We start from the raw sequence: 288,358 nt of genomic DNA on the forward strand, positions 1-288,358 counted from the left end.
ATACTATACTCAAAACTCCCCCAACACATTAAATACATTGAAGCAAGGTACATAGGTGTCTACAAACGCCACATTAATAGATGGCTTTTGGAGGTTGGTAGGATAAGAATTTTAGATTTTCTTAAATCAAATTATACTTTTTGATAAGACTAGCCTCAATGCATGCTGAGTCGGTTGGCCATTGTTCTGATCCGTTTCTCTTGTTCATTCATGGCTTGACAGTGAGTTTTCTGCCTCTCAGTCATTTTTCTCTCTCTTCTTCTTCACATCATACTTCATTTTTCCATCTCTCATTTCAATCTTTTCCATCTTTCACATATATTTTCATGTTCGTCATTATGTTAACTTAATATGAACTATTGTCATTATGAACTATTCAGATTGCTACTCTTTCCTGCACACAGGCATTTTGCCCATGCATGGAAAAAAATGTTTATTATTTTTATTTAAAAAGTATTTGGTTTGTAACATGAAATAAATAATTAAAATAAAAATTTCCAGGAGTGCATTTTGTATTTTTAGTGGTCCATCAATGGAATAATAGTTTCACTAGCAATGTGAATAGATATAATTTCATATTATCTTTAAACACTGTCAAATTTGTTTTCCAATTTCAATTATTTTGAACTAATTTCTTAAGTGTCCAGGAGTGGCATATTGTTTTAATTTATTCATTTTTCCATTAAGGATGGTTTCTCAAGTTTCTAGTTTGTAATTCAAGTTAATATTTATAGTATTTGAGGGTCAAGTTTCAGAAAGAGTCGGCCCCAGCTTTCCCTCCTAGCCAAAAATAAAGGCAACCATTCTAATATCTAGTTAAGAATTACAATAAAAAATAATTGAAAACTACTGAATTACTCCATACTCCACCACCAAGGAACCAGGTATCCCTAATTAATAACAACATCTTATAGTCACAGCTACATTTTTTCACTACAACACCATGAAAATGCACAGTTTAAGATTTATTTCTTAACAACTAGTAACGCACACTAAATTCCCTTATCTAATGTACATTTTCAACTTGGCACTTAAATGTACAGAAGATTGGTACAGAGAACTGGCTGGCATTCTATATTATTACTACTCAAGTCAACACTTAGAACATCGATAATATTGATTAATAAGCGAGTATTACACCGAATGCAACAACATCCATCTTAAACATTAAGGTCTGCTGGGTGGATTACATATCAAATTGATGTATAAATAAAACTTCAATAAAACTAATGAAATAATTAAAACAAAATAAAAAACATATAGAATAAAAATTTAAAATATAGTTTTCTTCATAAACACATTTATGACAATAATAAAACGAAAGTCCAAAAGAAAATTAGTTATCATTCAATAATATATATTTTATGATAATACAGTATAATGAATAAATAGAATACCGTCTGCAAAAAATTATTTAGAGCAATATCAGTGCAGTTACTTCCAAATACATTAATATCAATTCCGAGATGCAAATCGAAATCGTTCAATGAACGGAAGGTTCAACAGAAATCTGTTCCTCTCATCAATTTTTATGAAAAATTGTATTGTGAATGAAAATAAAAGAAAAAGTTCACAGAAAAAGAAGTTGTTCTCATCAACTTTACTGAAGTTTCTTATTATTTTAAAATTAAAATAAAATATTACAAGTAAAGAACGTTGGAAACTAGTTGCTGATGAGTAGTATAAATATTAAACTTAGCAATTATTTACCAACTATGATCAATGTTTTAAGGATGTGCAACAAGCTAAAATAAATTCTTACTGGTGATATTTTTCAAAGTTTTTCAATTTGTATACTATCAAGCTATCAAAATAAACAAGTTTCTCAATGAAATTTTTTTCCTATCACTATTTTTTGAGATATGAGGGCCTAAAGTTTAAATTTTTGGGAAAGATCTTTTCAAATTCAGTGAGAGATAATTCCATAAAATTTTGAAGATAAATTTCCATTGAATTTTTGATTGAAAAAACAGGAACTTCCTGAAAATATCAATTTTTGAGAAAGTTCAATTTAACAAAAATAACTTTTAGTTTAGATATTTTGGATAACTTGATAAACTCTCTCAAAAATTAATATTGTCAGGAAATTCTTGATTTATTCAATCAAAAATACCATCTTCAACATTAAATTCATTTCTTATCGAATTTAAAATGAAAGTAATAATTTAATTCAAAAAGTAATAATCGAAAGACTTTTTCATTTTTTTAGATTGATAGCATTAAAATGGAAAAGCTTTGAAAAATATCACCAGTGAATAGTTTTTTTTAGCCTTTTGCACAGCCTTAAACCAAAATAATTATAAGAAACACTATCTTGATAGACTATCCAACCCAGCATTGGAGTAGAAAATTAGAATGTAGTTATTGGTAAAAGGTTACAATAGGTATGTATACTTATAATAGTAAATTTTAATTATTGAAATGTTAGACATCATTTTCTTGGAATACTATTCTAAAGTAATAAAACTCTATGATAATTCCTCTAAGAATAATAATAAAAATGATTGATAGTCAACATGAAATTGTTGGACAATTAATTTGTATTCCTGAAAAGACTGTTGCAATTAAATGACATAGTTGGAAACTAGTTGTTTGAAGTACAAAACAAAATTGTAACAACTATTAACCATCTATGTTGAGAACAGCCTTAGGAATTGATGGTTCATAATTTTCTTAATACTACAATATTTATTCAATAGAATTAAGCGTTAATATCATTTTAATTGAGATGATTTCACAAGAAACTGATTCTGATCGACGTTTCTTAAATTAAATTGATAAATCTCATATAAATTAATATAATATAGTGAACAGATAATTCACACACAATAATAAATTATTCATGCTCTTCATATTTCAAAGAAATTCTTGAGAGTTCAAACCATCAGTTATCAAAGTACAAACTCCGGAAATTTATTTTTCAACATAATAATGATCAAGATAAAAAATTAATGACTACTGCTGAGCTTCAGTATAAAATATTGAACAATTTCATTTTACAACAATACATTTTTAAAATTGAAAAGGCCGCCTACCGTACATGAAAGTGAGATGCATTTTGATAGTAACTTAGTTACAAAGTGAGGATAGCAACTGTTGATGGCTGTTTATGAACGATTCTCAACAACCTTAATATCCAAGCATGCTTCAATTTCCTAGCAAGCAATAACAGAGACTAATGAGTAAAACGCTAGCTAGGCAACCAAAACCTATTTGGCTAAAAAAGTTCTCAAGAGCTGTTCATGGAGACGGCCCTGAATGATATGTTTTAACAAGTTATTGGAGAAAATATTTGGAAGCACCGAAAGAAAATTGATAAATATCAACAAAATTTGCAAATTCATAGACTAGGCTCATTAAAAAAAACATATATAAAATATGCTATTTAATAAGTATTTGAAAATAGTCTACTTGGTAGAGACTAAGTGATAGAAGAAAATAATCGTGCATTATTGAACAGCTATTACTTGAAAAAAATGAAGAAAATTAGTAATGGTGGCAAGTAATATGTTTATGTTTGTAGAAGAATTAAATAACAATTGCTCATTCGCATTAACAGAAAAAGAAACAATAAGACACATTTGTATGGGATAAAATGCACGTAAAGCTGCGTTTACACCAAAGTTGTCAACAAAATTATGTTTACAATTACGAAAAAGTTGTCAATTTTTTGTGAAAACAAGTTGTTGTTTTCTAACAAACGTTGATAGGTTTTTGCCCAGAGAGCGTAGTCGGCATGAACTTGTAGAGTGGTAACGTTTTGTTGGCAATTTGCTCAGTGTTCCCACATTGAGTGAGAAACAAGGATTTTGTTGAAATCAAGGATTCCACAAGTTGAGGAAACAATGTTACTGTGCTTTTCAAGATAGTTGCAACAAATTGCCGCAATTTTTTAAACACAGTTGACAACTTTGGTGTGAATGCGGCATAGAAGCAGATTTCACTTCTCTTGCAGAGCAAAATCCAAGTAAAGAGCCAAATAATGAAAAGAAGAATACCATATAAATAGATGTGATATTGTTTATAAAATAGCTAACATCATAGTACCCTTTTTCGAAAAGTTTTTCATATAAAATAACAGATTTAGTAACCCTGAATATATACATTTTTTAAAGATGTGATATTATTATAATTTTCAATTAGATTTTTGGAGAAAATTCAAATAAAAAATTGCTCACTTGGGTTTACAGAGAAAGAAACATAAGAAAATAAGAAGAATTTGTAAGAGATAAAATGCACTTAAAGCAGCGTTTGCACAAAAGTTGTCAAATGGTTTTTGAAAATATATTACAATGAGTAGCATCAAACAGAGATGTTTTTACCTATATCCTATACTTAGGAATCTACACTCATTTTTGAACAGTTCTTCAGAACGTGTTAGCCAAGTGAGGTTTCGATGCCTAGCAATCAGCTACCAGCTATAAGAATCATTCTGATTGTTGTTAGGACTATTGCACAGCCACCTTTAATAGATGCCATGCCCTAGGGAAAATGGCCAAGTCGCTGAAAAGTTATAGTTGAAGATGCATTGCATGCAACGCAAGAAAGCCAGCTGACAACTCATTGATCTCATTGATTTTGATTAGTTCTGTAGTCAGCATTGGGTGAATGTGGAGCGTTGGCCTTATTTACAGGGCATGCTCACAGTTGAAAGTGAATAATTATTACTATTGGCAATGAGCATCTACTGATCTTCACTCTGTCGGATAAAAATCGAAATTAGGACACAATTTAACAGGTAAATTATAAGGTCGAAATATATAAAAGCCGATTTATAATTGAGTATAAATTTATTGTGGATATTTTTTGTTTCCAATGATTGTAGAACAAACTTTATCATAATACCATTTATTTTCTACATCAAAGCAATTATTAATGTTTCGGAACGAGGAGTTGATAGAAGAAGTGACTTTCTACTATTACTGTTATTTTTACAGTTGAAGAGACAATAACAACTATTTGGCGTTTTCAATACTGAATCCCTATCCTCCCCGTGTAGAATAATTGTGGCCCAATTGACGAATTAAATTAAAGAAAATTCTGCCACGGGAGCTTCCGACGTTTTTGAAATCCCCGCCACTCATAGAGAATAGTCCGTGACAACCTTTAGTTTCCAACACGGAGCTTTATGACCAATGCTATTTCAATATAACAGGAGCATTTTGTTGCCGCTTTTATACTGATTCTATCAAAAAGGCCTACGCTCTCTTTTTTGCTCTTTCTCCCACACAGTTAGCTCACGGACTCTCTGGATTCTGTGAAATATGACAGCACTGTTCTCCATAAGAGCAATGCTGCAATCTAAGCTTTGCACAGACTACAGACTATTATTATCAAATATTTATTGCATCAATTTCTAGTGTTGTCAGTTTTGTTGTTGTTGGTTTTGGACATGGTATTGTCACAGTAATCGGAACGATCTGTGTTGCTAGCCAACCGAAGCTTGCTTGGCCCAACAGTCGCTTATAAAAAGGTCTCTACTCATATAAATTTTGTAATTATTAAAATGTATTCAGTTAAACTTTTTTTAAGTTGCAAACAAAATCTATAATTAGAGTCACTAGTCCTAATACAATATTGGAGTAGAATGCTTGTACTATTACTAATCTAAAAAGCTAATAAAAATTCTACTATTAATAATACGGAGCATTATTCTAAAGCGGCATCCAATTGCTCTAAAACACAATAGTGTCATTTATCAATATTGTTCTCTGATCCTCTCTAAATGAAAATTTACTATAGGGTTTGCTTGGATTAGTCAGAAAATAGAGCACAGATGGAAGATCTATAATATAATTGAATTTTTAGAACTTCACGAGATCACAGAGCATGATGATGAATACAATAAAACCATTTCACAGAATAGAACTCTTTGAAAGTGAATTGCTTCTATTGTATCCAAGTTATTCATTGTATTTAAGTGATAGAGCTATTCGATTCCATCTTCATTTTAAAAACGATAAACTTAAAATACATCAAAACTGAGCACTATTTACAAGTTTTTGTAACATATAATCAATGTCAAACCGAAAAACTACTATTTAAAACTGAGAAATACCATGTTTTTGCATTATATATTAGATCTCTAATGAGCATTCAGATGAGTAAAATGTATATCAGTGGTGTTATTTCTTTCACAGTGATGTTTCATTCACAGTCTGAGAGATGAATCAATTCAAGGGATTATGAAAAATACAATACAGTGGATTGAAAGCAAGGTCAAACTGAAAGGAACTTGACTGACCTTCACTTGACATGCAATGTCATACGATAAATGAGGGCTAGATCAGATATTATGATTGGGAAATTTACAAGTAAAGTGGAATAAGTCAAATAGCAATATATCATGACAGAAAATTCATCAATGTTATTTGAAAATCAAACATTAGTTATTGTTGTACGGTAAAGCGTAGAAAATTTTTTTTTGTAAGATTTTCAAAAAGGACTTGTAAGATTTAAATTTGATCTTGTAATTTAATCATAGTAGGAAAGGAAAAATTATGTAAAAGGAGAGGAGAGACTAAGTTTTTATACATTCAAGGAAATACAATATTCACCAAAATAATTTTAAAACATTCAAAAGTAGTTAATAAGAGTAGATTAGAGAATCTATTCATAAAATGAGGTAGTGAAATTATCATTAGAAAATATAAAAACGACTATAAATTGGAACAAAAAATAATTGAGGTATGTTAATATTTGGAGCTAATACATGTGAAGTTACAAGGTTTGTACAGAACCTCTGTATGAGTTGAAGTAATAGTATGTATTTCTTAAAAGCAAGACAATGATATTCTATTTATTGTTAAAAAACACTTTAAACAAATTTAAAACTGAGAATAAAATCAACCATTGAGTCTGTTTAAAAATTAATAACTTAAAATATTAAAAGTAAAAAATATCATTACCTAGTGAAGTAGAATAAGGCGTTAAAAAAATGGTAGCAAATATTGAACAGAGCCCAATTGTTAAGCAAGTCAAGGCTTAGGAGACCTAACAACTGAGTTTCAATAATAGTAATGTCGGATAACTGTAAGTATATAAAGTTGATATCATACTAGCACATATCAGTGTCATGAGTAATCATTTTATAAAATCATAGAGTAATCAATATCAGTATATTAGGAACAGAATTCTCTTAAAATTATTAAATACTCTCCGCGTATTTAGCCACTGAGCTTCTATGCGTACTTGGAAAGGGAATTAATTATTTGATAGTATTTTTCTATTATCGTTGGCTTTGAAGGACAAATTGAATAAATTCGATTTGATCATTAAAATTGGAATGAGAAAAAAATAATAAAAAATTCAAATCAGTTAGGTAGTTCAGATTTGATGAAGCTTCAAACAATAAAATTCAAACTTATTTCATAACATAGTAGAGAAGGGATAGAGCATAAAACACAGACAATGATAAGCCTTGTTCTGAGCAAAACTAGAAACATTATAACTAACAAATAATATTCCAATCTTCAACGGAATAAAAACAAAATATATTCAATAAACATGCAACTGTCACTTGCATTGTTTGAATTATAACTTTGCTGTAGCCGTTACATTAGCCCTACCCTACCGTTGAAGGGAACAACGCGCAGCTTTGAAAATATTTTGCTTTTGCAGACGATGCTCACATAATTTTGCTAGTTCTTGAGGAATGAAATTAGATGAATGAACTACCTTTCTGCTTTTTTAAAAGCCTCATTGCTAGGAGCAAACACTCTTCTGAGTTTGCAGAATCAATCGCTCTTTTGTACTACAACAGCAACAGCATCAAAGACTGATGAAAAACAATAATTTCTAACACATCCCTTATGTCCCTTTTTCGCTTTCATTAACTAATTCATCCATCAGTCACTTTTCGCTTTTTTATAGTATATAATTTTTTCCAGAATCTACAATCCTGAAAGGAAATGTAAACAGTGATCTTTTCAATAAGTGGCGTCATAGCTCGAATGTCACATCGGATGTCAGACAACAGAAATAAACTGCTCACAAGTTTAAGGTTGCCAAGAGTGTAAAAAGGCTCACTGTTCCCATGGCTGTGAGGGGGGGGTCAAATCTAGACGTCAAGTACATAGAAAGCATTCTCAGAGCCCTTCCTTCATGAATCCACCAAAACGATGGAAATATTAGTTTTGAAGTAGAACAAGTAAGCTGCAGAGAACCTGCAGCCAAGTAAATCCCAAATACAACACAAAGAACATTGCAAAAGGGAACCCGGCTCCAACAGAGAAGCGCGTATTTAGATTTATAAATGCGGCAAAAGGAGCTGTAAAAAATCACCAATGAAGAAATGATAGCAACGAGAAATATGAAAGAGCCCTCTTCATCAAAGGTGAGGCTATTTAGTGTAGTTGAATTTGGTCATAACACTAAGGGAAGCAGAACACCTGAAGTCGGTGATACTGATAATTGTACAACATCTTGTGCGAGGGCTCATTTAATGGTGATATCTTTATTTGCAATCGGGGCCACGCCCCATACAAATAATAAAGACAATAATAAAGCTGAGGAATAAGCGTTTGTAGTAATGGAAATCGATTCTAATGCATGTGCAGAGATTACAGCTGTAAGAGCTCAACAGTTTTATGATCGGCTTCAGAACGAAATAGTTGTGTGGTGCTGCGTTGTGTGGTGTCACACAGAATGCGCCTCAAGCCTCAAGACAGGTGCAGCGTCAAATTTCAGCAATTTAAGCGTTTGATCCAGCGTTTCAAAGGCTCCAAGCCTTCTGTCATCAGTGAACATCTCAATGGGTTTCATGAAACCAAGACGAGACGATCATCAACACAGTGAGTTGATTATTTTTCTACTTACAGTTATGTTTTACAAACCAATAATTATGATTCATCAATAATTTATTTGTCAAGCATCAATATCTAAAACATAATCATTCTACTATTCAAGAAAATAAAAAATAAAATGAAATAAAAAACGAAGTAATTTTATTTATATTTTCTATTTTTGTTTTCTCTTTATCTTTGTGATTAAGAGTTTTAAATGTATTTCTGTAATTTGCTATTAGCCATAGGTCTTCAGACCTGGCAAAATAAATAAAATCAATCAATATCTATGATAATATACTTATGTAACAACATTGTGCTACAAGTACTGCTCAATGATGGTATCACAATGATGAAAACAGCAATAGTCAATATTCCATACACAGCTTTGCAATTGGATATTGCTTATCCAATAACGGCAACCTAAACCAATACTGGTAATAGAAACATGCAGAATATACACCAGGGGGGAATTGATTAGTTGTTCCAGTAAACGATTACTTGACATGATACTTCAGTTACTTCCATGAAAGTATCAAGCGAGGGGGGGGGGAATCGGTAGTTACATGGTGTGTCTACCACCTGGAGCTGAACCGCTTGGCGAGCAGTCCCTGCTTCTTGAGTTGCTTGAGGGCGCACTTGGCGGCCGTGCACTTGGCGATGCGGTAGTTGCGACCGATGCCCTTGTAGGTGCCCTTGCCGAACACCTCCACGTTCACCCGCACTCGGCGGCCGTCCGCCAATTTTTCCGGTTTCCTGTCAATCATACACAATTAAATCAGTGATTCAAAGATATGTAATGCACAATTCGGGATGCTAAAGATCTAGCCTAATACCTTGTATCAAGGTAGAGTTGTACAACAGGTTCTTCTCAACACATTTTAAAAGTTTTTGGATTACCAAGTTATCATCAAAATGGAATATATTTTTGGTATTTTAATTACTTTTTGAGATATTATCGCTCGAAGTTTATATTTTTGAAACAGGACATTTCACCATTAATTGCAAATAAATTTAGATGATCTATATAGTATAAATTACAGTTCATGAATAAATATTAACATGAATATGAAATTCAAGAAATTTTGAGGATACATTCTTCCTTCCAGGTATTGAATAAATAGATTACTTATATATAGGTCCCATTTAATAACCTTTCATGAATTTATTTGTAGCCAATTATTGTGAAATGACCTATTTCAAAAATGCCAACTTCAAACGCCCATATAAAAAAGGTTTTCCTCAGGAATTTACTTTATTTTGATAATTTGATAGTATTCAAATAGAAAAAATTGGAATAATAATTATAGAATGTTCCCACAGTCATAACTTCAATAGATCTATCAACCTCACCTTGAATAAAATATATATTGAATATTAAATATATATATATATATATAATGATTTATGGAAAATGCAGTACCATTGTGTGAGTGAAATTAAAATCTTTATTGGTTGAATTAGAAAATTGAATGCTGAAGATATAAACGCAAAATCAGATTACTTTCTAGAGTTAGATTTGTATCAAGTTCAACAAATAAGATCAAAATTGATTTTTTTACACAGAAATTATTTTTCTATTTGATTAATTTTTTACATGGCATTAAAAAAAATCAATTTATCTAAATTGTCAGACTTCTATACTCTTCTTCTTTACTTAGATTGACAACTTCTACAGCCTACTCTTCTGTTTGTTTTGTGATACATTTTTCCTTTAAATGGAAATTGATTCTGTCAACTATGACAATGAATGAGCTACTGATTGATGCTGAGAATTTCAGTCTATAAATGTGACATAGAGATGATCCAAGGTGGAAATCTTACCCAAATTTGGCGGTTTCAGGCTCCAATTCCAAAAGCTCTCGAATAGGCGATTTAGGAACATTGGTACTGAATTGATCTGCAACAGAATAATCGTTAGATTCAAGTTAGCCAATATTTTTCAAGGATTGGAAGTTGAACATTTCAAAAACTAAACTATATCATTTTTAATATATATTATTTTTTATAATTAAAAATACATGACGTGTATGACAATAGACTGCCTGAATTCTCATAATATTAAAATGCAATGAAAAATTATGATCGAGTAAATGTGTACTTCAATTTGTATTCAATCACTTTGATTACGGTTTACTATTAAAAAAGTGCATTTCAAAACTAAAAAATGTTCAATAAACTTGAAAACATAATATTGTGTAGCTTTAATGCACTGAGGTGCAAGAGTTGTCATGGATGCTGTGAATACATTGTTTCCAGGTGGCGTCATTTCCCAATCTGGTGCCTCCTCCCTCGCTTTCCACATTTGGTTGGCAACCTGCATCTTCATTCTATGGGGCTACTTGAAAACAATAATTTTTCAGAACAGTCCACACAGAACTATTCCAGCCTTATACAATGAATTCGGGACAAAATTGAAGGAATACCAGGCAATAAGCTACAAATTGTCATGAGAATCTTACGAATTTCATAGATTCCAATGCAGGACATTTGGCAGATGTTATAAGCTTTTTTCACTTCATGATCAGTATGTTGCTACCTTTGTACTTAAGATATTTATAGCCTTCAAATTGAGTTTTCTTTGAGAGTTAGTTACTTTTTGATTTTTTTTTCGTTTCAATGGATAAGATTGTAAATCAACTTCAATAATTTTGTCATCTCTGCATGGAAGAATTCTGAAATAGTTCTGAATAGTAATAGCCTGTTTTTTCATTCCCAATCATTCTATGATTATGATCTATTATCATTGATGAATAAATAAATATCTTACAAAGTTATTCTATGAGAATAATCTAATAATAGTAATAGAGTTACAAGAATATAAGTCACAAGGAAATAGTATAAGTTGAGCTGACCGATTTCGTTTTTCATCATATGGTAGTAGACCATCCAGACAGCATCGAGTGACATGCCACTGTCCAAGAAGATGGCGCCGGCCACCGACTCGAACACATCACCCAGTGCTTTCGGCACCTCCACGTCCTCTGCCTCCTCACACTCCTCCTCACCAATCAGGTAACACTGCCAAACATAAACAAACATCATTACTTGATAGGATAAAGACGTTGGAGAAATCTCCCCACATACAATCAAATTATTAAAACATGATTACGGTTGAAGAAGACCAACAATGGCCAATGTTTTATTATTTCCAAATAGTATTGGCGAGGATGCGAATATTGATTACAGCAAACAAGTTATTCGAATAATGGGCAACATTTGAAAGGATTTGAACCAATTTGACAAGCATTTAAAGTCTTCAACAAACAACCAAACACGATAAACTATTAAACTATTTTTAACTAATGAATTAGAACGTGAACAAACGGCATGGAAGAGATTCAAGAAATTAATTTTTTTAATGTCATGTTCTTTATATCTGAATCACAATCCGCAAGTTTTACCTTGAAATTTTAATTATCATACATTATAAATTGTTAACACTATAATAAATAATAAACTTCAATGGCACATACAATGGTGGGAATGAAAAGAATAATTCAATTGAGTTTTAAAATTCCATACTATCTTAGCTACGTTTGATAATCATTGAGAATTTAAAATAATAATTATTATTTTTACTGAATTGTAAATGAAATTGAAGAAGACTAACAACTAAGATAAGTTTTGAAGTGGAACAAATGAAATATCCTAATATTATATAGGCCTATTATATAATCCAACTATGAAAAATGAAGGGATTAACTAAGACCTCACTAAAATGATTAAGAATTACTATGGTATGCTTTACCTGAAATGAGATGGAATATTAAAAAATCAAGCAAATGAAATATAATACCTCTTCGCTGATGGCATGGCCATTCTCTTCCTGAATCCGAACAAATCGTTCAATGACCTCCGACAGTCCAGGAGAGAGATGGCAGAAATACTTATGGAATCCATGTCGAACGGCTAATGAGGCAAAAATTGTATTGTTGACTAGCGCTGATCTCAGATCTGTCAAATCGCCAGGACAATGCTGCCTCTTGTCCTCATACAGGTGTCTTGTGATTAAATAATCTGCAACAAAATCAACAAACATTTCCATATTATGTATTTGTCCATTTAATTTTTGAGTTGTCGACATTTATTTCATCTTAAATTCTGTAGCAAATTACTTTCTATGAAATTCTGTTCATTTGGAAAATCCTATTGGGATTCGTGATAACTTACTGGATAACTTATTTGAATAACCTGGGGCAATCACTTTTAATGATATTTTAATTTCGTGACTGTGAAACCCAATTATGTTTCCATTATTTCCCTCACAAAATATAATCACTGACTGTACACTACTTCTGACAGTCAGAAAGGGGCGAGGTAAAATTTTCCTACTTGCAAATAAGTGGTAATTTTAAATGTAGTAGAATATTTGTATTTCTTCAATTGCTTCGCGTCTTTCGTACTTTTTATTATGATAGTCTTTGAAATTCAAGTTTGACAAAGTAAAACCTTTTTGTAACAGTAAATTTTTCAAGATTTCAGAATTGCTTCATAACACACTGGTCTGTTTATAAAGAAGGAATTACTGTAAGTTTTGGATTTTGAATAAATTTTTATTGATTTCTATTGTGATGAGTTATTAAAGAAATAAAATGACTATCATCGATCTTCTATCACTGTCTACTTTCAGATTTTTCAAAAGTCATTGAGAATAGATCCTCAGATACTGCAGTGAGTGGATATTTTTCACAAAAATTAATGTCTTTAAATCGACATTACTGCTCAGCTCAAGCTGTACACAAGATACATTTAAAAATCAACAATGCAAATGCTTATAATTTATATTTTTCACGTAAGATAATGTTATGCCGGCGCCACACTCTGACCGAGTGCGTGCGTACAAATGACGACGAGCGTGAGAATATGGAAGACTAAGGCCCGGTTGCACAACAGCCGGTTAAATTTTAACCGTGATTAATTCCTCAAGAACCAATCAGAGAAGCTGTCTTTTCTGAAACACATTCTCCGATTGGTTCTCGTGAAATTAATCACGGTTAAAATTTAACCGGCTGTTGTGCAACCGGCACTATAACTACTATGCCAACGCTCGCCAACTCGGCTCGGCACAAAGTAAAAAGAATCTCCAATCCTTTACTCGGCTCGGCTTGCCCTCACTCAGATGTTTGTCGAGACAAGTCGAGTGAGTGGCTACCTACCATGATTGATCTTGATGGGGCGTTCGTCTTCTGGTCACATTGTATTGTGGCTGGCAAGATGAATTCGAGCCAGTCGTGTTGGCCATTTGGCGAGCGACTCAGCAGGAGTGTGGCCTGGGCATTAGCAAGCGTCATTTTAGTGCAAAATCCCCGATAAAAGTTACTTTTATGTTGCAATCAAACTCCATTTAAAATTCCTACCAAGGACAGAATTACTTACAACTCAAAACGCTAATAGCAGTTTTGTATTTTGTTTTCCGTTTTTCCTTCAAACTAAATAGTATTTTAATATTATTATATAAAATGACTAGTACCTTTTCCATTTTCTTTGAGACATAACTCTCAATAAAAAGGCTACTAGTAATTCTAAAATATGAATTGTTCAAATAGCCTTATTGAAATAAATGAATGATTTGTTACCAAGAACGGCATCGCCGAGAAACTCGAGTCGCTGGTAGCAGTCGGTGAGGCGGTTGGTGTGATAGGAGGCGTGCGTCATGGCCTGCAGCAGGTAGCTGCGGTCGTTGAAGCGATACCTGAGGCTGCGCTCGAGCACATCGAAGCCGGCCAGCAGTCTCTCCAGCTCGCACTCCGGGTTGCTCACGTGACGCAGCAGCGGCGACCGTGGCGGCTTCACAAAACCGTAACGAATCTGTCAAACGCCATCATAACCATCTTATCAATATAATAAAGTTAATTAAAACAATATAAAAACTTGTAGTACCCTTTATTGAAAACTTTGAAATATTTTAACGACTAGTTTCGACCATAGGGTACTACAAGTTTTTATATTGTTTTTATTAATTTGAACAAAAGTAGCCTATATTAGCCTATATAAGTGAAGTGATTTTAATAATAAAGTTTCTTGGAGTTGAGTTGCAAAATAGTCCAAGATGGGATCATCACTCTTGATTAGAAGGTTATCTAATGCTCTTGTTGAATTGAACATTCTTTATTGATTCATACAACATCATCAACATGATAGGGAAAGAAAAAATAACCATACAATATGGTATTGAGAACCACATCTAATGTATCCAATCAAAGAACGACTCTCAGGGTGTATCATGGCTATAATCAGTCACTGATTCGCTACAGTGTTCTATTTTGAGGTGACAGTGGATTTGATATGGATGATATTCATGTTCTTGGAGGTTTAAATCCTTTTGCCCGTGACTCTTGCAGACAGGGACTGATTCAGGGACTGATTCCCGTGACTCATTCAGGGACCTGAGACTGATAACAATTCCAGCTATCTATTATTTGGAAGCAGTTTTGTTTGTGATCAAACATAGCCCAACATGCATACGATACTCGTTAAAAGTCCTTCATACTGCATTATCCTAGACACAGAAGAGCTAATTATGAGAGAAAGGACCTTACTAATCCGGTATACGACTATACGATAAACTATCCACATCTTTGAAAAATTTAGACATTGATCTCTCACGGAAACTTTGAATAAAAGACTGGTCGAAGGATGTCCCTACACAATAATTAATGATTGCTACGATACAATAGTAGGGGTCAAAGAAACTGAAAATAGCATAGGGGTAGATAATAGCATAGAATATACATATCATAGAATGACGTGTAGCACTGCTATGTTGCTCTGTGTTGCACTTGACCTGTTGCTCTGCTCACTTGAGCAGCTTAACCCAACAAATAATTATAATAATATCCAAAATTACACGTAACAAACAAACAAAAATCATAACGATTCTATAAATTATTGAATACAAAAGATGATCCATTGCATACAAAGGATCATTGAATTATTACATACAAAGATGATAGAATATAAAAGCATAATACAAGGTGAGGCAGTCAAACGGCACTATTTTAGGTATCAAAATAAAAATCACAGGAAATATTTTCAAGTAATATATTTCCACAAATCGTAAGAACACAAATGGAAATTTTGGTTTTATACAGAAAAATCTTTACTTTTTGAATATAACTTCAGTAAGGTGGCGGTCATCATTTTGCATTTGTGAGAACTCCAGTGTGATACAATGTGTGCAAAATGATGATCGCCACCTTACTGGAGTAATATTCGAGAAGTAAACATTTTACCCTATAAAACTCAAATTTACATTTGTGTTCTTACGATTTGTTGGAATATATGAATAGGAAATATGTTCTGAAAATTTCATTTTGACACCTAAAATAGTGCCGCTCGACTGCCACATCTTGTATATTATCAATTATTATTGAACAAAAGATCCTGGAAAAGTAGATCACAGAGCCTCTACGATAATTTACAATCGGGAATAAACAAAAATTATCAATATAAAAGTTCCAAATTCACATCCGCCATTTTAGGAGTGTGATGGAAGTAATTATACCCCTTCAATAAACATCTTCAAACTAATTTAATATTCAACATTTTAGTTAGAAAATACAATTTTCTGAAGTCATTTTTTTAATTGATAAATACAATGGACTTCTTTCAGAAAAGACATGAATTTTACAGTTTAAAACAAATCAGGCGATCTGTCTTACAATATACTGACTGAAGCCCATAATTTATTATAGTCACTTAACTAAGTGCACGTAGAGTCTATAGTGCACTTTGAGTGCACTTTCTCCAATGAGTTATATACCCAACGAAATATCACTGGATAAAGTAGTATTTAAATTCAGAATTGAAGCATAAAATGGTTTGATATACACTAGGTACTAATTTGATGGCAATTACCTGCATGTTATTTTGATCAGGCAAGTGACTGCCGACGGGTCTCTCGAGAGCAGTGTCATCGGTGACCTTGACTTCCTCACAGGGCAGCACTTTGATTCCCAGCCACGACATGAATATCAGCGCACCTCTCGGCCCACATTCGATCAAATAGGCACCTCAAATCGTAATAAACACCACTCAATTGCATTCATTAGTAGCTTCACATTGCTCGAACAACGTTCAAAACAAGGTGAGTTCAATTTTCATCAAACAACTTTCTCATCCGGTTGCACAAAAGTCGGTAAACTTTCAATCCCGATTAAAAGCCACAGGATCCTTTCAGAGAAGCGTTCTTCTCAGAAAAACCTTCTCTGATTGGTCCTCGTGGAATTTAATCATGATTAAAAATTAACAGGCTTTTGTGCAACCAGGCCTCTGTGTAGTACCGTGGCGAAACCTTCACCACGGTACTACACAGAGGCCTGGTTACAGAGTGATATTGTGATAGATATTTATCTTCTAGATGATTAACGGCGATGCTTCCCATTCAAAAAATGCGGACAGTTTGTTGTGAATCTCACGACAGATAATAAAAAGAGAGTAGCCTAGATATAATTGTGACCAAGAATTTTTTAGCTCGGATTCCAAGAAAACTTTTATGAATTGGAACACCAAATTTTGTGGATAGCTTCCTCACTCAATGTAGACCAACTCGGATCCAGAATTCAAAATTACTTTTAGATTCTTTAGAATAATTGACCGATCAAATTTCGACTTGCTCGCATGTGATAGCTCAATGCTCTGCTCAGTAGATCGAAGTGGCTCAGACGCAACCACTGTCTCAGTGTTTTTTTTTTTTTTGCTGAAGGTTATGCTCACATGAGCTCCATGCTTGTGCATGAATAATTCAACTTGTGATGATAAGAGATGAGTGGTTCTACATCTCTGGGTTGGTTCCGAACCACCGGATCAATGATTCGATTACCATCAGTGTCACATTTTCAACAATTCACAATACAAATATTGAAATCAACTTTTACTTGGTACATGTGTGGTGTATCTAATTGGCATGCTTTCGTAAAATGTCAACGTGCACATCTGATCTAGCCTACTTACCAATAAGTGCTTCAACACAATCAGCAATGCTCTTGTCGGGGATGCTGTGCTGAGTGATGAGGTTGTAGGGCACAAAGCAGGGCAGATTCTCCACAGAGAGAGGGCTGTCCGTCATTGTGCCTTGCAGCTGCTCTCCTCTCTCTTTCACAATTGCGTTGATTTCCTCAGTCGACATGTCACGTAGAGATGGCAGCTCTGCCTGTCATTCAATCCAATCCAATTATTCTTCAGACTTGCTCTTCATTTTTGTTCACATTTCAAATTTGGATGAAGATTATCTTTTAAAAATGATTAATATAATTCTTATCAAGTAGAATAAATATTCTTATATCGCAGCATAAAATATTGGGTTGATTCTACTTGCACAAATATATTTTTAAGGTGCAGTAAATTAGGCTAATAAAAACTAATAGAGTTGAGATCTGGATAGACAAACTACAAATAGTCGTTGCTCGTTGTTCGTTGTTCTGTCCACTTACAGAGGGAGATTAATATTCAAGCATTCCTCACTATTCCTTGCTATCGAACAATAGCTAAACTTTTAATATGGCGAAGATAGACAAAAAAATAAAATCATATTGATAATACTTTTCCAAGAACAATACACTGATGCATTTAAATCAACTTGAGAAATATTTCATTTTAAAGATACTGAAACATTATCAAAATTTGGAAGAGAAATGGTACAGGCTCAGCCTAGTTTTTCTTCCATGTTATTATTATCATGTTTTGTACAATAAATGAATAATATTATTAAAGTAAATAAGAATTGAATATTCAATCATTTGAAATTGGAAAGTAAGTTATTCACCTGATTCCATTGGAAGGCAGGAACGCCAGCTTCTATCAGAGCTCGCTCTAGTTCTTTTGGGAACAAAATAGCAAGGAGGCAGCCAGTTATCATGTGGCTCAAACTTTGTTGCAATCATGCTTTCTCCGAAAATCTTGTGTTTACCCAGCCGGTACAGGTTCAAGTTACTCACCTACACAAAACACAAACATCATTAATCTTCTACTTCTCCAAATGGGTAACTAACTATACTATGCCTAGTTCCACAAGGATCTATAATAGGCCATTTGCTGTTCAATGGTCCATATGAATAAAACCAAAGCATATGAGCAAGAGCATGGAGCATCATTTTTTGCTCATGATCATTATGTAGAAGCATAAGCATTTGCTCATTTTTATATGAATAAGCTTTACCTTATGCTCCTGAACTCTGGAGAAAATGCTCACGTATTTTAAAGATTTTTCATCAGCTGATTCGCCTTTGTGGCCTTACTTTGTTTTTATAGCTCACGTAAGCGCTAAATATGCAAGTAGGAGACACCGCTTGTGTTTGCGTCATCTGCTCTGTTTTTTATTTATGAATTGAGTTTTAGGTTAGTTGAGTTTAGAATTTTGAAATAATAGCGTGAAAAAATGTCATCTCTATAATGATCTTCAGCATAATCTTATAATATCAATAGCCTTCTTATAATCGTCTACAGTCTCATCTTCTTAAATGCCTATATCCTATTTTGTGATGGCTATCTTTTGTAGGAATAATAGTGATATATATCATGGTTGAATCTAAAAAGAGTTTTATAGTTCTCAACTATTGGTTGTGATCGTATCTGGTATAGTTTCCTCTTCCTCATACGAATTAGTTGAGCCATTTTACTATGAGCAAAAGGTGAAAAGCTGCTCTAGACTAGACTCACCTTTTTTGAAGCATTTTCTTCAAAAGTTGAGCAAATGCTCTAATTTATTAATACAATTTTGAGTATAAGCTTTTACTTTTAAGCAAATGCTCAAACTATTTTTTTGATGAGCATGAGCAAAAGGTTTTGCTCACGTTTATTCATAGAAAATGAAGCAAATGCTCCATATTTTAGAATGCCTATGTCAACGACCTGCCAATCAAGCAGATCACATTCATATAAAATCTCGACAGTGATGTTTTCATTGAATGTATTGAGAAGGGTGGTGAGTTGTCAGACTCTGCTGAGGGTCTTCCATGGATACTTGATGTCGATTATACAATATAGCATTTAGTTTTGGAGTAGTGGAAAAATCAATCTAGAAAGCAAAAGAGAGCCGTGAGAATTCGTGAATCCCAAAAGCCGTGAGTACTTCAAATTTCAACACGTTCTCAAAAATTCTCATTTTCAAATAAGTTTTCAAACTTTACATCTGGTACCTAGATTTCGATAAGTGAAGTAGATTCCCGGGATCTGGCAATGAAGAAGTAATCCTGAAAATTTGTTGAATTGAATTTTACACTATAATTCTACTTCAAGGGGTTGAGGAGAACCAAAATATCCTTCTCCAAGAAAACCCAACAAGGATAGACGAGGCGTTGTACCTTTCAGTCTACTAGCGCTACCTGGTCGAGGGTTCGAGTCCCGCCGGATCATTTCATCAAATCTCGAAGCTCATTTCGCTCGGTCAATAATTTGGTGGCACACAATTCAACCGCTCTCCTATACTTTGAAACTCCTGAGAGGTCTGATTTACTACTATTGATTTTGACAATTGAATTTAAAAAAAAATAATAATTTTTGACCAACTTTTTCGTTTCTACCACCCATTTATCTTTTGAAACAAGAAAGTTTCAAGGATTTTGAAAATTACATGGTTTCTGCTCGAAATATCTCTATTGACGAGTATAAACATTCATTAGAAAAAACTATAGGTCAGATAAGAAATATCTAGATACCAATCGAAAGGAGAAATTCTCTCAGTTATTTTTTTATACAAAATTCTTATTTATTACGACATCCCATAGTTATTAAAGTAGTATTTATATTTAAAAGAATACATATTTTTGCGATAATTTCGATTTCATCAAAGAAATTAAAATTTCTTTCAACCCTTCAGCCCTGAAACTTTTCTGACTGGAATAACAGGGAAGATATTCTACATACAATTCTGTCGTCGAAATTTGAGAGTCATAGTCTAACACAGTAATTTAGCAACGCTGTTATTTCTTCGGATAGAAGGTCTAGTCTCAACTTATTTTATACAAACTATAGTCATGATGTCGATCTTGTCTTCTATTTATTCACCAAATACGAGGTAGGTTTATGGGAGAGTATATGCAGTATACCCGACAATTTTATTTGGCGCACAGACCTGGTCATTGACATCGCAGCTAGATAGGAGACTCGAGACTACCCAGACGAAAATGTCGAGGAGCATACTTGGTCTACGGTTGAATCAGTGAGTCAGAAACACCCAGATTCTGCAGCAGGTGAGAATCAAATATCTCCAAAAGGAAGCGCATCTCGTCAAATGGAAATATGCAGGACATGTGGCGAGGATGGCACCGGAACGCTGGGCAAAGATATGCACCGAATGGATTCCGCGCGATAGAAGAAGAACGAGAAGACGCCCAGCCATTAGATGGAGGGACGAGATCGCTCAGCGTGTAGGAGATATGTGGCCGACAACAGCCACGGATAGGAGAAGGTGGCAAACAATCATGGACAATTTGTAAATTTTGTTATTTCAAGATTTTTTTTTAGTAACTGCCAACCAAAAATTACCTCAATATTGAGAGGCTTTTGTTCATTTCATGAATGCCAATAAAGCTATTATTATTATTATTATTATATGCAGTAGGTGTATATCAATGTTATACCTATATACCATCCTTGTTTGGGTACCTCGTTTGTAGGTATAAATGGGCGAAAACAGAAAAAAGGGTACTATAGACTATAGTGAGCTCCACATTATAGACAGAGGAGAAAGATGCGAGAGCAGCGTTGCCGATTCCCTGCCTTGCCACTCACTGCCTTCTATGGAAAATAGCTGATTCTGGTATATCTTATGAAATATTAAATGATTATTCTTGTTAAAAATAATCAACTATATTTTATTACTCAAGAAAATATATTTTTCAATGATATTTTAATAAATTTTCATAATTGAGATTGAATATTTTGTTAATTAAATATATTTTTACATTGTTGAAAAACGATCTGGCAACACTGCGAAGACAAGGATAGCACTTTCTGCTTTGTCGATTGACAAAGATGGTAACACCAATATTATTCGAATACTATAATAAATAAATTCGAATACGAGTCACTATAACGTGGACCTCACTGTGGTATACAGAGTGCGTACGAACTCCCTACTGATAAACATATCTAAATATCATATTTAAATTGTCCGGAAGTCTTCAGTTACTCACACAGCGGCCATTTTGCTTTTTCACCTATTTTCTTCCGAATAATGGTTGAAAGTACGAAATTAAAACTTTGTACGATCATTTATAACAACTAGAGAAAGGTAGAAAAAAGTATAATGATTTTTCAAATTCATAAAAAAATGGCGGCCATTTAAAATGTTGATTCTTAAATAACTCAGAAACCGTTGGCTTTATAAAAACTTTACAAGGATAATAGTTTTTTAGTAAATTTAATTACCTATCGATTGATACCAGATTTTTCTAAATTTGACAAATATTAACTGAGATATGGCAGCTTTAGTGGTTGGTGACACCTTTAGAGGGTTATGTAACATTATTTTATTGTTTGAAATGGCCTAAAATCGCTTACAATTAACATGCAATGCAAATCGAGATTGTTGCATCATTGTAGCGACTCTATTAGCATGCCTTGGTTTGCACTGCATCACACTTTCAATGGTCACCTACCACTAAGGCTGCCATATCTCAGTTAATATTTGTCCAAAAATATAATTTAGAAAAATCTGGTATCAATCGAAAGGTTATTAAATTTACTGAAAAAAGTTATTCTTGTAGAGTTTTTGTAAAACCATCGGTTTCTGAGATATTTAAGAAACAAAATTTTAAATGGCCGTCATTTTGTTTCATGAATTTGAAAAATTATTATAGTTTTTTCTAGCTTTGTCTAGTTGTTATAAATGATCGTACAAAGTTTCAATTTCGTACGTTCAACCATTATTCAGAAAAAATAAGTGAAAAAGCAAAATGGCAGTTGTGTGAATAGCTGAAGAATTCCGGACAATTTAAATAAGATATTTAGATATGTTTGTTACCCAGGAACAATGCCCTAGAGTGTTGGTAGGCAGTTCGTAAACACCCTGTATAATGAAGATTATATTGGTTACCTGTTTGCTGCGAAGATGACTGAGCTTGCCCTCGTGAACAGACTCGTAGACGCAGTAGAGGTAGGTGGTGATGGCGAACTTGAGGAAGGAGTCGCCGATGGTCTCCAGTCGCTCGAGGTTGATGCCGTCGTTGGCATTGGACATGGTCAGCGCTTGCAGCAGCACACTTGGGCTCGGTCCCGGGTGCGATTCCAGCGCCGGCTGGCTGTCGAAGCTGAACCCACTTGTCAGCTCATCTGCTAATTCAACAAAAACCACTCATAATTCTATCATTTTCCTAGAACTTAATAAGCACCCACTAGTTAGTTCATCTGCAAACATATATCAGTTCATATATATAAACTACAGGGTGAGCATGAATAAAATTATTGAACACATTTCATAGGTGAATAAAAAAAACAAAACAAATAGCTCGCTTGTTTGCGCGCTACTTTTGTGGCAAACATTGGTGTAGCTTCTATAATTTGTGATGACCTTCATAGAAACACAGTCGGCTCAATGGTGTGAGGTAAGGAGCGTCAAGAGAAAGCTATGTGCGTTCTGTTGTTTCACGAAAGCAGACAATCGTTTATTACCGTTCAACGACGTTTTCATTTGAAGTATGACCGTGAAAAGTAAGTTGTAAGCAAGGAAGTTATGTAATATTGATAAACTAAAACGGAGAATTAACACTCCAGATTGACAATATATGGCGTGAAATTGAATATCGTCAAGATATTTTATGTGCAACAAAGGGTGCTCACGTAGAAACTTGTCGAACTTGTCATATGTTTTAGATATAACTATTTGAAATTGGATTTTCAATAAATCAATATACATAAAAGTACACTTATTCGTTATATTTTTTATCAGTTCTGTATTACGATACACTCAACTCAAACATTCACAATTCAATTTTTTTTCTAAAAATTAATAAGCAGTTGAATATAATGGTTGAATACAATGAGTGATTTGTGGTCTAGTGGATAGAGTGCAGCCTACAGATACCGGACACAAACCCGATAATTTACTCGCTATTTGCTTTATCTGAAATCGAAATTTATAGCTATGCATATAAATGTTCCTCATTTCTTTTCCTGTTCCAAATATTATTTCGGTTTGCCAAAGAAAATAAATGGTTAAATAAATTGATAATGTAAAGCGTAATGGACTCGAGCTTTGCAATTTCAGGCTACTATCAATGGTTTACACACCAATGTCACAGCTTAAGCCCAATGTCACCAACTGATTTATTATGCGTTATACATTTGTTATACACTTGAAACAATTATTAGGCTACTTCGATCATCAATTAAATTCATTTTCCAACATGTTCTGTCCTGAGAAAAACAAAAATTATCAGTTCTGCAAGCTGATTTGGACATGTCAATATATACAGGAAAATTTTCACTTTTCTTATAGTATTCACTTTCTATATCTACTACTGTTATTGAAATAAAATAAAAACATCATCCAGTACCCTGCTATATTTTATTAGTGCATATAAAATATAAAAGGGTACTGGATGATATTTTTATTCTACCTATTTCAAAGACAGGAAAATGTACAATCGAATTTAGAGTATAACTGATAAAAAATATAGATAGTTGATGTTGAGGCCATTTGAATTGTATTCATTCGCTCAATGACTGCCAGATGGCAGGAGAGTTTCTATAATTTTATAATATCTATTACTCATCAATTTATCGCTCCAGGCATCGGCCGGTTCGCGAGTCAGTGTGAATTAAGCTCTCGTTCTGCTAAGTACTCACTGTCGAGGCTTTAAGATTCAGGAAATTCGTCCGGCTTTGTCGTCGTTTAGTGGCATCCCTTCTATAATTGAGTATCTCGGCTCAATTTAATAACTCCTATTCGTGTCGTTTAATATTATAGGAAATTCGACCTATATATTTATATTTGTGTAAATAAGTTGTATTATTTCGTTATATGTGAAAAGTTATTTACGTTTTGTAATAGTTATTGAAAGTGAAAGCCAGAACGCAAGTTTAGGTTTGTTTTCTATCAATATTCAAATCCTAGTGTTAAATATCCAGACAATAAACTCCATCTTAGAACCGGGAAACAGCAAGGAACCAACTTTAACAATCGCATTTTGGATAAATCGGTTTGCATAATTTTACCTTTCTCTTCCTCTCATCTATCCTATCCAACTGTTCACCTTTCACCTCAAATAAGTAGGCAAACAAATCGATTCATGCCATTTTGGATTTTGGATTTGGTGAGTACCTTTTCTGATTTTCTATGTTCTTTGTATGTGGTTTTCCTGAATGGATATATTATTCAAGTCCAAGATTTGATTCGTTTTATACAGTCCACATCAGAGCATTTGAAGCTTGTATTTTGAGCTATTTAAATTTAAAGAACCAGTAATTAAGTTGGAAGATAAATGAATAGTTTTGAGTCTCACCTGGTACGTCCAAGTCGTCAGACATTGAACTACTGCCCAGTGAACTACTAGAACCGTCTATGCTTCTGTCTAGTGATACGCCACTATCACTTGTACCGCAATCCATCATCTGCAAACATTTAAAGGATTTTTTGAAAATAAGATTAGAATAGATAACCATTTAGAATCTAACGGATCAATAAGTAGTTAAATTCGTATTTAGACTCACTAAACATTACAACCAGATTATTAGCACTGTATGTGAATTGAACATCTTTGATACGAAAATTGTGAGTTTAAAATACAAAATAGACTGAACCATAATTTATTATCTCCTCAAAATTTATCTTATTTGAAATGTTTTAATCAACATTGAAGAGAAAAGCCTCTATCACACTAAACGTATTCAAGTTTATATGATATCATTGAGAGATTTTAGTTTAAATAGAGGTTTACCTTTTCTGGCATGGAATATCCATTAATTGCAAATCCCAGGTCCTTCCTTTCAGTGGCTGCCGCATCATTGTCTTGCGGTTTTGACGCCTCATTCCTGGCAATCACAAAGCACTCATCATGCTTCAGGAACGTGTTGCTTCTGCGGATGTATTCTTCATTTCTGACGACCGCCTCTCCATATTTCTTGCTTTCCAGTTCTATTTCAGCCTATTGACAAATAATTAATTGATTAAATTATTTGAATTTGTGATCACAGTAACAATAGACATACAGAAAATTAAAATAATAAATAATAGGTAGGCCTATCTATCATCATAGTCTTGATAGCATTCCCTTGAATAGCTATAGCTAAAGGGATTCCAAAATATGTTATGTGTATTGTTTCTACTAGAATTTTGTATTGACAATGAATGGATTGAATATTTTAAACTCAATAACAGAAAATTAATCCAAATGGAAATTTATACAAATTTGTAATTATACGTTCAAAATCAAATATTAGACACTAATGTAATAAGCTCTATTACTTTCTGATAATTGTATTTCATTCACAACTAGCAGGTAACCCGTGCTCCGCAAGGGTCTAATTAAAAACTGAAAACTTGACCTACTGAAATCTTGAAGAATTTGAAATAGCCCTTTAACCATCCATAATCGGTAAATTAAGAATATATATGCAAAATTTCAAGTTAATCAGTCTAGTAGTTCAGACGTGATTCGTGTATTTTCTATTCCGTAGTTTGAAAGCCAATTCTTTTCTTTATAATATTATATATGGATTCGCACAGAGAAATTTGCCTAACACATTGTTATTAATTATTTTGTAATTTTCATTGTTTTGTGCGATGGATTGTACAGTGAATACGTATATAATGAAAAATGACAATATATCATTTCAATTTTAGACGGTCATGTTTCTCAACAATGAGATATTCCATAAGGCAACACTGTGTCGCAATATGTACGGCAGATGAAAAATACACTGAATGGCAATGTGTTTGTGCCTATAGTGAGGTCCACGTTATAATGGCGGTGAAGAAAGATAGGACAACAGCGTTGCCGGTTCTCTGCCTTGCCACTGTCATTAATAGACTAATTATAACTAGTAGTTCTGCGAGCAGTGGACCTCGCTCATGAATACAACTTTCAATCTAATAAGAAGGGCCAGTACAGTAAGTACAGTATATTGTGAAGATTTAGCCATGATTGTTATCTATTATTTTCTCCATTGAACGTGCTAGGGACACTGTTTCCAGGGACACCGGACTTATCAAGGAGGTACCTTTATATCGTTTCCATATTTACAATCGTCTCACAGACGATGGTGAGACGGAAAATAATTCTAAATAAGATGGGTTTGTTGGTGACAATGACAGGAGGTTGCTAATGATGTTTTTCATGAAAAGTGGATTCAATCCACTGAAAAGTGGATTCAATCCACTTAAAAGTGGATTCAATACTGAATATTTAGGAGGTCCTGATTCAATGTTATGGCTTGTTATGCCTATGCAGAATGTTAATGCTCACAAATCAGTTTCCGATCTCATACCAAAGGGAAAAAATCAACACTTTAGAGCGACACAAAAATGCACAAAAAATGCATACAATACAATAATTATTGTACCTGATAAACTGATAATTCAGTTAAAAAATAACTAAAATAATAACTGATAGTTATGAATAAAAGAAGTTGGAGATTGAAGAAATGCTTATGATGTTAAATATTGTCTACAACTGAAATAGTTGTTGATTTATTAGTTGATTAATTTTTATAATGATAAAAATAGTCCACAACTAAAATAGTTGACTTATCTGTAACATAGACAAGAATAGTTATTTATGTATTGAGAGCGTAAAACTCGACTTTATCGCTGGAATCACATACACATTTTTTTCTACAACTGCAGTATTGGACTCCAATACAATAAAGAGTTTTTTTTAAATAATTTATCCAATTAATTTGATAAATCAATTTAATAATTCTAATATTGTCATGATAATTATTTTATAATGATTCATATTATTAGAATAAGATAAAACAAGGTATCATTTGCAAAAAAAATCTGGTCGAAACGAGATTCGAACCTGGGTCCCACAGTACGAGATCCAACGCTCCAGCTCTCCACATTAGGGTGAGTTGTTGATAATAAAGGCGAAAAAGTAGGAACATGAATATTGCTGTATCTTCAAAGACGCTAGATTCAAGAAAGTACATTCACGATGGAGGTTGGTTTGCGGTTTCTTAAATTACAAAAAAACCGGAGGTCTTATCAAAAATCTTTACACATAAGTTTCTGAGCCTTGTTTCAAAGAACTTGCATACCAACTGCGGTACAAACAAACAGACAAAAGCCGATCGAGTCGAAACTAAGACCTCAGCTTCGCTTCGGTCAATAATTTATTGATTCTTCTTCACTTTCACAACAATTGAAAGAAAAAGCACACAATAATTTGTATACATCATAAACATATTAAAAGAACCAAATAGCTCACAAGACTTTCTTCTGATCGTGAGCCTAAGGAAAATACAATCAAGAAAATTACAAAAAAGGTAAAAAACAGCTAAGCTATTGAAGAAGGACAGGAGGTTTGTAAAACTAAAGAACTGATAGTTAAATTATAGATGTTAACAAAAGAGAGAAAAGAAGCTAAATTTATAGAGGAGAGCTGAAACTGGTGTATCTGATGTAATATCAACTGTTCATTCTTGTTAAAAATAATCAATTATATTCTAGTCATCAGGAAAAAATATTTTTCATTGATTTAAATATTAATTTTAATAATTGAGATTAAATCCTATACTATTTAAACGAGCAATTTCTGTTTATATGTTTAGATGTTTATATATCTGTATGTGACCGGATCTTGAAAACGGCTCTAACGATTCTCGCGCAATTTGGAAGAAAGTAGTTTTATGATAAAAAAATTCGATTGCACTAGGTCTCAACCCTGGGATAACTCGCTAAAGGACATTAAAAGGATAAATACGTCCTTGGAAAAGCAGCTGGAGATTTTGTCGTCTGTTGATGATGGAAGTGAGTGAGGGAGTGCATGTGTGTGGAACTGAGACAAAATTTTGACTCAGCTGTTGAACTTTTGTAATCATTCAATCAGTGCCAGTTGTACAAGAGCCGGTTAAATTTTAATCCTGATTAATTCCAGTAGAACCAATCTGATAAGCTATCTTTTTGGAATGGTCTTCTCTGATTTGGATTAAAATTTAACATGCTTTTGTGAGAGAAATTGTTGCATTCCTCTGGGAATTAATCTCAATCCACTGTGATTAGATAGAACCTTCCTGTATGAACTATAAATATATTATAATTTTTTATTTCCTAATACATTTTATATGCTCTTTACTCCAGAGCGAAGCTCGGTGCCCCGATATTATTTTGTTAATTAATTATATTTATAAATTGTTGAAAACGATCTGGCAATGTTGCGGAGCTTGAAAAGGATAAAATTATTTTATATCAACAGACACAAATTAATCCAAATAGGAATTTATACAAATTCGTAATTATACGTAGGGCAATCTGCTTTGTCGAAGGATAGACAAGGATGTCACAAAGAAAAATTGTGATGGGAAAATATTGCTAAATAATTAATAATATTATTGAAAGACGCTAGGCTATCAGCAAAGCTGGCTGAACGCGGAGATAAAGAGGGTACCGATGGCGTACCATCTTCCGCGCATCGAGACGATTCTCACCGCCTCTGGCGGCGGCGCATCTCCATCCCCTCTACTTTAGGAGAGTATTTAAACGCCGGACGAGCCCCAGACCATAGCATTCCGCTCCCAACCTTCCTCCTCTTTGTACAGCGGCCCGTTGGCTGCCATACGTCCCTGTCCTCCACTCCTGGTACAGCGGCCCGTCGGCTGCCGTCCGTCCCTCCTGTACAGCGGCCCGTTGGCTGCTGTACGTCCCTTTCCGTCCATCCTCCCAGGGCACAGCGGCCCGTTGGCTGCCGTCCCTTTCCGTCCATCCCCCAGGGCACAGCGGCCCGTTAGCTGCTGTCCCTTTCCGCCTATCCTCCCAGGGCACAATGGCCCGTTGGCTGCCGTCCCTTTCCGTCTATCCTCTCCGGGCACAGCGGCCCGTTGGCTGCCGTCCCTCCCGTCCATCCTTCCTCTTCCTACTATACTGAAGCGGAACCGAGGCCGTAGGGTCAATACAAAATTACCTCGAAGTGGTGACATCAGAGTAGAGAGCGACCTTCACGCCGTCAGAAGCACCAGGAGGTGCTGTCCACGCCAGCTAACCAGCTAAGGTACAGAGAAGAAAGAAGAGGAACTTCGACTTGCCTCCTTTCCCCGCCCACATTACGACTGAGCTAATTCGTCCAGGAGCAACACCTGGGTATCAATCACCTACCTCTGAAGGTACTCACTCAGGGTGTACGTGATAAGGATAGCAACACCAATGTTGATCAAATACTGGCATTATATAGTGGAGCTCACTATAGAAGCTAATGAAAGGTAAATTGCTTGACAACCAACCTCGAGATCGCCGATGACCTCCTCGTCGTGCCACTGCCAGTCGGCTGCGAGGCTGCCGTCATCCGAATGAGTGTCATCGTCATCATCGTCGTCATCATCAATGGCCTCTGCCAGGAAGTCACTCTTGAACATGATGCGAAGCCCCCCTGGTCTTCCCCCTCCCACTCCCCCTGCTCCCGCCTCCGAGTGCTCCTCATCTGCCGAGTAGTCATCCGAGTCAGCTGACTCCTCCGAGTCATAGTAGTCCATGCCCGCCTCCATCTCCCAGCTCGGCGAACCGTATCTAAAAAACAACAATAAATAAATGAATAAACCTATAAATTAATAAATGAATAGCTGAATGAATAAATAAATACCTTTGATGATTCATCTATATAAATAAAAATGAATCTCTGTTTGTGTGTTGTTTGTATTTTTGTTCCCTATAGACTTGAAAACTACTTGACAGAACGGCATGAAACTTTGGGAATATGTTATGTGAATATTGGGGATTGATTCTGACCAGAAATTTTAATAGGGGGGGCTAATAATAATTAATCAATTTTACAGACCTATGTTTTCGAAATTGTCGGCCGAGCGGATACCGAAGAAAGGAAAGATGATCATGATTCGAGATCATATTGTAATAATATGATTTAGCATCTAAACTTACCAGTTGTAATAAACACGTCACTCTGTGATAAATTGTACACTCTGTGTACTGGTATTGAAACGGAAGTTTGGAGTTGAATTGTATTTGATTGGTACCAGCTGTAGATAACCTTAGAAGACCTATACAAATAATTATCACTCCCCTATCATTGAGAAACTGGAAAATGTTGGGAAAAAATTATTCACCTCATGGAAGATTGTTGTTCATATTGCATTCATTAATTACTGAAGAATAGCAGAATAATTTACCATTTTTTTGAATTTAGCTTAGCTTATATATTCATCTTAAAATGGAAGATGGAAAGAATATGGAATTCTGTGTGATTCATCATCATACATCGCATATTTCCTGGACCATCTATTGACAATCAACAACTATGAAAACATTAAATTCATCTTTGAAACACTGATTTAACCTATCTATTTTTTTCAATTCAACACTCTACTCATAGATATTACTACTAACTGATTTAGAAGAATATGTTTTCGGAATAATAAATGCTGCATGACTAAGCACATAGGAAGTCCGTATTGAGATGTAAATGAAAATATTGTCAGATAAATTTCATGATTCACCAAATAAAGTCAAGTGTGACATGAGATACATTGACTTTTTGGCGATACGAAGTTCGCCGGGTAAGCTAGTAATTTATAACACTGTACTGTGAGAAATGTGAACAAAGATGTGAAATTTCAGTGTCAAAACACTACACCTGTTCTTCAGATGAAACATATCTAATAATGTTGTTGGGTTACAGTTGTTAAGTGCTTGATGAGAAGATCTATAAATGGCTTCAATATGCTGAGAACAATGAACAATAACAATTAAAACTCTACAAGGGAAATTAAAATTTATACGAATTACATAAATTCAATATTTGAGGAAGCTATATTATTCAAATTTTGGTGTTTCTAGTTATTAAGTTTTTCTTGGACTCTATTGTCAAATGACTAGAACATCGTTTCTAATAATTATATCCATTACATTTTTGTTTCATTATCTTATTCAGTATCATTCTCAATCAATTAATCAATAATCTATCTCTTTATTCAAGACATACAATGTATATTGCACATGAATGCGTCATCTACATTAAACAATACTAATAATTCTAAAGCATATAAACAATAAAGATAGAAGGAAACACAACAAATAAAGAAACCATAATAATCAAGGTAGGTACTGTATCCCTAATTCCCCCAATAAAAGTCTTCAAAACTATACGTTTCTAACTCGATTTTGAATCTTGCCCTATCCGCCTCGCTTCAGATGCTACTCGGCAGGTACCTCATAAATTCATTCCCATATATGCTGAACTTTGTTCAAATTTTTCTCTTCTATGTTTCATTATAATGAAATCATTTCTATTTCTTGTATGGCAACAGCTGTGAACATCTGATTGCCTAATGAATGAGTACTCGTTACATTTTACACGTAAAATTGTTCTGTAGATGTAAAGGCTATACACAGTCATAAATCCCAGTATCTTGAATAGTGACCTACATGACTGTTGATTATTATGAATACTTAAAATTATTCTTACTGATTATTTTTGTAGTTTGAGTATTTTGTTTAAATTAGCTATACTTGTCCCTGTATATACTTCAACTCCATATGCAATATGTGCGTGTATAGTGGCAAAATAAACAGATTAGGGTTACTGTGTTGCAAATGGGTGCCATCCTTCTAAGTGCATAGTTTCCTAAACTAATCCTCTTGCAAATTTTCAGTTTTTTCTCCTAGCTTTATTTTAGCACAAATAATGTGAATAATACCTTAATATACCGGGTGATTACAAATGAAATAGACAACTTCAATAGCCTGTACAAAATTGAACTGGTGTATTTCAACATAGTAAGTGATATAGGTTTGTAGGGAATTTCTTAAAGTTTATGTTGGTAGAACTGTTGCTGGCTATTGTTGGCTGCTCCGTGTTACAACAGCCAGTTTAGTTTAGCAATATGGCCGCTACTCAAGTGGAGAAAGCTTATTGTGTTCTTGAATTAGCCAAAACAAACTCTGTTACTGTTGTGCAGCGTCATTTCAGAACAAAATACGGTAAACCACCACCAACAAGGCAATCAATTTATGACTGGTATGAACGTTTTGAAAGCAGTGGATGTGTGTGTAAGAAGAAGAGTACTGGAAGACCTTCTGTTACAGAAGAAAAAATTGATAGTGTTCGCGATGTTTTTATACGAAGTCCAGGAAAATCGACTAGATCAGCGAGTTTAGAATTGCAAATTCCTCAACCTACTGTGTGGAAAATTCTGCGGAAACGTTTGAAAATGACACCTTATAAATTGCAGTTAGTACAAAGTTTAAATGACAATGATAAAAGTTGTACGTAAAATTTTTTGTCAAGAGATGCAACATTGTCTTGAAAATGACGACACATTGTTTAATCGCCTAATTTTCAGTGATGAATGCACTTTTCACATTAGTGGAAAAGTTAACAGACATAATGTACGAGTATGGGGAACAGAAAACCCAAGAGAGACTGTACAGCATATACGCGATTCTCCTAAAGTGAACGTGTTTTGCGCTTTATCTTGTGAAAAGGTTTACGGGCCTTTCTTCTTCCAAGAATCAGTAACCGGAAGAATTTATCTGGACATGTTAACCGAATGGTTAATGCCTCAACTCCATGAAGATAGTTGTAACTTCATTTTTGTACAAGATGGAGCTCCGCCTCACTGGTACTCAGACGTCAGAGAGTATCTGGATGAACATCTTCCTAGACGATGGATCGGCCGTGCAAGTGAGGAAAACGTTGTGTTTCAGCCGTGGCCACCTCGTAGTCCGGACCTAACGCCCTGCGACTTTTTCTTGTGGGGCTATGTAAAAGACAGAGTTTTCGTACCACCGCTTCCTGTTGATATCGATGATCTTAAACAACGAATCACAAATGCTCTTGCTACAGTTAACCGTGAGATGCTTAGTCGTGTGTGGTCAGAATTTGACTACCGTGTTGATATCTGTCGTGTTGCAAATGGTGCACACATTGAACATCTGTAAATTTTCAATAAAAACTTCAAGAACTCTTCTATGTAATCATGTAAGTAATGATCTAAACTTTTAAATAATAAATTCTCTACAAGCTATTCAAACTGTCTCATTTCATTTGTAATCACCCGGTATAATATTATATCAACTATATTAATAGAGAATATCTCTGTAATACAATATAAGCCTACATAAATAGAAGGTTTATCGACATGTTAATGAATGGGTCAAAATTTTGAACCGTTAACATGTTTGGATTCTGTTGTACTAGGTGTACCTACATCTTAAAAAATGTATGTGTTTTAACGCCCTGTAGCTGATGACAGAGAACTACGTGAACGACTGGTTTGAGCAAACCGTTTAATCAGGCACAGTGTGGTACGGTAGTGTACCTATCCCAAGGGTGTCCTATCCCAAGGTTCATCTACTAGCCTATGCTTTGCCCATGGTAACGCTTTGATGAACGAATTCAACATTTTCATTTATAAAATGAATAGAATTTCACAAACTGAATAGAAAATGATTGAAGACGAACCTGATAGATGAGAACTGATCGATAGTGGCATCATCCAACATGAAGGCTCCCCCGATCGCCATCTCATTGGACCAGGTGCCAATCTCCATCCAAGCCGCATCTTTCTCCTCCTCTTTCTCTTCACCATCCTCCTCATCCTCATCTCCATCTTTCGACTTTTCATTTTCATCCTCTTCTTTCTTCTCATCCTTGCTTTCGTTTGTCTTCTCCGCTTTTTCCCCTTCATTCGTCTCGTTCATCTCCTCCTCGTCTTCCTGTTTGGCCTCTTCGTCCGCTTTAGCTTCTGAGCCATCAGTTATTTTTGCCAGGTTCTTCATCTTGGCCTGCGCAAGTCTTTCGTTGTCTTCTTTCGATTTCTTCAGAACGTCTGCTAGACTCCAGCCGAAATCCAAAGGCTTCCAATCAAAATCTGTACATTTAAAAAATAACAAATTAAGCATTCAAATAAACTGAGAGTTTGAAATGATCTGTAAATCTTTCGAAATCTGTAAATTAAAAGAACAAATTTAGCACTCAAATAAACTGAGAATGTTTGAAATGATCTAATCCAATTTTCGAAAACTGGACAGGTTTTTTATGTTATATGATACTAGGCACATTCAAAACATTAAGGACCGTTTGGACGGTGTAATTTAGAGTCTGGATGACAGGAAGTTTGAAACAGTCTATGGATGCATTCTTTAAATAAATTTGTAGTTTGAACTAAGAAATGTTTGAATTCAGTTTACGATCTAATTATGCAAACAATCCAATTTATCGGAAATCTGCAAATACATGGCATCCATGTATTTTCATATCATTGACATATTTTCTTCATCTTTTAAAATTACAGACTGTCTTTGTCCAAGAAATTAATCACAAACTCGATAATCACAACATTATTCCAGTAGAGACGTAAATTACTAGTAGTTCTATGAACAGTAGACCTCGCGCAGTTATAAACTACAGCCTCCTCTAATACTGTTAATCAGAGTAAATTATGTCCTGTCCTGTCGTGTCGGCGAGATATTGGTGTGTAAAAAACTAATGGCTGTTTGGGTTGTTGTACCGACAATGCTACTATCATCAAAAGCTTACCGACTTGAAAGCAGAGAAAAGACGGGAGAAAATACTATGCTATTTCAAGTTATCAATCGCATGCCTCATTGAATGCAATTAATAGTCCACACGACAGCTGATTTTTTACCAAGTTACATTGAGATATTAATTGCATGCAATTTATAATCCACTCGACAGCTGGTTCATAATGAATAATATTCTATAATCTGATTTTTACTCTAATATTGGTGTATGAAGGAGGTTCCTTTTCCTTTTATATTATTCTTGAAATGCAAAATTTTCAAAAACCTTGTATATACGTCGACGCGCAATAATTTAAAAAGGAACATACCTGTCAAATTTCATGAAAATCTATTACCGCGTTTCACCGTAAATGTGGAACATATAAACATAAAGAGAAATGCAAAACCGTCAACTTGAATCTTAGACCTCACTTCGCTCGGTCAACCATCCGAATAAACTAAATACTACAAATACTACTCTAATTATGATTCATCTAACTATAGTTATAATTCATCAAACTCGTCATCATGAGTCGAATGAATAAAACTAGGATCTAGTAACATATAAGAGTATACAGCTGACTCGAATCCCAGCATTTTCTTGAAAATTACTTAGATTTAGCAATTGCTAGCTTCTATTCAATCAACCTAATGAGTTCAAGTTCTTTGAGAATGATTGACTCTTCAAAATAGAACATGTAGATGGACTTCATTGCCATAATTCAAATTCAACAAACTTATACATAACAGCTGAATTATCAAACTTACTGGGATCCAACTGAATAATTCCGAGGCCAATCTCCCTGGACACGGTGGTCCTGATCTCATCAGCCAATAGCAGAGCGTTGATTCTGTAGAGAATGCAGGGGAGGCAGACGGCCTTCCTCCACAGCGATGCCGGGAACGGGTGCACCATGCACAGTTCGGGAACGAGGATCTGCTTCTGCTCCAGGTTCTCTCGCTTGGCGCGCTTCGTCTCCTCGCTGCTGGTCGGCAGGGCTACGCCTTTGCGATTCACGTATCTACAAAACCAAACTCACCATTTAACGAAAATGTTTCTCCTAAAATAAGCATAGTAGACATTATTTAATTTTGTAATTGATAGAACATCAGATGCTAATGAATTAGCACAAATCTTCTCTAGATTCAATTGAATTACAAAAACATCAAGGCTGAGCAACACGTTTCGATAACAATTTAAATATTCTGGGTTCTGGATACTATTAATCTATCAAAATAAAAAACTTTTCTGAGAGAAAACCGTTCATTCTTCACATTCATTGTTCATTATTTTCTTCTCAAAATAGCAGTCTTGAAAATGGTATTCATTCAAACATCTGTTTGATAGTTTAATAATAAGTTGCCTGAAAAGAGACATTCGGAAAAATATCATCAGTAAAAAGTTTTCGAAAACCTGTTGCTCAGCTCTTGCTTGAATAATAACTTTTTTGAAAATCCATACGCCTCCAACTAGTAGAATATTATGTTTTATGGATGGAGAAGCTGTTGGATTCGTGGTTGCGCTGATATAAACTATCGATAATTCAAGCCCCATGCGCGTGGTACGTTGTAAGGGTGACCACTTTAAGAACCGAACTCCTCAACACCATTTATGATGAAAACACTGGTATGTTGTCAGAAATGTAATAATACCGGATGCTTCAAAAAAATGTATACACACTTTAAACAATCGTAGTTTTACCGCTCTACAATGCTAATGTTATATTTCTTCGCCAGATGGCAGCATAATCGTCCCTCTATGTTATATTGTTAGTTGGAATATTTGTAATATCAAAATGGCGGACGTACGTTTGAGTTTTGAAGAACGTAAGCAGGTTATTAAGTGGTACTGGAAGTTTGAGAATGTAAATGAAGTTCAAAGACAGTGGAGAAGGGAGTATGATACAGAACCACCTTCAAGATTAACAATTGATCGGATGAAGCCCAATTCAAACTTAATGGAACTGTCAATAGGCACAATTGTGTTTACTGGGGTGAAGAAAATCCTCACATTACAATTGAAAAAGCTGTAAATTTGCCTGGTGTAAATGTGTGGTGCGGTTTGTCTTCAAGGGGACTCATTGGACCTTTTCGATTTGAAGGCACTGTAACTGGTATTAATTACCTAACAATGCTTGCTGGTTCCATATTTCCTGACATTCGTGCATTATACGGTAATGATGATTTTTATTTTCAAGAAGATGGTGCTCCGCCGCACTATCACAGGGACGTACGAGCTTACCTGGATCAAAATTTGCCAGGCCAGTGGATAGGACGCAGGGGGCCAATCGAGTTTCCAGCACGCTCTCTAGACCTTACACCACTGGATTTCTTCTTGTGGGGCACAGTAAAAGATGAGGTGTACAAACGTAAACCACGTAACCTAGACATTCTTTGGAATGAGATTCAAGCAGTGTGAAGAGAAATCTCATTGGACGTTTTGATACGATGTACAGAATCAGTGGTGAAACTCGTACTCAGAATTGTATTGATGTTGCAGGTCACCAATTTAAACCGTATCAACATTTGTTATTTATGTTTCATTTACATTGGACTTTCAGCTTTCTATTTTCCTGAAATTTAACTTTGTAGAACGGTAAATAAATTTTCTATGAAAGTTCAAAGTGTGTATACATTTTTTTGAAGCACCCGGTATTTATTGTAAAATTACAACACCAATGGTGTCATTTATGAGTTTAAAAATAGCTTTCCGTTGGTTCAGAACCCATCTAAAGCTGTAGGTCATCTCATCTCATTCCTCATCATCATCCGCCTCATAACTCATGCATAAGTCTAGAGCTCATGTGCTCATCATTCTCAGCAAAAAATAAAGAAAATATAAAATTGAGATTTAATATTTAAGAATATCGTATTTAAATAGTTATAGTTCTCATAATTAATATTATTACTAAGCAAAACGGTCAGAGATCTGGCACCCAGTAACTTGCTTGGAACTCACAAGTATAATTTTATGTTAAGAATGAGTTGAATAGGTGTGACCTATGACCTTGGTGTGAGGAAATTGAGTCTGGCCGACGTGTGATCCACATCCAGCAGAGGCTGACTCCAATTCTGTATCAAATAGCCATACTTCTTGTAATAATACTCTTCAAATGTTTTGTAATCATATCCTGGGAATGATGACTTCGGATTCAGATGATTGCAAATTTCTGCCACATAGAAGTACTGGAATAAAAGCAGAAACATTATAAGAAACTTTTATTGTCAAATTTCCAGTATCAGAGCATAACAAGTTTAATAGTAGTTCTGCGAACAGTAGACCTCGCTCATGAATACAGCTTTCAATCTAATGAGAAGGGCCAGTACAGTAAGTACAGTATATTGCGAAGATTTAGCCATGATTGTCATCTATTATTTTCTCCATTGAAAGTGCTAGAGACACTGTTTCCAGGGACACCGGACCTATCAACCTTTATATCAAAATACCTTCTAAATGAAAAAGACTAAATTTGTCAAAAAACCACAGATTTATTGATACTTGGACCGGTTTCGGTCTTTATCAGAGTTTATCAGAGATTGACAATGGTGTAATTACCGAAACCGGTATTTCTAAGTATCAATAAATCTGTGGTTTTTTGACAATTTCTTAGACTTTTTAATTTAATGTGAATAATTACCACAATATCAACTTCTCAACTACACAAAAAGGAAAAAAATCACCTTTATACCTTTACATACAAATTTTTCTCTACAACTGCAGTATTGGAATCCAATACAATAAAGATTTTTTTAAAAATAATTTATCCAATTAATTTGATAAATCAATTTAATAATAAGATGATTCAATTTAATTTTAATTATTCTATCTAATCATAATAATTTATTTTATAATGAGATATTATTAGAATAAGATAAAACAATATTAGTATTATCTGCAAAAAAAAATCTGGTAGGAACGAGATTTGAACCTGGGTCCCACAGTGTGACAGACCACGGTCTAACCAACTCGACCACCATGTGCGCGTAACAATAGATGCGAAAAAGTATGGAAATGAATTGCTGTATCTTCAAGGACACATCCTTTCTGGATTGAGGTTAGTTTGCAGTTTTTTAAATATTACAAAAAAACCAGAGGTTTTATCAAAAATCGTTACACATACGTTTCTGCGCCTTGTTCTAAAGAACTCGCATAACAAATTTCATCCAAATCGGACAATAACTGCGACTGTAACTGCGGTACAAACAAACTAACAGACAAAAGCCGATGGAGTCGAAACTAAGACCTCAGCTTCACTTCGGTCAAAAAACTATTGCAAAATTTATTCATTTGTGTGATTTGTGAATTTCGAGTTTTATAACAAACACATTATCCATTAGCTTATTCACTGGGAAATTTATCAATAAATAATAAAAAATGAATTCAGAGATATGAAACTATTGAGGAAAGATAATGTGGCATTAATCGAACATTAATCATCTAATAATTCAAAAAATAGTAATTGAAGTGAAAAATAAGATAATGGAAGCCTTGTAGAACAAGTACAAAAGTTTAGAGTACTTAAGAATTGTGATTATATTGTCATACTTACTTGAGGTTGATCCTGATTCCTGTACCAAGGCATGACAACCGCGTCCAAATATTTGGCAGGATCAAAGGCGAAGTCTTTACGTTGCTCATCGGGAATATCGTGGGGAACTTCGGTTCTACGCACAAATATCACATCCAAGAAATCCCAGTCAACTTCTATTACACCTTGTTCATCTGAAATACAAATTATTCGTCTAGAGAAACGTACTACTAAATGAATTACTAAAACCAAAAATGGCAAATTTTAGATTTACAACTCACAACAATAATTTGTTGTACAGTTTTCCACAATTAGTAAAAAAATAGAGCTTGAAAGAACTACACATAATACCTTTCACCGAACACCCAGACTGTACCAGCATAACCGGCATTATACAGGGTGTTTACGAACTCTTTACCAATACTTTAGAGCATTGTTCCTGGGTAAAAAACATATCTAAATATCATATTTAAATTGTCCGGAAGTCTTCAGTTACAAAGCACAAAGCGGCCATTTTGCAGAATTGGTAGGGAGTTCGTAAACACCCTGCATTATCTTTTGATCAAATGTTGTCTATTCTTTTCTAAAATAGTTCATTAAATAAACTTTCATTTTTACAAAGTAATTTTTACATTCTTAACACACAGAGCAACAACATTTAAAATGAAAACTCACTTTTTCTAGTGGGAACAATGAGGTAGGAGTTTTCCTTGGCGTTCTCGTCAAAAAGCATAAGATATTTTTGCAGTCGCAGAACACTTGTGAACGTGAAATTCAAAAAGGTCAGAATTTTCTTCATCTGAATCTCATCCAGTGATACATTGGTGTCGCACAAATTCAAGCTTACTCGCACCTCCCCGGATCTTGTGAAAATTGGAAATGGACAAATCTGGGGAAAAACATAAAAATAGATCATTCATAAGCAAGATACTGACAGGCACTAGAGAGTAGCAATCTGAAATCAATGCCATCTTTGAGCACGAACATTACACACATTGAGCACGAACTCTACATTAATAAGTTGAAAAATTACTTGAATTTTAACTAAACTGGACCCATCGCATAATGTCAATTGATTTAATAACTATAATAGTAACTGAATTTCCATTTTGCGCAGTAATGGAAGCTTTTTAAATAAACTAGAAACAAAGCAATTAATAAGTATTTTAATTTGAGGGCACATTATATCAGTAATCTAGACAATTATTTAGTTGAATTTTCAAGTAAAAATCAAAATCCACAATCTGAAGATACGGTGGTAATCTGTAGGTAAAATTTGTAAGCGGCTAGGTTGGCTATCTCAAAAAAGAATGTGGCTATATTCTAATCTTATTAGAAACTTCAAACAAATTCAGAAATTTGTACTGTCAACAATTTTCAAGTCTTATAGAATCCAACTGATGCCTATAACTGATGCATATCCGTTGATTTTACATTCAGTAAATCAGTTACAATCTCAAGTTAAATATTATTGGACTACATTCGTTACTAATTTGGCAGTAAATTATATGGAGAATAAAAGCCCAAAAATATTTTCTAGAATGGCCAACAAAGCTTATCAACATGAACCAAACACAGCGACAGACAATTCGATTTCGTTCACTACATTTTTTATTTTTTGCAGACATTGAAATAATATTAATAATAAATTAAAAAGAAAGTATTAAAAAAGAGATATTCATCAATTTTACTTTTCATGACGAACTGTTTGTTAATGATCACTTTTTAATATTTGAATTAAGACATAGCAGTCTGATTTCTATGATTAAAAGCTATTAGCCTCTACTCACATTTGTGGAGCGCTTTCGGAGGCCGAGTCCTTTTTCAACACTGGTCTGGAAAAGTCTGACCAGTGTTGATCAAAGACTCAGCGTCCGAAAGCAATCCACAAAAAATGTGAGGTAGAAGCTAATAGCTTTTAATCATGAAAATCAGACTGCTATGTCTTAATTCAAGTATTAAAAAGTGATCATTAACAAACAGTTCGTCATGAAAAGTGAAATTGATGAATATTTCTTTTTTAATACTTTCTTTTTAATTTATTATTAATATTATTTCAATGTCTGCAAAAAATCTAAAATTTAAGTAGTTTAAGTAATGAAAAGTGATAAATGTTAACTCTTCAGCTTCAAAAAGCTCAGTCAAGTGTAATTGATGTAATAGAATTAAAATAAGAATACACTTTTCAGATTTAAAAAGCTTAGTTTAGAATAGCTTGGGAACATTTCAGATTAGGAGCATTAAACACTCACGATAAAATTCAATCGTATAAATCAATAAAATATCTATTTATGTTTGATACCTTAGGAATGGTTTTGAGCGTGAGTATACCGAAGCCCTGAGGCGAGTCTTCGGGAGGATGCAGCTTGCGACCTCGGGTGTTCTGCTCCTCAGGCAGTGGGCAGGTGAGCGTCATGTCCAGGTGGTACAGCATCGCAGCAATGCCCTCTCTCGGTCTGCAGTCGTTCAGTGCATCCGCAATCTGCAACAACAGATACGATATACACTCACTTATGAAACATTAACCATTAACAATTTTTAAACGTCAATTATGGGCAAGATGATTATTGAATGAATATTTCAAGTTAAATATTTAGGCAAAACTAACTTTTAAATTTTGAAAAATTTCAAAGAGGTTCTAAATCTGTGAACATTCTTCCTAAACTCATTCTGTGTTCAACATAGAAATAGAATCTCTCAAAATTAGGTTTTATTTATCCTTCTCAATTCAATACGAATAAAAGCAGATGATCTTTTGTTGTTCTCAACCATACATGGACTAATAAAAGATTTTTTTCTTCTATACATACATAATAGCCCATTTAATATCATATTAAAACCTGATAGCAAACAACGTTATTTTTAAAGAAAATTTAGTTCATTTTTCACATGGATTTTCAATGTTATCCTGTTCTCTGAAAAGAGAAAGGTGTGAGTCAATTTCGTTGGCCAACAAACTTGATATGTGAAAGGATTCCAAGAATAAGTTTTCAAAATTTGAAGTCGATTGGTGAAAAAGTCTTAGTTATTGCAAAGAAGATCGAGTTTAAACTGGAACTTCGCAAGTCAACACTATTAGTTTTATCAAACGTTTATAATAAAATAAAATGTAATAACAAAACATAAATTGTTTTCTATTCTGATTCTGCAGTTCTAAATTAGAAGAATTTTTGTACGTAATTCAAGCGTAAATCTTCTTCATTGCTTTCGCAAAATTATCGCGTTCCACTACGTGTCAAACATAACTGTTTTGCTCAAGCAATAAAGTCGCTTTTCACGCTCTAAGTACATAAATAGCTATTAATAAATGAAAATAGGTAGTGGTAAAAGTAATCATTTATCCAGTAAGTAATTTTCCAAGTAATAATCTATTTTCCAGTTTGTTAACAAAATCTAAGTAGTTATATGACTTATTCAATCAATCATTGAGTTTCAATTTATTGAATCATTGAACACAACTCCCAGATAGTAGGCCTACCACAGGCTCAAGCCAACAACGGTTTCAATTCTTATTTATACGACAGTCCAAATTTAACTAGGTTATGTGTCACTTTAACATTTTTGAATTACGGCAATTTACAATCCAATACAAACAAAAAACACAGATTATCAAATTTGAAAATACTTGATTAAATGGATGACTTACGCGTTTGTAGTAGTACTGCCTGCGTTTGGTGGTGCCGGGCCGCGGCTCGATGTCCCAGAGCTGAGGTGGTGGCTCGTCAGGGTCGGCGGCCACTTCCACGGCATTCGCACTGTCCAGCATCTGGAAGCGCTCCTTGCCAATCGGCTGCAAGTTGTCGTCCAGCTCTCTGGCCTCGTACAGCGTTCTGCATGCTTCCATCGCCGCAATACGCCGCGCCAGCACACGAGTCGGCATTGGGTGGCCCTACAATTCAATCACATTAATTTTGCAACTAATTATAAATGAACAGATTAAATAGAAACTATTTGTGTTAATAACAGAACATAAGAATAATAATGGTAAGCATATTACATTATAAAAATATATCATAAGTATAAATGTATTATAAAACTATCAGGTAACCCGTGCTCCGCAAGGGTCTAATTAAGAACTTAACAAACTGAAGACCTGACCTACTGGAATCTTGAAGAATTTAAATTAGGCCTATAACCATCCTCGGTAAATTAAGAATCTATATGCAAAATTTCAAGTTAATCAGTTACATAGTTCAGACATGATGATACGTCGTCATTCGTGAATTTCCTATCCTGTGTATAAGCCAATTCTTTCTTTTATTATATTATAGTTAATACAGAGTGCCCAAAAAGGATGGTCAGGTAAAAACTTGAATGACTATAGCTTGAATATTTTACAACATTAATTTTATTTTTTACATTTTTGAGTTTGTTCAATTGTCCAATTTCAGAAAACGTTAAAATTAACAGAAGTGATACTGTTGTAAAGAGCTTCAAAGAAAGACGCTTTAGGTGGTGACAATCCTTTATGGGTCACTCTGTATATGTATGAAATATATAATAACACGACTACGTTTAAGATAAAGGTTTAATAGAATATCAAGTTCAAATTCAGAAATTATGACATTATTTTTTTATTTTTTTTAATTGAGTAGGAATGAGTATTGTACAGAGCGTCTGTTTCTTTTTCGAATGCATAATTCGTGATATTGTATGAATTAATTTATTAAATAGAATCACAGAGGAATCGTAAAAAATCAAACATTATTTTCTTAAAAAAAACATTGGAAACTCATAAGATAGATCTTTCAAGTACTCCTTCATCATGATGAATGTCAAAATTCAATACTTTTTTCAAAATAAGTAACAAAATGAAAGGTCATTTCATTAATAAAATATGACTATTCAAACCTAATCATTTAAATTGAACAATGTTTACTAAAATGTTGATAATTCGTCCATAACGAATAGCCTCATTAGGCTATATCTAAATGTATTTTACTAAAGTTTGTTCACTGAATAGATTCCAAATTTTAACAATAAATAACAATAAAAGTATAGAGAAACTGTCATCTTACGGTCTGCCCCAGGGAACTGTACTTTCACCAATATTTTTCATTCTTTATGTAAATGGTTTGCTAAATATTAAGCTAAAAAATGGGAGAATTTCATCTTTTGCTGATGATTCAGTTATTATATTTTCAGAAAATAATTGGAATGATACTTTCATTGTTGCAGAGCAAGATATGAATATTGTGAAGAATTGGATGGACTCTAATGCTTTGAGTTTAAATGTAGAAAAAACCAATTACATAGCTTTTTCAGCAAATAGAGAGGGTAAACCTAACAATCAATATAAGTTATCAATTCAAAGTAAATATAAGTAGATATAAGTATCCATTCAAACTGTTCTTCAATAAATCGACCAAACATTGATAGATGTTCCTGCCCTGTTATTAATATGAAATCAAACCTCAAATATATTGGTATATGGATCGATGAATGTCTCAAATGGGACATCCATGTAAACTTCCTATGTAAGAGACTAAAATACCTATCTTATAAATTTTATAAATTGAAAAATGTGCTATCTTTCTCAGAATGCAAACAGGTAAATACGGCACTAGTAGAATCCCTAATGCGATATGGTTTAATAGTTTGGGGTGGGACTTTCGATACCCATATTAAAAACCTTTTTCTAATACAAAAATTCATCATAAAGACAATTTTAAAGAAACCTAGAGCTCATGATAGTAAGATTTTGTTCAGTGAATTTGATGTTAAAACTATACGACAGTTATATCTTAGTTTCATAACAAATTACAGTTTTAATTACGAGCATAATTTCCCTCTAGCCGATGACATCAATTATAATCTTAGACCTAATACAATAAGAAAATATGAAATATATAACACCAACTCAACTCTTCTTAGAAGACAACTCTACTACATTAGCAGTAAATTCATAACTAGAAAATGAATTTCCATTTGATAATTTCCGAAATAATAAACACAGAAAAAGAGCCATAGAGGCATGGCTGAGCTTGAATTATTTCCAATCGTTGACTTTTATACAATAATCAACTTCATATTATAAATTATATTTTCAAACACTTCATACGCTAAATTCAAGTTTATATATTACATCCCTGATTAAGCTGATTTACGACTCACACTGGCGCACAAGGAATCTTCCTTTTGCCGGTGTTTTTGCCTCACCTACTGTACTTATGCATGTGAACATAAATTGAATCTTCATTTTATAACTACTATTTATAATATAAAGGATATTATTTCGTTATTATATCAAATTAAATAAATGTATGTATCTTGGTTTAAGTGCAGTAGAATATATTATACTACTTATATTTATTTTTTGTAAAGCTTTTTTGTATTTTGTTTTTGGCAAAATAAATTCATTCATCATGAATGGAGAGACAGTAACATCAAGTGTGCGCAGAAGGATCGCCACCAATTTCGGCAACCAGTGGGTCGCCAAGTGTCCGAGCGAGACGGGAGGCTTTTGTTGTTAGTTCTTATTGCGCTCATTACACTATAGTCACCAGCTGGGTTGCCAGATGCTGGTGTCCCAGCGTGCTTTACACTCGGCCGCTAATGGTTGCTCTCTGGCGACTCACTGGTTCCGAGCCTGATGGCTGAATGAAATATGAGCCAAAAAGTGATCACTCATATCATCTGTTAATTTCTGGACTCGTTAATACCAAAGCACAATGCTATCAACAAAATTGAATCATATACTGTTATTATTCAGTAATGTAAATTCAGTATTCAACTGCTACTCTCAAATATGCTAAGATCCACTCTTACATGTTCACATTTTCTCGGCTCCCGGAACAGACTATAGAAAATGATCAGAATTGATGTGTATTTTACAAAAATGTATATTTTGAGCGATCCTAGACTCCACTCTAGTACTCTACAAGAATACGAAATTCATTCTTCTCTCATGCAGGCTACTCAACTACAGTATATTCCTTATACAGCATCTCATTTACATAATCCTATTAACTTCATAGATGAATTTTGACACTCAAAAAATAAAGTACATGAATCAATATACCGCAATGTATGTTCTAAATGTGCATTAATGATACTCAAATACTTTAGTCTCTAGAGTCTATTAAAATGTGAAGCTTGGTACAACTATAAAGAAGTTTGAATATCTTTTATGATGCAACATCTAGCGTAATGTAATCGCCTTCATATGTAACTGTAGGTGAATGCACTCAAAATAAGCTAAGGTTCAACTTTGAAAACGCGAATACTGACCACAATATCCTGTTTGACTGGCGAATTGATAGGAAGGCGAATGGTGCACACATACATGTCCTGCTCATTGAAAAAGATTCTTCTCAACGTGGCCTGAGGAGTCAGTCTGGTAAATGTATCACTGGGTAGCTTTGCACAGTATCTACAATAAAATAGATAATGTAATGTAATATGTTGTTTTTCAACATCTACTGTAATTTTTCCAACATTGAATGATTCTGTTTTTCCGCAAGGAACTTCCAGTTTGTCTTTTCTAGCGTAAAATTGAATTATGCTAAAAATACTTTCATCTAACATTGTACTGTTATTGAATGAGGTGAGAACAACAAACTTCTTAGTCAAAACTGACTCAATAGTTTATTTTTCTTACTCTTTACTTTACTTGTTCGTCACAATTATTGATCTGCATTAAGGGAGCAACGATCCCGCAGTATATGACACGTCAAAGTTTAATCTAATATCTACCATCCCTCCTATTTCAACACTACAGATCCCACATAACATACATCAATCAAACACTATTCAACAAGGAAGTCTGCTAACCTGTACGGACACAATACAATAAGGAATTCCCTGAGTGTTTTTTTGAACTCCTTCAAGCCATCAATTTCTCTTATGTGAGATGGGATTGAATTAAATATTTTCATTCCCATATAAAACGGGCCACTCTCCAGCAGGCTTAGTCTGTGATGTGGGTAAACAAAACCTCTAAATCGAGTATTATGGGGATGACTCACCTGGTTCTCCTCATACATTCGTCTATTTTTAAAAACGAAGATTGCTAAATCTAATATATAAATAGCAGGAGCCGTCAGCAATCTCTTTTCTTTAAAATAAGGTCTGCAAGAGCGCATTGTATTAATCTTATAAATTATCCTAATGGCTTTCTTCTGCAGTATGAATATTCCATTATTTTCTATACTTTTTCCCCAAAAAATAACTCCATATCTCATAACTGAAAGAAAATAAGCATGATATACAAAAAGAACAGTTTTTTCACTCCCTACTCTAGCCATTACTCTTAATGCAAACAAGGCTCTATTCAATTTACCAGTGACATGAGAAATATGAAGCTTCCACTTCGAATCACTCTCCATCATCAGACCCAAGAATGTCGTGGAATCAGAAGTTTCAACTCTACTTTGCGTATTCAAGTTTATTCCAAAACTTTTATAGTCTCTACTGAAGGGAATTACTTTAGTTTTTTTGCAGTTCAAACTAAGACTATTCTGAACAAACCACGAATCTAATTCAGCAAGACACCTCTCAGCCTCTCTTATCAAAGAAGAAGACACTTTCAGAGCAATTCAACGTATTCATAGTAATGCTACGGGTGTTGACAAAATTCCTATTAAATTTATCAAGAAAATGTTATTTGCTGTTTTACCAACCATTACATACATTTTCAACAAGTCTATTGAAGAAGGCATTTTCCCTGAAAACTGGAAGTTTGCTCTGGTTCGCCCTCTAAATAAAGTTCCATCACCCAATAAAGTTGTGGATTTTAGACCAATCAGTATTTTACCTGCATTGTCCAAAGTGCTAGAAAGACTCATTCATGCTCAAGTTGTAAAATTTCTAGACAACAATAGTAAGCTTCATAGCTTTCAATCAGGCTTTAGAAAATTCCATTCAACTGAAACAGCTCTGCTTCGTGTCACTGATGATATAAGGTTAGCTATGGACCAAAGAAAATGCACCATCCTCACCCTATTTGATTTTTCTAAAGCATTTGATACTGTTGATCATACAGTACTTCTGAATAAGTTGGCTATTCTTGGTTTCAGTCACAACTCGTTAGTTTGGTTTAAATCCTATCTATTAGGTAGGAAACAATGTGTATCTGTCGGTGACAAAAAGTCTACTTGGAAAAACGTTATGCATGGAGTACCACAAGGTTCAATTTTAGGCACTCTCCTCTTCACTTTGTATGCTAATGACCTTTCTTCCATTATCAAATTCTCCAGTTTCCATACTTATGCAGACGACCTTCAAATATATTTAAGCTGTCCCATAACAAAAATTAACGAAACAGTTGGAATAATGAATCAGGATATCAATTCGATAGTGGAATGGACAAAGAAAAATGGCCTTAAGCTTAATCCCATCAAAACACAGCCCATTATAATTGGATATTCTCGTCTTATAAACAATATTGACTATGAATCGATTCACAAAATTAGTGTAGATGGTAATGACATTCCTTACTGTAGCTCAGTTAAAAATTTAGGCATTATTATGAATAATACTCTTGACTGGTCAGAACAAGTGAACAAAACTTGTAAAAAGGTATTCTCAGCCATGCATGCATTGAAGAAAATGCACGATATTCTCCCTAGAAACATTAAATTATTATTGGTTCAATCTCTCATCTTCCCACATTTAATGTATTGTAATTCTGTTCTTAACGATATGCAAGTCACTCTGAATGATAAACTACAGCGTTGCCAAAATTATTGTCTACGTTTCGTCTACTCTCTCCAACGCCATGATCATATCACCCCAGCCCACATTGCTAGTTCAACATTAAAGCTTCCCGATCAGAGGCTTTTTCGAATAGTCAAGCTTGTTAGAAATATCTTGAAATATGGTAATCCGAACTATTTTAAAGATGATTTCAAATTTGTCTCCGAAGGTAGGAGGATAGATGCTTCACATACTAGAACCGGAGAAAGTACTTTAAGCTTTAAGGATACCCAATCATCGAACTACTATTTTCACAAAATCCTTCTTAGTCAGTGCCTGTCGTGCATGGAATGCACTTCCTGTTTCTATCAGGTCCATCGAGAGCCGAGCGAGCTTCATCCTGACTTTAAAAAAACATCTTTTGGAACAAATGACTGAAACTGTCCGGCCCTAGAACGATCACATGACAACCATCCCCCACCCATCCCACAAATACAAACCTTTAAACCTGTTATAGAACGAATTGTATATATATATATATATATATATATATATATATATATATATATATATATATATATATATATATATATTATATAAACTCATGCTATTTCAATTATTCACTGCATACTGCTGTATATTACTGAAAGTTGATTACCCTGATCTACTTTCAGCATACTTCATTTTATTAATCAATTATTAATTATTTGATCTTATCTACCTATATAATTATTTTACTTTATAAATTTTCTGTTTTTTTTTTCTCTTAAATATTCATATTGATTAAAACTTTCACAATATTTCCATTAATAAATAAATCCTTAGTTTAAATAATGAAATTAACGTTTTGGTAGAGAGTTAGTGGGGAGGATATTTTTAATATTCTTTCCAAAGAATGGACATTGATATGTCCAAACCTCCGCCAATTTATGTAGATGCATAACAATATAATTATTATCTATAGTTATTATATTACAAATTGCTTTTTCATATCATATACAGTTCAACAATTATTTTCTTAGTCTATATAATGTAAATTCATCTATAACTTTGCTGTATTGTAAGCTATTGTATATAAGTGTATAAGACAGTATATATTGTAATCTACATAAATAAAGTACTCAATCAATCAATCAATCAATCAATCAATCAATCAAACATTCACTGTTCCTACTGGTGATTAAAGCTGTAGTGTCGTCCGCAAAAAGAGAGAGTTTGAAATTGACGTGACTCTCGATGTCATTAACATAGACCAGGTATAAGAGGGGACCCAATATTGAACCCTGCGGTACTCCCTGAGACATAGGTAACCAAGAAGAGCTGCATGTTTCATTACCAACAGATATTGACACTCTATGGAACCTCCCCGATAAATATGACTGGAACCATGAGTATTCTTTCCCATTTACACCATAATATTTCAATTTGTGCAATAGAAGATCATGTTGAACATTATCAAAAGCTCCCGACAAGTCACAGAAAATACCCAGAGCCTGTTCAGAGTCATCCCTAGCCTTAAGTGTCCCCTGGTTAATTCCGAAAACAGCATCTTCAATGGATCTGCCCTTTCTAAATCCAAACTGTGACTTGCAAAAAAGAGAGGATTTTTCAAAAAAATTATTGAGCTGAGTATGAGAAGCCCGTTCAAAAACTTTCGAGAAAGATGAGAGCAGAGCTACTGGTCTAAAATTAGCAACATCATTCTTATCCCCCTTCTTGTACAAAGGTTTCAAAACAGCGTATTTCAACAAGACAGGAAAATGTCCAGTATCAAAAGAGAGATTAATCAAGTATGTTAGAGGCTTAAGTATGAGATTACATGACTTTACTCAGCGGAGTACCAGCGGTTTTTCAAATTCAAATGATTTTATAATATTATTCTATGAAACTGAAATTGGAAAGTTCCAAGAGCTTTGAAACTGAATTGCTGGGGTTTTATTTAATTTTTAATTCAATTATTGACAAAACTGAAATGAGGGAAAATTCAAAGATCACTTTTCCAAAACTGCATAAAACCCTATTTAGAAAATAATATCGGGGCACCGAGCTTCGCTCTGGAGTTCAAAAGCATAGAAACATAATTTATATTTATTTATTTATTGATACACAGAACACAATTCTTTAAATGATTGGAGAAGGACCAACAGGCACTGCCCAAAACTTATGTTTCCCGAATTTCGATTTATACACTATAGTCCAAAAAGTAGGTTATGTTCCATACACTTTTGAATTTAAGTCCAATTTTCAGTCAAAACATTTGAAAACAAAAAAGTTCGAATTAAGATTGCAAACCAAATTCAATAACAAAATAACACTCACTAATCACTTTAAACTGTGAAATATTATTAATTTTGATATATTATGTTTGCTACAATATTTGTTAATATAAATTAAAAAATAATGAATCTTGAACGAAATCATATCGTTGGTCAAGTCAACGATTCATATATATGTTGATGATGACGATTAATTTCTTGCCACATAATATATCTCGTGAGATCAGCGGAAGTGAGATCAGATTGAATGCATTATGTCTATTTTCAAATAAATAAATAATATAGTTCAACAGCTCAACAAAATTCTGTCTCACTCCCACACACGCACTCGCATCTTCCATTATCGACAGATGACGAAATTGTCAGCTGTTTTTTAAGGATGAATTATCCTTTTTATGTCCTTCAGCAAGTTTTTCCAGGAATGAGACCATGAGCAATCGAATTTTTATATCAAGAACCTCCTCTATTGCAAATTTCATCAAAATCTTTAGAACCGTATCGAGATTCGTTGGACATAAATACATATAGAAATTTCTCGCTTAATAAAATAGAATAATATCCGCAATAAAAAAAAACAGTCCGTAGTTTATGCGTCTGGTATATGCTCAAAGCATGGAATAATAAAGGTTTTTTAAATAAAATTTCTTCCATTGCTCCAATTCATATTAAACTTGAAAAATATCTAATTATCACAAAAATTATATTTAGATTGAAATGACAAAAATGCGATTCCAGTTGCTACTCAATGAGAGTTTACTAGATGTCTACATGGTGTAACAAACAACCGTAAATAATTTTTCGTTATTTTAATAAATACATTTTTGTGTCAATTTAAAGACTTTTCATTGATATAAATAGAAATAAAAATCTCAGTACCCTTTTTTGAATCATTTTATCACAATATGTTTCAACATTCATGCCATTTTCAATTGATGAAAAATTCAATTCATCACTTTCACATTCATGTTTTAAGTGTCTCATGCCATTTTCAAGAGATGAATTGAATTTTTCATCAATTGAAAATGGCATGAATGTTGAAATGTTTTGTGATAAAATAGTTCAAAAAAGTGTTCTGAGTTTTTTATTTCTATTTATATTACAAGTAGCCCTAAACAGAAAAGAGACATTTCATTGAGTATAAAATTGTTATGTTGTAATGTGAGTTACCTATTGACGGACGCGACTGAATTAGCCATTGTAACAGAAGACTCTGAATCTTGTTTGGGTTTGTAGGGAGTGACACAATCATTATATAGATCGGCTTCTCGCTCCTCGTCTTCAGAAGGCTCTTGATTGCTGCAACGTCGTAGGAGCATCTAAGTATATAAAAACACATTCAATATTATTATTATTATTATAACAGAGAATGAGGGAAGTAAATTGTTACAAATCACGCAACAATGATTGGAATAAATCATATTACTATGGTCCGTGGGAGACCCACACAGGAATGGTAGCAACAGGTTAGGACTTACATGGAGAGGCTTGGAGCGACCGAAAAACATGCTGAGGAGCGAACTACGTGGAGACAGTTTGTTGGTGCGGCCAAATATCTACTTAGATATTTGGCCCTGGAGTAAGTAAGTATAGTTCCTTGCAAACCTTAGTTTGCAGCACGGGGCTTTATGACCAATATTATTTCAATATAGCAATAAGAGCACACTGTTGCCGTTTTTATGATGATTCGGTTTTTTCTTTCACACAATTAGCTTACAGGTTCTCTAGATTAAGTGAATTTTGGTAGTACTGTACTCCATAAGAGAAATGCTGTAATCTAAGGTTTGCAGAGACTATACCAAACAAAATCAATCTTTTTACGTCTGAAATACATAATATATTATAAATTATATTTGTGAGATCCAATATTCTTAATGATTATTAATATTTGAGACGTTTCGTATCGTATCCACATTCATTACTTACGTACACTGTTCAGATCTTCAGCTTTGTTAGTCACTGGCTTTTTATAAGTGATAGAAATTTTGACTAGGAATGTACACTTTTTAAATTATTATGACGAAAATAATAATGAATTGAATTGCCAAAAAAATGATAAATAAAAATACATAGTTGTTGTATAAAGCATTTGCTAGAGCATATAATCCAATTGGACAGAAGAGCATGAGAAATACAATAATAAAAAGTAATTTTAGATTAGCACTGCCAACATTAGATACATTCAGTGTTGACAGTGAGTTGCAGTTATTTTATCTTCTTTCAGTTCTGGTCAAGTACAAAATAACATACAATTCTAATTTAATAATGCTAAAGAGAATTATTATACATATCATGCGAAAATCATTACAACGCAATATACAGAGTGGCCCAAAATTCATCAAGACACTATCCACCTTAGGTTACATAATAACATCACGGCTGATGATTTTTGGGACACTCTGTATTGTTGTGATTCAATCAATTAATAATCAATTAATCAATTAATAATTACGGTACATGAGGAAAATGTGGTGTGGGACACTCACACTACTTTCCTTGCCATTAAATTGCTCTTCATTTTATTTTACTTAAAAGCAATACATGAGTTTATCCCACGATTCAAGAACATTTTGAGAAGTCGAAGACATCAAAATGAGTTTAGGGTTATGGTTGGGGGTAAAGAGGAGATATAAAAGATGATAATATGCTTGTATTATTGGAAGTGTTTGGATATTTTTTATAATAAACACAAATCACACGCGTATCTAGGCTACTTCGCAAACCACAATACCCCTGTTAAGCTACACTGCTCAGTAACCGTTATCACAGAGAAAGGAACTGATCAAACGAAAACGTTAACTGCACATGCACTTAACATAGCTGTGTTTAATAACACAAACCACTTTCTCGAAGGGCTTCAAAACTGGTGTTTTTTTAAGCAATACTTTTGTTACCTAGGTGGAAGTGCAAATAAATTAGGAAAACACATTTTTGGGTTCAGGAGGCCTCAAAACGTAGATAAATCATGAAATTAGGGTACGATTAAGTGAAATTAGGCATCACGGTTTTGTGAAAGAAATACTTTTTTCACCTACGGTAGTAGGAAAATAAAAAGGAAAGGAAATAAAGATAGCAAGGAAAGTAGAAACTAGAAGTACCTTTTCAATTTCCATGAATTGAGCTAGATCGGTGATGAATGCGTCGCAGTTTTCTCTCTCGATCAAGTGCACATAGTGGGAGTCGGGAGCCCGGGCTCTGCCCTTGGACTGAGCATAGGATCTGTAGTTGGTGGGCACGTTGTACCTCACAACCAGGTTGCATTTGGGCAGATCGATTCCGTCCTCCAGCAGCGAGGTGCCAACCAGCACATTGCATTCTCTCATCCTGAATCTGAAAATGGAACAAATGGACACTGATATTCCCCACCAACATTCTTTTCAAGGACAGTAAAGTACTGAGTGTAAGAAACACGAAATTAATAGTACCAAGGATGAACACTACATTTGGGCAAAGAAACTACATATATTTGGGACTAAAAATTTACAATTCAATACCAAGTAGCATTACAGAAGAATTCAATAGACAAAAGTTCAAGAAAAGTTTATTTTCCTAGTTAGTTGATTTTGGAGTAGACAATTATTGTGAAAATTTAGTTAGACTGTAAATATTGAAACTATTTATTCTTGATTCTTTTCCTTTACTAGTTTTTCATTTTTTAAATTAACTTTCTAATTATTATCCTTAATAGAACATTAATATTTATCTACTAATTTCATAATTTTGTTTGTATTATAAATTTTTACTAATTTCAATCCTATATCACTGAATGAAGTTTGTAAATAGTAAGTATAACACGCAACAAGCAACTAATAACTTATACCCCAACACATATCATTTATAGAGGGGTGTATATTAATTTATTCATTGAATTATCTATGCCTATCAAGAAATTATTCAATGCCTAAAACTTCATTGTTTTAATTGTATTAAATGTTGTAGTATTCTAATTTGTATCGTAATTGTTTTTATGAATAAACTTTGATTTGAATTCGGAATGGCTCAACAAACAAGTTGGAGATTGAAAATATTCGCTATAAACCACCTGAGCTGTTTCTTAATCTTGGGGTAACGGTATAGAACATGCATATATACAGGCGTCATGCATTGTTGTGACATCACAGCCAAATGCTACGATCAAAATGTTTTGAGGTTAGGATTTTTGTATCTCCTATTTTTGTTGTTTATTTTTTCTTTGCTGCTCTATTTGAGGTTGAATTATTTTTCTATCATTAAAATTTGTAATTTTCCAATGGTTGTTTATTGTTACTGGTTGTTCATTTCATGTTAGAAGCCTCTCGCTGATAATGAACATGCATGATGAACATGATAATGTATGTGAATAAAAACATGCATGACATGCCGTTAGCGTCCAGCCTAAGAGAATAAAAGTTATGACAACAATTTATAGAACTTGGAATATAGTATCTTTACAAAAAGTAAATTCAAAACTATCAATTTAATTTGATAACTATGAATAACGATATCGGCATCAAAGCTATGACGGCGGTTTGTTAATGGGGTTTTAGTGCAGCAATCCAACTCTACCATGTCACACATTTATTTATTGGATGGTGCAAACAATACAAAGTCACAAAAGAAAAACCAGACTATTGCCCAAAACTTCTTGCTTAGTTGCCTTAATTTTATCTCAAATCGTCCAAATATGTGGATCCCACATTCTGAATGGAGCCTTCCCATCTCACAAAAAATAGAACTAAAGATGTTTATTTGATACCTTTTTAATACTTCTTCTTGTTTTCTGTGTTCGATTTCAGCTTCTCTGGGCTCTTTGACTGGGTCAGCAATTTTGCTCACTGTGAATTGAGCACACACGTGATTCAAATCAGGGTCGTTCCTTTTCAAGTCCTGGAAATCAATAAATATAACTTTAATTCAGATGGAAAAGTTGGTTTAATTACTGAACGATGAATAACATTCACTCTCAAATTCTTTGAAAATTTAACCTTATAGCAAATTAAACTTGTCCAAATTAATACAAAATAATTCCAATGCAGTCCACACAGTTAAAAGATTACATTGTTTTGCTACCAACCATTTCGTATATGTTATTTAAAATTTGAGGAAGACAAAGAGAATGTATTGAATTGAACTGAATGACTACCTTGGCAGGGAGAAATGTTGAGGCTCTGTTGGTAGAGTCAAATAACCACTCACATACTTGCTGGTGCTGGGTTGCACCAATCGGGATCAAGCATCCCGAATCAGCTGATCATACCTCTTTAACCCCTCTATAGTGGAGCTGATGCGAGTTTAGTTTGATACAATCCAACTTGAATGAATAAAATAAATATTCTTCTATCCAGTGAGTTAGTAAGACTGCAAGAATGTGTGATATGTTAAGTAAAGGTCGCAAAAATATGTCATAACTGACATTAATCTAAATTATTTGTGAGAGGAGTATTGAATGGTGTGCCTGTTTTTCCTCTTCCAATACTGATGAGAGTTTTGGTACAAATGGATAAATAGATAAATAAAGTAATGCACTTACATTCAAGAAATGCGACAGTATTTTAGCAGTGAACCTGTTCTCGACCAGCACCAGGGCACACAAATTGTCAGCATCTTCAGGCAGTATGAAGCGGTTGACTCGAGGTACATGAGGATGCTGTTGGTTTCGACCGCGGTACCTCCAGCCGCGACCTCTGCCGCGCCATCTACCGCCGCGGCCTTGAAACTCCCACGGAGTCGACGTCTCCTCTACTATGCTCCTCTCGTCGTTGCTCATAGCTCCCTCACTCTGACTACAACTGGCCACTCCACTATCTACTGCACTTCCTTCTGCTCTACAATCTACATCCGATCTGTCATTTACTACTAAACTATCACCTACACTCAAATTTATCGTGTCAACCACATTCTTACAACCTACACTATCTCCACTATTTTCCGTCAAACAATTTTCGTTTTCTTTGGATAAAACAACATCATCATCATCACAGCCATTAGAAAGCGACTTATTGCCAATAAGATTTGATACTTCATTGACCATACCGTTATGTATTGATTCGTTTTGTTTGGATATTACAACATCACAGCCAATAACGCCATTACAAATATTAATCTCTTCAGTTTGTTTATCGGTCTCTGATAAATTTTTCAAATTATTTTTGAAAGAATGTGATGGAGACTCCTGCTCACTATTTTTATGAGTATCGTTAGATAATTGTTCTGAGTTTAAACCATCAGGTTTCAATAGCTCATTTTTAAAACTATCATCACCAGTATTAATATTGTTTGACACGCCATCAATCACTGATTGAATTTCATACAATGACACGTTATTATATGATTTGACAACAGTATTACTATTTTTTGAAACACCGTCACTCTCAGATTGCACTCTTTTAAAGTTCACTTCTTCAACTGAAGTATTACTACTATTTAAAACACCGTCAATTCCAGAGGAATTGTTCAATTCCTCTCTATTTTCTTCTTCAACAACAGTTTCGAGTTTTTCTATTCTACAACTCGATTCCTCACCAACATTCAAGGTTTTCTCTTCTACTGCACTATCTTCTTTCGACTTCTCATCTACGGCATTACTTTGAGCAGATTTTTTCGGCTTGAATTGTCGGAGTACCTCAATGAGTTTCAGTATTTTTGGCGATGAAAATTTATAGATACGTTCTTTCTCGTCAAATGCCTCGAAAGCACTATCGATGATTGCCCTAGAACAGAACAAAATGTTGCTGAACGACCATTTTCCACATACTAGTATCTTTAAAATACATATACCCTACTATAATGTTTTGTCATACTACAGGAGCAAATTTAGGTAACGTAATTTTTTTTCTCTTAACAAAGTTATTTTTGATCTAGTTGAATGAAACTACATTCTACAATTCTAAAGAGTGAATTGTTGAATTGGAACTCTTTATTTAGTTGGTGGATCGGATAAATTTTGAAAAGTATCTTTCCCAGTGGAGTTCTTCCTAAAAAAGGTTTAATTATTTTTTCAATAGAACAACCTATGATGATGTCAATTAGATTGAAATGAACAGATTATATAAAATAATTTTTTTCTATTGTGCAAATCACTGATATTGGGATACTGGTAGGCATTATTCCAGTAAATTAGAAATTTCGAAGAGGATAAACAGAATAAGATATATACACTATTAATGAAGTGAACGAACCTTATCTTCAGCATGACTGATGATACAAGACAAAGAAGAAGATAGTGCCTCTCGTAGGGTGTCTTCACCTTGAGTTTTTCTATTTGCATGAGTAGTAGTAGGGCTGCTTTGTCAGCACAGAAGGGTCCTGGCAAATGAAAAAGAAATCACATTCAATTAATATAAAGGTATTACTTTCAACAAATAATTATAATAGAATCAAGAATTAAGATCAAACCATAATTTGTGAAGAAAATATTAAATTTGTATGTATGATAAAAATTAATGATTATGAGAATGCTTCGTTGGATTTAATACAATGAATGCGAATTCTCAAATCCCTAAGTATCATTTTATATTTGTCCAAAAATTGAGTAGTCATGAAAAATAAATAACTGCAGACAGAATTGAAATTCTTCGAGACATAAAAATTATATAATTCGTCATCTAAAATCTTCACTGGAAATTTTGAACAGCAGCAAAACAACAACTTTAATAAATGAAGGATAAATCTTTGAGAAACTATTCTAAAAACTTTAATTTTCTGAACTTAATTTAGTGTTATATTGAATCCTAAATCTACTTGAATCTTTAACTACCCAACTACAGTAATCCTTATGAAACAATTTTGAAAACCTGAAAACTGGATCTCTGTAAACGGTTTACTGGACCCATTTACATGCAGTTTACACCAAAATAAAGATTGCCTGTCCTATGTACCATGTTGCCTGTCCCATTTCCCAGTTTTTCAAGTATGTAAATTGGGAAAATAAACTTGACTTACAAGCTGTGACATCTATAGATTTGTTAGAAAATGCTTGAACAAGCTACTCTGTGTTCAACAGTCATTTAGAGTTCTTGTCAATGAAGACAGTTGATAGCTAGCTGTGCCTTGCATTGCAAGGGTTTCTATACAAACAGGACAGAAAAACAGAATTGTAAGCCTAAAACTGTTTCCTGTACAGCCATAGGATAGCCGATAGAGATTTTATAATTAGTTACAGATGTTTTGTCAAAAACTTCATTCTCATCAAACCATATTTCTAAAAAAATCACTTACCCATTGAAACAAGAACCTCCCTGAAATCGTTCAATATATTGAAAGGGTCAGTCTTTGGGTCAGGAATATCTTTGAGATCTTCAGCAAAGTCTTCGTCATAAATTTCGAACGGATCGTAACGGTGATCCTGGAGAAAGGTGTAGGTGAGGGCGACATGCCCTTCCAACTCAGCGCACAGCTCCGTCAACTCATAGTTATCACACTCAATCACTGTTTCTTTTGGCTTCGAACAGTACCTGTTGGCAAAATACAATTGACCATTTTATTTAGAATGCTAAAAATTCAAGCATCTATTAGAATCATGTAATTCTTCTATTTATTTTGTAATTGCCTTTAAATTGAAAACGTTTTGTAAATTTGAAATTTCAAGTAAGCTTTAATGGATTATTTCTACAGATTATGTATCTTGTTGTACTAGCCTGTACTAGTTTAGTTTCCTGGCCTTGAATAGTTTAGCTCCTTCGAAGCAATTTACAACAATTAGTATTTTTTATCAATTCGAGAAACTGATGAGAAAAAATGTATAATGATATGGATTCTTATTAATTCAATTCATTTATATTTCCAGTGAAGAAGAAGACTTCATTAAACATGAACAACGTTTTTCCTCGAAATTAATTAGCAATATCAGGGAGAGAAATAGTTAGATTTTACACACTCCAAGTGTGCACACACCGAAAGTGGTCAGTTTCCTGAGATTCATCATTAGTGAACAAAAAAAGAGATTTTTACTGATTCCGCACTGCATGTAAGTGGTTTGGGTTGGCAAGGCACCTTTGGGCACGGCTGAATAGATTCAGAACAGGAAGGTGCAAGAGAAATATGCACCGTTGGGGCTTTGCTGATTCCCCTGTCTGTGAGTGTGGTGAGGTGCAAACTATGAGTCACAACCTTGAGATTCAAACTATGAGTCACAATCTTGAGGTGCAAACTATGAGTCACAACCTTGAGTCATGCCCATTAACTAGTTTCCCTGGGGGGCTACAACGATCAAATATACCACTTGACGATGTAATCTATAATCTGCACTATAATAAAGGAAAATCCAACGTTAGTAGACAGACTAACTTTGTGAAAGAGCTTGATTATACAGACATGATGTACGGGATAGGAAATACACGAATGACGCATCATCATGTCTCAACTACTGGACTGATTAACTTGAGATTTTGCATATAGATTCTCAATTTACCGAGGATGGTTATAGGCCTATTTCCAATTCTCCAAGATTCCATTACGTCAAGTCCTTAGTTTGTCAAGTTTTCAATTCATCATGCTTCCAGTTTGTTATACTTAGCTAACTTTGCTTGAGAGTGGACATAGATAAAAAAGCGCATTCAACGGTTTTATTCTCTATCCTCTCATTCTTCTTCTATCCATAAAAAAATCTGGTGTGGCGCACTCACACAACTTTCCTTGCCGTTATGAAAATTGATCACCTGACGCTAGTGTTCACGCGCATCTCAAGTCTACTATTCAAAGATCCAAGCCAGATGGTGACTGGACAATAACGCTGGAGACACACGAAGTCTGCTATCTCTTCATAGTGAATGTTTTAATAGAATCAACAGTTAGTTGCCAACAGTTTGCAATTGGTATAATAACATTTTCTCGAATTTCGAGCTTATTTTAAATTGTAGGTGAAAATGTTACTAAACATTAATTGTAGAGATTTTCATGCTCAATCTTTTCCACTTGGAATTTTTTGTTTAAATTGTATCTGAAGCCTGATAATTGGGAATCTAAAATCAAACTTTGCATAGATGGGGCGGAGCTCCTGGAATTTTTACAGATAAAAGATTTTAGGTATAAATTTTATCAAAATCAATTATTATTGAACGAAAATCCTAAATAAATGCTGCAAATCACCCCGAAGACCTCTGCTACTGCAGACATTGACAACAGGGCTAACAGCTAGATGGAAATTCGATGAGAACTACTATCCAAAAATTAGTTGCCAGCCCGGGAATCGAACCCGGTACCTCCCAATTGCTAGTCAGGAATGCTTGCCCTTACACCAAACTGACAATCTCTGGATAGCAGCGCTCATTTTATACGAAGCCATAGCGGCCAAATAGTTACAGATGGAATTAAATAGAGAATGCATTTATTTAGTAGTTCTCATCGAATTTCCATCTAGCTGTTAGCCCTGTTGTCAATGTCTGCAGTAGCAGAGGTCTTCGGGGTGATTTGCAGCATTTATTTAGGATTTTCGTTCAATAATAATTATATATTAATTAGCAATTGAATAAATGCATTCTCTATTTAATTCCATCTTTATCAAAATCGTTGGAGTCGTTTTCGAGAAAATCTCGTAAAACCCTGTTTTTGACAACATTTTCGCCAATTTATCCGCCATCTTGAATTGCATTGGATCGAAATTGTTCGTGTCGGATCCTTATATTGTAAGGACCTTAAGTTCCAAATTTCAAGTCATTCCGTTAATTGGGACACACACACACACACACACAAATACTCAAAACCCACTTTTTTGGACTCAGGGGACTTTGAAATAAGGAAAGTAATATATCCTCTTTTTCCAAATCTACATTATATACAGAGTTGGTGGAATGTATGGAAACAGCTGGATATTTTTTTATTTAAGGTAAATTTGACGATTGAGGATTGATTGGGGGGGATTCTATTCTACTTTTATGTCAAAAATAGAATACTACTTTAAAAAAATAACTTTTAATCCATTTTTAATCCAACTTAATTTTCAATTGGAAGGTGGTTATAATATGATACATGATTTCAATAGAAAATGAATGGTAAAAACCGCACATCGATATCTCAAACCGTTCAAAAGTTATTCACATTCAAAGATACTAATAAATAAGCTATCTATCTAACATCTATATTGTAATAAAGGAAAGAACACTCAAGGCTTATACACTTAAGGTATAGGAAATTCACGTATGACGCATCATCACGTCTGAACTACTGGACTGATTAACTAATTTTGTATATAGATTCTCAATTCACCGAGGGTGGTTAAAGACCTATTTTGAATTCTTCAATACTTAAGTACATCAAGTTTTCAGTTTGTCAAGTTCTTAATTGAACCCTTGCGGAGCACGGGTTACCTGCTAGTACTCAATATAATTTAATGTTGCCCAATAAATGCCACTTTTTCCAAAAATTTGATGCCATGCTCAATAATTTCGAGTGCCTAACAAAGCATATTTTATAAAATATTCATGTACTATACTTAGGCGGGATGCACACCGGAGAAACGCATTTCGTGAAGCCCTCTTTCATGAAACTTGTTTCATGCAATCCGTTTCACTCGCGCATGCATACAAAAGAAACGTTCCCTGCTTAATCTTATCAGTCGATTGCGAGCAACTTTCGTTTCACGTTTCCTGAATTTTTTTCACGAAACGCGTTTCTCCGGTGTGCATTCCGCCTAAAAAGCTTTTATACCATACAAATATGAACTTCAAAACAACTAATTCTTGTTTACAGATGGAAATAAATTGGAAATTGCATTTTTTCAAATACTGATTAATGAATAATTAAACGATAATCCGAATTAAATTCTGTAAATCACCCCGAAGACTTCTGCAACTGCAAATATTAACAACAGGGTAAACAGCTAGATGGAAATTCGATGAGCACCAATATACAAAAATCTGGTGTGGTACACTCACACAACTTTCCTTGCTCATTGAACTGTAAGCCTCATTCTTAAACAAGAATAATTTAGGGGAATAACATAATGACGATTGGCGGCAACATATTTGAAACTACGATCAGACTTTTGTATATGTTCTGAGTAGATTTTGGCCCACACATTCTTCTACTAGAATTCCCAGTGTCGCTCTGGACCGGCTAGACTCAGTCGGCGTCTGGGGTGGGCCGCAGCAGGGGACGGGAGGCTTGGTGTGGTGTCCGTCAACCACCCTCGTTCGAGTCGGGGGCCGGAGCAGGGCCTTGAGTACCATTTTGAAGTGATTCACTCTTTTAGGAAAGAGGGGCCGTGCTTTCACTCTGCCTAACAGGGTTGGGCGGGGAGTGATAGGAGTAGGAACGATCTGGTGTCTTCCGTGAGTATGGTCTCCGGGACGGGAAAAGCGTTCCCAATCGTCACTGGATGTCCTCTTGCTATTACCGATGGAATTAGCAAGGAAGAAGAGCCCTGGATCCTGGCGTCGTGGCTGGTCACCGGGTCCCTCACCTCGGCCACCGGCTGTTTCTGGCTCTCAGGATCGGCGTCTCGGGGTCGAGCAAGGCCTTCCCGAGCCTTACTCGAGGTCCTCTTGCTATTCCCGATAGAAGTAGCAAGGTAGAAGAGCCTCGGAACTGGGCGTCGCGGCTGATCACCGGGTCCCTCACCTCGGGCACCGGCTGTTTCTGGCTATCAGGACTGGCTTCTCGGGGTCGAGAAAGGCATTCCCAAGCCTTACTCGAGGTCCTCTTGCTATTCCCGATAGAAGTAGCAAGGTAGAAGAGCCTCGGAACTAGGCGTCTCGGCTGGGCACCGGGTCCCTCACCTCTGGCACCGGCTGCTTCTGGCTCTCAGGATCGGTGTCTCGTGGTCGAGCAAGGCCTTCCCGAGCCTTACTCGAGGTCCTCTTGCTATTCCCTATGGAATTAGCAAGATAGAAGAGCCCTGTAGCCGGGCGTCACTGCTGGTCACCGGGTTCCTCACCTCGGGAACCGGCTATCTCCTGCGGCCAGGATCGACGTCTCGGGGTCGAGAAAGGCCTTCCCAAGCCTTACTCGAGGTCTTCTTGCTCTTCCTGGTTCTCTTCGTGATGTTCCTGGGTCCAGACAGGTTTTAGCCCAAAACCCAACTTGTCGCCACTGGTCGAATCAGGCAAGCTGGCTGCTAGAAGTCGCAGAAGTGGTCGTACAAAACTCGCCTTCCTGCGAGTGTTGTATCTTGGAGCTTCCAGCGTCTCATATTAACTCCAGTTGATAGAAGGCGCAATTCGAAGTAGTCGAAGGAGTAGGAGTAGACTCTGGTCACGAGCTGTACTCACTCTCTGACTGCGTGCTGCCTCCTTCAATAGTTCTCGACCGACTGTCTGTGCTAGACTGCCCTTCTCCGCTGCTCGGCGAGCCTCCCTTGGCAGCCGAGTGGGAGAAGATATGGGTGCGCGGCATAGTTGAGCAGTAGCTCAGTGCCTACATCACCCGTTGTACAACGAGATCTTATAATGAGATTGCCGAGCGTCATCAAAACTAGCTCTAAAATCAATTTCCCTCACTAGTTACGATATACATCGTGACAATGTGTATAATTATATAATTGTTTTCAGAGTACTTTTTCCTTTGTGTAAATTGTGAAATTCGATTAATTTTTTAAAAGTCTTCAAAACAGCTGTTCTACAGATGAAATATCTCGACTATGTGTTCTTTTTATGAACTGCTCTACCTATTCACCTCATGCACGAGAAGGAGGTTACAAAGTCCATTTCTCAAGGATGGGTGGACCCCCCATTAGTTTCCTAGAAAGGAAACTCATGCCAGTTGATAGAGCTGATAAATATAGGGTATAGGGTACAAATTTGAAAAAAATCGGTCAAGTCATTTTTAAGAAAAACATGGTTTTTTAGTAATTATCCACAATTTTTCTCAAGAATATTATGGAGCTCCTGCAATTTTCCTAGAATTGAGATTCAAGTCAGTTGATAGGGCTTATAAATAGCTATCCATGGTATAAATTTGAAGAAGATCGTTAGAGCCGTTTTCGAGAAAACCGTGAAAAACATGGTTTTTTAGTGATTATCCGCCATTTTTTTTCAAGAATGTTACGGAGCTCCTCGAATTTTCCCAGAAATGAGACTCATGTCAGTTGATAGGGCTTATAAATAGCTATCCATGGTATTAATTTGAAGGAAATCGTTAGAGCCGTTTTCGAGAAAAACGTGAAAAACGTGTTTTTTTAGTAATTATCCGCCATTTTGAATTGATTTTTATTGAATTTCTTATTGTCGGATCCTCATGGTATAAGGACCTTAAGTTTAAAATTTCAAGTCGATCGGTTGATTAGGAATTGAGTTATCGTGTTCACAGACATACACACAGACCAACACCCAAAAATCATGTTTTTAGACTCAGGGGACCTTGAAACATATAGAAAACTTGAAATTAGGGTACCTTAATTTTTTTGGAAAGCAATACTTTCCTTACCTATGGTAATAGGGCAAGGAAAGTAAAAATCATTTGTCAGTCCGGGAAACGAACCCGGTACCTCCTAATTGCCGGTCAGGTATGCTTACCCTTACACCAAACTGACAGCCCTTCCCGGGCTAACAAATAATTTTTGTATATATATATTTTTTTTTTGTGTGTAGTTGAGAAGTTGATATTGTGGTAATTATTCATATTGAATGAAAAAGACTAAGAAATTGTCAAAAAATCACAGATTTATTGATACTTAGAAAGACCGGTTTCGGTTATTACACCGTTGTCAATCTCTGATAAACTAAAACTAAATACAAGAGCAGCAGAGTGGGAGGAGACTGTCTAGCTGGGCCAATGGCAGGCGTTCATGCCCTGGATCAATAGCAGTACTCGCTTACTAGTATAAATTCTGCTGCTCTTGTATTTAGTTTTAGTTTATCAGAGATTGACAATGGTGTAATAACCAAAACCGGACTTTCTAAGTATCAAGAAATCTGTGGTTTTTTGACAATTTCTTAGTCTTTTTCATTCAATTTTTGTATAGTAGCACTCGTTGAATTTCTATCAAGCTGTTTACCCTGTTGTCAATATTTGCAGTCGAAGAAGTCTTCGGGGTGATTTACAGCGTTCATTTGGGATTTTCATTTAATAATAATTTTGCCAAACTTTTCACTTTTGCCAATTGGAAGAATGATTTCAATTATTACTGAGAAACTTTCTCGCTTTTACCATCTACTTATCTTTTGAAACAAAAAAGTTTCTAGCATGTCGAAAAAAAATGATTGTTTCTCAAAAACTCTTGAAGCCCCTATTACAAGCCCTATTCCCAACATGAACAATGTGAATCAATTGTTCATTATTTTTTAATGTCATAACTTATTCATAGCAATTATCTAATATAGCATTCGGATCTTCGCCAACATTAATTTCAAGTTACAACCATATTAAAAAGGCAGAATCTGTTTGTTTTGTGATGCGTGAATAAAATGAGTGCATTTATTTTTTAGTGATTAACAAAATCAGCAGTAAATAATTATAGGAACAAGAATGAAGTATCAATTATAAAAAGAAGAGTAATTGATTTATTGAGCTGACCTCAAAACGGAGACGATGTCGCTGGCAGTTTCGGCCTTGCAGTGCAGAGCGTGCTCCAGTCGCTTCACCTCTGCCTCGAGCCTGCCTGGCTCCCCCCCTCCCGGGCCCGGCATGAGGGGGGAGGTGAGGCCGACCACTCGCATCTCTGGATTGCCCAACACGTGCCAGCATGCTTCCATCACCTATCACAATCAAAGTAATGTGGTCCTATGCAGTAGAAAATTAAACATGTTTCAAGGTGATTATTATCGTACCAGAGGTCCGGCTTAGGCTGGTCATTAACATGATAAACATGCATAATACACATGTCGTCTTAGTCCTAATACATTGTTGTGTCATCACAGCGACAGGCTTCAAGAAGCATTTTTCGAAGTTAGGTTTTTGTATCTGATTTTTTGTTGTTTGTTTTTTCTTCGCTGTTCTATTTGAGGTTACGTTATTTTTCTATCATTATAATTTGTATTTTTTCAGTGTTTTTTAATTGTTATTGGTTGATTATTTTGAGTTAGAAGCCTTTCGCTGATGACAAAACATGTGTGTGTGTGCATGATAAACATGGAAGTACATGCATGTTCTACCGTTAGTGACCAGCCTTATAAGACCTAAGAGAGGCTAAAAGGCTATAGGCTAAGAGATAATGCTCTCGCGCTGAATTCGTTTCACAAAAACTGATCGTACCAACACCTACAAGGATCGCAACATAGCGGGATATTTTTCTCATTTCTGATAAACCTTCTGTACACAGTGACAATAGTGGCCATAAGACCTGGCTATTAGTGAAGGCTACTAAAATCCCGTTTTTGACATTGTGAGAAGTGGTTTGGACGCTGCTAATGGCGTTTTGCAACAAATGGCAGCTTCTACTGGACGACACTATTGTCCCTATGTGCAGGGAACTACATATTCGCACGAAATGGCGAAAGTAAACTCATTAATAACAGCAGATAGTGATCATCAATGGCCGTTTCCACACTTACCGATTATCGTCGTCCCGACACCCATATTGGCTGAGAATCAGATGTTTAAGAGAATTAGCCAATCGGAGGACATTCTGGGTGTCGTATTGGCAAGAAATCGATGACATTAAAAGACAATGCATCGTCATACTAGTTATCCCTAGTATCGTCATGTCCATTTCCCTAGAGCCTAGATCATCACTAATCTCAAGAAAAAGTTTAAGAAAAATACTCCAGAAGTGAAAAACGTTAAATTACGATAGAACCAACTGGTTCAAGTTGCAACTTGACATTATCTTCAAGTGATTTACAAATAAAACGTGTTGACAAAGATTTAACCCATAGCTCAGAATAAACAATCTAGTATAGAAGTTTTCTCTGTCGTTTAACCACTTTATTGTACATAAATGTTATTGAGTAACGTGTGATTCACTACTGACTATATGTAGAAAAATGCTGATACATAATTTTCTTCCATAATAGCACTTGATGTAGCACATACAGAGTGGGTGAAAAGTCCGAGAACGGCTTAATATCTCATACACAAAGGCTATTTGACGGTGGTTGTGATTGGGGATCCTATTCAAATTGAAAATACTACTTTACTATGACTTCAAAAATCTTTTCCGCCATCTTGGATCCACCATATTGAATGAGCCTTTATTGAATGGTGGGTGTGATCGGGGATCCTACTCAAATTGAAAATACTACTTTACTATGACTTCAAAAATCTGGTCCGCCATATTGAATGCAAATTTTTTTTAATGGGAAGGTTGTCATGCGTGATTTCGATACGAAATTTCAAGAAAAAAATTAATGGTGAAAACCGTACATCGATATCTCAAACCATTCAGAAGATATTCACATTATTAATCAATATCATGCATATCAGAAATGAAATACAGAAGTGGTATTGATTAATAATGTGGATATCTTCTGAACGGTTTGAGATATCGATGTGCTGTTTTTACCATTCATTTTTTCTTGAAATTTCGTATCTAAATCATGTATCGCATGACAACCTTCCCATTTAAAAAAAATAAAGTTGTATTCAATATGGCGGATCCAAGATGGTGGACCATATTTTTAAAGTCATAGTAAAGTAGTATTTTCAATTTGAGAGGGATCCCCAATCACACCACCTTAAAATCACAATGTTTTATGAGATACTAAGTCGTTCTCATACTTTTTTCTCTCCTTTCTGCTTTGAATAGTATAAATAATAAATTTATTGATTCTTCTTCACTTTGACAACTATTGAAAAAAAACCCAAAATAATTTGTATACATCATAAAAATATAAAAAGAATCAAATGACCCACAAGGCTTTCGTCTGATCGTGAGCCTAAGGAAAATACAAACAAGAAACTGTATTGATTAATAATGTGAATATCTTCGAAACGGTTTGAGATATCAATGTGCGGTTTTCGCCATTCATTTTTTCTTGAAATTCCGCATCGAAATCATATATCGCATGACAACCTTCCATTTAAAAAATAAAGTTGCATTCAATATGGCGGATCCAAGATGGCGGACCAGATTTTTGAAGTCATAGTAAAGTAGTATTTTAAATTTGAGTAGGATCCCCAATCACACCCACCATCATATTACCTTTGTGTATGAGATATTAAGCCGTTTTGGACTTTTCACCCACTCTGTATAACAGAGAAACGACATCATGCTGGTAATTCAAAAAATCACCATCTTCTTAGATCATGGTTAACAAAAGTATGGTTGATTTCTTACCTTTTTCATGGGATGATCCCTGATAGAATGATGACACTCATCTACAATTAATAGATTTACTATTTTGAAATTCAGCTGTCCGGTTTGAATAAAATCCCAGCAAGCCTCACTAGTCATAACCAGCACCTTCAACAGAAAGCGATTTCTTGATAGATTTTACTGTAGAAGTATTTCTCTAATATCAGATTTAGTAAGGAATATTGATAGTATAATAATAATAAAACTAATAAGTACATGAACACTAAGGCAGATGGATTATTTGGTCACATCAAGATCTAGCAACTGTTCTGAAACAAATATTTTCAAGCTAAAGCTTAACCCCCCCCCCCCGTTATCACACTGTGATCTTCAAAGTGAATCACTCCAAGAGTGAATTATCTTCACTCAGATCTTCACTAGTGTATTTTATTTCTAGAGATCTTAGTAGGTCACTACGTTACCTGCAACCTTTTTTTCTATCCCTTCATAAAAAAATATTTATTTAGAATAGGACTATCTCTTAATTGTATCCATCATTTTCAAATATTGCTAAGTGTACTTGTAAAGATATTTATCATTATTATTATTAGTCGTAAAGCTCCAAATACGTTCCTTTTTGTGACTTGTTTTAATTTGCCAACCAGCTCGTCATTTTCAGTGAGAACTAAGCTTTCCTCTCTTTGCTCCATTCCCACTTTTGTTTCTAATTCCTCTTATTATTTTTAAATTTTCATTTTAAAACATTTTCTATTACAAACATCGTCTTTGCTAATTTTAGCCAGTAATAAGTATTTTTTAATTTAACTTTCTTCATCCATTTCCCTGATACATCGTTCACAATTATTTTGGTGAGTGTGAGTCTATTTGACCGTTCTCGGTCCATCTTGATCCTAAAATTATTTTTCTAACTATTTTTCTTTCTTTTTTCGAATTTTCCATGTCTATTTTGCTATTCAGTTGGGTCTCGCTGCCATATAACATTGTTGACTTGATCACTGTATTATAATGTTATATTTTTGTGATTGAGAATGAAAAAAACAGGCTTAAAGACCTTACTATCCCATTCCAGAATTTTGTTTGAAAACTAGTCCAAAAAGGTTACGTTATGTTACTTCAACACTTTCAAACACATATTTTTGGTAACAAAATTTGAATTTATTATGCTAATATAGAAAATTTATTCAAACGATAACAATTCAAATTATAGAGATGTTTATTTTCAAGTACTGTCTATTTCGAGAACAATTCCTTATTAACGTTCCAGAGGATTCATATACTTGTTTAATAACATATCAAGAATGGGATATAACCTACACTATGATTGAGCGTAAGGCAGATACACAACACAAGTCTCAAATACCTACATATTCATAGACTGTATATTTCAAATTTCTAATAGATCTTTTGTAGTGTTTGTTAGGGAGAAAATGAGTTTGTCTGACTACCATTATTTTATACTACTATAATAATGGGCTTATACTAATTGAGCTAGTTTTATTGTATTAGTCTTCGTAAACAAACCAATAAACATTAAATTGTGAAAATTTCTAGTTTTGGATAAAAAGTTGAAACGTTTATTGGGCTACCTGGTTTTGGTCCAGATCTAGATCTTTCTCACTGCTGATATACTCTCCAACATTGAGATCTGTCAAGTTTCGGAATACAACGCCCATTTGCGATACCACTGTATCAGTGGCTGTCAGATACACCATACGCTGTCCATACTTTCTAACTGACCTGCAAAATAATTGCATATTAAATTTGAAAACAAAAAAAAACTTGAAGAAATAATTTATTACAGGATCCTCTTTAAATAGTGTTATTGACACATAAATAATATTTCATTCAATAATTAATAATTATTGAATTTTCATATTAAAATGAATTTCCAAACTTTTTAAAACTTCACTGAAACAATAAACATTCACTTTCCAGCTCAAAACTATTACAAACTCAAGCAGAAGAAGACTGATGGCCAGTTTCACCAAGCTCTCAATAACTAGAAAAGAGCTTTCTAGACATTTGAATATTGTCAAGGCGAGTTACAAGTGTGCACTGGAATGCCATAGAAAACATATGTTCAGTGCAATCGTAAATTGTATTGACCGAGCTTGGTGAAAACGGACATGAAATTCATAGATGGCATAACAGCAATCACTCTTATAAATGCTATTCTAGCTTACAGGCTCATAAGTTTGGCGACCATTGAATTAGTACATAACACATAAAAACACATTAATCATTTAATATTTTTCGATGTCCCTAAATATAGAGTAGGTAACAAACTTTGATAAGCCGATATCTCATGTACAAAAATACTCTATTAAGAACAGTTTCATCTTTACTACATCACTATTTGTTAAAAATAAATGCTTATCATACTTGAAACTCTCATACCTTATAATTTTTGCCAAAAAGAAAACAAACAATTTACTCATACACATACATACATGTTCAAAAATAAAAATAAAATGTACATAATACAATTACACATACATGCATATACATGAAGAAGAAAAAACTGAACTAATTATAGTATTTCTAGGCATCACCAGCAAAAAGATAACTTTTTGCCCGCTGGTGAGAGTTGCTTAAAAAAATCCTCAAAATAACTAGAAATTGAAACGAAAAGGCTTTATAACAAAAGTAGAGACACAAAATATACTTTAAAAATGTGGTCCAAAGTGGAATAATTCACACCTATATTTATAATTTTATCATGAAATGAATGGTAAATGATGGATGATGGAAGGAAAATAAATATCTCGGTTTTTTCTTTGTGAAATGAACTTTTTCTTTTTTACTTTTTCTGTAAAATGGATTTTGAACGGTGTAATAGACAAGATAGAATATGAAATTTTGTTTCTAACTTGTATAAATGAGGCTAAGAATTAAATTGGAAGAAATCAGGAGAAGTAACTTACTTTCTTAATGAATTTGATAATTCCTGTATAAGTTTTAATGCTATGAAGGTTTTATTCGGACCATTTCCCACGCACACAATAATATTACGATTCTTAGCAGCATCCAACAATTCCACCTGAAAAACCAAACAAGTTAAAATTTTAGATAGAAGTCCAAAGTTCTATTCGCTCAAACTGATATTTATCGAAAATAAATGAGCATTTTATTTGCTCACGGACAAGCCAAACAAATACAGAGTTACAGCTAAATCAAGATACATGCACAATATTATTATTCTATAATTCAAACATAAACATTCTATAGGAATGAAATACTACAAAAGTGTCAGTTTATGAGAGAGCACGATTTCACTATTTATCACTTATAAATGTTTTTTACTATATTATGTGGATTTTCTTTATAACATATCTATTGCAATTCATTAATATTTTTTAACAACCACTATAAATAGGTAAATTCAAAATAGTCCAACCAGGACTACCACTGAATAATTTCAAATTATCACCCATAATTCATAAAATTTGTTCACAATCCTACTCTACTCATTAGTGTTAGATAAACAATCAAGAGTAATAGAATATCACTGCATAACAGAAAATTAATTAGAAGAAAAATTTAAATGACACAACAATAGAATAATTACAGCTCAAACAACAATACTTTAAAGCATATTAACAAGTTTACAGGTACATTACATAGCAATAGCGTACATTAGATTTGAACTACAACATTTCAAGCTATCAAATTAAGTTACAGGCAGTAAGTGCTAATGAGTGTAATGAACACAGCTTAGTCACAATAAGACTACTTGGATCGTAATTCCAAACGTGATCTATTTACATGGGGGCATGCAATAAAAATTAAACATATTTATTATAGGAAATGCTACTTGAGGAATCATCTACTCAAGTATCATCAACACCACAAACCAATGAGCGAGTTACATTGGCTTTTGCTACAAAAAGGAATGATCTATTTATTTTCCTTTCACTCAAATTTGAGACAAGTGTCATCACTTTGTCGGCATCTGATACTAAATTTTGGGCGAACTCTCCAAGAAAGTATGAACGAATATTTGAACATTGGACAACGGACTAACAAATGCTCTACATCTTCTCTCTCACGAATATTATAAATAGGACAATTCGACATACAATTCAATTTTGTGCCTCTATTATCAACATAGGGACCAGTACATAAATACATCATGTAATAATTGCCATTCGTAATTAAGTGACACAACGAACTTTGACAATGGGCATTTGGAATTCAAGCTGTTCTACTATCTCAAAATTGGTTTTAATTTTCTATAGTAGGGGCAATTCATAGAGTAGAGTGCTGCTTCTACATTTTCAGCATACAAACTATCTGCGTGATTTTCCAACAAAATTCCCTCAAAAACTTTCAACTTCTGAGAGAGGTCAACCCTATCTCCCCATGTGATTACAATACCTTAATCGCCGCACTTCTTATGAAGAGAACATCCCGAGGCTCCATGTATATTGTTCTTTTCCAATGAACAATACAACCACACCGAGAAACCGAGTTTAGGGTACCTACTTCTAGTAAGTACATCTGTAGGACTCTTAGAAGAAATCCAAAAGCTCTTTTGAATACAGTGTGACCTCAACCTACCCAACTCCAAACTTACTGTCCAACTCAGTAATGTGACATTCAACAGAAGAACACGTTTAAAAAACAAAACTGTGCCTTCTCCAAAAATGTCAACACAACCGGGACTCCAAATTTCAGAGCCATAACGAATTGAAGGAAGCACTACTGCATTGTAGAGTTTCATCTTGGCATCCCATGCGTCAGATTTAGCTCTGAAGAATCTGAATGATTGACTCCTCAGCAATTCTCTCCTTTCTAATTGAACATTCACAAAATTTCCGGAAGCAACCTAAAGGTGCGTCCACACATGCCGTACCGAACCTCGAACCAAGCAGAAAACCGTGCATTCCACCGAATATCGCGCCTTTTATAGTATGTGTAAAATAAGTTGAGACTTGGCCCTCCATCTGAAGAAATTACAAGGTTGCCAATTCGTGTAAAATTGCAACTTTCTCAAATTTCCAATTCAAAGTCGGAATTGGATGTAAATTTTTTTTTTTTTTTAATCACATTACTATTGCTATCTAGTCTTGAGACTAATGAGCAAATTTTATCAAACCTAATTTACTAATTGTATATAATATGGACTACAGTGAAACTCTCTTTAGAATTTCTTACTGCTACCTACTAATAATTATTATGTACATCTATTAACTGTACTACTTAAGCTAGATTTCACTCAATCACTGCTCTGCTTTTTCACTAGACACCACTTTCACTGCACACCAATTCAAATGGTTTCCTTCTTTTCAGTCTCCGCACCAACCCTCCGTTGTCTAGCAGCTGGATTGCTTCGACGTTCGTGTGTTGGTGGAGCCGTTCTTCATGACTTTCTGCATACCTTTGAATCTCACAGGATACCATGTTGACTCCCAGGTCCCTATGGATGTCGCTGTTCCGCACATACCAGGGAGCATCAACGATGTTTCGGAGCACCTTGTTCTGGAATCTTTGTATGATGGTGACGTTGCTCTGTTTGGTGCAGCCCCATAGTTGTATTCCATAGGTCCAAACAGGTTTGAAGATCTGCTTGTAGAGGAGCAATTTGTTTGGTATTGAAAGTGATGAGTTTCTTCCAATAAGCCAGTAGAATTTCTTGTATTTTATGTTCAGTTCTTCTTTTTTCTTTTGGACATGCTCTTTCCAGCGAAGCTTAGCATCAAGAGTCATACCTAGGTATTTAGCTTGATTTTCATGTGGTATATTAATTCCATTGATGTTGATTGGAAGGTACACAGCTCTCTTGTTGGTGAAGTTAACATGAATCGACTTTCCTCATTGAGCTTCATTCTCCACTTTTTGGTCCAGTCTTGTATCTTGTTGACAGATCTCTGAAGCTTCGCTGTTGCAATACCAACATCACTGTCTACTGCTAGTAGGGCGGTGTCATCTGCGAACGTGGCTGTGGTATTCTCCTCCAAATTAGGGATATCACTAGTGAAGAGAAGATAAAGGACTGGTCCTAAAACACTTCCTTGCGGAACTCCTGCTTTTATCTCTCTTAGATCAGAATATGAATCTTCATATTTGACTCTAAAGTACCTTCCTGTCAAATATGATTGCAATATTTCTGTAAATTGCTTAGGAAGCATTTTCTTCAGTTTATAAAGAAGTCCCTCATGCCATACTTTGTCAAAAGCTTGCCCTATGTCGAGAAAAACTGCTGAACAAACCTTTTTTTCTTCCAAGCTCTTCTCTATTATATTAACTATCCTATGTACTTGATCAATTGTGGAGTGTTTTTTTCTGAAACCAAATTGATGATTAGGAATTAATTGCTTTCTCTCAATTATTGGCTTGAGTCTACTCAATAATATCCTCTCAAACAACTTTGATAACACAGGTAACAATGAAATTGGTCTGTATGAAGCTACTTCATGTGGTTCTTTTCCTGGCTTGAGTAACATTATAACTTCAGCTACTTTCCAGACTCCTGGTACAAATCTGAGTCTGAATGAAGCATTCAGGATGTTTGTTAGCTTGATGAGTGCTTTCCTTGGTAGATGCTTCAGGACTAAGCCAGTTATCAGGTCAAATCCTGGAGTTTTCTTAGCATTCATAAGTTTTATTTCCTTTCTCACTTCTTCTACTGAGACATTCATTAGTTCTTGATTTTCCTGCATGATGTTACCTTCAATTTCTAGATCTTCTTGAGCTGCAACGTTTGGCTGGAAGACATTCACAAGATGATCAGCAAATGCCTGTGCCTTTTCTTCATTATTCTTGGCCCATTGTCTATTCAGTTTCCTAATAGGGGGAACTTGTTGGATGTAAATAAATAAATTTTATTAACTCAAGAATTTGGTTCAAACATAGAGTATTGTCAATAAAAAGATTAAAAAATAATAATTACATTGTTAGACATAGAACAATATCAATCAATTAATTATTTTCAGTTACAGTTTCAAGTTATTGTTTACTTAATTTCAGTTCAGTCTTACAGTTTTAGAAACATCACATTTTTATTAAATCTCTAGTCAAGATCAACAGTTGGGTGTCACAAAACAAAGTCAACAGCTAAAATAATATTGTAAACAGACAATACAGACAGAAAACAAAACACAGCAAACAAGAAACATACATTCAGAAAACATCCATATCACAGTTCAAATCAAGAATCACAGCCTACATGTCAAACTCAGTTTCATTCAAGAACTCAGCAATAGAGTAGAAAGGTTTCTTCTCAAACCACCTTTGAAGTCTACACTTATATTCATTGAAAGGAGCTATTATTCTTACATGGAGAGGTAAACTATTATGTAATTTTATACCAACCACAAGCCAGTGGTCTTGTGTCTTTTTCAGTCTACACCGAAGGAGATTAATAATATGACTAGATCTTACATTAAAGCTGTGCAAAGAGCCACGTTCATCATAGTTTGATATGGTTTTCTTAACATGTAATAGAACAGTTAATATGTACACGCTGTAAACAGTTAATAATTTCAATTGGATATAGAAAGGTCGACAAGATTCTCTGGGACTTTTTCCTAACATAGCTCTAAGAGCTCGCTTTTGACACAAAAGTATATTTTTTACTGAGGGAGCATTACCCCATAGTTTAAGGCCATATTTATTCTATATGACATTGAAACAGAGCCAAGAACACAGTTCTCAATTTATTTACAGGAATTGTGTCTCTTAAGTTTCCGGAGAGCAAAAGTGACTGTAGACAGTTAATTACAAACACCGTCCACATAGGATTTCCAGTCCAGTCGCGCGTCAAGATGGATCCCAAAAAGTTTAACTGATGATACAGGATTTGTAAGTCCACCCCTTAGACCACAGACAATACGTTGAGTCTTATTTTCATTGAGGAGCAGTCCATTTTCAGAAAACCAGGCTGCTGTTTGTTGGAAGGACTCATTTTCAATCTGCAGATCAGCATGACTCGAGACTAGCTTAGTGTCATCAGCGTAGAGTACTGTTCTGCATGGGACACTTGATGACAGGTCATTAATCATACAGAGGAAGAGAAAAGGCCCCAAGACAGATCCCTGCGGAACGCCGAATTCAACTGCCCTTGTATCAGATGTTGTGTTGCTGCAGCATACGAACTGTTGTCTACCACTTAGATATACAGAGTGATTCTTAATTATGGTAAAATAATTTAATACGAGATAGTAGAGGTAAAAATAAGAAAAAAGTTCTAATAAACATATATCCATAAAAGCTTCATTAGCGAGCTATACAGAGTGAAAGATTTCGCCCGGAATTCAGTTCCTCTGGTGAAATACACCGGTGCTGAATTGTTTGGGGACTAGTTTTTGAAAAACTTATGCTGGATTCATATGGAAAAATATCTGCAAAATTGAATAAAACTAGTCTGGAAGCTGTAGTGTGAGTAGTTTTTGAGAAAAAAGTTGAAATATGCAAAAAATCTAACTGGAAAAACACAGACTTCTACGTTTGATGCCCAATAACTTTCTTCAATTACGAGTAAACAAATAATTTTTCACAATAAAATTGTAGAGAATTTAATTCTGAAAAGAATTATGTAAGCTGTGTAAACTAAATTTAAATAAAAGTTGAATAAAATGTATTCTTATGTAGTACATTACACCACAAAAATTTGCTGTTTTATGAGGAGAGAACTAATAACTCATAAGTTGTACAAGAGCATATGTTTCATTTAAAAATCAGCTGTTAAACATTCGCCGTACCATACTCGGAACCGTTCACCGTGTCGCTCGCCTGTTTCAACAGTTCGCCGTACCGCACTCTGAACGCTGAAGTTTTCAGCCAATGAGAGCCCTTGTAGTCCAGTCAATATAGACATAAAAAAGGAGGTGCAATATTGAAGTTCTGATTTTTTGTATATTATTTGGATACATGAGAGAAATCCAGAACCAATTTCTTCATGCAAAATTTTCTTGTGCTAGATACAAGGTGGCCCAAAAATCTCGTATTTTCGGTTCATTTTCCAGTTTTCAGCTACTTCCGCCAAATCCGTTAATCGGACAGAAAAATTTGCTCTCGCTTTTTTTTACATTGAAAAATTCTAAATAAAATTAGATCATTCGGAAATATCTATCTCTAATGAGAACTGAATTATGATTATCAAAAATGAGTGAAATTTAAAGAAAAAATCAATTTTGAAGAATTTCAGTTTTTAATCAACAATATCTTCCGATTTTTACCATTTACATGTGAAATTCAAAATCCCTCTGAGCGTTTTTTGTGCTCTACAATCTGAGATCAGGTAGAGCGCTCTATCTCATATATATTTCCATGTACACCTGACATCAATGCTCCTTGTATTGTGAAAAACACCTAATTTTTAGCTTCAACCATCATCACCAACTAAATTGTCGTCACATTGATATTTCGCACAATCATATAAGCTCATGAGAATATGTTCTAAGAGAACCCCCGTTAGATGCACTTCATTTCAGTATTCCCTAGAGGAGAAGCTCGCATAAGGACACCTCAAGGATCAATATTTCAAACACTCATAGCTTTTGCAACAATGCTCGGATCTCATCGTTCTAAACTTCTACACTACATTTGTTAAAGCTTAAAAATTTTCTGAAGCTAACTTAAAATTACTATAGTGAGGTCCACGTTATAATGGCAGTGAAGAAAGATAGGAGAAAAACGTTGCCAAGTCTCACCATTTTGCCACTGACTGTACACATCTGTTACTCAATTCATCCCATTAAATTTAATCTAATAATAATATTATTTCCTTGATAAAATAATCAATTTGATGTCAAATTAATAAATAAAATATATTTTTTCATAATTTGATTCAAAAATTTGCTTTTATAACTGAGATCAGATTTTTATTTTTCTACAAACCTGGAATAGCGGCTAATTTAAAAAGCTGTGATACAACAGTCTGAATTTCAAAACAACAGAAATTAAGTTATTTGGTACGTATTCTATTCCAATTTCTTTTAAAAATGATAGAAAAATAGAAATCCTTTTTAAAATAAGTAATTTCAATGGAAATAATTCTAAAATAACCTTCCAATATTATCTATACCGGTACGAGTAGGTCTAACCTAAACGTGTAGGCTAACTGAAGCATGGATGAAGTCTAGGATGGTTAGTTATCAACTTTTAAAATGTCATTTCAGGTATTTTAATTTGTGTTTCTCATACGGTAATGTTTAAAAATTATTTCATTGTTTCAAAAATACATTTTAGGCTATATCAATTACACGACTTGTGTACTCAAGTATTTTGATAAAATGAAGAAAAAAATGGCGGCTGAGAATTTTTTGTACAGTTACTGTCAAAAGTAAATATAAAATAATCTGGCATAGACAACATTGCAAAGCGAGAGAGAGATAGTGCTATAGTGAGGTCCACGTTATAATGACAGTATTTGATCAACTTTGGTTTTGCTATCCTTGTCTATCTTTCGACAAAGCCGGTGGTACTATCCTTTTCTAGGTCCACAACGGTACCAATTATGTTTTTGAGAGTGTTGAAATATGATTAATTAATGCAGAGAATCACCATTGCTATTCTTCTATCTTTATTCACTGTCATTATAACGTGGACCTCACTATATCTGTTTTGTTGTATGATAGAAAAGGACAGCAACAGTATTGTCAATCGTACACTGCCATTATAATGTGAACCTCACTATAGTAATTATTGAAAAAATAGCTCTTACCTGATATTCTTTTGGCGTGAATGACTTTGTGTAAACATTGTCAATAAAATGATATGCCATCTAATTAATAACCTGGAAAAAAGAAGCTCTGTTTTATAACAGTAAAATAAATATATAATCATATGAATTTATTTATTGATATACATATTCATACTGTAAAAAGGCTCACAGACAATACCATGAAGAGCCTTTTTTACACAATTAATAGATAACCATACATCATAATAAAGAAAACTTGAAAGATGAAAAATATTATGAAAAAATTATAGAAGAGAATAAGATAAAGAGTAAATCAAAAATTGAAATAATAATAATAATAAAAATTAATAATAAAGATAAAGAAAACAAAAAGAGTTTCAGCCAGAGCTCATAACATTTCATGACTCAAACGAGCTACAAGATAAATTCATTTCACAATTTTTCTTAAAGACAATGAGGATTAACACTAATAATTAATGAGTTCGAAAACGGATTTTATTATATTTTATTTGTAGATTCTAAGAATCTTGTAGATTTTTATATTGTTTTCATTAATTCAAAAGTACCCCATATAAGTGAAGTGTTTTTAATGAAATAGGCCTAATATGAATAAGGTATTTTAAAGCATATTTTTGTGCACGCCCTTTAAACATTTTTCGATTTCATTTATATACAATGCAAATGACACTAATGTTATAACATTGGTAGATAAAATAATAAGGTATTGCTTGTGCTATTTTTCTTCCAAAATTATAGGTGACAAAGTCTAAGATAAGGTTAGAATTTCACGTGTGCAATATTTATAAAATTATAGTTTAAAATAAACATGAAAACTATAAATTTTGGATTCAGATTGCTTGAATAAATAAATAATTGAAAAATTAACAAATTTTAAACAAATATAGAAATTAATGTTTTTAAATTATAAATTCAACATATATCTGTATATGATACTCATGAAGATGATAGAAAGTTATTAATCCTCAAATTAAGTTGATTATTTGCTTATGGCTACACAACCTATAAGTTTATTTATTTAAAATAAATTGGTAAAATTAAGACCAAGAAATATATGAATAATAATAACTTATTTTTGATTTCAAATTCAAATTTATTCATTCCTTGTAAAATATTACAATAATAATCAAATTTACATGTTCAATCTATAAATACAAAAAATTAAAGTAGGCTAGGCTACAAGAGAATGTAAAGCTCACAAGACATGAGTCCGTTCGTGAGCTTAATTAAGAAATATATTAACTTTTATAACTAGAAAGTAAAATATAACGAGAATAAAAAAAAACAATGATTCAACAAAAGTTATTGAGTTATTATTGAAAGTGAACTATATCAAATAATTTTACCACTCAAATTGTATGAAAATAACAGTTAGGCTAAGCTGCGTTTACACCAAAGTTATAACAAAAATGTATATAATTATTCCATATAGATTCTATTAGATTGAATATAACTTATCATACACATGATGAACAAATATGTTTGTCAAGTTCCGTTCAATCTAATAGAATATATAAGGATTAAGTTATTAACAAAATGTTTATTTTTCCGTCCTTATAGATTCTATTAGATTAAACGGAGCTTGATCAGTGTTGAGGTTGAGTAAGTATTCAAGTTGACAAACACATATATGCACATCATTTGTATGATGAGTTATTTTCAATCTAATGGAATCTATAAGGACGGAAAAATAAACATTTTGTTAATAACTTTGGTGTAAACGCAGCTTTAATATCTTTAGCAACACTTTATACTTGCCATGAAAATTGAATTAAAAATATCTATTTTGACCAACTATTTTAGACATATAGCTCTTTTATCTCTGTTGAATATCACAATATTAATGATTTGAAGTATAATAGTTTTAAATTGAACAATAATAATTGATCCCGAACAAATACAGCTTCATATATAAATATTATCTAAAAATTAAAGAAGTATACATAACCTACAAATTAGAATATATAAATCTCACTGCCTTCTTGATTAAATACCACATATCAAATTATATCGTCTGTACACAGCAAAGATTCAAAAATGTTAATTGCTGTTATTAATATTAGACGACTTTTTAACTATTTGAAAGTTGTAGTAATTTATTAATATTATTATTGAGTTGCTTTACAGATAAGAGGAGAATCTTCTACTTTGTGCTTGCTTGTTAAATTATGTGAAATTCAAAACTTTGAAACTGGATTCACTATTCCACTTTTGTGGCATCCATAGAAAGTTAAAAACTATTATTGAGTTGCTTCACAGGGAAGAGGAGAATCTTCTACTTTGTGGTTGCTTGTTAAATTATGTGAAATTCAAAACTTTGAAACTGGATTCACTATTCCACTTTGGTAGCATCCATGAAAAGTTAAAAACTGACCATTTTTTTGTGAGTGGTGCTTTTGAGGGCTGGCGGAACTCCAGCTATCCCCAATACGGGGTCGTAGCAAACCTCCAGCCTGGAAAATCTGCACAACGAAAAGAAAAATTAGACAAATTGGGCTATTTCGTCAAACTGGGACGACGACAAACTAAGTCTTTTTCGATCACGCACTCGGCAAGCTTGGTTTACTCGAGGAAATCCACCACCCCCGGCCGAAAAATTGTATTGATCAAATGTTGACAACGTTTTCCAACTCGTCGAAAGTAGCATATTTCTACGGAGCTGTAGATGATTATTTTGTCAATGAGTTCAAAATCATATTATTGGTTGAATATTATGAAAAAATATTATTATTAAACGGAAATCCAAATTAAATGCTGTAATTCACCCCGAAGACTCCTGCTACTGCAAATATTGACAAAAGGGTAAACAACTAGATGGAAATTCGATGAGCATCACTATTCAAAAAATATTTGTCAGCCCGGGAATCGAACCCTGATCCTCCCAATTGCTGGTCAAGAATGCTTAACCTTGCACCAAACCGACAATCTCTGGATAGCAGCGCTCATCTTATACTAATCCATAGTGGCCAGCCAGGCTACAGATGGAAATTACTGAGATATTGCAATTATTCAAATGCTGATGAATTAATTATTATTATTATCAAACGAAAATCCAAATTAAATGCTGTAATTCACCCCAAATACTTCTGCTACTGCAAATATTGACAACAGGGTGAAGAGCTACTGTTGTAACTAAATGTAGATATTTCTGGTTTCTGATACAGTACTTCCAATAGAATTCACTCAAAAAGTTGAATAATTCAACATTACCTTGAATTACCTTCCTCTTCACCAATACCAGCAATGCTGGATGGGTTGCATCAAGAGTTTAAAATATATAACTTTTCACATTTATCACATTTGCAACTATCGAGATGGCAGTACATGTCAGACAAGGCCAACCAAGTCATTACGAAAAAAATCCTGAATGGAATAAAACTGATTTCTTCTAAGCCAACACTTGAGTCTCATTTTGATCAAAATCTTCAAATCCCCTGGCAGCCTATTGAAGATCCGCAAGGCCAATGCAGGAAATGCATCTTGAGACTTTGAAAAGTGACAGTATGGCACATCTATGAGACCTTGACTTCTAGTGTTGTGACCATGAAAGTCACTCCTCGTGTTGAACTTGTCAAGATATGCTCGCACATACACAGCACACAAGGAAATTTAATGACTGTAGATGGTCATTACACCAGTGGATTGGAAGAGAGGTCGACAATGATCCAGAAATCCAATAAAGGTAATAATGCGGATGGCCTTTTTTTGCAGCTTGAAGACATCTTCACATGTAGAAGCATGACCCCACAGCAGCTGTCCATAGCTCAGGATGCTATGAAAAAGCGCATGGTACACTACCAGCAAGTAGGGCCTGCTCACCAACTGCATCAACTTCCTAAGCAAATAGGTGACTCATGACAACCTCTCACAGATGCCCTCAATATGGCACTCCCAGGTGAGCTTTGGATCAATGGTGAATCCAAGGAGAGACACACTGTGAGCATTGATGGCCTGACTGCGACTCAGTGTACAGACCAATCTTTGTGTCTTTTCCACATTCAGTAGCAGCTTATTTGCTTCCAACCACCCTCCAGCAGCATTAAACAGCAAATCAGCCTCCTGCTGTACCTGGGCCAGATTTGGGCCAGAAGAAATCAATGTGGTATTGTCAGCAAACTTCAGTGCCCTCCCCTCAAGATCAAGGTCATTGATTGCAATCAAGAATAATACAGGTCCCAGAACCGAGCCCTGACGGACACCATGATTTATGGACAGAGCCCTTGAATTTGCACCTCCAATGGATATGACCTCTCTTTGATCATTCAAGTACGAATTGAGAGCCCAAAGAACAGCACTACCCACACCATATTGCTCAATCTTGCCAATCACTATTTCATGAGATACACAGTCAAATGCTTTACTCAGGTTGCATAATGTCAGAAACAGGCAGTTGGTTCCCTCTAAAGCTTCCTGAATCATCTCGACAAGCTCAGAAACTGCTGTCACGATCGACCTATTCTTTCTGAAACCATGTTGCAGATCAGAAAAGAGCTCATTAGTCTCGAAGAACTCCACCAGCTGCATCTTCATTGCCATCTCAAATATCTTGGCAAACACTGGAATGACAGATATAGGTGTGTAGCTATTCATGGTGCAAGGATCTCCTTTCTTATAGATAGGTACTGTGTGTATGTGCAGTTTTCAACAGATCAGGGAAAATTCCAGCCCTCAAATACTTGTTTATAATCTCACACAAAGGGCGGGCAATGACATCAATAATGGCTTTCAACATGAGAGTAGTCATTCCATAGATATCCTGGCTGTTTGAAGTTTTTAAGTTGGACACAATTTTTATGATGTTGGATGGTGTCACTTCCTGCCAATGAAGTTTTCTCACTCTTCTTGACTTCACACTACCTACTGGATTCTCATTTGTAGTTGTTATAGCTGAGACAATCTGTTCAATATTCTGCAGAAGAAATTCGTTGAACTCATCAGGACTAGCCTCACAAGCAACTCCAGATGCTCTAAAGGGACCCCTGCTTTTGTTTATCAGATTCCATGCGGCTTTACAGGGGTTTGGTGCATTTGCAATCTCCTCAACATTGGCACACTTTTTGGCTTCATTGATCTTGCATTAATATGACCTAGAAAAGTTGGAGTAGAACCTAGTTGGATCTAGAAAAGGATAGTACCACCGACTTTGTCGAATGATAGACAAGGATAGCAAAAGCAAAGTTGATGAAATACTGTCATTATAACGTGGACCTCACTATAGAGTACCTAGTTTATTATTTTACTTAGCATACTGGTACGGCAGATACACAACACACATAAGTCTCATACACAATCATAAGTCTCAAATTCCTACATATACGCAATATAGCCTATGTCCAATTTCTTTGAGATGTTGTGTAAAGTGTGGTCAGCAGAACATGAGTTTTTCTGGTATTCGCTAGTCCATTTCAGTGTTGACCAATATGCACCATTTGGATGCCTAGGTACCTATAGCATAGTTGGATTTATTTTATAATAATTTTCCCTACCTTAACCTACAGTGATAAACTTATTTATATACCGCTACTGCTATTATTGGTTTAATTTCGTGATTTTCTAAAATAGTTCATAATTTACTAAAACTAATTATAACTCCTATAATGAACACTATAGTTTTGTCCAAGTTATAATGGCAGTGGATAAAGATAGAAGAATTGATAGTGATGCCAATTCTCTGCATTGATTAATTATATTTCTACACCATCAAAAACATAATTGTCATCATTGTGGACCTAGAAAAGGATAGTACCACCGGCTTTGTCGAATGATAGACAAGGATAGCAAAACCGAAGTTGATCAAATACTGTCATTATAACGTGGACCGCACTATAGGCCTACTTACTTTTCAGCCTTTCTAATGTTACTACTTGTTTCTGTTGAAAGAAGCAGTGGGTTCATCTTCTACCACTTTGGAGAAACTTTGGGGCATAAAGGTGTTGGATTTCTTGTTAGGAAGGATTTGAAGATGAAAATTGTGGAGTTTAAGGGCATATCTGAAAGAATTGCAGTGTTGAAGTTAAGAGCTCAGGGGAAAATACTATACATTCACCAAGTGTATGCACCTACGTCAATGGCCGAGGAAGCAGAGATCAAGTCTTTCTACAGTTCACTTACTGCAGCTATAAACGAGGAAAGAAGAAATTGGAAGAATATATTATTGATTCTTGGTGACTTCAACAGCCAAGTGGGAAAACAAGAGGAAGGAGAGAGATTTATATTTGGTGAATATGGCTATGGGACAAGGAACGAGGCAGGACAAAAGCTGGTGGATTTCTGTCAAGAACAAGGATTAAGAATAGTCAATACATTTAAGAAGTGAGCCGGTAGGAAATGGACTTGGATTTCACCCAATCAATTGTATAAAAATGAAATTGATTATGTGCTGTCGGGACACAATGGAATTGTAAAACAGTTCGAGATTACAGGGAGTCTGAAATTCGTTACAGATCACAGACTTATAACCATCGAGTTGACAAAAGAATGCGTCAATAGGAGACCAAGGCAAGCTTGGAATGAACAATATATAGGGAGAAATATTTTCAAAGCAAATGAACAGAGACAATTTGAAACAGAATTACAAAATTGGTGTGAACAAAGGGATGAAGGTCTGCAAGAAAGCTACAATAGATTGGAAACTATCATTAAAAACTTTTTTGTACCTGAAATCAATATAAAAGTGAGGAAAATATCTAATGAAACAAGAGAATTGATTTTAAAAAGGGAAAGAATGAAAAAGAGAAAGAACAAAAGTATCCAAGAAAAAATTGAATTTGATATGCTTTGTAAATTAACAATATACAGTATTAGGAAGGATATTATGACATTTGAAGACAGACTGATAAAAAAGGTACTAGACAATAACGGATCATTGAAAAAATTAAGAAGACAGTTATTTGATGGCAGAGAATGGAAAGTTGGAGTGAAGGATAGACACGGCAAAATAGTGAGAGATAGGAAGGGTATAAGTAAAAATGTTACAGATTTCTTCAGAAATCTGTATCGGGGCACGTCTGAGGGCGCTGATGCTGTATTTAATCTGGCTGTTGAGCAGAGAGATGTATGACTAATTCAAGATAGCGACCTCAAGGCAGTGGTGACTTTGAAGAGTAACACTATGGCAGGAAACGATAGGATAACAAACGAGATGCTGAAAAAGGTGTGCTCTATCTCTTCAGAGACTGTACTCAGGTTGTTTAATAGAATAATCAATGAGCGGTCAGTTCCATTGCAGTGGAAAACATCAGATATAATCTTGTTGTTCAAAAAGGGTGATCAGTATGATATCAATAATTTTCGGCCTATAAGCATATCTTCTTGTTTTGGAAAATTCTTCATGAAAATTCTGCAATATCGTTTACAACCAATCATGAATGAAAGCCAGCCGGTTGAACAGGCGGGATTTCGAAGTGGGTTCTCAACAGTCAACCATCTTCAAGCAGTCAGTCAGCTCATAGAAAAGTGTGAAGAATTCAATATAGGAGTTTCCTTAGCCTTTATTGATTACAAAAAGGCTTTTGATAGTTTAAAACATTCATTCCTCTTCGCGTCTCTTGAAATGATTCCAGCAGCCTTCTTGAATTTGATTGAGGACGTATATTGCAATAGTACAGCACGAGTAGTATCAGATTCACTGGGAAAAGTCTTCAGCGTGCAGAAAGGGGTAAGGCAGGGTGACCCGCTATCTCCGTCTCTCTTCAATGCCACTTTACAAAAAAATTTCGAGAATCTGAAATGGGATAGGTATGGTTTACGTATCCAAGGAGAGTATCTGAGCCACTTATGTTTCGCTGACGACATTGTTCTGATTCCGAAATCCCCATTGGAACTGAAATATATGATAAGCAGTCTGGCAGCAGAAAGTGAGAAAGCTGGCCTTATCATAAATTCAGGGAAAACCCATCTTATGACTAATAGGGAAAGAGTAGACATAGCATTGGATTGCTGTTTATTGAATTGGTCAGGAGAGATTATTTACCTGGGTCAACTGATTACATTTACAGACAGAACGGATAAAGAAGTGAAACGTAGGTGTGGTATTGCATGGAGTAAGTTCTGGTCATTAAAATGTATACTCAAGAATAAAGAGATCAATATTGGGAAGAAGATAAAAATATTGAAATCCTGTGTCTTTCCCGCGCTTGTTTATGGATGCCAAACCTGGGCTTTGAAGAAATGAGTATTAAGAAAAATAGCATCAAATCAAATGGCGATGGAGAGGAGTGTACTAAACATCAGAAGATTGGATAGAATTAAAAACACATCCATAAAAGAAAAAACAATAGCGGAAGATTTGCTGAGGACAGAAAGAACCCAAAGTGGAAGTGGGCCGGACATATTGCTAGATTGGAAGATGGCAGATGGACGAAGACTCTAACCGTGTGGAAGCCAAGCTGGAGGAAAAGGAAAATTGGAAGGCAACGATTTCGGTGGGAGGATGACATTGTGAAGGTGGCAGGTGATGAATGGACAATGCGCGCGAAAGATAGAGATAGGTGGAGGACCCTGGGAGAGGCCTATGTTCAATAGAGGACCTGGTTTCCAAAAACGAACAATTAACAGAAAATATAAACATATTAATTTATATTGGATATTGTACATATTAAAAGTTTCTATTTTATTTAGTTGGATCGATTTTGTAATCATCTTAGCGAAGTTGTATTTTTTTCATTTCAATTTATTTTCGTTGTACAGTGTTGGGAACCAATAAAGGCTTCATTTATTATTATTATAATGTTACTACAAACTAAGAGAAATACAAGTTCAGTGATGCCAAAAAATGATAGATGTAAAATAGTAATAGACCCAGTTTGTCTTTCACTATTCCACTTTGGAGCATCCGTAAAAACCACAGAGAAGAAATTTATTTTTCTTGAAGAAGAAATTCCTTCTACTTTGTGTAAAAACTGACCATTTTTTTGGTATTCTAGGTTTGTCTATGTGCCCACTGCCCAGCTGATAAGCTAACCTAACCTCCAATTTCAATGTCAAAACTCTTAAGTTATTATTTATTTTCTCAATTGAAAAATAATAATAATTTTAATTAAATATTATTTTTTGAAAATCAAAATAATGGCGAGCAATGTCCTAGTTGAACAAGACAGCGAGGGTAAATCAGAACAAGACAGGTAATGAAATAATGAAATCGATTACATTAATTTATATACAGAGTTATCATAAAAGAATGGTGCGGTTTCAAACATTGTTTAAAGAAAAACAGAATTACTTACAATTAATGTTTCTTTTAATTTTATTTGTCATCTCAAACAGTTTTTTTACATAATCAATAAATTTCAATGTGGGCGCCCTTAGTCGCTCGACAAATGTCCAAACGATATTCAACTTCTCTCCAAACATTCGCTAACATTTCTTCGGTTATGGTTGTCATTGCTTCATTAATCCTGTTTTTAAGTGGTTCAAGTCGCGAATTTTTTGTGAATAAACAATGTTTTTGATGGAACCCCACAAGAAAAAATCACAAGGTGTCAGGTCTGGACTCCTTGGAGGCCACAGCATAGGTCCTTGTCGGCCTATCCATCGATCTCCAAATTTTCCGTTCAAAGCGTCTGTGACCAATGCACTAAATTGTGGGGGAGCACCATCTTGTTGGAAATGAAGTTGATGAATGTTTTCGAGTTCATCTAGCTGAGGAAAGCAATAATTGATTAACATGTCGAGATACGCAACTCCATTAATTGTTTTTTCAGCAAAGAAGAAAGGCCCTATTACGCAATTTTTCATCACACCACACCAAACATTAACTTTAGGCGAATCACGTTGTTTCTCAACAATTGCGTGTGGCTTTTCAGAGCCCCATATTTGTGAATTGTGTCTGTTAACACATCCACTCACATGGAAAGTAGCTTCGTCTGTAAAAATTATATCATCTAAAAATGATACGTTTTTACTTATTCTGTCCAACATTTCAACAGCGAAATTGTAACGGTTTACACAATCATTGGGTTTCAATTCCTGCAGTACCTGGATTTTATAAGCGTGTAATTTGAGTTTTTTATGTAAAACTTTGTGAACCGTTGTTTTCGGAATACCTAATTCAACGCTTCGACGAGGGATGGACTTCCCAGGACTTCTAATTGCCGATTGTCTAATTTGTTCAACCGTTTTGTCCGGTACACTTGGTCTGCCGGTTGATTTCTGTTTCTGAACTGATCCGGTTTCTTCAAATTGATTAAACCAGCGTGTTATGTTATTTTTGTGAGGTGGATCTCTTCCAAATTCACGTCGGAACGCACGTTGAACTAAAATTACGGATTTTAATTCAACCATCAATAAAACACACTTTGCTTTATCTTTAACCGAGAACATAGTAACTCACTAAACTCACCGCAACAACAGTACAAGAACTGATGTTGAGGTTAGAACAGCTTATAAACAAACTTTTGGGTTAGAGGCTTTCAGAGATACCAATATAACATTTTAAAATTTCCCTACAATCTTCCTACGAATTACTGAAACAGCACCATTCTTTTATGATAACCCGGTATATTATACATTGTTATTTATATCAAACAATGTTTACTTTCCAGTTCTCGGCTTTATCCGGGTTGACAGGTAGTCTTTTGTCTTAAGGATATTAATTATATTCATATTGTATATTTGCTTCAGCCTGTGAGATCAATATGATTGATGAAGCGTGATATAGTTCAAACAATGAATGCTCAAAAAAGGGTAGCTTATAAGAGGAAAATTTTGGAAAACAATTTTTGACCCCGCAGCTCTGTTTGAGGTAGTAAGGAGGTAAACATATTAAAAGTCTCCACCCCTACCTCCTGTTCAAAGGGGTTGAACGCATTTTTCCAGGATACAAGCGTGGAAACGCTTACAACAGTTGCTGAAGATATACAAGCAAGTTTACCAGCCAACGATATGGAACCATCTTCTAACATCATGTTGACACAACACAGAATGACTGAGTGGATGGAAGTTAGTGTATCACAGATAGTGAATTTAGTAAGAAATTTTTAAAAACTCGAAATCGCAAGACATCCATGGCTTATCATGTAGGTAATATTTTGAAAGAAACCATCACAATGATTGCTGAACCAATGGCCAGCGCAATAATAAGTGTCTGAAATGAGGCAGATTCCCTGATATTTTGAAAATCTTAAAAACCAGACCAGTTTACAAGGAAGGTGCAGTTGACCAGCCAGCTAACTTCAGACCAATATCAATTCCTCCCACCATGGCAAAGGTGCTGAAGACTATTATAAAGCAACAAATAAATGGTGGATTACTTCGAAAGTAACAACCTCCTCTGCCAACAGCAGCATGGTTTTAGAAGTGGCCGCTCTACAACAAGCGCACTGATTGCTCTGACTAGCGAAATCCAGAACACATTTGAGACTGGTGATACAATGGCCCTTACACTGTTTGATCTGAGTAAAGCCTTCGATTGTGTTCCACATCAAATTCTTCTAAGGAAGCTGGAAAGGTATGGAATCAGCGGTCCGGTCCTCAATACCATCAAAAGGTATCTTGAAGACAGAAGCCAAATAGTCTCAATAAAAGGAGCTTTGTCAAGGACCAGAGATATCAAACACGGAGGGCCTTAGGGTTCTGTCTTAGGTCCCCTTCTATTCATCCTTTTGACAAATGACTTTGTTCCCAGCAAGGACTCCATACTTACACTGTCAAAAACATAATTGGCATCGTTGTGGACCTAGAAAAGGATAGTACCACCGGCTTTGTCGAATGATAGACAAGGATAGCAAAACCAAAGTTGAACAAATACTGTCATTATAACGTGGACCTCACTATAGAGGAATATCAAGTGAACAGGCATTGACAAGGAACGAAACTCACACACAGGAAGCAAAGAGATGGTTCCAAATAAACAAGCTTAAACTGAATGAGGAAAAGTCCCAAATATTAATATGCTCTCTGAAAAACGAAAAACCCGAAAGCCCTACCGAACCAGTAAAATTAGTGGGTTTTTGGCTTGACAGAAAATTGAAATGGGACACACACATTTCAAAGACATGCTTAAAACTAGCAAGAGTCCTACATCTCCTAAAAAAGTAAGGTATGTTGTCACTCTATAATACTTGATGACAGCTTACTATTCGCTGTTTCACAGTCACATAACATACGGAATCCTCTGGGGACATGCTTCAGCCAGCTCAGATATACTATTGCTACAAAAAAAGCCATTGAAATAATCACATTCTCCGACCACCTGGCACACTGCAGGCCACTATTCAAAAAGCTAAGAGTACTTACAATCTTTAGCCACTATGTACTCTGCTCACTTCTATTTATAAAGGACAAAGCAAACAACATGACAAAGAGAAGCAACATACATACCTACAACACTTGACATGCGGCAGACTATGTACCTCGAAGCAGACTTACAGCAACTCAAAAAAGTTTTGAAATATCAGCACTGCGAGTGTATAATCAACTCCCTAAATATATAAAAATTGTAAAGCCACAAAGTTCAAACAAATATTGAAGGAACGCCTAATACAACGGCCATAATACTCATTGGCAGAACTAGTGGATGAGCCCCTATACCCAAATACGAACAGCCGCCATCTCAGAGTTCGAGGGGTGACCCCCTGAACTGACTGACACGGTCTATCCGGTCTCGGTTTTGTTAAGAAACAAAAAGCAACTTTTAAACCACCCTCATCCCTTTAGCACATGAGGTACTGATGGGAAATTTAGATATATTTTTCTTCTAACAAGTCTCAACAAAGCTACAAAGTCAAAAATTGTGTTCAAAATATTTCCTCCGAATTCCTTTGTCAAATGGTCTATTGTAGCAAAACTAGAGATTTCACACTCACCACTAAAGCTGCTGCAAAAGTGAAGAGAATTTATTGCTCTATAAGCTCATAATCAGCATGTATTTTTTCCATTGATTTTGAAATATTTATTAGAGCAAAAATAACAAAAATTGGAGGCAAACTTGATTTTTTCAAAAATGTCAAACCTTCAAGATTGGATGTCTCAAAAACTATAGAATATATAGAGAAACTTTTCGAATGAATATTGTAAGAAATTATGTAAGCTTATTGTAAGAAGTTATGTATATAACAGTTATGTGTGTAAAATACATAGTCTTTGAGTTATATGCAAAAAAAGTACCTTTGAACCCCCCCTACCCCCTTAATAGTGAGTAGGAGCAATACCTACAATTACTTAAGTAATAGTAGGTATTGGTAGGAGTCGGGAAATTTGACGTTTACCTCCTTACTACCCTGAACAGAACTGCGGGGTCAAAAATTGTATTCCAAACCTTTTCCTCTATAACCTTCCCTTGACTGGATTAATAAATACTAAAACACTGACTAGAATATTGTCAAAAAATAACAATTTCATCAAAAAGTTACAAACATGATACTTTTTGACAATATTCTATGCTACTGTTTTATTATGGCTAAATATCGCTATATCTTACCAAAAACGGGAACTGAAGTATGATATAGTTATGTTTTGTTAATTCTGTTTTTTGAATTAGCATAATAATAATATTATACAAATCTGATTAATTTAAATGGTCAGTCCATAACGCACCCAGATGATTTTTCTCATATTTCCACTTTGGATCATAATAGGGTTCTTGCAATTCAACTTAATGGGAAATTGTAAACAGAAACTATTCTAGCTTATTAATTTATAAAATCAAGGCATTTTCAATCATGTTGGAAACATGGTAAATATGGCAGTCATAATTTTAATTTCTAGTAAATTTTTGGATAAACTGTAGTTTACATAACGACATTTATTTTTTTCTAGACGAAGATATAGCTGGTTGTTTTTTGGAACAGACTACTATGTAAATTGGATGTTATTTGCAGACAAAATCTTTACAAATGAAACGTTTCCAAAAAAGGAACCTTTTGTAATATACGACACCGTATTAGTGTCTTAAATAATACACAATAATTTATTGTTTTGTTGATTTTTATACTCTCCCCCTATTGATTTCAGTAAATCTGAGAATAGTGCCTTGTTCATATGCCTGGGTAACATATGTCGATCTCCCATTGCGGAAGCTGTTTGCAAAAAGGTTGTTATTGATATGATGGTTTCGAATCGGTGGCACATTGACAGTGCCGCTATCGGTCCATGGCACGTTGGCAATCAACCGGATCACCGAGCCTTGAAAACCCTCAGGGCACACGGATTATCAACAGACCATCTGTGCCGTCAGATAAACAGTAACGATTTCAGGTTTGTTGAAATCAATTAGTTCAGACAATAAATATACAATTTTTAAATACTGAATACTGGTCAGTTCAATAGACCACTAATCTCATACAGTGGAGCACATTAAAGCTGGGTTTACACTTTATCCTTATAGATTCTATTAGATTGAACGGAACTTGACAAATACATTATGTTCATCATGTGTATGATAAGTTATGTTCAAACTAATAGAATATATAAGGATTAAGTTATTAACACTTTGTTGATAACTTTGGTGTAAACGCAGCTTAATAGTGCGAGGTATAGGCCTACGTCTGCTTAGCCTAATCTTTAAATTTTTTGGAACAAAATTTTATTATTTATGAACAAAAATTTACTTTCAATTCATGTTATTTGAAAAAAAGTTCAATTCCTCAGGGCAATTACTTTTTATTTTTGAAATTATTTAGTAACTAAAGCAGAAATAAAGCTAAAGAAGCTAAAGCATCTTCTGCAAGTTAAACATTAAAAAATATTTTTGGAAGGAATATTCAAAATTTGGAATAGCAATTGCCTTGATACCTAAAATACTACATCCAATGAAATGTAAAACAATTTTAAGAACGCTATATGATGTTTAATTTTAAGATCAAATATAAATATATAGACGAGATGTGTTCAAAATGTAATGCATGGTTCAACTTTTTCTGCATTGACCTTCATGGAACTCAATAATGCCCTGATGTTATCGGCAACTCTCAAGTTTATTTCACAATTATTCTGCATGATAAGATTATTCGGTAGTAATTCACCAAAGTAAATTACTGGATGACGATTAGATCTCACCTAAAGTTGTCTTGTCCTAGAAGCAAATTCAATTATTATAGAAGGAATAAATAATTCTATAACTCAAGCATTTAGTATAGTCCCAGGATCATATTTTTAAAATTTTAGACAATTTAAATTATTTTAGGTTTATCTGATAATGCATGCATAATGCATTTAGTCCTCCACTTGTATCCTCCTTTAACAAAAAAATTTAATTCACGCATTCTTCACGAAAAAACGTTTCTATATTTATTAGCAAGTTACTGTAATGAAAGAGTTCATTGAAAAAGCCTCTACGAATAACAACTCTGTATTAACTAATAAACCGCATTCAACTCTTCTTATCCATATACATTATAATGAATTCAGTTTGAGTACACCCTATTTATTGAAACCATGTTTATGCTGGTTTAAATATTGCTTCAATAACAGTAAAGGGATTGGAAAAGAACTTTCTTCTCAACACACCACAAATAGATTCTAATTAAATTCATCATCTTATTTTTACTTGAGACAAAAAGTTACTTAACACTCTAGAAGCCTTTTAATAAACTTCTTTCTCATAATTTCTTAGCCAGGTCACTGCCATGTTATTGGATGGGCACATCCCGGCTGAGGTATTACAGTCATAAGGCCCATTAACGGCTTATATGATATACTCAGGTGAGGTGGGGCCTTCCCGCAAGGGACTCCCCATCATCTAAAAGTCTTACAACTTAAGTTTTTTCCGCATAATATGTTTTTTATCCTAGACCAATTAAAAAAAATTATCTATCACAATAATTTACCTTTTTTCTTATTTCGCATCTAACTAGTATGATTTTAATACCGATGATTTTTGTACAGTATGTTTGACTACATTTTTGGAATGGATGAAGAAAATATGAAGGCCTTGAAGAAAAGAAGTCCGAAAAATGCGAGAGCTCAACTGCTGTTACTTGGATCATTTGACCCGAATGGAGAAACAATCATTCGTGATCCCTACTATGATAATGGCGATGCAGGATTCGAAAAATGCTATCAACAGTGCCTTAGATCGTGCACCGCATTTATAAAGAAGATCATGAGAAAATAACAATAAACTAGCCACTAGCTTTATGTTATGTTGCATAATATATTATAATTTGTATAAAAAATTTATCAGTACTATTTTTATTATATTTTTCTAAGCTGAATCTATTACAGAAAATCATAATTGATTTGTGAATAAAGAATAGAATTTGTTGATAAAAACGTTTTGGTTTTATGAGATTATTTTTTGTTGGAATTATATTTCATTTTATATACTTTCTTCCATGCTTACATAGGCAAAAGTAATCATTGTAATCATTGAAAGTTGTCATTATTCTACACTTGTATAGCCTTGATAAATCTTCATAGCCGATTAAGTAATAGAATTAAGGCCTCGTCCTTAGAGAAATGTAGAGCACACCATGGCATGAAAATAATGGGCTTTCTGATAGGAAGTGTTGCAAAGTATGAGTTTCACCTTATACTCATTAGGTGTCAGAGTGGTACCCCCCATGCTGTTGTCAGCTCAGCTCATCTATAGTGCTTAATATCTTGATAAACGAGTAGCAACTGTAAGCACATCTAGCCACATTTTTTCTAAATCTGTTTAGGCTACCCAATTCTCTGTGTTTCAGCTGCGAGCCAGGAACAGCATTTGATCATCCACTAGGTGTTTTTTTTTGTATTGCAGATTATGCCCACATGAGCTTTTTGCTTCGTGCTAATGGAAAGTGCTAGGGTGATTTGATGAGATTATCAAACGTCCATGCCTACCGGTGGGGTTTAAACCCTGACCTGACCGGCAAGTTTGTTTGTCTCCTTAACTCCTTGTGTTAGATTCAGTCTTCCAGTTTTATCATGTTAAATCATCCAGCAGCAATTTGTTAGGACAATAACTCTAACTCTAACCCTAGAATCTCTCAGTTAGGACAATATAGTTTTTGACAATACTGAATTATTAATCTTTTGATAACTCCAACTAGATACTTAAAATTATAATGAAAACACTGGGATGTTTTCATTAAGGATAGATATCACAACATCTCACCAGCAACAGTATCTCAAGTAAAAATTTATTAATCTTTTATTTGAAATAAAATCTATTTATAAACAATATAAATTGCCAGATAGCCTCTAATTACTCTCTAAGGTACCTAGTGGATTACCAGGACTCTCTCCTGATGGACTAGGCGCAGTTGTAGTTGGGTCGGGGTAAGGTATCGAGGTTGGAGGTGGAGAAGTGGATCTACCGTCCTTCTCATGTCTTGTAGCTGGATACGCCGAGTATGCACAGCCTCCTCTAATATTGTCCACAGAAAATTCTGTCCTGTTAAAAACGTACATTGTGCAGATTAACTGGACAATTAAGATTATATGACTCTCGACTGGTCTCAGATTGTAGAGAATTTTATGTTGTACATGCTCAGTTGCCTCAAATACATCTTCAACCATTTTTCTTCATCGAAAAGCTACCATATACGTGAAAATTATAAAAATATCTCCATTTTCATGATTTTTTTTAAACGAGCGAATCAAACTTTCCAAACATATTTTTCATGAATTATTCTCGTCAAGATTCTGTTCTACAATTTATGACAAGTAATTTTTTATCATAATGGGTTTCCGAAATAAGCAGCTTTATGAATATAACGTTATATAGGTAAATTAGCCATTTTTTTATGTATGAAAAAATAGGTTCAAGTACAGTCGAGGATAAGTTTCCCATTTTACTGAATTTGACTTATGATACGTGATTTCAAATCACTTGGAGAAGCCGAGAAGAATGAGTTGTAGCATGAGGAGATACCGTACGTTAATTGAGTCAAAAGTTATCAGTGTTTGAAATCAGTGTTTTTCGAAATAAAAGGAGCATTGTTATCAGGTGTACCTGGAAGTATATCTGAGATATAGAACGGTCTATATAGTTTCAGGCTGTAGAGCACAAAATCACGCCCAGAGATTTTGAATCATAAAATTTAATAGTTGAAATCGGAATATATAGGTAGTCGATTTAAAACAGAATTTCCTCCAGATTTCAGATTTTCAAAAATGTGACTAATTTTTGAAAAATTACAACCCAGCACTCAATGGAGATAGAGAGCGCCGAATTATTTAATTGTTTCGAAATTTTTTATCTAATAAAAGGTGCGAGTGATTTTTTGACGAAAATCGAAAAAAACTAGACAAGGTACCACAAATTCGTGGTTTTTGGGGCACTCTGTATAAAGCTCCAGGTCTAGAACCTAGGTCAAATGTATTAAATTGAAGTTGTCCAATACAGATTTTTCTGTCAGATCGCACGATTTGGTGGAAATCTCAAAGAACTGGAAAAGGAACACAAAATCCGTGGTTATTAGGGCATCCTGTAAAAATTTCCAGCGCTAAACGGTCTAATTTTTTTTATTTAGGATGTCCAATACTCCAGAATTATTGTAGGAAAAGGTTATAAGCCTACCTGGTGATTGGACAAAACTTTCAACTGTAGCTCTTCATGTTGTTATTGCTTTCAAAAAATATTTTGACGATTTATCGGAGAATTTATCGATTCACTTTTGTTGAGTCCAGATAGGATAGGTACTCTAAACATTGTCTCAAGAAATATTTCAAATGACAAATGTTTTGTTCCTCATTTGAAATAGACAATCTAATTGAATTCAAAACTAACAAATCTTTTTCTTCAATAAAAATTCAGTTTGATAATTTATATTACTTTACGATTATATAATAAATTATACTTGATTGTATATAGAATCAGTAGAGTACTCTATGAAACTAACATTCATCAAGGACAATGACAAACAGTTTTCTAATTTCAAATGGACGGCTTTTTTAAAATCATATGGATGAATGCCAAAAAAATCAGTTTATCAATGATAATTCAACTTTTCATGTGGTGTGGTAGCTGATAAATTTTTGTATTCTGTCTATTACTCTCAAGTACTGTGAATTTAATGAAAAAATGTGTAAAAGTGGGTTTGATTAAACATTAATTTTATATATTCAGTTGAGTCTATAATGTTGAGTAAATGTGCGATTGGAGTTGCGGGGGCATGTGGGGTAATGTTTTTGGGATATTGTGTCTACTTTGATCACAAAAGAAGAAGTCATCCAAATTTTAAAAAAATGTTGAAGGAAAAACGTATGAAATCCAAATCTAAATCAGGAAAATACGGCATGGAGTTTAAAAATTTCGAAGACGCACAGGCATTTCTATTCCAGCAATTCCAGTTGTTCGGTGAGTCGATGGCTAGAGGAGATTTGGAAGGTTGCGTTGACCATCTTATCAAAAGTCTTGCCGTTTGTCAACAACCTGAAATGCTCCTACAATACATTCAACAGACAATACCACCAAATGTTTTTGCTATGTTGGAACAGCGTCTTAAAGATAAACAAGAATTACATTTTCAGACGGACTAAGAATTGAATCAGTATAAAAGTGTGATCTAAAAAACAATGTTTCAATTAACTACCTATATATTAAACTTATCACAATCTTTATATATCATAATTATTTTTACCTACTTTTATTTATCAATAAATTCGATGATACTCCCTATCTATATCATAGGCTAAAATTGGTTCTTTTTTAAACTAGCCGGCAGGCTCGTTTAGCTTGCTTGTCTAGTCGGAGGACTCAGCCCCCTGGACCTTTGGTTGAATTATCCAGAGATGAGAACAGCAGACTTTCTTCGCTCACCTGTATACTCCATTTGAGCTTGCAAACTCCCTAAATAGTCAAATACAGACTTTCAGGCTCGATTTAATCATTGTTTATTGTTTTTGAATGGACGGATTCAAGGATCCAAGGGTTCAAAGAACCCCACACGTCAACCGAAGCTTATTGTGTTCCCAAGTAGTATGTTAGTTAGGCAAACCAATACCTGTTTTCATTAAAAGAACCAGTTTTCCCTATACTAACATCCCATTCATCACCCGGTTGCTTGTTGCAATCCAGTGTAATATGCTTGGAAGTCTCTTCAGACTGATTAATCCTCGTGACCTACGTGAGTTTCACTCCTGGTCCTTCCGCTGAAGGAGGGGTCGCCAAATTGCCTCTATGGCACCTGGCCACCCTCGACTTAGCCTCTTGACCTAAATTTGTGCCTGGAGTTTCGCCCATCTCTGGTCTCTTGGGTTTTCTCTTTTTGCCCCTCCGAAACTTCGCAGGGTCAGAAGCCTCACCTCTCCCAAGAAGTTTTTCCTAAATCGCCGTCCTTCTTTGAGCAGTGGTGAGTTGTGGTCTCTCCACCCACAAAATCGTGACCTACGTGAGTTTCACTCCTGGTCCTTCCGCTGAAGGAGGGGTCGCCAAATTGCCTCTATGGCACCTGGCCACCCTCGACTTTGCCTCTTGACCTAAATTTGTGCCAGGAGTTTCACCCATCTCTGGTTTCTTGGGTTTTCCTTTTGTCCCTCCAAAACTGCCCTGATGGGGCAGAACCCGTGGGTTTGAAGGCAAGGCAACTTCTGGAGTTGCCTAGAGGTCCATTTTAGTCGCCTCCTACGACAAGCATGGATACTGTGGGTGAATTCTGGTTTTCAACACATTCTTGAGTACGATGATCGACTCAATGCTCCCTCAACCTACAGGGGGCGATTTAATCATTAGTATGTTCGACTGAGACCATGCAGGAAAACGCCAATTTCGGTCGTATTGCTGGTAAACTTTAAACGCTTTGTCTATAAAAAACGTTTAAACTCTAGCTGAGCCTCAGGACCGAATATGAACGTTTCTTATACAACAGTTTTTGATAAAGTAGATTAGGGTTGAAAAAAGGTCTGTCCATTTTGAATATGAGTACTTGGTATTGTATATTAATTCCAGGTTAAATTCTTTCAATGTTTTTTCAGAAAATTTGACTACATTCTTGGAATGGACATAGGGAACATAAAGGCGTTGAATAATAAGCGTCCAGAGGATGCGACAGCTAAAATACTGCTCCTTGCGTCGTTTCATCCCAACGGAGTCATTCTGGATCCTGCCTATCTCGACGAACATGCTTTCGAAACATGCTATCAACAATGTCTTAGCTGTTGTTCGGCCTTCATTAAACAGACAATGAATGAAAAAAGAAATAGTCGACAAACATCATTACCACATAAGTTACCGTACACATAAGCACGTGCCGTTAATAAGGATACACTTACTCTTGTTTTTCTTGAGTTATTCTTTGCTTCGTGACTCAAGTATCATCACAGTATTATTATTGTAAAACGCGTTAGTCTTTCAATTGTTGAGAACAAAATATTATACATATTTTTCCTTATCAATGTAGCTATTAAGAATTTAGGTACTACCAACACAAAAATCTTGAGAAGTCTCTGGTAACCGAATATACTACTATCAAAGATTTTACAAATAATAGTTTTCAAAGATTTGATTGATCCTTTTATTATAAAAATATTTTTGTATACCTATATTAATTATATTACTTTACGATTATATAATAAATTATACTTGATTGTATATAGAATCAGTAGAGTACTCTATGAAACTAACATTCATCAAGGACAATGACCAACAGTTTTCTAATTTCAAATGGACGGCTTTTTTAAAATCATATGGATGAATGCCAAAAAAATCAGTTTATCAATGATAATTCAACTTTTCATGTGGTGTGGTAGCTGATAAATTTTTGTATTCTGTCTATTACTCTCAAGTACTGTGAATTTAATGAAAAAATGTGTAAAAGTGGGTTTGATTAAACATTAATTTTATATATTCAGTTGAGTCTATAATGTTGAGTAAATGTGCGATTGGAGTTGCGGGGGCATGTGGGGTAATGTTTTTGGGATATTGTGTCTACTTTGATCACAAAAGAAGAAGTCATCCAAATTTTAAAAAAATGTTGAAGGAAAAACGTATGAAATCCAAATCTAAATCAGGAAAATACGGCATGGAATTTAAAAATTTCGAAGACGCACAGGCATTTCTATTCCAGCAATTCCAGTTGTTCGGTGAGTCGATGGCTAGAGGAGATTTGGAAGGTTGCGTTGACCATCTTATCAAAAGTCTTGCCGTTTGTCAACAACCTGAAATGCTCCTACAATACATTCAACAGACAATACCACCAAATGTTTTTGCTATGTTGGAACAGCGTCTTAAAGATAAACAAGAATTACATTTTCAGACGGACTAAGAATTGAATCAGTATAAAAGTGTGATCTAAAAAACAATGTTTCAATTAACTATATATTAAACTTATCACAATCTTTATATATCATAATTATTTTTACCTACTTTTATTTATCAATAAATTCGATGATACTCCCTATCTATATCATAGGCTAAAATTGGTTCTTTTTAAAACTAGCCGGCAGGCTCGTTTAGCTTGCTTGTCTAGTCGGAGGACTCAGCCCCCTGGACCTTTGTGAGTTCCACTCCTGGTCTTTATGTAGGTCCTTCCGCTGAGAGAGGGAACGCCAAACTGCCTCTAGGGCGCCCAGCGCCCGGCCACCCTCGACTCAGCCTCTTGACCCACATTTGTGCCTGGAGTTTCACCCATCTCTGGTCTCTTGGGTTTTTCTTTTTGCCCCACCGAAACTCTGCAGGGTCAGAAGCCTCACCTCTCCCAAGAAGTTTTTCCTAAATGGCCGTCCTTCTTTGAGCAGTGGTGAGTTGTGGTCTCTACACCCACAAAATCGTGACCTACACGTGAGTTTCACTCCTGGTCCTTCCGCTGAAGGAGGGGTCGCCAAATTGCCTCTATGGCACCTGGCCACCCTCGACTTAGCCTCTTGACCTAAATTTGTGCCAGGAGTTTCACCCATCTCTGGTTTCTTGGGTTTTCCTTTTGTCCCTCCGAAACTGCCCTGATGGGGCAGAACCCGTGGGTTTGAAGGCAAGGCAACTTCTGGAGTTGCCTTGAGGTCCATTTTAGTCGCCTCCTACGACAAGCATGGATACTGTGGGTGAATTCTGGTTTTCAACACATTCTTGAGTACGATGATCGACTCAATGCTCCCCCAACCTACAGGGGGCGATTTAATCATTAGTATGTTCGACTGAGACCATGCAGGAAAACGCCAATTTCGGTCGTATTGCTGGTAAACTTTAAACGCTTTGTCTATAAAAAACGTTTAAACTCTAGCTGAGCCTCAGGACCGAATATGAACGTTTCTTATACAACAGTTTTTGATAAAGTAGATTAGGGTTGAAAAAAGGTCTGTCCATTTTGAATATGAGTACTTGGTATTGTATATAAATTCCAGGTTAAATTCTTTCAATGTTTTTTCAGAAAATTTGACTACATTCTTGGAATGGACATAGGGAACATAAAGGCGTTGAATAATAAGCGTCCAGAGGATGCGACAGCTAAAATACTGCTCCTTGCGTCGTTTCATCCCAACGGAGTCATTCTGGATCCTGCCTATCTCGACGAACATGCTTTCGAAACATGCTATCAACAATGTCTTAGCTGTTGTTCGGCCTTCATTAAACAGACAATGAATGAAAAAAGAAATAGTCGACAAACATTATTAACATAAGTTACCGTACACATAAGCACGTGCCGTTAATAAGGATACACTTACTCTTGTTTTTCTTGAGTTATTCTTTGCTTCGTGACTCAAGTATCATCACAGTATTATTATTGTAAAACGCGTTAGTCTTTCAATTGTTGAGAACAAAATATTATACATATTTTTCCTTATCAATGTAGCTATTAAGAATTTAGGTACTACCAACACAAAAATCTTGAGAAGTCTCTGGTAACCGAATATACTACTATCAAAGATTTTACAAATAATAGTTTTCAAAGATTTGATTGATCCTTTTATTATAAAAATATTTTTGTATACCTATATTAATTATATTACTTTATATATAGTTTATATTACTTCATAAGATTATTTTTGCATACCAAGAATGGTATAACATGTGTATCATAAATATAAAGTGGCCCAAAAGTTAGTAATCAAGCAAAGTTATGATAGGTAGTATAACAACCCATGGATTGTTATTTATGATGAGTATACTACAGCGTCACTTTTGTATGTTCTGAGAATGGGTTTTCTGAGTTTTGAAGTTGATTACAGTAGTAGAGAACTCAATAGTGTTGATCATCATCGACCAACGACGACATAAAACCAAGTAGAACTCACAACACTCACAACAGTTAAAAAAAATCAACAAATAATGAGTGAGTCTCACAGATATACGATTAAACTGTTTATTTTATTCTGTCTTCAAATAAAAATTGTAATGAAACAATGACATCTATGTAAAAAAATGCATGACAGCACAATGGTGAATAAAAAAATTACAAAAAGAAAACATATTTTTGAGAGCAACATTCAAAAGAAATGATCATTCAACATCATTTTCTAAAAAAATTACAAAAAGAAAACATATTTTTGAGAGCAACATTCAAAAGAAATGATCATTCATCATCATTTTCTATATATTATCACATTTTTCATCACAAAATTCGCAAAATAATTCTCATTACCAAGCAGCCTATTTATTTCTAAGTAGCCTACCAGATATTTGATTTATATCAACTTCGATAAGGAAATATTGCAGGTCGGCAATTCATTCGAAAGTGCACCTACAATCACACCATTGTATAAGAATAATTCTTTATATTTTTGTCTTTTGACTGGTTATAATATTTTCAGTAAAACTGTTTGTATTTTCGGAGATAATCTTGGAAATAACGATGATACTTAAGTGTAAAAATAAATTCCCACAAACTGAGAGGCAAATTATTTTTGAAATAATTTTAAATTTAAATATTTGATGTTTTAGAACAGACTTGATTTAAAAAGTGTAAAGCTGCGTTTACACCAAAGTTATTAACAAAATGTTTATTTTTCCGTCCTTGTAGATTGAACGGAACTTGACACACACATATGCACACCATCCTGTTATATTAAGCGAGCAATTTCTGTATATCTGTATATATTTTTAGATTTGCTGGTTATTTATATTTATTTATGGTTATTTATTATTACGTATCTCGAAAACGGCTCTAACGATTTTCACGAAATTTGGAACATAAGTTAGTAGGTTTATGATATAAAAATTCGATTGCACTAGGTCTCATCCCTGGGAAAACTTACTGAAGGACATGAAAAGGATAATAATTCATCCTTGGAAAAAAGATGATAATTTCGTCGTTTGTCGATAACAGAAGATGCATGTGCCTGTGTGGGAAATCAGCTGTGTAATCAATCAGCTTACCGTATCTCGCGAGAAATCTAGAAATTTTAATAGACTCGATCAAAATAATCTGATTTGTTGACATGACATGGTATATCATAATTCTAAGTCAATAATTATTTTACAGTTTTAAGTGATTAGTGAGTGTTATTCAATTTGGTTTGTAAACAATATAAATTAGAAATTTTTGTTTTCAAATATTTGGACTGAAAATTGGACCTGAATTCAAGTGTATGGATCATAACCTACTTTTTGGACCATTTATAGTGTTTAAATCAAAATTCGGGGAAGAAACAGTTTTGGGCTATGCCTGTTGGTCCTTCCCCAATCATTTTGAAAAATCGTGTTCTGTTTATCAATAAATAAATAAGGAGCGAAGCTCGGTGCCCTGATATTTATTTTATTATGTTATATTATACATCTGAAGCCTCCACTATCATTCTGCCTGTTATGCCTACACTATACCTACATTGATACTATACTGCTGTACGAGACCAACTTTCCTTCATATTCGCTACTATACCATGTATGGACTAATATCAACTTTTACGAAACGAAGAAGCAAATAGAAAATATTTTTCATAGTAGAAATATGCAATTGAGTCGAAGAGAGCTATTATATCTCTCTATTGAAGTTGTGAAGACCGTTCTATGCTTGAGCTTCTGATTTGTGTTGTGGGTTGTGGAGATTAGAGCATGCAACAAAATATCAAAACATCATCTAAAGTCATATCTTCTCAAGCAGAGCATTTGACTGCGTTGACCATGGAATTTTGTCTGATAAGCTCCATTACTATGGGATTGTGGACTCAGCTTTGTCTCTATTGAATTCCTACCTGACTGGGAGGGCACAAGTGGTGTCTCTTGGAGGAGCTTCTTCCAGCCCACTTCCTGTGAATTTTGGAGTGCCACAGGGTTCAATACTGGGACCAATCCTGTTTATCATAATGATAAATGACTTGGACAACAACGGCTCGACTCTGCTATTTGCTGATGATACGTCCTTATTGTCATCTGGAGTGGACCTACAGCATGTGCTAGAACTGTCAGCAGAGCATCTCCAATCTTCAACCTCATGGTTCCAGGCAAATCGCTTTCAGTTGAATGAGAACAAGACACAAAACATAATCTGCAGTTTGTCTCGCAGCCTGCCAGCTGAACAGGACCCTGTAAAGCTGTTAGGGTTTGTCTTGGACTCAAAACTGAACTGGGCTAGCCACATCCAACAAGTGACCAGGAGGCTGTCGCGAATTTGTTTCTTGTTGCTGAAGCTGAGGGGACATGTGACAGAGGCATATCTGGTAATGACTTACCATGCACTTTTCCACTGCCATATCTCCTATGGTCTGCTCATGTGGGGTCATTCAGCAAGGGTGGTGGAAGTACTTAAGCTGCAGAAACGGGCTGCACGGATTATAACTGCTAGTGAACATCGAGCACACTGCAAGCCCCTTTTTGTAAGACTGGGTATTATGACAGTTGTCAGCCACTTCCTTCTTCTCTGCCTGCTGCATGTCAAGAAGAATCAGCATGGTTTGTTGACTCGGAATGATGTGCACCATCACAACACTAGGCATCGAGAGCTGCTTGACATCCCGAGGGTACGTCTTCAGAGGTCGCAGGTGTGTTATGGGAGTGCAGCATTACGCTACTTCAATAGACTGCCTGCAGGAGTGAAGCAGTTGGATTTGCGTTATTTTGAGAGAGTGGTGACCGGATTTATGAGAGTCAGAGCCTACTATGAAGTGCGTGAATACATGAGTGATGATCTGACTCAAAGTTTAACTACTTAGTCACTTTCTGCCATCTTGATCTTGACTTGAGTATGAAAGTGTTGTTTTTATTGTGTAATGACGCCATCGATCCCACAGATGTGGGTAATGGATGAAGAAGGAGGTATATAAGGTATAAAACTTCACTATAATCATCTGGACGCCCTTTTCCAATTGTCCTTCTCCTGCTTTGAAGAATTGTGTTCTGCTTATCAATAAATAAATAACGAGCAAAGCTTGGTGCCCCGATATTGTGTATGATAAGTTATGTTTAACTTTGGTGTAAACGCAGATTAATTGTAATAAAATGATTTGTACTCAAGTCCGCATATTAATTACAATGAGAATCGTTTAATACTTTTGATGTTCATATTAAAACTGTTGATGAACTTACTTTAATTAATTTTATAATTGCAATTTTTTTAATTACTCTATGTAATATTTTAAACTGCACTTGTACAAAAATACAATCATTGTGTAATTGAAATAATTCACAAAAAATAGTATTTTCAGAAAGGTTTTACTAGCCTACATCATTTCTTCTTTTTTCCTTATGAATTCAATAATTCTAAAACAACATTTTTATTAATTATAACAACTTAAATCATGGTTTGTTTACTTTTTCAGAGTTTCAATTAGGTTTTTGTCTCTATCAAATAACAGTGATAATATTATTAAAAGGGAATGATTACTTATTTGCTTCTCTCAAATTTGAAATTATACATCATATTTGAATAACAAATTTTGCTAAAAACATAGCAAGCAAAAACTTTGCAAAACGCAATTCAAATTCTACGAAGAATTTGTTTTTTCTATTGTACTATAATTTTTAATTCAAAAATATTTCTAGCCTTTCGACCGATTTACTCAACGATCAATTCATCCAATTCAAAATATCAATAAGAATTCTCATTTAACAAAATGTAAGAGAAACAAGTTTTCAACATAAGTTATTTGGCAGACTTAATCCTAAATTAATTCAATCACAATTTAATTATTTATTTATGGCTAGTATTGGATAAAATTCAGCACTGCAAATACATCAGTTCTGTGTATAAGTTACTTACATAATATTATAATATTTATATATTTATATATCATACACATACAGAGAAACACTTACATAACATTTACATAAAAGCATTAACGCGATTTTATTTTTCAAAACATTGATACTATTCATTAATTGAAAATGCATTTGATGCAATTTATGAAACTAATTCCGTATTATTGTCTCAATAATCCACAATAGATCAAATTGGAAAAAATCATATTAGTTTTCAAATTGTGTGTTTGCAATGAATTTTAATGATAAAAATAATTAGAATAATAATTCATTGACTTCAAAAACTCATCAGTACTTTTGGGCCTCCAATTGTTAATTACCTTCAAAAGTTTAATTAATTATTTGAATTAAAGATGAAACTTAGAAAAGTAATAGAGAGTAGAAATGATAAGTGAACTCAAGTGTTTTGCCAGATGCCAAAGATCCTCATCTTCATTTAGTACCTTAGCAAGAATATTCTTTATCTAATACAGCAATAAAAATATTGACGCAAGGAGAAAAGGAAAATGTAAATAAATAATAACATAAAATTATTAATACTTTTTAATAATATTTAAATAAAAAAGTCGAAGAAAGAAACTTGCAACAGCATATTTACATGGCTCCTATTATTTGACTAGATATAAAATTAAATCTATTTTCTAGATACTCAAAAATATAATGATCAAAATTGAACATTATTGATACAGAAATTTTATCACAAATAATCCACTTCCTCCAGGGTAAATTATTAAAGCCAACAATTCAAACCAGCAGTCACGATAATTTAAAAATGATAATGCATCTAATTTTTTTGGTTTTGATTCAAAAATAATAAATAGGTAATGTGATATAATTACGATATTTCAATTCAACTTTCTAAGGGGTACTGTATTAATGAAGTTCAAAATCTAATTTATGATTGTTGTTCTAGCATAGAGAACATAGATATGTTATATTTTAACAACATATTGAGCATTTTAACCTTCAATAATCAACTTTAAAATAATGTTACTTCAGCTTTATTGGTTTGGCATCGAAGAAAATATTGCAGTAATGTTGTGCAGCCAAAATCTTGGTAAAAACGTTACTTTAATTTTGACGTACATGTCAATTATCATGAGGTTAATTAATTATTAGAGAAAGTTGAGTATTATATTCAATCATGAATAAATAAAAAATTAAATCTATTTTATACATGCACAAAAAAATAATGATCAAAATTGAACATTATTGATACAAAAATTCTATCACAAATAATCCACCCCCTCCAGGGTATTTTTTATTTATTGTATATTATTTAAAATAATTATTCATTCAATTATAATATTTTGGAACTTCTATTGAACTTTGTAATGTTGTATTTGAAAGCTTGAACCCCCGTTTTCAAGACAGAAGTTACATGATTTTTATTGCTTATTGGAGTAATCAAGTTAGAGTTTTAATATAACATATATTGACATATTTTATAAATTATGTAGGTAGGAATACAGTTGAGAAACGGCTCGAAATACAGGAAAATTGCATCGATTGAAAAATACTGACCTAAATGAAAAAAATTGGAAATGCTGGCTTGAACAAAGATTCTTACAATAATTAATCTTCAATGCATAAACCAAGATATGCTTAAGTTAAATAAAAGTTAAGGATTATGCTAAATAAAACAGATAACCATTGTCGAAATGATCATATTATGTAACAATACTTATTGTTTAAATGAATTTTATGGTTCAGTTTTGTTATGTGTTCTAATCAAGACGGTCTAGCCGAGTAGTCGTGGGTTTGAATCACGCCAAGGTCATGGGTGTCTGACCATCTAATCTCATCACCCTCCCTTATGAATCCCTCAAATAATTTTTTTTGTGTGAATCGTTATTAATAAGTCAGCATGGAACGTAAAGTTTCATAAATTAAAACCAGCAAATATAAAAGAAGTTGGAAGAGAAAATTTGGTTTAGGTAAACGCGGAGAATGCTTGGTCCAGTAAAGAAACCACCGATTAATAAGAAACATGAAGACTATATTTCATCATTCAAAAAGAATAAGACAAGAGAAGTTATATTCTTAGGTAGAACCTAGGAAGAATATGAGAAAAATTGCAAGAAAAACGTTTGTCGTTGGGATTGAAATCATTGAAATGATGTCGTTGACATCATTGAAATCTGTTCTCTCTCGAGTCAGCCATTCACGTAATGTACACCAAGCAACATTCAATGGTACTCTCCAGTATACTGGCAAGAGCTCACATGCTCACAGTTACAGCAACAGGATGAATGTGTGATGGTTCAAGTTGAGAAAATATACATCGTCCAATACTGTTTTTTTCTATTTCAAGATCACCTGATTGCCTTGTTAATTATTGTAGTAAACAGCAAATACCGACGAAAACGTCTTTCGAAATATACAAATCCAATTGTTTTAGGTCTATTATTTTAGACTAATCGTTCTAGTGTTAAGTTGAAATATTCGTCAAGTAGACACACATACGTTCAGGTAAACTCGTCTGAACAGGTAAAAATGTAATTGATTTAGAATTGTTTTTCGGTCACCTAAACCGGAAGCGACTGGCTCTGGTTTCCCTGCCCACGTGACTTGGAACGTGAATGGCTCGCCGAATACTCGTGTAGAGGACAAAGATTGAGAAGCGCAAGTATTGGAGAATTTATATCATAAATTTTATGGTAGGCTTCAGATAGGAATTTTGATTTTCAGCTAGACGGCATTCACAGATACTGTGCCTCAACAAACGTAAGACTATACTCTGAATAAGATGAGACTTGAGATTCTATTCAATAAAATATCGCCGTTTCCAGATTGTGTGGAATTATGATTTTCTCATGCAAGCCTATGTGACTGAACATATTCAATGTGACATCTTCTAACGTCATCATTCATGTCACTCACTTGGACTTGTGTGAGAAAGCTATTCCACATAATTTTAAAACTTTGACAGTTTTCGGCTGGAAGTTCAAGTCATTACTTTCTTTATTCAGACTGTAAATCGATTCAACAGTGGACCAGATAAGCTTATCATTTATCAGCAAAAACTTCCAACATTATTTAGAACTAATATTTGATTCAAAGTTTCAAAGAAGGCCCCCTCCCAATCCCCTCTAATATGCATTCAGGCTTTCTTAGTTTCCGCCTTTCAAAAAAATAAATAAAACATTAAAGACATTGATTTGAAGCTAATTGACAACAATATAAAAATAAATATCTGGAAATTTGGAATAGTTTTAGGTCTTAGCCTCAGGCTTTCAATCCAGTAGTTTTTTATAGAAGTTTTTTTATAAAATTTAAGAAGAAAATTTTTCGAAACAACCATCGGCCATCGCCTACTCTGAAGGATAAAAAATACTCATCAACATCTACTCAGAATGTAAATTGTACACTATACAGAACACGAAAAAGTGGACCGAAGGTATGATAACACTACTATACAAAACTAAAAACCAGTTCAACATTACTATGTCTCTTAACCATGATAGCCATAATAAATCATACATTCACAGATTTAGAACAAATTGACTAAGATTTTTATTTTTACTTATTTATAATGACTAAACAATGAACATAAATGGATGACAGACAGAATTCAACCTGGAGAGATTAACAGGGAAGTAGTAATTTTGAATTATTGGTCTACAATTGTTTGAAATATCAATTTGTTAATCAGTTCATCTTACTAAACAACTATACCTTGCCCTATTGACAAAAATACATACGTACACGAAGTGAGCACACTGTATATAACTGATATACAAGTGAACATTTTTGGGTTCTTCTTCAGCCTTTGATATGATTATAATTCATGGGCTGGAAAGTGGGGCACCTTTTTAAAAGTTGGTTAAAATAAGTCCGAGCTGCCGACTGTATCACTAATAACAACAATTAAATAAAGTAGCCGATTGAAGCAGCTTCGCTGTTGGAAGACTTCCCGAGGAAGAGAGATATCCAGATGAGTGGGAGAGAAAGAGAGAGAGTGTGAGGAGGCATCTTGCGTTACCTATCCTCCATGACGACCTGCTTGAAGCCAGCCGTCGAGATCTGATTTTTGACGTCATGTGAGCCCAGTGCAGTTGAACCGTCCTTTCCGATGAATAGTTGCAGTCCACTCGCTAAACAAAAACAGCACTTTACAACATCTGTCATCGGAAATTGTCTCAACATTAATAATCAATCAACAAATTAATTTTTCAGAAATACTTGAACAATTTGAACTCCTGGTGTGCAATGTTTTTTGAAAATTGTAAGTTTCCTACACACATCCTAGAGTCAGTTCCTACTGTTCATAGTAATTGCTATCAATAAGTTAGTAAACATAATTTTAGTTTCTGTCAGTCTCAGTTCATATCCTGCTGATTATGCAGGATCGCTGAATGAGCTTGTCGGGTGTGCACACATTAGCACATCCAAATCTATGCTCAACCAATTGACATCACTTCAAACATAGATCATTATACTAGTGAACCCCCGGGCAGGGCAACTCACTCAAATTGCCGCTGTTATTCTGTCAGCTGTTCTATCCCCGGTTGAAATCGATTCATAATACCAGGTGCGGCAGCAAAACTTCCTTTTTTAAAGTGAACGCGATTCAGTCAGCTGATGTCGTAGTAGAGAAAATTTGGTCCCGGATCGGAAATCAATTACGTGGGTCACTACGTTTAGACAAAGTACAAGTGCGATAAGACGAAGAACTGAAGTCCCTAGGCCCATTGAGAACATTGAGAAGGTGACAGTTTCAATGTTGCAATCAGCACAGTGTTCTGCGCGCAAACATTCGTCTGCTCTTGGACTTTCCGATCGTTCTGTGAGACGAATTTTCAATGATGATCTTCATTTCTATCTATACAAGATGGCAATTGTGCAGGAGCTTTCTGAATGTGACTTCAATTGAGGGATCACTCTCCGGACGCCTCATCTCAATTAGGAGCGATTTGGAGAGGCCAGCCCGATCTCCCGATTTGAACCCTTGTGGTTTTTTTCTATGGGGGTTTTTGAACCTTACAATGACCCTACAAGATTTGAAGACCAATATCATGGAAGAAATTGCTAACATAACCAGCATTGCAGACTGGTAGGAGTCATGACAAACGCCAAAAATCGGTTTACTCAGTGTATGGAGAATGGGGGACGTCACTAAACTATATATATGTGTCTATATTATAAAAAATACAACCTTTCTGATTCATACAAAAGAGTTCTATTTACTTGAAAAAAAAGAAGTTTCGCTGCCGCATTCTGTACTCCATAATATGACTTTCACATAAACTTTTCATCTCGTGATTAATGATGATATATGATTATTGACTATAGCAGACATAAAGGAATCTATAACACAGTGTTCTATATTCCTTGTCAGAAATGATAATGACAGTGATAATGAGCACGTATCCTCTCTCGCATTACAAAGGTAAAGGATAAAGGTCAATCTTATTGTCCAACAAACTCGATCTGTATAACGGTTTTGTGTTGAAAATTTAAAGTTGATTGGAGAAAGTATTCGAGAAGTATCGTCAAACAAACAAACGGACTAACCAATCAAACTCGAATCTCAAGTTAAAAGTAGGAACCAGATAAGTTCGTTCAAAAATCAGCAGTCAGCTGTGGCATTCTTGAGGTTGATGGCTACCCTTTATTTTTCCAAATCCAGATATTCTGATCGAAATGCAATCATAGTATGAACATAGATAAAATATATCATATGAAGATATCCCATGGTATAGGTCGATCATGTTACAAATTTCAAGCAGATATTCTATTAACTCAAGCCGATTACTGTCTAATATTACTGTTTTGTTGGGGTGAGAAAGTAAGAACGAAACATAAATATAAAGAAAATAAAAATCTCAGTACCCTTTTTTTGAAATATTTTATCACAACATGTTTCGGACATTTATGCCATTTTCAAGTGATATGAAGTAAACCTCAGAGATTTTTATTTTCTTTATATTTATATTACAAGTAGCCCTATACAGAAAAAAGATAAATAAGAACGGAACAGTATGAGAGACTACCAGCGTCACAAAGCTTCACCAAAAACAACTAATATAGGACTATTGGATTGAGTTAACAATTGAAATTTAGGACATAAACGCCCTATAGAGACTACCAGCGTCACAAAGCTTCACCAAAAACAACTAATATAGGACTATTGGATTGAGTTGACAATTGAAATTTAGGACATAAACGCCCTATAGCTTGGAATATCTTGTAATGCTATTTTTCTCTATATTATTAATTAAAACAACTTTTGTAAATGTAGTTTAAGGTGGTTATGTACTGACTCTCAGCCAGCTCGTCAGTCTGCTCGAGGTTGGTGGCTCTGATGATCTGCTCGATGAGCGAGTCCGGGTTGACTCGAGTGATCTCCATGCGCGTGCCGCCGCCCCCACAGCCCCCCTCCTCTGCCGCCTTCTTGCGCCGCTCCAACGCCGCCTTCCCCCGGTCCAGTGAGCCCGTCTCGCTCATGCCTCCCGAACCACTGCTTGCGTTCCTACACACCAACAACACAAACACACCTCAATATCAACACCATTCAACCACTCAACCTCAACATTCAAAACAAACTAGAGTGACATTCACGTTATAAAGTTGCAACCAGATTAACATTAGGCTATTGATTATTTGTTTGCTTTTAGAACTCATTGTGCTTTATATTTTGTTATTTTCTTTACATTTATTTGTTGTTGTCATACATACATATGTAAGTGTTTTTCTGTAAGTATTGGAAATAAAATTTGATTTGGCATCGGTTTACTATTCTTGTCTCTCATCAACCAAAGTAGATAGCAATTATGTTAATACTTTTTCTTCATTATTGAAATTGAATATTTTCTTGGTTCATTATATTTCTAAAGGATACATAAAATAAATACAAATGGAAAAATAGGATACATTAAAGAAAGGAAAGATTTTCTACCTTCGCACGGTTGCCAAACCTTTTTTAGGTTATGAAGAAATATCATCATATATGATGAACTACAAGAATATTTAACCTTCAATAATTATAAAAAATTATGAGAAGATATGTTTTCTGTTGAATATATTATATTCGAGGTAATTTGATCATTATTAACAATAATCTAAAATAAATACTACATCAGATATACCGAAACAGCTTGAATAATCTACTATAGAAGGCAGTGGTTACATAAAAACGGCAACGATGGTTCCTATCAATTGCACTGACTTTATAACGTGTACATCACTATAGAAGCGTTGGTTAGACATAGCCTACATTAGATAGAATCAAAACTGGCATTGTTCATATAAAGTACGGAGGGAAATACAATATCATGGAGGAGTTCACCCCCTCATCAAGTCAACTAAAACAAGATTACATTCGATATATCGTAATGATCATTAAAAAATAAGATCGATTGATTAATTTGGTTGATCAAATTATTGACAGGAGTCTGTTGGTAATAATTTATCGGCTGTACAACCTTTTTGAGGAGTCTCTTAATCCCTTAAGCGAGTTACACGGCAGCTGATATTATAATTGACCGAACGTAGTGAGGTCTATGTTTCAACTTGGATTTTCATTTGTCTGTCTGTATGTAACGCGATAACGGACAAACGCGTTGATAGAATTCGATGAGATTTGGCAGGAATATTCCTTTTTAAACTGCGCGTCGATGTATACACAAGGTTTTTTGAAATTTTGCATTTCAAGGATAATATGAAAAGAAAAGGAATTCCTCCATACTCTGATATCACTATAAACAGGGTCTGTATAATAAGTAACCGGACTGACACAGAGTTTGTGCCACCCGGCCAAACTGTAAACGACCAGTACTACAGAGAGGTGCTCCGTCGACTAACTGCCCGGGTTCATCGATTCCGTCCGGGGATTGCCGATTCGTGGATCCTCCATCACGAAAATGCTCTGTCGCACACCTGCCTGCTCGTTACCGAGCAGTTGGCCAAATAGTCGAGGGTAACGTTTCCACATCCTTCTTACAGCCCGGATATGGCACCATCGGACTTCTTTTTGTTCCCCAAGATCAAGAGACAACTAAAGGAGACGCGGTTCGGGACTCTGGAGAATGTTCAACGTTACGACGAGGGCTCTAGACAGCATAGAGGTTGCCGACTTCCAGGGAGCGTTCAGGGATTTGAAAATCCGGTATCAGCGTGTTATCGACTCCAATAGGGACTACTTTAGAGATATCTAATGAAAAATTGTACATTTATGCCAATAAACAATTTCCTGATGTCAGTCCGATTTCTTATCATACAGACCCTGTATTATATATAAATCATCTACTTTGATGTCTTTGATAAATCATCACACAGATGTCTGGCCGTGTGATTCAACTAGAACAGGTGACATCAGTCACTTGTGGATGAGAAAACTGCGTGAGGTCTACTGTTCACAGAACTACTAGTATGTAAATTGGGGCAAGAGCTAACAATGTCAATACTGACATTGAAAATAACATAGTTGGTAGTTGTATGGGCTACTTTTGTTGTAGCTTTCAATGAGCCTAAACACTCTCAACATCTTGGTATTAATTGGTTTGCTATAACAGTTGAGCATAAGAAATTAGGAAAAGCTACATTATGAAAATTTTGAAAACAAATGATTCCAAGCAGACTAATAGAGAAAGGATTTTACACTAAACTTTTGGTTTTTCAAGAAGGAAATTAATCTCCATCCCATATCATGACATTAAAAATACATGCATGAGTTATTCTTTAATCTTGGAATTTGAAAGAAAACACGAGTATCTTAGCTAAATAGAATTTTCATTACAGATGAAGAATCTTCATAATCGAGTATCACATTTCCGAATCAATCAAAAATATGATTGTGATACGACTCACTAAAATGATTACATTAGAAAGTAAAATTTTGGTTCTGAAGTTTCAATCACATTTTTTAGTTAGCATAGTTAATATTATAGTTACGGTACCATGATGATTATTGAATCAATCTAATTTATACCATTGCTTAAATTTATATTTCAGCTAAAAGACGATTACTGCAAGCAAATTACAAGAAAATCGAGAGTTACAACGTGAAATTTACTAAATAGCTGAAGCTCATGCATGTTATGATCAACCCAAAGCAAGAAATGAATAATGATGAAATAAAATATCAATTATTTAGAAAAGAGAGCATGAAATATACTTTTGGAGTATAAAGGCTACATACTTACTCCATGCTAAACAAAGAATACAGGCAGCAAATACGAAACATTTTAAAATACATAAAATCCAAATAACTAATGGTACTACAATAGAAACTCGAGAATTGAATAAGAGTCATAAAAAGACTGTGAAAAATAGGTACATTTTAGAATGACATTCGTTTGATGTAGGGTATGTAATCAAATGATCACAATGAAATAATGTTATATACAAAAGAGCGGCAAATCACTCATGAATGAGAATCTTCATCTTTTACTAAGTAGACCCAAAATAATTAGTATAAACGGTACCCTACAATAATTGTTTATTATTTTCTATACTTCCTGGAACATTGAGAAACAATTCCATAAACGTGGAAAGACTGAGTTGAACAATTCTGCAAGCTTAATTACTTGGAGGATTATTGAGTGCGCTATCTAGATGGAAATAAATAGTCCAATAATACTTGAGAAATCCTAGAATTATTTCTCTGAGATAAATTTTCCATCTCTCAATTTCAGAGAATCACAAAATTTCAATAACTAAATGAGTGCTGTCCTATCAATAATTAACACTTTCAGTTTAAGTATTGAATTCAACGATACTTTTATTTGAATCATTGGTTTTCTCACCAATTCTTATGAATGAAAGTATACAAGTGGGTTTGCCAGCTATTCTTAGAGTCATCAACTGAGTACTGAGCTACACATTCAATACACATCAAAATATTAAAGCATTAAACTGACATGATAGCAGCTTCTACAGAAAATCATGCAAATATTGCTAATATAAGTAAAAATAAAGTAAATTAGGATACAAACAATTTTTACTCTTCAACAAATAACAAAAATGATGCGAGATAAATGATTAGAATAAATATAACACACAATCAATATCACAGTGACACAGTTGAATAAGTGAAAAACAAAATCATAGTTGTAAGTAATAATATAAAACAGTGAGAGCTACATCAATCAAATACATCATAATTATATCATAAGCAGGTGAATACTACTAACACTAATAATTAAAAAAGCATAATTCCGTTCTATTAAAATATATAGATTAAATCCAAGAGACATGTAAGAGCTTGGATTGCAGAAGTTACCAAAGAATTCAGCAATAATTCAAGTAGGTACAATTTTAATGTAGCACATTTTTATAAAAATAAACCATAATTTGTATGATTGATAGGGCCTAACAGTAATATGGTAGCAATGGAAAGTAGCAATCAGTAACTAATAAAGTAGCTAAGAAGCATGGAGCTAATGGAAGAAAATTAATGAATTAGCCTAATATCAAAGTATTATATGAAAATGAATTTGCAACAAAGCAGAATAATTAATAATCTGGAGCTCAAATACTTGGATAGTAACAACTGGTGATGGAATATCATCAGCTTAAAGAGATTCTCGGATCATCCCTCCAACTACCAAGATAGATACTTAAGTTTGAAGCTTAAACTTCGAATGGAATGTATCATACAAAGTTAGCTTGAAATGAAATAAATTTGTAGATTTATGTTACTTTAAGCTGAAATTAAACTTCAACTTTTCAACATACTTTTTAATTGATGTTGCCAGGAAATACAGGGCCCGACATAAAAGCTTGACGATTTTTGAGGGATAGTAACTAAAGTGCCTTTCGTACAATTAAATCATATAATATATCAAAATGAAGATCAAGTTTTGCAATTTATAGTGAATTACATAGATTACTCACAAAGTTTTTTATTTGTAGATTATGTCATCCAAATGATTTCCGTTACTTTTCACACACTCACTTGAACTAATTCTAAAATTTGCCATTGCTCGCTCAATCATCACTTGTGGAATTGCTTCAATTTCTCGTTGAATTACTTCCTTCAGTTCTGTGGATTATTGGCTGCTCAATAACAGTAATTTTGTTTATTCACAAATCCCGAAAAATGAAAGTGTTCCTCGTCACTTGAAAGAATAACGGCATCCTGGTTAAAATTTTTGAGAATAATCTCGCAAGCGGCTTTGCAATGTGCCCAATAATTTGCATTAAGTTGTTACACTAACATTATATTACACAGATGGAATTTCAGGTCGGAATGAAGAATTCGTCGTACACTTCGATCAGAAATGGCTAGCGCAACAGCATGTACCGCTGCTGAACGTCGTGGAGACCGTGTAACAGCTACTCAGGCGTTTTTGAGGCATTCTCACGGTTCGTTTTCGTCCTGTTGGTTTCGATTTTAAAGCGGACAACGTGTTCCTGGAATTCTTTACCCACAATAAGATAGTATTCGTACTGGGAACAGGAGCGTGTCGATTTAAATTATTGAAATGTCTACGACATAAACGCTGTGTTAAAATAACAGTCATTATTTTTAAAATAAGCTTCAATCAAAATCGCTTGATGTTCACTTGACCACGACATACTGGCTACTGAAATGGCAAGACTAGACCTGTCGATGTACAACATTCCCGCCTTTTCAATGACAGTGGTTCAAACATAACAATTACTACAAAATCGTCAGATTAATATGCCGGTCCCTGTATAAGATATATTAGTGAACAAAAATGACTTTCAGCAACCTGAATAATACATTATTGGACACATATAATAAACCATTAAACCTATAGATTTAATTGAGTAGATTTAATGAGTGTTTTTTAACCGGGACTTAGTGTGTAAAGTACACAAATTTTATCTCCAATATTCTGGTAACAGTCACAATGCTACCAGAATGTTGCTTTGAAGTCGTGAGATAAGTTATACAAATTCTTCAACAATATAGTAGCTTGTAAATCCTACTAAACTTTTGCAATGATATCAGGTGAAGTAAGCAGGTATTAAATATGTGGTAGATAAATTAAATCATTGTGATGGATTTAACCATAACACATGACATGAGGATGAGAGTGTAATTATCTTGCAACAACATTGTACTTTCTGCAAAGTTATTGAAGTGTTGCTATGATGTTAGGTTAGGTACATATTTTGTATTACAATTTCAAGTTAGGTAAGCATGTATTAGATTAATTAAATCATTGTGTTGCATTAGATTGTAACACATGTTAGTGTAATAATCTTGCAACAAAATTTCATCTTCTGCAAAGTTATTAAACTGATGCTAAGATGTTAGATTAGGTACACATGTATTACATATAATTAGCTTGTAACAATATTGAACCTTCCACAATGTTATAAAACTATTGCTGTGATGATTTAATATTGTTCTATACTGATGTTAACAACAGAACTTGATTTGATTTGAACTTGATATTGTAGCACATGTATGTGAACAAGTATTCTGCAACAATATTATGGTAACTTCTGCAATCCTGACAAGAGTGCTAGGTTAGGATGACATTTAGATGAGGTTAGGTGGGGGGAAGGCCTACACTTGGCTGTTGCGTCGCAAGACGATGGTGAGGGGTGGGGGTGGCGTCGACAGAGCGTCGTCAGCCTCGTCGGCATGCGTGGCCGCCTCATCTGGACTGACAGCAACCGTCGGCAGCTTGGTGACATCAATCAGCTTGCGGTGCACACTCCTATAAGCCCACACAACGATCTTAACGCGCATCCACAACTGGCGACCGCCAAGGCTGCTCACCAGCTCACCACCACTTCTGACCACAAACACCAAAACATTGCCAGTGCTGCACTTTGCTCCAACCTCCAATTCCAATCACACAATCGCCCTACGCATCTATTCAATATTCAAAATAATGTATTTCAGAATTTTCTAAATTCCAATAGAAAATTTTTTCTTGATTTTATGAATATATTTTATAATGTTTTTTCAATACAAATTAATTTTATTTTTTAATAAATGATATATTCCCCTGGAAATTAGTCCTCTAATATGGAACAAGGCCATGTTTACAAACAATTATTCTTGCCTTGTTTCCTTCCGAATGCTATTCGAATATCTTCATATAAAACACATTTCAATAGAAAAATTGAATTTTCACAACCTATAATTGAAAATACAGTATGTAAATTTTTAGATAGCCTTGTTTTGATACCCTGTTTTCTTGAATTCTGGGTGGAATAGTTTCAGGTTTAAAAGCAGTTATTTATATTCATGTTCTATAATGATTATAACATCAGTAAATTCTATAGATCGTTTGTTATATATGTTTTCCAAATTATAATTGTTATTTAATGTAAGAGGCATTGATGTAAAATGTACATTGTGTCTTGAAAATAGAGATTGATTTCATTGATCTGAAAAATTAATAGAGAATATCTCTATTGCAAAATTATTTCATAATTGACACTTTTTGTTGCATTTGACAACTAGGTACCTATAATTAAAAATGAATTGGGTATAATGTTTCATGAATAAATGCGCAATATATTGAAAAATAATAAAGAAAGTTTTTGCTGATGATAGCTGTTGATGAAATGAGTCTTGGGCTTCAAGCTTATAATCTTTCAATTATGTAATATACATTTTTACAAAAGAAGGTTTTTCATAACCATTAGTGAATAATAATCTACCTATATTATACTTCAACATCTTTCCTCGTCATTAATTAAATAATGGAGTCTCAACATATAGACTATAGAGTGAGTCATATGTATGGGATTCCTTCAATAATTTGGAGACTGTTGTAGATATAATACTGTAACTTTCAGGATAAGTTATTGGTCAAATACTCTACCTTTCGACGTACAACTGAATTCAAACCCCACATAAGGGGGTGACTTAGGGGTTGTAACTCGAATATTTTAAATGCAAACACCCAATGTGTTGTAGACCATTTTAAAGGCCTTTTCAGAACAAGAAAGATGGCATGAATAAAAATGATCTATGATACTTGTATCCAAAATTGCAGCTGATTGAAGTTTTAGTTTTTAAAGAAATGAGGGGTTGTAACTCAAATATTTTAATTGTAAACACCCATTGTGTGGTACATCATTTTAAAGGCATTTTTGATACAAGAAAGATGACATAAATAGAATGTTCTATAATACTTGAAAAGTTTGTTTTAAGTTTCATTACTTCTTTACCAATCATTCCTTTAAAAACTAAAACTTGAATCAGCCGCCATTTTGGACAAGTATCATAGAACATTTTTTATTGATGTAATCTCTCTTGTTCTGAAAAGGCCTTTAAAATTATGTACAACACAAAGGGTGTTTACCTTTAAAATATTCAATTTACAACCCCTAAGTCACCCCCTTATGAGGGGTTGAAATTCAGTTGTACGTCAAAAGGTAGAATTTGACCAATAACTTATCCTGAAAGTTACAGTTATGAACTCTACAACAGTCTCCAACTTATTGAAGGGTTTCCATACATAATTATGACTAACTCTACATATTTTCATTTGATTTCGTGCACATTATTATCTATTTCGTTCAAACTATTTCTCAAGAATAAGAACATAATGTAAAAATGTAGATAAGAAATTGACAACAATTTTCAAAGCACTTTCACATTCATGTCAGGGAAGTAGGAAATTTACTTCAATTTCAATGAAATTTTCCATATGTTTTTGAATACTTTTCGACAAAGAAGAAAGATTAAATTATAAAGCAAAAAGCTGAAAAATACTTACCTGAAAATCTCCTAATGAATCATTTCAACATCATGTTTTAAAATAGTGTTCCATAATGCATTCTATTTTAGTTGCAGATTCACTACCAGTGCAACTAGAAGAGATTTCTACTATAATTCAGAATAGGGGAGATATCAGTACCTAGGTACAATAAGTATATAATACAAAATTTCAGTAAGATTCAATATTGATGAGAAATATATGATTTCAGATGATATTGCTTTTAAACCAAAATTAAAATGGAACAGTTTCTCATGTTGGGAGTATTGGGATTTTTAATAATGAATCTGTTGATATATCATGAACCATAATTCCAATAGTATATTTTTCATCAAAATAATAAGTAAATCTCTCATTTTCGTTTATCTCACGTAAAAGATGAATAGACAGGGAAGTTTATACATGATATTCTAGGAAAAATTCAGAGAAAAGGCTTTATTCAACTGAAACCAAATTAAAATCGATAACCCTGAAATTTCGGTTTCTAACGATAACGGAGTACAATGAAAGTTTCTGAATCAAACCTATGTATAGATCAAGCGTATTATTTAATTTTCTCAATTCTATGAAGTATTAGTTTTCCAACACCGGCAGGGCAAGAAAGGAGTTAAAAGAGCAAAATGCAGACACTCAATGTAAACAAGTGAGAATAGGAACATAGATTATATAAAACCAATTCATGAAAAGTTACACTAGAATGGTGAATCTATCAATGTGTAAAATATCTTGATATCACATGTCCAAATCAAGGCTAATCTGCTTCAAGTTCAACTAAAATCATTGCAAGACAAAGATAGATACTCGATATTTCTAATCAATATCTACAATCGTTATATTCGTATGTTTACTTTCGTAACAGATTGAACGTTTTTCTCATAAGTGAAAGACTTGAGCATGGATGATGAAGTGAGGTAGTAAACAATGCATTTCAGTCAGGAATAGGAATCGAAGCCATGACTGGTGCAGCGATAACACACTCAAATAGCGACGCATCAACCACTAGACTACGTCAACTTGAAGCCAATTATGACCAAAAGCTGATACAATCTTATTTCATATCAATATTGATGAATCAACTTGTATCAGAGGGATTGATGTCAACGTTTTCAATACTTTTAAAATACTCGCTACAAGCTCGAAATTGATATCAACGTTATTTTATATCATTAATTAAAAAATAATTTTAAAATAATTCGGTAACTGTATACAAGAATAAATTGACATTCGAATTATGGTTGGTTTTTGTATGATCTATGCTCACAATTCTCCACACAGAAATCAAGAATACAACCATCAACCGTAGACGGCAGTTAGAATAAGCAAAGTAAAGAGAGAGAGAGGGATTGAAGAGGGGGGGAGGCGCTCCCAAGCGAGAGATGAGAGTAGAGTCGTCTGTTACTTTACCTTGAGGTGCAACCCTCTGTTAAGGGTGAAGCTAATGGTGAAGTGACTGTGGGGGGCTGTGAGGCGGAGGAAGGAGAAGGGTGCAGTAGGACAGGGGAAGAGGTGGCGCGGGGGGAGGGTCCCGACCAAGGGGGGAAACGGAAAGCACCGGACACTGTGTTGCGGATGGGGGTGGACGGACTCCGCGGCGGCGGCGGGCGGGGACTGTTGACCGCCGCCCGGAACCGTCCCGTCGGGGTGGACGGACGTGCCTTGTCACCGGGAGGCGGTGACGCGCTATTATGATTGTCTTTATGATTGTGATTGTTGTTTAGGATGATGAGTGGTGTGGGGGAGGCAGAGTGGAGGGGGGTGGAGGGCAGGGGCGCCAAACGCGGGGCCCACACCGGCCAAGATGGTGACCTGAACAAAGATAAAACACACACAACTATCAATATTATTGTCAACATTACTAGTCGAAAAAAGCGTAACACTTTCAAAACAACATTGGTAAAACAAAAATTAATAATTCCAAGGAAAGAACAACCAGTTAACTTGCAGAAAAATAACTTCAAAAACTTAGAATAGACAAGAATTGAACCCTGATTCAGATATATTGTAGAAACAGTTTCTCGGTTGAAGATAAAACACTAATTTGATGAGAGCATTAACAGCATTCAACTTTTGGATTTTCGCTTAATAATAATTATTTATCGATTAGCATTTGAATAAATATAAATTTTCATCAATAAAACACTATTTTTTCATTTTCTACAAAACTGATTGGTTGATAGACAACATTCTACATCCTTCTGCAAGCACACTGGTGGTGCTTCATGATTAATGATAAAATAAAAAAATATAACGACCTGGTAACTAAAATTAATACAAATAGGTGAGAACAAACCATACAATTAACAAAGTTAGAAACTAGTAGCAGTCAATAATTATTAACAACAATGTTATTGCAACTATGTTGAATAACATACGATGAGACTAAACTCTACAATGAATAAATTATGCATTGGTAAAATTTATTGTACATACATAATAGAGGATAGAACCTTAGGCTAGAGCATTGCTGCGTTTCAGAAAATTGATACACATGTATTGAACTCACTAATACATCCCTCAATTATTTGTAATTGTATGCAATTCGAAATAGAAGAAATGTAATCAAACAAAGGGAATTTCTAGATGAACTGGTTTGTTAGATAACAATTTGAAATAAGATATTTCAGCGTAAAAGAAACTCAAAATAAAAAATTGCTTCCTAAAATAATGAAAAATAGTAGTAACTTATCGACAGTGACTCCAAGAATAGTACTCTATTAGTTGAATTGTTTAAATAAATGAACGTTTTCCACCATCATTACAATGGTGAAAAATTCCTGGTTTACTTGATAAAACACATTGAAGTCAAAAAATTGCATTTTTCATGAGAATATTTGAAAAATATAAAAGAACTACATCATTTAAGAGCATTGGGCATTGGGCAAGCCTGGTGAGAATATGATGCCATGCTGTGCAACTAAGATTGTTAATAATGTATCACACTCGTCAGGCCGTGTCAAGTGCAAATTGTCAAGTCTATGCAAAATTGCGTCTTATAGATTTATGCATTTTGAAATAAATTATTTGAAAACAATGGAATAGAATTTGAATAATAAGCATGATGAAACACTGAGAATCCAGTGTCGACTTGAGAAGACAGTGAATGTTAATACAATTTGTATCAACCAAAAGCAATGCTTTGACAATAATTGATGAACTTTAATTAGCAGTACTAATTTATGATAACTATGATACAACATTAATTTTGAATCTGACATGAAAATTATGAAAAGATAAATAGTTTTAAATTAATCAAAACATGATATTCTTGGATTGCTTCAATATTTCTTTATCTGGATGAATGAATAGTGTGTATGTAGGTGCGTACAGACTTATGCGCCACGAACACGCGCATTTTGATTTTAATAATCATTAGCTGATGCTAAGCTTATTATTATATTGTATTTGTACAGAAACATAATAAGCATATCATCAGCTAATGAGAAGCGTAATGCGCGTGTTCGTGGCGCATAAGTCTGTACGCACCTTAATAATAAGTCTTTTCATAATGGAACGTTGTTTCCCAAACCCAAGTCCAAGTTTTAAAACAAATGAATGAGCCAAACATATTCACATCGAACAAAAAAGCACATGAAACATAAAAGCCAGGGAGTACAAATTTATTATTGTTGCCATTGATAGTAGTAGTAGTACAGGTTATTATTTTATTGTTAATGAACAGTTGAACCCATTAAAATTTACGGCATCAGTGAGATTTGTCTTTGCTTGTACAAAATAAATTAATAAATAGAAGACATGAATTAAAAATATTGAACCTTTAGTGGAACAATGGTTTGATTCATAATTTTCCCTACCTTTTGTAATCATACCCGTATTATTCTCTTTCAATCTCTAGTTTTGCAATATAGTGAAAATGTAATTAGGTTCTGATGTATTTCTTTCCATTTTTTTCTGTATCTGAGATAAGGTATTTACAATGACAATGAGGGGGTCGTAATGAAGTAGATCTGATGCCTGAGGAATTTTTAAAATCAATAAAAAAATCCACACAACATAACAAATAATTAAATACGCGTTTTTTACCACCACCGAAAGCTAAGTAGCTAAAACTTTAAAAAATAAATTTTGGAGGTATTGGGAACATTGCAAAATAAATTAGCAGCTCATAAATAAATTAGCAACATCACTGGAAGCAGCTTAGAACTTCATATTCATGTGTAAATGACAATAAAAGCCAATAGGGAATATTCTATTGAGCACCTCAACCACATGACATTTTTACAGTTTATAATGTCACAATACACATAATGTGAACAATAGTTGGGCCAAGTTTACACTCTATAAACATGTTTTCTATCATGTTTGCAGCATGTGAGCAAGTTTTCTGTAATGTTTACAGCATTTAAGTTTGTTATCTGTCAAGGTACAATGTATTCTGGCATGTTTACAGACAATTAGCCCTTCCACATCACTCAACATTTAATGAACTGTTACATTATTAGCTGCCACAACCCAATATAAGACAGATGAACCCTAAACAAACCTTATGTACTTGAAGCGAAACAATTGCACGTTGGGCTGCTTTCTTACATACATATCAGTTGGCTTTTCGGCTCCAACAATATTATAGGAATGCACACCAGATCTGAAGCAACAGACTAGAGCACCGATTTCAGATATCCAATTAAGTCTAAATGCCTTCAATCTGCAAAAATTCGATTAACAACCAAGCAAAATTTATTAAAGTAATATATTTGGATTTCGCAAGTTGCTTAAAATTACTTTCGGGAATAAAACGTTAAAATGAGACAAAGGTTTGATTTAAACTCGGGATTAATTAAATGGGATGAGTTCAAAATGTCTTCTTCCTTACTGCCTTATAATTAAAGTCTTATTCTTCAATTGGCAAAAATGAGATAAGGATCAAGCTATAGTTGTAATTGAATAATAGGTTCGATTTCTTGAAGTATTATAAAAATATACTGAGAAATAAAATTTGATGTTTTTTCAAGTTTTAATTATTTAATTAGGAACGAACTGGAAAATTGTTGTGACTTTCAATCTCACTGATGCCATACATTTCACTTAAATCCTAAAACAAGTTAGCCTCGCGTTCAAAATCTGGATGAACGTTATAATATTAGTAGGCAAACTACAAACAATTATTATTGAAATCTTAGATTAATTTCTAGTGTAAACCACTGCGATTCCCATGAATGCGACTGTTAAATGGTTGAAATTGTCGCAGTCACCGTGTTGCGTTGCGAATCGCATTGGTCTGCACAAGGCTTGATTAATAAAAAAGAATCGAGCTTTGAAATACGCATGATTTCTATAGTGATGTCCACGTTATAATGGCAGTATTTAATTATCAATTGTATTGATATCCTTGTCTATCATTCAACATTATTGAACATCATTCAACATAGCGCTATCTCTTTCTTGCCAGATCGTTTTTTAGCAATCTAGAAATGTAATTAATTAACAAAATATTCAATCTTGATAATGAAAATTCATTATGAAATCATTGAAAAATATAATTTCTTGCTTGATAAAATATAATTGATTATTTTCAACGAGAATGAACAGTTAATATTACATCAACCGGTATCAGTTACGCTCCAAAGAAGGCATTGACAAGACAGAGGGGATCAGCAACGTTGTTCTCCTATCTTTCCCACTGTCATTATAACGTGGACAAGATATACGATTGTACTCGATGATTCTGATATCCCAGTTCATAGCATTCCCGTTAGTATGATTTGAAGGGAAATCATGAAAGAAGAACCTCAATGTTCTCTTGCTGTGAGTAGCTTGATTCCGAGAAGACTCATAAGTGGGTAAAGCTGATAAAAAATAGCTTTGAGTGAACTCTAAGAATTTTAAAATTAAAATTACACATCTCATGATCAAATTTTGATTGTGTATAGTTGGTTTTTCTATAATAATTGCGTGCGGGCTCATCAACTCTATCCTATCTGACCACAATATGTCAAGGTTAAAATGAAGTGAATGAAGGAGGAAATGGAGGTTTGCTATGATTCGATAAGTTTTCAGCTAATGCAGAATTCAGTTTTACATTTTTTACCAGGCATACCTTACTTTTCTGGTCTACAACTCTCTACTCTAGTGAAGGATGGAAGAGCTTTCATTGGAATTATTAGTCTGCAAATTTCTATAGTAGCTATTTTTACTACCAATAGTGCAAACACAAGCTATCATTTGCAGAATATCAATCATATCAGACTGAGGCAGTCTTTCTGAATTTGTCACATACCTATTCATAGAGCCCAAATATAGATTTATTGTAGACCACTGAGTTGCCATCTTGAAGACTTATGAAGAAGCAGTATATTGCTCTACTGTTATTCTACTTCTATATTCAAATTGCAACCTATAATATCTAGATTTACTAGATTTACTAGAGTATTTAGATATTAGTATCCAACCTTCTATCACCAATGGACATCTGCAATACTTATAAGCTTATCATTGCAAACTATAACTGGATAAATCTCTTCCCAAATAATAAAAAAAGCATTTTCAATCCAAGAACCAATTCCAGATATTTTTATCAGTATGTTTACTAGAATGAAAAAATTGCGTTTCACCAATTAATTTTAATACTAAAATTCGAATGGAGGGAGGAGCACTAATGAAACAACTAATTTCAGCTAGTTTCATCAAATTGAAATCTACTTACAGTATGAGAGCTACGAATAAATTGCAACGTATTATAAATAATAAATGCGCTGTAGTATTTATATAGTCTCTTCTAATCTTATTAGTTCAACTGAATAGTTGTGGACATTTTTGGATGGAGTGAATTTTTTTTTATTGTACTATTGTGCTAACAGATATTACAGCTCGTAATGAAATTTGGTTGTGATCCTTTCTATGTTTGTATCAAATAAATAAATAATAGTATCTTAAGTCACAAGGACGGGAAGGGGCCTTTTGCAGGCGAGAATGATGTCGAGGCGTTAGCCGAGACTAGAATTTCATTCGAGCACTGCAAAAGACATTCACGTCCAAGTAGCTTACACTATTTTTTGTCTTAATAATCTATAAAAGAATAATTGAAAAACAGAAAACATTACCTGCTTGTGCTGACATTACTACATGCATTCTATAAACATAACCTAGTTTACAAGTTTCGAATCAGGAATTTCTTGATTGTAGTTGACAAAACTTCTACCTGTAGCGCTAATAGAAGGTTTCTTGTACCAGTTTTGCTGTTCCCAATTCGGAAATAGGAAACATACTCGACTGTAGAGAAAACATAGGATTTGTTCTACAATCAGCTGTTTACCGGCTTGATTTCATGGATGTAAAACAGCTGAAATTGAATGTCTATGACAAAAATATTCAATCTCAGCTGTTTTCCATGCATGAAATCAAGCCGGTAAACAACTGTTTGCAGAACAAATAAACATATGATTCTCATTACAGCATACTCTACAGTAATGAAACCATATGTTATCTTAACAGTTGAGTACATTTCCTAGTTCCGAAATAGGAACAGCAAAACTGCTACAAAAAAAACACCTTCAGCGCTTCAGGTGGAAGTTTTGGCAACTTCCACAAAATTCCTGATTCGGAATTTGAAAACTAGGTTATATTTATAGAATACATGTAGTAACTTCCGCACAAGGTAATGCTTTCTATTTCTCAATTATTCTTCTTTAGATTATTATGAAAAAAAATAGTGTACGTTACTTGGATGTGAATGTCTTTTGCAGTGCTTGAATGAAATTCTAGTCTCGGCTAACTCCTGGACTAGAAACACCATTCTCGCCTGCAAAAGGCCCCTTCCCATCCTTGTGACGTAAGATACTATAATTAACAATGATTGTGAATATTAATCGTGGAATGGCATATCACAGCTAGTCCCAGATTGATGACAAGGGGAATACTGAAATTTAATATCACCAAGTAACTTATATAGAAATGTACAATAATTGCAATCTCTCATGATTCCTATCTTCCTGATATTTCTTTGTAATTTTTGTTCCAACATCGAAGATATTTGAAGAACTTGAGAGTCTAATCCTAAATCCTATGAGAAACACTCTCGACAGCTAGTCTCAGACAGTATACAAGGGAATTGTTCAAAATAAGGAAGAAATTCTAAAGAGAGTTCTAATTTATAGAAAACAATTCAAATTCAAGCTATTTTTATCAAATTGAACATGACAGTTTTTCCAAGTGTACTGCTCTCAACACTTGCACCAAACTTGTGAGAATACTGCCAACATATCAATAATTACCAGTTGTGCTCGATAAATAGAAAAATCTTTTGGAGAGGTACTCGAGCACACTACCAACTTGATCAATATATAATTACCTGTAGTGCTCTACAAATAAGAACTCTTTTGGAGAGGTAGTGGAGTAGGCAGTGTCTACTGCACCAAGATGTTGTGTTGGACAAATGAATGGATCAAGATAATCACCTGTTGTGTCCCGAGTCACCGGAGCTGCTCTGGCGGGAGTGCTGCGATTGGCTGTTGAGCGAGCTGTAGCCGGACACCTTGCTCATCTGACTGGTGTTGGACGAGTTGCGGGAGTGGCCTCCTTGGCCTGGCCCTGACTCGTGATTGGCCTGCTCGTCGCAGCTCACCGGGTCGGGGACCACTGCTATGATGCCCAGGTCAGCCGGCTCTAGCAGACCTCCGCCTATCACACATGGCTGGTCACTGGCCAGTAGTTCTGCAAGCCAACAAACACACATTCATTTAGATTAGATTAAGAGTTCTTTATTCTATACATGCTCCGAAAGGGTCTAAATAAAAACTTGGCCTACTAAAATCTTAAATAATTTAAATCAGGCCTATAACAATCCTCGGTAAATCGAGAATCTATCTAAAAAAATTCAAGTTAATCAGTCCAGTAGTTAAGACGTGATTTTCCTATCTTTTACGTGTTTAAGCCAATTCCTTCCTTTATTATATTATAGATGTTACAATACATATCCATTTACAATGTTTTAAAAAGAGGAGCATTCGCTGGATCAAAGGATTCTGAATAACAGGTTTGATTCATTGTTCTAGCGAGATTTTCAAATTCTCCCGCTGCAAGTGGACTCTGTTGGTGGTTGGAGAGAAGTCAAGTTATCACGCTTTCGCAGTTATATTGTGATAAGGGTTGAGACCGGTTGTTCCTGCACATTGAGTCGAGATGTAGTGATGTAATAATAGTTGGATTGTTTCTTGATCCAGATTTGTGTGATTGGTGTCAGATGTTTGTGTGAAACCTAATAATTTATTGGCTAATAATATTCATCGAATAAATAACAATTATAATTTGAAAATAATTGTAACTTAACTGAGTCAATTCCAACTGAATACGAGAGCGAAAGTTTCTGTACTGAGGCTAACATGGAGAATTAGCATATTGAAGTATCGATTGCATGGGTAAAGTTGAATGACCAGTCTATGTCCTTATCCATCCTACCAGATTTACTTTCTCTCCTTAGGCTGTGCAAAGGCTAAAAAAATATTTTAATGTAGATATTTTTCATTTTTTTCGATTTGTATACTATCAAGCTATCAAAATGAAAAACGTTTTTCCGATCTTTACCTTTTTGAGATATGAGCGCATAGAGTTCAAATTTTTGGGACAGATCATTTTAATTCGGTAAGAGAATTCATGAAACTATTAGGATAAAATATTATATATTTCTGGACTAAATTGAAGTTTTAACAGTAAAAACATAACCTATTTTTTCGGACATTCATTTGTTATTCATTATCAAAATTTGGGAACAGAATAGTTTCAATATACTATAATAATACACTAATATAACAATATACTATAATAGTTGCAATATAATAGAACAATATACCTATTGTTCTTTCCCGATCATATTTATATGATTTGTAATTTAAAATCGCCAAAATTATCCCACTCCACAAGTCTGGTGACACCAAAAATCCTACAAACTACCGTCCAATTAGCCCACTTAGTGGTTTATCAAAAGTTATGGAGAAACTTATTAAAAAGCGTTTGATGCGATATTTGAAGGAGAAAAATGTGATTCACCCTAATCAATTCGGTTTTCAAGAGGAGAAAAGCACGGAGGACGCAATTTCATTTTTAGTTAAAACTGTAACAAATAATTTCACTCTCAGTAGAAAATCAATTATTGCAATATTCATCGATCTCAGTAAAGCTTTTAATACTATTCCACACTCAAAACTTTTAGAGAAGCTCAACCACATCGGTATCCGCGGTTTTCCATTAAAACTCTTTTCAAGCTACCTTGAGGGACGAACGCAAATATTATCCATCGACAAGAAAACCAGTATTGAACATCTTTTTGACTACGGCTTACCTCAAGGAACCGTCCTATCCCCCATCCTGTTCCTTATATATATCAACAATCTCCTAAGCATAAACATTCAAAATGGCCAAGCAATCTCCTTTGCTGATGATACCACGCTAATCTTTTCAGGTAATAAGTGGGAGGGAACTAGAGCTGCAGCTAAGAGAGGAATCGCAGATGTCAAAGCTTGGCTTGACTACCATACCTTAACATTGAATCATAAAAAGTCTCCTTTCATGACATTTACTCCCAATGCTGCCACTCAACCAATTACTCAAATGTCTATAAAAATCCACAAGACTGGCGCTGCATTAATTTAGTCTCACCTAATACAAGTTGTAACTGTCCTGCCTTAGAGGACTCAAAATCTGTTAAATATTTAGGGGTAATGATTGACCGGCATTTGAGGTAGGATTGCCAAATTCAATCGTTATGCAACAAGACCAAGTATTTAACAAACAAATTCTATAAAATAAGTCAACAAAAACTGCCAAATCTTTCTATGATGATCTATTTTGCATACGCTCAATCTGTTCTACAGTATGGAATAAGGGCAATTCTCCTATATGTGTGATAAACTGGTAAATACCGTTCCGCAGGACTTTCTCTCATGCTGTTCAATGAATATATTAAAAAAGGAATCTTCAGATGGATTAAAACGTCTACAGACTTATATGGAGACATAACTTAAGGCATTAGTACAGTAATTTACGTAATATAAGTTGTTTAGCAGTATGGTTCATGTTTTGGGGTATTAGTTTGAGAACATGTACCGTAGGCAAGTTTAATCCTTTAAGAAGGGTAAATGCTGCAGGGCAAAATATTCAGATATTGTTCTCCCAATTAGTATTAGTTTCTTTGATCTGTCGACACTCTAGTGGTTTCTTTTCTCTTTTGTTAACATATTTAATCAAACCTTTGTTCTTCTTCTTTTGCTTACCGTAGTTGTTGTTTTTTACCTTTTTTGTAATTTCTTGTTTGTATTTTCCTTAGGCTCACGATCAGACGAAAGTCTTGTGGGTCATTTGATTCTCTTTATATTTTATGAATACAAATTATTTTGTGTTTTTTCAATTGTTGTCAAAGTGAAGAAGAATCAATAAATTTATTATTATAATTATTATTATTGTATCTACAGAAAATAAATAAATAAATTCACGAAACATCATAGTATTGTTGATTGAATAGAACAAACATTTTCTGAAATATCAATTTCTGAGAAAGTTATTCAATTTCCAAAAAATAACTAGACTAGAAGTTATTTTTGGTCATTCTTAGTAAATCGAATAATTTCCTCAAAATTGATATTTTAGGAAATTTTTATTTTATTTAATCAACAATACCATGAAGAATGGTATCATTAACATTAACATATTATGTATCATATTAGGTATCATATGATATCACTAACATTATCCTCAAAATTTCATGGATTTACCTCTTATTGAATTTGAAATGATCTGTCCCAAAAACTTAAATGCTCATATCTAAAAAAGAAATGATCGGAAAAAATGTTTTCTTGAGAAACCATTTTAATTTTGATAGCTTGATAGTATACAAATCGAAAAATATCACCAGTAAAAAGGTTTTTTAGCCTTTTGCACAGCCTTGACTCATCCAGAAATATTAATTCGCAATCGGCAGCGATACAGCTACAAGTTGGTGAGTTTCTATATTTGTTTCTTTGAGCTCTCCCATTCTAGTTGATTTTGATTCATATTAATGCCTAATTGATTGTAAATTGCAATACAGTCCACACCAGTTGTAAAAACATTCAGATCACAATATTCATTGAAAACACGATTAATTTAGCCTACCAATGTTTCACCATTCCTTGAAATAGAGTACAATTCTTTTCATTTGTAATTGGTGTTATGAGTGTGAGAAGCTTTTTCATGGGCAGTATATGGAACAATTCTCAAAATCTATTGATTTTAAGCAGTTGAAATCTATCTTGAAAGGGTTCGTGTTTAATATTCTAGTATTTGCTGGACTTTACAAATCTGTTCAACAATACATTTGATGAAGTCCCAACAGTAAATGTAATTTACATCAGCATACCACAATCATCACATCATTTCAGCAATTTTATCTATTTTTTTATTGTATTGAATTGATTGTAACTGTGATTTTAATTGTCTTATTGTATATTGTTTTTTCATGTGTTGTGAATAAATTAAATTGAATTATATAGCATTAATAAAGTGAAAATTTCTAATGTTATGTCAGAGGGCCCTGAAAGATATTTGTTTATTCACTCAAAGTATATTCATGTTCACATTATCATGAATTGAGACTAGAGCTGTAAAAGAGGTCGTTTGGAATCAGAACTTTTTTCAACTACTTTCTTGCTACTACAGCTACATGTTTCAACTACTAAAACTACTAGCTTGAAATGACAAGTTGTTTGAACATAGTTGAATTGCCAACATACCCGAGCCAAATAGAGCAGGCCTCTTCTTGGTGAGACTGCCTTGGTGAGTGCTGGCGATGGAGCCACTGGTCAAGTCTTCTCGATGCCTGTCCAGCGAGTTCTCCTCGCTTATCACAGCCTGCTGTTTGTGTTTCAGCGAAGGCGAAGGTCTGACGAATATGCATGCATTCAATTATTTATTTCAAACAGGCATTTGAACATAATTCCTTGAGGAAGTGACACATTCTAGTATCGATATACTCACGTAAAAGACCAAGACCTAAATGTGAAAATAGGATTGAATGGTCATGGGCAATTTGAAATATTTATTTGTGCAACTAGTGCACAAAGTGACAGTTCGCTGCACCGAAAGAAACGTTTACGCACGAGCCGTAGGCGAGTGCGGAATAAAGGTTTCTTGAGTGCAGAAAACGAACTTTGCGCACATATTTCACATAAAATTTTTCCTACAGTTACCATTGAATAAGAAAAGTGATTAATTATGGGTAAAATTCCCTGAAATCCATCAAATGAATTTCTGTATAATTTTGTTATCAATAATTTATTTTATTTATAAGAACTTAATTTATTTAAAATAGAATAATAATAATTTAATTATAATGATTAGTAATTCAATTGGAAATTTATTTCAATCAATAATTTATTTCAATGAATAATTGAAATAAACCAATTAATTTGCAAATAATTTTCAATTTCTAAATAATTTATCAACCAATCCATTTTTAAATAAAAAATAAATTTAAAATAATGAATGATAAATAAAATTGAAAATGTATAATTTAATATATTTCAATATTTTATATTTAGTATCAGTATTTATAACAATATCAATTTATTTTATTTATCATTTATTGAATTATTAAATTGGTTTATTAATTATTCTATCATCAATCTTCATTTCAATATTTAATATTTTCATAAATTATATTATTTCAAATAATAAGAATATAAGTAAATTTATTTATTATTAATTCATCAATTAATAATTCAAACAATTTCAATTTCTAATTTTAATAATTTATTTTAAATATTTAGTTTGTCAAAATTACATGAATAATTGTTACTGAAGTTGAAAATTCCAAGCAAAAGTTCTCATTTTTATAATAATTATACAAAAATCAGAAAAGAATACATATAGAACAAATTTGCATTCAAAATACACAGTCAACAACAATGTTGATATAGTGAGGTCCACGTTATAATGACAGTATTTGATCACCTTTGGTTTTGCTATCCTTGTCTATCATTCGACAAAGCCGGTTGTACTATCCTTTTCTAGGTTCACAACGATGCCAATTATGTTTTTGACAGTGTAGAAATATAATTAATTAATGCAGAGAATCGGCATCGTTATTCTCCTATCTTTATCCACTGCCATTATAACGTGGACCTCACAATAGCTGATTGGGATGGCTGCAAAATGGCTGAACCGACATAAGCGCGCGACCTAGTGGAAAGATTGTACCTAACTTCGTTTCATCCAGCTAAAAACAGGATTCAGATATTTAGACTTATGGTTAACTAAAATTACCGAAAAATACTATAAATAAACTAAAAAATATTTATAAAATAACATAGACAACAGAAAATATTTTATTGTAGTATATTCTAATGTTATTTTATCAATTTTATTTACATGGATTTCGAATGGTAATTATTTAACCTCAAAATGCGATTTTCATAATGTGTGTTTGCTAGATTTCTCATTGCTTGGAGTTGAAATAATTATTACTGTCAATAGAAAAGAAGCATTAGTCATTATTAAATGATGAGGAGTTATTATTTAATTATGATTTGGATAAACATTATTTTTTGGATTTCTAGATTGGGATTTTATCATAAATATGTAGCCATTGATGATTCTTATCTAACCACAGACATTGTTACCAACTTGATTTTGATTTTCCTGCACTGGTGCTCCATATAACCTACTAACTATTTTGCGTTGTCATGCTGCAAATCTGGAGTACGCAAAGTAATACTTTGCGCACTAGAGCGGAAAAGTGATTCTTTGCGGCCTGCAATCAGTGCAGAAATGGTCACTTTTCAAGGTATCTGTAGGAAAAATATATATTTCTGTGCTAATTACATCATGAATGAGAAAGTTGATGTTTTCTACACTCTCCATTTATAATATGTCTGAACAATAAGACACATATATATGAAATAGGAGTTGTGTCTGTGTGATTCTGTTAATGAGGTTAGTGAAGTCTTATCAAGCCAATGGCGAAATTCTGATTTATGTTCATTTCAAAGACTTGAGATTCATTCTTTTATATTATAAATAATATACAACATTTTTTTAATCAAGAATAAATTTCAAATACTCTATCTATAAAATGGCGAAATAAAATATTAAGGTCGATTGGAAGAAATAAAATGTTTATTGAATGCTTTATAGATGCAGTTGAAATCGGCCACATATAAATTAGAAGAATGAACAACGGCAACAAAACAAAACCAATAACCCATCGTCGGCAACAATAGTTTAATAATATAATGACAATAACTTTATCAATCTCATCACCTCGACTGATCAATTTTGAAGCCTGGAACCACAAACTGTGTAAGGGTGGAAACAAAGTGATAGTTTCACGCTTGAGAGTGTTGCATTTATTGCATCAAATTGGGGCGTACTCATGTATTGCATAAAACCACATTCAACAACAAAATAAGGAGGGACTATTGTTCCTTAATGAAATATCGTTCCATAAATGTAATCAAATGGTAGCGCAATCATGTGGTGCATAAAACCACATTCAACCACAAAATAAGGAAAGACTAAATATAAATAAAAAATACAAAATATTTTTCCCTTGAAAAAAAAATAGTTTGTTGGACAAATATTATTCGTTACTCCGTGATTGAACACTGTAAAGCTTGGCCGCTCCGCTATGTTTTCACCGTAAATCGGTGAAATGACTAGTGATCAAGTAGGGCATACTCACACTTTGAAGAGGATGTCGCCGGATCGCATATGCATGTGGATGGAGACGCGGAGCATGGAGTTGTCCTGCCGATGCCGTGTGTCGTACCCCTCCAGCAGACAGCGGCGCACTGTCTGCCCCGACCCCGCAAACTCCGCCAGGTTCAGATCACAGAAGCCCAGCTTTTGAAACGAACGACCACCTTTCAGTTCCTGTCCAAAGAAATCACATGAGAATTTGCAAAATAATAGCTTAAAAACTGGGTAAATTATTACTACAGTGAATAATAATAATACATGCTAATTGCTAAAAGAACAAGACAAATAAAAAACATTAATATTTCAAACAATATTTTTGCGCGATTGGAATAAGAGAAGCCTTGCGCTCCAGTCATGAGTTCTATGAAGTTGAAGAGAATCACTCTAAACTTTGTCAGCATTCCATAATTATTGAATTAAATTTGACAGTTAGATCTGAGCTTCACTATTCACTATAGAATATTTGATACTGGGTAAAATAGTTGCATGGTTATTGGAGGAATGGAAAAAATATTAACTACAATATTTGGAAGCTTGAGATATAAGCAATAAAAATGAAGAAATATAATCAGGTCGATTAAGAAATAGAACTATTGTTTTTGATGTTGTATTGTGTGTAATGGATTGTTATTATATATCCCTCAAATAGCTTACAGCTAGAGGGATGCTATCGCACTGTTGTGATGTTCAAATAAATAAATAAATAGAGTATTTGCGAACTGAGAAAAATAGCCTGCTTAAAAGCCTCAAAACTAATACTAAGCACTTGAGTATTTGGTAACAAGGAAGAATAAATAATCGATTGCATAATTTGAACTGGGAGAAATAATTACTCAAGAACTTGGAAGTAGGTGAAATAACCACTTGAGTAATTTGGGTCTTGGAAAAATAATCGTTTGATTATTTGGACAATGGGGAATAAAATTGTCGAAATTTCTAGAAACTGAAGAAAATAATCACTTGAATATTTAACTGAAAAAAATAATCATTCAAAAACTGAACATTCATAGATACAAAGATACAGTGTCATGGACACCCAGATACAGTCTTAAAACAGTCACAGCTATTGTTGAATGGATAATAACAATTTCAATAATTTTTTTGTGACATTTATATAACTTGAAAATTCTTACAAATTCAATGATCCTAGCTCAATCAAGCCATTTGTACATGCATTGTAAGATTTGAGGAAGAGTCTATTAATTATTGGATAACTAGATTATATATTGTTCAAGTATTGATATATCAATAGAAGAGACTGTTTCTCACCTCCATAATACAGTAATGATAACCTTTATTAATGGTTTTTAATATAATGAATGTACTTCACATTGTAAAATTGTTTCGTGCAATGTATTTTGAGCTAAATTATTGAATATCGTATTTCACCCAAATCATTATTAGTTATTAGTTTCAAATCAATTAATCTTATTAGTTTTGAATCATTAGATTAATCTATTAATACTCCCAGGAAGAGATATTTTGCATTTTTAGATGATTTTGTACGTGCAATAACAATATTCATTTATCTATCCATTTATTCATCAAAACAACAGCACATAATGGAAATACATGAATAAGGCTTGCAATGTATGAGAAAATAAGTTCGTTGATTTTTATCTTGCAGCAAAACAATCAAATATGTTGTATGCTACAATCTTGCATGTGCCTTTGTATGTTTTGCTAGAATTATGTATGGTGAGAAATCACATTCCTTTCAAATTTTGACTTTTGCTAAACAATTGAAATTATTGTAGTTTTACTAAGAGCGGAATTCAATTTTCTTAAATAATTGGAGTTCTATCTTGCAGTTTCTTCATAACAAATATGCAGCTTGAAGGCTTCATTTTTTATGGTTTTATGCATTCCTAATTTACCTTATATATTTTAATTATAAGCCAATAAGTATCAGACTAGAGTGGAAGACTCCACCTCATGAAGAAAATATTGTTCTCAAATTATTATTTTTTATTTTTGGTTGGTTCTCAATTTGAAATACATAAAACAGTGAGATATTACATAGATTCTATACATAACTTATAAAATTAATAAATCACATCTAGCCTATATTATATACCACAAAATATCCAATAGCCTACCACAAATTTATTAGGTACTGAAAAAATATAATTATTCAACTCACCTTTCTGACAGATACCCTGAGCAAACAAGGATCTAGAACACCGGTGGAAGCATTAGCACTCATTTTACAGTCGAACTCGAATTTAGCACCCCATCTCACTGTGTGGTCGGAAACCTCCTCTCTGAAATCACAAACAAATACAACTATTAGCTTTTATAGAAAGATTAAATGCAAGTAAAAGTAGATAAGTCATAAGATATGAAAAATGAAAGTTGAACACTGAAGTATCACATCTCAATAAATTCAGTCGAAATATGTATCATTTATATAACACAGCTGAACGGATCACGAGAAACATTCTTGTATTGTGGTATTCGGACAACGGAGTCACTTTCAAATTAAGACTATTTACATTATTTTGAACTAATTCAATTATTGAATGTGTTAAAAATACCATTTATAAAAGCCACGATAGAATAAGGATGCTACAATATTGCACGTTAATAAGATAGAAAAGTTAGAATTTATTGTAAAAGTTTAGTTGCATTTGCTCAAAATTAGTCCATTCATCATTGCGTATAATACAATAGCTGTAAATACCACATTTATGTATATTTTCAACAAAATTGAACAAAATTTCCAACATAATATTGATATAATAGTCCTGCGAATACTTTTAGGACATTTCATCTAAACTATTGTGATTATAGAGTGTGATTGTGAATCAATATGAATGAATATAATGACATAAATATCGAATAATTTGCATTAATATAATTTTAACCAAAAGAACACACACCTCTACACATCTTGTTGATGTCAAACCAAACAATAAACCGACTATTACAACATGAATATAGTGTTCAAGAATGGGCGTTATTCGAATAAAATAGTCTCGTAATAAAAACTAGTCTCATATTGGCGTGCATTAAACCAAGCCTTCTCAATTGGGAGTGCCCACTCCACATCAGGTCCTGCATTCAATAAACAGTATGAAGCAAACTATGATCGACACCCACATTTTCTTCAAATTATATCATCATTATTCTGATCTAGACTAAAAACTAAAAACTGCGTAGATGCATTGATGCAAATATGAGGAAACATAGAAGTGATCTAAGTAGCACCTTATTGAGGAACACGTTTTCCTGGAAAATTACGATCTCTGATGATTTAATAAACCTACAATTCGAGGCTATAATTGGGTCTTGTGAGATGGAGTGTTGGATCAAAATAAGGAAATCTCATAAAAACAAAATAATATTTTACACTTTTACAATAATTCATTGTTATCTTTTTGGATTTATATTTAATCGGACTATTTCTCCAAATTGACATCAATTTTCGCTTCATTCAAGTCAATAGTATGTAGGGAAATACAATGATCAATATTATTATGAACCAAGTATCATGGAAAACATGCTATGTTAATGTTTCAATTAGTTTTATAGCTGTATATTTTTTAGAAAATTCATCTTAAAAATGCTAGTTATATATGCAGGAGCCACTTACTGGTATGAAAACAAGAAAACAATCAATAATAATATAGCTGCTGAGGGTGATCACATGAGTAATTGGGTAATTACTACCTCCGTAAACGGAGATAGTGGGGTAATGAGGCCGATGATACTGAGAGATGAATGGACCTAAAGTTTTATTTGGGTTCCGAACCACCGGGAAGCGATTTTACAACTCATGAATCATATTCAGAGGATTTGGCTGAATCAGTCACCCTTGCAACGGGAGTAGCAGGCGCATGATTCTAGGCGATAGCTTATCAGCGCGACCACCAGTCAAACAGCTTCCTAATATTAATGCTGTGGTATTTATTCCAACCTTAAATTAAAACATTTTCCCCAACTGATTGGGATCAACTTCATTTATTTTTAGAAAGTGTATTTTTGGTTGTTCTGTTATTGGAGTTTTTGGCAATATATTATTTAAATTTCTTAAGATCATTCAGACCATGAAGCTGCTTCATTGAAGCCTCATTTATTTTGTTTCGATTAGAAGATTATGTTGCAAACTTAGCTGCACTATTTTATACAGACCGATAGTTTCGGTGTTATTAAATTTGAAATAAAAACTGCAAGATTGCAAGTTATTCTGCAAGTACAGTGAGGTTGAAACATTTTCATACAAACATAAAATATTCTAACATAATCTAAATTATCAACATCGCAGTTTGTAATGGATCCAAAAATATATCTTTTCCATTAATTATTGAAATAAATCGTTTCCAGTACTGAGGAACATTTGCACCACTAATTTAAGCTCTAAAAACAAACAAAAGGGACTTTGTTGGGCATGCTATCGCATTATCCTCTATTTTCAGGTAGCCTCATTTGGCATTCCCTTTCCAGCATTTTGTGACGTCCAATTGGTAGTAGGTATCCTATTCTCATCCCTATAAATCCCCTGACCTGTCATTCTATTTTCCAGCAGTGGAGTGTGAGCCATGTTTTTTATGAGTGGAACCAGCTCGACCGTGACTACAGTCGTATATCTTTGCTCCAATAAATCCAGCACAACCCCCCAAAGTCACCCTGACTTATGCAGTTACCGGTTACAGCTTCTTTTTCAATATGAAGCGTTGTTCGGACAGCACTGTAGTTAATCCCCCATGTTCCGACCTCGCCATACGCTAGGATTCACTTTAATCTCTCCTATTTCAATTTTTCTAAATCCTGTACTGTCCATTTAGTAGAAGACATCGTAAATTCGAACACGTTAACATAACATTTTTAGGAGGACAAAATTAGAGTATTTTCAAATAATTTGGGGCAGAGAAAACCTATATTTGATTTTTTATAGAGACTAATAACGTGATTACTAGTCAAATTAAGTGGAAATTTCAAGACCATTAAATTATTGAGAAATGAAGACTGGATATCTATTACTATGATGAAAGAAAGGAATAAAACGAAGATGCAATCATTAATTTGAAGGAAAATCATACTGGCGAATGCATTCTGTACATGTTATGATAATGCATTTCCAAACCTGTTTTGATTCCATCGAAGATGAAATGAAATGAAATGAAATTTATTTCCCAAAAATAAACAAAAAAAACAAAAACAAATCATAATAATACAACACTTTACAGCATAGAGAAACACTAAAGAGATTTATAAACAGTGTATATAAAAAAAAACATAATAATAAATGTTAATCTATGCAAAAAGTACAGAACACTCAAAAGGAAAATATTAATACCTGCATAGGCGTTGAACCTGTGCGCAGATATGAGTCCTAAATATAGAATTCAATACGGTAGTAGTTAAAATTGAAATTGGGGAAAATAAATGAGAAAAAAAAAACCAACAACTCAGAATTAGCGGTTAAAAATATTAATTGAGAGGAAAAGAAGAAAAATACTAAGAGAGAGACAGGATAATCAAGAAATTTTGAAGTTTTTCTTTTTTTTTAATATTGCATCTAATAAATTAGATATTTTTATTCAATACATCAAATTATCCTGTAAATAAATTCTTAGGAATCTTGAAAAGGAGACAATACGGACATTTATATTAAGTAACGTTACTGGAATAGTTTCTCATCAAGCTTGTAATCTAATATGTTTTTATCTATAATCTTGCTTAAATTGTAAGTATTTGCAATACCTAGTACCTCACCAGGAAGAAAATTGACTAATTTATTTGCTACAAATACAAATTGTCTACAGCATACATCGAGAACAGTACGGTCAAAGTTGTAGGTTATACTAGATGTTCTTAAATTATATTGAGTCACACGGGGATGAAATTTGTGTTTATTTTTTATTATGTAAAGGATTAAAACCTTGAAATCGGTGAAGAGATCGTTAGTTGGGTACAGTCTGGGTTTGGAAGATATAGCTTTGATTAAAAATTTCTGTGTGACAAACAATTTATTGAAATGGACATTTCTGGCTCCCCCCCAGGCGATGATTCCATACTGAAGGACTGATTGGCCATAAGCATAATACACCAATCGAGCAATATCTCTATCTTTCAGCAAGCCGATGTTGTAAAATTTATAAATTACGAATCTTAGCCTACGACATAAGTTATTGATGTGTGCATCCCACCTCAAGTGTTGGTCAAGGATAATACCTAGGAACTTTGTATTTTTTTCACTTTTTATGCTAGGGCAGTCACAGGTTCCATTGACGTTAAGCAAACAGGAATGAATTTTTAGGTCATTAAGATTTCCAGGGAGACCCGACTTATTAGGTGAGAAAGTTAAATAAATACTTTTCTTTGAGTTCAAAGTTAAGGTGTGTTCATCCAGATAGTTTTTTATTTTTCTCAGACCATTTTCACAGATGACCTTCGATCGATGAAAATACTGTATTGCTGTATATGACGTCTTTAATCTCTCTAGAACACCTCATTCATCTACACCTCTCATCAAACTGATTCTCACACCCTCTTTCTCTGTTCATCATTGATGATGACGCATAGTGCTAATGCCGTGGGCAGTCAGTCAGTCTGTCTCAGTGAGCGTCCCACGTCCGATGGAAAAGTTCCAAATGGGTCAAATTTGCTCCCAACACATTGTTTTGCTGTTTGCTGCACTCTCAAGTCTCACACATGCACTCTTGCACCGAGATCTTGCACTTCTCACCAAATTGCATCCCTACATGCACTTGAAATCCCCATTGGATAACAAAGCAGCTTGAATCTGGGTTGATGCTATAGTTTCAAATATGCTTGCAGCAGTCTCAAACTATCATACGTTCGGAATGTATTCATTTACAAGGGATCCTCAGCTCTCTATGGCTTTTTGCCAATAGGCCTTCTACTTATCTGCAACTATCATTCTTTGACTGCGCCAGAAGATTATGTTTCCGAGAATATTGTCACCAACATTTCTACATACTACTATTTTAAATGCACTGACTCCTGATCAAACTTCCACTGAACCATAAGAGTAACACTCATTCAAGTTCAATTTGTTTATTTTCAAATAATTTTGTATTCAATTTATTTGATTCCATCTAGAGTAAGATAATATCGCTCGTAGGGAAATTCTTTGAATGCACTTTAATGATGATGGTGTGTGTTTTATTTGCCATATCTCCTATCTTCAACTCCTATTTACGAACAAGAGTTTAGCAAAATAATTTGTGAATATTATTAAAAAGTATTTTGATAACATCGGTTAACTTATCACTCATGTTGGAGTTCATTTGCAACACTTCAAGATTGTAATATATGAACCAGACTCATTACTATTGGAGAGTACACTATTTGTTAGATTGAAAAGCTATTCAGCTTATAAGAAACATTTTTCTTGTGAGATATGATTGTTGGTGGAGTAATGAAATATGTTTAATGCTGGTACCAAAAATGGAATTTAAATTTCAGTTACAGCAGTATAGTTAAAAATGATATTTTAGTCATTATTCATCATTGTCAACTGCTGTCTTGATCGAAATTTTATCTCAGGTGGCAGTTTGAAGTTCGTTTTGTAGAGAATACCTGATTCATAGCTTTAACTCCAATGAAGGCAATAGTAATCAATAAGTACAACAATACCACATTTTATAGAGATTGCACGACATTCATACAATTCATTGTTTGCTCCCTGAAGCAGTGATCAAGCATAATAAATGTGAATATCCGCAGTCCTAAATATATTCAACAATTGAATAAGAAATTTTGTAAACTCAATCACAATACTGAATTTATCGAATATATGCTATCCCCAAGTTCACGCATTATCTTCTATTTCCAGTTGTTGAGAAACTATTAAAAGGTTTTCATTCTTGAGAGTTATTGATGAAACATATTCTTACGTTGTTCTTTCATTCTTTCATGAGTTGTAACATTATAATATTATCCTTGAGTTGGTATTTATCTAGAAGCAACTTCATGTACTTTCTGGCTGTTAGTGAAGTTTAAGGTGTTTTCATGCTGAAATACATTTTGAGCGAGTTTATAGATTTATACAGCAGACTGAAAGCTTTTATGAGAAGCAAAAATGTAATGAATTTCTATTATCTCTGGAAACCCTGAAGTGGAAATATTTTTGCTCTCAGTGATGGCTCTCAAAGGAGCTCTGCTGATCGTTAAAATTACATTTGAAAAATAGGGGAGAAGTAGAGAGAAAGAGAGCTTGGAAGGGTGTGAGGTCCTTGTCCTTCTTATTAAAAATTAACTTGAGCTTGAGCAGAAGTTCAAAAGCAGAAGAATCACACTTGAGTTGCAATTTTCGTTTTATTGTTCAACATGCAGATGCATTTAGCACTCACAGTTCTCGGTCTTCTTTTATCGGTCTTGTATTATAGCAATCCTAGTTCAAACTTCTATTTGCATTACAGCTTCAACAGTGCTTTACTTTTTATGGCACGTGGAATATTCTAAAATAAATACTGCACATAAAAAGGATTTCTGGTTACCAGAAGAGATTTGCTCAAACCTGTTTCTTTTTGTAGAGAGCATGCAACAATCTATTATGAATTTTTTATGAATATTAAATAGAAAATGTTGAGTGGTTTTTATGTTCCAAATCATATTAGTAGTCTAACAAGAGTAGTCTAACAACATTGATAAGATTATTCATAAAAGCCATATGAGATGCTTAGTCACAGTTTGCATGAAACATAAAATTAAAAACCCACTTCTATTAAAAGAATCAGTTTACATCTTGTATCAAAGCTAATCTATTCGAAAGGCACATCTTTCCATCAATTCATGTAAAATTTAAAAGCAAAATTTTAACATCAGGAAAAATGAACTAATAGAAGTTTCAGAATACGTTTCTTGGTATGAATGAATTTCCACAAAAACTTTACTCCCTTTTCACTGATGATAGCCCACAGTCGAAAGTCAATAAGGCCTGAATAAATTCCAAAGCATATGAAAAAATTGTTACTCTCAAGGTGAATACAGACTTGAGCTATACGAACACGCGCATTTCAATTTTCATCAGCTGATGCTGCGCCTACTCGTACCTTAGTTTACCACGAGTAGGTACTAATACAGATATAATAAGCTGAACATCAGCTGATGAAAAGTGAAATGCGCGTGTTCATGGCGCTCAAATCTGTACGCAGCTATACATTTCTTGAAAATGTAATTGAGTTAGTGGACGAATCCCATAAATTCTGGTTAAAACACGTTTTGAATCAAGTCTGGATTGGTTCCAAATACTCACCAAACAATTCGTAGAATGTTAATAGCCATCGAATAGTATTGAAAACCGGCGGAAATTTCAGTGAGTAACGTTGCTGTTTATTCTCAACCGGTCATGAATGTTTTGAGAAGTTTTAATCACTCAGAGCCAGTAAGTATAGAATGTAAATACTCACTGCTCAGAGCAGAACAATCGTGGGATTGAATGTTGGAGTTGTGTTTGCAAAAAAAACCAGTGCAGACGATTGCAGACGTTATGTAGCAGGTGAAAAGATGCTTTAGACGATGTTTAGTGGGCAAAAACTAAAGCAGTGCGTATTTTGACGGCCGCTGAGTCGATGCCAGATCGAACGAATAGACGCCGAACGTCGCGACGTCGATGGGGCGGGCATCATTGCTGAGGTGGAAACGTTTTTGGCAGCCGACCATTCAGCACTCGCATCATCATCACAACTGAGCAAATCCACATGCCATCACCAGCTATTTTCATTTTGCTTTACAAACGTCGATTCAACTTTAACCTTGAATGAGCGGCCGTTGTAATGCATATAGATTGTGTAATGCATATTTCGAAAAGTCAGAAGAGACTGGAAATGTCAGAAGTGTGTAGTCAAACAGTCATGCTAGTTTACGAAGTCACAGTAAAAAATATAATTATTTTTATTGTTGTTATAATAGTTATTCAAGAGATCTATACCATTGAATAAATGGTTGCTAAGGTGCAACTTTCATCATTAAGTATTCAAATAATACTTTTGTGAATTAATATTTATTGGATTTGAACCTCTAGCATGTACTAGGCAGGCAGCTAAGAACTCTTATCAATGTACATATGATTTCCATTAATTGAAAAGCTCTGTTATAAACATGAACATGGATTTTTAAATTACCTTATTGTTCAAATTAATTATTAATTTTGGGATAGAAGTTTTGAAGATTGATGCATTTTGCAAGAAATTGTGTTGTTACACCTGATTCGATAGAAAATACGAAAAATAATATATATACACCAATTCTATAGAGAAGGACAGAGTTTCAAATTTGATTGTATCAACAAATTTATTATAACTTGAATGAAATAGAAACCAGGCTCTTTGAAGTGAACTGTCGAATTGGAAATCCCTACAATCTGATTCATACAGATTACATTTCATGAATACAATTTTTTGAAACAGTAATACGAATTTTGAAACGTTTTATATCGCTATGTTCATAAGATTTCGCTCACTTGCTAATGAGGACATGGATTGGTACAGTTAGCGCACACTTAACACCAGAAACAGAGACAAGGTCAATGGCCCCGATTCAAGGTCTCAAGGTCAAGGATGTTGTATTCAAATCGGGTCTCGTGATCAAACAACATAAAAGAATTCGGACTCAATCAAATCAAACGAAAAAATTGAAGATGGAAACATCAGGTCTTTGATCCTCATCTTCAGTCATTCCATATCAATCAACTGGTAATTCAAAAAGTGATTCATTGGAACTCATTTGTGAATTAAATGAATTAGTTCAATTTTCTTTTCAATTCGGATAACCGATAAGCCTGCGTTCCTAGTTGCGCCTGGTCTTATTTCTGCTTCGAGTTTTCTGTTCCGCTGTTCATTTGTCATTGAGCCAACAACAGTTCACTTACAAAGTAGTGGTGTGCCCTGTGCCCTGTGCCCTGTGCCCTGTGCCCTGTGCTGTTGTCACAGTTGTGATTGATGTTATTCATCATCCAGACAACCGCCAAAAGACACACTGCATTCCTCTCTTATTTCATCTACTTCAAATACTTTTTGCTCCTCAAACAATTCTCAACAGACACTCAACAATATTCCCGAAACAGTAGGTTTCAAAATACCCTTCATTCTGTTAAGATTGTGCGTTACTCAAGCAAAGTTGTATCATTTTCGAGGCAAAATTTAGTCAACTAAAAATGTAGTCTTTTAAAATTCAAATTTTATATCAATAGTAAAAAGTATGGATATGCAACTCATCAAAATTTAGTGTTGTGACTAAACAACATCAATAAACACAGCAAACAATATATTAAATTCAATGAAACGAAAGATTCAGTAGAATCATTATAACAATTGTCCATTTTCAATAAAAGGTCCTACTTCGCCTGAATATAGTATATTCATTTAAGCTGTCAATGTGCCTTGAGACCGTCATACTGCAGCCAGGACCGACAATTTAACGTGTTCATCCAATAACACGGGAATGATCTAGTCAAAAGAAGTTGATGATGAGCGAGTCTGTACCAGGGATTTCTAGGCTACTATGCAAGCACTCTATTCATTAGAGGCTAGACCACCGATCATTTCTGTTGCGTGTTGATCGGAAGGATATTTATAAATATCATTTTCAGAGTCGAAAATTATTTATTGAAACACCGCAGATTTATGTATTTACATTACAATGTTGTATCATCGATATTCAAATTGCAATCAATCTTCATTCTGATTAATAATTTTTCAAATTTTGTAAAATTCGTTAAACACTTACCTTTAATGTTTTTAATGTAAAATTTATTCAATGTTTATAGTTTGAAGGATTCATAGTTTCAACATAAATAGAAAATCAGAGATAAAGTCAAAATTCCAATTAATAATTTTATAGGTTTCCACAATCCGTCTCTCGAAAACTACCACAATATCAAGTTCATAACATAACCATCCAACAACTCTACCAATTAACAAGAGTAGACCACTCAACACTTAACCATCCACCTCCTCTACGTATATCAATTCCGGATTAGTCAGCTTCTGTTTGACTGACAAAGTAGGCTTTCCTCCTCGAAAAAACAGAAAATCAGGATTTATTGAGCAGCCTGTTGCTGAGCTTGGCATAGAAATAGAGACAACCGGTGATGACAAGGGTGAAATAATCTTGCAGTAAGTGGATGCAACCCCGCCTTTGCCACTACTTGTTCCCTAAAATGTTAGTATCATACAACAATAACTCTTATCCAACAGTAATATACTTGCTCTCCTGATTTAAAATCCTACACAATACTCCACTCAGTAATCTTTTTGTTTTTGTCATTCAACTATTATAATCATTTGAACGAAACTTTTGCATACACAATATTCATTGATTCATTCATTACTGTGGTTACTCCGATTCGCCTCGCAATATAACACGATATTCCTCAATGTTTACTGAACATGGTAACAAACTCTTGCAAGTTATATTAAGCTCACAGCTTACATTTTTCTCCTTCATATGAAATAAAATTTACTCTCATTCACCTTCACCATATTTGGTAAGTTTGCTACTAACGAACAAGGTCTGTAAAGGTCCTAAGGAATGGATCTGTTACAGAAATAGATAAAACAGGGAAATTATTTTGACATGGAATGTCTGAAAAATGTTACTGAACTGATTTAGAAAGATTGATGACTCTCATTAATTTGCAATGCTCCTTTATGCGAAACAGGCTATAATGGATGCTCATAAAATATAAACCGTTTTTTATGATAATTATCAAGCTAATGGAAGACATATCAACGAGGTGAATAATCTGAAAACAGGAGCACAACAAATTATAAACATGGCGAGATGTTATATAAACCGATTGGGTCTAACTGGCGAATTAAATAGCCAGGAGCAGAGTCATAACAAGTTTTTCTGATACAATTCAAAATTCAATCAGGTACAAACAAGAAACATTCTCAGGAAGCTCTGTACATCAATATTCAATAGATAATGAGCACATTATTATTACTTCATCATCAGTGTTGAGGCAACAATTGCAGTTGTAGTTGTATGTCCCAACTGACCGATTGACATGGTCAAAGGTAACCTTTGAGTGGTTGCGATCAAGAACAAGGACATCAATTTGGCGTGTTGCCTTACGCTGTAGAATGTCTTCTGATCATTCTGACATAGCTAAACAATTCAAAGACCTTGGCCTAGGTTGAAGAAAGTGAAATTCTCCAATCGAACACCTACATATTACTGAAGCAGCTTTCAATTTCTTTCGAAAGTGGGTGGAAAAATTTGTCGACAAAATAAATGGAACAAGAAGACTGGGAGACCTATAATCGGATAGGAATTCAAAGATGCGCAGGTAAAGAGGGTAAAAAACTGGGTAAAGCTTTTTTGAACAATACAAAAATGGTAAAAACTACACATTCATGACAAATCAAGAGTTACTGATTTATCTCCTGTTGATTTAGCAGAGAATTAGTATGTCACAGAATGTCTAAAGGCCTTGCACTAAAATACTTAAGTATAAATCCTACTTATTTCCTTAAATAGTGAAGTATGGAATTTTAATTCAATTATTAGATACAAATCAGTCAAAAATAGTAGTATTTCAATAAAATTCAAGTCATATGAATAAGCAACAATTGTCGGTTGATGTAACAAAGATTGTAAGTAATTACAATGATGAAAGTAATTATTCTCAGCTACACATAACCTATACAACGAAGCTGTTCACCAATATCGAATCGGTGTTTCGAGAGCAAGGCAACGGATGGTGGTATTGGAGCATCTATCGCTCGGGTTTTTTAAGATTGGTCAAGTGCCCAAACTATTAAATGCACAGTAGAATAGACGGAGATAGAGCGAATAATAAAAAACGACCGACCCGTGGAGGAAGCTGACTGCAGCTTTCCGCTGCCGCCATAATAGAGTACTCTACAGAGTTTAGAGTAATTGAGTACTCTAATAGAGTTTGGACGCTTCCTTGCAGTTTCAATTAGAAACTCCCTTGTTGAAATAACGCACGCAGTAATTATAGTTGGTCAGTACATCCTTTGCATTCACATCAAATTGCATTCACTGTGTTCCATTTCTTCCAACTCCATCCTAGATTGCGACACAACTGCATCATCTCAACACGAAGCTGCTCATAACAACTATAATTAAAAATGCACATTTAGTCTCTATTTTGTTTTATAGGTTTGAATCATTTTAAAAAAATGGGTGGTGATGAAATCCTACAAAAAATACATTATGATTTTCCGAGTTGAGATTGTTGATCCATTAGGCCTAGGACCAATGCTGATTGTGGGACCGGTAAGAAACAAAACAAATTATATTAATAGAAAACTAAAGAAGTCTAATCTTGAGAAAATCTATGCATGAATGAAATGAATGGTTGGTTAGTTCATGATCAATAAATTCGAAATATAATAAGTGAAGTGAAGATGCAAAACTCAAAGTTAAAGTTATGGTGAAACCACCATGATGTGATCGGTAGCAGGTACCAATTCAGCAATTACATCACAAACCTAGCTAAATTATGAAATATTGATTTGATGAAAAGTTAAAGCATCTCTAGTTGAATGTAATTACTCAGTGCTGGATGGAAACCAACAAGGGAATTGAGTCACTTGAATGAGAATTATTTCAATGATTGATAGACAATTATTGTCATTAATACTTCATGGGTCTTTGCATCACAAGTTTATTTATGATAATTCATGTTAATTTTTCTAATTCAAATTTTTTGAATTAGATTATGTTTAAGTTATTTATTTCTCTACAAAAATTCTAATTTTGGAATCAGCTTAGTATTTTTTCAGATTTTATAAATGAAGTAAATATGAAATAGCAATATGATTCATGACCTGCATTTCAAATTAATGAATCCTAAATTAATAAAAATAATCGTTTGACTTTTATTGGTAGGTAGTTTCTGACGGAAGTTTTACCTCGCCTGAATACATCATTCAAGCCGTCAATGGACCTCACAATATATCAACCGGGACCGACAGTTCATGTGCCAATCTATCCTAAATTGAAACAGTAGCAGAGTTGAACAGGAATCTGTTGTGCTTTTCTCAATTGCCATTATAAATAATTTAATAGGTACAATAATTCGATAGTCTATCCTTTATAGCTCTATTCGATGCAGCCTATATTTTATTAGCCTATTCGATTCTATAGAAAGATGGATGATCATGAAAGAGGATTAGTCTGTAGGTCGGTCATCTACACCCTATTCAATCTTTCTAACAGCATTAGCGATGCATTACAATTTAGATAAAATGATGAACCATTTTTTACCGACACAACAGTGTAGCCGATCGGATAATGATGCTATCCACTAAGCCAGCAGTTGTAGAGATAACGATGATGGATTAGTGCAAGGTCAGCTTATCTAGCTGTATCGGCGCTGCTGAAACGCCACCGCAAAAGCGCCCGCCCCGCTCCCAGCAAAGCTGCCATGATTAATCCTCTAGCACAGGTGTCACTAGCCCAGAACCCCAACAATGTTCGCAGCCTGTATTTCGCGCCAAAACGTGTCATGGGCGTGGTCAATAGTCCCCTCCCCGCCACCCATGAACCCCAACCACCTACAACTTTACCCACCCTTACCCAAGGGCTAAGTCAGTCAACATCCAGAATCTGCTGCTGTTCATGTTCATTCACTTTGCTGGAATAAATCAGGTTTGACGGAAATTACTGCAAATGACATTTCCCTAATTCTTCATGCTTCAGGCAACAGTTTGCATGTATCACTAATAACAACATACCACTACAGTACACTCGCAAACCTATATACAACATAACTGTGGAAATGTTATTGAGTCAAACCACAATTAACAGTTATTCCTTAAATGTCACTCTCTGTTATCTATCATCGTGAAAATTCATACAGATAGCGTAAAATACAGTAGTTTATATCTGACAACGTCAGTGGCGCCATTTCACCAAACTGCTAGGTGGGGCAAAAACCATGTGATATGAAGGGGGGGGGGAAAGGAATACCCCAAAGGATAGAGGGTCCTAGGTTTTCCCCTATAAATTTTACATTCGAAGATGTTATTATATACTTCATTTTTCCAGTCTTATACAAATGTGGTTGAAGTATCAATACAAACATATATATTATTAGTTATTAAATCATGAAATATTTATAAGAAATATAAGCCTAAAGAGACACCCTAAAGTAGGAATACACTGAAACAGATTTCTTAAGAATCATAGAAACAGATAAATTTTCTTTTACAATTACAATTTCAACAATTTCATTGGGGATCATATTCTAATTGGAACTTTCAGTTAGAAAGCTGAAGAAACATTAAGCTGTTCCCATAATTCTCACCAACTCTGTGTACATACATTTTTGATTGTCTGATTGTGCCCTTTCTTTTGCTCTCACTGTGACATCTTGCAACTTGTTAATTCTCACGTTGAAATTCATGCAATAACTCACTTATTGTGCCCTCATCAATAATTGTACCAATTCTATATTTAAGCTTCAACTATACCACAGAGAAAAATATTATATTCTTTATTACTCCGTATCCGTAGCCATGCTTTCAAGGCAATTTTGCTACATTGTTGATAATGTAGAAGGAATTATACTATTGCTGTTTAAAAAAAGTATTAAATCAGTATGAGATTCTAAGGATTCGTGTAGATAGACCCGCATTTTCATTATTCATTTAATCCTTGGGGGAGCCTAGGACCCCCCTGCCCACCCCTAAATGGCGCCCCTGGACAACGTGAATTCTGTAAAATATATTATCCTCTTCTACACAGTTTTATATTTTACAGTATTAACGAAAGTGGTCAATAGAGATCACTTTATAGAGCTTACACTGCATACACATATTCTCTTTCTTGGTAAGGGCTACTCGTATTTATGTTAAGATTAAAAAATCAAAGTACCCCTTTTGATTAAAATGGCATTTCATGTCGAAACATGTTGTGAGAAATAATTTAAAAAAGGGTACTTGATTCTTTTAATTTTTGCATACTGCATATATTGTAGTTCTATGATGAAAAACGGTAATTAACTCTTGAACCTATGCACTTAGGTGCGCTTAGTGTTATTCAAGGCTATACGGATGCCTAATTACAAAAATAATTACATTAAATTGATGAGAAGTGTAAAGTTGGGGGGAGGGAGTTCAATGACCTTATCAAGTTGTCCCCTCAAAGCATGAAGTTTCACATAATCTACTCTTATCACATTATAATAAATGATTGATGATGATTGTTAAAATTGAACATAAAAAGCTGGATTATAGAGATGATTATAGAAAAGCCTAGAAAAACCGTATACCAAGTTGGATTTGATTGTCCTTTTTCCAATGCTACAATTGTCGCTCCAAGTACTCACAATGCGTTTAGACTACATTCGTTAAAAAATGGAATAACAGACGAAATATTTGCTCTAACATTTTTTTTCAAATGTAATTTTTATTCAAGCCAGTAAAAATAAATGACGAGCCTTATTTCACCAAAGTAAGGTGAATGTTCAAATGTTCAAAATGTTCGATGTGTCAAGAATGTGCCCCTACTTTTCTGTTTCCACATATTACAACATACTATCTCTAACCAATAATAAGAAAAATATACCAATTACAGACCTCTAGAGTGTTATAAACTTTCCAACTTCTTCTATGACCAAGTATGTGTGTTAAATTATCAAAATTTGTGAAGCAGTTTTTGGTTAAGCATTTAGTTGCACTCCCATTCATTGTCTTAATAAATTCAAAAAATTGTTTCGAATGATATAAACAAATATTTTCCCATTTGAAATCAGTACATAACACGTTCTTGATGAGGCATTCCATGATTGATGAGGAAATTGGAATGATGTATCAATTATAAAATAAAGTGACGAAGCAGTGTGTGATTACATAGCCTTAACTTTTGGACAACATTGATATTTTATCGAAATTTTTGGAGAGAAATAGTACAGGCTCAGCCTAGTTTTTCCTCCAATGCCATAATTGTATTATGATTATAGTGGTTTATACAATAAATGAATGAATCAATGGATGAATGAATGAATGAATGAACTGAGTAGACCATCAACAAATTTCAAAATTGAAAACTGAACATCAATCTGATCAAATTTCACTCAATATATACAATCAAAGTGTAATTGCTAACGACATGTTGCTCATTTCTGTTCATCAAAGCTTTTCAAAATGAAATTCAAGATTTGACAGCAATACAGACAGAATGGAAGGAACTATTAAAGAGATCAAAGCAACATAACAAATCACCAGAAAAGCAGAAGTTGGAATAGGGTGGAGGGAAGAAGGTGAGGAGGGTGAACTGAGGCATCATTGTCAGCTTCATTTATGGAAACAAAACATGTGTGTTGAGTCAGCTCTTTTATTCAGGAGATAGAAGCGAGACACATGAGCTTCACACCGCTCGACAAAAATTGAGAGGAAACAATATTTTCCTACAACGATTTTGTGAAACTGAATATCCAATTTGTTTACGTTTCTCTCAAGGATAATTATTTGTAGCGCTTCAATGAGATGACTCGTCGCTTGAAATTCACTCACATTTTGCCACTATTCTCAGAAGCTGTGAAGTTATACGAGTACACACATACACTGATACATCAACTACATCATGGAATTTGTGTTGTTGGTTCGTTGGCAGAATCTACCCATGTGAAGCCAAGTACCTGGAATGATGTTGAGAATTATGGCATACATTAGAAACAAAAAATAATTGTAATATACTGTATGTATTTCAGGGAAATTTTGTAAACAAGCTATTCTTTCAATGTAATTATTCAGTTTCCCCAAAGTTAACCTAGTTGACAAAGCATTATTGTATTTTATCTATTTATTTTATTATTTTCTGCATCTACGTTGATTGGTAGTTCAATGCAAAACACATGCAAATCATGTCAGTAAAATTCCGAAAATTAGCAATGAGATGAAAACGCAGTGTGTTATTAGCATCCTTTCTATCTATTGACGGAATATTTCTTCGTAATCTCAAGCTTCAACCCAAAAAGAGCCAATCGATACACAAATCCAGTATTCAACCGGAATAAAATGAAAATCCTTCCGACGGAATAAACTGGGAATCGAGACAAAATGGCATAAATCTCCACTAAAAAAAGAAAGATTACTACAAGGAAAGAAACGTTCAAGGAGAGACGTCAATGGTTGCAAATCGCTTTCAATCAAACTGATTGGGTACTGGCAAATTTCCCAATAGCTGGGAAATATCACTGCAGTCAGTGAGGTAGGGTTGGAACTAAACCTCGAACCGAGATACCGAATCCAACATTTTTATTCAGATTAGAAATTTATGGCAGAGTACGATACAAGCGCGAAATATTTCTCAGTCAAAGACTACATATTATTCACTCTGGCAATGCTTCATGCTGAAGAAATTTCTTCTCCCGAGACCTTTACTCTGGGTAAGTAGAGTTCTCAGATTGTCCTACTTCTGCTCAAGTTTCATAAGGTGAGTGTAGATTGAATAAGTTCTTGAACAGCAAGCGGGAGCAGGAGTTGTCCCCGTCAACGTGCACAGAAATTCAATGTTTCAAAATTGAAAAATTAGATTCAATGAGTGATGAAGCTCTAAAACTTTATGCTTAAAAGTTCCTGAATGTCAAGATCGACGGTAATATCTCTCACTATCAACTTATCAAAGTGATGTAATCAAGTGTTACATTTATATGAGAGCTGAAACTTATTATTAATTCTAGAGGAAAGAAAAAATATATTAAATTGCTTTCAAAGATATTGATAAGTTGATATTACTCAAGAAGAAAAAAATTCGGGCGAGGTTATTGAAAAATTGTATATATGCAGTTGAATTGAGAATCATATTTGATACTGAATTTTAATCAGGATGAATTAAGTACGAAAGGCCTAAACAACGTTTTATTTATGCATTGTTTAAAATTGAACAATGGTTTATCCCACACTGCTTGTATTTATGATCTATTTCGTTATTTTCAAACATTCTTTGTGATTAATTTAAAATTTACGAATATTCATATTTGACGCCCTCCCTATGATCTAGGGTCTTCATCCCTTTAAAATCAAACACTGTACAGTAATTTAATTTCAATAATTTACAAGAACATTTTCATGAATTTGTTCTTCTCAGGATACTCACACGAACAGCATTTATGAGACCGGTGGAATGAGCCTGTGTAAATGTTCTGCTATTTGGCTTGGCGTATGCTACCTGTGTCAATGGTAGATCACAACCTCACTAAGTGTATATTATCTCTTTGTACAGACGTCCTCATATAGAAAGTAAGGTTTGTCTGTTTCTTTTTTGTTGGTTCGCTTCTCCAAATAGATCCCTTGGGACAAAGTAAAGATAGCAGAGTCAAGGGCAGATGAGTTGCTAGCATGCTATCTATAGGCCCGAGATTTAATAGTTTGATTGCGACGTGATTGTCAGATGAGGATCGAGATGTGTTCCACATGAACCAACCAACACAAGGGCAAGTTGCCAGGTTGCGTTGCGTTACGCTGTAGATCTTCCTTCACATCCTGGCAACCCGGTAGTGCACAATACTTTCAAGTTCATTTTCTATTACAGATTGTTTCTTCTAGAGGTCATGTCCATTATTTCAGCAATTTGTTAATCCAGAGTAGATTGTAAGTTCATTTTATCAAGTTCAAGTCATAGATTGCTCGTTCGACGATGGTCGACTTTATCTTGTGCAGTTATGTGCATATCAGGATGAATATAAAAACACTTCACTTGAATGGGCTATTTTTATAAATTAATAAAACAATATTGAAACTTGAAATAACCTCTATTAAGTATTATTATTATTAAGTACCTTTTTAAAGGGTACTTCTAGTTTCAGGATGAATATGTTTGTCATTTTGTAATAGCGTATTCCATTGGAGCTTTTTGATTAATTAGTTAAAAAATAATCCCATACACTTTTTCAAAAACTTTTTTATATAAAATGCAGAAACTAGTTTCGTATATTCAATCCATTTTAAGTTTCAAATGATGAAAAAAATATTTTCAAGAAGTTAAAGAAATATTTTAGAAATTGTGTGTTTGGAACATGTTTGGTTCCTCAAAACAATTGATATCAGATGGATTTCAAGTATTGAAATTATTAAGTTATTGAAAGCAACCTAACCTCTCGACTACTATACAGAAAGTTGAAGTTAATCCTTTTATCTCTTCGGCTGAAGCTGGTGAAAATCATTCATCACACAAAATACGTTGAAATCCAGCATCTCAGATCTCAGATCCATTGCACGAAACCATACTCACAACTTCAGTTTAAAATCCATTTCAAATGAAAAATAAATAATTATTAATTATTATTCAGAATACTGGAAATAGTTATGAAGCAAATCTGTTTCATTCAATGGAAACAATTGAATGGGACATTACCTAGTCGGGTTCATACATAAATATGTTTTATGTTTGAATGAGCCACAATGATCAAAGTATCAGTTTTATATACAATAATTTTATAATGAAGTGGTATTACAGTCAATCCAATTATAACATTTATAGGTTTATAAACAACAGTTATGGATATTAGTAATAACGATATTATATTGTAGTTATAATAAGAGACATAACATAATTCTACTACTTAAATAAGCTGGATATTAACATAATTCCAAGGTTTTATTCAGGTAACTGTAAAGGTGCGTACAGATATACGCGCCGCGAACTTGAGCAATTCACTTTTAATCAGCTGATGCCAAGCTTTTTATATCTGTATCATACTTTTTCTGTAAAAATATAGATATAGTCAGCTGATTAAAAGTGAATTGCTCATGTTCGCGGCGCGTATATCTGTACGCACCTTGATATTTGTTTCGAACAAATAAAAATATGGAAGGCTGCAATAATAAAGGTGCAATGATTGGAAACAGAATACGATCAGTTTTGATGAACTGTAGACTCTCGGCTCGGCTCTCTATTTCAATCGATTCAGCTTCTCAACCGCAATGTCACGGTTTGTGGACCGTGTTTTTCTCGTCTTATTTTTACACAATAAATTGTACAGGTTCCAACGTTGCATCGGAGAAAATTATAAAATAAAACATTGGCCGACGAAACCACAAACCTTGACGAAGGAGAGGAGAGGGAGCACATTTCAACGATCGGCTTCATGTTTTCCTGCTATTGAAAAATTATAGTCGATGCGATAAGCTATTATTTTCCGCCAAAAAAGAAGTCATTCACCTCCACTCCGTCATCAACAGCTTGTTATGTGTCTTCGAGTCAAGAGACATGATGATAATGGTTGTTAGGAACAACCAAGCTTCTGGAACTAATATTGGGTGACTATTGCACATTCAGACCAGACAGTTTATGTAGCTAGAATTGCATGAGCTGAAAATTCAATTGGGGTTCACAAACAGGGTCACATGATATTATGATCTTGGGATTCAATTGACATTAGAAAAAACCTTACGATGATGATGAGCTTGGATTTTTGATAATTCCACTCAAACTCAACATATTAAAGACATACTAAAAACTTAATATCTGAAGATCAATAGAGATTTTTGAAATTCTAAAGGTGACAACATTTTGAGCCTTCTACTCATAAGTTTGAAGGATTAATGTTCTTTGGTTTGATCATAAAATTCATAAACAGTATCTTGCATGGATGGAAAATGAGAATATAAATATGTGAAATACTCATTTATGAATCAGAAAGATAGGATTTGATTACTGAATTACAGAAGCCTTCAAAGAAACAGGTATCTACGCTATTTAAAATTGTTTGATTTAGAGTCTGATTTTCGCAAAGTAGTCTTTGCTGGCGACCTACGTTCCGATCCGATCACGGCTGCCATCGGCCTAGATTGCTGTGTGCCACACATGTCCGTCAAGGGATCTGTCCTATCACCACCCTTCCTTCCACCCAACAGAAAACGGACATGAGTCGGATCGGAACGATGTATGACAAGTGTAGCTCCGGCCTAAACCTGAATTAATTTTGTAATATAAAATCTGTTGAAACTTTCTGAATAAGAATACTCTCCAAAATCCTCTTTTTCTAGATTAACAAGACCTTCGATTTTCTTTTCATAGACAAGATTCATGGATTCCTAAGACGAGTCTTTTCAAGAGAGTACTACACAATGCAAAAGTAATTTCAGCCGTGGAAATAATATAGTTCACCGGACGCGCAGCCTTTTTCGGCGACAAACTGAAATCCCTCTGAGGATCTGCTGGTCCATTAAATTTCATGAATGCACGCTACACTGTTGAAACCAGCAGCCACTCGCCTTGAAATTCAATTAAGCGTTCAACTAAAACCTAAGCTTCGCTGCTAGACTAAGTGCACAGCGCATGCTCACTACAAAGACATTAGCGGAATTATTAATGAGATTTGCAGTGGCATTACAAGCAACACCATTCTCGTGTTGACATCTAAAAACTTTACATCCACGCTCCAACTTCGAAAAACTACCATCTTTTGATAAGGAGCAAGCAGAAACTTTGTCATCATAATGGAAGCTTGAATAGGAAAATCAAATCTATTAACACAGTTTTCGCTTCTCTCTTCACGATTGGGAAAGTTTCAAAAGCTGACTTGTAGGACTGCTTCAATCCCTTCCAATATGAGATTTTCCCTCTTCTTAGAGGAAAAAAAATTCTTATACTCTTCTTAGAGTATAAGAATAAAAAAAGAAGAGAAGAAAAGACTTCAGCATATAAAAACCCTGGATTTTACATGATTTAATTATTAAGAAAACCAGAGAATGTTTGAATGGGAAAATCAAACCTGTATCCCTTTTCCTCCCTTTGCATAACTTCCTCTTTTCTTTATCATAGTTGAGAATGTTGGAAGTGCTGCCTGGATTATGAAAGATATGAGTGAGACTCTAACGGATAGGACGAAATACAATCCTGTTCAAGTGGGCAATATTTTACAGAAAACAGCCTCTACGTCTACTTCATGAAAACTTCAGACTCCCTCCGATTTCGGGCTCCAATATACAGCCTCAATCAGGAATAATTCTACTCGTTCAGAGCTCTCAAATGCCGCATGCCCAGAGAACTGCACTATTTCATATTGGTAACATGTTTGCCTCAAATCCACTATACTCTCTCTATTCCTCGCAGCGTTTTTCCGCAGTGGATCGTTCGCTGAGATTTGATTTTTCATTTCATCAAACTTCCATGGAATTTCGAAACGAGTACAACCTACCTTATTACTTTCCTTGGAAGTCATCAATATTGTTAAATTAATAATGCGCAATCTTTCTTTGGAAGTTATCAATACTGTTAAATTAATAATGCACATTAATCTTCAATTTGATTAAGGATTAATTGAATAAATGTGAGGGGGGAGATTCGATTAAATGTTTCACGGTAAAGTGGTAGAGTGGACTGTTTTATAAATTAGAATTTGAACCGTTTTTGGCGTAAGCTTGTGGTACTTTACTGAAACTTGTGTGATTCTGAATGATTAAATAGATAAATAATCAGTCTCAACACAATTATCAATGAAAAGATTTATTATACCTAGAAAACAATAAATTTATTTTTGTTACAGACTTACAGACTAGGTTAGAGTTGGATAACCTAATATCTACTAACTGATACTAACGTAATATCTAACTGTGAGTCGGATGAACAAATATTCTTTAGTATTAGTTTTTCAAACTTAAGAATAGAATATACAGAAAAGGAAATGGAAAACTCATGAGTTACTACATGATTTGTAGCTAACTGTGATTGAGGTACGATAACGACAACTGAAAGGGTTTTCTTGCTTCAATTATTATTTATTAATTGATTCTCGATATGTTAATAAGTTCTATCTCAAGTTTATTTTAGATATATATGATACACACATTATTCGACTGCGTGCGACGCTAAGGGTGGCCACTAACGACAAGATAATTATTGTGTTGAACACATAATGTCCAACACGTCAAACATGTTGGGTCATCAGCGAAAGGCCTCGAACACCATTTTTGAGGTTAGGTTTTTGTATCTTTGATTGTTTGTTGTCCATTTTTTCTTCACTGCTTTATTCGAGGTTAAATCATTTTTGTATGATTATAATTAGTAATTTTCCAGTGGTTTATTGTCGGTTGTTTTTTTATGTTAGTAGCTGCTGTCAAACATCTGTTTTTCGTTTGAAGATTGTTCATGATAGTTGATGAATTCATTAGCTAGATAAAAAATAATAATGACTACACTGCATAAAGTAGATGACTATACAGTTACAGAAAGCGTGAGATAGATAATTTGCTATCCCTAGGGAAAATGTGGGAGAATATGTTATGAGTGTTGAAGGGATGAGCAGGGACTATTTTAGTGGCACAAAATTAAATCAGGGCATTCCACGTACTGGAGAACAAAGACCGAATGCATGTTGAAAGGGAAAGCACCGCGCTACACGTTGGCGAAATTTGTTTGGAGCTCACACTGGAGGAAAAGAACGGCGTGGAAACCTTTTCGAGAGACAAACGGCGCGAGGAAAATCAGAAAATTCGTTAGCTGTGCTTGGAAAACACGTTCGTTCTTGTTTTTACACTGGGCGACAAAACTGGATTTACACCATCAGAATAAATATTTTGGAGAAACATTGGTATCTTCAAATCTATCCGATGTTGTGGCAGACGACCGGTTTCTAAGTAACAATTGAATAAGTTCAATCTTTAAATGAAAAGACGCGTAAAGACTTGTGCGCCACTTTTTGATTTTCATCAGCTGATTCTTTACTTATTATATCTGTATCTATCTGTATAGATTCAGATATAATATTATATCATGTCCTTATACAGATACTAGCCGTCAGGCTCGCTTCGCTCGCCCCCTGGACCCCCGAATAGATCGTCCAAAAATGAGATCAGCGGGCTCGCTTCGCTCGCCTGCATGTAGACCTCAGCGGAACCTCTGTACCGAATTCTGGACCCCCGACTGGATTGTCCAAAAATGAGATCAGCGGGCTCGCTTCGCTCGCCTGCATGTAAACCTCAGCGGAACCTCTGTACCGAATTTGAACGTATTATGTCAATTTGATCTCGAAAAACACCTGTTACTATATCGGCGTATCTTTGGCGAACAAAATTCTTCCACCTGAAAAAGGTGAGGAAACGCAGTAAAGCTGAGGAAACGCTAATTTTGGCTAATTGGATAAATTGGTATTAAGGAGGTCCTGGATAAATGCATTTCAATCTTCAACTTGGTGCCAACCTAACAAAGTCAACTCAACTTGATGCCAACCTGACAATTTTTTCAATTTAGTTACCAGAACAACTGTTTCGAAGAGGTACTCTCTATAGATTATATTCTATATTAACATATGGTATGGAGATTTCAATTATAATTTTAAGTTATTGGAATAAGAAGAATGAACATGCTAAAAGAACTTTAAACCCTTAAAAACCACCCTTAGAGTTAAAATATCGCCAAAAGATTTCTTAGTGCGCCTCTAAAGGGTCAACTGAATATACCTACCAAATTTGAACGTTTTTGGTCCGGTAGATTTTTAGTTCTGCGAGTGAGTGAGTGAGTCAGTCAGTGAGTGAGTGAGTGAGTGAGTGCCATTTCGCTTTTATATATATATATATATATATATATATATATATATATATATATATATATATATATATATATATAGATAATCAGCTGATGAGGGGCGTGGAGTGTGTGTTATACTGATTATGATAGAATGATATTATGATTATACTGATTTTTGGTAGACAGTGATTTTTGGTAACAATTGTGAGTTAAATCTTAAAATTGGATCCTGAAAACCTACTGCTCTCATTTGTGGTCTAACCAGATTAGCCGGGAGGTGTGGGTTACTGTATCGTTACACCTGTTTCAACAAACCATCTTGTTTCCCGAAAATCCAATTTGGGAAAAGATTGAAAACTGGCCACCAACCCGCTCCCGTCCCTCTCCCACAACTAATTTAATCAGCGCGACGCAGATGTCCTTGACCTCATTCATATTCGACTAGGACTACACTCCAACCGGTGTTCGATCAAATGAGACATTTCTCAAATTAACCACGCTTTATTATCAATATTTTTCACTTTGAATAATAATTTCAACTTCAAAGAATAAATCTGATTTATTATACATCTGCAATAAAATTAAAGATAAAACTGAATCTTTTTTGATAATTGAAGAAATGTGCTTCTATAAAACTGATTGAAGATTTATATATTATACTGATAATTCTACACAGTTTTTATTGAATGATAAATTATTAAAATAGTTTGAAAAGAAATGACTTTCCCAAAACGTTTTCTCTATTAGATGTGAACAATCAGTCGACATGAAATTGGTAAACAACTTTAATTGCAACGAAGATTTAATGATTTAATTTAGCTGCAATTCGGTCGAAGATTTACTGTTTACAAAACAGTTAAGAATAAGGATAGATTCCCAAATGGTTCCGAGACTTCTTAATATTAGTTAGTAACGAAGTTTTAGAGCCGTTTGCACAGTCAAAGCTTCAACTGAATTTGATCAGCTGTTGGCTTAAACTCAAAATGAACCACAATGTAACTACATAACTATATAATCAGTTGAATAGTTACTGTAATTGTAACGAACGAGACTTGACATTTTGAGAATTATTGCATACTTGTCTAAATTAACCTAATTTTATAGTAGAATTAATAATTGGTAGTCAATTTCGAGTTTCAGATGAATTTTCAGTCTTAGTTATATCACAGTTTGTGGTTTAGAGTTAATAGAGTCATAGTTCAATAGTTAGTTTTGGTAAATTTGATTTGGAGTAAAAATTTATTGGTAAGTAACCTAGTATGAAGTAGTATTTGATTTGATAGGGAAGAATTTAATAATCACTATATCCAATAACAATAAAAGTTGATACATGAGATTGCCCATGCCTCAAGTTACCTTCCAGATTAAATAAAATTTCCAAAAGTAGTAAAAGAGGCTATTAACATTGAAGAGACAGACTGTTATCAGAAAACGACACCGTATCACCTAAACGTAATTAATTGTTTAGTGTAGCTAGTAAACTGTATATCCTCTAAACTGTTATAGGTTTGCTAAGCTTCCATCCAGGTGACTTCTACTTCAACGTCAACAGACAATCTCCTAATTGGAAGAAATCGACTCCAAATCGAATGACGTTTATTTGGACCATAAACCAGCAAATGACACATGCCTCGCTCATGGACGAACATCAAACGTTCATAAAAGTTGCACGCGAAGCGATTATCTCCTACTAAAACCTCAATAAACTTTGACCACTGGCTGGAAATGAGACATAACTAGAAATAGAAGGGATGTATGAAAGGTCAGCTGATAGAGCACATTACTGTGTTGAAATTGATTGCTTTTCTGTGGGATTCGGTTATCAAAGTTTACACGATATGATTGTTATCAAGGATTATATAGACCCAGGAACATGATATCTCCAGATGAATGTCACGCTGTGTGTTGAAAGTTTAGTGGATGAAGTTCGGATTTTTGAGAAATAATTTAAATAAACTCAGGCTGAATTAATGAAAATTAGAGTTTGAATGGAGAATTAGTTTGAATTATGAATTATTAATCATGAACTTGATAATGTAAATTTCATTCATTTGAAACTCTGTCCAAATATTATCTTCTTTATAAAATCTCATATAGCATTAACAATATCATCACTCATTCTAGAACCTCATTACCATGTGTAACGTCCTTTTTAGGGTTACATATGCCCAGCTGGCAGTAGTCGGTAGAGCAAATGATATTAAAGAGTTTTTACGTTCACTCCTGCTGAAATAAAAATACCACAATGTTCTTACCAGCTCTTCAAGGAGCTTATATAAAATTCTGCCATCAATCGCTGCAAACTGCTGCCGTTTTATCAGTCTGCAATAATTCTTACAGCTGCTCTGGATGACTCCACAATTATAGATGCTGAAGATACAGATAAATATAAGGGTTCTAAATATTGTACAAGACCACATGGTATCGACACCAGTCCAACTCGCTACCATCTGACAAAGGGGTCAGCAATGTGAGATAATACCGAGTGGGATCGAAGGCAACACTTGATCAGAATTCCTTATAATTTCTATCGATTTTATAGTACTGCTTCAACTTAATTCTAAGACCCTGTGTTTCAGTCAATTCAATTTCGGTAATGATGTTGAACAACCTAAATAAATCTTGAGAACGTAATATTTATGAAGATTTAATGATCAATGCTGTATATCGCTGATATATCCAACACATTCGATGGAGAATATAGTTGGTTGATAATTTTATTAATTTGTCAATAATGATAAAATATGCTGGTACAAGATTGGTCATGCATGAAGACAGGATTATAAATGAAAGGTACACCATTCAACAAATAAAAATAATATAATTTACATAGACATTCAACAAGCAATAATAGAATATGACACAATAAATATAAAAACAATATGAGAAGATATGCAAGAAAAATATCACAGGTAGCTCATTAAAAATTTTACTATGCTAATATATTTCTACAATTTTAAAAAAGACCACGTGGTGGCTTTTTGAAATATATATTTTCATCGCCTACCAAATACTAGATTCTGATTGGTACATCACTAATTCTTATGCAAAATGTGTTTCTGTATTACTGCGCTCATTAAAACTAAATCCCATTTCCTTTTATTTTTATGATATATTTTTTATATGTTTTGTTTACTGGTATTTATACAATAAATATTTTTGTGTTTTCTTAAAGGTTTTATGTCCCTTATTTGGCATGCTAGAATTTACAAAACCCCTTTGTCCTCGTTTTATTGAGTACTGTATGCTTGCAATTATTTTGCTGGAAGGTATCTGACTGAATTTCAGATATACGGCTTGACCGCTGTTGATGTTGCCGACAGGCGCTATTACCCTTAGACCAGTTGTTATAGAATAGACACGGCCCATTGTATATTCTTACTGAAAGTCGATGAAGCCAACATCTACTGCCATATCTCCATATCGTAACGTCAGCATCGGATAGAAAACAATGTAAACAAACTCTGCAGTAAAGTTTTCTATTCGATGTTGACTTCAGAGGCTAGACTTCCCAGCGTGTCTATTCTATAACTGGTCTAAGCTATTACCAAAGAACCTAACCTCAATTCTTTATTATTTTCATTAAATAATTAAAAAATGACTTCTATTTTCGTACTGTTTCGTATGCCAATAATCATAATCTTTAGAGTCGTTATTATCTTATCTCTTTTATTCGACTGATAATACAGTTGATGATAATGTTTCTGGTTTCTTTCAATGAGACCTAGCAATTCTTTTTACAAATAAATTTGAGGTGTATCAAAATGCACCGTTATACATGATATCATCTATTTGATTAGATTTTATTGTCTATCACTTCATAATGTACTTTAAATTTTTCAAAAGATTATGGTGTTATCGTGATTACAGTTTCATCAAGACCTAATAAAAAATAAAACTGCATGATTGACAATAACAAAATGATCTAATCCATTTAATTAACCAATAGAAATCTTCCATTAACATTGGATTTCCAGAGAAATTAGTTTGAATGGAATACTGTGAATAAAAAATTGAGTACTCATAAACAAACATACAATCTCAAAATTGTAAAACATTAGGAGTGAATTCGTGTTTTTATATGAGCTGGGTGAGAAGTAATTTATTTCCTTCTTATTGAAGACAGAAGATATATTGAAGAACCGATAATAAAATTGTAAACAATAAATAAGGAAGTTGATTCATTAATTTAATCATTGATGCTTACTTGAAATAGGAACTTTTCCAGAAAAGTTTCTAAACAATTCAGCCTACTACCCAGCCCTAGAGAATAATTTTCATCCAACTCCCACATAGTGGTAGAATACTCCCTTCTACAAGGAGGGTACAACTGTACAAACAGCATATAAAGGACACAGCTGAGGATAGAAAGCCTATAGCTTCACGCTTCCAGTTCGAACAAGGTTAGGTCAACAACGAGTTGCTTTAGAGGAAGGAAGAGAGCAATCATCAATTTATTTTGCAAGTTCTCTACTTGTGAGAGGGGAGGGTAAGCAGTAAGGGGTACAGAGGAATGGATCAAGAGAAATAATATTTACATATACAGAGATAGAGATAGTTAGTGAGTGAGATAGATTGAGAGAGAGAAGAAAAGAGAAGGTAGAGAAAGAATGAGAGTGAGCACAGATGAAATGAATGGGGTTTGTGAATGATGAGAAAAGAGATAAAGATAGATAAGGAGAGCGTGCAAGGAAAAGAGAGAGTGTGAGCTCTCTCACAGAATGTGAGAGAGGAAATATAAAGCAAGAGCGGCTACTATAACGAGGGTGTGAAAATGTGAGATAACGCGCCAACCTTAGTTTTCGTTGATGGTTACAAAGGCAATGGGGTGAGAGGTGGATGCTGCTGCTGATCATCATTATTATGACGAAAAGTTGCTGGTTATGTAATAGTAGAGAACAAACTCAAGAGAGACAGAGATCGAAAGTAGAAGACCGAGTGAATGTGATTATTTAGTGACACTGTAATAAAGAGTGGGTTTGAGAGAGACAAAGAATAAGGAATGATAGGAGCAGAGAGGAGGAGAGTTTCGTCTCAAGAATTTTGAGAATTTCAAAAATTTGAGAGTTATGATTTTGATGTAATAATGTATTATCATACTTCTTTAACTAAACATATAATACAAAATTCAAAATCGGAACTTACTGATTCTTCAATAATAATAGATGTAACATCATTAGGAAACATAACCTACAATTTGAAAGTTTTTAAAAAGAGGATGATAGGAAGAGATAGAAACAGACTGACAGATTTAGCCAGAGTTCAGTGGCGAGCGTAAGGTAATGAGAAACTGAGAGAGAGAGAGATAGAGAGAGAGAGAGTGAAAGAGAGAGAGACGGGAGAGAGAGTGAGAGACTGAGGTAGAGAGATAAGGTGACAGGGTTAAGGAAGACACATTGACCATGATCATGGTTGGAGCCGCTAGCTCATTGATCGAAATTTCACAGAATCATCGTAACGGCATGTTCCTGCACTGGTGTAACTATGACGTCATACCCATACATTGGCAGCCATATCTGCCAACTTTGATACATCTGTCACCCAAACTCCGATACTCTGATCGTGGGGTCCCATCTGACCGATTCCCAAAAGGTCGAAGAGTATACTTTCCCATATAGTCGAATCTCATCTAGCCGATGAGATTCGATCAATTGCGACAAACTACAACATTTTTCTATCAAATGGGATTCGACTGCTTGAGAATCGGTCAGATGGGAAAATCAAATTTTCGACCTTTTGCGACAGTTGAGATTTTCGGCCAAATGAGATTACTATTAAAACTTTTCGATCATTTGGGATTCGACCATTTGGGAAAGTTCAAGTTTTAGTGGCATGTCAAATGACCGATTCCCATTTGGCCGAAATTATTATTTTGTCGCAAAAGATCGAAATTGAAGATTCCCAAATGGTAGAATTGAAACTTGTATTTTCCCAAATGGTCGAATCCCAAATGATCGAAAAGTTTTAATAGTAATCTCATTTGGCCGAAAATCTCAGCTGTCGCAAAAGGTCGAAAATTTGATTTTCCCATCTGACCGATTCTCAAAAAGTCGAATCCCATTTGATAGAAAAATGTAGCAGTTCGTCGCAAATGGTCGAATCCTATTAGGTAGAAGAGTTTTATTTTCCCATATGGTCGAATCTCATCTGGCCGATGAGATTCGATCATTTGCGACAAACTAAAATATTTTTCTACCAAACGGGATTCGACTGTTTGAGAATCGGTCAGATGGGAAAATCAAATTTTCGACCTTTTGCGACAGTTGATATTTTCGGCCAAATGAGATTTCTATTAAAACTTTTCGATCATTTGGGATTCGACCATTTGGGAAAGTACAAGTTTCAATTCTACCATTTGGGATTCTCCAATTTTCGATCTTTTGCGACGAAAAATATAATTTTCCCAACTGACCGATTCCTAAATGGTCGATTCCTATTTGGTAGAAAGGTTTTATAGTTTGTCGCGAATGATCAGATCGAAATCGGGATCTACTGATTGCGCTCACAATGTGTTGAATTGCGCCCAACTGAATGTAGAAGCCCGTAGCACTGACTAGAGGAAACTCTGACGGCTAGATTCGTAGTTCATCCGCAGCAGGCCTTTGCTCCCGGCATCCTTCAGTCTCCCTTCTCGGCTTTAGGGGTTGAATTTTCTGGCGCTCTCTAAAAGTTGTTGAGTAGTTATATTTGAATACTGAATAATTTATAAATTAAAAATTTTATTATAGATATTTTAAAAGTAGGCTACTGTAGTCATTTTTAATGAGAATTTTGTTATGAAAATTCTTCTCTATTCAAGTGATAATAATGTGAAATATCTGTTCTATTTTTTGTTTTGAAGCATCTAAATTTGAAAATTTACTTTGTGAACATATTAGTGGTCTGAAAATTTTGCGAAGTGAAGAGCTACAATACTTAACCTATTTCGGACTATGTGTAACCATATCTAAATTGGGGAGAGGAATAGCACAAGGTTACCTTATTTTTCCTCTCCCTATCATTTATATGATGTATACTTATTATATCAATCAATAAAGAATTTCAATCAATAAAATACTTAAATTCTGAATAAGACTATGAAAAATTTTAAATTTAAATCGAATAAATTTAATTTCAAATTCAATTGAAAGTTTTGAATTGAAAAATTAAGATTATAGGTCCTTATCATTAATAAAAAAAATTAAATTGAAATATCTTTTAGTAGAAATGTGTCTATTCTCCACTTGTGGGATGAAGTAATATATTTATTACTAGCTGGCCCGGCGAACTTCGTACCGCCAAATAGTTGATGCATCTCATGACAAACTTTAGCTGGATGCACACCTCAAAATCTATAACCCATACAAACAATCCTCAAATCCAGACCATCCTATAATTTTTATTGACCAAATAATCAGTTCAGCATACTCTACCATGTGCGTGTACAATAAAATCATAACTGACAGATTAATTGATCACGCATATCATTAGCATATAATCGACGTTTCAATCACGCATTCAATCACGCATTTAAACATTTGAACATTAAATCATTTAAATATTTAAACATTTAAACATTAAGAGAAATGCCAAACCGTCGACTTGAATCTTAGACCTCACTTCGCACGGTCAATAAAAGAATAATCCAATAATTCATGTAGGGAATTAGAACTGTGTGTTTGAACTTAATGAGGCATTGCAGTATAAGTTATGTCTGTGCTACTATGAAACTCAAAACAGCTGTTATGTTTTCTCAATAAAGACATCTCTCAGCTTTTATTTTTAATCGCTAAATCAATATTCAATCTATCTTCTTCTCTTCTTCTCCTTCTTCTATCGAAGAAGATCTCTATCGGCGAGGGAGGATCCAAGAGGGTCCACACAGTCGAGAGGATGACCGACCTTCAAAAAATAAAGGTAAATTAAATCATTTCAGGATTCGATGACTAAGGTGCCCTTCACTACGATAATAGGATATTCGTATTAATACATTTCACAGTAGATATACCTTGGCATTTTTCATGAGCTGGCTTTCTGTTCTATAAATGAATCTTTCCACTGCTATTTATGATTATAAATGAGGCAATTATTTCAAACTAAGGAGATCCACATTTGTTAATACTGATTAATAATTTATCTTGATATTAATAAAACTAAATCGATACAGGAGCAAATATAACTTTCTCATTGCACGTTGAAAACTTTTTAAGAGAATGACAGATGATAGAAGATATAGAACGCACAGCAAATTGAATAAACTTTCAACTCACATAGCTTGATAATACTACAGTATAAGAAAGCTGTAAGAGTGAGAAAATCCACAGAATAAGTTGTGTTTGGAATCCTAATTGTAGAAAATTATAATTGATTATAAAATCATAAACCGATTCATAAAATGAAAACGAATAGTGATGGATAAGGGATTGAAGTTGTTATGAGAGGAGATGATTTTATTCTGATAAAATGAAAATGATGAATTAATAGTATGCAGTCAATAAGTGTTTTCTATAGAGAAGGATCCTCCCCATAATTTCAAAAAAAGAGTTTTTCAACTTAGATTCATTATGTAAGGAAATTCGAAGGTACTCAATTGATGAAAAAGCAAGATATCAATCAAACTAATGGATCAGAACTGATTGATTCATGGAGTGATTTGACGCCAGAGTTCACAAGAATTATTCGAATGAATCCCCTGAAAGCGTCGAACGCAAGTTAAAAATAACACCACAAATCAACTACCAGAGGACCGATAAACATCTCGCTCGAATGATGGATGACGAAAGTGGTTTGAGTTTCAAAGCTGAGCTGTGAGCCTGAATATTCCCGGATTTATTTGTTGAAGGGTTGTCCTTGGTTCAGGGCTTTTCTTGGAAAATGGCAGGCAGAACCTTCACTTGAGCGCTCTACACCAGGGACAACCAGAGCTCGTCTCAGCTCCGTCACAGCACTAAATCACTTTCGTCCTTTGAGACCTGCACTGACAAAAAGAACTAGTCTCGAGTCTCGACTGACCGAGCAATATCGAATTATCTGTCTATCCTTGAAAATCTGGATGCCTTTTGAGTTTATTCATTTGGTAAATTATTCCATGATCAAGGAAGTTGTTCCTGAGCAATTTCAGGAGATGTAACACATCATTAAATACCAATATATGATGAGAGGTGATTGAAGAATGATTTTGCAATTGTCACATTCAATGAATTCCATAGACTTTGGTTCCCTCCGCCCATGTCATTCACTACACTAACAACTTTGAAGTCCGATTTTTGTAGTTCAGAAATAAATTCAAAAAGAATATATTTTGTCATTTTTTGATCAAATGCATAATATATTATTTGCTTCCATTTCCTACATAGACTATGCTACTGTTAAAGATTCTAAAATGTTTTGGGAGATAGTACGCAAACTGAAAGGAATTCAGTCAAAAAAAATCCTAATATTAGTGCAGATGAGTGGATATATCATTTTAAACGGTTATACACACCTGAAAGATCAAGTGGACCAATAATGTATGCTGAACCACTTATCAATAGTGATGCGCTTGATAGGATAACTAGTTATGATGAGATAGATATATCCCTGAAAAGGCTTAAAAACGAAAAGCGCCAGAAGAGGATAGGATCCCTCCTGAATTTTACAAAAAGCACCATTAGAATTCAAGGATATATGTATTTATTCAAGGATGTATGTATTTTTCAACAGAACTTATGACGAGTGTACGTCCCCTGAGTCTTTTAATAAATCAATAATATTTCCCTTACATAAAAAGGCGACACCAAGAATCCTAATAACTATAGAGCCATATCGTTCACAAATTCCGTTTATAAAGTATTTGTAGGAATACTATTAAAAAGATTGGAGGATTGGGTTAGAATGAGAAAAATTATCTCGAGAATCAGGCGGGTTTTAGAGTAGGGTATTCTGCCGTAGATAACATTTTTGTCCTGCATAGCTTGATAAAATATTTCACTACTGTACAGCGTAAAAAAATATACTGTTTTTTCATTGACTTCCAAGCTGCTTATGACTTTATAGACAGAGAAGCACTGTTCTATAGACTTCTTGAGATAGGAATCTCCAGTAAATTCGTAGGAATGATTAGAGCTTTATATAGAAACGCGTCCTCCTCTGTATGGTGTGAAAACGGGTTAACAAGGAGTATTAGATTTGAGAGCGGATTAAAACAGGGCTGCCTACTCTCTCCAATTTTGTTCTCGATTTTCACGCATGATATTTGTGAATGTGTAGGTGGAGGATTGAGGGTGGGGAACTCTAAAATTAATTCCCTTCTTTATGCAGATGATTTAGTGATATTTTCTGATAATATTAGGGAGTTACAAAGTATGATAAATAGGCTGCAACAGTACTGTTTTCGATGGAACTTAGTATTAAACAAAGATAAATCTAAGATTATGGTTTTTAGGAAAGGAGGTAGATTAAGTCGAAATGAAAAATGGTACTATGGTGAGGATCCCATTCAAATTGTAAATGAGTATAAATATCTAGGGGTTACGTTCACTCCCACTTTGTCCCTCAGCAAACATTTTTCAAGTAAGCTAACATCAGCAAGATACGGTATTAATAGTTTATGGCGGAAGTTTATAGGCAGCGAAGATGTACCGTTATCCACTAAATGGCAAGTTTTCGAGACAGTGAGTAGAACAACTATCACGTATGCTGGTCAGGTGTAGGGGTATCAACGTAGGGAGGATGTAGAATGTTTCAATAGATTTTTCATGAAACGAATGTTCGGGTTACCGCAGAATACGCCCAACTATATTCTATATTTAGAAAGCGGGAGGGATATTATGTGGCTACAGACCCTAAAAATGCATTTCAAATACATATTAAAAGCACTTGCATTACCTGACCATAGATTCCCTAAAATATTAACAAGCTTAGTGGTACAGAGTAATAGTGGCTGGTGTAGTGAATGGAAACAATTATTTAATCAATTTAATGAGGGATGGGTGGACCCTATAACTCAGCCAAATCGTTGGGAGATGACATGCGACAATATAATTGATAAAATTCGCCGTAATGTACTGGGAACTTGGTGGGAGAAAGCTTCAAATTCTCAGTTTCATCAAATATATTATACGTTAAGAACCAATAACGCAGTTATGAAAGATTATTTAAACGACTCAAATAAAAGAAGGATGATTAGCATAATTTTCAGAGCGAGAGGATCATTATTACCCTTGAATTTTAGAGTAGATAGGGGGGAACAGCTATATTTGTTCACTATGTAATAGTCAAGAAATTAAAGACATTTATCATTTTATAGGAAAATGTAAGGTGCTATCAGAGTACCGAGTAAAATGGTTTGGAAGCTCGGTGATAACGGATGAAATGGTCCAAGAGTATTTAAATGGTAAAAACTGGAAAGGTCTAGCGGGATATGTGAATGTAAAATTGAGATATAGAAAGCTCCTTGTGGATGAATTTAATTTCTAAAAATAGCTGTACTCTAATAATACTTGTGGATTATAGAAAATAAATATGTCATTGTAAATATTGTTCCCAAACCGAAAACTGTACATATAGCTCTGGACATGTATGATTGAGTTCATCGGTTTAATTGAAGATGATTATTTATTGTTCAAATTATCATTGTATCACTTCATTTCATAAAGAATTATTTATATGTTCAATTAATAAGTAAGAATAATTTACTTTGTATCAATGTGTAGTTCATCTCTAGGCCTATAATAATGATTCAGGTTTCTCAAATGAACTGAAAATGATAAGACTCCAAGCATAGACGGACTACTGTGCTATGAGTGACTAATATTTAGTGCTAACTTCCCAGTTGCCTTATAAAGTTTATTGAGTGCTATCGCATGACATTCACTCTGTAGCCTACTGTGAGAACATTGACAAAAACTAGAAGATAAGGATGAGATATAGATTAAATAACTATCAACTCCGGCTGACGGCTTTGGCTATGCCTAAGAATTTTCGGATTATTATGAACTATGGTATTGATTGGTGACGAATGATATTGTATTTAATTTGATATTATTTTGTATTGTTTTTTGAAGTGAAAAATAAATTCTTCATCTATCTATCTATCTATCCTACATAGACTCCTTGCCATTACAACCTGAACTTTTGAGTGTGGTTAAAGAATTTGGTCTTCTCTTTTGTCATACACTACACGTGAATCTATACTCATCTCATCAAAGCTCAAGATAGTCAATTTCTCGATTGTCTCCTTAGCTTTCAATTTTGCTGTCATGAATGTGAGAACTTCTTTTAGAAGTCCTGGAAGACATTTAATATTCCTTGTCAACATTGATAAAGTTAACAATACTGGTAATGGTAAGTTCATTTTTAATTTTAGAAAATTGTATGCTCTCCTAGATAAAGAACAAAGTGTTAATGCTGGAACAATATCACTCACAAGTCAGTATCAGAAGTCAGTATCTGTTGGAAAAAACGGGATTGTGTTCCTTGTATGTTATTAAACAAAGCATATAACTTAGGTAATTCATTTTCTAACGCAGCACCGATGATAAATTGATGTAAGGTATGTAGAAGTATGATAAATCAGGCACCAGAATACTGAGTGTAATTCATGGAAACGTACGTAAAATTATTTATTTATTTATACGTGGATACAATAACAAATCATATAAATATGATTGGGAAGGAACAACAGGCTTGGCCCAAACTATTCCATTCCCAAATTTTGATTACATGTCCAAAAAATAGGTTATGTTTCTTCTGTAAGAAGTTCAAGCTCAACTTTCGTCCAAAAATAAATATGAGATGCAAATTTTAAATTTAGAAAAATTAAAACACCAAATTATAGTTAAATATCACACTTAATTATCACTGCACATTGAATTAATTAAGTTATTTTATGAATTTTGAAGCCAAAAATACACACAAATTCTCACTAAGAACAGCATTAAACCATGAAGACATATATTTTCTTCTTCTTCTTTTCTTCTTCTTCTCTTCTTCTTCTTCTTCTTCTTCTTCTTCTCTTCTTCTTCTTCTTTTCTTCTTCTTCTTCTTCTTGTAAGTGTGTGCCAAGTTTTTTCGTGATCGGATATAGCATGTAAAATCTAGGGGCGCAGCTCATACATTCATGCCGGCTCAACTCAACAAATTCTGAGCGCAATCGGTAGAACCGGTTTTTCTATTTCCTTCTCCAGTTTCTCACTCGGCTATCGGTCTGATGGGATTCGATCATTTGCGACAAAATTCAAAACTTTTCTACCAAATGGGATTCGTCTTTTTGCGACAAACTACAAAACTTTTCGACCTAATAGGATTCGACCATTTGCGACGAACAGCAACATTTTTCTATCAAATGGGATTCGACTGTATGAGAATCGGTCAGATGGAAAATCAAATTTTCGACCTTTTGCGACAGTTGAGATTTTCGGCCAAATGGGATTACTATTAAAACTTTTCGATCATTTGGGATTCGACCATTTGGGAAAGTACAAGTTTCAATTCTACCATTTGGGATTCTTCAATTTTCGATCTTTTGCGACAAAATAATAATTTCGGCCAAATGGGAATCGGTCATTTGGCATGCCACCACTCTGATATCCTGCCACATGCCACATGCGTGGGTTTCATGTAAATTTGCTTCCAAAATGTACGCAGGTCATTAGTTTTCCAACAGACTTTTCCCTGTAAAAAACGTTCTGTTTCTGTGTTATTCCATGCAAAATAAACATCAAACATTTCATATGAAAAAAGCGCTGAACTAAGGCTACTTCGTACACAATACATTTGCACTGGATGAGGAACAAGATTTGATGTGGGAAATTCGAGATGAAAAACAAAAAAAAAATTTGATTCAATAAAAATTGATTTGTTGTGGAAATTTGGGATAAATAACGTTGCTGTGAGAATTCGAGATTCAAAGTTCCTGAAAATGTTTTTCTGAATATTGTGGAGAAATCAGCACACCAAACTTCTTTTTCAGCATTACAGCACTACTAATTTTCCAGTATACAAACATATAATTTTGTATGAAAAAGTATTTCGTTTCTACTAGATTTCAAGATACCAAGTTCATGGAAATTATATTGGAAAAAATTGGTACGATTGAACGATTCATCTATTCTTTTTCTCCAATCTGTTTCTGGCAGCTGTCAACAAATCAAATTGAAAACGACAAAAATACAACAATGTAGAAAAAAACCTGACAGAGAACCCCCAGAATAGTTGAACAACAACTGCAAACCAAAAAAAATCACATAGGTTTTTCTAATGAATCATTCCTGAAGTACACCTTCAATCAAAAACGTTTCCTTCGATTTTCAATCGCCCTAATTCCTTGATTAATCCCACGATTCGAATGGGAGTTTCTGTTTTGCGACTAGCGTTGGGCAGAAACATGATGAATATAGTACGCTATTTATATTTCCCCCAAGTTATTCAGTTCGACCAGAGAAACAGGAATTTTCAATTTGCCCTGTAGGCAGGAAACAGCAGGCCTAATCGAATTGCTGACGACAGCAAGATTTCCTTTCGCCACCCACCAACCAACTTAATGGTTTTTTTGAAAATTGACAATCTTGGTCTGGGCCTGGTCCCCTCAATTCAATATCCAACGACGTGATAGCTCATAACTAGCGTTTCCAGCTAAATGGCTTATCCTAACTAAGTTAGGGCTTCGGTGGGGAGTTTCTCAACTTTATAGGCTGTTTGAATTCAGTCGTAAATTCTGAATCAAAATCCGCCCAAAACTCTATCTCATCCTTTTGAATTGGGAAATATCCGACGATTAGTATTGCTTTGAAGTGGAAGTGGAAGTGGAAGCAGTATTGTCTGCTAACAAAATTTTAGTCGAGTGTATTACAAATACTGTTTCACGTAATGACATTAATTCTAATTTAGCGAGAGATCCGTATTCTGATTTCGAGAATTTTCAATGGTTTCATTAATTAATAAATTCAAGTTGTCAATCCATTTTAAAATAGGGGTCACTCTCTTAGTTTACATTACTAAAATATTTGTTTGTTGGTAAATTATAGAAATGAAAATTGTGATTAATTGGTTTCTTTTAAACGATAAATTTATTTCAGTATAAATTAGAAGAAGAAGAATAGAAATATTATATTATATTGTTATAAATTAAAAGAAGAAGAATAGGAATGAATATTATGTAATGAATATTACATTGTTAGTCTATATTATTATAAAACTGTACTATTTTTATTTTTCTGGTATTGTAGTACAATTTTGTTATGAATAAAACTAAATCGATACAGGAGCAAATATAACTTTCTCATTGCACGTTGAAAACTTTTTAAGAGAATGACAGATGATAGAAGATATAGAACGCACAGCAAATTGAATAAACTTTCAACTCACATAGCTTGATAATACTACAGTATAAGAAAGCTGTAAGAGTGAGAAAATCCACAGAATAAGTTGTGTTTGGAATCCTAATTGTAGAAAATTATAATTGATTATAAAATCATAAACCGATTCATAAAATGAAAACGAATAGTGATGGATAAGGGATTGAAGTTGTTATGAGAGGAGATGATTTTATTCTGAAAAAATGAAAATGATGAATTAATAGTATGCAGTCAATAAGTGTTTTCTATAGAGAAGGATCCTCCCCATAATTTCAAAAAAAGAGTTTTTCAACTTAGATTCATTATGTAAGGAAATTCGAAGGTACTCAATTGATGAAAAAGCAAGATATCAATCAAACTAATGGATCAGAACTGATTGATTCATGGAGTGATTTGACGCCAGAGTTCACAAGAATTATTCGAATGAATCCCCTGAAAGCGTCGAACGCAAGTTAAAAATAACACCACAAATCAACTACCAGAGGACCGATAAACATCTCGCTCGAATGATGGATGACGAAAGTGGTTTGAGTTTCAAAGCTGAGCTGTGAGCCTGAATATTCCCGGATTTATTTGTTGAAGGGTTGTCCTTGGTTCAGGGCTTTTCTTGGAAAATGGCAGGCAGAACCTTCACTTGAGCGCTCTACACCAGGGACAACCAGAGCTCGTCTCAGCTCCGTCACAGCACTAAATCACTTTCGTCCTTTGAGACCTGCACTGACAAAAAGAACTAGTCTCGAGTCTCGACTGACCGAGCAATATCGAATTATCTGTCTATCCTTGAAAATCTGGATGCCTTTTGAGTTTATTCATTTGGTAAATTATAAGCTATAAAAATGTATGAATCGAGCGGGCCAAATTAGTTCGACAAATAAGCTATGAGAGAACTCCGAGTTATGAAAATATTGGAAATTAATTACTAGAACGTTAATGAGAATGATATATTCCTTGAAATGTCAGGCTGACTTCTAATTTGATCCATTTACATTTTAAGCAGACAAACTCCACGAATAGAGAAGACTAAATTAGCTGAATCAAGTAAGATAATAATTGTCTGAGAAAAACGATGATTTGATCACAAATAATATGTATATAATAGATTAGAATATCTTCTTAATGGTTCCTGAAAATTCATTTGACTTACCATACAGAAAAATCTCATGAATGGAGTTTAAATAAACTCATACTTAAACTCCAAACACCAAATGTCCAGGGGAAACTAATCGGTGGTAAGGATATATTAAAAATAGTTTTTGTGAACATGTATAGAGAAAGATTTTAATATCAGATTGATATATCAGATCTGAGTTGATTCATTTAATTAGCAGAAAAACCTTATGAGTAGAACCGAATATATCAATTGAATTCAGGAAAAGAGCCGTTTATTGAAACCAAATATGTATCTGAGAATTGATAGGTTGAAAGACAAAATTCAAAACAGATTAAATCAAATACATCCCAAACTAAAAAAAAAACAAACAAATACATCCCAAAAAGCAAATACAATATTGTTTCCTAATTTTATAATATGTGTTCTCTATAGGCTACCCTGAGTGGCGCAAAAATATTGAAATTTAATACTGTCTTATACTGATCACGCACGCATACCGGACGGGATTTGTGAGTTCATTGATCTTTAATTGTTGCAGCGTTCATGTCAAGTAATATAGAATTAATATTGAATTTAGACCCATATTGATTTGATAGCATTTATTTTTATAAGATGATTCTGTGTTGATTGTTCTGTGAAGTCTTGTCTCTCTCAACATAGACCGATTCGATCAAAGTAGATTAATAAAGGGAATCAACAGTTTTCGTTCATCACTTTATTTGGAGTCACAATGGTCTTCTATGCATTACTTACAGAATCATTTCCTTCAGTTTCAACACAAAAGACAACTTTCAGACCCCAAACTTGCAATCCATAACTTCAAAGTTTCGAAGTTTGCTCAAAACGGATAGTAATTAGTTGACACTTACATAAACTAGTTTACCAGCTCTCAGGTTTGTGACATAATTTCTCAAAGCTCTGAGAGCTAAGAGCTGCCTAGTTGTTCCATTTCGGGTTAAAGCAGCCATCCATCACATCTGAGGATGTGAGAAGGACAAATATATGTTTGTTTATGGAGACTCACCATCTAATTCAATTGCGCAGCCTTGGAAGTTGGAGACAAATACTCACAAGTTTGATGCTTTCGAGAGCTCAGGGATAATTACCTGCAACACAACGGAAACAACCTGATTAATATTTGTGTCACCTAGAGGACACTTAGGTGCGCATGCGCTAACAAGTTAGATTGCATTGGGTGCCACTCAGTCATTGACACATCTCTTGGCAAGTTTATCTATACTATACAATTACTGACAGTATGAAAATTGGCATTACAGTAGTTTGAAGTAATATAAATACAATGTATTGCTGAGTTCCTGGCGATGTATCGTAACCACACCGAAAGAGGGTTGATAGTCTGCAACTCTTCAAGTACAAAATACATTGGTAGGCCTATATTGTATTTTGCAATTATATCTTTCAATTGACCAAATTGTATTATTTTATTTTGAATTTTTTATGGAGTTGGTGAGATGTTCTGTTTTTGCCATACATAATTTCTTAATAACCTGTTATAGATGAATTTATAGAATCATCAAAACGCTGTTGTGTTATTAAATATTTATACAAAGTTCAACATTGTATTAATAGAAGAATGTACTCAAATCGCGACAGAAAAACTAATAATGCAGTTTGGTAAAGCCTTATTTTATGAATATGTGTTAATAAATTTGTCGCATTCTACAAACCTAATACCAAGCTTGCGATAACTGCAAGTAGTAAGTTCTACTTCTACATAGTTTGAGTTGCGTGAGTGAATGTACGCTGGACTTTACAGCACTTTTGTGTAAATTTTCCGGCAGAATATTTCATGTGGATAACACAAAGGGAAGTGAGCAGTTCGGTAAGGTGCACATTTGACGGCGCTGGGTGAGCAAACCGCAACACAGCTGAGCTGAGAAACAAAAACTAACCTAACCTAACTTCAGGCCGACGGATGATGGCACATGGTCGGCCTAACTGAAAAAGCAAAAATCTGGTGTGGCGCACTCACACAACTTTCCTTGCCGTTATGAAAATTGATCACCTGACGCTAGTGTTCCCGCGCATCTCAAGTCTACTATTCAAAGATTTGAGCCAGCTGGTGACAGGGCAATAACGCTGGAGAAGACACACATGAGGTCTGCTATCTCTTCATAGTGAATGATTTAATAGAATCAACAATAATTTGCAATTGAATAATCACATTTTCTCGAATTTAAAGCTTATTTTTCAATTTTAGGTGAAAATGTTACTGAACATTAATTGTAGAGATTTTCATGCTCAATCTACTCAACTTGATTTTTTTTTTGTTTCAATTGTATCTGAATCCTGATAATTGGGAATCTATCTGCTTTGATGGGGTAGAGCTCCTAAAATTTTTACAGATATGGGACTTGTGGCAGTTGATAGAGCTCATCGATGACTATTTTAGGTATGAATTTGATCAAAATCGATGGAGCCGTTTCCGAGAAAATCACGAAAAACCCTGTTTTTGACAACATTTCCGCCATTTTAGCCGCCATTTTGAATTGCATTTGATCGAAATTGTTCGTGTCGGATCCTTATAGTGAAAGGACCTTAAGTTCCAAATTTCAAGTCATTCCGTTAATTGGGAGATGAGATATCGTGTACACAGACGCACATACACTCATACACACACACACATACAGACCAATACCCAAAAACCAGTTTTTTGGACTCAGGGGACCTTGAAACGTATAGAAATTTAGAAATTGGGGTACCTTAATTTTTTTCGGAAAGCAATACTTTCCTTACCTATGGTAATAGGGCAAGGAAAGTAAAAAGGCTTAAATTTGACAGCAGCAACTTACACTAAGTTGAATATGATAAAATCTTATGATATCTCAAAATAGATAAGATTGAATATTCTTAGAATAGAGTTAATCAATTATTATCTATATAGCTTGGAGGCAGCAATCTTTAATCAAAAAATAATTCATTCGTTCAATTTTTAAGATAATCTTATTTATCTAGTTGACCTATTTTAACTGATTACGGACCATTATAAAAATAAAGTTATTCCTTCCTTTTATTTAGAAATAATCAATTGTAAATGATTGAATAAATGAATAAGTAAATGTAATAGCATTTCTGCTAAAGTCCATTTCTTAAAGTCCCAAGTGCGTCTACATCAATTTTAAGTTAGTTCAAGGCTATTTTGGATTCACTAAGCTCCTCTGTTTTAGCCTGCCAATAAATATCAACTATATATAACTAGTAGCTCTGTGAACAGTAGACCTCTCGCAGTTGAAAACTACAGCCTCCATCAGAGTGAATTATGTCCTTTCCTGACGTGTCGGCGAGATATCGGTGTGTAAACAACTAATGGCTGTTTCAAATGTTGTATCGACAATAGTTATTAATATTAATTATAATTATTATGATTTGAATGCTAATATTTGTTGTAAACAACTATGCTACTACAGTATCATCAAAAGCTTACCGAGTAGAAAGCAGAGAAAAGTCGGGAGAAAATACTATGCTACTTCAAGTTATCAATTATTGCATGTCTCACTGCATGCAATTAATAGTCCACACAACAGCTGTTTTTTCACTAAGTTACATTGAGATATTGAATCGCATTCGTCATTGCATGCAATTTATAATCCACTTGACAGCTAATATTTATGATGAATAATTCTATAGTCTGATTTATACTCTAATATTGGCGTATGAAGGAGTCTCCTTTTTCCTTTTATATTATCCTTGAAAAGCAAAATTTCCAAAAACCTTGTATATAATTCAACGCGCAATTTAAAAAAGAACATACCTGTCAAATTTCATGAAAATCTATTACCGCGTTTCGCTGTAAATGCGCAACATATAAACATAAAGAGAAATGCAAAAACCGTCGACTTGAATCTTAGATCTCACTTCGCTCGGTCAACTAACAAAATAATATTTTTCTATACTTTTTCCTTTTGCCCTCTATACTTGAATTTTTAATGACTGTTCACCAATTCATAAAAATATTCTTCTAAAATTAGGCTACTTCATGAATTTCAGACTACTTTTACTCGAATATCTCCAGGCTGGGTTTACAGCTTTGCAGTAACTCGATCCGTCTTCTTCATTCCTAATTCCGTTTTTATCTTTTTTTCTTCACCTTTTCCAATCTTCGCCTACAATTCTCTGGTGAATTGTGGTGTCATTTCTCATTCCACATACTTTTACATTCATGAACTGTTTCCTCGCCTTTCTACTTGGTTATTTCAAACTGAAATGCTATTCCCTCGCAACTTACTTTTTATTTTCTCCTGTTATACTGCAGTTTTTCTGAGCTTATCATTTCCACCTCTCTTAGTTTTGTTGTTGGTTTATAACTACTTTATTATAACCTAACTTCAGGCCGACGGATGATGGCACATGGTCGGCCTAACTGAAAAAGCAAAAATCTGGTGTGGCGCACTCACACAACTTTCCTTGCCGTTATGAAAATTGATCACCTGACGCTAGTGTTCCCGCGCATCTCAAGTCTACTATTCAAAGATCCAAGCCAGCTGGTGACTGGACAATAACGCTAGAGACACACGAAGTCTGCTATCTCTTCATAGTGAATGCAATAATTTGCAATTGAATAATAACATTTTCTCGAATTTAAAGCTTATTTTCAATTTTAGGTGAAAATGTTACTGAACATTAATTATAGAGATTTTCATGCTCAATCTACTCCACTTGATTTTTTTCGTTTCAATTGTATCTGAAGCCTGATAATTGGGAATCTATCTGCATTGATGGGGCGAAGCTCCTGAAATTTTTACAGATATGGGACTTGTGGCAGTTGATAGAGCTTATCGATGACTATTTTAGGTATGAATTTGATCAAAATCGTTGGAGCCGTTTTCGAGAAAATTGCAAAAAACCCTGTTTTTGACAACATTTTCGCCATTTTAGCCGCCATTTTGAATTGCATCAGATCGAAATTGTTCGTGTCGGATACTTATATCGTAAGGACCTTAAGTTCCAAATTTCAAGTCATTCCGTTAATTGGGAGATGAGATATCGTGTACACAGACGCACATACACTCATACACACACACACACACACACACACACACACACACACACACACCACACACACACACACACACACACACATACAGACCAATACCCAAAAACCACTTTTTTGGACTCAGGGACCTTGAAACGCATAGAAATTTAGAAATTGGGGTACCTTAATTTTTTTCGGAAAACAATACTTTCCTTACCTATGGTAATAGGGCAAGGAAAGTAAAATGAGAACTGAACTCTGAACTCTACTGTTTGTGGTTATGTCTTTGTTATGGTGTAGGCCTACCGTTCAAACTGAACTTTGTTCATTCATTTGAAATCATTCATATAAGCAAATGACGGTAGGTGACTGTGTGGTGTATCAGTATATAAACTTTGTTGTTCATTTATCTGAAATTATTCATACACGCAAATGCCAGTGGCCAAATCTCCATGAACAAGAACACAGTGATTGAAAAGATTCAATACTGAATTGAGGAGGAACATTATTGAGGACATTGAGGAAAAACAATATTGAATAAAACAATCTGAGTTGTCACAACCACTCATTTATCAAGAACAAATCTATAAACTTGTTTTGGTTGATTAGCAAAATTGATCATGGTTAGCAAAACATTCACTAAACTAAACTACTAGACAGTTGTAATAACGTTGAAAGTTCTATATGATACAGTTTTCAAGGTACATAAATTGATTAAAAGCCCCTCAGCAGTTACAGCATTAACTTAAAAGTAAAACTAAATTCTCATCTCTCATGATCTAGAAGCAAGACTTGAATCAATCGCAGAGTGCTGTCTGTGAACAGATAAATCTATCAATGACTGAGCATCCTCCAAACAAAAAGCAGATTTCATACACATACATTCCCGATTTGTTTTGACTGATCCATAGATGTGCATAAGTCAGTACCATATTCTCGTGAAGATTGATGAAGCAAGCCTCTCATAAATCATCACGAGCTGAATAATGAATGGATTTTGCAGCCTTCACACGATTTTGAAACAAAAGCACACTTCATGTACAGAATTTACAGAGTTCGTAGATTGTGACTAATCTATTGCAATGCATGGGAGTGGGAGCACTCACCAATATTGCAGGCATTCGTGATTGCCAATGAATTGCATTCAGAAGGATCGTGATTGCCAATGAATGCTTTCATCAACAGGCAACTAAAGTCACAGAGTGGAGGAGTCAGTCAGGATTACAAATTAGCATGCTCTTATTATAATGTACAAAACTTGGAAGCCTCGCAATTCAGTCACACTCGAATAGAAGCCTTTCTTTGTATCATTCATGCTTCACTCTACTAAAATAGCATCGAGTAGCAAGATTTAAGAGAGCTCACTGAATTTCCGCATCGGTCGGTTCAACGCTTTCCATAGTTTATTCATGTTCCGCTTTTAGACAACCTTCCTCCTTTCTTATCTTTCGAACGCCGCCGACACTTTACTATCTTTTTCCAACTTCCCTTTCTACTGTTCACTTTTCGGAATTCTACTGCTTCAGACAGCCTTGTTTTCACGTGCATTTTCAAGGAAACATAAACGTTCACCCAACATTCTTGCCAAAGTTGATTTCTTTCGTTTTTTGTTCAATTAATCACATCGATAATAAGCACTCTACACGCTCGTCAGTACATTTCACAATACGCAACTGTAGTTGATTCATCATGAAATTAAACAGATGTTGGAAGATGTGTTTCTATTTGTAATCTTGGAAAAATCTAGCGTAGATTCCATTTTTTTGAATCACTTGTTCTTTCCAACTAGCACTAAAATTAGTCTCTATAATATTTTAGCATTAGTTAAACCTAACAATTCTTTTGTCTTTGGATAATGTATATGAGTATTCTGATCTAAGCTCAACTAAGATTCTAAAATAAAGAGTGATATCACAATCTCCTAAATACAGTATCGAAACCAAAACAATAATCTGTTTTTCAATTATTCTAGTCTTTCAAAATGTGCATTGGTTGTGAATACGAAATTTTTCAAAAAGACAGTTTGAGCAAATCTTTAACGACTCCTCTTTGAAAACAAATAATAATTATTGACATTACCAATTCTTAATTTCGAAAATTGATTTAGAAAACGAAAAACACTATTGTTCGAAATGAAAGAGAATATGTATTGTAATCCAGTCGATGAACAAAAGTAGCCTATATCAACTTAAAATGTATCTGTAAGAAACTGTATTTCAAATTGTTTTACATTTCAAACATTTTCCTGCAAGTTTAAAAAAACGCTGGTTTTGGGCAGCGGTCTTTGATGAATGAATAAAGAATTCCGTTCAGGAGAAACTAAACAGAGAATCATTAAACATTTCATGATATTATTCACATCTATATGAAAATATTTCATTTTTTATTCTTGGCATTTGGAATCATACATTATGAACCTATTCATGACAAATCTTGAAAATGTTATGAACTTCGACATAGTTATGAAGTAAGTGAGCAAAAATCATACATAAACGTACTGATTTCAACGAGCAACAATACAGAATTGCATGCAATATAGAGTTTAAAGAGCAGGAATCGTCATGCAAGATTCACATCAAGATTTCAAGCCACAGACATGAGCGCACAGAAAAACTAGTCACTAGTCGACTGAGCCTGAAGTCAGTTGACAGCCTAGAACCAAGTCGAGGAAGAAAGAGATGGATGACGAAATAAGAATGCAATAAGAGAAAAGTCAGAAGCAGAGGAGCACTGAGCACCAATTTGAAAAAAGACAGCTCAAGTGGTGCGGGTAAGTGGTCAGAAAGGGAAAGAGAACAGGCATGAGGAGGAAGCAAAGAAAGGAATTGAGGGAGTCGTTTCGAAGAGTAAGGGCGTTGTCTTGAAAGAAATGGAAAGACGATGCCGAAAAAGTGAAAACTGGAAGATTGGATTCGACTGAGTAGCCTGCCTCCTTGATCAAAAATCAATCTACAGTACTGCTTGAGAAAAAAATGAATCTTGCACTGTAATTTACACAGTCTAATTCATTAATAAATATATCCTAAAGTACCTAACCTAGTCTAAATATTAATGATTTGAATGTTCCAATTTTATTTGTACAAGGATGATTGGATTCACTCGGGATAATTACATTATGTCCGTTTGTTTTTTTTCACTTTTGTGTAGTTGAGAAGTTGATATTGTGGTAATTATTCATATTAAATAAAAATACTAAGAAATTGTCAAAAACCACAGATTTATTGATTAAAACTGTTTGATTAGAACTTAGAAAGACCGGTTTAGGTTGATACACCATTGTTAATCTCTGATAAACTGAGATCGACGTTTATCAGAGATTGACAATGGTGTAACAATCGAAACCGGTCTTTCTAAGTATCAATAAATCTGTGGTTTTTGACAATTTCTTAGTTATTTTTATTTAGTATGTCAGTTTGAGTTGGTTTTTTATGAATACTGAAGTCATGCCAATAATATTCACCTTATTTCTGAATCTAAGAATTTATTTATTATTGTAAATTTAATCTATGAATTTAAATTGTAAGTTCATGGTGAAATTGTGTTTAATAATATTATTATCATAAACATATCATCAACATTATTACCACTATACAATATTGTGTTATTGGATAGATATCATTAATAATAATTATATAACATTTTACAAGTTCATTCATGTAAATATTTTCTAAATGTCCTGAGAGTCGACTTTCTATGAGAAACGAATTTGTAAGTATTGTGATTGAATGTTCATTTATTTTCCAAGTTATTATTATTGATTTATTATAATGAACTTTGAACATTGAATACACTCTACTGTACTATCGTTCGATGTCACTTGGAGTACGCCTCTATCGTTTGGAATAGATACAGAATATGCACAACAAAGAAAATAGAATTTGTGCAAAGGTTTGTACGTCTTGTGTTGAAAAGGCTCATGCCAAATTTGGAGCAGCTCCCTTATAAAGTTTGTTTTGCAATGAGGTGAAAATCGAATCTTTGGAATGGCGAAGAATGAAGTTTGATGCCATTGCATGACTGTCTTCATGGACGTGTGAAAGTTGGCGACCGAGGAGTTGGTGTCGTTGTACCGCCTTGCAGATCCTTGCAGGAACCTATTCATCAATTATGAGTTCCAAAACACATTTTTTATGACAATTTCAGTAAATAAAGGCCACTTGTGCCGTTCTATTGCACGCAAATTGCCTAAGCATATACTCACTAGTCACTTGGCGCCATGTGGTGGAACGGGTTGGATGTAAGGGGTGTTGTGAAGGTCAACTATTATTATTATTATTATTATATAAAAATTACTGTTGATTAATACACATTCCTTCCTTCTCTATTCTTGCAGTCTTTATACATAATAGAAAAAACATTTGGCTTGATACAGAAGTTGGATTAGAAAAGCAAATACATCTTCAATTTATTAATCTTTCATTTCCTGCTCAGCAAAAAATTAATGTAAAACGAATACTTTTTTAATCATTCCACTGAATGCAGAATGTCCATCTGCATATGAATTCTTATCTTGAAAAAAGGTAACGATTATAATGGTATATAAAAGTAATACCTGTTTATCCTCTACAAGTGGTACTTCAAATTTACATCCTTGATACAATACGATTAAAGTATTAAGATACGGTACTAAAATCTCATGCAGTGCGAATGTAATTCAAATCTCAAACAGGCTTTAGAGACGATCTTCATGATTGTATTGGGGATTTTCATGGTAATCCTAACAGGCCTTCCAATTTTTATTACTGGATATATTGGGAGGTAAACGTTAAACCAATAATGTGTTGATCAATTACTCAATGAAGCGTATTTGAAGATCTTAAAAATATTTAAACGGAACGATGAAAACATTTATGAACGTTGACAGATTGTATTACCAAACTGTTGCAGTCTATTGGTTCTATTCGTCACAACAATGGACAATGGACCACTTTCGATAATGGAACAATCTAGAAAGGCAGTATTGGAGGACTATCGGTAGCCAAGCGTGAAAAAGATATGAGATTGAGAAGAGCGAATAGCAGAAAAAAGTGAAGTTTAGAATGAATGGACTCCCTAGAGTGAGATTCACTTAATATAATCAGCATTCCTCACAAGTAACATGAATGCTTCTCATTCAACCAATTGTGACAGTTTGAAGTGATTTTCTCATAGTGTTGGTGCGTTTTCGGTCGCCTCAGTGCAAGTCAAGTGGATTGCATCAGTGTAACGTTGTTCGGTTGTTGAATTCGTTTTTTATATCGTTCCCAGCTATTTAACCAGCCACTCATCCGTGCAGGCTGAACAGATTTTCAATTGGAATATCTATTTATTTTTTAGTTCATGATAAATTCACTCTCAAGTGGCTATTTTTGATTGGAATACGCTTGGAATTGACTGGAGGGAGGAGAGTGATATAGTGAGAGATTGGAGAAACTGATTAAAGATGTGAGTTTATTTGTCCTTCGTTAGGAAAAGATTAATAAGGCAATAGATGGAAGATTTTTTTATATTTCATTTTGTGAGGTCCTCCTTTATATGAAATTCATGCAGTAGAGTTTCTCTTAGAGAACAATCAAGAAATAAATTCAAAGAGCAACAGAGTAAAGAAATGATCACACATCACAAGTGGCTAGTTTGTTTTCAATAAGCAAGCTCTGGAGTAATTTACAGATGAGAGCCCAAGGCGAGTGATACAGTTCAGTAATAGTACTTTACGTCACAAGTCCGGTAACGGTAGTTTACCGCATAAGTATGATTGTTTCTGCCCGAAACGTAGTAGAGGGCAGAATTATCATACGAATGCGGTAAATACGTTACCGTACAAGTTACGTACAATATTTTCTGTCATACTTTTCTCAGAAAGAATAATATTGCTGAGAAATAGTAACCATTACCTGCTGCTGCTCGAGCTACTGCATTCTATAAACATGACCTAGCCCATAGCTCCTAGGTCATAACAGACCCATCTAGCTCAAATAAAATAATAAAGGACAATGTTAAAAAATGTCAGATGAGTTCTTATAACTTGAAACTTATTAGTTGAGTTCTAATAATATTTGAGTTATTCTCTTAGTTACTTAGATATTATTAACTCACTCTCTTCTCCTTTCTAAAGTTCTCAACAATAAGAATTTTAAATTATTGTTACCAATATAATAACAACTGAAGACTATAACGCTAAGACTATATAGCTATTTGAATCAATTTGAATGTTCCAATTTCGGAACTGGGACACATACTCGACTGTAAAGAAAACCATATATATGATCTCTTTACAGTATAGTATGCTGTAATGAAAATCACATGTTTTCTTGTCCTGCAAACAGCTGTTTACCGGCTTGATTTGATGCATCGAAAACAGCTGCAATTGAGTAAGTATGACAAAAAAGTGTTTTGATCTTGGTTTGTGAGAGGTAGAGACCACGAGATATAACATCATCCTGAACCCCTCAAACGGTGAAGGGATGGCGTGGTAGGGATGTAGGGGTGGGAATGTATCACGGACATAATCATCCCCTCCCACTCTGCATTCAATTATTGTTGGAAGTGGGGTACCGGCTGCAGAGTCAAATCTCATACGGCGGGATTTGAAGGCTCATGTTATACATCGCGGCCTCTATTGACGAGGCATTGGTCGGTTTCAATGTTCTTTATACATATTACATATACATTTAGTATGTTCTTTTATACATATACATTTAGTATTATAATATTTTGGAATGCCAGTAAAAATGAATTTCGGTTTCACAATCCTTATTCAGATGACTTGAACAATTGTGATTCGGAAAGGTAAAATCTAGATCAGAGAATCAGAATCAATTCAGGAGCATGTAATCAAGTAGGGGTGATGAAGTTCTTGAAGAAGGCGCACACAGATCGTCATCGGATGGACGGCACGCATCGGACGATTAGATTTGATGCATTGCTTTCAATTGAAGTGCTCATACCTATACGATGCACACTCCAATTGAAAACAATGCATCAAATCTAATCTTCTGATCCGTCCGATGCGTGCCGTCCGTCTGATGACGATCTGTGTGCGCCTACCTTAATAAGAACTAACGGAATTTCTTCAGAGACAGAAAATACAGAATCCTGTGGATTTAATGGATCCTCAAGCTTTCTAGAGAATTTCTAAATGTATTGAATGGATTTCAATCTGACATGAACTTAAGAATGTATCTACAGTATAACTGAATCAATTCGTGAATTAGTAGCAGGTAGCTGAATTGCAGAGAAGTAGCAAACTTCATGAAAAAACCTAGAGCACAGGTGAAGTTTCTATCAATTTATTCAATAATCAGTTTCAGTTTTTTTTAATTCAAATTATCAAGAACGATAGCAAAGGTCATAAGAAAAACTTGGAGTGTAGAAACTTATCAATAAAAAAACAAGAAAACGTTGAATTCCAAGGTCAAATAAATGTATATTATTATTAAATAATATTAATAAATATTTTGAATCGATTCATAGTTTATGTTGCTTGATATTCAATATCCAGTTACTGAGACCTGGAAGGTAACAAGAAGATATTTCTGGTACCTGTAACTAGTAGGGTATATAGCTATAGGGTATACCAACCCATTGGGTATAATCATTCTATGAATCCAACACATTTTCAACAATCTTAAAATACATGTCACATGTATGCAAATAAACAAACAAATACAGTTCTGACAGAATCTACCAAGATGATACTCACTTTTTCAAGTGTAACAGTTACCTAACAAAAATAAATCATTTAAATCAGCCAAGGTTAATCAAACATGAGACCTCTCTTGAATTACGATCATCTCATTGTTAGAAAATTCAACACAATGTTACAAAAGATCGAGGATCATTGTTTGTAAATCTGTTTAAACGTTCAACAGTTGTTTCATTACTGTATTGGGTTGAAAAGAGGAATGTAAGAGTAATATTAACGAAAAGCTTTTTTTAAAAAGTAATACGTCTACATACTGGCTGATTCGTACATTCATCAGCTCAAATTAGTCTCATTCGATGTAGAACAAGGTTTATGAGATTAAAATAATTCCAGTAATCGTTTCAAGAGAAATTTCGAATTCAAAGCATTGGCAAGAACTCAAAAGTTTCGAAAATATTCGTCAAAAACAGATTAGACACCGTTCAATGACCAACCTTTTCAATGTTCGAGGGCAACGGTAGTTTTCTAATATTTAAACTATTTCATGTTCAGAAAAAAATCACGATAAATTTAGAATCGTATGTTTTGGATGCCAAGAGTTCATTTGCATTTATAAATATAGGAAACTCACTTGTATGAGGAATTCCTTCGTTTTCATTAATTAATTTCTAAGTCATGATGAAAGATATCCTTAAAAATATAGAAAAGTCACTTGTGTTAGGAATTCCTTCGTTTTCATTAATTTCTTAGTCATGATGAAAGATATCCTTATAAATTCAGTCTTCTGTAGATATCTACTTCTTCTGGTGTCTACTGATATCAGATCAGGTGTATACTGATGTTTAGCAACCAATAAGAATAAAAATGTAATTTACGTAAAAATTTATTCTCCCTTGAATAAATAATTGCATGATAAGAAATAAAAAAGAGATAGATCGTGCATAACCTAAATTACTGACAGAATACTTCCATAAAAACTGAATTCGCAGCTAACTGAGATTGAAAGGGAAAGGGTATTTGATAAGAATGAAAAGGTGTGGAACAAGTCAATTCACAAAGCAAAGGTAAATCATAAGCAATAAATAACAGAGCAGATGAAGCAGGACAATGGAAATGAAATATTATATAGTCGATAACAGGATCCGGTGGGAAAAGGAGAGAAAATTGCATTATTTCAACTTTTATCAAGTTCCAATTCGAATGGTTTCTGGAATGAGGTTCTGCTTCAGCAGAATTTCTGCTTTGGAAGATGATATCTATCGAATCGAGGCAAAGCGAAAAGGAAGAGAACGCCAATTAATGTCAAGTTATTATGTTGAAAAAGGAGGAAGAGTGAATTTTTAGTTGAAATGAGGAGTAACCGAGAAGAAAAGAGGAGGAGAATAAGTGATGAACAATAATTATTATCGGGAGAGCATTGAAAGAAAGTTAGTTTGAAAGATAGATTTTTCACTTTTGTTCTATTCGAACAAAAGTAAGAATCAACTTTCTCACACCTTCATTCATCGTTTCAATTTTAAAGATTTCCAATTCTACAAACCATTCATTTTTGAGATGGTAGTAGCCATGTACCAATATTTTCAATATGAAACATCTAGTGATAGAAAGTGCAATAGGACAATAACATGATCAAACATTCTAAACAATTGTTGATCGTAGATATTACAATATAGTAGAAGTGTAACAATTATTGCAATACAAAGAGATCTTCTTTCTCATCTTTAATCACTTGATTGGTTGATAACTCTCAATCTTCTCCCCACAAATGTACTTGAGAATTTGGAATATACAAAATTGAATAAAACAACACTTTTCCAAACAATTAATTGAAGAAACGAGGGACTATATAGGTATTTTGATAATTCAACCAATCAAACCAAACCAATAAAAAAGTAGCACTACCATTACAATGGTGACAGCCAATGGGAGTTGAGTAAGATACCAGAGAATCTAACCAATCAAAAGCTGACCAATAAGAGAGAAGCGATTTTATTATCATAACGAAAGGCAGCCGAGTTAAAAGAGTAAGTGAAAATTCAACCAATCTCAAGCTTACCAATAAGAAATTAGGTATATCTTCGTCATGGCACCAGAAAATGAGCGTTGAATGAGAAAGACTACAGTATTACCAATCACAAGCCAACCAATGAATGTGTTGCAATAATTTTATTGTCATGTCGACAGCCAATGATATTCTAGTAGAGAAGAATTGAACCAATCTCAAGCTAACCAATGAGAAAGTAGCAATTCTGTTGTCTTGATGACAGTTGATAGGAGTTTAGTGAAGAAGATTCAACCAATTAGAAGGAGAGAGCTGACGAAGGAAAGAATAACGATTTGGTTGTCATGACAATGGGAGTAAATACCCATCTCTTAAGTCAATGGGAGATTAGTCACAGTAACATACAACTAAATCCAATAATTATAACATAATACCAACTCCAATCATTAAGGGAGGCATATTATACCTGTTCAACGAAACAAATTGTAGTCTTGGAATAGTACTAGTGCTGAAAGGGAAATTTTGAATCATACAGAAACTGATGCTAGAAGCTCAAACTATCAGTGACGTACTTATACCTCTTAAACTATTATATTACAATGTGAATGTGTGTAAAGAGAATATCCCATGTCCAAGCCAAGTGGTATGATGACTTCATTCAAGTGACAGCTGAAGAAAATGGAGGAAAGTTACGGGCGAATCAGAAGTATTGCTTGAATAGCCTATGACTTGCAGTAATACGAAGAATAGTATAGCTGCGTTCACACCAGAGTTATTAACAAAATTTTATAACCTATAGAATGTTAATAACTTATAAATGTTAATCCTAATGGATTCTATTAGATTGAATGGAGCTTATGGAACAAACACTTATGTTCATCATGTGTATGATAAGTTATGTTCAATCTAATAGAATCTCCAAGGATTAAATCATTAACATATTTTCAACAACTTTGGTGTAAACGCAGCTTTAAACACATGCATAGCCGATAAAAATCGCCTTCGGAAATACTCTTGAGCCACATTAATTTCATTTTAGTTTCATTGAGTGAATTTCTTGTTAAAATTCTTCTGCTTCCGTAGCCCTCCATCTTTATCAACATACTGTACATATTTTATAAAAGTACAAAAAGTGTCTTCTCCCACTGTAAAACTCAGAGTACGTCAGACTTGAAAATAACACAAAATCGTCAATAAAGCCATCCAAAACAGACTGAATCATTGACTAGTTGCATTACCAGTAAGTGTGTTCAAAGCAAGAACACATGAAATTACTTGGTGTAACCTTGAATACAAATTTAGATGTATATTTTAAGATAACTATTAGCTTCGACTCTGCGACTTTATAATTTGTTTGAAGACAATTTCCAATTTTAAGCTTTGCCTTTATGATGGAGAGAAAATACATGAAATTATTATAGATACATTAGAAGGAATGGAATTATTTGGTGTAGATTTGGCAACTCACTGCCAATACACAAGGAATCTTATGTTGGTAGTGCCAAATATTACATTGATAATTATTGTTGTGCAAGTTACAATCAATGCCTATTTGAAGGTAATTGTATATTGCATACTCTAATGATTGTATTGTACAAGTATTTGTATGTGATTTTCGGCAATAAATTCAATTCAATTTGTTCGAATATAACATAACAATCGTAGACATAACAGAGCTGGTTTTAATTAAAAGAGCCAATAAAATTATTCTGATAAAGCGGAGTTCATTTACCTAGAGAACGACAACATTTTATGTTAACTGATTTTCTCTTGCCGGAATGAAATAAATAATATAAGATCTGAAAGGAATTAATTGAATAGAAGACAGTAATTTCACACTCATAGCTCTTCTGAAGATTATTTCGTTGGTGGTGGAGAAATGACCAGGAACAGGAGATGAAGAAAGAAGAAAGATGAAGGATTAAGAGGAAGAAGGGATGAGTGATAGGAGGAAGGAGAAGAAATAATTATTAGAATGAAGAGGAAGGCGTATCTTTGGTATATTTGGTATAATTCAGTATCTTTGTAACATAAATGGTTCTTGTAGTCCTAGTAGTAGTAGGAGGTAGAAGGAGCAATGACAGAAAAGAAGAAGTAAAGAAGTAAAGAAACGAAGGAAGAAGGAGAAAGGAGGGAAACGCGGAGAGGGGGAAGGTAAAAGAAGTAGGAGAAAAAGATAAGAGAGAAGTAGTAAAAGGAAGGAGAGGGAACAACAGAATTAGTGAGAAAGAAAGTTAGAATATGGAGTAGAAAAGAGGAGACGAAAACCGAAGAAGAGAAATTGAGAGGAAAATGCTTGAGAATGACAAAAACATTTTCGATAGAATGGAGCTAAGCGTTTCTGATGGAATACATGAAGAGAAAAAGTGGATTACACAAGAATAGCAGAAAAATGAATTTAGATGCAAACTAGTTCATGAAAAAATCTATTACTGAAACAATAGAAAACCCCTCAGATAGGGCATCCGATAACGTCGACCTGATCACATACTCACTAATTCAACAATGGAGCAAAAGCAACAAGCAAGGGGTGTTGAAGTTTTCATCAGTTTGCCCTACTTTTCTGCAGATCTGAAGGAGCTTGGAATGAGGGGTTCAAGTGCTGGCTGTTACCAAGTTGCACACCACTTCCAAGTGTTTCCCTCCTTCCTCCTTTCACTATAGGGGTGAAAAAAAGGGGAAAAGCGCAACAGGAATAATCGATTATTAATATCGAGAAGGCAGTGTTTGCCACTAACAGCATGCCTGCAATCATTCAGAAGTCGATAGCAGAAAATCAACACGTATTTTCTTGCCCACGCCGACTAATAAGAGCTCTCTGTTGATTTCTTTCCGTTGCTGCCTTGCGGGTTCATGTGATTACATTTTGTCACGCTACCGGCTTTCCCTCTCGACCAATCGACAGATAAACTGATTATTTTAGCGACAGACTGGGGGTCGTTTACCTCCGGGGATATTTTTAAATACAAGGAATGTGATTTGGTTATGTTTACAACTGCTGCGCTATTGCTTGCAATTTGTTTGCAAACAAGAATGCTTAATGGGTGTAATGTTTTCAAGCTGAAGTATTATTAAAGGAAAAATATCTCACATTCTGAATTGGCTATAGTAAGTATTTATCAATTGTCAATACTCTAAATCAGACTCAAGATATTGTGTATTACACTTTTAGAAGGAATTAACCCTGTGGAATATCTACAATTTTTCAATTTTGATACATGTCAGTTTCTATACCAAAATATGAACACCTCATACAAATTTGCAATTAAAGACATTTATTTAATTACATAGCAGCTAAATAAACCAGTATATCAGGTTGGAGCATCCGCACCCGTATGTTTCAGTAACATTAGTAATTATTGAATATAATATTCATAGCATAACACAAAGTAGAAATTGAACGAGGATCAATCTGATGACTTCTAAAATGACAAATCTTTAGAACAGAGTTGAATAGCTGATAAATGTCACTGAAGAAAAACAATTTATTCTTTATAAATATTCGAACCTCATAACTTCTTATTACCGGTCAGGTTTGTGTCAACAGCCACTTGTTCACTGGGGGACTTTCATATACATGTTTTAGCAACATTCATACAGATATTTTTTAATTACAGTATTATAAATTTAGAAGCAAATACTTTATTGAAAACCATTACTAGATCCATGTAACAGTACATGTAAGTGAAAATTATAAAATGAATTGAATTATTGCAAAGATTGAATATCATATAAAGAGGTCAATCACATGGGACAAAATTATCATAAACGGCATTTAATTAATTATTAACTGACTTCAATAAAAGAAATAGAGAAACGATTGAAAAACAGCAACCAAACTATAGTAAACATGACGAGTGGATGCACGCACTAGTTTTGCATTTATGCAAAAAAAACATGAGAAGCCCTACAAATGCACGACCAACACGTGACAACAGCCAAACAAGATCAATAGGCAGTCAGTGAGTAGAGATAATTACAGAAAATCCTTGAAAGTTTTCAAGAGTGAATTAAAATAAATAAATTAGTACTTTACTGAATTTTCAGACTTGGTGATGTAATATCCTATAAACGTTTCTATTTCTCAAATTTGGCAAAGAAACTCGTCCCATTGTTTTTCACATGCCAATCTTGTAGTATTCACATACTAATGAATCATTTTAAGCATTGTGTTCATAGTTGAGAGTATTTTCTTAAGTAAAATGATTTAAAAAAATTTAATAAAATTAAAAAAATTAATTTAATAGAACAAAGATGAAGGAAGACTACGAAACTATTTACTTTCACTGGGATTGAATTGAATCACAGACGATAAAATAATACTGTTTTTTCTTCATCAGACGTAATAAAATATGATTTATTGTATATGGTGATGTTGTGTACTTTTCTCAACTTCTCAATTATGGTGAACATACAAATTATGCTGATCTTCACTAAGTTTTTCAACATTTACAAGCTTTAAGAAAATGCTGGTTTGATCATAAGCAGAAAGTCGTAAGCGTCGTTTCTCAGTTTGAAACACTATGTAAAACGTAGCAATATTGAGCATGTATTAAGAAGGCGATACATCACTTGTGTAGTCTGCATATCATACTCTTCTTTCAGATCAACCCACCACTATTCAATTGAATCAATGTTGGTAATCCATGATCTATACACTATAGAAGTAGATCTTTACTGGAAATTGGTTAACATCCACAAAATTGTAGTTACTTTTTAGGTTAATAGAATATGGATATCATATTCTGTAGTGTACTTGGAAATTTCTTCAGAGTTGACAACAAAATACAAGTAACTAGGGGTTGATTTATCCGTCTTTGAATGTCAAGTACTAATCTATTATAGCTAATGCGTTGAATCACATACTGCCTTGAATCATAGCACCCTTACAAAAAATTGGCTAGCCAGGTTAAGGCTACAAATGACTTTGACAAAGAATGTTTCACCCTACTTTAAACCTTTAACACTAAATCATTTCCTAACATACAATCACATCTTGAGGAATTTTTGCAACAAAAATTCCACAACATTTTTTTCCAACAGAAACCACAACACATTCCATAAAACAAAGGATTTCATAACTTGGGGCGAAACTCTGAAAAAAGTGGTAAATTGCAGAGAGCTTTACCACAAAGCGAGCGGTTATAGAGAGACAGGCAATATCTGGAGTCTGAAGCCAAGACCATGAGTTTCACCAGATTCCCTCAGGCCACAGCAAACTAAGGGTTGCCCTGCCCTGCACTGTACAGTGTACAACGTCGCTCACTTATAAATGGTGTTGCAGACAGTCTATTGATCGCCAGAGTTGTGTGCATTGCATAGGTAGCCTACCAACGCGGATAGGCCACCATTAATATTGCTGGCCACCAACAGAGATAGGCCACCAAATAGTAGTGCGCAACGGAAGTGTTGGTTAAAAATTGTACTGTAAGTTAATGAATAGATAACTAATAAATAAATTAATGTTTATTTCCCAAAAAACTAAAACTACTACATCAATTACAGAAAATATTAGATAAATTACAATTACATACAATAGTTAGTTACAATAAAAATTTCTTATAATGTGTCCTCTACATGTTTAGTGTTTTCTGTGTGGAAATTAACCTACTCCACTACGGCGTACCATGTTCTAAGTAGGTTATCAGTACAATTTCTCAAAAAGTTAAAGATTGCTCCAAAGTCTTGTTGAAAGTTATCATAGTTGGTGCCATACCAAAAGTAATATGAACGTAAATGAATCATATACTTTTATGACATAGAATCACTAGTACCCTTTTACTTTCTTTTAAACTATCAAATAGCCCTATGATAAACCATACACTATTGCAAAAGTGCAACAGTTTTGTCAAAATATTTTTTATATAGCTCATTTTATGGAGTCACAATACTAATGAGGTTAGCTAATAACATTTTTGCATTGTAGCCTACTCTGTATTCTTACGTTAAACTAATGAGTCGAAATGAATGAAATGTTATAAAGAATGGAATGTCCTATCAACCATTCCAGAGACTTCTGCATTGCGAACACGTTTTCAGAATAGCACTAGAATGATCTCTATAGATTCACTAGCAAATAATTTTGTAAAATATCATAATTCCAGTTACCTTGGGTGCAATCTATGTCGATCCAATGGCTGTGGGCTGTGAGGTTGGGAAACTCACTAATTAATTCATTTTGTACTTATAGGAGTCAGATTTGAGTACTGTAATGATGGTACAGAAGATGGTGTGACATTGTGAAGTTACCTGTTTGAATGGTGAGGAAAGTTGGTTCAGTGGGTAAAACAAATTACCTGAAAAAAGAAAAAACATAATTTATTAAGGATCTAATTGAAGAAAAAGGAAAAAGATTTTAAATGAGATTTTGTTTCAGTTCATTCCTCAGTAAATCGTTGCTTTAGAACACAAGAAAGTACGTAATAATAAATTTTTGATTATGTAGGCTACTCTAAAAAATTCAATGCTTGAAGTGGAAATTTGATTCCTAATAAGAATGTAAACTTAGTAGAATTGATGGTAATGTTGTGAAATCTCTCCATAATAAGAAATATCTTTGTTTTCTTATTATTAGAATGTAAACTGTTATAACATTCCACAAAGAAAAAGAGATATTGATCCTTGTATTAAAGTATTATTAATTGAGGGTAAACTTAAACTAATATTAATAAATTGAAAAAATCTAATATGGGGTGTATTATTTGCAATTATTGGGAATTCAATTCAATTTTATTTTTCATGTTATGCATAGTATATAAGTTATAACACAGGTCATAAACAATTCATCAAACAATACTCATTATAAATACATTACAAATTTCACAACAATATACATATAATATAGTCTAAATAATTAAAAAATCAAACTTAATATCACAGATGGAATTGAAGTTGAATAAACTAAAACAGTGGAATCAAAAGTCTCCAAACTTTTGTCTGCGCCAGATAAATGAACTCTTTTTGAGCTGCTTTCTACAGTTTAAATTTCAATAAATATTTAAAAAATATTTTCAGTTTAATGAACTACAATATAACAGTTGAAATGGACGAAACAGTTTTGCTGCAAAACAACAAAAATCTTGAAGTAGTAATGACATAAATAATGGAAAATGAATAAAATGGTAGAAATATCCAGTTGTTGTCATCTGTTGTTTATTCGACAAGTGGGTCAATTTCATTTCCCTTCTTGTTACCGAACAAGCTTCTCTAGAAGGGATAAACATAGATGAAACGAGACAAGGAAAAATGGAATTTGGGAAGAAGAGAAAGCAAGAATTGAAATGAGAAGTGGAAGGGAGATAGAAATAATGCGAGGGACTCTGTAAACAGTTCACAAGTTTCATATAACGAGGAATCATATAAGTTGGAGCATGTACAGTTGAATGAAGAAAAAAAGAAACTATTCTAGGGCAGTCTAGCATGGGCGGAAACAGCTAGTTAACCTACTCACCATTACTTACATGGGCAAGAGAAGGACAGAATAAAGAGCGGGGAGAGAGAAAGAGATGGAAAAGTCCGATATTGGCAATAGGGTTGGGATACTCGTAAATCAACCACAAGAATTTAAGAGCTGATCTAAGCTGGAAAACAAGCTTACCAGCTTTGGAAATTCAGTTATTTACAATAATTTTGTGACATCAAGATTCTTTGAGATTTTTGTAAATTCTCCAATGAACGAAGAATTATAATTAATATTTTCTGATATTTCAATGATGGATTATTCATACATTGGGCCATATCTGAAATGTTATTACATAATTGGGTTCCAAGCAGCTAAGTCTTGAGATGCGAACAGAACAAGAGGGTCGCGGTGTGGATTTCGGTTTCGATCGATGACACTAATCAGCTGGATATGATAAATGACAAATGTAATCGTAAATTAATGATGAATGTCATCGTGCTAAATATAAATTTAGGGCCGGTTTCCGAGCTGGGGATTTAGCCAAGTTCTAGACTTTAAACAGCTGGAGTCAGAAAATTGGCTTTCCGAAACGGGGCGTAGTCGTAGTCATAGTTAAAGTCACGTTTAAATTAAATATTGAAAAACTAGACAATTGAAAACAAAATAAAGAGAAAATTATACACTAATCAGCTGGATATGATAAATGACAAATGTAATCGTAAATTAATGATGAATGTCATCGTGCTAAATATAAATTTAGGGCCGGTTTCCGAGCTGGGGATTTAGCCAAGTTCTAGACTTTAAACAGCTGGAGTCAGAAAATTGGCTTTCCGAAACGGGGCGTAGTCGTAGTCATAGTTAAAGTCACGTTTAAATTAATATTTTGAACTAGACAATTAACACAAAATAAAATAAAGAGAAAATTATTTGAAGTTTCAGCTATTTTGAATTATTTAGGAATGTTTCAATTCACAAGGAAAAACGTTTCCAATTACAGAAATGAGAAAATTAGATTTATTTTGCTGCAACTATTGCGACTACGCTCCGTTATGGAAAGCCAATCTTCTGACTCCACCTGTTAAAAGTCTAACCTAAATCCCGAGCTCGGAAACCGGCCCTTAGACTTGACCGTACTGTTCACTCCCAATTTGAGTTGAGGTGCGAACAGACTTGTGCGCCACGGGCACGCGCATTTCGCTTTTCATCGGCTGATTATATCTGTATCCTACTGCTCCTGTACAAATACAGATAATGATAAGCATAGCATCATCTGATGAAAGGTGAAGTGCGCGTATTCGTGGCGCATCGGTATGAGTGCACCTTTACATGAAGGTCGATCGCGATCGCAACCCATTTATTATATTATAGACTTGACAGTTCTGTTTGAACCCTAACTCCACTAAGTTGCAATCAAAGATTCGTGAAGGTTAGGTTAGGTTAGGATAGATTAATTTCAGGAATAGGATGTATTTTTCAAACCTGAATTTTGGGATATTATTCATGTTTTAATGCTGTGCAGTACAAAATTAATATGCATTAATGAAAAATATAATATAAAATATGCTGACAATTTCTATGGAAAAATTCCATTGGAAGTTCGAATCAATTCTATCTAGTTTGAATCTGTTTAGTGCCAACCAAATTTTCATTTTGTCATTAAAAACAGGAAAGATTCAATCTAAATTACGTTATTAGTCACCAGAGAGTGATGTGAGGGTGAAAAGGGAAAGCAGGACGCGAATTATCCAGTTTCACCCCCAAATTAGGACCAACCCTAACCGAAAGTTGTCTCTTCGTTGGAAAGGTCGTCACATTTAAACTTTATGATGAACGAACGGATCGATTCTTATTATTAATTAGCAAATGTCAACAAATCCTCATGGCTCTCTTTGATTGGGTGCCAACCGCCCACGGGATTACAATGAAGCTGAAAGATCAGGCCATTTGTTTACTCTTTACTAGAAGGGAGCTTATAAGAAGAATCGAGCTATGGTGCAATCTGACCTCTCCCACATGCAATACACGAACACGAACATTTGTTCTTTCTACTACCTACTCAAATAATTAACTTGTATTACAGGAATACTTATTCTAGAATCGAGTTCATTATTTTCCACGAATCAAGGATCAAGTGCATGATATTGAGACGGAAAACCACCACTTTCATAGAATTACTACACTTATACACAATAACATGACAATTATAATAAAGTATACAATAATAAAATCATTCTATTTAATTTTTAAAAATAGAATAATAAGTAATATATCGATCAACATTATATTCAGAGTATTGTAATGTGAATTTTGGTGTGTACTTTCAACGTTGATGAGATTGGTTCAATGATAAATTGTATAGAAGGATGATGTATTCAAGAATAGAAATACACGTGAAATTACATCAAACGAATCACTGTAAAACTATCAACTCATCTAGTGATATACTGAATATGAGTGTTTGTGAAGATACATGCATTTGTCACCATAGAAGTCTAGTCGGTTCAAGAGAAAAGTCAAAAGTAGGCCTATTAAATTCTGATGCTAGGGAGAAGGATGGATTTGGAAGTTAAATTGAATGGAATTATTACTTGAATTGATTGATCAGTAGGACCTGGAACGGGAGATTCGTTTTTTACACGCTCATCGTTCAAGTACGAATCGGTTGAAGAGAAACTTTTCACAAGAGGATTTTATTCCAGGGGCAAAATTATCTAAATCATTTTTTAAGCTTTATTGGTCTTCCTGATTTCTGTTTTTGAACTAGTGAAAATTAAGGTGTATCTGATGAATTCCACGATGGCTCACGATGGTTCAGTTCCGCTTTTTAGAAATTATACAATTTTCACCAACAAGAACGTTCATGTGCAATTGTAATTTTCAAAATTTATGATTCTTTTTCAACTTTTCCTCTCACCACAACTGATACTAGCCACCTCTAAATTCAATCGATGCTAATTGATTTGGACCGATACCAGTTGTGAAACCCCCCCCCCCTAGCCACCACAAATCCTATCTGCTCAACATCACCAATCATCTCTGAGTTTATCTGCAGTGCTCAGCAAAACAATTAGTCGCGTTGTGTTGAATGGGGAGGGGGGTGGAGTTGGTTCTAGTTGGTTCTAGCGGTTGTCTGGCGTCCAATTAATTAATTAAGAGGATCTCGGATTCCTGGATAACTGTGATTTTCGGTCGATGGGCGTTCACAATTGATTTTAACCAAAATCGGCCCTGAGAAGCAACACGTGACGACTGTTAGCGGCGGGAGTTTTCCGGGTGTGAAGCAAGGTCATGGAGGGGGTGGATGAGGAGGGAGGGTAGGATTTAGTAGTTGGCTCCCTTTGTTCGTTGTTGTTCGTGTGTGTGTCGATTGGTGCTTGTGAGTGTAGGGTTGATCTGATGGAGCGATTAGGCCACGCCGGGAGAAAGATCGACCGCGTGGCGGAGGCGTTGTTCTATTCGTAGTTGGGTCGATATAAGCATCCTTCCAGGCCACAAACATCTCTTGTCCCTCTATAAATACCAATACTGTTCAATGGAACTGCTTTACTTCCTCCTTTCACACACACACTCTCTCTCTGGCTTTTACTCATATCTCAAACACAATGACAGATAACTGCAGATTTCGACATGCATTTGATGAATCTCATCTGTATTCTACTGTATCTTATGAATTTACACTGTATCGATCAATTTGAAATGTTCCATATGATGAATTCCTATACTGATCCATGTGAATTAGATGAATTTTAATTCATCGCTAAATATGAAGAATCCAGTTGGACTAATCCAAAGTTCTTTGATTAAAGTACTACACCAGCTTTTTGTCATTATGCATTGCAAAATATAGGTGGACGATATTCATCACCATCCACAAATTTGAGTGGTAATGTCTAACAAGTCTCGACCACTGCTAAAAATGAATATTTTTTCTGTTTCATTTTCTTCTGTGAACTTGCTTTCTTTTTTTCAGGAACAAAATCAATCCTTATGAATAACGTAAGAGGATTAGTTTGTGGAGCAAATCACAACCGTGATTGTTGCTGGGAAATGTCGGGATTCTGTAGCTGTCTTTATTTGTGAAGAAGAGTGAGAGAACAGTGAGTGTCTGATTAAGTTGAGGCGGGACCTTGTAATAAGTGCGTCAGTGGTCCCTGACTTTTCCAAGTCTCTCATTTCTTTTCCTTCATTAAGTTTGTTTCTTCGCAAGAAAGGTCGAGATTCAACACTTTTCACCGCGTAAGTAGTTCTCTTTCTATCCCAAATCCCACCTACAAAAGGCAGATGGTTTATATTTCTGCCTACAACTCGTCTAAAAGTTTACGAAATGGTTCTATCTGAGGTTTTATAAATGTGTTCTCACTACTTTCATCAGGCAACTCACGAAGAGAAAGTAATTTAATTTCTCAGTTAATTTTTAGACAATTACAATTATATTTTCAACGAAGATAAGTGTGATAAGATATTTATTGAATAAGTATTCATAATCACTTGGAAATTGAAAACCTGGGAATAATAAGTTTTCAAATAACATTAATATAATTTGGAAGTAGAGATGTAAGTAGCCTATTCACCTGAACTCACAATCTAAGTTTACTCAAAAACCAGACGAAACAATCATCAATTAATAATACCAAGAAAAATAAGAATCTATTACACTAAAACTGCATATAAATGTATAATGAGATATGGAATATTTCATCTAATAAGTTGTATTCTAGCAAGCAACAACAATGATTCGCCAGGCTGATGGAGTTCCCTTCTATTTTAAAAGTATAGATGTGCAATAGATATCTACTGCATGAAATGAACAAAATTATTGTGGATCAATCAATGCTTTTCGGATTCGAAATGTTCAATATTAAGGTGACTTGGAAGTTTCTACTTTCACGCTCTATCAATGCAAAATTGTTTGTTTTTCAAAAACTCATCCTGGATAATCATAACAGATGCAGTTATTACCAGGATTACTTTTGATATAGCTTCTAAATTTACTATCTTCTTTTAATAATTAATCCAGCGAAATAAACTTATCTTCAATGATTGAAATACATATTGTTTTTGCTCAGTGAGTGAAATTCATCCTATTATGATGAATAGTAAATTTATTCTACAAGTCGGTATTAAAGTTACTCATCACAGAACTCGTTGAATTCTGAACGTCTTAAACTTTCCAACTTATTTCAAGTCGGGGACTTATTGTAGTCCATTCCAACAAGAATTCTCCTTCAAGAATCGGTGCGTGCTTTTTGTTAATAAACTGGAACGTTTCTCGTTTCTGACAAACGAAAAGTAAAGGACGCTATTTCCGATTTGAATTCTTCCTTCTGTTTTTCTCGTTCTTATTCTGTTTTCGCTAAATTCGGCTGAGAGGAGATTTATTGCTGTTGAAAACGATGTGTTCTGTGAAGTTGGGCTAGTTGGTTTGGATCAATGATAGTTGGTTGCCACAGCCGTTCTTGCTCGAGGCTAATCTTCTGCAACTGTGGATTAAATTTAACCCGTCGATGTGTTAATCCGCTTTCGCGAACAACTAACTTCATTTGTAACAAGCTTGTGGTGGAAAAAGTTGAATGTTGTAGTGTCCATGTCAAGAACTTGAACAGAAGATGGATTGAAGGCGGAATGCTAGCCTGGGAATTGGGAGTTTGGACTTGGATTGAGCTGTTTCCCGAGACAAACAGCATTTTCCAAGTTGAACCCAGTGAAAAGCACTGTGTTTATTTCTCTGTGGCCGCACTAGATTGAAAAAAAATATAAAAAATTGTTATTGCGCACATGGAAATTAATGATAAATAGCATTTATCAAATGCTAGTTAATAAATATTATTATTAAACGAAAATCCAAATTAGTTGAAATTCATTTATTTGTTAAACCTGTTGTCAATATTTGCAGTAGCAGAAGTCTTCGTGGTGATTTAAAGCATTAAGTTTGGATTTTCGTTTAGTAATATTATTTGTTATTGTGATTGTAACTACATACTGATTTTAATCAGTAACTACATACTCAAAAAATGTATCAACAAGTTTATAATTTATACTAGCTTGCCCGGTGAACTTTGTACCGCCAAAAAGTCAATGTATCTAATGTCATACTTGTATATTTGGAATGTACACTTGTAGATCATAAATTTTTGTGAAACGTGAGTACTTGTAACTACAAGTACTTGTTCGTAACCATGGTTGGTAACAATACTTGTACCTTTGTGAAATAGGCCCCAGTTCTTCCAAACCACCAGTCGGATGACGTCACAGCATGGCGCTTGTTTATCACAACACTGCTGTCTGGCTCTGCTTATTATGTTTTTGATGTTTGGAGGTTACTAATCGAAATCGTAAACTGCAGACTAATTTGTAATTATTTTCAGTTAATTTGATGTTTTGATAGCTATGAATGAATTAAGTAAGATAAAGTTAGAGGTAGAAGTAAAATAAGTGACTGGTGTATTCATTATAATATATTATTATAATGTATAATATTATTTAAAAAAAATTGACCAGAATTATTTCATTGTCCTCTGGCATTTTGGCATTTTGATATATCTTGGAAACAAAGCAGCCAGTTTACAAGATATATTTCTAATGACTCTGCATACGGTGCTTATCATTAAAATTAATAATAATTGATTATTCAAATTTATTAAATTATACAATTTATTAAAAATTGTATTACTTCTTCTTTCAAGCTACTCGAATAGTCAATGATATTTTATTCAGTTTATTTATACTTTATCTACAGTTTCAAATAGTTATAATGTAATGTTTTCGGACCATTTTCGTCTATCTTTTAAAACATGCAAATAAGTCAACATAAACTTAACATGCACTTGGCGCGAATGTATAGTGGATTTATAAGCACGATTTTGGGCATTTAAATAAAGAGCACTTTTAGTTATTGGTAGCCTCAGATGACGTCATATTCCTGTAGGTTTTTCGTCTCTGCAACGGAAAAACGTGTTTGTTGGCGCACTGTTACCTATCGGCAGAGCAATAGCTAACAGAACGTCTCTGCAACGGAATTGGCCTGTTAAATAGTCAAGTCCACGCTGTTAACTACGGGCAACGCTATTTTTCGACTCTGCAACCGGGCATGAAAGCAATAACACTTTCATTACTATTTTTTCATAGCATGTGTATCAACTATTCGCAGGTCAAACACAGAACATACGGGAAACAGCATTATTATGTTGTTGACTTCTAATAGAAGTCCAACCTAAAATATTGAATGATAGAAAATTAAATAGGAACGATTAATAAAGTAGAAAACCTAGAGCAAAAAAAGTTGACTGTGACGGGATTTGAACCTGCAAACTACAGCATCAGGTACAGACGTCTTAATGCACTCGGCTTCAGGCTTGGAAAAAGAGAGCCAATTTTTTGTGATCTTGAAACATTCTCATATGTTTAATGTCAAACATTATCATCTTCGGTACCGCTCGGCCGGCAATTCAAAACATGGGTCTGTAAAATGGATTAATAAATAATTATTATTAGCCCCCCTATTAGAATTTAGGGTCAGAAACCATCCCCAATATTAACACAACATATCCCCAAAGTTTCATGCCGTTCTGTCAATATACAAGTAGTTTTTGAGTCTATAGGGAACAAACAAACTAACAAACAAACACACAAACAGACATTCATTTGTATATATAGAGATTATGATGGGCCTACATGATTTATCTTTCTAGAGAAAATAAGAGCTAGATATAATTAATCTTGAACAACATGGCCTCAAAATTATAATTCCACCTCCTATTACCATCCTTTTTTCCAATTCACTGTTCCAGTAACCTATTGAAATAACTATATCACATCCTAGAATACTTAGAATACTATGCATTCATCTTTTGGCGAGTTACTTCACTGTATCATAACTGAATAATTCAAAATGGTAATCACATTTCAGATAATTTTTTCATCAAGAACGATAATAAAATTTCAGTTAATTTAATGAATGATCACAACACACAATAATTAACTCTCAAGGAGTAGTTTTTCAAAAACTACAAAGCCTATGATCGATAAAAATCTTTTATCTCCACTTTATTAACAAAAATAAATTTGCAACATTAGATTAGATTAAAATTATTCACATTTAATATTATTTAATATTTTGTGATAATTTCGAGAAGTTCCAGTGTGATGAGCTTTAGACCACCCACTCCTTCAATTATCTGGGTATAATGAAACTCAATAGCGTAGTGATCTTCTCCAACAGGTTCTGATAGCTCTTCATTCACCACCATTAATAACTAATTTATTAGGATTGCATTGAGTAATGAGTTGGGTGATTAGGCCCTGCTCCCTGCTCCCACTTCCACTCCCAAAGCAATTGCAATTTCGACACTAGTTATTCACTGATTAGTCAATATTGAATGGTGAGTAGCCACTAGCCACTGATTGATGCCATCATACCAGCTTCCGTGATTCAATGATGAACGTGGTCGTGCCATCAATTTATTGGCTGTAGAGATGCGGATGAGACCTGCCTCGCTGCCTGGCTTGTGCAACACAGCCGACCTCCTCAATCAATTTATCCCATTTCTTGTTCAACAGTTTCGCAGTTCAAGTTCATGGCAATCAACTATGCCTCTGTCCCTGTATCTTATATATAGAGTAATAGAAAAAATTGAACCCAGCAGTAGTAACACAGTATCCTACAAGGTGAAAGAAACAAAATTCTTCCTACCGTAAATCGCGAATTCCCATTAGGATTTCCGAAATCCATCATTTTATCTTTTCTTTCATTTTCAGTCATCAGATTTTCTAAAAGGATCAACATTTTTCACTAAAATGGTTATAAATTTTTCGCCGTATTATCTAATGAAGCTATAAGCTAAGCTTAGCCTATAGTGAGAGCTATGAAACAGTCTTATTCCGAAAAAGTCTATGTATTACTCGATTTTCCAAGTTAAAAGGGATATACTGTAGTTGATTGTTTATCAATCGATGGATCAGTATTTTCCAACATAATGTATGATTGTGACTATGTATGACGTGCTAATTTGACGTTATAGATAACTGTTACCTATGTTGAGTGACAATGAAATAATATTTATTAAATTGTATTGAAATAATTTGGAAGACAAAATATTAGAGCGAGTCAAAAGTTTAGAAGTTTAGGAAATGTTTTTCAATTAATTCAAGAACAGTCAGTTATTTAACAAAATAAACCAATCCGTTGTCTTTTGCCTCCTGATCCTGCCTGATTCGACTAAAATCGAATCCTAGATGTATTATAGTGATCAAAGTCTTCAGACATTTCATTCACATTCTATTTAATATGCTATACTCCATTTTCATGTATCCAATTATATTACTTCATTCATTATTTCATAGCCTAACTAAACAATTTCTTACCGTTTTAATGGAAGAGGCTGCAATAAAATCATGTTAAAGATTTTCAACAAATTAATCCAGTTGATGTTGGTTAAATTATCTAATAAATCTTAAAACTTATTTTTATCAATGATTAAGTTTTCCATGTAACAACCTTGACCTGATTGTCAATCTATGATGAGGAGATTCAATCACTTGGGCATAAGAGTGAGCCTACATCGTTTCAAAGGAATAAGCGCTGCTCTCCTGCCTACGCGGTCTCATTGCAACATATTACTCATGGGGAAACTCGTGTCAGTTGATATAGCTCGTGTGTCCACTCTAATTCTATTACATGAAGCCGATAATGCAATCAAAACAGACTGTGTTCATCATTGATCTAGCGATATAGCCCAAATATAGGATACCGTTTCCAACTATAAATTCTACAGGTGACTCAAGTCCCTGGAGTAGCTTATATTCGAAGCAAATATATATTAAACTACTGTATATATTTATTTATTCAACATGTACAAGTAGTAATAATCTACAACAACTACATATAGGATTTCTTATTGAATTGAGAATTAAATCATCAAGTGCCATTTCTTTTAATCACAACATGTTTCGATTAATTATAGGGTACTTTTATAATTAAAGGGTACTTGAAGATTTTAATAGGAGAGGTAAATATAATGGATTTCAGATGCATAGTGAATATAATGGATTACATTTGACTGTGGAACAAAAGTGGATGCTTTAATAGCGGAATTATTTCAACATTCGGGAATGAAAAGTCTACGTTACTTTTTATTGCCTTCTTATGATGAGCTTAACAGATAAGATGAAAGTGGTGTAATTCACAAATGATTGAAGAAGGATTTTATAACCAGCGCTCAAGTCTGGAACACCAAGGCAATCTTCCTCGAAAATAAACAAGCAGACAAAAAAATAATAGAAGTGACACATCACTTTCAAATCGTTATTTGTTATTTTCGTGCGACGCAATCAACAAATCATCGTTTGAATTGATTTCTATAAACCATTCAAAACACACAGTGAATCAAATGAATAGAGCTATTAGTTAATAAATCGATTAACTCAGGTGTGTTGAATAATAAGTAAACGAGCTGTACTTACCGGGTTAACAAACTCACAGTAAGGCACTTGTCAATACCTCATCAATTAAACAGTGTAATTGGGGTAATAGAGGATGTTGCATTCATGTCAGGTACTTGATAGCCGACAACGAGACATGCATCCCTAATATTCAACTTGCAATAGACCCGCAACATTATCTGGATCATCGCATCGCACTACACAGAACTGGATCCAACCAGAACCAATTCAAGCCATAGAAGGCTGCAAACGTAACACATTGATAATCTTAAATGGAATAAATTTAAATTGGAGCAAACGTGTCTTCAGACTACCTAATTCACAGCAGACTGTTAAGTAATGATTAAACCGGTTCGAATACAAATACAGGTTGCAAGCCTTTTATTAGAAACCAAGAAAGAGAATCAAGTGGGATTTGTATCAGAATCTGCAAAGTGTTTGACGTTTATTAACCATTATTTGAGATACTCTATTTGTTAATTTCCACACGAAAGCGCTTCAATTAGAAAGGACTTTGATTGTCAGAGAAGTTCAATTACAATCGACTTATGTTGACGGAAGAGCTTCAATTATAATCGACTTACAGTGACGGAAGTGCTACAATTATAGTGGACTTATATTGAAAGCTCTTCAAGAACAATTGACTTGACTGGTGGAATTTCAGTTTTAATTTTGATGTAATTGAGTAACAGGTTTGAAGTAAGAGTTGCCATTCAAACCTGAAGCTCTAGTACTAGTAAATCAAGAGCATGATGACCTGGATAGTTCTTTTAATAGGATCAAAAATATTCTTCAAGGTGATATGAGCTAAAAAGGGTGGAGGAGCATTAATTGGGAAATCCATTCCATGTTTGATAGAAGCGAAGACAATACGATACTATTACTAGTTTTAGATACACATTCAATTTTATCGATTTTTTCATACAGATACTGAGGTGTTATGAGGAAACATAATTCCTTGGTAACAAACGCTTCATTTTGATATTATCTATAGGTTCAAAAAGAGAAACCAAATATTATATTATTATAAATATAAAAGAAAAAATGCAAATATTTTTAAACGTGGAAATGAATACAGGTACACACAGTACTTTCCTTCAATGAGTACAAAGCCTTTCATTGTATTATGGGGGGGGGGTGTCAAGCGATTTCCAGGAACAGAATCTAGCTAAATATAAATTAATTAGTCAAGATATGATATAAATGAAAACACATTATCAGTCAATACTACTTATCTATTTCATTTCTGATTTCCATGGTATTGGTTTATAATGTGAATATCTTCGAAACGGTTTGAGACGGTAGCCTATGTGGTTTTCGTCATTCATTTTTTCTTGAAAAATACTTTTTTCTTCCCTTTCTGCTTTGAATAGTACTGATTATAATGTGAATATCTTCGAAACGGTTTGAGATATCGATATGCGGTTTTGGCCATTCATTTTTTCTTGAAATTCCGTATCAAAATCATGTATCACAAGACCACCTTCCTATTTAAAAAAACAAAGTTGCATTCAATATGGCAGAACCAAGATGGCGGACCACATTTTTTAAGTCTTAGTAAAGTAGTATTTTCAATATAAGTAGGATTCCCAATCACACCCATCGTCAAATTACCTTTGTGTCAAGTGGTAACGAATGAAGAGGTGATAAGTTAACAAGTAAACTTCACTCCTACATTTATCTATATAAAGAAAAATCGAGCCTCAAATTTTGACGTTCAATAACTTTTTTATGTGTACACCGAATTTGATGATTTTTTTTAGTTGTGTTCGTTATGTTCAGGATCAGGTTTATGGCCTATCAAATTTATAATCCGACTTCAGGACTCTTTCCTACGATCCTTCAAAGTTTACATGTTATCCTTATGGGAGAAGATTTGTGAGCTGGCCACACACAGAAATAAAAATCAGCTGTTATAATCATTGCGTCATCCAACAGCCGTCGATAGATAGTAGACAAGAATGTGTGCTGCTCCATAACCACTCATGTATTTTATTCTAAACGCCCAGACTAAAAACAAAATGACTGTTTTGTGTGTAACCATCCAGCAGTGCGGCCTCAGGTTAAAGACATTGCTTTGTTTCGAATAATTTATTGTATATCGAATAATTGCTTTGTTTCGAATAATTGAATAGTTGGATAAATGAAATCAATTAAAATCCCCCGAAGCCAGTTACTTATTCAAATATTAGTTACTCATTCAGTTACATTTATATTAGTTACAGTTATTACATATTTTAGTTATTAGTCACTTATCTTCAGTTACTTATTCAGACTTATTATTAATCGATCTTTTTCAATACTTAATTCACCGAGAATGGTAATAGTCCTATTTTCAATTCTTCAAGATTTCAGTAGCTCAAGTTTTATTTGGACCCTTGCGGAGCACGAGTTACCTACAAGTTTTTAATAAAAGTTGGTATTTGAAGTTATTACTGATAAAAGTAATCAATTTTGTACCATTGATTTCTATCGAAACCCTCGATTCTCCAATTATAATTCCAACATCAGGGTTCATTGTCACTCACCAATTATTTAAAAAGTTTGTGAAGCAATTCATTTTCCAGCTATTTTCCAAGGTCATGCATTATATTTTTTTTATAATAGTGTTAAATTCCCTGCATGTTTTGAGTAGGTGAAAGGAGTGAACGGGGGAGCACATGTGATTTATGCAAAAAGATAGCATAGCTTAAACTACACGTCGATTAATGATATGCGTGATCAATTAATTTGTCAGTTATGATTTTATCATACACGCACATGGAAGAGTATGCTGAACTGATTATTTGGTCAATAAAAAATTATAGGATGGTCTGGATTTGAGGATTGTATGGGTTATAGAGTTTGAGGTGTGCATCAAGCTAAAGTTTGTCATGAGATACATCAACTATTTGGCGGTACGAAGTTCGCCGGGCCAGCTAGTTTAAAATAAGCATCCTGAATTCCAGTTTTGAAGTAGCATGCTGTCGCCTATAAATACCATAATAATACTGTAAATTATGGTAAGAATTACTTCACATAAGAATGTGTGACATTCAACTTATCGAATCTTCCACTAACTGAAAAGTGCAAAAATCTGTTGAAGCAAATAGCAGTCGGATTATGCATGTTTGAAAGCGTGTTGGATTAGGACTAGGACTGGTTCACTGGTATGACTAGTTTCAACAACACCGAACTTGTATACTGGCAAGATGGATGGAACATCTACCAACTTGAAGATCAATGACCCGATTTTATGAATGCTCAAAAACTTTGCAGGAAGCAATTTACAGAAATGAACAGTCTTGTTAGGTGAATGCCTGCCTTCCAACAGTGATAACAAACCACAAAAAGAAAATTTAGGATTTCAGACAGTAAACTACATGAGAAATATAACTGTGGAATTATTATATTACTGTTTTGAATAATTACGTTCAAGTGGTTAAGTTGAGAATATACTATATACTATAATTATATTATATTCCCGTTATGTAATTGCAACTCATCTTGACGTTCATTTATTACATAAAAAATAGTTGAATTGTGCTACTTCATCTCATCCATGACATTTAAACAAATGCATATTATAATAACATAATCTGGAGTTCCAGTCGAACATTATTTATAATCTACAGGAATAAACTAAAGTTCATGAGCCTTATCTATCATCGAAAAAAATCAATTTTCAACATTTCCCGATTAATGAGCTGTTGAACAAGGCACAAGGGTTTCAACATTCAACTTCAACTTCAAATAATACCAGCTTTCTTCATTCTATTAATAAAATCTTGAATTTTCAACTTTGAATTTATACTTTACAGCCAATTGGAACTCTTATCCAATGTAAAGCACATTTTCTTTCTGCCACTCTATTGAAAACACTTTCTCAGCTCACTGCAATTTTCTTCACAACTCTATCTCTCAAATATACAGTTCCTCTCTTTCTCTCTTAGCTCTCGCTCAATCGATTGACTACCTCACTGACGTCTATTAATACTCCTCTCAACACTTCTGATACTCTTTTTTTTATTACATCCATGTGTCTCTTTTCTACCTATCCTGAAAGCCTGAAGGAACTTTGCCATCAACTTCCTTCTAATTTCCGGATCAATCATTCTATTCAAGTCAAAAGGGTGAAACGAAGAGTTCACGAACACCCAAGTTATTGACTGTGAAGCAATATGAGAGAAACGGTATGTGTTCCCTGAAAACTGTGATACAGCAATTAACAGATTAACTACCCACAAAATAAAACGTTTCATTGAAATTTATTATTGAACCTGATTACACGAAAATTTCTAGTAATCGGCCAGGTTTTACTCTATTAGCCTACATTACTTTTGAAAACGGGTCTCTGGATCTACTGAACAATGAAAATAATAATAATAACCCACTCTTAAATATTATATATAAAAACTACATTTTCACTAAAAAGTAATAAACACATTTTATAGGTACTGAGATGTAATATCGTGAGAAATTGTAAATTTACGTATATGATATTTAACTTACATCGTAAATATTTTGAACTTTATACAGATATGACTTCTGTAACAATTCGATCAGAATTCATGTTGAAATTCAGGAGAGAAATCATTTACAATTCAGAGACCGTTCAGTTTTCTCCCAACGATTCCAATTTTTGAAATATTGGGATACATAAGATATTTTAATCATTAAAGATTTCTTTTTTTTTGATAAATTTTATGAACACCTTTCTTTTTTACAAGACAACTCTTGAAAGGATATGCACAAAATAAAATCCGAGTAGGAAACACTGTCTAACTGAGTGTTCAATCTACGTTTCATCAAAAAGTAAATTCGAATCACTGCATACGTCCAGAGTAATTGAACAACGTACAACATAAATCTAGTTACCCACTTTCGTTTTTTTTTAAATTGGAGTTTCTCTTCATTATTCCTTGGACTAGAAAAACAAGTTCAACAGCATTTTCAAACTTGAATTGACAGGGTGTCATTATTGGTATTACATCAATCATTTTAACAGAGAATTATGCAAATTTCCTATTGATTGCGACATTTAAAAAAAAGTACAGAAGAGCTACACATTTTACTATTTGGTATGGATAGGGAAGAAGAGCTTCAATGGGTTCCTTATGAATAAAAACGAAGAAAATCGGGAAGGTTTCACCAAAAAAACAATACAGGGAGAGACGTATCAGATGAATACAGTAAATACGTAAACTTCCCATCAGGGAAAGCAGAGTAAACATGTTTTTATTGAAGCTATTTCAGTTTCCAATCCAGATCGTCAATTACAATTTAAGTGTTTTTTTTTCAATTTATAGAGATACTATTTATATCATGATTTATTCTATTTCAGCTCTGATTATAAATCTTACCGAAACTAGATCTGTAGAATCGCAAGACATTTTTTTAAATTCATTATTTTGTTACATTTTTACCACAAAAACCTTCCAAATATAAGACCACGAAGGTATCTTCCTACCCATTTTAATAGTCTAGAGGAGTGAATACATAAAATTGAGTAGAACCAGAAGATTATTATCCAAATACTGTAAGTGATTTCTTACTCACTCGATGTATTTCTAACTTCTTTCACTTCATGTGAAACCATGATGATGTTGGGTCAAACCATTTATTACCTGAAAACAAGAGAAAAATTAGTTCACTGAGTGAAGATCCAAAATTATAAAAAGATGTTCATAATTTTATAGCTTGTAATCTAGTAGATATATCTGCGTTCATGCCACAATGAGTTTATATGCAAATTATCAAAACGTATTATTGTGTATTATTGTGACCTAATTTCAGCACAATTCATTTGAAAATTTATAAATGATGAATGTTAGTAGCCTACACTAATGGTTTTATAAATGCATACATTACACTATGTTTTCTGTTTTTGTTACTGGAATAAGGTGAGATTTGAATTGCAATGTAATTCACATTAAATTACACAAAATAGAATGTGATTACACTAGTACACTTTGAATATGTAACCCCTTTAATAATTCAATAATTTAAGCAAGCTGAAAAGAGAATCTCTCTGACAGGGAATCGCATTGAATGCTACTGGCGATAATCAATGGATGTGTAATCAATTTCCAGAAAGCTCAAACTGCAAGCAACACGATAATTACATAGCATCAATAAAGGGATGTAATGTTCTGTGTATCGCGGGCTCTTTAATCAACAAATTTCAGTATAGAGTGAGTAACCCTGAACCTGGATTGGACCGAGTTGTGTGCCAGCTCTCTATAATCCTGTTCAAAATATCAAATCTGTCAATACATATTAGCTAGTATCTTTGGAACTAGACTAAACTGGGAACATTGAATTCAAAAGGGGAGATTATTAGCTGATTAGTGATTATGTCGGTGATAATATTGCTAATCAAAACTAATACAATTTTTCCAAATTATTCACGAAAAAAGTATTAATGTAAACCATTTCATTTGTCATAGTTGAATATTATTTTTATCATTGAGAGTCATGACTCAAGTCATTCGAGTCATTTCTGAACAGAATATCTCAGAACAGACAATTTGAACTATATGAAGTTGTTTGTTTTCGAGTGTAAAGTATTTGTTCCTTTTCAAGAAAACATCAATAATTAATTTAAATTCAATCAGGTCAATGACAAACTGATTGAAAACACTGCACTGAACGCATTCTTCAGATACTAGTTAACAGAAATGAAAGATATTTCGTAATAAATTTGAAGTTTGATAAGAGATCCAGTTAAATATTTTTTAAACGCCACTAAATTATGATTATAATACAAATTATTCACTCCACAAACAGTCATTGCTGAGAAGTGATCTAATAAGACCTAATTCAGCATTTGAAATAAACATGGCCTTGAAAGCGAAGAAAGCCATTGTTATGCACCTACCTACCAATTTTGGATCAACACTAATCTGGGTCTAGGGTAACGAGCACTGTTCACACACAACGTCTCACATTTACGCTTTGTCATTTTCATTATTGTTTGATGGGAATTTTTACCGTTGCACTGTCATCATTCAACCAGTTTCACATTGAAAGAAGAAAATCTTTTGCTATCCAACCACTAGTCCAGTCAATATAGACATAAAAAAGGGGGTGTGCTTGCAATTTATATTGTAGTTCTGATTTTTTTGTATATTATTTGGGTACATAAGAGAAGTCCAGAACCAATTTCTTCATGCAAAATTTCCTTGTGTTAGATAAAGAGTGGTCCAGAAACCTCGTATTTTCGGCTCATTTTCCAGTTTTCAGCTATTTCTGCCAAATCTCGTAATCGGATAGAAAAATTTTCTCTCGACTTTTTTTCTAGATTATAAAATTCTGAATAAAATGAGATCATTCGGAACTCTCTATCTCCAATGAGTACCGGTACTGAATTATGATTTTTCAAAAATGAGTAAAATTGGAAAAGTCAATTTTAATGAATTTTAGTTTTTGATCAACAATATCTTCCGATTGCTACCATTTAGATGTATCCCTCTCGGCTTATTTTTGTGCTCTACAATCTGAGATCAGGTAGAGCGCTCTATCTCATATAGATTTCCAGGTACACCTGACAACTATGTTCCTTGTATTGTGAAAAACACCTCATTTTGAGCTTCAACCATCATCAACAACTATATTGTCCTCACATTGATATTTCGCACAATGACATAAGTTCATGAGATTATGTTCTATGAGAATCACCCGTTAGATGCACTTCATTTCCTAGTGGAGAGGCGCGCTTAAGGACACCTCAAGGATCAAAATTTCAAACACTTATAACTTTTGACACAATGCTCAGATTTCATCGTACTACACTTCATTCTTCTCGGCTCGTCAAGGCGGTCCAAAATCATGTATCATAAGTCAAATTCGGTCGAAAAATGGAAAATTTATTGTTGAGTGTACTTAAGCCCATATTCCAATACACAAAAAATGGCCAATTTCTAAGTGAATTCATTCTAATTGATGCCTATAGTGATGTTCACATTATAATGGCAATGTTTGATTAGCAATGGTATTGCTGTCTTTGTCTATCATTCAACAAAGCGGATAGCGCTATCTCTTTCTCGCTTTACTCTGTTGCCAGATCGTCTTTCAACTATGTAGAATTAATAATTAATTAACAAAATATTTCAACTTAATTATGAAAATTCATTATGAAATTATTGAAAAATATAATTACTTGCTTAATAAAATATAATAGATTATTTTAAACGAGAATGAACAGTTAATATTAATATTACATCAATAAACCTGTACCAGCTACCGTCTATAAAAGGCATTGACAAGACAGAGGATCGGCAACGTTTCTCTCCTATCTTTCTCCACTGACTTTATAACGTGGACCTAACTATAGTTATAGTTTTTCAAACATGATCATTACTTATCCAAGCTCAGTGCTTGTACAAAGTGTGCAAAAATTGAACTTTGTTTACAAGGCCAAATTTACCATAATGTGAGGTGCAGTCCAGTCACTATATACATTGGTGCATGCAATAAATTTATATTGTGGTTCTGATTTTTTAATATATTATCTATATAATATATTTTTACTATATCTATGAGATAAAGTAAAAATAATGAGACAAGTGATAGTATTCATATAAAAAATCATTCAATAGTTACCAAAAATCTTAGATGATAACAAACTAATACTTTCATTAAGTATTAATATACCTAATACTTATATTCGCATATTCCATTTAATTCTATTCTTATACGGTACTGTACTGACATACATATTACTAAACAAAATGATTCTTCCGATTCCACAGACGAGTATTCTACAATATTAAAAGAAAAACTTGTTAACCAACAAGGGTTTTGATTAATAGGCAAATTATGAATTCCGTGGATCTATGACGTCTCAAAAAGTAGGCCTATTTCTTACTTTTAAAAACTTTTTGTACACAAATTTGGCACGTAATAGGTTATTATTAACACGTCCAAAGAATTATCATGAACCCTTATCTACTATTTTTTCCAAAAAAAGAAAACGAAGTATAGATAGAACTACCTCTACCTATCACAAACGTCCAGAAGTGATGTCGAATCTTCTATTTTATCAACTACTCTTCAAAAAAAGCCATAATAACGCATGCTCATAACTCGCGTTTATTTCGTTCACAATTGTTCGTGTTTGCAATGTATCTCAGGCACAGCAGGCTATAAGTGCATGCCAGACTAGATATAGTTATAGTAAGTGAATATGGGTAGTAGAAAGATAGGTATAGAGTCAGTGAATAAAGCCCGAGGCACCAAAACGCTAATAAGATTAACAGCTCCCGTCCATTTCGCAGTGCACTCTGCTGTGCTTATCAGAGAACTATACACTCGTACTCGCAATACGGCCTCACCACCAAAATCTATTCAATGCACACAGCAACCCAAAATAAATTATTACTCCAAAACACCACTCACTCATTTCACATGGTCCAACGTGCAAAAGCTCGCTGGAGAAACAATGCACTAAATTTTCATGTAGCACTTATCTCTCCGCAACAGCGAATACTAAAAAAACACTGCAAAACATTCAAATGAATTGGGAATTGATAAAGACCAGAAAAACAGTAATCGGGTTTCGAATTCACGACAAACGCCATTTAATTGAATCATGGAAAGGTTTCAAAAATATCACTGGACTTTAGGGGCATCGAAAAAAGTATGATACTGGAGATGAGGACTTGACAGAAAAAAATTATATATCTTTCAGAGATTGAAGCTAATGTCATTTGAACTAATACTGAGAAATAATTTATTTTTTATTCTTCTGATAAGTTATTTTGACGCTGGAACCCGTCAACCGAGTTTTATTTGGCTTTGTAAGCAGTTCAATTTTATCACTTACCAATTCATTATTGAAATACAGTTTATATCCTATTATATTCATTTGTACAGTATTACTGTACAAGTTGTCTCTGACAATTCACTTCGATGAGTTAACATCTCTTACAGAAACATAGGTTAAGATGAATCGCATCAAGATCAAATTCAATTAGCAAAGCATATAATATGGCATAGGGTTGAGCTAAAATATAAGATGATTAGGTGAGAGACTCCAACAAGGAGAAGAGCAGAAAGATAAAAGCAGATAAAGAGCAAAAATATAGTAGCTTAGGAGGACAAGGAGGAGGTGGAAGAGGAGGAGGAGAAGTAGATGGGAGGAGAAGCACTATAAGCACATATAAGAAGAGGAGAAGAGAAGTAAAATGATAAAGAGAAGGAAGAGGAATAAAAAAAAGACGAAGTGGAGGAAAAAGGTGGAAAGATGGGAAATGTAGCAGAAGAAGAAGGAAAAACAAGATAACTGAAATAACCAAGAGAAAGAGAATAGGTTAGAAGGAAGGTGTCAAGCTGTCAAGTTAGTTCCGGATCAAAGCCTTCGCGAACTAAGAAAGTACGGAATCTATTAAACTTGGAGCAAATTTTATTCGCTCACATTCTTATTTCCACTCTTTCGCCGATCGTATTCACGCAAATTCAGCAGAAACAGTTCAGCAGACGCCTGCTTGCTGCTTATCTGTCACGGCAACAACTGAACGCTTTTCAACGTCGATGTATGAAACTGTTTGGCCGCCTCAATACCAGCTGGCACAGCCTCATGAGATATCTTATCGTTGAATGCACATGAAATAAGTCACGCCCAATGTGCATTTTATTTGAAAGTAAGCTTTCAGCTTGAAATAATGAGATTCTACACATATCTAGGACATTGGAATAAAACTTTTTTCAACCTAAGTATAAAGTATTCCTTCTTTCCAACTATTTGATGTGTTATTTTACTCCAACTCTCTTCCTACTAATTCGTCTGATTCACTCATTTCCCCTTTCCCTTATCACCCTCTCTTCTCTTCTTCTAATTTTCCTATTTCAATTACCTTTTCTTCTTCCTTCTCTTCCAATATCTGACTTCTTCTGCTCCATGTCTACTTTTTCTTGATCACGATCGTTCTCTATGTATTTTCAAATTTCTTCTTCATCTTCTCTTTTTCCACCTCATCTACTCGATTTTGGTCAATTGTTGTTAGTAACGTCATCATTCCATATCCGATTCAGCCGTCAGCCGTCTCCAAGTTGTGTGGCTGAAGAAATTTTCAAGTTGAGGCTGATTCAAACAATGTGGCTATGTGAGATTTGTCTATTAGTTTGTTTGCTATATTGATGATACAGGCAAAATGTGACGCGAGTCAATGACAGAAGCAGCTATGGTCTAAAAAGATTATTAGTTTATCACTAACCAGAGGGTCCTTACTTTACATAGTCCAGATTCTAATAATGTCTTATCAACAATAGCCATATTTCAATACATGGTAAGGATTCCATTCAATATCACAGAAGAGATATTAACAGCAACAGCCAAGCCCAAGATTAAATAATCCAAAAACCTATAACCAACTTTGAGCATCTCAATTACTGAAGTTAAGACTAAATAATTCATTCTCCACAACACTTAAAGCTAAAAAAATCAGATTTCATCTGCTAGCTCTTACTAATCTGTAAAAACCTCAAGCCCCTGTTTAGGATGATGTGATAGCATGATTTCATCTAGAATGAATAAACGTTCTTCTTTTCGAAAATGATTAGAGGGATTGAAGTTTCTGACTTCAGAGAGCAACACACGAAGCAACACTGTTTTCTAACGCTAATATTAAATAATATTCTATTATTATTATTGTAGAATCCATTCACAGTATTTCTGTACGGTCCAAGAACTATCTATACAAATCCATTTTATTTCTATACAAATAATAAATATAATTTCTATGGGGTGTCAATACAAATACAGGACTCCCACGGTATTTTACAAGCTGAAACAATAAAAATTGCCCTTCAACAAGTTTTAAACATCCCATAGTTTTCCGCCATTTGAATTTTTCAATAAAAGTTTTCATATTTTTCACTTACAAAATTAGTTTTTTTTTTGTTTCAGCTTCTACAATAAAATGTTGAATATTGACCACACAAGATCAAAAACTGTGTAAATATTGATAAGAAACGACTAGAAATTGTCACAAACTTTACACCAATGTACTTAGAATACATTTTATTACAATGTTTTTCCATGTACATTGCTTTACACATGCTCACACTTTGCAGCACGACGTTCAGGTCTATTCGAGTGATTCAGCTCGCTAGCGTTCTTCTATATCTAAATCAATGACTCAAAATGTTTTCATCATTAAACAGCTGTTTAGTGGCATCGATCTTCATCGCGACTATCTCGTTCTGTTCACACCTAGTTTACTAGAGATTGTTCGTAGTCACTGAATTTTCAAATAGTTCACAATTTAAAGTTTTCAACCTTGTTCTCTAGATTTTAAATGAGTGGTTGCTTAGTGGTAACGGTCAAATGTATCCAGCCCTTAACAATTACATTGTAGAGATATATTATGCTAATAATTCGTACTGTAGCAGCAAGCTACAAAATAAACGAGCATAATAGTTATTGTCAACTCAAAAATGCGGAAACAATCGAAAAAGCTGGCGAGATAGAGAGAGCAAGAAAGAATAGTTGAGACTGTAAAATGAAAGCTGAAGAAAAAATTCCATACTGTAGTGATAAACGAGGAAGCCAGCTTTGAGAAAAACAAAGACAATATCACAATATTAATTAGTCGGGACAACTGTTAGTTATGATAAGACTGAAATTCTGAACGAGAGTTTTGTTGGTGGGAAAGATGTTTGAGGTGCATTGATGCCTCTGCTACAATCTGCTCAGCATAGATCGTCTGCCACATGAACATACGTCCGTTCTGCTTGGTTGCTTATTATATATACGTTCAAATTCCAATTTATCAGCGACGTCGAACTGCCAATAACATTATAGCAATGGAGGAAGGAAGAAAGTTGTCCTTTGAAACACGCTTTCCTGATCGATTCAGGAATCTATTTTTCCGGATTCTTCATTTCCTCATTCTTCTCCTTTATCGGGGCGTTTGAATCAAAACCCCGAGCTAATAGAAAGCCACCAAAGAAGCTCCTCTGATAAATTTAAAAAGTTAGCAAAACAGAAATAATTGAACATTTCGTGATAGAACAAATTTGCCATGAGATAACAATGAATCAACTACTATTTCAGCAGTGACCTTCATTTTTGTTTATTCCGAAAACTAATTGTTTACAATACGTACAGACAAAGATAACATAATCATCACTCTACGAGATGTTTTATGCGTTTACTGACATTAGCTACAATTTTCTGATAACAAATTACTCTCTACCTGACAAGTTACAAATAAATCCACTGCGTCTGAAAAATGATAAATAAATGACTCTAGCTTTGAATCTAGAGAATGAATACAACGTTTTTTGTGTGTGAGAATTACGTCAAAAAATAATTATTGTTTCATCTATTTAGATAAGAAAAACATAAGATACCCTTATCAATATCAATCTTTCAATCCTGACTTTTGTAACTATCAAATACTAAGAATAGATAAAATAATAATGATAAAATTCTACAATCAGATGACTGCCAATTGTCAGCAATAAATAAAATTTGATAGCAAAAAGGTAGGTAAAGAATATTCAATACAGCTTTAGAAAATATTGGATGCAATGCTTTTCCATAAACGGTGATTAGGAAAATAGAACAACTTATAAATACATTAACTATATTGTTCGAAAGATATTCAGTTGCCTAGTCCATAGCCAGAGAGTATAGAATGTACGCACATTTCAACAAAATATATAAAACTAATATTATTAGTTTCAATTAATAAAGATATTGGAAGTACTTCGACATCAATATAATTTGGAGTGATAAAATCAATAAAATTAAAACATGACAGTTCCATGAAAATTGGCGGTTCAATCTAAACTGAAAAATATAAATTTTCGACCAAATCTAGGTCAACCTTCCAAGTTAATGAGAATCCACCTTCTTCATAGACATGATGAGCTGATATGTGCCATTACATGACACATATTCTGAATTACTTCTTATCACGAATCTCTCTTCCCCTGAAATTGGCTTGCGTGAAGCAAGTTATCTCATCACGTGCAACATTTAATAATTAGTTAGCAAACTCTCCGATACGTAACCAGTCATTAGAATGTAGTATTTTTGTCAGACTTGATACACAACTCAACTCGAAAATTGAGCTCAATTTCGTTGAACGGAGGCCTAGTAATAACGGATGTTGCTGTGGCAGGTCAAGATATGGCATGGCATACCATTGACAGATTGAATTTGGAAATTGAGGTGCGGCTAAATTAAATCCTAGAATATAGGTTACTCACTTGATTCTGTGGTGCTTAAGTGATAGATTATGGGTTGAGTCTGCATTATGTTATTCCGAATAATTTTATTTGAATATTCATATTGCCTCAAATGTCTGTGGAAGTAATAAATACTTTCAAAATTCATAAGTTTGATCACTTATATTGCTCAAAAGGCATGAATCATCTAATTTTAGTTAATTAAACGACATAGCACGATATTTCTTTTAGCTGTGTGATCGCTTGATATGAATTAAAGCAAACTGATTTTTATATCAGATCTAAGTACTGAGATTCAAAGGGTGACTGCTCCACTAATCGACGGTATCTTTCAAGTCCAATTTCAAATTGCTGTCAACAGAGTCAGACTTCAGAGCGCACAAAAAATGATTATTTTCAAAATCACTTTTCGATAGCTTGGAACCAACATATTATCATCATCTCACCCCATAGTGAAGTACTAGCTTTATCTTTTTCAAAAAAGGGGATAACGTATCTATATCCAATAAGGATTTAATACATTTCAAATGGGATATTACATTACGGGCTATATTTATAAATGATTTTAAGAACATTTCTGGCTAAGGCAGGGGTTAGACCAAACGAGCATAGTGCTAAAGCACGAATTCGGGAGTACAAAATGCATAGAAACAACCCGACACATGAGAAGCTTAAAAATTATGTCTCCAAAAGTGATGAAACCATTGTTAGTTCTCAAGGCTTTAGAGCTTTAAAACTGAATTAATCCAGATTTTTATTAATCTTTGTTCAGAACAAGCAATTGCTCGTTTGGTCTAACTGCAGCCTATACGATTCGTTTACCGAGCATCCGAAGAGAGGCCAATACCTTACTACGAAGAGAGGCTAAACTTTCATTGGCTAAGAAAATTCTTAAGAATCATTCAATAATACGGCCTGTAATGAGCAATCAGTATAATCTAACCTACATGAAACCCTGGATAGAAACAACACTAAATACAACAAGTACAAAGACATTTTTCCCATGTAATCAATCATTGCAGAGCAGCTAGAGCTAGTTAGTGTTAGCAACCATGTACCAAACAAAACTATGAATTGTAGCAGAGAGGATGACATTGCACATTTGAGTGGTTCGCAGGTCGCAGCCAAGCAAAACATATTTGAATTCGCGACGTGCACTGAAAAGGGCTCACGAATGGTGAGGGAAGGAGGTGGGGGGGAGGGGGAAGAGCAATAACATCAACGCAACATGCAGTACAGTAGTCCTATTGAGAGCACAGAGCAGTACACAGCAACGGAACAGGGTATCCGAATTCAAAACAATACATATGAAATGGATAGAGAAAAACATAAGGGGAAATAGGGGAAGACCGACAGTGAGAGAGATAAATAGGGAGAGACAAATGCAGAAAAATAGAGAGAGAGGGAGAAAAGCAGGACAATAATTCCAAATCAGGTCGAGGATAAAACGGTAGTGCTATTGCAAGGGTATGACATCGTCCATTGGGAACGAATTCCATCTCCGGGATGTTGGCTGGTGAAATGGGGATATACTACATACTGACTACATACTGATCTTCCACTAGCTGTCTGGATTCTAGAGCAATGAAAAGATGAAAAGCAGCGAATGCCAATTGCACGACATTGCGAAAAACCTTTTTTTTTGAAATTAATTGGGTGGTTTCCAATTTCATCAATTTAACTATTCTTCATATTTGAGTGGAGAGAGTTGGAGAGTTGAAAGCTCAACAATACGCGGTTGAGACGATTTCAAGTGTTTCTATTTATTTATTCACAACAATATTTACCAGAGGATATCGATGAAAATATCTCTGTTATAGAGACACAATAATATAGAACTAAAGTAAATTCGTACGGCTTTTATTGAGAGGAGAACCTTTCGGGAGGGTTCAACCTGGCCTAAATATAGAGTTTGAAGCTTTAATATATATGTCTAATCCGTAAATGGAACTTAAAATGGGATTTAAGCCGTAAATAGGACTTACGATTGTGTTTATAATAGAACAGTTATGGAGAAACAACAATAAAGAAAAATCAATGAATATAATATTAAAAAATTGAAGAATAGCTTTCGGTACAGTATTTGAATACAATAAATGTATTACTATCAGTTACGACTAGACATTTTGGAACTGAGAAAAAATATTTTCGTCACACTTGGATGTAATGAGCTGGTTTCTGTGCGTCATATGGGAGCCAAAAGTGATCGTTTCCTGACCAGGTCGGTAAAATTTTACGACCCTAGGGCTGTAATAGTATATTCGCACCTAGGGCCGAAAATGTTTGTTTATCGGCTCGAAATCGGTTTTCAAGTCCGAGGCCGTAGGCCGAGGACAAGTACATATTGAGAGCCGGTAACACATTTTTGCCCATGGTGAAACTCTATTTTTTGCCACACCAAAAAATAAAACAATACAATATGAGAATAATTATTTATTAGGCACTTCCGGAAGCAAAACTGAAAAGCCATATCCCTAGCAAATCTGAGGTAATCTAAATATCACGAAATTATCCAAGTAGTTCCAAAATTATCCACCAGGTTTAGTGGTAAACGCAGTACTAACACAGGAGACAACAATACTCCTTCTTCGTTGGAGGTTATACTCTAAAAACTGGATTTGAATGGATAGTATAATATCTTATTCGTATTTCATTCATCCAAAAAGCCTCAGACTTGAAAACCGTTTTCGAGCCGGTAAACGCTCATTTTCGGCCCTAGGTGCGAAATATACTATTATGTCTTGATCTATTTTTATAGAATCTTATTCACCTGAGATGATCTATTTTTCCCCACTTTATTGTTCTAAATAATTCATTGTCAGTTCAATTTGCATCATAGTTCATAAGTAAGCGAGTTTAAGAGTAGCCTTGAAGTATAAGTTTTACAAAAACAAAATTTATTGTGTGAGTAACACTGAAGAAATGACGTAATATTCAATTCGATGCTCCTGATAAATGAAATCTATCGAAACATGAATCAGTGAATCATTCATTTTCAATAACCATATTCCATTTGAATTCAAAGTTAAGTGTAGGCCTACATTCAGTAATTTATTATTGCCGTATTGGACTATAACCTATTTTAAAGCTTGAATATTTTAAATGTATTTTTTGAATTAAAAAATATATTTAAAGCTGATTGATTACCAATTATAACCAATAAGAACTGTTTGCAAAAACCCTATTGGTCATTGATAAAATGGTAACGTAAAAAAACATAGCCTACGAGTACTCTACAACTAGAATGAGAAATGCACGTGCAATGGTATCAACAAGCATAGTAATAGATGAACATTAATAGGTGATGGATAAATAATGAAATAATTTATTTGGTTGTCCAAATTTGGGAACAGCTGCACTCAGACTCTTAATTTCGTAAAAACAGACACTCAAATGTGATAGTTGTTGGTATCTGGATCCTAAAAAACCAGGGAATAAATTGTATAAATCCTTTACCAACCTATTAAATGATTCCATACCTATTGGAATTCGAGCATTGAATTGAGAACAAAACGGCACTTTGCTTATTTCTCTAATCCAATTTTTGCAAATGTGGATTGTGGAAATGTGGTTTTATAGGATCCAGATACCAACAACTATCACATTTCAGTGTCTGTTTTTACGAAATTAAGAGTCTGAGTGCAGCTGTTCCCAAATTTGGACAACCAAATAAATTATTTTATTATTTATCCATAACCTATTAATGAACACGACATAAATTGATATTAATTTGTTTAGATTTCATATATTGTAATAAAAAACAATAAAATTGGCAAAATAATTTAAATGTATGAAATGCAAATCTTTTTTCAATTTTAGGTAGGTAGTAAAAAATATACAATTTATGAAAACTGAGCCAAGTATCAGAAGGAAACTTGAGAATACGTTTACTAATCAGTTGGACCTTGAAAAGGTCGCACAAACTTCACAAAGTTCTTTCTAGCACCTTGAAAATAGAGGGCAAAGCCAAGTAGTATTACTATCACCTCTTACGCAAGGCTGTAATTGTCTGTTACGCTTGAAAAAGCTCATTTGATAAGAAATATACTGTCATTTCAAACATGATACTGTCAGTTCTCATACATAAAATATTTCAATTATTAAACTTCTCAAAGTCAAGGAAGATTATCACAGCAGTTTTCATCACGTACAATAGCTAATCAGTTGGAATTTACTAATATTATGTTACTATTTGCATAGAGAACATAATACCTTGTTTGATAAAGGATATTCGTTTGTATCTGTTGGTAATTAGTAATGTTAATCATAAAATCACCAACTTTGTATTGGTTGGAGCTATTTATAAGAAATTATATTTTCAAGTGCATAATATTGAAATGGTGAACTACATATTCAGCCTAAATAATATTAAAATTTTCGTAGCTACTACAGTATTTATTAAAATAGCTAGAAATGACCATACATAAACATTAATAAATATAGATAAACTTTAACAACCATAAACTGATGTTAATCTCAATAACCTGAAGATATTTAACCTCATTCTCAGCAATATATAAAGCCTATAAAATTTTCAATTAGTAAATTCGGCAGAGGAACAGTTTTGATATGAAGCTATTGTTTCCTTCACAATCACTGTGATGATTTATGCTTGGATCCTTGGATGATTAAATGAAGTTTATTGAAGATTGATACCAGAATATTATCTCATTAATCAAGAAACCAGTGACAGTGACAAGTATTCTCATTAATATAATATGACATTTATCACAGCATCTAATTTAGTCCTACACAAGAAGTCACTCTAATGCCATCCTGGTACAGTACATTACATTATACACTGCAGTTTATATTATAAAATCACTAGTTATAGAGCCCACTTCCATCGTTGAAATTTTCCAGCAGATTTTCATCATATAGCACATTAGTCCTCGTTTAATAAACACAAGTTCAAAGTAGGCTATATATTAATCCAGCACATAAAATCTTAATTAATTTTTTAATTGTGTACCTTGGATGTTGCCATTATAAAAATTAAAGAGGAAAAAATTAAAACATTGATTATGTAAGAAAAATAACATCAGTTAATGCTGTTCGTTTTTGTCCATACACTCCTGTAGACTCCTTTTTACAGGACTCCTTTTCAATTCATCATTACCATGTTTGTGTAATGATTTGTATTTTATATAAGTAAATAGAAAAAAATGAATTGAACTAAATACTGGTTTCTAATATCCAACCCTTTTTGCTCCGGTACCCTGACTTATCCCCGCGAGTCGATCCCTCGAATTAATTCGAAAGCTTAACCGAATCTAAAACGACAAAGATCCGTCGTCGAGCTCACCTTCCCCTCGGAGAAGGGTCTTAGGGTAGGATTTGGGACGAGGGTATGTTAACGGGAGGGCATGTTCTACAGACGTGCCACACCAAAGTGTCTCTGCTCTAATGCAATATTGCGCGGATGGCTTTTAAGCCTTCTTCTTCCTCCTCTTCCTCTTCATTTCAACCTTTTCCTCTTCACTCTTCTTCTTCTTCATTTTATCTTCTTCATCTCCTTCTGTTGCCACCGCTTTTTAGCAACTACTCCCTCTTCCTCTTTTTATCTTCTCAATTATTCCCCTTTTCGTCCTCCCACCTAAATGTCTTCTCTTCTCTCCTAATATTTTCTTTTTCTACATATCTTCTCTCTATTTGTTTGTCTATTCATTCATCTTCTCCTTTTTCTACTTATGTTTGTGCTCCTCTTCTTCCAACCGTTTTATTTTCTTATTTTGTCATCTCTGCCTCTTTTTGCCTAAGTTTTATTTCTCCTTCACTTTCTTTCCTCCATTTTCTTCTTCTCAATTTTTCCTGTCTATTTACTTTTCTTTCATTTTCTTCTCCTTCTCATCTCACTTTCTGTTTTCTTCTTCTTCACTTGAACGAAGATGCCAGGCCCTGCTTCTCATTGAAGCTTGAACCGATTTCTAGAATCCCGTCTGAACCAATGAAGTGTAAGACGTCAAACTGGCAAACAAGCCTTAATCGAGTTCTGATGGCAGTAATCTATTCAACAAATGAATAACCAATGGCTCCAATATCTATAGAAATGCAGCAATGCTATACCCCGGTTATACTGTATATGCTACTGTGTCCTCAATATCTAATATGTATGGGAATTCTGTAATAATTCGAATTCTAGTATCAATTTAATGAATGGAGATTCATTACAGCAGCTCATAAAATAGAGCCAGCTATTGAAATGATTACATTGACCTTGTTCGCTCATTTCAATTGATTTTTTATCTCTATAGCTGTTTACTTAGTATTTATCTCGAGCGTGTAATTCGTATGTTCTTTGCTGCATTTCCCATATCGCAGAGTATATTGATTGTGTAATAATTGGTTTTAAATAGTTGATAACAGTTCGATTGGCACGGAAATCGATTTATTGCATGGAAAAAACATTTCACTACATTGTTCTTACATTAATCAACTCGGTTATGATGTGCTCAATCATTGTGATTCCTCTTTTATCGACAAAAATTAAATGAATCAATTTTTATTCGCCAATAAAAATTGTCTTATTCTGAATAATGTTATAGAAGTTAATTTATGATGAAGCATGTTAGCTCCAAACATCGAAATTTTATTTTCTAATTATTATTCATTGATAATTTTTTTCTTAATCTGAATAATGTTACAAAATAAGTTCATTTATGACAAGCATGTTGGTAGGTACCAAACATCCAAATTTTATTCTCTAATTTTTTTGAGAACGTATATTAATATTTAAATTAACGTAAATTGATATTTATAATTAATTGCTAAAATTCTAACAGAATTCTTAATATTTTAGTATTCATATGATATAATGTTTACAGTAAGAATGTGCAGTAATGTAATGTGGAAATACTGTAATCACAGGAATTCATTGTTTTGTAATTCCACTTTTTTATTTTAAAATATCTAAACTTTCAAATTATATATTTTGTTATCTAAATATCTAATCTTATCTAAAATATTAAAAATTCTATAATGTGTTATTGATTGAAAGGTATTTCATAGTTCATAAACATGTAAAAATACATCTATCAAATATTGATCCCCAGTAGGATAGGTTCTCATCTTATCTATGATATTATTAACAGATAAGATGGTGATTTTGTGATTGCTTTGTTATGTTTACAATGAATAGATGAAATCATTGAGAAGGGTCCAACAGAATTTTTCCTCGATTTTCAACTGAAACCTAATTCTGATTCAATAAACTTCCAGAAACAATTCATTAGCATTTACAATGGACATGGGTGAACGTAGCTGTGACAGCAAAAATATAGCTATGCATACAAGATAATGGTTTGAATATTGAGAGTGAAGAGGAAGAAGAAGATGATAAAATTGATGGACAGTAAGCGAGCGGAAGGTGCAAATCATAATCAGGAGACCCGCCTGATCCTCCTCACTCACTCACTGACAACGGAGCATCCTCTCTCACTCTCTCTCTCACTTTCCATTCGTTGGCAATCTTCAATTTCATCAACATCTCTTCCACTCTCCCTCGCCACAATCGGGGCTCTCATTAAAATACCGAAGCCCATTACAGCAGAACTGCTCTAGCTTCTAGCTCCGACTACAACTCCTCTATCTTCCTAGACTTGCTCTCTCTTTCCATCTCGAATCGCAGTGACAATCTAGATTAATAGACCTATTTCACAGCTCGATCAACAGACGATGTGTGTGTGTGTGTGTGCCTATCTATATACTTCGATCAGCCGAATTTCAATCTAAACTAAATGGCAGGAGTTTTGAACTTTACCTTCGCTATTGGCAATCAATTCTATACATTCTTTGCAGTAATGATAGTGTAATGAAATTAATTGTTGGGAAGTCCCTCAAGAGGTTAAGGGACTTGCTTGTTTCAATCTTGTTTGAAACCATACGAAATGGGCAGAGTTTTGTACTTCATTGTCGCTATCAAGTTTCAAACATTGTCTGCTCTAGTAAAATTTAATGACTAATGATAATGCTATTAATTCATGGGTACGTAATTGAAGGACATGGAGTAGAGTAGATACGTTTATAGTAGATTCCTTGTTTACGAGTATTTGTACTGAAAATTGCACAAAAAATGTAGACAGTGAAATAAAAAACATAATCTATACTTTTGGACTAGTATGGTACAAATGTAAAAAATTTGGTGGAGGAACAGAGTTTTGAGTAGTGCCTGTTTTTCTCCTTCAACCATGTAAATAAAAATACCTAATTGAATCAATGAATGAATAGATATGATCGTCCTATTGTTGAAGGTGGGTTCACAACTACTTCAACTTCAAATAATATCGGACTGATAAAAAGTTCTAAATGGATTATTCCATTGACGTTTTAGATGTTGGTTTCTAAACTACTATGAAAACGAAAAGTTCAGATGATCCAGTATATTCTAGATTGATTTCCTATTAACATAAAATTTGTGATAAGCTCACATATATCTAGTCAGCAATAAGGAGTAAATAGCTATTGAATTCCATGACTGTCATAACTGACTCAGGTGATCTGTATAGAATAGGTTATTTGAAGGGTAGTGGTTACTATGCAGAGCTGTACATCAACAGAATGTGATCTGAATATTGAGCAAACTCCATAAGACCACAAGCATTGGCTCGAGTATGTTAAGCTTATAGGAATGGACGGAATTCAGAGTTTATCATCTCTTAGACTGAGACAATAAAGTTGTTATAAACCAACAACAAAACTAAGAGAGGTGGAAATGATAAGCTCAGAAAAACTGCAGTATAACAGGAGAAAATAAAAAGTAAGTTGCGAGGGAATAGCATTTCAGTTTGAAATAACCAAGTAGAAAGGCGAGGAAACAGTTCATGAATGTAAAAGTATGTGGAATGAGAAATGACCCCACAATTCACCAGAGAATTGTAGGCGAAGATTGGAAAAGGTGAAGAAAAAAAGATAAAAACGGAATTAGGAATGAAGGAGACGGATCGAGTTACTGCAAAGCTGTAAACCCAGCCTGGAGATATTCCAGTAAAAGTAGTCTGAAATTCATGAAGTAGCCTAATTTTAGAAGAACATTTTTATGAATTGGTGAACAGTCATTAAAAATTCAAGTATAGAGGGCAAAAGGAAAAAGTATAGAAAAATATTATTTTGTTAGTTGACCGAGCGAAGTGAGATCTAAGATTCAAGTCGACGGTTTTTGCATTTCTCTTTATGTTTATATGTAGCGCATTTACAGCGAAACGCGGTAATAGATTTTCATGAAATTTGACAGGTATGTTCTTTTTTAAATTGCGCGTTGAATTATATACAAGGTTTTTGGAAATTTTGCATTTCAAGGATAATATAAAAGGAAAAAGGAGACTCCTTCATACGCCAATATTAGAGTATAAATCAGACTATAGAATTATTCATCATAAATATTAGCTGTCAAGTGGATTATAAATTGCATGCAATGACGAATGCGATTCAATATCTCAATGTAACTTAGTGAAAAAACAGCTGTTGTGTGGACTATTAATTGCATGCAGTGAGACATGCAATAATTGATAACTTGAAGTAGCATAGTATTTTCTCCCGACTTTTCTCTGCTTTCTACTCGGTAAGCTTTTGATGATACTGTAGTAGCATAGTTGTTTACAACAAATTATTAGCATTCAAATCATAATAATTATAATTAATATTAATAACTATTGTCGATACAACATTTGAAACAGCCATTAGTTGTTTACACACCGATATCTCGCCGACACGTCAGGAAAGGACATAATTCACTCTGATGGAGGCTGTAGTTTTCAACTGCGAGAGGTCTACTGTTCACAGAGCTACTAGTTATTTATAGTTGATATTTATTGGCAGGCTAAAACAGAGGAGCTTAGTGAATCCAAAATAGCCTTGAACTAACTTAAAATTGATGTAGACGCACTTGGGACTTTAAGAAATGGACTTGCAGAAATTCTATTACATTTACTTATTCATTTATTCAATCATTTACAATTGATTATTTCTAAATAAAAGGAAGGAATAACTTTATTTTTATAATGGTCCGTAATCAGTTAAAATAGGTCAACTAGATAAATAAGATTATCTTAAAAATTAAACGAATGAATTATTTTTTGATTAAAGATTGCTGCCTCCAAGCTATATAGATAATAATTGATAACTCTATTCTAAGAATATTCAATCTTATCTATTTTGAGATATCATAAGATTTATCATATTCAACTTAGTGTAAGTTGCTGCTGTCAAATTTAAGCCTTTTTACTTTCCGAAAAAAATTAAGGTACCCCAATTTCTAAATTTCTATACGTTTCAAGGTCCCCTGAGTCCAAAAAACTGGTTTTTGGGTATTGGTCTGTATGTGTGTGTGTGTATGAATGTATGTGCGTCTGTGTACACGATATCTCATCTCCCAATTAACGGAATGACTTGAAATTTGGAACTTAAGGTCCTTTCACTATAAGGATCCGACACGAACAATTTCGATCAAATGCAATTCAAAATGGCGGCTAAAATGGCGGAAATGTTGTCAAAAACAGGGTTTTTCGTGATTTTCTCGGAAACGGCTCCATCGATTTTGATCAAATTCATACCTAAAATAGTCATCGATGAGCTCTATCAACTGCCACAAGTCCCATATCTGTAAAAATTTTAGGAGCTCCACCCCATCAAAGCAGATAGATTCCCAATTATCAGGCTTCAGATACAATTGAAACAAAAAAAATCAAGTGGAGTAGATTGAGCATGAAAATCTCTACAATTAATGTTCAGTAACATTTTCACCTAAAATTGAAAATAAGCTTTAAATTCGAGAAAATGTGATTATTCAATTGCAAATTATTGTTGATTCTATTAAATCATTCACTATGAAGAGATAGCAGACCTCATGTGTGTCTTCTCCAGCGTTATTGCCCTGTCACCAGCTGGCTCAAATCTTTGAATAGTAGACTTGAGATGCGCGGGAACACTAGCGTCAGGTGATCAATTTTCATAACGGCAAGGAAAGTTGTGTGAGTGCGCCACACCAGATTTTTCATTTACACATTCATCTCATTTGCCTCATGTATACGGCGTTAAAATAGTTCCAATGACGTCAAAATAGTATTATCAGCTCGGAAACAAATAATAAATACGTAATTGAGCAGGTGTTGAAACAAGAAATATTATACAAACAAATAAATTACCGACACAATAAATTTTCTCTTCTAATCTAGACCGCCGCACCAGTAATTAGAAGCAATTAAGATATATTTTACAAAAATTTACAAGAGCTGAGGAGTTAAAGCACTAGGCGTCGTTTTGTCATCACATGTTTTGGCCAGATAAGATAGCATGGCTCTGAACGTCGAGTGAGCTGCCAGAACGTCTCATCTTCAACAATGCCAATGTCAGAAGCCCCTATCGGCCTTGTTCGATTTGATCAGTCAATCAAGTCAACAAGAACTACTAATTCATGTTTTTCATTTTATTAAGAAGATTTTTTGAAGATGATGTCCACTTAAATGTTATGAGAATGAGAAATGAACAGACCATCAGGGTATGTATTTGAAGCAAATTAGTGAACCTGGACTGAAGCAGTAACACTTCCAACCATAGCAACAAAATTAGAGAGATATGTGAAGTTTAAGGCTTCCTTTTCAACCACTTTTCCTAATCTTCTCAGGAACGTATGATGACTTAGGAGAATCGGATGATGAATTATTTATTATCAGAAAATGATAAATATACGGGATCTCACTTCTTACGTAACGTATTCTGTATAAGCAAGTGGTAATTAGATTAAAAAATAATGGAATACTATGAATATGATAAGTAACTTGGTAACTATTGGCATAGTTGCAAAACCAAATTTTCAACTTGACAGTCGAAATTTCTTGTTGGATATTATTACTTTTACTTCTTGTTTCAATTGAGAAAACTATTCATGAAGCTTATGCTACATATCCGCAAAAGGTCATAATAAAGGTATAACGTAATAAAAAATAATAAAAAAGGAAGACATAAAATTCATCAGCTAATAAATTGGTGTTTTTTCTTCTATTGATTTTATCAATAAAACAAATGTATGTTAGGCCTATTTTGATATAATCATGGTAAATTAAAAAAAATCAAGAAAAAAGAATTGTCTTAGACCCATATGCACCACCACGGTTTAAACGGAAAAAATCAACTGTTCGTTAAAACACATTATGATAAATGCAACCATATCCACAAGTGAAGGTGGTTTAGTGTTAAACGTAGATAGTGCATATGGCCCTAACGATATTGGTGAGGGTTGGTTTCTAATCGATCAAATTGAGAGATGAATTCGAATGAAATCAATTACCGTATATTTTGAGACAAAACATATTTTGGAGAATGTATCCTCAATATTTGAGGAATTTATTTGCCACAAATTTGGAAATGGATCATCTCATAGATTCCAACTTTGAAGATCATATCTCAAAAAGTTAAATTAATTTAAAAATTTCCTATAGAAAATTATTCCTCATTGGTAACTTGATAGTATCCAAATCAAAATAGTCTACGATGGGAATGTCTCCAGTAAAATGTTTTCAAAAGCGTGGTGCACAGCCTTAAGAACAGTATACGTCTAGAATAATTCAATGAATTGTTTTTTCTATATTGTAACAGAGCAGCGGTTTACTGCGACGTCACGCAGTTAGGTGAAAGACGTCGGCGTTGATCGTTCTTTTGAGGGCGCTTATTTGATCGCACAGTAAGATCGAACCGGAAAAGTGCGGTTGGAAGCAGCCAAATTACTATAAACATTCGTGCACCTGTGTGGAAGGGTGCTTGTGCTAGAACATGTCCTTGGCCAACGTCCAAACCAAATAAACTCGAATGTCAGCGTTTAAAAGCGAAATGCTATCGGAACTCAGATTTTGACAACCAATCACATATCACCGTTCAACAGACGTCAAGAATAATAGGACGAAACTGGGGTATTGTAATATCACTCACTTTCAGTGAGAAAGAAGATAAAGAGCAACGTTTTTACATGCCAAACATAATAGAAAAAATCTGGGGTATTGTAATATCACTTACTTTTTTATAAAGAGTTAAGTTGTGTGCATATTGTAAAGATATACCTATAGATTGTCAACAATCTTCAGTTATACTCTGCCAAAACTTCAAATAGGTAAATGCAAACATTAACAACATTGCCTCAGTTCAGATCACACATGTTGGAAATAATTAATAACTCACACATTCATCTGACACATTTGCAGCTTTTGTTGAGGTAATCTAGAACCTGACCATTTTTTGAGAAACATTAATTACAGAATCATGCAAATTTAATTTATAAAACTAGATTGGGCAGATCTCACAAAGATTAGGCAAAGTGAGTCCCACTTTGCTAAAACTCATCAAAAGAAAAGTATACTTAAAAATGGAATATTAATGAAATATTTCAATTAAAGAAATCAATAAAAAAATGCTCAGTTGAATGACATACTCTAGAATTATTGGAGTAAAGAAAGATAACATAATTTCACTCTGAAAAATTTGTTTGATGATATAACAAATATATATCGCATATACAAATATACATATTAATTTGAACAGATAACACGATACAAATAAGTGAAAAACACTTAGAAACTTACATTATTTTCCGAAATTTTAATTAATCTACAACTACAACGACCGTTGACAAAGGTGGCACAGTCACCAAACATTTCGGAAGATAATTTAAGTTACTAAGTGTTATTCACCTATTTGTGTAGTGTTACCTGTTCAAATTAGTATAAAACAATGTAAAGTGTTTTTTATTATATGCTACAAATATAATATATAAAAAAATATTTAAAAAAATTTCATATTATTAAGAAATAAGCACGGTAAGCAGTTGAGTTATTGTAGATTTTCAAATATCACTCTAATCCTATAAGTAGTTGAAAGTTTATAGCTTTAAGTTGGGCGTTGAATTCACTTATAGAGATATGGTGAATGATTCGAACTGTTGCCCAAAAAATGTAACACTGAAGCGTTTTTTATTCATAAGAGAAAACTTTCCAATCTGTTGATATTGTTTAAGTCATTCCTATATATAAAGCCAGAAAATCATGAAATTATCACCTCATAATAATTTTATATTTTGTCAAATAAAATTTTACGCTGCCGTTTTTCGAAAATAAAGTTTCGTATAAAAGTTATAGCTCGTTTTAAGACCTTTAAATTGATACCGGTATATCATAAGTCGGACATTTATGATGTCCTATAATCTTAATTATACAGTTAATCTGCACAATGTACGTTTTACCGTTTCGGCTAAATGCCCATTCAAGTAATACTAACTACCACCAACAGGTGTTCTCGGTTAAACTATTTGAAGGAAATTCCGTTTTCAATCGACTATATCTTTCAATTTCCACATTACAAATTTATTATTCAAAATCCCTCTGGGCATATTTTTGTGCCCTACAACCTGACACCAGGAAGAACTTTCTATCTGAAATAGATTTCCAGGTACACAGGTACACCCGATAAGAATAATTGCCTTGCATTTGTTTAGTTGGTTTCTATGTATCCACCTGTTGGTGGTAGTATGTTACTTTAACGGGCATTTAGCGCGGAAAAACGTACATTGTTCGATTTACTGGACAATTAAGATTATAGGACATTCAAACTTCTGAAGAGGTCCTGGGGGAAAAGCAAGCGGTGTAACGAAGGGGTTACTCTTCGGTTAAAGGCTATGTACACCCATCAAAAATTCAACTTTTTCCTACATTGTTGCGCACAAATGTCTTTATTGACTTGGCTATAACTTTATTGACTGGGCTATAGGTGTAATCAGAACGAACTTGCTATCATATCAAATTCACAGACATGCCTCTTACTGTCTTACAAAATAAACCCTACTTATTCAGGAATAAGTTACCTGAGACCATCCATAAATTAGAATCATACCAGCGGTTCAAAAAACTTTAAAGTCAATGTTAACCAGAATCGTCTATTACCCTTTTCCTTTACAAAAATACAATTAGTCTTTATTTACAATAGTTTAAAAAAATATTTAATAGTCTTTATTTACAAAAAGCCAATTAGACACTGGACATTTTAAAAATCAACAGTCAAATTAGATGTACTGGACATTTGATATATTAGAACATAATATTTGTTGATGTGAAGATTTAATGTTTGGTTATTGTGTTTTACTGTTGTGACATTGCATTCTGCATATTGTATTAATTTATAATGAATTCTGTATGTGACCTGGCTTATGTAGGTACAGAATTACCCTGGCTCAAATAAAAATCATTGAATCATACTCGGTGGCAGAGTTTTTTTTTGATAGATTTTAAGGAGAAATTTATTTTATTTTGATAAGTATTCTAAAACTGTGACTGAAAATATATTGATTTTATTGTATGATGATATTAACTGTAATGTTATTATTTATTATTATTATAAATTATAATACCAATTTGACAAGTTATGAATCAAATCGGACAATGATGTTATGTAATTGATTAAAATTAAATTAACATATTTAAATAGAAAATTAGAAGTAAAGAATAATGATAGGTCTTATGTTATTACTAATAGTAATATTCAAAAAACAATCAAAGTAAATAATGTTGAAGTTCGCAATAAACTACGCAAACGTATTATGAGGGTTGAGAGATATTTCAAAGCATCAATATTGTAATTAAAAACAATACTGTGTTTTGAAACATGAACTGAAAACTCAGGGGAAGATAACCATAACCTTAACTTTAGACTAGTACACTAGCAGTAATTCCTAGCCTATTGATAATTGTTTTCTAATTAATACCAATAAATTGTTATTAATTTTTCATTTTTGAATTATACATTTTTTTGACAAATGGGACTCATTCATTATATTATTCTATAATTATCATGCTTTTGGTTACAAAAAATATTGGGCTACCTATAGGTTAAATTTTATTTCAGACAAGTAAAAAACTCACACAAATGCTTGTCGAAGAAACCAGAGCTTAATAAATCACTACACTATTAAAAGTACAAATAAACACTTTGGAAATTTATTTGAATACCAAAAAACAAGTTTAGTCAAAGCTAATTAGAACAAACAGAATTGTCGGACTACTGATTTCGGACATATTGCTCACTTGACTAGACGACAGAAGCAAGAAAGCAACCTGACTGACTGCCTGGCAAGGCAAACTGCTGTTCCAAAAATTTCCCGTTTCATACTTGCTTACCCATTATAATAGATATTATAATTTTTGATAAGTTCAATTCAAAAAATTGATATAGCATATTCTACAATAATCTAAATTTAGAAAAAATATATTATTGTGCAGAAAATAGATGTGTTTATGTTTGAAATTCGAATGTTATCATGTGCTAAAGTTGCATCACTGCCTTTTATCCGTTAGAAAAGCAGAGTAGCAGACAACAAAATTAATTCATTGCTGTTGCTGTTTTATATTTTATATATTAGAATGGTTATTACTGTGAAATTATTATTTTTAAACATTATTTTGCATTTCTAATCATTTTTAGGTTTCTAATTTAATTTGTTTTTGCAATGTGTAAATGTGCAAATTGTTCGATTCTTGGATGCTAGCAAGCTAGGTGCATCTGATCAGTGGTCACCAGGTTTTCAGTTTATTAGGGCTATTTTATAGTTTGAACCGTCTACAAAAAGCTTTTCATAGAAATATCGTCACAAAAAGTAAGTTTTTATATTTCATTGTTTATTTTATAGTACTTCTACCGATACTAGCACACCGCCTGGGCTAAAGTGCGCGTCCAGTGCCAACATACCTGTCATCAAATTTTTGGTTGGGATCGATTTAGTATGTTATTTTGAGCACAAAATTACAAAAATTAAACGGCGCTCACTATTGTTTTAAAATAAACTAAGTTCAAAGTAGCAGAACTTTACATGCATTTATCCTATAAGTAGCTAAGGTTAGGAAAAGCGTTAGGTTAGGAAAAGCTTTATGTTAGGCAAGCTTAGGTTAGGAAAAGCCTTGGGTTAGGAAAACTCAGATTAGGAATATCATAATTTGACGATTTAAATAATCAAAATGGCTGCTACTCATAGGTTAAATGCATGTAAAATTGTGCTACTTTGAACTTAGTTTATTTAAAAAACAATAGTGAGCGCCGTTTAATTTTTGTGATTTTGTGCTCAAAATAACATACTAAATCGATCCCAACCAAAAATTTGATGATTGGTATGTTGGCACTGGACGTGCACTTACACCACTAGCCTGCCCACATAAATACATTATATCTATTATAAAGTAAAAGTACGGTAGTCTACCGTTTTGTCATCTTACCATTCGATGCCATCTATCCAGTTCCCTGGTCATGGATGTAGAAGGAGAAATTAAGGAATTAAGTTTTAATCTAGTTTAGCTAGATATTCCTCATTGGATATACTAAACAGAATTGCATAATTCATCAGCCTAAGGCTCATAGGCTACATAAATTAATTACCATTGTTTTACTTGAGCTGGCTTCACAAACAACTTTAGCTTAATAGTTGAAATATAACGCCCATACATTTTAATAAGATTATTATATTTGTTCTTTGGCCGGGCTGAATAGAATTACCCTAGTCAGATAGAACTTGTGGGAGGTACAAAAGCTTATGTAGCTTATGTAGGAGGTATTAAAGCTTATGCAATGTTAAAAGCTTACTTATTTGAGAAAGTTCACTGGGCTATAAGGACTTCTTTCAGAAAATTTTCTAAATAATTAACGATTATTCTTACCTAGAAGAGTTGACCTACTATGATTTAGTTCTTTTTAAGATGAATATCTAATAAAAAAATCATGTAATACTTAAGAGACCCATACTGCTCTTTATCGAATTGCATCTTTCTCTTTAAGATTGTGGGCTTCTCGTAATAGAGTGTAAATTGATAACTAGTTTAGATCTCCTGACAATTAAAGTACCGTATCTAGAAATAATATTACTTTTATTATTAAGGAAGATACAAATAAATTTTATTTCCATTAATATACAAATAAACAATCTAATCAATAAAATGTACATAATATTCAAAAATACAATATAATTATGGAATCCACTACAAATATAAATAATTGTTTTTTTTTTGGAAATTAACCGACTAAACTATAGGAAACCCATGTTCTGGAGCAGGTGAACATAAATGTTACATACTATGACTCAGACCTAGTAATGTAAAATTCCCCGGAATTTAAGTTCGAGGAAATATTCCCAGGGAATTTAAAAGAAATATCCCTAAAAATCATAAATTCCCGAGAATTTATGGGAACTATGATTTATGGGAATTTATGATTTCTCTCATAAAAATTACCGAAAAAGACGTTTTTTGTTACACAAGGTCTCAATCACTTGTTATACAACAGATTAATTTATGTAAGAAATATAAGGATGAATCCTTTTATAAATTGTAGTAAGTTCAAAGAAAACAGTAATTTGAAGTTCATAGACTGAAAGGAGAAATGAGCACTCAATAAATCATCCAATTGCACCACTATTAACATGCTACTTTCATGTCTAAGATTTTATTACTTCCTAATAAATGCCTGGAAATCAGGTAAACAAAGGTAACAAAGTATTGAGTGTAATTTAACGTTCATTGCATGATTTTATTTCTCCGCACAAAAATAATTGACCCCCTAAATAAAATAGAGTAGAATATAAACCCAAAAATTAGAAATTATAAAATACAGGCTAAACTAAAACAAGGAGCATACTCCAGTTTAATTCAATATTAAAAAGAAACGAATTCCACAGCTCACAACCTTTCAAGAGTCATTGAGGCTCACTTAACTTGTAATAAGATACTAGTCCAGGCAACGAATGCTCAAAAAGATATAGAGGGAAAAGTTTGGAACCCAATTTTTGACCTCGCAGTCCTTTTAAGGATAGTGAGGGGGTAAGTATATAAAAAGTCCTCACTCCTACCACACTCAACACTAAAGCTGCTAAAATTGATGGAAAGCATAAAATGATGAAATAATACATTAAATTGAAGAGAATTGAATGCTCTACAACTCACTGTCTTTTAAATACCGTACTCTTATAGTCCAGTCAATGAAAGATTATAGAGGGAAAATTGTTTAACACAATTTTTGACCCCGTAGCTCTTCTATTAAGGATAGTAAGGGAGTAATCATTTTAAAAGTCCTCACTCCTACCCCCTGTGTAAAAATTATATTTTTTCGATGCATTGTTGTTGAGTAATAAGCCCTGAATGTGCAAAAAGTTGGAAGAATAACTATCTTTTCAAAGAATTTACACTTTTAAAAGTGAATATCTCAAAATCTAAAGAAGATATCACAAAACTCTACTGTACAAAACTTGTAGGAAATTTATCTAGCTTCATTTTTACTCAGTTAGCCATGTCGCTGAAATGCTTGTTTCCCAGTTATATGCGTGTCAGCCAGAAATGAAAAAATGCAACTTTTAAACTACCCTCATCCCTTAAGCTCAAGAATTAGGGACGAGGACTTTTGTTCACCTTCTAACTAGTTCAAACAAAGCTGTGAAGTCAAATATTGTGTTCCAAACATTCCCTCCCAATTTCCCTGACAATTGATCTATTGTTGTTAAACTGAAGATTTCACACTCAACACTATAACGGCTGCAACAATCGTTGGGAGATGCGTAAAATAATGAGATCATAGATGAAATTGAAGAGAATATAGGCTAATGCTCTATGAGTCCATGAGGCCAAAACGATGAAAAAATCGGAGCCGGAAGGGTTTTTCTTCAAAAGGTGATACCTTAGAGAGCTCATTCCTAGAAAACTGAGAGATATGGAAAAGTGTTAGAAATGAAACTTGTAGGATAATTTGTAAGCTTTGATATTATGATTGTGTTCGACAATATTTTCCGAAAAGCGCATATTTTTCGAGATATTGTTATGCAAAAAAACAAAATATGGCACTTCAAAACCACCCCCACCACCTTAGCATAGGGGGTGGGAGTGAGGTCTTTTGATATGTTTGCCCCCTTACTACCCTTAAAAGAGCTACGGGGTCAAAAATTGTGTTCCAAAATTTTTCCTCTATAATATTTCATTGACTGGACTATAGGAGTATTTAAAAGACAGTGAGTGTGACAGTTTAAAAAACAGGCTCAAAGAATGATGATTTATTGATTATATCAATGTAAAATGTGGCTGAGCTTGATCAATATAAAAATGAATGATGATTTATTGATTATATTGATGTAAAATATGAGTGGGATTGATCAATTTCAATCATTATTAGAGCAATTTTATAAATACCCTCAAGTTCCCATAAATTCCCTAAATTTCTTGGCTTCGGAAATATTCCCGGAAATATTGCCAAATCATAAGTTCCTTCCCACTGGAAATATTCCCGATCCACATCACTACTCAGACCAACCTTGTCACGGTTTGAAATGTAAGTCCATTAGTTATTCTATCAGGTTATGCTTCTCGCTTGTTTCAGGAAGATGTATAAGGAATATGAGCCGCATCCTTTTTCTCAGCCAGATGAGGACAATACAGCTGAATCACTACCTCTTATAGATTTAGATATGATCAAATCTTACTCACAGAAAAGGTTCGTAGTAAAATCTATTCTCAATTATATAGTAAAATCTATTCTCAATTATATAGTTACAAACTAAGTAACAAATATGATTTTATTACAAACTTCTTTAAAATTTTTCTATCTACTCTATTTTTCTATTTACTCCATAATAATAATACAAATAATAGGTACAATCCTTGATAAACTCGATAATGTAATACATTTTTCTAGCCTCAGATTTGGAGAAGAGTGAATAAGTCTCTACATTGAGGTGTAACTGTATCTACATTGAGGTGTTTGAATCATCCGGGTTGCTTGGTATTCAAATCAAAATTAATCATCCGCAATAAAAATGGAATATAAAACGGATTGTTAATTGACCGAGCAAAGTGAGGTCCAAGATTCACATTTCACGGTTTCGCATTTCTCTTTATGTTTGTTTGTTTTTATGTATGTATGTATGTTTGTTTGTTTGTTTGTTCCACATTTACGGCGAAACGCGACAATCGATTTTTATGAAATTTGACAGGAAATTTCCTTTTTGAATTGCGCGTGGATGTAAAGAGTGGGGCAGAACCGATTGACAAGCTTGGAAGGGTTATAGTAATGGACCGTTCAACTTGGAAAATAATTCTTTAATGGGTTCAACTCAGTTTGAAATGTAGTGTTTATTGACAATTTTTGAAAATTTAATAAGTTGAATGGCGGCCATCAGCAGCAATACACTGTAGTAGCGTATTTTTGAAGTTTTAAAACGCATTTTGGCACTCTGGGATTGATAAGGCCTGGATCTCTTCTAAGATTCGCTCCTTTAGTCCAAGGTGTGTGGTGAAGTTTAAAAACTTTTTTGTGAGGTAACCCCATAGAAAAAGATTGAATATGCTTGAATTGGGTGAGCGTGCTGGCCATAGTTCTTTGAGAATGGCAACATCACCGTCAATGTCATTTCCCAGCGTTATGTGACAATGTTTACAAACGTTTTCTGCGCCCCAAATTGGAAGAACTTGCTGAGGAACATGATTTGGGAGAAATATGGTTTAAACAGGATGAATCTGTTGAAATTTAACTAAACCAAGATAAACATTAGTTTTGTTTTTTTGTTTCTAAATTTCCAAATAATCCAATGTTTTCAAGTTTTGAAAACTTTATAGTTTACAGTTTGGTGCAATATTTTTATTCTTATCGGTTTTCAATCAAATTAAATTCTTAATTTCGGTTTGTGTATTTCTGGTCTCGGAATTTGATCCAAGGTGAAGCAACATAACCTACCTTTTAGACATTGGCTTACTACTATTAAAATTCGGAAAGGGAACAATTTTGGGCTAGGCCTGTTGGTTCTTTTCTAATCATGTATTTTATTTGAGCATTGTTTAATGTAAATAAATAAATAAAAAGCTGCAGCCCACACAGGGCGCATTTCAATGAATGTGTTGAGACAAATGTTTCCAGGGCGGCTCACTAAGGGTGGACTTGAGGTGGCCGGCACGCTCACCCGATTTAAGCATATGCGATTTTTTTCTATGGGGTTACCTCGAAAATAAAGTTTTCAAACATCGCCCACACACCTTGGAAGTGTTAAAGGAGCGAATCAGAGAAGAGATCCAGGCCTTACCAATCGCAGTGTGCCAAAATGCGTTTTAAAACTTCAAAAATACAGTACTTCAGTGTATTGCTACTGGTGGCCGCCATTCAACTGATATAATTTTCAGAACTTATCAATAAAAACTACATTTCAAACTGAATTAAATCCATTAAAGAATTTTTTTCCAAGTTGAACGGTTCATTACTTATAACCCTTCCAAACTCGTCAATCGGCTCTGCCCCACTCTGTATATGTGAGGTTTTTTGAAATTTCACATTTTAAGGATTATATAAAAGGAAGAGGAATTTCTCCAATATTACTGTAAAATTCAGACTAATTATATGAATAATTCATAATTAATCAGCTGTTGAGTGGATTATTAATTGCACGCAATAAATTTTGATAACTCTAAGGGCCGGTTTCCGAGCTCGTGATCTATAAGTTCTGGAATTACAGAGTCCAGGATTAAAACAAGCTCTCGGGTCTAAATCAATTTTCTGAGTGACGGGTTTGTTCTAAACTCCGGGTCTATTGAGTTCTCGACTTATTTGAGTCCAGGACTTTAACGGAGTGAACATGAGGGAAATTCACAATATTTTGCTGTTGTATTGTTGGCATTAGGCCTGTAGCAAAACAGCTGATTGCAGCGGGATAATTCAAATGCTTTCCAAACTGTTTTGTGACAACTATTTTGTGAAAATACGTTTCGATTTTTTTGTATTGTGTAGATTTATAAATTCAAAGCAAACCCTAACCTTTTGAAATATGAGTAAAAAAATAAACATTCCATTTTACGTTATGCTATTATTTTATCATTGATTTTGGAATAAATTTGGGTCTATTTGAGTCCTTGACTACGTTAACGCTCTGACTCGGAAAGCCGATTTTCTGACTCCAGAGTTTCGAGCTGAATCCCGAGCTCGTAAACCGGCCCTAAGTAATTGAATGTATAATAATATATTGATGTTGGCAATACCACTATATTATTATCTTTCAATTTAGTGGTAGTGTCAACATCAACGTCTCATTCTTTCAATTGTGGGGAAATACCATAACATCCCTTACTACAGAATCAAACTTAGTAACATAGTATTTCCTCTCGAACTTTCTTTCTGCTTTCAACGGGGGCTGTCCAGTTGGCAGTGTGTGTTGTAGGAAATTAGCTTTCGGTGATTAGCATTGTTGATACGCCAATCCAATCAGCCATTGGCCGTTTTTTAAATCGGCCCATACATTGATCTTCCATTGCACATCCTGCCATTTTTTGAATTGGCACGACCAGCTTGGCATAGCACGATGAGCGCCATAATACTGAAAATTCAGTTCGCTCCATGCCGTGCTAGAAGTCGGTAGTGAAAGTTGATATTTTCTGGTTCACTAGCTTTGCCAGTAGTAACGAAGAAGAAAGCTTTAGCAGTATTGTTGATATTGGTGCTATTCAGGGGACAGGAAAGCAAAGTAGAGAAGGCAAGTATGGACGAAAAATTGGTTGAAGGGAAGAGAAAAATATTCATACATGAGACTTTTGAAAGAATTGCGTGAGATTCATGAAAATGATTATAGGAACTACTTGCGGATGGATAACGATACATTTAGTTATGTGTTGGAAAAGGTTGGGCTGCGCATCGAAAGACAGGGCACTAATTTCAGAAAAGCTATAACAGCTGAACAACGCTTAGTTGCCACGCTTAGATGTATAGCCATTGGGAGGTCACTAGAGAACATGAAGTTCTTAACTATAATTTCACCTCAAGCCCTTGGCCACATCATAGCGGAGAGTTGTAGAGCTATCTATAAAGTTTTAAAGGATGAATACTCAAAGGTAAGAAAAATTATGAAAACTCCAAACTGTAAAGTACGTTTATGAAAACCACGAATAAAAGGAAAAGGAACATAATAATTGTCCAAAAATTAATTATTCCGGTCTAAATTGTTACATTCAAATGAACAATGATGACTCAAGTGAAATGTATATAAAACAATACGGTACTAAACCTCCTCTTGATCACTCAAAAAAAGCAGGAGTTGGTAGTACCACACGTGTTTGGACACGCGTAGTGAGTCTGTGCCAGTTTGTGGTTGGCGAGAGTAATGATAAAATGATAAAAGCCCTTATAGTTTCAGGCGAAAAGTTTTGAAGATTAAGGTTGTGATCACATTGAATTCGTATGTGCAATGTGCAAGTGCTCCTCAGATCATGCATAAGTCGAACAACAAAATTTGAAAAGTGCCATTGAAACACGTTGTGACTTGCATGTAGCTGCTCACACTGAACGCAACCAGCAAGTGCACGCTTCCAGTGTGAGTGTTTCTACTGCTCTTTCCACATTTTGTTTCTCATCTGCACGCTTGCAAACTTTCATTTTAACATACACACATTTAATATGATCACACCCCAAGGATAAAACTCTGGGTTAACCAAATGAACAAGATCACTGAACTAAAGATATACAAAACAAAGAATAAAATGTCCAGGAATCAATACCTACTTCATTTTTATTTTATAACGAATGACAGTTTCATATTTGAAAGCTATTATTACAGTCATTACAATTACATATTGTTCATTGATGACACTATTGGTGTTACTTTAGTAATTGTTTCAACTGTTGCCATTTTATTTCGAATAAATGTTTTTAACAATATATTGATTCCTTCCTTCTTTATGCAGCAGGCGATTGGGCAGACGATTAGGATCGTTGAAGAGCGCAGAGTCAGATTTGAAAAATCTCGACAAGAAAAACAATGAGTTTGCCAATCGCGACCATTCTTCCGGTCTCCACAACGATCTGTCCGGTTTGTCTGTTGATCGGGACGGGTCTCAGCCAACATGCCTGTCATCACCGATGGATTTTCTGCGAGCTAAATCGAAAAGTCCAGTATCATCAAATTGTGCGCCCAATAGAGACACCAGCTCTTCACTCAAGGAAAATAGAAACCCCCATCATGCTGACTTGAAGTTTCATCAGTCAACGCCTTTCTTCTTGTCTTCGCAATGCAGTAACCGCAACCAAAATGTTGAACTGAATACAGGAACGTCTCAAAAACCATCCTTCATGTTCTCCTCTACACAAGACATGAACCGGACTTATTTGGTGGAAAAGAACAACACGAGTCCCACTGTGCCCAAAGAAGAATCTGTTGAGCCATTGAATCTTTCTCAGCATCACGATTATGCCAACAAAAGTATTGACCGATTGCAGTTTGATAGTGTCCAGAAATTATCCATGCCCGAACTGTTGAACAAACACAAGTCATTGTCGCCAGAGTACCAAACGACACCCCATTGCAACCGAACTGTCAAACAAGACAGAATTCTTCAACCTAACAACTATTTGTCTTCTTCTCTGTCAAATAATAATCAGAATCTATTCCATAAACCGTCGTCTTTTGTACAGAAAGAAACTACCTCACTTCATAAAGAACCTCCTCCTGCTCATAAAGAATTGTCTGCTGTACAGAAAGAATCAACACTTCTTAGAGAACCGCCTCCTGCTCATAAAGAATTGTCTGTTGTGCAGAAAGAACTGTCCACTCTCCATAAACATCCACCGCCAGCCCATAAAGAAGTGTTTCAACCGTTCCCTATTCAGAAAAGATCACCTCCCTTACAAAAAGAGCCACCGTTCCCTGTTCAGAATAGATCACCTCCCTTACAAAAAGAGCCACCGTTCTCAGTTCAGAAACAATCACCTCCCTTACATAAAGAACCACCGGCCCCTATTCAGAAGCAATCGCCTCCCGAACTGTTTGCTGTGCCCAAAGATCCGATCCCTGTTCGAAAAGAACCATCGCCTGAACATGCCTTCAAGAGACCCGCTGAAGTTGCCGCTGTGCCAAGCCACAAACAGCGGCCAGTTAGCTGTCTCAACATCACAAGGGCGGCTGTCTCCACCAACCAGCCTCAGCAAAGGGTGCCACCAGCGGCTCAACAACCACTACCAGTCGACAACAAAGCTAACATTATCTACGTCAACTCCAAACCATACATAAGTCTGAGTCTTCTGGGTAAAGGTGGAACCAGCAAAGTCTTTTTGGTAAGTTATCAAATACAACCTACTTGATTGATCAAATATTCACACTTGAATAGAGGATACAGTACAGTCATTATTAAATATTTTACAACTAAATTCACATTCTATTATAGAGCTGTTTATGTTATTTGATAATTAGATATAAAATTAGATTTAAACTTGATAAAAATATTTTTAAGTTTTCGTCCACGTACAAGGTATAATTTGTATAGAAATATCAATACAATGTATACAAATATCTATCAGGTATCATCCTTGATCTAAACATTTTAACAAAAAATTATATAGCCTAATATAATTATTAAGAATCAAGAATTATAATACAGTTCAATAAAAACTTGAATGTGATTTTAGAATAGTGAGTTCAAGAAATGCGAGTTCAGAATAGGCTATAGATGACATTGAATAAGACTTTTTGATACCCACAAAACCCTCAAACTAAACAGTTGGAGGTTGAGTACACTACCAGTAAGAGTGGAATTTAAAGATATATTTACTCTTTTTGAATTATGAAAATTCAAGAAAGCTTGCTGGTTGTAGAGCTATCCAATCATAACTTGTGGATTCCAATATTTTGTAGAACCCAGAAATTTGTTTAACAACTTATATAGATTTATAATTCGACTGCGAATTATTTTTTCCAATAAATTATAGACGTATGATGTATCAAAAACAGACTATTGTTTGAGCATTTATAAAGAGGTTCAGTAAATTATCTAGACATTTTTATAAAACCATCTTCATCGGGATGATGTATTACTACATAGTTCTAGTGAAAAATAATAAAATTGGCAAATTTATCCTATTATGTAATAAAACCTAGACCTATATGTAGTTTTTCTCACTGAAATAGTTTCATCTACACAAAAATGAAGCTGAAACTAGATACAAATGACAATGATGCCATGAGCATAAAAGAAACTTGAGTTGGGAGAAATCGATCTTTCTCTGACAGTTAAGCTTGATTCCCACATACTTTTCTGAAAGTTGTGAAATACTGATGAATTGAATAAATAATAAAATACATTAATATCATATCCATGAGCTGCAGAAGACTATTGCCACATGTGTAAGCCGAGTCGTGTAAGTATGAACAGTCCCATTGGAAGAACTTATGGTTATAAATATTTTACTCTGCCGGACACTTTCCCTGGCACTGATATGTCAGAATCCAACACAACATCGTGTCATTTACAACAAGTGTTCAATTTAATGCTATTATTTGATATTATGGTTTTAGATTCATGTGCAATGCAGTACCGTATTCCAAAATTAGAATAATACTTTATACATTACAATTGTTCAGTAGCTACAATGCAATTTTTCCCCCTGAAAATTTTAAGGAACACTGAATGGTCAGGGATATAATTAAATATGTATATACAGTAGGTCACTGATGGCTAATCACTTATTAGTAGCAAAGTTATTGGACATTTGCTAAATCAATTCGCGCATAAACACACCTTTTTAGTGCGAGTAATACTTTATACAATTTGCTCAATTGATTGTGTATCTATCATTATTTCTGTAGAAATGCTCAACTCTTCCATCAAATTTTCAAATATGTGTGTGAATAATACCAAACCGTTGTTTTTAAGTTGTATAATTCCTTTTCACTATTTGCAGGTTCAAGATCCTAGCTCAAATAAGCTAAAGGCCATCAAGTGTGTGGATTTATCAAGAGTTGATCAAATGTTTGCCAATGCCTATTTGAATGAAATTGAACTTCTCATCAAACTTCAAGAATGTGACACAGTCATAAAAATGTTCGATCAGTAAGTTTTCATGTGAATACTCGATTCTCAGTTCAGTTTTCATGATGTTAGCTTATGAAATAAATTTACAGTATTTAATTTAACATCACTTCGGGAAGTTTGACTTTAAACAGATAGTGGAATTTTGTTTCTTAATCATGGGTGGCATTAGCGGATAGGCAGGGTATTCTATAATAACGCTGTTACATGATGTAAAGCAGAATTTAATTTGAACAGTAGATTATTGTACTGTATCTAGTATCTACAATGCTGAAAAATCAATCCTTCTTTGACAGTAAACGTCGAAATTCTTAGAAAACAGAAAAATCATAGAACGTGCATTGTAAATCTTTACATTTTGAAATGCAAATAGGAAAGTATTCTTTTTCCGATTACTACTTTTTGAGTAATGATCAAAAAGAGACTTAAAACTGACTAGTTTTCATTCTGACTTCTGAGAGACTGAAGTTTAAATTTTTGGGACAGATCATTTCAAATTTGGTAAGAGATAAATCCATGAAATTTCGAGGATGAATTCCTTATTGTTGATTGAATGAAACAAATATTATTATTAAAAATATAATTTTTTGAGAAAATTATACAATTTACTAGAAATGACCAAAAATAAAAACTAATATAATTTTTTTTCAGTTGAGCTATTTTTTGGTGAATTATAAAAATAACGTTATCAAAAATTGATATTTTCTAAAAAATCGTTTTCTTCAACCAACAATATCATGGAAATCTCAACATTTTATGGATTTATCTGTTACAGAATTCGAAATGATCTGTCCAAAAAATGTAAACTTCAGGCTCTCATATTTCAAAAAGTAATGATCGGAAGTTCGTGAGAAAACTTTTTTATTTTGATAGCTTGACAGTATAGGGTACACATCGAAATACTTTGAAAAATATCACCAGTAGAGTTTTTTAGCCTGTGCACAGCCATAAACATGTCATCTACTTCTCTAAACAATATTTTTATTCTAAATATTCGACTCCTGAGTGAGTTGCCTATCACTTGAGAAGCAATTACTATATGAGCAAATACAGTACTTCTGAGTAAACTGTATACCTTAACTAACACAACTAATCAATGTTTTTATTTTACGTAGCTGAAGTACTTTAATTACAGGGCTTCAAAGCTTTATAAAAGTAAGATTTAATATTTGTTATGGGATGAATAATAGAGCGAGGTATCAATTATTACAAACTGTAGTTCAATACATAATAATTGAAGAACATCGCATTGTTAAAAATGATGTACCTATATAATTTAAAAGACAAAATGCCTAATGGAAAAATGAATTTCAGATTAAGTAATACCGTATCAATATGCAGTTTCGTTTGACTTATTTGAGTAGAAGAACTTGACTCGTGCTTTTAAGTAATTCAATTATGCGGTTTGAAAACAGTGTCATGAATTTGTGATTATGAAGTCAGGGGCGAGGCGTGACTTTTTGGTTCTGTCATCTGCAGGAACAATTCTGTTGAAAGATCCCTCCCTCACTTGAAAGATAATAATGTTCAATTTTAGACGATTATTTATCGAGCAAGATGACATCTAGTATAAGATAAGTTTACTATTCAAAATCCTAGAGTTGAAAAGTCTAGAACTTGGCTAAATCTCAAGATCGGGAACTGGCCTTTAATAATTTAAATATATTTAAAAAATTGAAATGAAATTATAATTATGATCAATATATTGACAAATTGCAAACAAAATAATTATCGTATGGTTTGCAACACTGGCGCGGAACAGTGGACTCGCAGAAAATAGCTATGTCTTATATATAGCGACCGTTTACTCCACCATCGTTTACTGGGAGAGGGAGAGTAATGTTGCAGAAGAGTGGTGGTACCGAATGCTAAATAACATTACTGGAATCGCTTATTTTTGAGAATCACATTGAACGGATGGAACTGATGATGCAGTAGTCTACTTTGTTCAAACTTGGCGCGCTCGCAAAAAACTATTATCTTTTGAATGAAAAAGAATAAGAAATTGTCAAAAAACCACAGATTTATTGATACTTAGAAAGACCGGTTTCGGTTATTACACCATTGTCAATCTCTGATAAACTAAAACTAAATACAAGAGCAGCAGAATTAGAGCAGCAACTCTGCTGCTCTTGTATTTAATTTTAGTTTATAAGAGATTGACAATGGTGTAATAACCGAAACCGGTATTTCCAAGTATCAATAAATCTGTGGTTTTTGACAATTTCTTAGTCTTTTTCATTCATTATGAATAATTACCACAATATCAACTTCTCAGCTACACAAAAAGTATTATCTTTTGGTTTCTTCACCTTTTTTTATTTATTTTAAATACTTTCAATCTGAATAATATACACATTACATATCATTTTCTGTTCAGTCATCGGCGAATCCAGAGATGACGAGACGCCTCGCCTCTGAATGAAGTGTGTTTTAATAATTGTTATATGTTTTTGATTCCAGTGAATATCTTGAAAATGAAAGAATGCTGTATGTTGTTTTGGAAAAAGGCGATACAGACTTCACAAGACTTATAAGGAATCTTTCCAAAGAGAAAAATGAAAAAGATCCTTTCATGATTTTCTACTATTGGGGTCAAATATTGAAAGCCGTTAAGGATATTCATGATAGAGGTAAATATACTAATTCTGTGTTTGTTATTTTATCATTTAAATTTTAATTATTAGGTTCTAGGAGGCTCCTTTAGTTAGATTTCAGTATTGCTCAACAATCATCAATCTTTGAGATTCGCTAAAATTGAGGTGAGTACGACCATTGCCGTCTCTTTGTATAGAGACGGCAATGGTATGATTCGCAAAAACAATTTCATACTGCTGTGGATGCAATCACAAAGTAAGATTGAACAATTAGTGCAGTCAAATAGTCGATTTTCAGGAAACAGCCCCGAAAGATTTTTTCTCGACGTTTCTATTTGTATTATGGGGCGCTGAATTCGAATCTGAAATTTGATGACATGCCAGGGGGCGACTTCACCTCCAAAATCCCCAAAATTTCTGACTTTTAAAATTTTTTCATTTAATCTCGAAAACCTTGAGTTTTTCGAGAACAAGCATTCTTTACAAAATTAAAGATGATAAATTTCCAATTAATTGAGTGGTCGCGCAGGTCTTTACCAATTTTGGTTCCGAAGCTACGAATTTTCAAAAAAGGGGTATTTATGAAGGCATTTTTAAAATTATGCAAACCTACCACTTTTACCCTATACAACTTGGATCTTTTTCTAGTAATGATAAAAAACCACACATCACGTGAAATTCACTTTTTAGTAATGATAAAAAACCACACATCACGTGAAATTCACTTTTTAGTAATGATAAAAAACCACACATCACCTTGAATTCATACCAAATCTGGTATTTTCCATTAGTGGTCTAATAGTTTAATTCACTCATTATGCCCAAATATCGGAGCACCGAGCTTCGCTCGTTATTTTTATTTATTGATAAACAGAACCATAGCCTACTATAGATAGAGTAAGCCATGACAGAACACAATTCTCTCAAATGATCTTGTTTAAATTTACAGCTGGCTGTACGTCAGCTTATGAATTTCGGGGATGTGATATTTTGATTTTCCACAGAATCACTCGCTCACTTTTCACCATCCACAGACGACGAAAGTCTCAGCTGTTTCAGCCAAGGATGGATTATCCTTTTAATGTCGTTCAGCGAGTTTTCCCAAGGATGAGACCTAGTGCAATCGAATTTTTAAATCATAAACCTACTATGCTCCAAATTTCGTGAAAATCTTTAGAGCCGTTCTCGAGATCCGTTGAACATAAATAACCAGATATAAAAATATAAACAGATATACAGAAATTGCTCGCTTAATATAATGCCCAGTAGTTTCATTCACTCATTATGCTTAATTCACTCATTCAAATCAATCAAATCAAATCCATTGATTGCCAACGACAAGTATAAAACAAGTATTGGCCACGTCATAAAAATACAATCATTGTTATACATGTACATAATATCACAATTTCATCACAATTTAAAAATTATTCATATTAAAGCTAAAATATTCATTCAGATTGTAAAATCAGTTTCTAATTAGAAAATCTCTAATTCTTAATTTAAAATCTTCCACAGCCAAGTCTCTAATGTTTAATGGTAATTGGTTAAAGAATATAATTGCACACGCCCTAAAACTCACATGACTGGATTTGTACCGACAATATTCAATTTACTTTTGGTATTGTGGGAATGAATTTGAGAATGACTAGAAAAGGACATAACATTGGTTTTTACGAACAATAAACATTGAAATATAAAAATACAGGGTAAACACATAATTCTAAGCTTAATGAAAAGAGGGTGGAACTTGACATATATTTCTTATTGCCCTCTTTTGTAAAATAAACAAAATTAACATCATTGTAGTTTCCCTATAATATCGTACCATAGAAAAGATGAGAGTGTATATAGCTATAGTAAACAGTAATTAGGATTTTTTGAGACACTATCTCCTTCAGTATCTTGAGCATAAAAGTACCCCTTGTTACTTTTGGGCTAGTGTAATCAACATGACTCTTCCACTTCATATTACTTTGTATGTTGAAGCCTAGGAATTTGACTAAATGTGGTGAATGTCGAGTTCCATAAGACACAGATAAATCCTGTGTTTTGTCTAATAGCTATGCCCATTTATCTAATTATGCCCAATAGTTTCATTCACTCATTATGCGGAAAAGCTTATCGCCTTGTATGCGACAATCACTTGAAATCTTAAATCTGAAATTTTCATATAGATGGAAATTGATGAGAAATTGCATCTATTCAAATGCTAATCAATGAATATTATTATTGAACGAAAATTCAAATTAAATGCTGTAAATCACCCCGAAGACTTCTGCTACTGCAAATATTGACAACAGGGTTAACAGCTAGATGGAAATTCGATGAGAGCTACTATCCAAAATTATTTGCCAGCCCGGAAATCAAACCCGGTACCTCCTAATTGCTAGTCAGGAAAGCTTACCCTTACACCAAAAGGACATTCTCTGGATAGCAGCGCTCATTTTATACAAATTATAAATTGGAGGTACCGGGCTCGATTTCCGGGCTGGCAAATAATTTTGGATAGTAGCTCTCATCGAATTTCCATCTAGCTGTTAACCCTGTTAACAGGCTTAACCCTGTAGAGGGTTGAGTGTAAGAGAGGGCCGACTGTGCCCTAACTTCGCCCTCCTAGGTCAAAAATAAAGGCAGTCGTTCTATTGTATTCTATTCTATTCTGTTGTCAATATTTACAGTAGCAGAAGTCTTCGGGTTGATTTACAGCATTTAATTTGGATTTTCGTTTAATAATAATTATAAATTTGTATATACTGTAAGCCCATGCATTACGTATAAATGAAATTACTTAGAAATAGAATCTATTCACTCTACTTGACTCTAATTTACATGCAGTCTTGATTATCCACATTTTATCTTCTGTAGTGAAATTAATTGAAAATTTCCATTACCAGGTGATGTTAGGACTTGAAAGTGTCCTCTATCGGCTCTACCATTGGTTTTATTGAAACCAATCTCACTCTATCAAGCATTGGACCAATAAAGACAATAAGAGTGTTTTCAATTAATCTGAGTTTCATGATGAAAAAACTCCGCAGAGCCTTTGCTGAGTATTATAATACATATAGCTTGAATCGGTCCTGGTCCTGGTTTACTAATCAAATATTTATCTATTAGGTTAGCACAAAAATACAATGATCGGAAAAAAAATCTGGTGTGGTACACTCACACAACTTTCCTTGCTCATTGAACTGTAAGCCTCATTCTCAAACGAGAATAATTTAGGGGAATAACATAATGACGATTGGCGGCAACATGTTTGCAACTACGATCAGATTACTGTATATGTGTATATTTATAATAATTGTTTTCAGAGTACTTTTTCCTTTGTGTAAATTGTGAAATTCGATGATTTTTTAAAAAGTTGTCAAAACAGCTGTTCTACGGATGAAATATCTTGACTATGACTGTGTTCTTTTTATAAACACTGCTCTACCTACCTACCTCATGCACGAGAAGGAGGTTACAAAGTCCATTTCTTAAGGATGAGATGGACCCCCCATTAGTTTCCCAGGAAAAAGACTCATGCCAGTCGATAGAGCTGATAAATAACTATACTGGGTATGAATTTGAAAAAAAATCGTTAGAGCCGTTTTTGAGAAAACCGTGAAAAACATGGTTTTTTAGTCATTATCCTCCATTTTTCTCAAGTATATTACGGAGCTCCTGAAATTTTCCCAGAAATGAGACTCATGCCAGTTGATAGGGTTCATAAATAGCTTTCCATGGTATAAATTTGAAGAAAATCGTTAAAGCCGTTTTCGAGATAACCTTGAAAACATGGTTTTTTAGTAATTATCCGCCATTTTTTCCGCCATCTTGAATTGAATTTTATTAAATTTCTTATTGTCGGATCCTCATGGTATAAGGACCTTAAGTTAAAAATTTCAAGTCAATCGGTTAATTAGGAATGGAGTTATCGTGTTCACAGACATACACAAATACACACATACACACACACACAGACCAACACCCAAGAATCAAGTTTTTGGACTCAGGAGACCTTAAAACGTATGGAAAACTTGAAATTAGGGTACCTTAATTTTTTTGGAAAGCAATACTTTCCTTACATATGTTAATAGGGCAAGGAAAGTAAAAAACAGGATATTGTTCAAAAATTCTTAAAACAATTTTAAATTTGGATGGATTGATAATAAAACTCTCGTAAAAAACGAAAAAACTTTAAACAAATTAATATGTTTCTTAATAGATTCTATTGCCAGGTTACTTTCCTTAAAACAAGGAGGAACTTGAAACATGGACTTTGTATTCCTAAAGCAGCCTTCACACAGAGACAATAGTAGCTTGTAGCTTCTACTAGCTGCAACCGTAACTGTCCCTGTGTACAGCGTTGTCCCTGTAACATTGTACCATTAACCATTGTTCCTGTGTACATCGTTGTCCCTGTAACATTGTCCCATTAACCATTGGCCCTACAGCGTGCTGTAGTGTTTCATAGGATTGAGGAAACCCTACATTCTGGATAAGGTATTGATGGAGTCTTTTCTTTCACTAGAGCAACTTTTGCAAAACAGCAAGAATAGCGACTCGTATGCTTAGTGTGTGTGATTTAAAGTTTTGGGTCGAGTCTTCTATTAAATACAGGAACAGTTACAGAATAAATACAGGAATATGTCCCAAGAGAAAACAAGACATGTCCCACTTTTCACCTTCAAGCTGTGTTATGTTTGTCGACTGCAAATTTTAGAGTCAACTGTTACTATGAAACAGCATATATAACCATTTTTTTTAGAAAGAAGTTGGAATACTTACGAATTTAACATTTACTGGATACTGGATTTAAGATTTGGTATAACAATAATAAATAGTAGATATTCATACTGGCCGATGTACTATTACCGAATCAGTCAACTCTTTCAAGAATCATTGTGGTGTTTGAAATGACAGATTTAGTGTACAATGGATGTGACTAAATTTTATTCTATCTTACTCATTTTGACAGAATCAGTAGGTGTGTATCTAATTAATAAAATGAGAGCAAATAATTCTGTACTTTTCATGATGATGATTATTCGGGAAATAATCACTGAAAAACACTGAAGATGTAAACATGTTTTTGTTTTTCTCTAAATAAATTCGTGATATTTGACTAGGCCTACATTCTTGTGTTTTCATATTGCTGTTTTTGTGTGCAGGCATCATCCATTCGGATTTGAAACCAGATAACTTCCTGCTGGTACAAGGAAAGCTGAAGCTCATCGATTTCGGCATAGCTTCGTCTCTGTCTGGCGACATGACCAGTGTCTTACTTGAAGTCACATTTGGAACATTGAACTACATCAGTCCAGAAGCGATCCCCAATGGTCATGCCAGCAAGCATGGTTACAAGGTAACTTTACCTTCTACAGTAACATTATATTAAACACAAGTTTTTCGTTATCAATAATTCTTGGGACTTGCATATTGTATGGGGGCCACCGCGCAGTGAACAATGGATAGTTTTTATGCTTTTCTCCAACTGTTAGATTTAGTGCCTTTCCGTATACATGGTCAGAATATCTACCTATCTACTCAATAGAGGCCTTACTTTAAGGTTTATCTAGTGGTCTCTACGAATACACCAGAACAGAACCTATAAATAAATAGGTAATAATGGTTCTGAGTTGTACATAAAGAAATGTACGCTCAATAAATGTCGAAGCATAACGGTACATTGAATTCAGTATTTGGGTTCAACACATAACATCTGGGTCCAACACATAGCTGGGAATGCAATGTGCATGCATTAGATTCAATTTTGATATTTTCAATTCATAGGACTGAAGTAAGCAATATGCTGAGTTTTAACATAAAGCAATAGCTTCACCGTACTAATACATTTCTTGTCTTTTTTATTTAGGGCTACTTTTAATATAAATAAAAATATAAATCTCAGTACCCTTTTAAATTATTTTGTCACAGCATGTTTCCTAAAGAAAAAGGACGAGAAATTGTATTAGTACGGTGGTGCTATTGCTTTATTAAGTTAAAACTCAGCATATTGCTTAGTTGAGTCCTATGAAGTCAAAATATAAAAATTAAATCTAATGCATGCACATTGCATCCCCAGCTATGTGTTGGACCCAGATGTTATGTGTTGAACCCAAATACTGAATTCAATGTACCGTTATGCTTCGTCATTTATTGAGTGGTCTGCTCTCATTTCTACCAATTTTCACTTATTTATTCATCAGAGTGACCATCCAACCATAAAATGCTCCTTTCTTTGAGATATTTTTTGAAATTTATATGTTGTCTTTCGTTTTCTCAATTTCAATCCAAAACATGAATTTCTACCCGATTTTCCTACACTTTAATACTTAAAAACTCCACTGTAACCTCCAACTAATGGTTTGCCGTTAGATTTATTCATTCATTGATTCATACAATAATGGAATGAAAAATAGGCGCTAGCCCAAAATTTCTTCTGTTCCTAAATTTAGTCCAATAAATTTCCAAAGTAGGGTTAGGTTTACCTCAAACAAAACAGTTGCTTCAGAGAACCTTAAGAGTGCGCTGTAGCATTCGGCCTTATTGAATTGATTTCCTATATTAAGATCAATATGATAGCAGTCCAATCATGACACTTTTTGAAACACATCTCGTCTACAGTTCGCATCGGATCTTCTTGAAAAAAAAACATTGTATAGAGTTTTCAGCGTAGCCGGACAATAACTTTGATAGTCCTTCCAGAAATATTGAAAAATGTTCAAACTGGAAATGTTATTTTTTCTTATCATTAAGTTATTTTGAAAATTAAAAAAGTAAAAAAAATTGTCCTGGCAAATTAAATTTTCTTTCCAATGACTTATAGAACATGCATTTTTACCAAATTAGTACATTAGGAAACAAGTTGGAGACTTAGGCCCGTATTGAGATGTCCTATTTAAATGGAGAAATGTCAGCTCTCCGTTCAAACATCGAATGAAACACATTATGATGAATGCAACCATATCTACAAGTAAACGTGGATACGTGGATTAGCGTGAAACGTAGTGTTAGCATATGACCCCAAGTAAAAAAACTTCTTCTCTATTAATAAAAAGTTGAAATGTAGGTTATGTAACAATTTGTAGTGACTCTTTAAACTTTCACGTTAAAACCAAACTCTATATACCTCAATTTTCAATTCCAAAAGCCAAAATGAACAATCTCAAAAAACTAGCCAATACAATCTACAATGGAAATAATAGCCAATGTATTGTGGATGACTTCCTGTATTATTATCATGATCTTCCGAAAAGAATTATTTCCCTACAGCCAATTATCCAAAATTCCTCTCATGTTACTATGTCCGTTTTTACTCATTTTTTGAATAATTGTTGACGGGTTTGCAGATATCGTGCAAGTCAGACGTGTGGTCGTTGGGCTGTATCCTGTACAACCTCGTCTACGGGAAGACGCCGTTCTCACACCTGGCCAGGGACTGGATCAAAATGCAGGCAATCGTCGACACGTCCCATGTCATCGAGTTCCCAGAAGAGGTTGTCGGCTGGCGAATCCCACTTTTCCTCCTGGAAAGTATGAAACAGTGCCTCAATCGTGATCCGAAACAGAGGCCTACAGTTGCTGATCTTATCAGCCGACTAAAGTCAGTTTGCGATTCCATTTCGTTTCAGCGATAAAACAATAAAATTAATGATAAACAGAAGTTGTCCATAGGAAAATAATGTAAATAATTGTAGTATTTCCAGTAGTTTCATTCTGAACACTTGAGTAGAAGAAAAATAAAAAAGGTGGAAAGAAAGATAAACTGCAAGTGAAATATTTATGTACTCGAATTAATGAAACTTTTTATTGGAACAATATATTAAAGTTATAATTATAAGACATTTTCGCCTTCAGACTTAGCCTTCTTCCTCTATTTCTATGAATATGTTTCATTAATAAGAGTTTAGTCTACTTTTCAGGTATTCATATTTTCTGACTAATTCACATATTACTGATTTATATTTTACGACACAATTGAGCTTTAATTATTGATGTAATAGAGGCTATACTTGTTTTCAATTTGTACTTTAATTAATCAACTGAAAGCTCCTTATATGTGCACTATGAATATCTGGTAAATTTGTGCTGGTAATCAATATTCTGGTACGTCTGATAGCTCCTTACATTTGAAAGAATAAGACGTTGATGTTGTCAGTAATACTATATCAACGTCGAAATTCTTTCAATAATGGAGAAATACCAATACATCTATTACCATACAATCAAATCCTTACATTAGCGCAATTTAATATCTGTAAATTTTTTCATCTCTTACCTTCAGGGGTTTTCTTGTTTAATATTCAAATTTTAGTTGAAGATAAATTTTATGTTGTAATAGGACTGGATTGTACCATAGCCTTGATCTGTCATTTTTTAACATTATCTATAAAATAATATTGTTGACATTTGAGTTCTGTTGAGCAACTAATTTGAAATCCGATTCGAGTTGAGTGGTCAAAACTTTTTGTAATTTCAAAGGTATATTTTTAGACTAGTAAAATTGAAAGAAATGAGAGATTTGTATGAGATCTATGTCACATTGACAAGTATGAAGAATCGTCTTGCACAATTCTGTATGAGCTGTAATATCACGCTCATGTATTTGAAATATATGAGGACATGTATGCGATTGCATGTTTTGTCTGATCATACTTGTATCTCATACCAATCCCTCATACTTGTCCATGAAGGCCCAATTCATAAAGAACGGCACGGACTTTGTGGAAGCGTGGCTTATGCAATGCTCATCAGCTGGGCGGGGCAGTTATAATTGTAAACCTCTTCCTTGCCTCATGTTTAATCTCGGAAAATGCTTGCGGGATAATGTTGATCCCTCATTTTCTGAGGTTAGACATGTGACTAAGAACTTGTGTGCCCTTTCTTGTACGTCACGAGAGACGGGGTGACGGCGAAAAAGGGACTGTCCGTGTCCCTTTCTGGGGACTGTTCGTCTCTTCTATGAACATTGAACCTTTGGAGAGAGGCGGAAGAGGCAAAACCCTTCGTCTGTTCTGTGTGAATTGGACCTAAAGGTACTCAAAAACATCTTTTGGTCGCCATTTTGATACTTGGTAGTGATAAGTGATTAATATAAAACGTTTTTTTTTTAACAAATCCTAAGTTTAGCTTTACGAGAAATACAGTTTTGTTCACTCGTTCAGCATTGTCTAGATTCCTTCAAGTTAGCCTTTGTAGGAAATCTTTGTAGTATTTGATATTTATTTACACATTACTTTAAATGCAGACTCCTCTAAACAGTACAAAGTTGGTGATTTAAAGATTAATATTATTATTGTAACTTTTCTTCCAATAATCTAATGAAGTTTCAAAACAGTAAAAAAGAAATAACGATTTCAGCTCCTTGATAGTTAGTTCTAGATGTAACGAAATTATTATCAATCCAGTACATCCAAGGAAAGTTAATCTCAAATTCAATACCATTTACAAATATTCCAATCAATCCAAAAAGATGTTCACTTTTAAGTTTTTTCAATAGACAAAAATATATTTAAAAATTTTAAACACAAATAAAAAGGGATAAATAGCAAAGAAAACACATAATCTATTATTCCAAATGAATAAAATTGTATCTTCCAGTTATAATAAATTACTCTTTTTGAATTATAACTTCCTGTCATTCATCATCGTGGAAATGAAAGTGATAACTTGTTTAGATTCCAGTAGTTTTATAATTATATTAGAGAATACTAGATATATTCACAATTTAAAGAACTATAAAAACTGTGTTGAATATCAATCGATTTTTAATCTTAACTCATATTATTGATTTCAGAAATATATTAGGATTTGGTACTAATTCAAATTTTCTAAAATATTTATTTTGTTCATAAATAAATCAATTTCAACTTACACCTACATTTTTAAACATTTTTTTTCAATAATTGCTAGGTACTAAGTGCTAAGAGAAAAGTTGAAACCTTCCATTAATTTAAAGTATTATATTATTAAATACTTTGGAATTGTGAAATTTCGAGTAACTAACTATGAAATTAAAGTTAACTCAAATAGACTGATGATATAAGTATTTAGTATTACTTTTGTCTCGTGTGGAGCAAAAATAGTAATATCCCCAAAGTCATTCATATTTATATCGCATTGTAATTAAGTCAACTTTTAAGAGTATTAACCTTTGACCTAATATTTAACTAACTGATAATTTCATAATTTGTGTTTCAAGGTTGAATAATTTATGCACAGCACGATGATTTTTCCCTATTGGGTCATTAAAAGAACCCATAGTAGTGGAATAATAATTATTAAGGCTATGGAAATTATCATTCTATATTAAGTTAGTACCTTCTAATTTAGTTGATATCACACTTTTGATAAGTCGAGTTGCTAGACATATATTCAAATTATAATCATATTTTATCATCTCCTTGCGTGCTAGAATTCTATATTTATTGTATATATTGCTATAATGATGCTTTCCAATTACAACTGTGATGTGTAAATAGATCTCGTAGTATAAATGCGAAGAATAAATTCATATTTTCGAAATATTTTTGTTGCAGTCACTGATTTGGATGTTATTCCTTTACTATCCCAAGTTCATTAAATAACAAACTATTCATTAGTTTTAGTCATATTTTACTTAGGCTACTTTTACCATAGTAAGAGAAAAAATAGCTTAGATAAAGGATAGCAATATTATTCGTATTCACTTTTTCTTTATGGGGCTACTACAATAATTAGTGAAATTGTTGTGATTTAATAAAATAGAATATAATATTCTTCAAAAAGGGTTCAGTACTTGATCATTTTTATTTCACTTCAATAATTTTCAATTTCAATTTATTAAAAACACACAAAACAAGACAAAACAAAATTACAAAGAATTACGAAACAAATAAAACACAATAAAATGTTACAAATATAAAAAACCATGGGCTTTGTGGTTGGGTGTGTTGGAGAAGAGAAAAAAAGAGAGGAAGATACCTAGCCAACTATGGTTTCCCATGTAATAGGCAGGCAAAGAAGAGAAGAGAAGTAATGAGGAAAAAAGGGAAGAGAGAAATGGGGGGAAGGAAGAAAACAGAGGAATAGGTATTCAAAATAAAGGTAAGCGAGTCCACTGAAAAAAATTAGAAAAATTTGATATTATTTGTCTATGCCATACCGTATCGTTTGTCTATGTACTTACCGTATTAACATTTCAAACTGATATCGGCTAATGTAATATAACGCTGATTTAGGAAAATTTATATTATTTTCACTCTTGTGAAGATTGGTGGCTTTTACTTGTCTATATCCTCATTTATCAACTATACTTCGTGTAAATCTTCTTCAGACTTGGAGGAATTTGCGGCGCAGAGAAATGGAGGGAGATCAGCCAATCGCAGTGATGGATTGAGTAATAGGTGGAAGCGTAGTTGTCAATTTGTCGAATAGAGTCAGTCGAGACTGTGATTGCAGAGAGGAAACTTCCTAAGTTAAACATGAGAAATTAGAGAACGCTGGCCAGTACACAATGGCAACATAGCAGCCGTTGTACTGTATCCCTTCCTCTGAGGACAATATATATTTCTTACAATTAAAAAAAAAAATATTATTAATGAAGGACAATAATTGATTATTCCCCTTATCAAAAATAAGCTTCGCCTTCTCTACTGCGCATGTACATCCCAAGTCGGAAGTTAATTTAAACCAAGTATAGAGATTCTTTGGGGGTTTAATCAATATTTGAGTTCTATTAAAATGGTGATGACATAAAATAGGAGCCTATTCTTTAAAATCATGGCGCAAATAAATACTGTAGGCTAGGTGATGTAGTGCAGGACAAGTTTATAAAATGATTAAACATGAAAATGAGTATGATAGTTTCCAAATTATTTCCTGGGTAGTTGATAACATTATTTTACTGTACTGACTAGAGTCTACAAAAACCGTTTACAAAAAATATTCTTACTTTAATATGCTTATTTTTAAAGAGCTTTATATGCTTCTATACTTGGCTTTGGCTTGTCGCTCTCTTTGTCTTTTCTCCGCCACTCTAAATCGTTGCAAAAATGAACACATGAACAATTTGTCACTCTACCCACTCAAACTATGGAAACTCCAACGCTTTCCACACCCTGGCCGAAGTTTTCTCTCCAGAACCATTTTTCCGGATTAAGACAGCGCACGTTTCCGAAATGATTGATGACGTCACCGCTCATAACAATGCCTTGGAAAGCACAATAGCAAGGCGTCGCCATAACCTTGCCAAGTTTGCGGCGACAAAACGAAACTAACCTCACGTCTGGAAAAGAAGGGGAAAGCTGGGACATCGCCTGTTTTTGCAAATCACTCGCAAACTTCATTTATCATTGGTTGCCCTCTTCCAATCTATCAGTCTGCTCTTATTCACTTCTCATCCATAACACTTGGGATGAAGTTTGTATAGATGGTAAACTTGGTGAATATAACTATGTTGAGATAATATACTTATTTCATCCTGTTATAAAGTAGCCTATATTAGTAAGCATTAACAAAAACAACATCAAATCAATAAAGTATTTTTAATAGGGCTACAAACTATGATTAACATTTTAAAATAGGCCTATGATAACAGTGATGAATTATCCTATAGAAAACAACTAAAACTCTTGGAATATTTTTAAATTAATCATTTCCATACCGTATTTTCTAATGAAGTATTTTTATAGTACTAGGTAGAAGACTATTCAATTCTATTAAGATATAGACTTTATTGATATAGTGTTTTATTTTAGAAATATTACAAGGGTATACCATCTATTTTCTGTAATTGAACATTAATCAAGCTTGACTAGAGACTTGACTACCATCATTGCTGTATTGTAATCAAGTAAGTTTGGAAGTGACCACTGTGATAGTTATGACGGTACATTTTGGTAGGTACCAATAAAAATTTCATTAATTGAAATGAATTATTAGGTCTCAGACAGAAAAACAAAAATATCTGTCACCAATGGTGTTATCAATCGAAGATGTAGATAAGACGATAACGACTAGAAAGGCTAAGATTATGGCGAACAATTTGAAATGAGAATCAATTTCTCAATTATTTAATAAATAATAATATAATTGAATTTGAGGTTAGGTTCTATATAAACAATGCTTGTCGGCAAGTCAATAACGATCAAGCCAAACATCTACAATTTAATCAGATACTCGCTAGCAAAATAATTGCATCTAGGTAGCATTCGTTAAGACGAGGACAAGAGGGTTTCGTATATTTATAGCATGCAAAATAAAGGATATAAATGTTTGAATAATATGTTTAAATGTTTATTAATATATGTGAGCAAATATAAAATACAAAAACATAATAAAAAATAAAAAGGAAGTAAGGCCTAATTTTTCTACACGCATTGATACATTCTGTACACTCGAGCCGAATCTGACTGTTTACCAATCAGAGTACAATATTCGCTCGGCGCTAAAAGGTATTTGATTCAAAATTTCTGGTCTTTATAAAATTATAAAAATTTGTAATTGTTGTAGAATGTACGGAACAATGTAATTAAAATAAAATAAGAGTTAAGTATGAAAATATTCAATTTTAAGATAGTAATATGGACTATTTGACAGTATTAAATTGCGTCATCGCGGATTATTTGAAATCCACCAATAGGAAAAGATATTTAAATTTTATGCAAATTTAGAGTCAGAAGTATCATCGAGGGAGAATAGGGGAAGACCAACTACCCACTTGCCTGCCAGAGACCGACCAAAACGCCAGCCATCACGAGAGCAATAGACTGAATCCCTTATAAAAATTTTATTTATTGCGAAAGTTTAAGTATCAAAGACTTTTAATAAGTAATAAACCTAACTCAGTGAAGTCGCACACTCACACTACTTTCCTTGCCGTTATGAAAATTGATCACCTGACGCTATAGTGTTTCCGCGCATCTCAAGTCTACTATTCAAAGATTTGAGCCAGCTGGTGACAGGGCAATAACGCTGGAGACACACGAGGTCTGCTATCTTTCCATAGTGAATCATTAAAATAGAATCAAAAGTTGCCAACAGTTTGCAATTATTGGATAATCACATTTTCTCGAATTTCGAGCTTATTTTCAATTTTAGGTGAAAATGTTACTCAACATTAATTGTAGAGATTCTCATGCTCAATTTTTTCCTCTCGAAATATTTGTTTAACTTGTATTTGAAGCATGATAATTGAGAATCTAAAATCAAACTTTGCTTAGATGGGGCGAGCTCCTGAAATTTTTACAGATATGGGACTCGTGGTAGTTGATTATTGATGACTATTTCAGGTATAACTTTAATCAAAATCGTTGGAGCCATTTTCGGGAAAATCGCGAATAACCCTGTTTTTGACACCATTTTCGCCATTTTAGCCGCCATCTTGAATCGCATTTGATCGAAATTGTTCGTTTCAAATCCTTATATTGTAAGGACCTCGTTCCAAATTTCAAGTCATTCCGTTAATTGGGAGATGAGATATCGTGTACACAGACAGACGCACATACACACACACACACACACACACACACACACACACACACACACACACACACACACACACACACACACACACACACACACACACACACACACACACACACACACACACACACACACACACACACACACCACACACACACACACACACACACTCACACACACACACACACACACACATAGTAATTAAATAAAATTCTTCTTCTGTAGGTAGACTAATTTGTTTTCTGTATAGTAGGCTTACCATTATGCATGGCTTCCACATAGAGTGGGTTATGGAGTAAACATTTGATATGGAATTAGGGAAACCCCTATTACTGGTACCTACACTTACTTTTTGTGTGCTTGATTTTATGAGTTTTGTTCTATTTTGCACATTATTATTAAATAATTACCCTAATTTGAGTGATTATTTTATCCAATTATTATATAAAACTGAATGTTTGTAGAGTTATGAAAAACAACGACACTGCGTTTAGATTTTGAAACTTTTGAATGGGTTGTTAAAGAATTCAATCTCACAAATCCACAATGAACCAGAAGCATTAATTTATTCATGCAGATTCTTATTCAAACTATTCAATATGACTTAAATATTTTCGAGCATTTGAAATGAATAATCAAGCTCTAGAATTGTTCGAAACTCTCCAACCACTGCTCCGTGTTTCCAGCAAGAACGCGGAAACAAATTCAGACAAAATGAGACTCAAATTGAATTTGACGAAGAGCTACCGTACGGTACAGCTGCGGGCTGACGTTCATTATTTTTCCATCATTAAATTTCAATTTGCACGAATGAAAAAGGAAAAGAAAGAAGGAAGAACAGGCAGAGAATAAAACGAGATGCAGATCTGATTGAGCAGAAGTCGATTGTCTTGTCTTGGAATTGAGTTACGCTTTTTGAATGGGAAACTGAATACAATTTTCAAGCTTGAAGCTTCCCCCATTTCTCAGCACTAATACTTTCCTCTTGCAATCTGGTGCACCGCTGTATTTTGCTTCCTCCATCCAGATTGATGGAATTCTATATTTTACGAGATAAGAAGATATGATATGATTTTTTTCTGGAACAGAACCAATATGCAATTCATTATCAAATGCATTATTAATTAAATAATAAATAAATAAATAAATGTTTATTTCCCAAAAAAACTAAAACTACAACATCAATTACACAAAATATTAGATAAATTACAATATTACATACAATAGTTAGTTACAAAAAATTCTTATAATGTGTCCTCTACTTGTTTAGTTTTTTGTGTGTGGAAATTGACCTACTCCACTATGGCGTACCATGTTCTAGAGTAGGTTTTGTTGTTTTTTTGTGCGTATTATTAATTAGTTAGTGTTTAGTAAGTCATTAGGTGGTTAGTTGTTATTTGAAATAATGTTTTCTATGTTCTGTCTTCCTTTGCTCATCAACCAATTGTGTACTATTGTTTTGAACTTTCTAGGATGATTAATCTGCTTAAAGTTTGCAGGAAGTAGATTATATAATTTTGGTGCTAAATGATTGAAATGTCTCTGGTATAGTGCCTTCCTTGCAACACTAGTGATGAGAAGATTCCTGTATCTGGTGTTGTGGTTGTGGTTCCTGGTTTGAAATGTTGTTGGGTTCTTGTGTAATCTGCATAGTATCTCCTTGGAGTAAAGCTGTCTTGGATCCATCACATCAAACTCATTGAATAGCTGGTCTGATGAATAGCGTGGAGGCTTCTGGTTGATGACCCTCATGATCAGCTTCTGTACCCTGAGGAGCGGTTCGATGTGCAAGAAGCTTGCACCTCCCCATCCCACAATCCCATACAGCATGAGGGACTGAGCTAGAGAGAAGTAGATAACTCTTAGACATCCCTTGTCGACCAGTGTCCTCAGAATCCTGAATCTGCAGATAGTCTTCCTCAGTCTCCCGCATAATTCATTGAGATGATGATCCCAGCGCAGAAAAGAGTCCATTGTAACTCCCAGGTATTTCTGTGACTGTTTCCTGCGAACTGTATATGAAGTGTTATTCCGTTGATTCTTGATTACTATCTCATCTCCTGTTGGCTGTCCATGTTGAGTCGCCGAAAAGGTCAGAAAGAAGGTTTTCTCGCGGTTCAATGTTAGCAGATTTTCACTCAACCAGCGAGACACCCTCTGAAGTCCAGTCTCGGCTTCTCTCCAGGTCATCTCCCAGGTCGGTTCAGAGAACAGTAGAACAGTATCATCTGCAAAGGTGGTGATTGATCCATTAATTTCCATGTTGCATAATGGGTTTATGTAGAGAAGAAAAAGAATTGGTCCTAGTACTGTTCCTTGTGGCACTCCAAACTTTACAGTCAGCTTGTTGCTTATACATCCATTGACTCTGACACATTGTGTTCGGTTTGATAGGTAGCTCTTGAAAAGATTCCATGCGACTCCTCTTATTCCATAGTTATCAAGCCTTGAAAGAAGAATGTCATGTGACACCGTATCAAAAGCCTTCTTTAAATCTAAGAATACTGCCAATGGTTTCTCTTCAGTGTTTATTTTATCGGCAATCTGAGTGGTCACATAGTGGATAGCATCATTTGTACTGCGACTAGATCTAAAACCATATTGGTTTGGCGATAGAAGATTATTTTTTTCAAGAAAGCTGATCAGTCTTGTTTTGATACTCTTTTCAAAAATTTTTGATAATGTACTTAGTAATGATATGGGTCTGTAGCAATTCATATCTTTCTTATCTCCTGTTTTGAAGATTGGACAAATGACAGCTTCCTTAAGACACTGTGGAAAAACACCTTCCTCAAAAATTTTGTTTGCAATATGTGTTAAAGGCTTGGCAAGTATCGTATTATTCTGTTTGAAAAAATCTGGTTTTAAATTATCGAGTCCAGGTGCACTATTAGCTTTAAGACTATTAATGATTTTTATCATTTCGTCCTCACTGACAGGTGTAAAGAATAATGACCGGCAGACTATCTGATCAGCTGCCGCATGCTCATCTGCACCATTACAATCGCTATTTAGAATGTCCTGGGCCAGTTTTGATCCAATACTAATAAAAAATTCATTGAAAGAATTTGCCATATCTTTATCATCATCTCCCAATTTCAATTCTCTCCCTTCCAAGTTGATTTGGTGGATTTGTGTTCTTGGCCGTTGCACTTCAGTTATTTCTCTTATTACTTCCCATGTTTGCTTAGAGTTGCTGGAAGTTTCAAATCGCCTTGAAAAGTATTGTTTCTTAGCATTTTCTATTACAGTTGTTAGTAGATTTCTGTACCTTCTATAATACTCTCTAAGCTGTAGATTCGCTGTATTATTCTTGCTTTGTCTGTGTAATTTATCTCTCTTCCTTATTGATGTAATTAATCCATTTGTAATCCAAGGCTTAATTTTTCTTTTTGTGTGCGATACTCTATTAATAACTTTACATTCTTCTGTGTATTTCTTCAGTATTTCTATCATTTTATTCAAAGCACTATCAGCGCATTCCTGCAGGTACACGGAATTCCAGGTCTCATTTGTTAGTGCTAATGAAAGTTTATTATAATCAATACTTTCATAGTAGGGTTTTCTTCTGTTGTGATTGTGTTCCACCGCATCATATTTAATTCCCAGAATAGTTATAAAATGATCTGTAATAGAATTTGGGAAAACTATTGGTATTATATCTTTTTTAAAGTTTATCAGAATATGATCTATACATGAAGAGCTATTATTTCCAATACGAGTTGCCTGCTTTATACAATGTAGGAATCCATATTCACTGAGTAGATTATCATAGTCTTCCAGTTGCCTGTGCTGATTTGGTTCTTTTGTGTTGATGTTCAAATCTCCTAGAACGATGTGAAAATACTTTCCATTATCATTCAAAATCTGCCTCAGATCAATGAGAAATTCTGTTAAGTCCAAGTGTGATGGAGATCTATATAACGCTGTTATAACAAAAGTATCTTTCCCAATTTTTAAATGCATATTTAAACAGTTGGCTTGCCTAACTGCAATTTCTTTTATTTCGACAAAATAGTCGGATTTGACATAAATTATTACTCCATCATTCTGTAGAATATTGTTTTCTGTTTTGTGGCAGGTATAATTATTAATTGATTTCAAGGAAACACCTCCAGCAATCCAGCATTCCGTTAAGACTATCACGTCGAAATCCACGTTCAGGTCTTCCAGTTGAATAAGAAATTCTTCAAAATTTTTATTGTAGCTTCTGATGTTGAAATTGATGATTTTCAAGTTGAAAGGTTGGATATTATTGTTGACATCTTGTGAATTTGGAATCGAAAAGTCTTCAATGTCTAATAAATCCAAATCCTCCATCAAATCAGCCATTTTGTTTTTGTGTTTATAATTATTTGTGTGCCAATTGTAGATATCCTTGTCCTCAACTGATTGTATTTTTTGAGTTAATGACAGCATGAGATCTTGCTCTCCAACTGTTAAATATCTGAATGAGTTGGTATGCCTACTAAGTGCTACTATTATGTGCTGAATGCTATTGTAAATCTTGAGTGGTTTAGTATTCTTCCTCACTAGGATAACATCTCTAAACGTTAAACCCTGAGCTTCATGTATAGTTAGTATTGTTAATGAGCCAGCGGGAGCCTTGTTTTTAACAGCTTCCAGTACCATTTGTTTTTCTGATTGCGTGAATGTGAGGATTAAAGTTTGTGGTTGTAGGTTGTGAGGTTCTCCGTTAGTTATTGTTGGTTCAATTGATCGAATAATTTTATTTATTCGAATTAATTGGTTGGATTATTGAAAAAATAGGAGCTGCTAATTTAAGCAGCTTTATGAAATTCGTCCCTCACACCACAAGAACGTCTCAGATAAATTCCATTGAGACTTTAAATATGTTTCAGTTATGTTTCGAAACCTATAGGAAACCTTCCTTTCCTAAAACTTTCACCCACCTGCAGGGTAAAAATAATCGCTTTTATGAACATACCTTTCATGTTTCAATGATATATCTATCTGAAACATTGATACATATACGATAAATAACACTGATATATTTCTGATACATACCTATTCTTCTTCTAGTGCGTCTCCTATCGGAGGTTCGCTATCAGCACAGCAATCCGGATCATCTTATTCACTGCCGCTCGAAACAAGTCTTTGCTGCTGCAGTCAAACCAATCCCTCAAATTTTTAAGCCAGGAAACACGTCGCCTTCCAACACTCCTTTTTCCGCTGATTTTTCCTTGAACTATAGTCTGCAGAGTTATATATTTGTGGCTTCTTATTGATACATACCGTAACACTGATATTTATTTGATATATCAGACGTAATATGAAAATTGATATAAAAAGTTTTTTGTCACTCGAAAGGTGCCGCACAATCGTAACCAGGATAAGTTAGCCGCGTTTACACCGGAGTTGGCAATAAAAAATTGCCAATTTCGATTGCAGACGCTAGTTGCCGATGGAAGTCTGCAACTTGTACTTGCAACCTGGGCACATAGTTTGTTTTTAGGTCTGCAACCTGCAACTTGCAACTAAACTTTACAGTATGTAGAAAATCAAATCAGACAGTATGTAGAATGTCGAGTGCTGAAGAGGTTGTTCTTGCTGCGGCAGCGTGTGTTATTTTATCAAAATGTAGAAAACCGAGAAGATACTGGGTTCGACCTTCATTGCAGGCAAGAGCAAAGTATAGCGGCAGCGATCTTTTAAATGATTTAAATCGAGATGATACAGATCCTTTGACGGAGAATTGAGATGCGATGGCAGTGTAAAAAACTTTTTAAGAATGTCAAGTGACGATTTTGAAAGTTTAATTTTTGGTATTGGACACATAATTAGTAAACAGGATACTAACTACAGGAAAGCAATTCCAGTGCGAGAAAGATTGGCTATTACATTGCGCTTTTTGGCGAGTGGCGACTCTTATACTAGTATCAGTTATTTGTTTAAAGTTTCCAAAAGTGCGATATCTATTTTAGTGCCAGAGATTTGTGAGGCTGTTATAGGTTTCCTGAAGGATAACATACAGGTGAGCAAAGAAAGAAAATTACTAAATATTGTTATTTTTAGATTCCTTTTATTTGTTTACATTGTGCACTGAGTTGAATAAATCTAGACAAAAGTTAATTGTTAATAAATCTAGACAAAAAAAGTTGCAACCTGGTAGTGACTTGTTAATAAAATATGAACACAAAGTTAAGTTAATGTTCCAAAGTAACACAATTCATAAAATTAGAAATAAATGTATACGGTACATCAAAAAAACTCCAAATCAAACAAAGAAACTCTATAGCTTAAGAAATATATAGCTTAGCTTGAGTAATGTATAGCTTAGCTTACATTATAGCTTACATTGCACTAGCACAAACAACAACCAAACAACAAACACAACAAGTCACGACGACTAGCCTGCTTGAACTGAGGAACTGACGCAGCGCGACCACGTGGAGCCAACAGGCGGGAGGGGTAGCGGGGTAGTTGCAGACTCAAGTTGCAACTCAAGTTAGCGCTGCAACTCGCATTGCCAACCGGGGTTGGCAACCGCCTTTGATCTTTACCGACTCCGGTCGGAAAACCAAATTTCGATTGCCAACTCGCAAAATCGGTCTCCAACTACGGTTGGCAATGCGAGTTGCAGTTGTTTTAATGCGTGCAACTCAAAATTGCCGATAAATGTCGGCAATCATTGGTTGCCAACTCCGGTGTAAACGCGGCTTAACAATCAGGTTACCTACAAGCGTAACTCCACTCGTTCAACTGTTGTGAAAGAAACACTGTACACTGATGCTGTAGGCCTACTCAAGGCAGATAACAAACATTTTTTTTGACCTATTGATAAGTAAAATACATTTACCATCCGACATCCCTTGAACATTACATATTGATCCCGGGGTTTAATTCTCTAGTATAATGGCTGAATGGTGTCGAAGTCGGAATAAAACGTTTTTAGAGTGTGTAGTAATGGTACATTTAGTATATAAATACTAAAATATCGAAGTATAGTGCTGAGTTTAATAAGCGGAGAATGGGCTCTATGTATAATTTCTATCCAACCAAGGTTTTACACGGAACTCAATCTCATTTCACTCTCTTTCAATTAAAATCTTCTCTTCAAAATGTTTCATCATAAGTTTTACAAGGACCATCAAACATCATAATCTCAATTGTGATAAGGCTCGTACGTGAATAATTTTTAGCCACAATCTCGATCGACTCAATGGAATACTACACATTCAATTCATAATATTACTATCAGGTCCACACAACGCTCTTCGCCATCCCATCCATGTTGAGTACCGATTGCACACTCCAGAGACACGCATTGGAACGACGAGCCACTAAAACCAACGACACGTCGCACTGTAGGCTACCGTCAGGCGGAAAATGACACGCTGCGTTTCCTTGAAAGAGAGCAATTCAATTTGGCGCCTCTTCTTCTTCAACGTCAACCGATTTCTATTTATCTTTAAAATTGGCGCGCGCCGTCTACCAAAATAATAATGATAACAAAAGCGCGCCCAAGACGCTACTCCACTATAGGCGCCAGTGGAGCCGAGCATCTCCTCTCTCTCTTTTCTTCTTCTCCTCAAAGTCACTCTCTGTACCCTGAGCTGTGAAAATTACCATATGCGATCTGCATGGGGAGCTCAAGACCCCATCATTCAGTATACACTACACACTACACCATTCTCGTGTTTGTCATGCAAATTGCCACAAGCCACATATTTATATTTGCTTTCGTCAATCGAGTCTTTGCACATCACCAGAAAGTCAGAAGGCCTACCATCCAGTTCTACTCACTCTTCTTTTATTACTTTTCTTGTATTTTCCATGTTGTTTGTCAATCTCCTAGATTATATTGTATCGTACGCCAGCCAAAAGCTAGCAGAATATAATTCCTGCAATTCAAAGTTAGTTTGTAGATTCTGATTTTTTGTGATGTAGTTATACAATTCTGTTGTTTATATTTCTCATTTCAGAAATCATCAGACCCTTATTTTTCACAATAATTTTATAAATTCCTTATTTTGTAACAAAATTGCAAAATTATTGCAATCTACTATCCACTTATGAAAGGATACTCCCATTTTCATCTCGTTATTGAAAACCTATTGACCTATCATGAGGTCATGCTGAGTCTAATAATGACTGCTATCAACCAACTAAGACAGATTATTGTAATGCTAATCAATCTACACAGCTAGACAATTCCTGCAATTGATTTTTGTAGGTTCGATTCTGTAGGCTTTTAGGCTTGAACCTAGTTTGTAGGTTCTGATTTTTTGTGATGTAGCATTCAACAGCTCTCCAATTCTGTTGTTTATATTCGCCATTTCGGAAATAATCAGCCTCATAATATTATTTCAGACATCATAATATTTTTCACAATAACAAATATTCCTCAATTTTTCACCAAAGTTTTTGAAATATTAATAGTATTTGAGTGTAGCAACAAATGATTATAGTGATTCATTCTCCACTCATATAAGGATACTCCCATTTTCATTTCGTTATTGAAATTCCATTGTATATCATGAGGTCAGCAACATTGACTGCTATCAATCAACTGAGACAGATAATTGTAATGCTGCTCGATCTACAAAAACCATTAAACACGCAAAAACGTACGGTAGTGTCTGATAGTCACAATATGAGACTCTCTAAGCGGATTCGTGCTTAATGCGTTTAGTTGCAGCGCTGCAGTGCTGCTGCATCAGATCACCTCTAATCAGTGCATAATCCTGCGTTGCATCGCGATCGTTGCATTGCATTGCAGACCAATGCAATTAGGCCGCAAAGTGGATCATCTCTGCTGGGCCTTTATAAATGCATCCTGACTGCATCTGACGACGACGTCGATGGATCTAATGAATCTGCCATCTCTCATGCGACGACAAAGACAGAATCTGCCAACTCTCATGCGTAGACAAAGACACACTGATCCGGCCGCATCTAATTGCTCCCCACATACAGACTGCATACTGTGCATGTCTCGCTTTGATGTTTTCTTAATTCCCCATTAACGTGGCACCAACTGCATTCTGTCCTTGTCTGCTACCCTCTCTCACTTCTACCCTCTCATTATCACTTCCACTCTGTCTTTGTCTATATGTCTCGTCGTGGATGGTTCAGTAATACTGTCCAGATCTCCTCTCTCAAATATTCTGTCTCTTCTCTTGTACTTGCAATGGAGGACAGTATTAACAGTTCATGTAATTATAACTATAGAACCTGATTATATAGAATATAATGATAGATCATAATTCATTGTATCGTCCTGAGAGTAGTCGCCCGAGTATGGTGAGAAGACGGGACAAGTAGTGCCACTCCGGCTTGGAGAAACGTGAATGACACGCTAACAAAATGTACATCGCAAAACATTATCACATCTATTCAAACATGTCATTCTATTTGATAAAAGGCGTTAACCAACTACTCTTTCAACACATTCAGAATTCCTTGTTGAACCTGGAATATTTTCATTCCCTTCACTGCTATTAAACCCTAAAAACACTGTTCATTTGCTACCAAATTATCACACTTATATACTTCCACTAATTTTTTGAATCAAATTAATTTGTATTAATTAATTCAAATCGGGTTCATTGTTATTTATCCAATCATGTACGGTACTAGAAAAGGTTTTGGGGAAAAAACTAATGGTCTTTACCTAAATCTTTCTTAAGCAATTGACTAATATTCACTAATCAGTATTAACATTTATTACAATAATGCACCTTCTTGTTAAACGAATCCTTCCAATTCCGGAATTTCCCCAAAATGGAATAATACCAACTCCATACTTCTACTTGATAAATCTCAAATAAAAATGCGAATGCACTCTTTTATTCTTCAATGATGAAAATCCTTTTTTGATTCGAACCATCCTTTAGATTCTAATTCTGATCAGACGAATGTGCATCATCCACTTAAAATTGTCACCAAGACACAAATGTATGAGGATAGTGAAATAAATAATCAATGAAAATATGATGGGTGACAAAAATGCCTAACTTTGAATGAAAAATTTGTGAAATGAATTGGAAAAACGTGAATGGAAATTTTATGAACCATAATAGAGAGCTCTAAATGTTTACATACCACTAATAAAGTTCACAATTACTCACCCACATTGAGGCGATTTGAGAGACTTTTTTGGTACTTACTGAACGAACTGATGAGTCATCTTATTCTGTTGTGGTGTAATGACTAGTCTTGAGTCCAGAAAGGATATCAGAGTTACAGTTTTAAAACTTCTCAAGTCAATTGGATGATATCTAAAGTACAAATAATGAAATTATTGAGCTCAATAGATATACATTACTGTTTCAAATTGCAAATATCAGGATACATGCATAATATCTATTTTCTTAGCGAATAAAGGTTGATTATTTATAATATATCATAAATTTCAAATCCAATCTCAAAAATGTCTGAATCTTTTGAAATTTGAAATTTTATCTCAGTTCCCCTATTAATTATGCAAGTCATACCTGTTGATGAAGATGCTTGACAAATTATTAGCTACTCTTCTGTTTCCATTTCGAAAAATGATGATCCATTTGAGAGATATTAAACTGAGTAATAAAAAAATGAAAAAATTGGTTGAATCTAATCACACATCAGTTCATGAAAAAACAAACAATACGAATCATTATAGAAACAAAAAGGTATGCATTATACAGGTAAATTATACAGGGCTGTTTCCACGCAAAAACAACTATATTCACCTACAATAAGCCTTCCAGCTATAATAAATCATTCTGCTTAATTACTAAGGATTCATTTTCAGCTCCATTTTGATTTGATCTGATCATTATCAGTCCAAACCAAGCTTTTTTGGTTTAAAATGAGAGGGTGGTAGTATCATTTTACGCGACATAGCAGCATGCAATTGAGCAATAATACAGGCATATGGAAATTATAAATTATTAGTTGAAAATTGATAAAGTATACAACATGCATGGATGCATGAAATTCCCAAATTGCTAATGGCATACTCAATGGAAGCAATATTATTATTGACATTGATAAATATGTGACCAAGCAAGCAACATTTTACATTCACAATTCACGCTGCCTATGATTAAACATGAACAAATAATGAGAAGAGGCACGTGTAATCTGATTCATAAAAGATCTATTCAATGAATATATTGATTCAAATATTTCTAATTTATATGCTGAAAAATATCATGCAAGGCGAAACAGAGCAACAGAATAATGTTGTATCAGATATTGTATTATTATGTAATAAATGCACCATAATAGTATTATGATTACGGTACTTTGAGAATATTTTTCGATGGTGAACTTAAAAATAGATTCCAGAAAACCAGTATTCATTTATCCACTGGATTAAGACAGTCCAGCTAGAGGAACGAAAATCAGACATTCGCTCAAAACTGTAGACATTATTATATTTACTCAATAAATAATGGTTAAAATTGAGATATGTCTAAATATGAGTTCACAATTAAGATTTTTACCATGAAAAAACATAAAAAATGAAATTTTTAGATGTTGATGAAGTTTTTAAACTAGTAGTTTTGGAAAACTCCACTCAACTACCAGTTGCTAGTCAAATTATGTAAAAAAAAATAAAGCTCAACTTTCTAAAAGTCACTTATTCATCACCTCCATCAATCTCACCCCCTCTTTCTTCCTATCACACTTCACCTGGCCCCAATTTCCAAAACAGAATTAGCACAATTTGCAGGCTAATTTACCGACGAATCGTATCGACGAGTTCTCCCGAAAAAATAATTGGAATTTGAATTCGATTGACCAGCGTCCGTCCGCCGGTGTTTTACGATTACGCAAATTTAAAATTCGCGGGCCACTGATAACTTGGCGGAAGGGCATTAATTAAAATTTGGCGCCCCCAGGCAGACGGTGGGGGTGACCCCTATCACGTGGTCAGCAGGGCGTGAACTCGAAAGGGGCTATGACCCATCCAGTGGTGGGGGGGGGGTAAACACGTGATGTGGCCACATAGCCTTCAGCCCACCTGTCAGTTGCAGAGCCATAGCAGTTGTGTGACATTGAAGGGGTGTCATACTGGCCACTACTGGTACATCACAATTTTTGATATTCCAAAATGATAATTTATGGATCCAGTTTTATTGTTTGGCTTTATAGACCTTTAATTCTTCTTTGATGTTTTTATGCATATTTAACTGATTGAAATTGTCATGGTCGATGCATTCCATATCTAGAATATCTAGGCTAATGACAAATTCAATTCTATTTTATTTTTATCTCTTTGGTTCAACAAAGGAAAATGGAGAATTAAACTATATTGATACATCCTAAAACATTTATTTGATTGATTTGTCGTGTGGCACCGAGCTTCACTCGTTATTTATTTATTGACTTTTGATAAACCAAACACAATTCTTTAAAATGATTGGGGAAGTACTAACAGGCACAGCCCAAAACTGTTTTTTTCCCGAATTTTTATTTATACACTATAAATAGTCCAGAAAGTAGGTTATGTTCCATACACTTGAATTCAGGTTTAATTTTCTGTTCAAAAATTTGAAAACAAAAAAAAATAATTTAGATTATATACAAACCAAATTAAATAACAAAATAACACTCACTAAACACTTGAAATTGTCAAATAATGATCAACTTTGAAAATTATGATATACTCTAGTTTAGGAGGATTATCATGTCATGTCAACAAATCAGATTATGTTGATCAAATCGAACAAATTGTCTAGCTAAATAAAATTTCTCGCTGATTGATTATGATTACACAGCTGGAAATAATTCTCTCTCTCTCCCACACAGGCACACGCATCTTCTGTTATCGAGAGACGACGAAATTATCATCTGCTTTCCCAGGATGAATTATCATTTTGACGTCGTTCAGCGAGTTACCAAATAATGAGACCTAGTGCAATCGAATCTTTATTATCATAAACCTTCTATGTTTCAAATTCGTGAAAATCGTTAGAGCCGTTTTCGAGATCCGTAAAACATAAATAACCATATATAAAAATAACCAGATATATACAGAAATTGCTCGCTTAATATAATAGGATATATACTTGAAAAGAATCACTTAAATTAGCATAGATTTTATTTCCTTGTTTTGGTTATGGAAACCTTTTCTGTCCACTACATCTCCAGCTTAAAAGAGCCACACCCAGAGCCTCAATCCATGCCACAAATGCGGCGAAACTTCAACCACATCTTGCCAATTACCACATAACCTCCTATTCTGACACTCCAACATGATGTGCTGTATTCTATTTCTTTGGTTCAATAAAGGAGACTAGAGAATAATTAAACTACGGATACATCTGAAAAATATTCAATTCAAAATAAGGAGTCCGGAGAGTAGAAGTAAAAGGATCAAAGGCCAATCATGTAATAGCACCATGAAGGATCATGAAATATGCACGATTATGATAATATATTATGAATAAGAGATTCTGCTCTGAAAAAGCGAAAGACAGTAATGGTCTGTTCGGTGTTTCGTGCTGGAAAACTATTAATCACGCTCCAAACAACACGCACTCCTATTTTTGACAAAATACCATGATTTTTGAAGCGTCGCACCAATAGAAATAGATCATTTTTTTTGTCATGAACTTGTGGAGCTGATGCAATCAAATTAGAGTAGCATTCTATAGAGAGGCAGCAATTAATGCACCTTATAATGGCAGCAATATTCCATTGACAATGGTGTTGTTATCCTTGTCTATCATTCGACAAAGCAGAAGGCGCTATTCTTTCCTAGCTCTGCAACGTTGCCAGATCATGTTTTGACATTTGTAGGAATATAATTAATTAAAAAAATATTCAATCTCAATTATGAGAAATTATTATTTAAGCATTAAAAAATAATTGTAACTAAACGAAAATCCAGATTAAATGCTGCAAATCACCCCGAAGACTTCTGATATGACAAATAATTTTTGAATAGTAGCTCTCATCAAATTTTCATCTATCTGTTAATCCTGTTGTCAATATTTGCAGTAGCAGAAGTCTTCGGGGTGATTTGCAGCATTTAATCTGGATTTTCGTTTAATAATAATCATTTATTAATATTAGCATTTGAATAAAAGCAATTTCTCATTAATTTCCATCTCTTCATTGAAATATTTTCTTGTCGCATAAAATATAATTGATCATTTAGAAAAAAGAATGAATCCTACTGTACATCAAATATACCGGTATCAGCTATCCTCTATAGAAGGCAGTGGCAAGGCAGAGTATTGGCAACGCACTTCTGCTATGATTCTCCACTGCCATTATAACGTGGACCTCACTATAGTTGGTTGTTAATGTCATGACGTGACATTCAAACATGGTGATAGAGCAAGCAGATAAGTAAAAAATATTTATGAACATAATATAAACTTACTTTTTGATGTTGTAAGTCTCAGGATCTTTAAATTTGAACATTATTTATAGAACAATGTTATTATTTTTGAATTTTAATTTATTATTTTCCAAAAACAAAATAAGCTTTACAAAAAATAAATATAAGCTACTGCACTCTACTAATATACATTTTAAAATTAAGGAACTGGTAATTTATTCAATTAGAAATAATAACGAGATGATTTCCTTTTCATAATTTTATAGATAATAATTATTAATGAACATTTAATTAATGCTCCTGTAACCGACCCAGAATGGGGTAGAATTAAGAGATCTCTAAATTCTAAAGGGCGAGTCATGGCACTTTATTAAACAACAAACTTTAGCACTCTATTAAACTTGTAAAGTTTTATTAAATGAATTAAACTAATTAAATTTGGACAATAACAAAAATAATCTATATCGGTTCATTGCACATTCTAAAAATTCAAGATGACTGCTTGTAAGATTTTGCTAACTGCTTATTTGGATTCTAACTGTTCACGAAGGTAGCGTGGACTTTACTCATTTCTCAATTACAAATTTATGATACTAGGGACTCGGTCATTCAAGGTTTTTAGCATGAGCTAGAAAATATAATGGCACTAACAATCGATCAATTTATAAATTCATTACTATTTAGAAATTTTCACTACACTGATTACTCCCGGATAACTTACTAATTTAAACAAACATTG

At 34.0% G+C, this 288,358-nt stretch overlaps 4 protein-coding genes across 7 annotated transcripts; 2 read left to right on the forward strand and 2 right to left on the reverse strand.

The window, feature by feature from the left end:
- Positions 1-908: 908 nt before the first annotated feature.
- LOC111055293 (endoribonuclease Dcr-1) lies at positions 909-82,563 on the reverse strand. Its single transcript, XM_039432380.1, is given in 33 exon segments — positions 909-9,539; positions 10,608-10,683; positions 11,639-11,804; positions 12,583-12,803; positions 14,363-14,594; positions 16,644-16,798; positions 17,739-17,937; positions 18,550-18,609; positions 18,611-18,721; positions 22,822-23,060; positions 25,229-25,337; positions 25,664-25,870; positions 30,165-30,447; positions 34,358-34,766; positions 36,187-36,440; positions 38,426-38,604; positions 39,969-40,141; positions 40,623-40,836; positions 42,250-42,429; positions 43,594-43,836; positions 47,178-47,319; positions 53,027-53,175; positions 54,955-55,186; positions 56,592-56,722; positions 57,366-58,545; positions 59,014-59,140; positions 60,053-60,288; positions 67,283-67,464; positions 69,984-70,109; positions 71,549-71,699; positions 72,887-73,002; positions 80,629-80,700; positions 82,384-82,563. Coding segments are annotated over 32 exon segments (6,723 nt in total). The 5' UTR covers positions 80,689-80,700; positions 82,384-82,563; the 3' UTR covers positions 909-9,358.
- Positions 82,564-89,526: 6,963 nt separating this feature from the next.
- LOC111047238 (low molecular weight phosphotyrosine protein phosphatase) lies at positions 89,527-102,014 on the forward strand. 4 transcript variants are annotated; one of them, XM_022332936.2, is made up of 3 exons: positions 89,527-89,747; positions 94,576-94,818; positions 101,464-102,004. In XM_022332936.2, the coding sequence occupies exons 1-3, from the start codon at positions 89,692-89,694 to the stop codon at positions 101,729-101,731; spliced, it is 567 nt and encodes a 188-aa protein (XP_022188628.1). In that variant the 5' UTR covers positions 89,527-89,691; the 3' UTR covers positions 101,732-102,004. The 4 variants fall into 4 exon arrangements, with proteins under 4 accessions (XP_022188628.1, XP_022188629.2, XP_039288316.1 ...); XM_022332937.2 differs by lacking the exon at positions 101,464-102,004 and adding an exon at positions 96,448-96,855 and having other exon boundaries at positions 89,532-89,747; XM_039432382.1 differs by lacking the exons at positions 89,527-89,747; positions 101,464-102,004 and adding exons at positions 94,050-94,297; positions 96,448-96,834.
- Positions 102,015-109,138: 7,124 nt separating this feature from the next.
- LOC111047239 lies at positions 109,139-202,686 on the reverse strand. Its single transcript, XM_039432381.1, has 10 exons — positions 202,669-202,686; positions 141,098-141,218; positions 138,938-139,128; positions 135,990-136,138; positions 131,685-131,940; positions 127,775-127,936; positions 124,678-125,079; positions 121,105-121,332; positions 114,880-115,088; positions 109,139-112,710 (listed from the first exon to the last, which is right to left on the reverse strand). Exons 2-10 carry the CDS (start codon positions 141,158-141,160, stop codon positions 112,595-112,597), a joined length of 1,776 nt encoding a protein of 591 aa, XP_039288315.1. The 5' UTR covers positions 141,161-141,218; positions 202,669-202,686; the 3' UTR covers positions 109,139-112,594.
- A 42,066-nt stretch (positions 202,687-244,752) lies between these two features.
- Positions 244,753-269,377, forward strand: LOC111047241 (dual specificity protein kinase TTK). The gene is made up of 7 exons (XM_022332950.2): positions 244,753-245,060; positions 248,810-248,923; positions 253,147-254,512; positions 256,136-256,284; positions 258,727-258,896; positions 264,020-264,213; positions 266,201-269,377. Exons 2-7 carry the CDS (start codon positions 248,814-248,816, stop codon positions 266,486-266,488), a joined length of 2,277 nt encoding a protein of 758 aa, XP_022188642.2. The 5' UTR covers positions 244,753-245,060; positions 248,810-248,813; the 3' UTR covers positions 266,489-269,377.
- Positions 269,378-288,358: the final 18,981 nt, after the last annotated feature.

The sequence above is a fragment of the Nilaparvata lugens genome, chromosome 7, assembly GCF_014356525.2.
Source record: "Nilaparvata lugens isolate BPH chromosome 7, ASM1435652v1, whole genome shotgun sequence".
NCBI lineage: Eukaryota > Metazoa > Arthropoda > Insecta > Hemiptera > Delphacidae > Nilaparvata > Nilaparvata lugens.

Excerpts from the sequence above, each read along its gene's own strand:
- LOC111047241 (XM_022332950.2), top strand. The coding sequence starts at position 248,814 with ATGTATAAGGAATATGAGCCGCATCCTTTTTCTCAGCCAGATGAGGAC. Across the intron at positions 254,513-256,135 it reads GAACCAGCAAAGTCTTTTTG|GTTCAAGATCCTAGCTCAAA; the intron begins GTAAGTTATCAA and ends CACTATTTGCAG. Across the intron at positions 256,285-258,726 it reads GTCATAAAAATGTTCGATCA|TGAATATCTTGAAAATGAAA; the intron begins GTAAGTTTTCAT and ends TTTTGATTCCAG.
- LOC111047239 (XM_039432381.1), bottom strand. The coding sequence starts at position 141,160 with ATGAGTGCTAATGCTTCCACCGGTGTTCTAGATCCTTGTTTGCTCAGG. Across the intron at positions 131,941-135,989 it reads GCCTGCTCTATTTGGCTCGG|AACTACTGGCCAGTGACCAG; the intron begins GTATGTTGGCAA and ends GTTGGCTTGCAG. Across the intron at positions 115,089-121,104 it reads TTGCGACGCAACAGCCAAGT|GAACGCAAGCAGTGGTTCGG; the intron begins GTAGGCCTTCCC and ends GTTGGTGTGTAG.
- LOC111047238 (XM_022332936.2), top strand. The coding sequence starts at position 89,692 with ATGGCGAGCAATGTCCTAGTTGAACAAGACAGCGAGGGTAAATCAGAA. Across the intron at positions 89,748-94,575 it reads GGTAAATCAGAACAAGACAG|TAAATCTGAGAATAGTGCCT; the intron begins GTAATGAAATAA and ends TATTGATTTCAG. Across the intron at positions 94,819-101,463 it reads ATAAACAGTAACGATTTCAG|AAAATTTGACTACATTCTTG; the intron begins GTTTGTTGAAAT and ends ATGTTTTTTCAG.